The following is a 210,680-nucleotide window of genomic DNA, read 5'->3' on the forward strand; positions in this document are numbered from 1 at the left end:
TAAGCAAGTGGCTCTGAGTTCCCATCGAGTTCTGGAGAATTGGTCATCGTCCAAACCTTACAGTGATTCTTTGCACTCATACTGTGACAAGGTCAGGTTGCACGGCAAGAAACTGAGCATGCTATCCAAGTTGATGCTTCACTGCAGTACTGGAGGACAGCTTCATTATCAAATATGCTGCCTGATCACTATGTCAAACCAGCTAGTCCAGTCTGCCTGTTCAAAGCCTGAAAAGAGTAGCAGAGATTCTGTCAAATGTTTCTTCGTTAACAATGCTGAAGCAGGGTTACACGTAACTTACTTTACTGTCGCAAGTCTACAAATCAACTGCAAAACAATAAGACATCAAAATGTATTGAGTGCTGTGAAACACTGACATCCTGGACATTTGGAAAAATGCAATGTAGACAAGTTTTTGTTATCTAGAGACTTTTTATATGGCTAAATGCATCTTGTAATTTCCATTAGACATTGAGAGATAGACTGAAGTTGACCAGCTAATCTTCAAGAGTCATGACTTGTCTTGCACATTTTGGAATAAACAATGTATTGCAGGTTATGCAGTGGGGAGGGAAAAGAAAGAGCTTTGTGAATTAGCTAAGCAGGTGATTTGCGTGACAAACTGAAATCTGGCAGTTGCTTATCAGGCAGTGCGGAGAAGGCTATAGAACTCAGACCATACTGACACCAAGATTCAAAATGTAAAACTGATTTTTAAAAGGAACAAGGCTTCCAAATAATTGAACACAAAGAACCACAAAATACTAATCATAGCAGATTTAAATATTTTCCTTCTGTGGAAGTGCTGTCACTAACTAAAGTATAATCAACTGTAATTCAAGAACCAGTACTTGGAATGATCACACAATTACTGCAAAAATGAATTGCTGAAAGAATAAAGTTCCACTATATTCCCATGCTATTTGCATGAGGAAAAATGGAGTGCAAGTGCAGGCATTTGTTCAAATTGCTGGATTATCTATCCTACCTTAATAAAAGTAGCACATACCTTATACTTTGCCCACCTTTGGTCCATAACATGAAGTTATATAGTGCTTTTAATGTTATCAACATCTCAAACGGACTTCTTCAGTTAGTTTAGTCAGGCAAATAATATGAATTTTTTAAAAAATACTTTGATGTGACCTCAACAAATCTTTGGCAACTTGAAACCATTCACCTTATTGGTCAGAGGAAACAGGAGCTCTGGGCTCTAAATTTAAAAAAGCTCTAGATCTATAAAACAAATTAATGTTCAATGGGAAACGTGGATTTAATCTATTGTTCCACACTTCATACATTGATTATTCCTAAACGAACTTTCCAGTACCACAATAATTAATTATTTTAGAAATTTGCAATAAGAATTGTGCTAGGCACCTTGGACTTTTGAAAAATCAACCTGAATGTAGAATGAGTATTTAAGTATTTTTATTTGTTTAGTATGACTATACACCTTGCTGTAGCAAATGCTACTGCTTCTGGTGCTCTGGTTTAACTTAGCTCTGTACTGCATCTAACATCTACATTCAACATCCTTTACTGCACATTTAGTAGCAAAACAATACCAGTGTTAATACTACAAGTAATTGATTTTTAGCTACTTATCAAATGCATTTCAAATTTCTGTTCCATTCTGTTCTCAAGTTAGTCTGTACCTTTTTCAACTTATGTCCCAAGCTTCTATACAAAAATTTACACATTTGCATTTAAATAAAGGTCATAGCTTGTATTCTGCTCCCATTTTTTGCTGTAACCAATTTTGACCAAAACAATACAATCTATTAAAGATATAGCTAGATGATACATTAATAAAAGCTGAGACTACTTCCTGTTCGGGAAAAAAAGCCCCAAGGGAAGAAAATTCAATTTAGAAATTTAATTTCCATTTATTACTTCAGCTTTTTACAGCTTTATAATTCAACGTTTATAAAAAAACCCTTTTAAGTCAAAAGATGACAAATTCAAAATATTCATTACAGATTTTGTTAAGCTCCCACAAAAGAACAGCATCTAAACAGGTTTGTTTTTTTACTCCCAGAACAACCGTAACAGTAGAAGACATTAACAGTTTGGGTGAAGCCAGCCTGTTACACAAAGGAAAATACAATCCATAGCTACTGTCAACCAGGGAATCCTAAAATCCTTCAGATCCTGGTAATACCATCCTCTTCCTATAACAATTTTCTTTTTTTTTTAAAAAAAAGAGACTTCCAGTGTTCTAAATACAGCCCATTTTCACCTGAAGCTCTTTATAAAGAATGTCGTGGACAATCAAACGGCTCAAATAAAACTCAAACTCTGCAGAAACTACACTACAGATTGTTTCGGTGGATTAAACACAAAGGATTTGTACAGTTACATAAAAGATGTCACATAATACCATTACTTAATGACAGCCAAGACAAAAACTGCAAACAAAGAAAATGGTTCCAATACATTAAATGTTTCATCACAAACAGCATAAACTCAACTGAGTGCAAATCCAGCATACCTTATGGCTGCATTTGAAAACTGGTTCACTCCAAAAATCACAACTTATCCCATATAAATTTGATTTTATCAAAACCAGTTTCCCACAAAGGATTTCTCACTGTCAAACACAACATTCGAAAGGAGTTAGGAAATTCTGAGTCACAGACTTCCCTAAAACTTCCATCATTCTGTTCCATGCATGTAAGTTGGTTGAGCTGATGGAGGAAATGAAACAACTGTGGAACAGAGCTGCTTAAGGTCAGATAGGAAAGAAGGAATCTCAGCCAGTCATGGTGGATGAGAATAAGCAAAGTACAGCTCCAGGATTAAAACCAACCATCAAACCATCAAGACCAACGGCTTTTCAAGTATTATTGCATTTAAAATGAGATGTTGTTGCAAAAATGAAAGCCATGTAGGAATTTTGTCTAAATTGGTAATAAAACATTTCAATTTGACTTTATGAAAAATTATTTCTGGTATAAGTAAGACGCAGTGTCAGTGTTCATGGGTGGCATGACAGCGATGTCATTATACTGGCATTCTTCTAGCAGTCAATTTTAAAATGTACAAAGCCCTTGTGCCTAATCCAGTCAGCTCAAGTTAAATATATTCTGTACTCTCCTTCATGATGGTGGTGAAGCTTGAGCCTTTCTCATTGATCGCAGAGCCTTCTCTCGGAGATGCTTTTCAAGGTCATCTAAGTTTTCCTCCTCACTTTCCGATTCCTGTAATGAATTGATCAGATGAAGCTCAGAGCTATGCTGAAAAGCATTTTTAAAAGAAAACTTCAGTTATTAAAAAAAGATTTAATTTTTCAATTTCTCCAACTTCTTGAATTGGAGAAGTGAAATCTAAGCAGCACATTAGACTGCTGAGATTTATTTAACTGTTTTCCTTATAAAATTTGAAAAGTGTGTATTACAAACTAAATTCTGGTTATATAATTACAAAACAAAAATTTTAACACAAGTACTCACAAACACAAAGGAATGATTTGCAATATACATTTGGCACAAATTATGTTTGAATTTCATAACAAAGCAGTACGAGCAATGATTGAAAGTGCACGCACATGCAATATACAACGTAGATCACACACAACTGCCCTCGCCCAACTGTCTACATTTTCAAAAACGCAAGTTAACACTACACTCAGCACCAACCTGTACCACGAAGACCTCAATCATTGCTGCTACCTGATAAAAATGCATTGAGGATGAGGATTAACATATACTGCCTTCCTTAGTGCCATGACAGGAACATAAGAACTAGAAGTAGGTCACTAACCACACCGCCCTGTGGCCCAACATTTCAACTCCCCCCCCCCCCCCCCACTCTGCCGAGGACATGGAGGTCCTGGGCCTCCTTCACCGCCACTCCCTCACCACCAGGCGCCCTGGAGGAAGAACGCCTCATCTTCCGCCTCGGAACACTTAGACCCCAGGGCATCAATGTGGACTTCAACAGTTTCCTCATTTCCCCTTCCCCCACCTCACCCTAGTTCCAAACTTCCAGCTCAGCACTGTCCCCATGACTTGTCCTACCTGCCTATCATTTTTTCTACCTATCCACTCCACCCTCGCCCCCACCCTATCACCTTCATCCCCTCCCCCACTCACCTATTGTACTCTATGCTACTTTCTCCCGACCCTCCTCTAGCTTATCTCTCCAAACTTCAGGCTCTCTTGCCTTTATTACTTTTGCCCGAAACGTCGATTTTACTGCTCCTCGGATGCTGCCTGAACTGCTGTGCTCTTCCAGCACCACTAATCCAGAATCCATTCAGCTCCTTGAGATTGTTCTACCATTTGATACAATCATGGCTGATCTCACTTTCACATTCCTGCCCTGTCTCCATAACCCTTTAACCTGTTACTAACTGCATAACTATCACCTCGATGGTCAGCATCTACCACATGCTGAGGTATGGAATTCCAAAGTCTCAACTCTTTGAAAGTAGTCATTTCTCCTCATCTCAGTTTTAAATCTGCTACCCCTTAACCTAAAGCCACAAACTATTTTTCTTGATTGCCCCGTGAGGAAACATTAATTCTTCATCTACTTTGTCAATTGCCTTTGGCATCTCGCGTACCTCAATTAAATCTCCTCTCATTCTTCTAAACTTCAGAGAGCATGGGCCGAATCTGTTCAACCTCTCTACAGAAGAGACTCATTGCTGGACTCAAATCTGCTGTACCTCCTCTAAACAGCCTCCAACACAAGTAAGGGGACCAAAATAGTATGCAATATTCCAGTTACAAGAAGACTTCCTACTTTTTACTCTATTTCTGTAGCAATAAATGCTAAAATTCCATTTGCGTTCCTTATTACCTGCACACTAGTTTTCGAGTCATGCACGAGCACATCCAATCCCTCTTCACCTGAAGCCTTCTATAGTTTCTCTCCATTTAGATCATAGTGCTCAGTTGAGCAACATAGCTGAAAATGAGCAACTTCTTACATTTCTAAAGTGCATGCTCCAAACTTGTAAATTATACATGCCATACTAACTACTGGAAATATCAACTTTATTCCAATCAGTCTCTAATTTTAACTCACCTTTACAGGTTCTGAAGCTTCTGGCTGGGGTGACTTTGCTGGAGCTTCAACTGGCTCTACTGGTTGTTCCACCACTGCTGTTGCCACTGCAGCCTTTTCTTTCTTATGCTTCTTGTGTTTTTTGTGCTTTTTGTCCTTCTTGTGTTTCTTATCTTTCTTCTTTTTCTTCTTCTTTCCTCCTGTTTCCTGATCAGAGATCTTGAAAATACAAAGCAATATTACTTCAAAACATTCAATGGCAAGATTGCATTTTAAAGTGGATTCACTGTACTTGCTAAGTTTATTTTAGAAAGATGGCAGCAGTTACAAAATGATGTACTTTATCATTAACACAGTATAAATACTCCAAGCAGTTTTTGAATGAGACATCATAGAGTACTAGCACTTTTGCTACCTTGATATTCTGTATGGAAGGAGAAAGGCAGGTGCACAAAATCAAATATCAAGAATGTGCACAAAGTACTATAATGGATTGGTAAGATTAGGGTTCATAATCACAATTCTTGATAAGTTGTTTCATCGATGCATATGAGACTACAGAATGGCAAGGCAATTCAACGCAATGCCCCACAAAGACAATACTGGTGAAATCCTGGCAGTTGATGCAACCACCACAGATAAAACTACCAAGAAAAAAAAAATCTAAAAATGGACTAATAAAAATACCAATAAGGGAGGGATTATCATCTCCAGGGGGAAAAAACAAGCAACAGTCACCATACTAAGTCAAGTAGATCTCTGCTTAAAAATAAATTTAATTATTTCAATTCATAAATCACATGTTGTTTAATGAAATTTTCAAGTTTTAAAACTACAATCTCTGGAGCTTATCCAAGTTACCCAAATTCACCAACCCAAATCTAATCAGAGTGTTGCAGATCTTCCACAACTCAGTTTTACAATACTAAAAACATTAGCTATGGAAATACCTCATCACTTAACATTAAAAAAGAAACAAAATTAACGAGAATCAGGTTTTTGCATTAATAGGTCTCTGCACAATCACAGCTTACAACATGACAGACTCTTTGTCCATACCAGTCAGGTATCCTAAATTAATCTCACACTGTTTGTCACCATTGGCCATATCTAAACCTTTCCTATTCACATATCTATCCTGTTGATTGTTAAATGCTGTAACTGTACTAGCCTCCACCACTTCCTTGGCAGCTCATTCCAAACATGCACTACCCACTGCATGAAAAAAAGTTCTCTCTTCGGTCCCTTTTAAATCTTTCCACTCTCACATTAAACCTATGTCCTCTAGTTCCTGATTGCCCTACCGTGACGGGAATATCTTGGCTAATCACCCCACCTATGCCCATTCTGAGAGAAGTTATGCAAAAACAGAAGTACAGCAAGGGTTGCCATAAACAGCTACGAAGGGTCTCTTAAAATTGTGTAGAATCAATTTTATTGTGGGGGCTTATTCACTCTATTGATTCTTGGAGAATATATGAAGCTGAATTGGAAAACAATGTCAGATGGAGGAATATTAGCAGTACAGTATCATAAATTACCTTCACAGGAGATGGACTAATTGAAGCATCCTTTGTCTTTTTGTTTTGTGGTGGTGGGGGGACAGGAGTCGGTGACCTGCTGACAGACTGTGACCTGGAGACTGACGCAACTGGCCTCTTCTTAGGAAGAGGTTCTGGTGATCTTGATATGGATCTGGACGAAGAAGCTCTTCTTACAGCTACTGGACTTGGTGAGATCCTTAGAAAAATTTACAAATTAGTGTATTGAAAATGAAAGATCCTCAGGAATTAATAGGATCTACAAAAGTAATTTTCTGCATCAATTAAATTGAAGCTGTCAAGTAGTTTAGAATGAGTTTACAGCTGAAATCCAAAGCATCACATGCTTGAAAAAAACCTTATAGTTGCAACAATTGCTAATAGAAATAAATTAATTATACAAATAGTTTAAAGGAATTGTCTATTGGAAGAGAAAATGTTGAAATTTTTACAAGGTAAATCTGAACACAAACATAATATACAATTAACAAGTAAACTAACTTTTTTTTATTATTTTAGTTACAAGTTGATGAAAACCAAGATATAAAATGTTGCATGTGTTTTTGTCAACTCAATGAGCTTGCAAATCAATTAAGCAAACTCATGTAGTCTGAGGTAAGGTATTGGTTTTGAAACTTTAGTCAATAACCAGTAACAGGTAGGTAGCATAATAGTGACTATATTTTCAAAGGGTAATCAGCAACTAAGCATTAATGCTTTATTTAGCAACCTTACTTTTTAGGTTTCTTAGGCTCTGGAGTCCGTGAAACTCGCCGAATTGGCCTATTACTAGGAGATGGCGACATATGACGGCGTTGTGGTGGAGGCGGTGATACGGACACTCTACGTGCTGGTGGTGGACTAATAGATCCACGCATCACCCTTAATCGTGGGGATGGTGAATGGCGTTTGTGTGGTGGAGAGCGAACATCTCTGTTAGAACGACTCTGTGGTGATCCTCTCCTACGTCTGGATGAAGGAGAAGGGGAACTACGACGTTTTGGAGCTGGTGATGGGGATCCCCTCCTTCTAGGTGGTGGTGATGGAGTATATCTCCTCTGAATTGGAGGTGAATAACGCCTAGGTGAGGCTGAGCGCCTACGTGGAGGAGGAGATGGAGATCTAAAAGACAAAGCAGTGACAAGACAAATTAGTAATTTTATGTATAGTTATCCAAGTGATAATAAAACCAAAGTAATATTGCTCAAATTAATCTTAATTTTATTCAGATATACTCTTCCAGTTGTGTATGAACAATCATTAATTTTTGCTCTCGTCACTAAAACACAGAACAAGGCTCCAGTGACAAGAAAAATAACACATCAAACTGGGCTATAAATAATACATCAGTAATGACTGCACTGAAAACTTCAAGAGTCAGAACCATGCTGAAGGAAATAGAAACCTGCCAGTTTTGGTCTCTTGTCAGAAGAACCATAAGTGGTCTCAGATTATGTTAGACAAAGCAATGGAGGTTCTTTTGGATTAGAGATCTTCACACAAATAATTCATGTGTACATTAGTGGTGAATGGGCTGTTACTTAATTGTGATCTCTTCCAAAGCTAAAAGGTGCTCAATATAATCAGAACACAAAGAATTATGACTTGCCCTAAGTAAGGGTGAGCTGCTGATGACTACATGTAACTGCCCTTGGAACAGGAAGAAGAAAACTGTACATGAGGGGTGGAAGAGCTCCAGCTGGTATAAGGCATGAATAAAAAAACAGAATGCACATGCACCAAGGAACATTCACAATAATTTACACCTGGAATCAAATTACAAATATTAAATTATCTATTGCCTGACAACAACACATTCTAACGACAAACCATTTCAAGATAATTAAGCTTAACTTCACAGGTCTGTCAACATGCATCAGTAGCTAATGACAGTACATACACACGTAGTAAATCCACTCCTGGATTGGAGAAGGTGAGAAAAAGAAAAGCAAAACTGTCTGTTTCAGTTAACATAATGCAATAAAGCCTACTGTCACTATTCTACAGCAAACCCAGGCTTTGTGAATGCCTAATTAAATGAGATATTAAATGAATATATATTCAATCTACAAACTGAAGCAACCAGCCCTTCACTGAATTTCCAATCCAAAGCCAGAGTCTGAAATTTTTAACAGTAACTCCAGTAAAAAAAAATCTACTTATATACAAGTTTTACAAACATGACAGCTACGTTCAAAATTCAATGCTGCAGCTGTAATCTCAATTAAGCTACAGTAGCAGAATGAGTGCAGTTCTCGTCATCATACTATAGGATGCGGTTACACTAGAGAAGGTGCAGAGGAGACTCACCAAGATGTTGTTTGAGCTTGAAAAATTCAGCTAAGTGACTAGATAAAATGAAGTTGTTTTTCTTGGAGCATAGAAGACTGAGGGGGGTGTGAAGTGTGCAAAGTTATATAGGTAGCGAGGGAGAAAAACTTTTCTTCTAGTACAGGGGTCAATTACCAAGAGGTACAGTTTTAAGGTAAGGAGCGGAGGTTTTCAGGAAAAGCTTTTTTGCCCATAGTGCGGTGTGTATATAGAACTCTTAAAGGGTGAAAGAGACACCAATCCTCAAGAAATTTAAGTATTTAGATGAGCATTTAAATGCTATAGCATACAAGGCTACAGGGCATTTGCTGGCTAAAAGAATTAGAATACATTAATGCTCAATGGTTGGAGACTCTACGATGGGCTAAAGGACCTATTTTAATGCTCTATTCCAACAGAGACTTTGATTTCTATTTTGCTGTAACTACTGCACACAGTTAATTTGAAGGGAAATGGAGTCGAAATTCTGAACAGAAGTTCATGCATCAAGTTAATATTTTGAGGGCATTAATGTTGAAATTTAGAAAATAACCATTTCAATTTCATGTCGCAATTTTGCCATATTATCCACCATACACTTAAGTTACCCAAATCAAATTTCAAGTGACATGCTGAACTAATCAATTTATTTTGAAACTGTAGTTAGAATGAAATCAGCTGTCCCATGATTTTAAAGAACCCATCAACATGGAAGTTTAAAATAGCTATTTCCACCACAGACTTTAAATTCATCACTGCCATGCTAGAAATTACAAGATTACTAACTCCTCTCTAATAGGAAATCACTTGACAACTGGAAGTCAAAACATTTACTAACCTGCGCCTCAATGGAGATGGTGACCTGCGCCTTCGAGGAGGAGGAGATGGAGTTCGTCTGCGCCTGGGAGGTGGCGATGGGCTTCTCCTTCTCCTGTTTGCCATACATTAACATGTCAACTTACATTCAAAGTGTCAGCACAAAATAAATATTTCACTGTAGATCACTCAGTGATCCCATTAATTCTCAGCCTCAAGTTAAAAGTGAATCTTAGCCAAAGGAAATAAGAATTGCACTGATATAAACTACTTTTGAAATACATTCTGGAATAGAATGTCTCTGAAAATTTAAGGTTTCTGCTGCACATTATCTGAAAACTATTTTCTGTACAACCCCAGTTGGATTTCAGGACAAATGTTTGTAGCTTTTTTGAAATATAGGTATAATTAAAAAACATTTAACATGAGCAATAGAAACCGAAAAGACATTCCTTAAGCACAATCTTCAGAATTAGATGCATCCATAGCCCCCTTCGGTGAAACGTATTGCATTGAAACAGGCTATTCAGATGAATTGGGCAATGCTAGAATTTATGCATCTTCGAAACATTCTCCCACCCAATTTCTTTAAACACAATCCTTACCAATGCCTCTCTAAATACTATTAAAACAAATTAACAATCACACAATGCTAACTGTAATCCCTAGTCTGATCTGAATTTACTGATTTCAACCAGTTTGGCAGATGAGTGATTTTAAAATCAGCTGTTTATTGATAACTGCTATTTAGTCACCTATGAACTCAGATAAGACGTAGGCCACCTAGCACATCAAGCCTGCTCCGCTATTCATTTACATCACGGCTGATCCATCTGTTACAAATTCCAAGTTCCCATTTATTTCAGCGCAATTTTAAAGTATATAAGTGTTTCAATATTTGAATATGTTACAGATTTCAGACATCTCAGAAATATCCTTGAACTGAACTTTAATTTTAAAGCAACTAATTAAAATGTAATTTTTTAGCCAGCCATTAAACCTAAGTGTTCCACCCCAGATAACCTTTGATTCTCTTAAGAATCTGTCTCAGTCTTAAACATATTCAATGAATACGGCACCTAATTTGTGAATCAGGCAAAGACTATCTGGAGACTGATAGCCTAAATGGTGGTATGCTTATTAGGGCAAGAGTCATGCACTAGAGAAAGTTGACAGATCGCTACCACCATACAAACTAAACCCCAAAATATCAAAGTCTTCAAGAATAGAGAAATATGGAAAAAGAACATTCTTTCAGACATTAAAATCAATGAATAGAAGTGTAAACCCCTTGGAATGCACTTGTTAAAAAACAAAACAATTAGAAATTCTATGGTTTAGAGAAAATTAATAATTAATCACTTTCTCTAAACCGACAATCAAAGATTCAGGTTATTTCAGTGCAATTTTAAAATATATCAGGGTTTCAATATTCAAACAGTGAACAGATTACAAATTTTAGACATCTCAAAAACAATTTTAAAGATACCAATTAAAATGTAATTTTTCAGCCAGCCATTAAATTTAAGTGCTCGTAGGTTTTTAAAATTTACAATAAAATTCAGAAATAATCACAAAATGTCACTGGTGACACTGCTACTTTACCCATTCGATTGTGGGTCTTTCACACCAAATAAAATTGGCTGTTGCCATTATCCATCATACAATGAAAACCACTTATGCTTTTTGTATCCAATTCAAAGACCAAACCACATTTCTTGCAAAATGCCTTTCATTTTATCGGAAACAATTTCACATTCAAAATGAAAGCACTCTGGTTGTATTTATTCTATGTACAGTAATCTACATTATCCCAGAAATATATACTGTCATACAATAAAAAAAAAGAAATCAGGAATTCCAGTGGTTACAGATACACTTCAGTCCAGTTTACATGAACCAATTGATTCCTTGGAGTACTATAGATTCAAGATAAATATCCCAACCAGGTTTATATATGGCCGAGCTCTTAAAGAAGAGGGTTACTGAAAACTGACTATTTTAGGTAGACAGGGCCGATATCTACTTATAAAGACTGATAAAAACTAGAACCAGGAATGAGTGTGTTGAGGTCCTGGACCAGTAAGTTAGAAAAATTTTTGATTCAAAGATTGGCTCTATAATACAACTGCATGAAAGTAATCCTGATTTCCAAATTTTCTCATTTTTACTCAAGTATATTTCTAGAATAATTTATTTTATGCTTAGATTTTATTTTGGTTTTGGATTACTTTTGTAATCCTCAATATTAATCTTGGCAAATTTGGTATAAGTGGGTTCCACTGTACCTTTATTCCCCCAAGTATTTGCAAGTTTAATTCATCAAAAGCAGATAATCCACATTGAATTAGTTCTTTGCAGTTCAGTTTAAAGTTCCCATTTGCAAAACATCATCAAAAATCAATTTCAAGCATAAAACACAAGAATTGAGTGCTATAAATTTCCTGTTCAATTGAAAATTTGATGCATAATTATTGTAGCATTCCAGTGAAGCTGGACTGCATTGCCCGATATGCAGTGCAATAATTCAACTAATTAGTAGTTGGGCTGGGGTTGCTAAATTAAAGGAACCTTAAACAGGCTAATGTTTTCAGTGATCAGACAGCAACTCATTTTCAAACCAACCTTTTCGCCACTGGGAAGTGCCACCTCTTTCCAAGCGGCATCCTGATAGCAAGAGAAAACAAAACCAAGCTGTGTTTTTTTCACAGATCAACCTCTAACCGAAGTATCTTAAACCAAAAATTCATACACAGTACCTCTGATTAACTTAGTTCATTAATAACTATACATTTAATTTTTTAAACATAACTTTCCACAATTCTATATCTCTCACTGAAAACTGGCCAGGAAGATCAGTTGACAACGGTCTTCAATGCCCAATCTGCAAGAAATGATAAGTGCAGTCTGATGTGGAGCAAGGGTGGCTTATCTTCCCCACAGGCCAGATACTCAGCTTCTGCTTGGTGCTGCATCTAGCGGTCAGCTAAAACTAGCAACGTCCAATCCACCTTACAACACACTAGTGTTACACCGTCAATTTAAACATATTATTCTTATTCACTGTGCACTCCTGATTTTACACAAGTACTACAATCCTTTGAAAGGATAAATTAGAGAAACTGGGTAAGAAGAGGATCTTCACTAAGTTTTTTTTTACTACCACTTTCAAAAGCTTTTAACTTCTCAGCCACCCTAATGTAGAAAGTTCAACATTTTATTTAAACTTGATAAAGAGAAGTGCAAATTCCAAACTACTCAATGAGGCACCAGATGGATCAAGTTCTTTTTAAAAAAAAAAAGCTCTTAAAATGAAGTGCTCTGTGCACCTCCAGCAAGGTAACTTAAAACAGTTCAAATCTGCAATCTTGCCTGACAAGTAGGAAGGAATTTTTAAAATGGGTTTAGAAGCAAATCAAAACACTTTATTCAATGTTACTGATTCCTTAAGGTGACCAGGTTTTGAATATGTTCTCATAATGTGATAAGAAAATCAACAGTGAAACAAGTGAAATATCTACAATACTGGAAGAAAATTAAAGCTCAGAATTGTTCGGCTCATTTTAACAACATGATTTTAATCATTTACTAATATGGCCCTTGTATGCATTCAACACAAATGTCAAAACAAATTTCACAATTTAGAGTAGTAGTTCAGGCATATCTAGAACCAAAAATGAGCAGGGTCATGGAATTATTCTTCCCCTTGCTTTGCATGAAAAGTCTTACCACATGCCCAACAGTGGGCTTTTCCTCCAAAATAAAATGCAGTTGCACAGCAATAAGAGGAAGCACTTTGAAGTCACATTCAAAATTCATAAATTAGACTGCAGTAATAGGAATATATTGAAGTAATTGGAAGGCAGACACAGCTAAATTTAATCAAGTGATTACGTCAAGCCAACTTTTAAGAACGTGTTAGTCCAAAAAATGCATGATGATACAGGACATTTCAAAACATAAACTCTAAAACAGAACTACAGGGCTTCCATACTGCTGAACTCCAGGTAATACAACAACAACTAAAAAAAATCTGTACAACAGAACTGCTTGCATTTTACCTGGGTGAAAAGTCCTTGTGCCGTTTTCGCATTGCAGGAGGTGGGGATAGACTCCGTGACAATGAACGCTGACGCCTTCTTCGAACTTCACCATTCTTTGCACTTGACCGTTTTGGTGCTTCATCTTCAGAAGAAGATGAAGATCCAGACTCTACGCAAGAGATATTTCATTAGATGACAAAATTAATTCTCAATAATGCATGTATCATTCCTAACAGGTTAAATAAAAACTGCAGAGTAAATAGAAATCACACTGGTATTTTAATAAATGGAAGAAAAAGTGGAGCAATTGTTATGATCCCAATTGATGATAATACTAGACAAGTCAGGTTCCAAAATTAAACTTGTTTTGTTAGACATTACATTTTTGTGTAAGTTAGTTATTGTGGTCACTGAAAATGTTCACAAAAGGCTGCAATATACTTTTTAACAAAAGAACAAAATGAAATACTTTCTGTACAATACCTGAAATCATAATTACAAGTATCAAAAATATTCAACCCTTTTGCCCTTAACAGCAACCTTACAGATGTGCAAACCTCAATGAAAGGTTGCCCTGCTTCTATTTTTCAGCTGGCACAGCTGTAATTGGTTTCTTTCCAGTAACTTGCTGTATTAACTAAAGAAATAGCATTCAGTGAATGTCTCTTCCTGCAAACCTTTAAACAAAGCTCCAATGCAGCTCATTAATTTATTAGTATGGCTCTTTAAACTCTTTTCATAGCATCTCTTTCTGCAGATTCTCTTAGCAAAATTAAACTACTTCTATCCTGTTTTAGAGACTGCCAAACAGACTACTGATAACAGAGGCCTTTTCCTTGAAAGAAAACGCTGCAAATTCTGGAAGAAAAAACCTTTGAGCTTTTCTTTAAAGAGAAACTTGTTGCTGTTTCTTTCTCTACGTAAAATCCGATTGCAAAGCAATTGCCATGGTGTTGATTTTTTATTGTAGACAAGGCACTGATCTGAAAACCAAGAATTTTTAGCTTCATTTAGATTCACGTTAAAAAAAAAACTTTAGACACTGTCACCATCTACAGAACTCAAAAATAAAACTAAATAACCCTCCTAACTAACAACACAGAAATACAAATCAAACTCAATGTTAGATTTGGTTTTGTCCACTTCAAAACCCAAGTATCCAAACAAGAATGCATTGCTAGTCTTCATCATACAATAGTCCAAACAGTAGATTTGCAGCATGGAATTAGAAAATATCCTAAATTAACCTAGTCCCATTTGCCAGCATTTGGCCCATTTCCCTCCAAACCCTTCCTATTCACATACCCACAGATGCCTTTTTAATATTGTAATTGTGGCAGTCTCCAACACTTCCTCTGGCAGCTCATTCCATACACACACCATGAAAATGTTGCACCTTAAGTCCCTTTGAAATCCTTCTCCTCTAACCTTAAACTTCTGCCCTCTCATTTTGTACCCCCTACAAAGGCATTGACAATTCACCCTATCCACGATCCTCACAATTTTATAAACCTCAGCTTCCGACAGTCCAGGGAGTCCAGGGATAATAGCCCAGCCTAATCAGCCTCTCCAAAGAGTTCAAACTCTCCAGACCTGGCAACGTCCTTGTAAATCTTTTCCGAACTCTTTCAAGTTTCACAACATCTTTCCTATAGAGTTTGAACACATCAAATTATTTCTTAGTCTGACAGATCCATAAGTAGCTGCAATACTCGAAGGAAATTTTTGGCTATACCCTTCAGTGAGGCAATGGCAAACACTCCAAACATAATTGATGCCATGTATCAGCATATTCATATACTTGCACAAATTTAAAAATTCAAACTGCTTTCACCAGTAAGAATTTATGTATTTCTGCATCCTCCAAAGCTACCTTTTTAAATAAATAGCTTTCACCAGAAGCAGGTTCAATCTAGTGCTCATATGCAGAAAATGATTGCAGCACATCCATAAAACACTTTGAAATACATAGGAAATGGCATATAGGAACGGAAGGTTAATCAGCCCTTTACGAATACTCAATGACGGGAGGGTGAGGGTGACAAGGACGAGGAGTTCCAAGATTTACCAACCTGAGCAAACAATTTCCTCTTCATCTCTGGTTTAAATGGTCTACCCTTGTTAGGAATTAAGGGCTACGGGGAGAATGCGGGTAAGTGGAGTTGAAATGCCCATCAGCCATGATTGAATGGTGGAGTGGACTCGATGGGCCGAATGGCCTTACTTCCGCTCCTATGTCTTCTGGTCTTATTCTCAGACTGTGTCCCTTGGTTCTACACCCATCTGGGGGAGATATCCTTTCTGCATTTATCCTGTCCTTAAAGAATTTTGTATGCTTGGAAGATCATTTCTCATTCTTCTAAACTGGGCAGAATATAGGCCTAGTCTCCTAAACAATCTTACAACAGTTCATCCTCAGATTTGGACTGGTGAATGTTTGTAGTAATGTCACGGAAAATATTATTCCTTCAGCAAGGGTGCAAAACTACATAAAAAATTTCAGGTGCTGTCTCACGAGGATTCTATACAATTAAAACAAAACAACTTTGCTCCAGTACTCAAAATGCTTTTGCGATTAAAGCCAACCTACTTTGTCACTTCCTAATGCATCTGGATGCTAGCTTTTAATGACTTATGTACAAGGACATCTAGGCTTATTTGGGCATCACATTTCCCAAATTTGCATCTCCATTCTGCCTACCAAAGTGGATAATCTTTCACTTATCCCTATTGTATTCTATCTACTGCATTTCTGCCCATTTAAATCAGCTTATCTAATCTCCATGAAGCCTCTTCACATTATCCTCATAATGCAAGTTTCCATCTAATTTTATGTCATACAAACTTGGAAATATCACATCTGGTCTCCACATGAATACCACTGATAGACTGAACAGCTGGGGCCCAAATACTGATAGTCATGGCACCATGCCAGTCACAGAAAGCATGAATAAATATATCTCAGTTTGGCATGCTATTTTATTTTCATTAATCAATCAAGTATCTTGTCAATCTTGTCAGTATATTGTGCCACTTGAATTAAGTTTGTTTGAAATTTGTGGGATTTAATCAAAAGCCTTCTAAAAATCCAAATACAACACATCAACTGGTTCACTTTTGCCATTCTGCTGGTAACAGTTAAAAAAAACTCAACAGGTATGTCAAACATGATTCCATGTTACTTAAAAAGTCTAGTTATCAGATACTTTATAATATTTAAATTATCAAATAATTAACAGTTATCCTATGTCCTGGGAATTACCTTCATAAGGTCTATTTTCTTATTTAAAATATTTGTTTGACAAAAACCAGCATCTGAATATAACGTGTCGGAAGATTATTGGCTCGAGCTCTGAATCAGGAATTTAATACAAAAATCAAAAACTGACATTCCAGTGCAGTACTGAAAGAATGCTGCATTCTTGGAGATGCTATTTTTCAGATGAACGTTAAACTGAAGGAACAGCCATCCGGCAGATGCAATTGCACCACTTCAACGGTCACGGAGTTATTCCTGGTGTTCTGGATAGTACTTAGCCCTCAAATTAACATTTCAAAAAGACAAATTATGTGGTCATTATTACACCCGAGCTTGCTGTATGAAAACTGGCCTCCTCGAAGTCTAGAGCATCACAGTTGCCAGTTATCCACCAATTCGATTCACTCCACATGTAATCAAGAAACTGCTGAAGAAAGTGGATACCCAAAAGACCTTGGGCCCTGACAATATTCTGGCAAAAATATTCAAGACCTATCCTCTAGGGCTACTCATAGCTTGAACTAAACTATTTCAGCAGATACTTCAAAGGCCATTACCCAACATGGAAAACTATTCAGGTGCCTCCTGTCCATGGAAAAACCCAACCTGGCGAATTACCGCCCAATATATTCCATTATCAAAATGACGGTAAGAATCATTAGTAGTGCAATCGAGGGGCACCTACTCAGAAATGACCGGCTCACAGACTCAGTTTGCTTTTGACCACAAACACTTGGCTCCTACCTCATTATAGCCTTAGTCCAAATATGGACAAAAGAATGAAAATCAAGATGAAGCAAAAGTGACCGTCATTGACATCAGTGCAACATTACACAGAGTGTGACATTAAGGAGCACGAACAAAATTACAGCCAATGGAAATCAGGTTGAACTTCTCCACTGTCAAGAGCACACAGGAAGATGGTCTGGTTGCTGCAGGTTAATCATTTTAGCTTCATGACATCACGGCAGGAATTCCTTTGGGTCCCATCCTAAGCTCAAACACCATCAGCAGCTTCAATTACCTTATTTCCATCAGATGGTCAGAAGCAGGGATACTCCTTGACAATTGCCCAACATTCAGCACTACTTGTAATTCTTCAGATACTGAAGCAGGCCATGTCCATATGTTGCAAGACCAGGACAACATCCACTCTGGGAAGACAAGTGGCAAGTAGCATTTTCAACAGGCAATGGCCATCTCCAATGAGAGAATCTAATCGGGTGCTCTGATAACCTCCACACCTTTGGATGGTGGGAGGAAAAGTGTATTAGTCAGGGGGAAAATGTAGGGAAATGGGTCTGGCTGGGTTACTCTTCAGAGGGTCAGTGTGGACTTGCTGGGCTGAAGGGCTTGTTTCCACACTGTAGGATTTCTAATGAGGCGGCACAGTGGCCCAGTACCAGCTGCCTCAGCACCAGGGATCCAGGTTAGATTCCAAGCCTTGGGTGACTATGTGTGTTGGAGTTTGCACATTCTCCCCGTGTCTGCCTGGGTGTCCTCCAGTTTCCTCCCACAGTACAAAGATGTGCAGGTCAGGTGAATTGGCCACGCTAAATTGCCCATAGTGTTCAGGGATATTTAGGTTAGGTGCATTAGTCAAGGGTAAAATGTAGAGTAACTAGGACTGTCTTTAGGTGGGATACTCTGAGGGTCGGTGTGGACTTGTTGGGCCAAAGGGCCTGTTTGCACACTGTAGGGATTCTATTCTTTTCAAACTACTGCCCCATGACATTCAATGACATTATTGCTGAATACCTTCCTTTCAACATCCTGGGCTTTACAATTGACCAGAAATAAAAGAGGATAACCCTTATACATACTGTGACTAAAAGAGAATTAAAGAATTATGCAGTAACTAACCATTGCCCCAATACCTATCCACAAGCTAGAAGGCAAAGTCAGGAGTATGACCAAATACATTCCACTTGCCTGGATGGGTGCAGCTGCATCAACACTCAAGATTCATGTCTGCAGCCAGGACAAAGCAAAGCAGTCATTTGATTAACACCACATCCACCATTTTCAATATTCACCAGTGACACAATAGCAGTGATGGGTTCCATCAACAAATTGCACTGTAACAACTCAAGAAAGGCACCTTTGACATCACCTTTCATGACCATCAAAAAAAAAGGACAAGAGCTCAGATGTATGGAAATATCATCTCCAAGTTCCCCTCTAATTCATGGTGTCACCACCCTTATTTGGAACTAAAATCACCATTCCTTCCCTATCACTGGATCAAAATTCTGAAACTCCCTACTTAACAGCACTGGAGGAGTTCCTAAACTAAGACTTGCAGTTGTTCAAGGCGGTAGCTCACCAACACCAACACCTTCTCCAGATCAAATGAATAGTCAATCAATGATAGTCCAGCCAGTGAAGCCCACACCCCTTGAATGAATAGAAAAATAATGTCTTCCTTGGTTTAAGTTGCTCCATTTGCTGTTTATAAGCCTTAATGTCTACTCTGACCATTTAAGTCAACAGTCTAGCCTTTGGATAATCATGCCCCATTCACAATGTAATTAACTCAGGCTTGTTTGAATTGTTAATCGTATCAGACTTTTACCAGTTTAAAAAATATTCCCCAGTTCTCTATAGATATAACTAATTCTCAGCATCACTAATTAGATTCTAAAATCTATCAATAATGAATCAATTAGTCCTGATAATTTAAATACATCATACTGTAAGTAGTTTTAGTTCCATACCTAAACCTCTGGTATCTCTGTCTCAACTTGCCAATAATGAAAAATGAATCAGCATTTGTAAATGGTTTCTGGCAGTCACAATTTAGTGTACAGATTGAATACTGCCAAATTTCCTTGGGAAATATTGATACCGCCTTTCCTTCCCCCAGTTCCTTTTCCACTGTCACAGATTAGGGATAAAAACTGTAACAAGCAACATAACAGCTAAAAGAAAGCCAATTACATTGCCAACTAACTTAAAAACTGTTGCTCTGCACAGTTTTCATTGAAATTACCAAGAATTTGATCCAGTTCTATAACTTGCTTTAATATCCAAATAAGATCGCAGTTTCTCTTTTTTAAAGAAAAAAAGCAGTATTTGGCAGGGGAAAGTATCTGAGCTGGCAGTACTAAATGCACTGAAAATATCCTAGCAGCTACTTCAAACAGTCTACCGAAAATAAAAACTTGTAGGATCACAAATTAAGATTGTGCTGAAACTACAAAAATGTAACAATTATAGAAGCAGAGAGAAGAATTCAAAATTATCTTCTATTCACAGTCCTTTCCGGTAGCTAAAACACCTGTCCCAAATATAATAATTTGCCTCAATTCTTTAATTTATTTACTCCTATTCAAGGTTAGTTTGAACTTCTGATGACAAATCAAAACTTGAGCAAAGTTAAATATTCTAGTTATCACTGTTCCAGTTTTCTATGATGACAGCAAGTTAACTCTGGCTAATAATTTAGAATACCGATGTACAAATTATTCAAGAATAAGGTTTGCAGTGAAAATTCAGTTATTTTCTGAAACGAAGGGAACCATGAGTGGTCAATGGAAGTCAGCAAGCAGTTTTTAAATCTCTATTCAGTCGGAATTTTACATAAATCAGCAAATATTCCTGTGGACTCTAATTCCACAATAATTCTGTATAATGACCGAAAAATGTTGACAGCAAGTGCAAATACTAAATCTTCACTACTGCCTTTCCAGTACCAAGTTATATTTTTAACCATATAAATTCAGTTGAATCTTCAAACATTTCATGCCGGCACGTCAGGTTAATTTTAAAAAACATAAATGCAACATTATATATAGCAGCTGTCAAAAGTTTCACCTGAAGAGGTCTGTTGGTTCTGTTTGCGGTACTGGCGTCTCTGCTGTACTGATTCCACTCCTGTAGTTTTACCTCCTTTATCATCTTCTGCAACAATAAAAAACAATCTAATAACTGTTTTATAACCTGGATCCTTATGACTTTAATCCATCACACATGCTTTCAATTTCGCAGTACATGCTGCGATTGAGAACAGTGTGAAATATGAGAAAAAAACTGGATGATCTTCAGTCCAAAAGACTGTATTTTAATAACAAAACAAACCTAGAATTAGGGAGCTAGTACTGGTGGAAATGACCAGAATGCCGTATACTCCAGAACTGGGTGTGTGCTTAACCAAGACATTCTGATACAGCTACTGGCATCTTCCCAAAAATGATCTGCTTATGTCCTAGTGACAAAAATCAGGACAATTCACAATGGTCAATTACTACTTCATCAGCCTACTCCTAATCATCATTTTGGTGGAAAGAGTCAGTACCATCAAGTTACATCTTCTCATTACTTGCTCTCACGAGCTTAGGTTCTGCCAAAACCAGTGTCAGATATCATTACAGTCTTTGTCCAAACATGAAGAAGTCAGTAACTGACTTTGACATCAGTGGCAACATTTGCCAAAGTGTAGCCCCAGGAGTCCCAGTAAAGTGGTAGTCAAGGGGCTTCATGGGCTAAAGACTCTAAAGCATGGAATCATATCTGACACAAAAGATGATGGTGGCAGACAGCGAAAGCTTTGGCATTAGTGTATTAGTTCCACCAGGCAGCATTCTAGGTTAAAACGTTAACTGCTTCTTCAATTACCTCATCTGTTATAAAAGGTTAGTGTCATCACTAATCTGTCATTAGTGATTGCTATGTGAGTCCAGCTGCAGCAATTCAGATATGGAAATAGCCCATCCATATATGCAGCCTACTTTGCTGGTAAATAACAATCATGTCACTCAAGTGTTAGGCAAAGACAATCTACAACAGTCTAAAGTCCATCCCATGGCATTTAAGGACATTACAATGACCAACATACCAATCTATCCTGTGAATGAAAAAAGTTAACTTGCTCAGATCATCAATGAACAAAAATCAACACTGACTGGCCATATAAGTGCCCTGGTTACAAAAACATGACAGTGGTTGGAAATTCAATGTTGCTTTGTTCACCAAGGATGTATACCTCCTATAAGGCAGGTCAGGATGTTGATTGAACACGGACTTGCCTGGACCAGTGCCGCTCTTATAGCGCTAAAGGAGATCAATACTATCCAAGGCCAAGCAGTCTACAGAATCGATCTCTTTTAATGTTGATACTCTGCAAAACGATCATTCTCTGGTTACAGTGCACTTGAGCAAGATCATTGTGCTTTCATTATCGCATGATTAAAGTCTTTTCCCAACAGCATTGTGTTAGCAACTTAACCAAATGGACAGTAACAGGTCAATGTAGCCCAGCAAAATGTTTGCAAAGGGCAATCAGTGCAATTTTGCTGGCACCACTACATCAAAATGAATTTTTAATCAAAATTTCAGCATAGGGATAAACCATAAGATTTTTAAAGCCTTCCAAGCCAAAGAAAGAGATACTTGCAAGTGCTACCAACAGCTTGACCAAAGTAGTTTTAATGAGTACCTTAAAAGGAAGGAAATGGAGGATTTAAGAGGGAAATTACACAATACAAGGTTTAAACAGCTGAAGTCATGGTTATCATTGGTGGGCAAGTCGGATGTTGGGGCTCAAGTATAGAGGAGGAGTCAGAGTCAGAGACGTACAGCATGGAAACTGACCCTTCGGTCCAATTCGTCCATTCCGACCAGATATCCCAACCTAATCTAGTCCCACCTGCCAGCGTCCACCCATATCCCTCCAAAACCTTCCTATTCACATATCCCTCCAGATGCCTCTTAAATGTTGCAATTGTACCAGCCTCCACAACATCCTCTGGCAGCTCATTCCATACACATACCACCCTCTGCGCGAAAAAGGTGAACCTTAAGTCTCTTTTATACCTTTCCCTTCTCACCCTAAACCCATGCCCTCTGATTCTGGACTCCCCCACCCCAGGGAATAGACCTTGACTATTTATCCTATCTATGCTCCTCATAATTTTGTAAACTTCTATAAGGTCACTCCTCAGCCTCCGACGCTCCAGGGAAAACAGCCTTAGCCTGTTCAACCTCTCCCTGCAGCTCAAATCCTCCAACCCTGGCAACATCCTTGTAAATCTTTTCTGAACCCATTCAAGTTTCACAACATCCATCCAATAGGAAGGAGACCAGATTGTACATAATATTCCAACAGTGGCCTAACCAATGTCTTGTACAGCCGCAACATGACCTCCTAACTCCTGTCCTCAATACTCTGACCAATAAAGGAAAGCATATCAAATGCCTTCTTCACTATCCTATCTACCTGTGACTCCACTTTCAAGGAGCTATGAATTTGCACTCCAAGGTTTATTTGTTCAGCAACACTCACTTCCTAGGACCTTACCATTAAGTGTATAAGTCCTGCTAAGATTTGCTTTCCCAAAATCAGCACCTCACATTTATTTGAATTAAACTCCATCTGCCACTTCTCAGCCCATTGGCCCATCTGGTCCAGATCCTGTTGTAATCTGGGGTAACCTTCTTCGCTGTCCACTACACCTCCAATTTTGGTGTCGTCTGCAAACTTATTAACTATACCACTTATGCTCACATCCAAATCATTTATATAAATGACAAAACGTAGTGGACCCAGCACCGACCCTCGTGGCACTCCACTGGTCACAGGCCTCCAGTTTGAAAAACAACTCTCCACCACTACCCTCTGTCTCTCACCTTTGAGCCAGTTCTGTACCGAAAAGGTTAGTTCTCCCTGTATTCTGAGGTCTAACCTTGCTCATCAGTCTCCCATAGGGAACCTTGACGAATGCTTTACTAAAGTCCATTGAGATCACATCTACCTTTCTGCCCTCATCAATCCTCTTTGTTACTTCTTCAAAAAACTCAATCAAGTTTGAGAGACATGATTCCCATGCACAAAGCCATGTTGACAATCCCTAATCAGTCCTTGCCTTGCCAAATACATGGACATCCTGTCCCTCAGGATTCCCTCCAACCACTTGCCCACTACCAACGTCAGGCTCGCTGGTCTATAGTTCCCTGGCTTGTCCTTACCTCCTTTCTTAATCAGTGGCACCAGGTTAGCCAACCTCTAGTCTTCTGGCACCTCACCTGTGACTATTGATGATACAAATATTTCAGTAAGAGGCTCAGAGATCACTTCTCTACCTTACCACAGTTTTAGGGTACACCTGATCATGTCCTGGGGATTTATCCACTTTTACGCGTTTCAAGACACCCAGCACTTCCTCCTCTGTAATATGGACATTTTTCAAGATGTCACCATCTATTTCCCTACATTCTATATCTTCCATGTCCTTTTCCACAGTAAACACTGATGCAAAATACTAGTTTAATATCTGCCCGATCTCAAGCGGCTCCACACAAAGGCCGCTTTGCTGATCTTTGAGGGGCCCTATTCTCTCCCTAGTTACCCTTTTGTCCTTACTGTATTTGTAAAAACCCTTTGGATTCGCCTTAGCTTTGGCAAATAAAGTTCTCTCATGTCCCCCTTTTTTGCCCTCCTGATTTATCTCAAGTATACTCCTAGGTTGGGATGATTTTGGGGTGCGGCATATGTTATTCAAGGAATTTTTTTTTAAAAATGGAAATTTTAAAATAGAAAGACTATAGGATAATAGAAGTAAGGATAAGTAAGAAAATGCTGGCAACAGAGTTTTGGAAGGAACTGAAGTTTGCCTGGGACAGGGGTTAGGCAATTAGCTAATCAAAAAATAAAATAGTTGAGTAGAGAATTGGGAGGTGATAACAGCATGGATGAAGGTTTCATCAGATCTGGTGAAATGGCAGAAGTAGCAATGAACTCTTCACAATGGAAAGTATATGGACCAGGAGTCCAGCTCAGTGTCAAGTTGGGCACCCAGGTTTTAAACCACCTGGTTCAACCCAAGCAAGGACCTACAGGGGGATGTGAATTGAATTGTAGAATGAAAACAATAGTCTGAACAAAAAACAAACACCGTTAACCATCCCAAAACAGGAGTTAATATGAAAGAGTTGACTTTGGGACAAAAATTACCACTCAGTCAAGAGGGGATTTCAAGACACATTGCTCTTACTTGATAAAGCACTTAGAAATCAATTTCTTTGATTACTACTTGACAAGTCAACAGAGAGCAATTTGATCGCTCCTCATCCACTTTTAAAGATCAACGTGTAACAATACTAACCAGAGTCTGATGGTTCGGATCGTCTTGGCTTAGGAGGTGGAGAAACAGATTCATGCTTCACACTCCCTTTCCGTTTTGGTGCTGTAACAGAATTAATTTTAATAGCCTAAGTAATACAAAGATTAAGTTGAGTGTCTGATAATTCTTGCACACTTTTACCTGCAGCTTACTTTTACAAGGACAACATGGATGAAATTTTATAGGAGACTGAATTAGAGGTAGAGTGAAGGTACTCCCTAAAACAACATCAACTAAATGCTTTTCAAAGCTCGATTTCAAGTTGCACACTAAGAAAATGTGAAAGGACTGGCTTTTAAATCTTACTAATCACAGTCTGCTTTCAACAGAAAAAAAAAGCTAGCTAGATCTAGGTTGCAAAACATTATTTTAAACTTAAGATCATCTTAACCCACACAAATTGAGAGATCATCTGGACAGAACAAAGTTACCTGGCCTTGCAGGAGATACAGAAGTATAACCTTTCCTTGAACGATTTATATGTGGAGGAGATGACAATCGTGGTCCTTTATGACTTGGACTTGTTGCAGACACTGGTGACCTATGCCGCCTCCTAGGTGGAGTTGCAGGAGATGGAGAAGAACGGCGAGGTTTTCGGGGTGGACTGACTGATATGCGCTTTGTTTTCTTTGGAGGTGACCTCGATCTGGAAGAGGAAGAGGAACTACTGCCAGAGGAAGAAATTGAAGGAGATCGGCGCCTGTGGGAATGAAGTTGAAACATACCATATAACTAGTTTTCAAAGGCTTTGCTATTGCCAACCTCCATCTTCATTGCTGGTTTGATTGAAATAGAGAATGGATGAATACAAGGATAATTTACACAAATTTTGCCTCATTTTTCAGGGCAGCTATCCAATATGGTAGAGCAGGCGAGAGGAGAACACCAAGACAGGCAATCAGCATCACCTGGAAGAGATGTGGAGAAAAAAACCAGAAACAGGAAATCCATATTCCCTAGAGTAGATGAGAGTAGGACACAAAAATGCAGTTAGCATCAAGAGAAGCACACCAGGTGAGATGCCAAGACGGGTAGTCAGCATCATAAAGAGGAAAGGTGAAAAACGAATATTGAGGCAGGGAGAGACATAACTAGATTCATTCGAGGTCACTGGAATTGGTTCTTGCCCTAAGAGAGAGATAAAGAATAAAGAGATAAAGAGAGATAGACAGGCATGGGAATTCCTAGAGGCGAACTCCAATAAACACATTGATTTTGACCCCATTTACAACCTTGGAAAAAGAACTAGAAATGATATCACCTACCTTGAGAGACCAAGGCACAAATATAAAGTGGGACAGAACATCAGCGTTTCACCGGAGGCTCACTGATGTTACCTCGCATGGTGACGAAATGCCCGAAAACAAACCTGACAACTCAGTGAACAAACTTACAACCTCAACCGCAGACATAAAGAATCTAGCACTTTTGTGAATCTTGATAAGTAATTAAGATCTTTGCCATTCTTACATCTTTAGTTTATAAATTGGTGGTAAAATTAATAAATCTCACAGGCAACATAAATAAGTCAACAGTATGATTAATTAAAACTCATTAAGGCTGGCAGCTTAGGTGATGCATCAAGACCGCAGTATATAGGAGCTCCCAGATACCATCATATTCCAGGGTAAACATGTCTGCATTAAATTCTTTGAAATTCAAGCAGCTTCAATTCCAAGTTTATGATTTGAAGGTTGAACTACAGCCACAGCATGCATCAGGGGATGGACAGTGGTGGGGTTTGAAAGTGGTAACATTTTTACATAGATAGAAAATTGGCTGCTTGTCTGGCAAAAACATTACTTTTCAATGGGTGCTGATCAATGCTCAGGCCTCAACTTCTTACAGTTCACAAATGACTTAGATGAGGAGAATGAAGGCAAGATAGCTAAACTGCAGCTGTCAAAATAGCGAAGTACGCCATAAAGACGTAACAATATAACTGACAGATGTAGAGAGGTTGAGTGAGGGAGGAAAAATCTGAAATGTATAATGTGGAAAATGAGAACTTGTTACTTCAGCAGGAAGAACATGATTAAAACAGAACAACTGCATAATTCCTAGGTGCAACGGATTTAGGTGCTCTGGTGCACAAGTTATGAAACCAGAAATTGCTGGAGAAAGACAGCAGTTCATCAGCATGTGTGGAGAGAAAGCTGTTTCAAGTTCAGAATTGTGTTTTTATGAACAGTCATCATACTCAACATACTAACTTTTCTCCCCATAGATGCTGCCATACATGCTATGTTTCTTCAACAAGTTCTGTTGTTTTATAATAGCATGCAGGCATTGTACATAATCAAGAATGGCTGTCTTTATAACAAGAGGATTTGAACATAAAAGTAAGGATATTATGTCTCATTGGTGAGACCACATCGCAAATACTGTTTGCACTTTGATGGTCTTTATGCAAGGCAGGATGCAAATATATTGGGGTGGGTCAGAGGTGTTTTACCAGATTGATACGAGAACGAATTGGTTGGCATGTGAGGATAGGTTAGACAGCCTAGATTTGTTCCAGTTTAAAACAAGGTGAGGGGTGGGGTGGGGGGATCTTAAATGAAATGTACAAGATCCTGAATTGTCTTAACAAGGTGTACATGGAAGGAATGTTTCCTTTTGTGAGCCTAGATCTCGGGGCACTACTTCAAATTGTAGCAGTCTCCTGGCTGCTAAAACAGAGATTGCTAACTTGGCCAAACAGCAAGGGATATTAAAGCTGAAAATGTGTTGCTGGAAAAGCGCAGCAGGTCAGGCAGCATCCAGGGAACAGGAGAATCGACATTTCGGGCATAAGCCCTTCTTCCTGAAGGGCTTATGCCCGAAACGTCGATTCTCCTGTTCCTTTGATGCTGCCTGACCTGCTGCGCTTTTCCAGCAACACATTTTCAGCTCTGATCTCCAGCATCTGCAGTCCTCACTTTCTCCAGCAAGGGATATTAGCCAAGTAAACTCAAATCACAAAACCCACACACCAGTCACTGCAAACACAGTAGCCAGGTGCTACTGACATTAGCATAAAGTAAAGAGCAACAGTTATTCTACTTGGACATAACCCCCAACAGATTACCCAAACAAATCAGAGCTGAAACAGGCATTGGCTCCTGCTACACTAACAGTAACACTCCATCTAAATGATTGACTCTTATTTCAAACTATTAAGTGTATACCCCGATTGTATCAAACCAAGTATCCAAAGGGAGCAGGCTATTCTGGACTTAGATCAATGTAATGAGCCAGATATTGTAAAAGATCTCAAAGTAAGGGAACACTCAGGAGGCATCGATTATAATATGGTAGGGTTCAGTCCGCAGTTTGAAAGAGAGAAGGCAAAATTGGACCTAATTGTGTTACACTTAAATAAAGGTAACTACAGGGGCATAAGAGAGGAACTGACGAAAATCGACTGGAAGCAGAGCCTCGTGGGAAAGATAGAGCAACAATGGCAGGAGTTTAAGTGTAATTGAGGACACAGTAGAGATTCATCCCAAAGAAAAGAAAGATTACACAGGGAGGGGTCAGAGAGCCATGGCTGACAAAGGAAGTCAGGAAATGTATCAAAGAAAAAGACAGCCTACAAAGTGGCCAAGAGAACTGGAAAATCGGAAGATTGGGAAGACTACAAAAACAGAGGATAACAAAGAAAGAAATAAGGAAGGAGGGGATCAAATATGAAGGTAAGCCAGCCAGTAATATTAGAAATGAATGAAAAAGGTTTCTTTCAATACATAAGAGACAAATGAGAGGCAAAAGTAGAAATTAATTAGATTAGATTACTTACAGTGTGGAAACAGGCCCTTCGGCCCAACAAGTCCACACCGACCCGCCGAAGTGAAACCCACCCATACCCCTACATTTGCCCCTTACCTAACACTACGGACAATTTAGCATGGCCAATTCACCTGACCTGCACATCTTTGGACTGTGGGAGGAAACCGGAGGAAACCCACGCAGACACGGGGAGAACGTGCAAACTCCACACAGTCAGTCGCCTGAGGCGGGAATTGAACCCGGGTCTCTGGCGCTGTGAGGCAGCAGTGCTAACCACTGTGTCACCGTGCCGCCCATACTGGGCCGCTCCAAACTGATGCTGGAAGGCTAGTGATGGGAGATAAAGCAACAGCTGAAGAACTTAATAAGTACTCTGTGTCAGTCTTCACAGTGAAAGACAGGAGTAATATCCCAACAATTAAGGAGAATCAGGGGACAGAGTTGTGTATGGTAGCCATTACAAAAGAGAAAGTGCCTAGAAGAGCGAAAAGGTCTAAAAATTGATAAATATCCTGGCCCCGATGGGCTGTGTCGAGTTCCGAGAGAGGTGGCTGAGGAAATAGCAGAAACGCCAACTGTGATCTTTCAAAAATCACTAATCAGGGAAAGTTCTGGACGATTGGAAAAAATCACTGTTGTAACCCCGTTGTTCAAGAAAAGATCAAGACAAAAAAGATGGAAAATTATAGGCCGATTAGCCTAACCTTGATTGTAGATAAAATTCAAGAATCTATCATTGAGGAAGTGCAGAGTCAGATTAGAACAAGTCACCATGGACTTAGTATGGGGAGGTCGTGCCTGACAAACCTGTTAGAATTCTTTGCAGAGGTAACAGATGACATCCACTGGGTTTCACTATTTAGACTTCCAAAAGGCCTTTGATAAGGTGCCTCATGGGAGCCTGCTGAGTAAGGCGAGTGCCCATGGTGTTCGAGGTGAGCCACTGGCATGGATTGAGGATTGGTTGGCTGGCAGAAGGCAGAGAGTTGGATAAAAAGATTCTGTTTCAGAATGGCAGCTTGTGACAAGTGGGGTCCCACAGTGGGTTCAGTGCTGGGGCCGCAGCTGTTCACGTTAATATATTAAAGATCTGGATGAAGGGACGGGGGCATTCTGGCAAAGTTCACCGATGATACGAAGTTAGGCGAAAAGGCAGGTAGTACTGAGGTGGTGGGGAGGCTGCAGAACGATTTAGACAGTTTAGGAGAGTAGTCCAGTAAATGGCTGATGAAATTCAACATCAGCAAGTGCGAGATCTTGCACTTTGGATAAAAGAATACAGGCATGGACTATTTTTTAAAACGGTGAGAAAATTCAGAAAGCCAAAGTACAAAGGGATTTGGAGTGCTAGTCCAGGATTCTCCCAAGGTTGATTTGCAGGTCGTGTCCGTGATTAAGAAAGCAAATGTAATGTTGTTATTTATCTCGAGGGTTGGAATATAAAAGCAGCGACATGTTTCTGAGACTTTATAAAGCTCTAGTTAGGCTCCATTTAGAATACTATGTCCAATTTTGGGCCCCACACTTCAGGAAGGACATACTGGCACTGGAGCATGTCCAGCAGCGATTCACATGGATGATCCCTGGAATGCTAGGCCTAATATATTATGATCGGCTGAGGATCCGGGGATTGTATTCATTAGAGTTTAGAAGGTTGAGGGGAGATCGAATAGAAACTTAGAAGATAATGCATGGCTTAGAAAGGGTGGATGCTGGGAAGTTGTTTCCGTTAGACAGGGAGACAAGGACGTGTGGGCATAGTCTTAAAATTAGAGGGGGTCAATTTAGAATGGAAATGAGGAGACATTTCTTCAGCCAGAGAGTGGTGGGCCTGTGGAATTCATTGCAATGGAGCACAGTGGAGGCCGGGATGTTGGGTGCCTTCAAGGCAGAGACTAATAAATTCTTATCTCGCAAGGAATGAAGGGCTATGGGGAAAGAGTGCGGGTAAGTAGGATGTCTTATGTTCTTATGATTGGCCAGAACTATAGAACGTTCCAGAAAACCATCTAAGACATATAATAATAATAAAAAAAAAGAGTTCACCTATAAATCTTTCTTGTGGAACCATCTGAAGCCTTTCAAGGGGACTAGCACAACAAGAAGTAGAGACCAGCTGACTATTCAGAGGGGAAGAAGGCAGCTTTGCAAACCCAGAGACAGAGCCAGAGAGCAACTGTGTAAATTTACAAGAGATTCGGGAAGTATTACAACCTTAGGGACCAAATAAGATTAGGGATAGTATGTTTAGTATTAAAGATTATTGTAATTTTGTTCCTAATAAAGTGAGATTATTTTGTATTAGTACCAGCTTGTGCTCTTATTGATTTGACTGCTTTGGTATTGTGGGACAACTGGGCAAATTTATTCATCAGGTTCTGGTTGGAGTTGTCTGTAACTTGCTTAAAGAGGAAGCAGACAAAAAAAAACACTTTTGGATCACCCTTTTAGGGAAGAGATAAGATTTTCTTCTCCCTCTGCCGTAATACATTTTCCAACATGAAGCTTTGGGTGAGTGAAATGCAAATATTTAGCACATCTATGCTATTTCAGTTTTTACCAGAGAGCAATATCATAGAGATGCCCTATTTTACATACAGATTGTGCAAACACTTCCATTTAAATCAGCATGTTGCTCCAAAATTGTTCCAAATATCTGTCTTTGGAAAATTATTTTTGAGTAAAGAAATGGAGAATAGCCATTTTGGTCAAAAGTAAAATTGATTTGCAGAACCATAGTCTGTTGTATTCTCCAAAAAGTAGATTGCATATTCACAACTTCAGTTTTGGGCTTCTGATTCAAAATTGTTGGACTCCTAGAATTCTTCGGCATAGGAAACAGGATATTGGACAACGGAGAGAAACTGGTGGCAATATTTTTAAATTACAGCTATCCAACTGAACAGTTTGCTAATATATTTATTGAAAATGGTACAAAGCACTGACCTTAGAACAAACAAAATGAATATTTAGAAACTATTTTTAAATCCAGTCTATTGAGTTTGAAAGTGCATACTGAACACTGAAAACCAATTCCACATGTTTAAAGTTATTACTGTGAATGAGTATATGTTTTTACAACCGTTAAGGAAATCTGAAGTTGAAAGCATACCTTCTAATAGGTGACCGACTCCTTCGATGTCTGGATGGAGGGGGTGGTGGTGGCAGACGCCTTGGTGGACTCCTCCTTCGAGGAGGAGGAGACCTCCGCCTTGGACTGGGCCATCTTCGAGGTGAATAGGACCTGAAATAATGAAATTGTAACTAATAATCCAGAATTTTAAAAATGTGGTTATAAAATGTTTATTAACGAAGAGGGAGAAAGCAAAATAATTTACCTAGATCTGGATCTGGGACGCCTCCTTGGCCGTGAATGAGAGCGTGAATGGGACCTAGACTTAGATTTAGACCGTGACCGTGACCGATGACGATTCCTGTCTTTTCTTTCCTTCTCCTTTTTCGTTGGCTGTTCTAATAAAATTTCCTTCACCTCTGGTATCACAGGTTTAATTTCCTTCAGAATGTCACTATTGAAGATCAGAAAACCAGTATGTTGAACTCTTCGCTACAATTAGAGACATACTTAGTTAAGCCACAATACAAGGGCCAGAGTAGTCATAAAACTCCTATGTCCTAGTCCTACATTTACCATCGTGAACGTTCTACACTATGTCCAATGATCAAAGGTTTATGAGCATTATTCTAATCAAAAGATTCAAATACTTAACTGGAACTCAAACCCATCATTCAGAGTTAACAAATGGAGCTAAACACTATTTGGGCGGCACAGTGGCACAATGCTTAGCACTGCTGCCTCTCAGTGCCAGAGACCCGGGTTCAATTCCCGCCTCAGACGACTGACTGTGTGTGGAGTTTGCACATTCTACCAGTGTCTGCATGGGTTGCCTCCGGGTGCTCCAGTTTCCTCCCACAGTCCAAAAATGTGCAGGTTAGGTGAATTGGCCGTACTAAATTGCCTGTAGTGTTAGGTGAAGGGGTAAATGTCGGGGAATGGATCTGGGTGGGTTGCGCTTCGGTGGGTCGGTGTGGACTTGTTGGGACAAAGGGCCTGTTTCCACACTGTAAGTAATCTAATCTATTTATAGTTCCAACATACTTCAAATGCAGTTTTTGTCTTCTCCCAGTCCCTAAATTCTGGTGTTCTAGGTTGGAAGTGTACACAAAAAAGCAATGAAGTGTAAAAGATTAAAATTCAAATACTTTGGCTGTCTCAACATTTTTTGCAACAGCTTTAAGAGGTATGCTGCAAACCATTTTCTCTCCAAACATAACTTTGGTTTACAACAACCAGATACAATCTCAAAAACAAACAAGTCCAGCCATTAAATCCATTTTCTAACAACCAATTGTAGCTCAAAAATTTAAGCTTCCATCATAAGTACTGAGGCTTAAGTCTACAAGATTCCCTGATTAATTTCCACCTAATTGTTCATTTTTTTAAACTAATTTGATTTTGTTACAAATCTTGACGTAGGCAAAATATTACAAATTCTCTATTTAAACTAACCTTGTTGAAGTTGCTTCTGGAGCAGGAGATTCTTTCCTTTCTTTTAGTGAAAGATCTGGTTCAGGCGACAGTTGTTCAGGTTTCTTAATATTAGTCACTGGAGAAGCACTTCTGCTCCGACTTCTAGTCCTACGACGAGGAGACTTAGAGAGAGAATGCTTTCGTTCCTTCCTTGCTGGGGACCGTCTCCTAGGTGATGGAGATCTTGACTTGCGCCTACAAAAGTTCATTTCTTTAAAAACTTGAATAGCAAATTTAATATTTAAACAGTTGTTGTTTTCAGATAAGATGTTAAAATGCTTCCAGTTATGATTACTGTTTTACAAAAACCACTTCAATAAAATCTACCAGCCTTTCGAACCAACACTAAGATGCTATTAAGATTGTTTATTGGGAAATTACAGAGATTACTGTTATAGCTCACGAATTCCGATTTTCTGGATCAGGGATGCATAGAAAAGCCAAAAGGACTAACAATTTCAACTTAACATTCATGAAACAGTTAAGATAATTCAGTATTTCTATGACCAGTTTTAAAATGCCTCAACAAATGATAAAACCCATATCAAATGCTTCAACATTTATTAATAGCGCTTTTAAGAAAAAATAGAACATGCAACATGCACTTTGGCATCTCATGCTTTTCAAAAAAAAAGCTATAGTAAAGGAGTCTAAAGCAGAGATCAATCTCTACAATATTTAGCAAATCCGCCACTAACGCAAGATATTTGTCAGACAGCATCAAATAAAGAGTGGTTTTTAAACACTAGGTAGCAGTCAGCATACCCAGAATTGAAATAAATATTCACCATTATGAACAAAACATTAGATGCTGGAAATGGGAAGAAACAGAGCATGCTGGAAACAAAACATACTAAGCAGCATTTATGACTGGAAAGGACAAGTTAACAGCTCAGGTTTAGACTCCATTAAAAATAGAAGCTATTATTAATGAACACAAAGGGAACTGAGAGAAAAGGGGAGCTAAAGGGTCAAAGAAACATGCACATGAAGAAATAATATAACCAGCAAGATGCATAGTTAAAACAGGTGACGGTTTAACTGGAGATTAATTTGAGATAAGGAGAAAGTGAGGGAACTTTAAAAAAATTATAATTTCCATATCATTCCCATCTGCCATCCCCAGAATATTGCTCTGAATGTACAGGATTTATGATAGATGTTTGAACACTTGTCACAGGTGAAGTGCATCAGGATACAGTAAATAATACAAATCTTTTGCTTAATAAAATCAAAAGTTGTAAAAACGTTATCTTATTCTAAATATATCTATTCGGCATAATAAAAGAAGGCAGTTATTGATGCATTGTGCTAGACTGCATTATGCATGGAAAAGCATGGACTTAGCCAGTGCAATATTGTTAACAAGTTATATTACCATACCATATAAATTGGTACATTAAAAATCAAAGAACTAGATTATGTGATTTGCCCAAATGCCGAATACAACCATAACCTTATAACAGACTTCATTCTTAATCACCTCTTTGGACTTCTGGAACGGTCTCTCTTTTCCCTATTTTCTTTGTCTTCCTTATCTTTTTTTTCCTTCTCTTCATCTTGTTTCTTCATGGTAGCCAGCTTTTCCTGTTCTATCTGTAACAAGAAATTTATAAACTTGTGAATGGAAAGGAAAATGTACTCCATCATATTGTGTTTCAATGCTCCACTGTTGATTATCAGCACAATCAGCTATTTCCTGGATTCATACGAGAGCAAATTACTTTTAAACTAAACAAATGTTTAGAACTGGGAAAACATTTTTCTGACTACTGTTTTGTACTTGCATGGAAAACCAAACAGCTAAGAATTAATGCAATATAGTGAAGCTAAAACAGCAGCCAATTTCTTTACTCGCAGATACAAATTGAGAAAGATACACAAACAAGGAAAAGATGGGATATTCACTTAATGTTCTCTAAAGGCACTCATTATCCATCAATTGTTGCTCACTGTATAGCAAATATAATAAAGATTGGGATATATAAATGGGATTAATGTAGAATCTGAAATATCAAGCAAATGTCATTATTTTGAAGATCTGTGGATAGTTTTTAAATCATCGTACTGGAGGTTTGACATTCAAGAACAAAATTAGTTTGTCAGGATAAAGAGTTGTTCAACTATGATTATGACTTGGTGCACAATTTAAAAATTTATTTTAGGATTTCAAGGATCTTAAGGGGGAGACCAACAGCATAAAAAGTGAAAGTTCACATCAATTCCAGTGATTCTTTTAAATTTTCATCCACTAGAATTTCAACACACCTCCCTGAAGGTGCAAGGTATCACTGACAGCACGTCTGGAATGTCATGTTTTACTGTGCTTGTATGGAAGCAAGACATTAGCACCAGTTTTATAGTTGTAAAGACAGCTGCTGTCCCTATAACTATGCAATATTGGGATCATCATTGAGCTGTCCATGAATTATAAAACAAAACTTAAAGATAATTAATGGATTAACTTATCATGTTGTACCTGGCAAAGCATGAACAGAAACAAAGATTCAAGAAACAGTAGCTACAACCGGTGAGTCCTTTTGTGAACTTGAAATAATGTGATGTGCTAATGAACTAAAAATATTCAGTCAGATGCAGACAACGTGTAAAGATTTATTTAAAACTTCAAACCTACTCAGTTCAATTATATCTGGGATTAGATATAACATCATTGTCATAACTCCTATTTTGGCCATTGTGTGATATGTTAGCATAAAAAAAAAATCACAATTCAGAACCACTAAACTTCAGTGCAATCCATCTGCACAGACTGTACAAAGATCATCCCAGAGCAGTTATCTGAGGGTTAAAATCACATTATATTGTCTTAGTTACTATAGTTGGACATAACATGTCAGACTTGACACAACAAACCGAGAGGAGAACTTAAACAACTGGCTCCTTCTCAGGTGGTCATAATCTTGGCTGCTTGGTTTACTTGTCACTAAAAACTTACATTTCACTGGACTGACTTCAACTAACTCTAAACTAGATTAAGATAATATCCAACTTCAGCTAAACTTTAATTTCAATTTATACAAGTCCATTAAATTTTTCTTTTGAAAAGCATCCACCAATTCTAAGTGTTTTGATGTGAAACATTAGTCATATTTATGGGGATATGAGTAAGGTTGCTGGCTTATTACAACTTAAGACAATACTATATTCAATTTTGTAGCATGGGTCTCCACCTGTTAGAAACCCAGTTACAATGTGCCCAAACTCATTCTGCAGGCTGTTACCTAAACTGAAGGTAAGAGATAGGAGTATTCGCACATAGGGATCACCCAGTCTCTTTCAGGATCAAAATAAGGAAGTAGTGAGCAAAGTACAGTCAGCATAAGGAAACTGAATAGTATTCCGACATAAGCATAATCATTTTTTTTTATAAATAAGGAGTGTTACTAAGAGGCTTAAAAGTAGTCATGGCAGCCAACCTTGCACACAAGATTCAATCCTTCCAGACTAAAAAATAGTATAACTGCTCTATACTAAAAAAATAGTATAACTGCTGGTCTCTGTACCACCAAAGTCATTAATGCAGATTGCAAGTGACCTTGCATGGATGTCTGTAGCACTACACCGTTCACTGCCTGTCAAATTGAAAATTCCTTGTTTATGACCACTCTCTGCTTCTGGTCCGTTACTAATCCTCCATCCATGCTAATATATTATCACTAACTTGACAATTCCTTAACTTAGCTATCAGTTTTTTCAGTCCTTATTAAATGTTTTTCGGAAACCCAGGCATACCCTTTATCTAGCTAGATCCTCAAAAAAAAAACTCCAAACCTGTCAACACTGTTTGCCTTCAGCAAAACCATGCTAACGTGCTCTAATTGCAGTATGCTTTCGTAAACATTGTTCGAACTTTCACAATTGATGCCATCATTTTATCCCCCAGTGATGTCGGGCTCATTGGCATGCAATTCCCTTCTTTTCTCTTTCCCATCCTTCTTGGAAAAGTGTATTAATATTAACAAACTTCCAGTCAGATAGAACTATTCCAAACCTAATAAATGTTCGAAAATCACAGCTACTACATTCACTTTCTTTGCAGCTCTTTTTAAAACAGCCATAGGGGTGAGGCCGCTGTACCCAGGGGATTTGGCAGATTTTAGCTCCTTAAATTTCTGCAATACCATTTCTGATTATTTCAATTTCTTCTTTTTAAGCCCTCAGGCTATTCAGAGATTAAATTTATTTCAGAGATAAATGTGTCTTCTGAGGTAGATAGACAACATATTTGTTCAGTAACTCTGCCATTTTCTCTGCTCCCACAATCATTTTTCCTGTCTGCAATTCCAAAGGACCAATTTCTAACTTAGCTTTTCTTTTTATGCATTTATAAGGCTCTTAAAATCTGTTACTGTGGTTTTAGTTAGTTTATGCATTTTTCTAATTTTTCCACATTTAATCAACGTTAAGACAGATATTTGCTAGTTTCTAAAACACTTCCAATTTTCAGACTCGAATAAAACAAGCATCTTCATTTAATCTAATACTATTCTTAACTTCCTGACAATCACAGATGGGCCATTTTTGCTGAGTTTCGTTTTTCAATCAAATAAACTTTTCTTTGAACTACTTAAATAGTTTCTTGAACTACTGCTCAGGAGCATAAAAGCCACACCTAGCAACGTTTGCTGATTTAATTTCCACTCATACAAATTCTACTTCGCGATGTTCTGAGATCATCAGGGCTATCCATCTGTCCTTTGCCATTTTGTCTGTCACACTCTAAATAAAATTTCCTGCCCTTGGTCAACTGAACTTGTCCCTGTAGTGGCATTTTAAATGACTTGTTTCTATTTGTTTCACTAGGTCACCCATCTTATGGCACATATTTCTTGCACTTAAATAAAGAACATTTAACTTTTTACTTCTCCTTCCTGTAATAACCTTATTCACTCCTACTCAGTCTTTAAGTTTCTTACTAGGTGCTGTTTTCCTTCCAGGTTTTTTAATTGACTTGACCTAACCACCCCTAGTTGACAGCAGACAGATAAGGAACAATATGGCCTTTATTCATATATGCAAATTACAAGACTCCTGAGAGATAGGTAACTTGCAAATCATCTAGAGAAAAAAAAGCCTCTAATGTATTTGATTGTAACCTAGTGGATTAGCTCTATCACCTACAGAGATCTACAAATAGATTACCTGTCTCTGCTTGATTTCTTCTTTCTTTTGTTCGAGAAAAGCAGAGGGAATTCCTGCGATGTTTTCTTGTGCACTCAAGAGCAGTGGCCAAAGTTCCCCCATGAACATTCGTGCATTCTTTCCATTCAAGAACCCCGTCAAATTAATCTGCATCAGCTTTGCGTCTGGGTTCTGCAACAGACACAAGATGAAGGCAGAAAGGTTATTTGGAAAAATCCAAAAGCAGTCCACTCTACTACTTTCAATCTACCTCAATATTCTTAAGGCAAAATTGACAGTTTCAAACTTTAGATAATAGCAAATTACATTAATTTTTTTTCTATCTATACTGCGTACCATTTCCCTGATCTATCAGCCTATATAAATTGGCTGAGTGTCATCTTTGTCTTAAGATTTCTTTCAATATGAACAATACACTTAAATCCCATTTACGAGGCCAGACTGCCTCTCACTATTTCCTGACAATAGCCAATGGGCCTTTCGTTGTTTTAGTGAATGGGTACTGCACATAGGTTGCCAGAGCAACGAGGTCCAGTAAAAAAAACACACAAACGTGTCAGAACACCATAAAGCAAGTACAGAGTCCTGAGGTCTTCAATTTCTTCTGGTCGACTCCTGAACCCAAAGTTCCAAGTCCCCTGTAGAGAAAGATGTTCCCTTGGGTTGCTTCCGACTCCCTACTGCAACTCAATCACCTTGAGTATAATGTTATATCATTTATCTAAATTGTAAGAGACGAACAAGCAATAATGAGTAAACAGCCACATAAAAGAAAAATGAACAGTTTATATTAAACTTCTGCTTAAATAAAACTTGCCTTCATGCTCCAAGTGAAGCAGAGCTGTTGCTACCTCTCCAAATCTGACTTTTACATTAAACTACAATATTTAGTAACATGCAAGCACCTAAACTATATTACAACGTATTAATTCAATGAACTAAGATATTTACATGCTGATCCTTCCACTGATTTTCATAACCTACCACATATCCACTAATGCTACTTTATAAGTATATATGAGATTTATGCTAAGTGCATTTATGCTATACTGAATGACTGCTAAAGTAATTGGTTATATTTATAGTGGTCAACATATCTAAATCTGTTCCGATTGGGTGGATACAGAGTTGCAAAAGATAGTTCTTCTAACTTGGACAAACCCTGCTCAAAAATTTCATGTTTTAGAAATATTCCACGACTGATGCCAAAGCTATTTTTATCTTTACAGAAGATATTTGTTCAATATCTAAACATGTATAGCATACATTCTATGGTTTAAAAGGTGTTCAAAAGATCATGTAATTTGTAAACAAATACATGAAGAGTTACCACTACTTTGAATCTTCTGGCAGTTCTGAGGAGTCTCAGACATGCTGGCAATATCACTCAAACTGAACCTATTAATGCAACAGAGCAACATGGAAATCTATACTACTTTTTGCATTGCTTGTGAGCTGCTTACATCCTCCTGCAACTGGGAGGGCAGCACGGCTTGGACTGCAAACTTTTCTTTATTCACCACCAATGTCATTCCATGATCAGTTATTAACAGGTACATTTCAAGCAAAGTAAACAGGATAATTTTTCCTTCTTTCAAGATGTACACCTTGCTTCCATGCAGAATTCTAACTACCAGTATAGCTGTTGTCATGTTATTCATTTGTAAAATAAAAAAGCCTGAACATTTCTATGTGGACAAATTAGATCAGACACATTTGAATGTTAAGGATACATTTCGGTCGCATGAAAAAAATAGAACCTTACGGTGGCACAAATTCAAAATGTACCATTTGTAGTTCCACATCAAAATGACTTTCCTCCTACATAGGCCTAAATATTCTTCCCCAAATGAAAGATGGAGTCTCAGTATCCCTTGGGTTGCAGTGGCGAGTTGAAGTTTTGAGTATTTTTAGAAAACAATTAGCCCTCCAGAAAAGTTCCAACATCTTGATTTTAATTAAGAGTTCAAAAACAACAGTACTTTATTTTCACATTGATCATTAATAAGCCTAAAGCTTCACTAAGAAAGCCATATCCAGTTTTTAGATTACAGAAACAATTTTATCTGCAATGGTACATTTTTCCTCATCTAGACTGGCTACTGTTTTGCTTTCCACTTTTTACTTCTGAGCAGTGTAAAGTTTGTCCGAGTGCTCTTCATTGAGTGGCATGAGGATTTTCGTCTGGTCACTTTACACAACTCACCTCCAAACACACACTGCATCATCAAGGGAGGAGGGTCAGAGCGACATTGGAATTCACTTTGCTGTGACCTAACAAGGTGATGGTGCTATACTTCAGACGGAATAACATCCATTTTGGTTCAGGCCTTTTAAATCATAAATCACACGATCATTAGAAAAATGCTGTCAAAGGCGCTTATTATACAACAAAACAAGTAAGAACACATACAAGATGGATTTTCTTTTTGTTACCTGAGGGCTAACTGAGGGGGTCATTCAATATTTTCAACTGTTTCACAAGAGTATATTAAGCACTCTTAAGGAAGAGCACCCAACCATGCATATGCAAATAGGTTCAGCTGACTGTTCAAAGACATTATTCATCAACATTCATGCTCGTTTCCTTGAAGTAAAGAAAACTACAATGCGGTGAACTCAAATGAAGCTACCCAAGCACTTTTAAAAAAAACTTTGAGCATCCACAGATTTCATTTTAGAGTCCAAATCAAACTGCAATTCGTATTTTCAGAAGAAACTAAGTCAGGAAAAATTTCTCAATGTACCCTTGTGAAAATAGTTGAAAGTGCTAAATGGTCCCTAAAGAATCCTATCATATTTTAAAGCTATCCTTGCAGCTTTTTAAACCATGTTTTATACTGTCTTCAATATTAACTGTGTAGAAAACAAGCAAACCTGACACTTTACATAACTTTCTTTCACCAAAAGTCCAGGTGAAAAACCACATCACAATAACTTTTTATAAATGCTCTTGCTTGTTTCCAATCATTACCTTCTCTTCAAGATGGTTAAAGATGAACTCAATAACAACATCATCCTCGAACCCAAGCATTTCTGTCACTCTCTGTGTAATCCACGGTTTGATCACTTCTAGGTTCACTTTATTCATGTCCACCTGAAACCCAGTCGAAAAGAACTACAATTAACAAGCACTTGCAACTTTGGATTATAGCACCTAGTGTCATATTTTACCTTAGTCTATGGAACTGTTTTGCAACAGAGGACCAATGTGCATCACAAATGACATTGTATTACATTTAATTTTTGATTCCACCCATATCACTTGAGTGCAAACAAGATCACTGGACCAGGAATTTATGTCACCCCAACTTCTCCTGGAAATTTGGTAGTTCGTTGAGAAACGCCAGAAGCCCAGTAGCAAGTCACTCAAATATCCTGTTAATGATTGCAGAAGAGATAAAAAATGTTTTACAAGAAAAGCAGAGTTACAATAAGCACTGCGCCTTACAGGAATTTTATTTTCATGAACATGTATGCGATTTTGTTAGAAATATTTAATTAATAAATCAATTTATCAGTTGAAAATAAGTACTTACAGAACCATTGAAGAAACTGATGAATTACACAAAGCTATGATTTATAAATGATTTGAGGAACTTGAAAACCAAGTTCAAGTTGTGCAGGTACCTTAACAAAACAATTGATGGTACATTGTGCAACTGTGGAATATAAATCAACACTTTGGACAGTTATTAAACTTTAATGCAATGTCATCTTTCATCCATAAAAAAAGCACCACGGTACTTTATTCATGTTCCAAAGACAGACCTATTGCTGAACAGTGGCAGACATGGACTGATCAGAGTCAACATGGGATTAAAAGAACCACTTGAAACAGGTGATCAAACAGTTTTGTTGTATGACTCTGATGAGATGCTTAACGGATTCTATCTGAGCCAAAAATATTTAAGTGATATGCAATCCACTCACTGGTTGTGAATAAGTCAGTACCATGGCTAAACACAATCTCCATAATGGCAAATGCACTCTATTTTACTTGAATGTGTTAGCAGACTTTCAAATTTAACAAGAGCGTGTAGCTCAAGTTCAATGTTCTGATACAGTGTACCTTTATCTCCTATTAGGTCCCATATACAAGCTGAGGAGACAGTTTTAGCGCACAATCACCTGAACTCTTTTACTGTTGCGATTTGACATACTGCTTGTCTGACATCCAGTACTGGATGGACACACATTTCTTCTAGTTAAATACTAGAAATATTAAGGACATGTGTCATTCATTTTTGCTTCAAAATCCTGTTCCTTAGTCAATGACTTAACCCTCATCTTGGTAATAGTTTGTAATAAACCACTTGCAACCTTAGTGTCACATTCAACATTGAAATGAGCTTATGGCCACATCTATCGAAGCCTATCTACATTCACTGCCATAACAGTGACTCTGGCTTGACCTCCATTCAGCCCACTGTCCAAAACGTCACCTTTGCCCACGTTACCTCTAAACTAACTGTCCGAGTGCTATTATGTAAAACCATCCATTTTCCACCCTGGAAACGTCTGCATTCATCCAAGTCATCCTTCATTCAGAGTTCTTCTGCAATCTGTCATCTAACTTACTTGAAGCACTGCTCACACCACACCTATGGTAATCAACAGAATCCTAGTCCTGCAATACTGCAATTTAAAAATCCTCACTTTATTTTCAAATCTCCGTAGCCTCTTCCAGATCTGCAGCCTTTGAGAACTCTGCACTCTAATTCTGGCCTCTTAAAATCCCCAAGTTTAATTCCTCAACCCAGCTACCTGTACTTGCAGAAGTCATAGCTACAAGCTCTGAACTGTACCACACCCACATCTCTTGGGCTCTCTTCATTCCTGAAGAGCATTCCATAAAACTAGCTCTGCATCCAAGTGGGCCATCTGTCCTACTATCCCCCAATGTTGCTTAGAATCTGCAATGCCTCTCAGCAAGGTATTGTGGGTTTGAGATGGTGACAAAGTGGAAACTTTGGTAACACTGGAGAAGTAATCCAGGGGACAAAGTTAACTCTCTAAGGACACAAACATTAAATCTTACCATCGCAGATGACTGAATTTAAAATTCAATTTGTAAAAAAAACTGACAACCATGAAAGTATCAACTGTCAGAGAATCCTACAGCATGAAAACAGACCCTTTGAACCAATTAGTCCATGCTGACCATGTTGCCAACTCGTCACACCTGCCTATGTTTGGCCCTCCAAACCTATCCTATTTCTGTACTTATCCAAATGTCTTCCAATCCAAATCTACATATATTACTTCCTCTGATAGTTCATTTCACACACTACCCACAGTGTACAAAAAGGTTCCCCTTTATAGATTTTAAAATCTTTCTCCTCACCTTAAAAAACGGCCCCTAGTTTTGAACTCTACTACCTTGGGGAAAAGACCGTTGCTATTAACCTTATTTATGTCCCTTATGATTTTACAAACCTCTATAAAGTCAGCCCTCAACCTTCTACACGTCAGCATAAAAAAAAGCCCCAGCCTATTTTTATAACTCAAACCCATCGCTCCCAGCATCGTGGGAAACCTTGCAGGAACAGAACTGTATGCAGTACTCCTCACCAATGCCCTGTTCAACCTCAACATGACGTCCCAACTCCGATATTCAAAAGATAAAAACCCATTTGAGTTAGTCACGTTTTTCAGTGAAGAAAATTAGCAAAAAAAAGGCTATTTTCTAATCAACCTGTTCAGAGATGTTATGACACACCTCTGGAACAGGTGAGACTTGAACCAGAGGCTCGTGGTTCGTATGCAGGGATACTACTACTGCACCATACAAGCCCATTCACAATCCTTACCCAGTTTGATCTACATGTGACTCAATGCACAGCAAAGTGGCTACCTCTTACCCGACCTGTGAAATGGTCCAGTAAGCCTTTCAGTTCAGGGCCAATTAAGAATGAGCAACAAATACCTGCCTTGCAGCAATGGGCACATTTAATGAAAGAGCAAATAAGAGTTGTGGTGGCTGTACTGACAAATGCCAAAGTAATAAGATAACATTACCTTTTTCTCAAGACATTCTGCAAATTTCAATTGCTTTAGGAGCTTCTTCTGTTTGTTGCTGAAACGGTTGTCCTGTTCTGCACTTGTTCCCTATAACAGGAATAAATATTAAGTACAGAATTTAATCTATTTAAAACAATGATTTGATATCAATTAATATATTATCTTTACTGTATCAAGTGGTAAGTGAAGGTAAGATGTTGCAGGAAAAACAGTAAATTAACAATACCAGTCATTACTAAAATGCAAAAATCAAACAACAGGTTATGTTGTTATCACCAAAACTTGCTCGGCAATTTGTTTGCATTATTTCCAAGTTAATCGTCCATAAAACACAAATTTAAATCCAGGAATTCAATGTATAAATACCCTTCTAATGTTATGATTATTAATGCATTGCGGTCAACCTTATGACCTAGAAAGGGAACATTCGTTTTTCCATCTCATTGCTGCAAATCAATTGTTGCCAAATTTTCAAAATTAAAAACCAAAATTTTGTACAGTTCTTACTTCCTACTCACTACCCCTCATCCAGTTTCTTTCTCTCCCTATACCTACTGTACTTAATGTAATTCCAATTTGCCCACTGTAATGCATTCCTTCCTGGAGTTGCTTTTGATCCTCAAATCTTATTGGTAAAGGAGACAATGAGCATTGGGACAAACAATTATATCCCAGATGCCTCAGCTGCCATCATAACAATCATGGACTTGCTTGTTCAACAAGCTGAGCTGAAGGATGCAGAAAAACTGAAGATGTACATGGGATGCCTCATGCCAGCACACTCACTGTACCTCATATGGCATCAAGCTACCAGAGGGGAACAGATGCAGACATCAGTCTTAAGCCACTAGATTAAAATAATTTAGGCATCCACAATTTCACATCAGTCTGACAAGCCAACAGTCAAGTGACATTTTATTAAATAACAAAAAGGTATAAAGAATAAATTGTGTATTTTGCCTTTGTGAGGAACCTAATTAGTTTGGATAGTTATTACAAAAGGACACCAAATTCTAGTCAGTTTAGAACAGCTCTCTGAACATCAAGATAAGCCAACAATTCTGTTATTTGTACATGTAACATCTAGCCCATGGAACTATTACTCTTGGGGAGCAATAGGTATTTTATAGGCATGTGGATTAAAAGTCCAGCATGACAGCTAGTGGGATTTAAAATTCAATTACATTCTGAATAGAAAGCGAATTTCAGTAATGGTGGCAATTATCATCGATTGTCTAAACATCCAGCTGATTTACTAATGCCCTTTAGGAAAAGAAATCCATCATCCTTTGCTGATCCGGACGAGATGAGAGTCCAGATCAACAGTTAAGTTTTTGACTCTAATTGCCTTCTGAAATGACTGAGCAAGCTGCTCAATTCAAGGATAATTAAGGACAGGCAACACTGGCATAACCAGTAACAGCCACATTCCACAAAAGGATTTTTTTTTAAAAAAAAGGATTAGCTTTATTAAAATCTAAGAGATTTGCTTCAATCTCAAGTTTGAAAAATCCAGCTGTTACCGTGCTAATTTGAAGTGTACAACTTAGTAATTATGCCTTTGTTTGGAGACAACTACAGAGTAGTTATTGAAGATACAGCAGAAACTAAAATCATACAGCAGTGATAGAAGAACCTGATCAGATCATAGAATCTGACAGTAAAGGTCTGCTCTTAGAAAGAGCTACATAATTATTCCATGCTACCCCCACCTCACTTTGATTGCAATAAGTACTAAAAGAAATTGTTAGAATCAAACAATATTCTGTTCAGATTTTGCTCGCTATTCAGTTAGTAAGTTAAATAAATCCCTGTAATTTACAGTTTATGCAAGATGAGTTAATCATTCTGATGGCAATATCATTGGCAAGATTTTTATTTATGGGCTAAAATGGGAAATGATCAGTTTTAGAAGGACTGTGGAAGGAATTATTATACTTTTAAACAAATTATTGAAACTGTGATATTTATTTGGCTTTGTTCAAGCAGTTGGTGTTGGAGGGGGCGGATTTTGTAAACAGCACGACGGTGGAGATGCAGAGAGAGATTCGACCAGTAACAAGTAGCTGATTAGCTTCTGTAATATGACTAGCCTTGAATGCAAAAGGTCAGCAATATGGTGATAACTCTGGTTCCTGGGTAGCTGAAAAGGTTTAGGTGAGCAATATAGAGAGAAGCCTTTGAACTGCTGGAAGGGCAGGTTATGTGTTGTCTCTATTTTAAAAAAAAAACACCTGAAAGCCAATTACTTTCTCTACCAGTTACTGACAGTTATTGCCTTTAATCAGTTCCTAAGAGACTTTGCAGCTAGAGTAACAATCGCACTATGCCTCACCAAAGTCAGAGAACCTAGGGAAACAAGACTAAAAACCAGAAATTCTTGATAAGCAAAATCACTGAACAAACCACCTGGACTGGTGCTATTGAAATGTGTTTGCCAGTGTTTTTCCCTTTCTACCTGTCGGTCTCTATCAGTCTATATAATTGCATAGAGGTATTAAAGAGGAGTTTGAGTTCTGTTAACTAGATTTAACACACAGTTAAATCAGGGACTTTGCATGCTTTGACAAAATCATTAACATTTATGGTTAACCCAGGAGTAGTGGGACTTCAGAATCAGTGCACTTTCCCAAATGGGTTGGAAAAATGCAGAAGTGGGCCTAAATCTTTATCCATACTGTACAAAAACTAATTGCAGCTTTTAATTAATCCACAACAGTACAATTCTTCAGCTTTCTTAAAAGTATTAATTAATGTTCAAGTACAATTTCATAAGTTACTGAAGTACTCTGGATAGCTCAGCAAGTGGACAGTCATTAGACAATAGACAATAGGTGCAGGAGGCGGCCATTCAGCCCTTCGAGCCTGCACCGCCATTCAATATGAACATGGCTTATCAGTCCTAATCAGTATCCTCTTCCTGCCTTATCTCCATATCCCCTGGATTCCACTATCCTTGAGAGCTCTATCCAACTCTTTCTTAAATGAATCCAGAGACTGGGTCCCCACTGCCCTCTGGGGCAGAGCATTCCACACAGTCACCACTACTCTCTGGGTGAAGATGTTTCTCCTCATCTCTGTCCTAAATGGTCTACCCCGTATTTTTAAGCTGTGTCCTCTGGTTCAGCACTCACCCATCAGCGGAAACATGTTTCCTGCTGCCAGTGTCCAATCCTTTCATAATCTTATATGTCTCAATCAGATCCCCTCTCAGTCTTCTAAACTCAAGGGTATACAAGCCCAGTCGCTTCAGTCTTTCAGTGTAAGGTAATCCCGCCATTCCAGGAATTGACCTCGTGAACCTACGCTGCACTTCCTCAATAGCCAGAATGTTTTTCCTCAAATTTGGAGACCAGAACTGCACACAGTACTCCAGGTGTGGTCTCACCAGGGCCCTGTACAGCTGCAGAAGCACCTCTTTGCTTCTATACTCAATTCCTCTTGTTATGAAGGCCAGCATGCTCTTAGCCTTCTTCACTACCTTCTGTACCTGCATGCTTGCCTTCATTGAGTGGTGTACAAGAACACCCGGATCTCTTTGTACTGCCCCTTTACCTAAATTGATTCCATTGAGGTAGTAATCTGCCTTCCTGTTCTTGCCACCAAAGTGGATAACCATACATTTATCCACATTAAACTGCATCTACCATGCATCTGCCCACTCACCTAACTTGTCCAGGTCACCCTGTAATCTCCTAACATCCTCATCTCATTTCACCCTGCCACCCAGCTTTGAATCATCAGCAAATTTGCTAATGTTATTGCTAATACCATCTTCTATATCATTAACATATATTGTAAAAAGCTGCAGTCCCAGCACGGATCCCTGCAGTACCCCACTGGTCACTGCCTGCCATTCCGAAATGGAGCTGTTTATCACTACCCTTTGTTTCCTATCAGCCAACCAAATTTCAATCCAATCTAGTACTTTGCCCCCAATACCATGTGCCCTAATTTTACTCACTAACCTCCTGTGTGGGACTTTATCAAAAGCTTTCGGAAAGTCCAGGTACACTACATCTACTGGATCTCCCTCGTCCATCTTCAGAGTTACATCCTCAAAAAATTCCAGAAGATTAGTCAAGCATGATTTCCCCTTCATAAATCCATGCTGACTCTGTCCTATCCTGTTACTACTATACAGATGTGCTGTAATTTCATCCTTTATAATAGACTCCAGCATCTTTCCCACCACTGAGGTCAGACTAACTGGTCTATAATTTCCTGCTTTCTCTCTCCCACCTTTCTTAAAAAGTGGTATAACATTAGCCACCCTCCAATCCTCAGGAACCGACCCAGAATCTATCGAACTCTGGAAAATAATCACCAACGCATCCACGATTTCCCGAGCCACCTCCTTCAGTATCCCGGGATGCAGACCATCAGACTTAGTTCCAAGTTTAGATAATATCAGCAGATCAATGAATTACAGAATGAAATAAACCATGTTTAATCCTCTCCCCACTCACTGTGACCACACGAAAAGTTTTCATTATTGCTTTATTGATATTGATAAGGTGTGGGAATGAAACCCAGCTAAAATCAAGGACACGGTGGCTAATTATGTTAGCCTGAAGGTTGCCTATAACAAAAAGTTAACGTTTCAGGTCTGGTGACCCTTTCTTAGAACGTTAATGCTTTGGGTGGCAGTTTTTCTCCACCAATTTCAATTTCACACTTCCAAGTTTGTTTCAAGTTGTGTAGCTTACATAAAGATACATTTCTAAATAATAAGATTTCTAAATTCATGTTCTCAAGACCCATATTTGGGAACAGGATAGCTTTTTTGCTCTGGCTGGCTCTGACATCAACAAAATCTGGCAGTTCATTCTGGAATTTAGCTTTGCCAAATCAGGTCTTCTTTGGATGGATATGGCTGAGCTCCATCAAAGCAATTCCACATCAATCCAATTTTAATCCTATTTTTCCACTTGCAGAAAGCTACAATGTATATAAATTCAATTTCTTTGCTATGAAGCCGGCCTCTACTATAATCAAAGCCGTACCCTAGCTATCAAGTTCATCAGAGGTCCCAATGTCATCATTCACAAGTACTTCACTTCAACAGTAAAGCTCAACCCTCAACTCCATCTATCATTTAACAAATTGGATGGGCATCATGGGAGCTTAAATGCATGACCGTCAGATTGAAGATCTCAACAGTATGTACTAATAAAGTACTAAGAAAATTGGAATAAATTGAGTTCACACTACTAAACCATTGAATATTTTTAACCAAGGCCAAATGCAACATGCTGTGACACTATGACAGCAGCCAATATATCAAAGACAGTTTAAAACTCACATCTGGTTTCATTCTATGTGGCCTTCAACTGCTACTTGGAATTCACACCAAAATTTCAACAAACAATGAGTTGTAAATGTACAAGCTCATCCTCTCTTCTAGCTTAAAGTTACAGCAAATCTTCAATTCCTTATTCTTTAAAGTTTCACACAAGCTTCAATTATGTATCCAGCAGGAAATTCATCCACTCAGGCTTCAGAAAGAATGACTAGAGGACAAGGAAGAAAGAAAGAAAGAAATAAGGAGGGAGAAGATTAAACTAGGGTAAACTAGCTGGTACTATTAGGAAAGATTGCATGAGTTTCTTCATATATCTAAAAGGGCAAAAGGAAAGGCAAAAGTGAACAGTGGGTTGCTGGAAAATGATGCTGGACAAGTAGTAATGGGGAACAAAGAAATGGCCGAGGAACTGAATAAATACTTCACATCAGTCTTCCCGGTGGAAGACACTTTTAAAACCTCAAAAAAGAGATGGGGAAGGTCAGAAATTACTACAGTGGCCGTCACCAAGAAGGTGCTAGAAAAGCTAAAAGGCCTGAAAATGGATAAATCACCTGGACTAGATAGGCTACACCCTAGAACTCTGAAGGGGATAGCTGAAGATAGTGGAGGATTTAGTAGTGATCTTTCAGGTATCAAAAGTAAACCTTTAATTAAAATTAATAATGAAAAAATGAAGACAGCTCCTATTTAATGTAAATTAAACATCTACATCAAAACATATATCTAGCCAGCTTCAAATGCCATGAGATCTCTGCAACCAAAAAGTGTCTTAAACAAATGGGCAGCCTTGACCAAATATTCAGGGTTGTGGGTTTACAACACAACATGTTATAATCAGTAAACTTGCAATGATAACTAACATGTGAATAAAAACACTGACACTGCGACAGAGTCTAGAATTAGGTAGAGAGCACCACTCCTTCTGGTCCGAGCCATACCCAAGTTTAAGCAGACTTCAAGCATAGTGTAAAAAGGGTGCTCCACTCACCTTAATATGAACTATTTTCTCCTACTTCCAAGACAAAGGTTCTAATGTATTGACAATCTAATGATTTATCAACTTCCATGTATGGTGAACAATTCTTAAGCCTAGAACATGATTCATGAAATTGTATAAACTTGAAGAGCATTTCAAATAAACATGATTCACCATCCTTCATAATATGTTTTAAGTCAAACGTAAAAATGTTATTTTTTTTCTCTGCTAAAAATTACCTTCGAGAGGATCAGTATCTCAAAAAGGCTTTTAATTTAAGCAACCAACAAATGTCCCCAGAGACACAGTTTGCACATAAACAATCCAATCTTGATAGAAAATTAAACCTAAATAATCTAGTAACAGCTTAAGGGGAAAACTAAATTGTCAGAATACAAAAAAACCTCAATGGATACTTTAAAGATTTGCAATGGTCAAATTTTCAGACTAAAATCAAATTTAAAAAACTGTAAGCAAGCTCCATTTACAACAAGTCTTGCTTAAAACTTCATACACTTTTTCCACTTCAAATAATTATAACCAATGGTAGTTGTTGCATAAAATAAATCCGAATGATAAACTATGAGAATTCAAACAATTTTTAAAAATTATCCCAAACAAAAGCTAAATCAATTCTCAATAAAGTGGTAATCTGTATACTTGCATTCAAAGTTAATTTAGTTCCAATTAACACAATACATGCATTTTTATGTATAAGGTACTGTATTGTCTTTTCACACATAAATAGTTCTTACCTACAAGGGTTTTAAAAATTAAAATACATATTAAACTTGTAAATTATACAAAGATACCTTATGGTTAGTGCTGTCTTGTAATCTGATCAGTGGAAGAGAAAGGAATTCAAATTAGAAGCCAGAACAAACCAACCTCAAAACTACCCTCTGAATTTTAACTGGCAGGACCAGAATTATGAATGTTTCTTTAAAAATCTCAACATTAAATGGATTTACACTTTCTTCAAACTGACAAGTTCCAGTTTAACAATGACCGCCTGATTTGTGAAAAATTGTCAGGAGTGTAGGTACTGTACATAAAATTGGTATGTGTATGTACATTTGTCAAGACAGTTATATATTTACCAGACATCAACTAGCTGCATAGCTGGTTAGTACTGCAGTCTCTCCAACAGCAGAGGCTGAATTCCAATACCAGCTGAGCTTACCACTTTCTCATCCTTGTCAGATGCTTGGTGACCCTCCGGTTAAACCATTACCGGTAATGTCTCTATTGAGAGTAGATCCTATAGTCCTCTGGCTTATGGCAACTTTACCTATATTGTTATAGGTAAATAAATATCTCAAAGTTCACTCGCAAAGTACAAGACACTGGGCTACACTGTATTATAGTTGAACAAATGAAAGACTAAGCAAGCATAATACATGGTGCAACACCAACCCACAAAGATCAGTCAAGTTCTTAATGCAATCCCAGATCTTTCAGCTAATTTCAGCTGAACAAATGGTTGACACTGAGGGAGGGAGGACAAAAGAAAGGAGGCTGAGGGAAGACATAAAAATCAATCCAGCTCAGGACTGTAGTCTAAAACGTTTGCTGAGAAAATGTCACAAATTTGGCAATGACAAAATGCAGTTTGATTTACGGCCTTTTAAAAATTTGAGAGATGCATCAAGATAATATGGACTCGTTCAAGACAACATCCATCCACGAATTTGTACCATAGCGCGGTTCAATAACTTCAGAGTAGAATTACACAAGATGTATTTTGAGACTAAGTAATTAAACTAAATCGCAGCACAGGAAAATTTGGAAAAATTCTCAATTTAGTGTTACATGTCAAAATCAATGTGTATTAATGCATAACAATTAAAAGTAATCAAATCTTTAAACAGGTAGACCAAGACTATATAATATACTGACCAGATGGCAATTGGAATATCCTGCACTATGTTATTCACAAAAAAAAGTGCATTAGTACATGCCGATTAGATGATGATTCATCTGTACACCAGTTTGATTTTCATAGAATCCCAACATTGCGGAGAGGTGCTATTCAGGCCACTGAGTCTGCAATAAGCCTCCAAAGAGGGACTGTGCTCTTAACGCACATTTACCATTGTTAACCCTGCACACTACAGGGCAATTAAGCATAATCCTCTCCACATAACCTGCAATCTTTGGACAGTGGGAGGAAATCTAAACCTGTAGGAAATCCACATAGATGTAGGGAGAACGTACAAACTCCACACAGACAACAAGTCGAGGGTGGAATCCCTAGCACTGAGGTAGCAGTACTAATCATTGTGCCACCACGTAGCCCTTTATTCACCATGGATCCAAGTAACTGAAAACTAAAATACTAACCAATTGCAGTTTTTCCCAACATCCATAGCAATTGTAAAGCCAATTCCAAACACGCACGATATTGTGAAAAATGCTTATTACTCTTAAATGGCCCGACTCTTATGATCGCACTCCCCCATTCGCAAAATCTTAGAACAAAGAGTTTTCCTATATTAACCATGCAGAATCCATTATTTTAAACACTCACTGGGTCAGTCATCATTCTAAATTCAAAGTTATTTTTGTAATACTTTTACAACCTGGTAGCTCAGTAATTTCTGTATAGAAAAGGTCACAAATGACAAAAAAACAATTTATTATAGCTACACCAACTAAGAGATACATAGTAGCTGGGACCATTTACATCCACGAGGGGACAGTTTAGTTGTCGAATCCAAAAGATGACGTGTCCAACAATAAAGCAATTCCTCAGTACTACAACGAAGTGTCAGCTGAGAATGCATGCCCAAAATTTGGAAGTAGAATTGCTAACAGACAGACAAGATTAATATCCAGGCAACAACAATACAAGCAATATTCATGCAACCTGCCCTCATAATATAATTAGTTAAGCCCCAACATTGGTTCTCACGAATCTACACCAAAGCCATGCCAAGAAAACATTTCCTTCCTGAATCATGGCATTTAAAAAGGTAATGGTACTCTTGTTGGGATTTGGCCACAGCTGTGTTAAACTGAAACATCATAATCACTTTTAAATTGCAACACCCTGAAGTAAATGATCAACATTAATTTAGATACTTGACTTATTTGTGCCTATGCACATTGATTTTTAAAGTGGTGTATGCATCATACCCATCTTTGCCTCAATATCTGCTTTTCAGTATTTATCCTCTGATCTGAAACAGATAACCACACATTTTTGTCCATTCAGCACACTTCACAACATTACCCATTTCCATCCAAGCCATTGTCACTACCAGACCAATTTAATCTTTTTTCCTTGTGTTTCGCCCATCTTCTGCCCTTCACAAACATCAACTCAACCAAAACTACAGCTTCTTTATCTTCCATTCTGAAACTATGCCTGAAAAGAGATGAGATGAGCCAGATAAGCTCATGTTGCTAGGGGTTCTGAAAGCCTCCCTGATATTATACCAAACAGGCACCTGTTGGTTGCCAGTGCTTTCCACTGATTAGCCTTCAACCCACACCCAAATCAATAGGCTGGTAGGTTCAGTATACAGCAGCGTCACACAGGCAGTCATGGTTGCTGCCTGTACAACATGAAAACTCAAGATGGCAGAAGAACCCAGGGAACAGTTGTGTGCTGTTGGTTTGCAAGCGGTAGAAGGCCATCAGGGACATAAGCTAAGGCAAGGTATGATTCTCAATGGCCAGATCCTCCTTTCGGCTAGAGGTTTGCAAAAATTGGAATATACCACCTTGCACACTACATTGACTTATCAATTATATGGGTAGATTTTTGAGTTGTGCCTGCAGCACCAAAATGGGAATAGGCCTATAGTGATGGTAAATAGTCTCCAACTGATGCCATGGTATCAAGCTTGAACCTTTGCACAGAATTTAATCCCAGTACAGGTGGTGGTGATGGAAGCCACCAGCCTATTAAGGAGCCTCAACTCTAATACTCGAAGGGTCCAGACATCGACTCTTTCTCCATTGATACTTGCGGAGTATTTCCACCAATTTCCCCCTTTCAGTTCATATTTTTAGTACCCAACGTATTTCACTTTTATATGTGTCCATATTTTAATCCTCACTAGGTACTCATATTCTGCCCTGATAACTCAATGACTCCAAAAAACTCAAACGTGAAACTTTTGTTGTTTCAAGACCTTTCTCAACTTTTCACTTTTAAACATCCGTAACCATCCCTACAATGCTCCTTAAAACTCAGATATTAAGAAATTTTTGGGAAGGCACTGGATGCTGGAAAGGTTATGGACCCTGACAAAATTCCGACAATAGTATTCTCTAGAACCTACAGCTTTCCTCTTCTAATACAGTTACAACACTGGCATCTGCCCAACAATGAGGAAAAACGTCCAGGTATGTCCTGTACACAAAAAACAGAACAAATCCAACCCAGCCAATTACAGCCCCAGCTTACTCTTGATCATCAATATGGTGATGGAGATGTTGACAATAGTGCTACCAAGCATTAGATGCTCAGCACTAACTACTTAGCGATGCCCAGCTTGGGTTCCACTAGAGCCACTCAGCCCCTGACTTCATAACAGCATTGGTTAAATCATTGCGAGAAGAGTGGATTTCCAGAAATGAGGTGAGTCACAGATCTTGACATCAAGGCCACATCCAACTCAGCGTAGCATTGAGTCCGAGCAAGACTGAAATCGATAGTCTTTTTTGGAGGGCTGTGTGACAACGACAGCTCTCCAATGGCTGAACTCCTACCTAACACATAGCAAGTTAGCTGTGGTTGATGGAAGTCTGTCATCTCAGCTCCAGGACATCTTTGCAGGAGTTCTTCAGAATAATGTCATAGGTACATCCATCCTCAGGTGCTTCATCAATGACCTTCCCTCCATCAAAAGTGGGGGCATTCCATCATTGCATGATGTTCAGCACCAATCAAAGCTCTTCAGATACTGAAGCAGTCACGTTCAAATGCAATAAGATCTGGACAATACCCAGGCTTGAGTTGACAAATAACATTTACACCACATAGTCATTGCCTGGCATCTATCTCCAATAAGAGACAATCTAATCAAGAGAAACTCAAGTGAACTCACCACGTAAACAGTGGCTACAAGACCACGTCAGAACCTATAAATACTATCAATAAGTGTGCGGCTGGAAAAGCGCAGTTCAGGCAGCACTGAGGAAGCGTGCCAACATTTTAGGCATAAGCCTGTCAGCAGGCAAGTTAATGCCTGAAACATCAACTCCTGCTCCTCAGATGCTGTCTGATCTGCTGAACTTTTCCAGCACCACACGTTTTGACTCTGACTCTCCAGCTCATTTTCTGCTAGGAATACCAGCAAGTAACACCACCAGATGCCCCAAAACCTGCCCATCATCTTCAAGGCACAAGTTGGGAATGTAATGGAATATTTCCCTTACACTCAGAAGCAGCACTCAGTACTATCTACGAAGTGCACTGCAGAAATTCAAAGATCCTCGGACAGCACTTTCCAAACCAATGATGTATTTCATTTAGAAGGACAACAGCAGTAGATGCACATGAACACCACCACCTGCAAGTTCCCCAAGTCATTCACCATTCTAACCTGGATATATATCTGACATTGCGTCAAAGTTTGGAATTACCTCCAAGGACATTGTGGGTCAACCTAATTGGGCAGCATAATGGTTCAGTGGTTAGCACTGCTGCCTCTCAGCACGAGGAATCTGAGTTCGATTCCCACGTCAGGCGACTGTGTATGGAGTTTGCACATTCTCCCTGTGTCTGCCTGTTTCCTCCAGGTGCTCCGGTTTCCTCCCACAATCCAAAGATGTGCAGGTTAAGTGAATTGGTCACACTAAATTGCCCAGTGCATTAGTCAGGGGTATAGACTAGGGCAACAGATCTGGGTGGGTTATTCTTCACAGGGTTGGTGTGAACTTGTTGGGTCAAAGGGTCTGTTTCCATTCTGTAGGAAATCTAATCTAATTACTATGTGGACTGCTGCACCACCTTCTCAACGGCAACTAAGAATAGTCAATAAATGCTAAGCCAGTGGCGCTCACGTCCCGCAAATAAATAAAAGGGATTGCGCTGTCTGCAACTTAAGACAGAGGTCTACTAAAGTCACCTCAATGTAACATCTGCCAAAGCCTCAAATAATCGTTCCAGGCGAAATATCAATTTACCTGAAATTTCAAATCAGTATGCCAAATTCACCACTCACAATGTGGTCAATATCAGAGTCCAAATGTAGTTCAGGTATCCCATTTGCAAAACTTGTTCAAGTTAGCTGAAAAACATGGCCCTAAGCTTCTAATCACTTGTCATTTTAACTCTACAAATTTTTCCCACTGATTTTTTTCTCCACTGTCAGTCATCTAATGCATTCCACTGAGTTCCAATGTAAGCCCAGGAATCATCACCTTGTGTTATAATTGGGCATAACCTTTGTTGCTTTTGTCTGCTTTCCACATGCTTGTTTGTTTTTGTTTATCTTAGCTCTCTTTTGGTTTTCATGATCCTACCATTCACATCCCCTCAAGACACATTTTGCTCCTTTATTTAGTCCATTTTCAATCCCATTAGTCTTGGTGAATGATCATTTTTGTTACAGAGAGATATGGTGCTGTAATTTTACTGGACAACTTAATCCAAAAAGTTCAGAAGTGCATTCAAATTCCACTACAGTAACTGCTGGAATTTAAATTCAACGGAATGGAAGAGTCAGTATTGGGGATCACCGAAATATTGATTGCCGTTAAAAATGAACACCCTTATCTGGTCTCTGGCCAACATGATACCAGACACTGATCGACATGGTTATGTCTAGCTACTGAAATAGCCTAGCATGTTTCACAGCTCAACTGTAATTAACATTGGCCTTGTCAGCATTGCCCATATCCCATTGAATAGATTAACCTCTCCTACTTTCTGCCCTATCATAGATCTAGCAGCATCAAAGGAACAGGAGAATCGACATTTCGGGCATAAGCCCTTCTTCAGGAATGAGGAGGGTGTGCCAAGCAGGCTAAGATAAAAGGTAGGGAGGAGGGACTTGGGGGAAGGGTCGTTGGGAATACGATAGGTGGAAGGAGGTTAAGGTGAGGGTGATAGGCCGGAGAGGTCGGGAAAAAGATTGCAGGTCAAGAAGGCGGTGCTGAGTCTGAGGGTTGGGACTGAAAAAAGGTGGGGGGGGGGGGGGCTGGAGAATTCTGCATTCATCCCTTGTGGTTGGAGGGTTCCTAGGCTTAAGATGAGGCGCTCTTCCTCCAGGCGTCGTGTTGCCATGGTCTGGCGATGGAGGCGGCCAAGGACCTGCATGTCCTTGGCAGAGTGGGAGTTAAAGTGTTCAGCCACAGGGTGGTTGGATTGGTTGGTGTGGGTGCCCCAGAGGTGTTCTCTGAAACGTTCCGCAAGTAGGCGGCCTGTCTCCCCAATGTATAGGAGGCCACATCAGGTGCAGCGGATGCAGTAAATGATGTGTGTGGAGGTGCAGGTGAATTTCTGACAGATATGGAAGGATCCCTTGAGGCCTTGGAGGGAAGTGAGGGCAGAGGTGTGGGCGCAAGTTTTGCATTTCTTGCGGTTGCAGGGGAAGGTGCCAGGAGTGGAGGTTGGGTTGGTGGGGGATGTGGATCTGAAAAGGGAGTCGCGGAGGGAACAGTCTTTCCAGAACGCTGATAGGGGTGGGGAAGAAAATATATCCTTGGTGGTGGGGTCTGTTTGGAGGTGGCGGAAATGACGAAGGATGATACGATGTATCTGGAGGTTGGTGGGGTGGTAGGTGAGAACCAGGGGGTTTTGTCCTGGTGGAGATTGGAGGGGCGGGGTTCAAGGGCGGAGGAGCGGGAAGTGGGGGAGATGCTGTGGAGAGCATAGTCAACCACGTCTGAGGGGAAATTGCGGTCTTTGAAGGAGGCCATCTGGGTTGTTCGGTATTGGAATTGGTCCTCCTGGGAGCAGATGCGGCGAAGGAATTGGGAATATGGGATGGCATTTTTACAGAGGGCAGGGTGGGAGGAGGTGTAATCTAGGTAGCCGTGGGAGTCAATCGGTTTATAGTAAACGTCCGTGTTGAGTCGGTCGTCCGAGATAGAAATGGAGAGGTCTAGGAAGGGGAGGGAGGAGTCTGAGACAGTCCAGGTAAATTTGAGGTTGGGGTGGAAAGTGTTAGTAAAGTGGATGAACTGTTCAATGTCCTCGTGGGAGCGTTGAATACGGTCATCGACTTAGCGGAGGAAAAGGTGGGGGGTGGTGCCAGTGCAGCTGCGGAAGAGGGACTGTTCCACATATCCAATGAAGAGGCAGGTATAGCTGGGGCCCATGTGGATGCCCATGGCTTCTCCTTTGATTTGGAGGAAGTCGGATAGGAAAGAGAAGTTGTTCAGAGTGAGGACCAGTTCAGTCAGTCGAAGGAGGGTGTCAGTTGAAGGGTGCTGGTTGGTTTCAGAGAGACAGGCCGGCTACTTGCGGAACGTTTCAGAGAACATCTCTGAGACACCCGCATCAACCAACCCAACCGCCCCATGGCTGAACACTTTAACTCCCCCAAGGACATGCAGGTCCTTGGCCTCCTCCATCGCCAGACCATGGCAACACGACGTCTGGAGGAAGAGCGCCTCATCTTCCACCTAGGAACCCTCCAACCACAAGGGATGAATGCAGATTTCTCCAGCTTTCTAAATTTCCCCTCCCCCCACCTTTTCTCAGTCCCAACCCTCAGACTCAGCACCGCCTTCTTGACCTGCAATCTTCTTCCCGACCTCTCCGCCCCCACCCCTTCTCCGGCCTATCACCCTCACCTTAACCTCCTTCCACCTATCGTATTCCCAACGCCCCTCCTCCCAACCTTTTATCTTAGCCTGCTTGGCATACCCTCCTCATTCCTGAAGGGCTTAATGCCCGAAACGTCGATTCTCCTGTTCCTTTGATGCTGCCTGACCTGCTGTGCTTTTCCAGCAACACATTAAGCTCTGATCTCCAGCATCTGCAGTCCTCACTTTCTCCTATCATAGATCTAGCCTTTCATCAAATCTCCCCTTTCACTTGTAAAAAACCCATTACTTCTCACTTCCCCAGCTCTGAGGCAAGATCATAAATCTGAAATGATTTATTCCTAATACTACTGTGAAATTGGAGTTCTTTCAGCATTGTTTTTTTTCATTTTTTAGCAAAAGATTATGCTGAAGCAAATTAATAATGAGCTAAACACTAGATTTTCTGGAATAGTCAAAAAAACCAGCTTTAATATGCGACACACTAAAAATCAAAAATTTTAGTTAACCAAAATATCAGAAAGCATAGTAAAAAGGAACAGACTGAAGGGGTGTACAGGGTTTGGCATATCAAGTGGAAGTATCAAGAAAAAAACTGCAGTTTGCTGTTTTCATTACATATAATTTGTATTTAACACTTAAGTGGCCAACATGTATGTCACATTTGGATTTTCTAATCATGCAATGCTTAAGTCAGAACAAAGGGAAACTTAGCACAGTACTGAGACGACTTGGAGACGTTTTACAACAGGAGCTACTTTGAACTTAAAACAAATCTAGAATCCAGTACAAATTGTAACTTTGTAACTTACTCCCCCGATAATCTGTTCTACAATAAAGCAATTTTATCTCCAATTCCAAATAAAATTTAAAATGTTACTTTGGATTAAATCTGCTTTGAAATTAATCGAGTCATGAATTCGCTTGAATATTTATAATTTCTGAAACGAACGAGCATTTTAATTGTTTAAGAGTTACTGTGTTTCCCCTCGCGTGCAAGATAGCTTGGGTCCATTTTCCAGTCTTGAACCACACCGCGCTCTACTTGCAACCATGCTGCTGGTAAACCAGGCCCTAGTGGAGAGATTTAATTGCGCGTCAGAAACAAAAATAAATGTTGGAAACATTCGGTGCAAAACCCAGAAAAACATAAAATTCAGCCGGGCGGAACTGGATTAAGATTCGAACTACGCCGTTATGATATTTGTTCAGAGTCGGAGAGTCACTTTGCTAGGCTTCGGCTCCACTGCCTGCCGCATTGGAACCAATCCCTTAAAGGAAAATAAAATTGTCCAGAACTAGAATAAGAGATACGGCTCCCTAGCTACGCTCAAGGTGCGATAAATTAAGTTAGATGAACAGATGAGCTGGGGAAACAAAAACAAATCTTACAGCACGGTTCCCCCCAAACGCCTGCCTGCCACCCGCCGCCATTTTCATTCCCGCTCGGTTGCTAAGGCCGAATCCGCAGTTGTGTATATTCGGGGAAAAGACCCGAGTTTTATGCGTTTAAAACACCGGAGCAGATCCGCCGGTCCTGAAAAGTATTCCGACCGCTATTACAATCGATGAACTTTCTAGTCGCACTCAACAAACAAGCTCCATTCGGCTGCTGCTTTACTTACGCGGAAAAACCCCGCGTCCATCTTGTCTGTCTGTGGCGGGGGCTGCTGGATCACCCACTTCCGGTTTACCCGATCGTTCTTCAAGGAGCTTCCGGTGCACGGAAACAGCCGAAGCGGCGCAGCCCGCTTAATGGAACAGCCGAGGCTGCGTAACGGAAACAGTCGAGTACTCGCAACGCAGGTGACGGAAATAGCCGAGCGGTTGAGACGCTGACTTGCTCCTCGCTCTGAGCACTCATTCTCAAATACTGCAGCAACTTAACACCAACAATGTGAATTCAATCATGTGCTGTCTGCCTGGCGTAAATCTCATACAATTTGCTTTTAAAAATATGACCTGTTCCAATCTTGAGACATGCAATTCCCCTTCTTTAAGCGGTATTGATAACAATTTCACTCTGAACCAAATGCATATTTTTAAAAACGTGCAATGATACTTTTTTCAAGGAACTGAAAATGTTTTACACTTGTCTACGTTTGAAGCATACGTCAGATGTGTCTGTGCAGTCACCAGGATACCCCAGGCCACAACTAATTGACCAACTAATTCCAGTTTATGGACTACCTATGGGAAAGATGTTGTGAAACTTGAAAGGGTTCAGAAAAGATTTACAAGGATGTTGCCAGGGTTGGAGGATTTGAGCTAAAGGGAGAGGTTGAATAGGCTGGGGCTGTTTTCCCTGGAGCATCTGAGGCTGAGGGGTGACCTTATTGAGATGTATAAAATCATGAGGGGCGTGGGTAGGGTAAATAGACAAGGTCTTTTTCCCTGAGTTGGGGGAGTCCAGAACTAGAGGGCATAGGTTTAGGGTGAGAGGAGAAAGATATAAAAGGGGCAACTTTTTCACGCAGAGTCGTGAATGTGTGGAATGAGCTGCCAGAGGAAGTGGTGGAGGCTGATACAATTGCAGCATTTAAAAGGCATCAGACTGGGTACATGAATAGGAAGGGTTTAGAGGGATATGGGCCAAGTGCTGGCAAATGGGACGAGATTAGGTTAGGATATCTGGTCGGCATGGACGAGTTGGACCATATAGTCTGTTTCCATGCTGTACATCTCTTTGACTCTATGACTCTACCTGTCCCCAGTCCCCACACGCCTATTTCTTTACTGCTCCACCCAATCCCATTCAAGTCTTGCCTTTAGTGTGATTTTGGTGAGGCAAATGACCCAATATTCAAATTTTTCCAAAACGGGTGACCAGTCTGACGAGACACAGTAGCTGCCATCAGCTTGTCACATTAAGATGAATGACGCCTGAAGCTTAATTTTAAGGTGGACTTGAGCCTCATGATACAGGCCACATGTTGCTAGTGCATTGAATTAGTATGTTTGTGAAAATACATTTGTAATTATGGTGTACAGGCTGGCTTGACAATGTCATGTGATCTCTACCTCCACTGGAAGTGTCTGTATCTGCAGTCTGTGACAGTCATTAGAATCAACATCATTTGTTGAATCTTACACTGTGGGTGGCTTGGTGGCTCAGTTGTTAGCACTGCAGCCTCACAGTGCCAGGGTCCCAGGTTCAATTCCCACCTTGGGTGCCTGTCTGTGTAGAGTTTGTATGTTCTCCTCGTGTCTGCATGGGTTTCCTCCAGGTGCTCCAGTTTCCTCCCACAGTCCAAAGATGTGTAGGTCAGGTGAATTGGCAATGCTAAATTGCCCACAGTGTTAGGTGCATTAGTCAGCAGGAAATGGCTCTGGGTTAGGTTACTCTTCAAAGGGTTGGTGTGGACTAGTTGGGCTGAAGAGCCTGTTTCCACACTGTAGGGAATCTAATCTAATTTGTTTGGCTAAATATGTTTTATGTGTTTTTTAGAGCCTTTTTCATCACAAAGGTAGTGGGTTTTCTTGCTGCATCTTACCAACTCATTGACCACCATCATCCCCTCCATTCTCCCAACACCACCCCAACCCCCTTCCTCCAATGGTAATGCTTGTGAGCAATTCCACTCCAATCATAATACATGCTGTTCCACGCCACTGTTGGGATGTCCTGAAATTAGTCGACATCCCTTATGCTTGTTCCATCTTTAATAGCCAACCCAGACAGGCATTGCAAGTCCAGAGCTGGCATGTGCAGTTCCTGATATTCATCCCAGTTAAGGTAGACAAATGGAAATCACTGTCCCACTTTGCAAGCAAAGACTTGGAGATTACACTGGAAGGTGTGATGAAAAAGTGGGACTTCCACTTCTCCAGGACAAGCAAAGGAGGCCATAGTCCCACCCCATGCTAACGTGATCCCAGACCAGACTGGTCCAATGTTGCCATCCAGTTAAAACAGTATTGGCTGTCTGGAGGAATGCACAGCACTGTAAGAAGGTGGTCAATATCCTTTCAGTCTACCAGAGTCAGTGCAATCATTTTCTCTCCGATACCTCACACTCACCCAGTCTTGGCTACTGTACCCAGCTCCCACAAAGGCTCTCACTATTGCCTGCAACATCTTCCCTCACTCGCTGTCATCCACACTAAACTTCTATAAGTCTGCATGCCCTCTGTCCTGCCTACTCACTCAACCAGAACATCTCCCCATAAGCCTGCCTTAGTATTTGCCTCTCCCTTATTTCAGGAGGCAAAAGCCCACTATAGGAAAGAAAGTCTGTTAGACTGCCCAACCATCAGCTGCTCATCGCCGATTATGAGAGGGAGGCTCTTGACTTTGACTGCTCCAGGTGGCTAACTGTGCCATATCCCTAGGCTGGTGTTGAAGATTGTCCTTGACCTACCGTGGCATGATAGCTCAGTGGTAAGAACTGCAGCTTCACAGCGCCAGGGACCTGGGTTCGATTCTAGCCTTGGGCAATTTCTGTGTGGAGTTTGCATATTCTCCCTGTGTCTGCATGAATTTCCTCCAGGTGCTCCAGTTTTCTCCTATGGTCGAAAGATGTGCAGGTCAGGTGAATTGGCCATGCTAAATTGTCCATAGTGTTAGGTGTATTAGTCAGAGGGAAATGGGTCTGGGTGGGTTACTCTTCAGAGGATCGGTGTGGACTTGTTGGGCCGGAGGGCCTGTTTCCACACTCTAGGGAATCTAATCTAATCTACTGTTTGGTAGCCTCTGACTGAAGACTGTCATTCTTCATTTGACTGATAGCTACCGACAACCGTGACAAACTTCCTGCCTTTTTGGCTACTCTAAATAGCAATGTAAGATTGAAATAACATGAACCTGGTATCTCTGACTCGGGGCAAAACACAAAAAGTCAAGCCAACACAGGGCAGGAATGCTGTGAGCATCCAGGTCAGCTCAGATTGAGTGAGCACTATGAGAGAGAACAATGAGTCCAGAGGCACAGCCTGGCCCAGGAACTGTGTTCCTGAGCTCACAGTTTCCTTGCAGCAGTATTGCAATGATAAACTTTGAGGGCAGACTAGCAAGGAATTTAAAAACTGACTATAAGAGGTTCTTCAAATATGTTAAAAGAAGAGGAGTCAAAGTGGACATAGGCTCTGTAGAAAATGAATCCGGTGAGATCATTTTTGGGGAACAAGGAAATGGTGGAGGAGTTAAACAAATATTTTAAGTCTTTACAGTGGAAGATATTTTGACTATTCCATTAATACTAAAGAATACAGGGGAGAAGTTAAGTACCATCATCATCACTAAATAAGTAGTATTAGACAAACAATGGGGCTAAAGGCAGATTAGTTCCCTAACCCTGATGACTTGCAATCCTAGAATCCTAAAAGAGAAAGCTACAGAGATAGTGAATGCATTGATTGCAATTTTCTAAAAATCCTTGGATTCTGGAGAAGTACCAGAGGATTAGAAAACTGTGAATGTAACACTCCTATTCAAAAAAGAAGGAAGACAAAATGTAGGTAACCATAGGCCAACTGGCCAAACATTTATTGTTGGAAAAGTATTGGTATCAATTATTAAGAAAGTTATAGCAGAACATTTGGAAAATCACAGCTTAATCTACCAGAGTCAGTATGGCTTCATGAAAGGGAATCATGTCTGACTAAATTCTTAGAGTTTTCCAAGGAAGTCTGAACCAGTGTGGATAGAGAGGAACCAGTAGGTGTGTTGTATTTGGACTTCCAGAAGGCATTTGACAAGGTACATCACAAAAGGTTAAGTCATAAGACCCATGGAATCAGAGGTAGCATATTGGAGTGGGCAGGAACCAGTGAGTGGGAGCTGAAAATGTGTTGCTGGAAAAGCGCAGCAGGTCAGGCAGCATCCAGGGAACAGGAGAATCGACGTTTCGGGCATAAGCCCTTCTTCAGGAAGGGCTTATGCCCGAAACGTCAATTCTCCTGTTCCCTGGATGCTGCCTGACCTGCTGCGCTTTTCCAGCAACACATTTTCAGCTCTGATCTCCAGCATCTGCAGACCTCACTTTCTCCACCAGTGAGTGGGAGTAAGGGGTTCTTAATCAAGTTGACGACTCATGACTAGTGGGTCCTACAACGATCAGTACGGGAACTGCAACAGTTTACAATAAGTATTAATGACTTGGAGGAAATAAGTGAATGTACTGTAGCCAAACTTGCAGACAACACAAAAATAGGTGGAAAGGCAGATTGTGAGAAAGATACAAACAGTTTACAGACAGATATTGATAAGTGAAGAAAGTGGACAAAAAGTTGGCAAATGGACTATGATGTGGTAAAATGCAAAGTTGTCAATTTTGGAAGGAAGAACAAAAGAATAGAATATATTTAAATGGAGATTTACTTCAGAAAGTTGCAACATAAAGGGATTTGGGTGGTACTTACACATGAAACGAAAAGCTAGCACACAATGCTGCAGGTAATCAGGAATGCCAATGAAATGTTATCCCTCATTCAAGGTGGCTAGAGTATAAGTGTAGGAAAGTCTTACTGAAGCTGTAAAAGCTTTTGGTGAAGTCGCATCTGGAGTACTATGAGTAGTTTCAGTCCCTTTATTTAAAAAAAACTCATTTCATTGACGGCAGTTGAGAGAAAGCTCATAGAATGAACCTGGTATGGAGGAATTGCTTTCTAAGCAAAGATTAAACAGGTTGGGACTCTACTCACCAACGTTTGGAAGAATAAAAAGTGAAACATTTAGAATTCTTAAGGAGCTTGACAGAGTAAATACTGAAAGGATGTTTCCCCTGATTGGAGAGACTAGGGCCAGATAGCATAGTCTTAGAATAAAGGGACACCAAAATAAGACTGAGATTAGGAGGGGCTGAAAATGTGTTGCTGGAAAAGCGCAACAGGTCAGGCAGCATCCAAGGAACAGGAGAATCGACGTTTCGGGCATAAGCCCTTCTTCAGGAGGGATTTCTTCTCTCAGAGGGTTGTGAATCTTTGGAATTCCTTGACAGAGAGCTGTGTGGCAGAGTTCATGTGTATATTTAAGACTGAGATAGATAGATTCTTGATCAGTAAGGGAATCAAGGGTCATGCAAAAAGGGCAGAATGTGAGGAATATTGAATTAGCATGATCCGATTGCATGGCAGACCAGGCTCAATAGGTCAAATGGCCTACTGCTATTCTTATTTCCTGTGGTCTTATGGTCGTTGAGTCATAGAATCATAGAGATGTACAGCACGGAAACAGACCCTTCGGTCCTACCTATCCATGCCAACCAGCTATCCCAACCCAATCTAGTCCCACCTGCCAGCACCTGGCCCATATCCCTCCAAACCCTTCCTATTCATATACCCATCCAAATGCCTCTTAAATGTTGCAATTGTACCAGCTTCCACCACGTTCTCTGGCAGCTCATTCCATACACGTACCACTCTCTGCCTGAAACAGTTGCCCCTTCGGTCTCTTTTATATCTTTCCCCTCTCACCCTGAACCTATGCCCTCTAGTTCTGGACTCCCCGATCCCAGGGAAAAGACTTTGTCTATTTATCCTATCCATGCCCCTCATAATTTTGTAAACCTTTATAAGGTCACCCCTCAGCCTCTGACACTCTGGGGAAAACAGCCCCAGCCTGTTCAACCTCTCCCTAAAGCTCAAATCCTCCAACCCCAGCAACATCCTTGTAAATCTTTTCTGAACACTGTTTAAAATTTTTTAAATTACTTTTTATTTCACTCCATGTGATGTGGGTGTTGCTGGCTGGCCAGCTTTATTGCCCACCCCTAGTTGTCCTTGAGAAGGTGGCGATGAGCTGCCTTCTTGAACCACTGCAGTCCACATGCTGCAGCTTGACCCACAATACTGTTAGGGAGGACACTCCAGGACTTTGACCCCATGACACTAAATAAACAGCAATATATTTCCAAGTCAAGTTGGACAATGGTTTTTTTGGGGGGGAGTAGGGAGGTGGTGTTCCCATTTATCTGCTGCTCTTGCTCTTCTAGATCAAAATGGTCATGGGTTTGGAAGGTGTTGGCTAAGGATCATTGGTGAATTTCTACAGTGCATCTTGAGAATGATACACACTGCTGTCACCGAACTTGGGTGGTGGAGGGTGTGGATGCTTGTCAATGTGGTGTCAATCAAACGGGTTGCTTTGGCCTTGATGGTGTCAAGCTTCTTGAGTTTTGTTGGAGCTGCAATAATCCAGGAAAGTGGGGAGTATTCCTTCACACTCTTAACTTGTGCCTTGTAGATGGTGGACAGACTTTGGGGAGTCAGAAAGTGAGTTACTCACCATGTATTCCTAACCTTTGACCTGCACTTGTAACCACTGTGTTTATGTGGCGAGTCCAGTTGAGTTTCTGGTTAATGGTAACCTCCAGAGTGTTGATAGTGGAGGATCCAGTGATGGTAACACCATTGGATGTCAAGGGGCAGTCACATCACATCCCAGCCTGACCATGGATGTTGTAGAGGAGAAAGTGAGGTCTGCAGATGCTGGAGATCAAAGTTGAAACTTTATTGCTGGAACAGCACAGCAGGTCAGGCAGCATCCAGGGAACAGGAGATTCGACGTTTCGGAGGAAGGGCCTGTGCCCGAAACGTCGAATCTCCTGTTCCCTGGATGCTGCCTGACCTGCTGTGCTGTTCCAGCAATAAAGTTTCAACATGGATGTTGTAGACACTTTCACTCTCACAGGTGCATGTCTTATTATCTTGTCACCATTGATTACTATATTTGGATTTATACCAACTGAAATGAACAACTAATATTAAAATTGTTGAAAACCTGAAAGCCTTCTTTAGCTGTTATAGTGTTCCAGATATTGTGATGGGTGAAATAGCCCTCAGTTTCCAAGTGGAGAATTCAGGCACTTCATAAAGGATTGGGAAATTTAACACCATACATCATCATGGCACAGTGGCTCAGTGGTTAGCACTGTAGCCTCACAGCACCAGGATCCCAGGTTCGATTCCAGCTTCGAGTGACTGTCAGTGTGGAGTTTGCACATTCTCCCCATGTCTGCGTGGGTTTCCTTTGGGTTCTCCGGTTTCCTCCCACGGTCCAAAGATGTGCAGATCAGGTGAATTGGCCATGATAAATTGCCCATAGTATTAGGTGCATTAGTCAGTGGGAAATAGATCTGGGTGGGTTGCTCTTCAGAAGGTCGGTGTGGACCTCTTGGGCCGAAGGGTCTGTTTCCACACTGTAGGGAATCTAATCTAATATTCCATCACTACACCATTCCCAATCAAGTCAACAGGCCAAGTACAATGACAATTGTGAAAAGAATACTAAAGAAATTGAGAAATCCAGCATAAATTGGTATGGAAAGTAGTCCAGTCCAAAGACGAATGTCACACTGCACCCAAATTCCTCTTCCAGTTGTGAAAATCTATTGAAACCAGAAATGGAAACAGGCATGAGTGACAAAATTACAGTGATATGGCAGAATGTCAAATTTCATCTTGATGAACTGCTGAGTCTTTACAAGAGCTGAGCAATGCAGAGCCAGTCTTTGCAATGTGGGACCTTTGTTAGAACAGATCAATTAATTCTTAATCGGTGTACATGAACAACCAGTTCAACCTACATCCAAAACCTCAACCTGAGCTACAAATCTTCTCAAAACTCACTACAACCACATCTATCAACTTAAGTCACAGACATCTACTTTCAACTAGGGAAGCTGTGCTCTGCAGGCCGTGGAACAGGAAGACATAACCTCAACACCTGCACATGATACAGAACAACCATCAGTCCAAGTGGTCCACTGTTCCCTAGTGACAGAAATGGATCAGCAACAAAAGTTACCACAGCATCAACACGCACCATGGGAGGAACACTTCCTGAAGAAGAAACATTCCTCTAGGAATGAGCAGATACATGATAAACAGCCAATAACAATGTGAATGTGTTCTATTTGGAATCGTGAATGATCTAAAGACTATCGATGCAATGCATGTGCAAAAACTGATGAAAATGTTACTGATGAGAGTTAACACACTGTTTTGTAATTGAATGATAATTTCTTTAGAGATCATGAATATTGAGTAACTTGCAAACTTGTTACTGCATATTATAATACATACTATTTTATGAAAATGAAGATGTTTGCAGAAATGCAATTGGACCCTTAGTTCACTTGCCATTGTCATGTGATTTCTTCTGCTGTAAGTGCTTTTAAGTAGCCATCAAGCATTCATCACTTAAAACAGAGTCTGTGCATCACCTTATATCTATTCTTGGCTGTTTGGAATCTTATTTGCTTTAGACCCTCCACAGCCTCTGACTAAGACGAGTATTGGCTCTATGTCCTTTTTGTTATACTTCAGATTAACAGACAAAGAACAAGTCCCTTTACGCTCAGTGAAAGCTGCAGAGGAAGTTATAAAGCAGCCCAATAAGTGGCATAATCCATCGCATATCCTTTTGCCAACTACACCAACCAACAGTGAATCTCTGTGCCATTTACATTTACCTTCAAATAAGACCATAGTGTCAGCTAATTATGATGTCTTAAAAGCCGTAATACAGCTGTCAAGTTAAATGAAGTTATAGGCAGTCCCATCTTGTCGGATATGAGAATGTTTTATTTGATAGAAGGGGAAACATGCTGCATTAGTCTTTTGAAAGTTCCAAGCAATGTTTGACAATTTTGACCTTGGTTTAATTTGAAACAAGCATCAATGTTCTTCGAATAAACCATCTCATTCAAAATACATTCTGAGACAGATATAAACATAACATGCAGTACTTGTTTATAGCTGAAAAATGTGTTGCTGGAAAAGCGCAACAAGTCAGGCAGCATCCAAGGAGCAGGAGAATCGACATTTCGGGCATAAGCCCTTCTTCAGGCTTATGCCCGAAACGCGATTTCCTGCTCCTTGGATGCTGTCTGACCTGCTGCGCTTTTCCAGCAACACATTTTTCAGCTCTGATCTCCAGCATCTGCAGTCTTCACTTTCTCCTAGTACTTGTTTATATCTCTGATATCTCAATTCTGTGTAACAAAATTAGCTGGATTCAATCTAAAGCCCTGCAAACAATTATGAATCCCAACTTGTGGAAGATACTAGGAGTAGAAATAGCCTTTCAATGCAATCATAGCAATTCCCCACATCATCTCCATTATTATTTTTGAAGAATCAGTCCAGTAATTAATCTGTAAAACAGTTAAAAACTAATAATATGAATATTTATTCTCTGCCAATGTGCTCATTAAACTCCCCATTCCAATACCAAACTGAAGACTTCAGCCTATTTAAAAGTATGGCTTTGCAATTGCCCAGCTTCAAGCCTTGTCAACCCCTCATGTAAAAACTAAAACTTGGATTTGACTTTATTTTTGATTGTGATCTGAATTGGGAAAATAGCTGTCTTACAACAAAGGATGGAGGAAGTAAGTGACTGAAACTCATTTTAAGTTGTTTTTACACTGCTGCTTTTGAGGCACTGAGGCAACAATGTAAATACTTTGGATGGCACAACACCGGGACTTTCCTACGATGTGTGATTCAGCCAGCACAGTTAGCTGATTGGCTTCTGGAACTGTGACCAGCTGTGCTCACCAAATGTCATTAGCTTGAAGACAACTCTCTGATTAGTTCCTGTGTAGCTAAACAGCATGTGGACATGCACAATACAGTGAAAATCTCTCAGACCTCTGAAAGGTAGAAAGTGCGCCTCTCTCAAGTAATATAACTGAAGCTAAAGAAAGTTCTGAGGAAGGGTCACCAGACTAGAATGGTTAACTCTGATTTCTCTTTTCCAGCACCTTCTGTTTTTGTTTCTAAAGGAAGCCAGTTGTTTTCTTCCACCAGTTGCTGTAATCTGTTGTTTTAATTAATAAATCAGAGACTTTATAATTTGTGAATTAGTTGCACTGTGTCTGCTGCAAGGATTAGAAACACCTGAAGGAAAAGCTCAGAGAACTAAAAGACTTGGAAAATGAAAGGAACCCCTCCATTGAATCCCAAGATCTGCTGCCATTGAGCTATTTCCTCAGTATTTATTTTCTCCCCTCTCCTCCAAACATAATACAATGTTTCTTTTGTACATATGTGTGTAGGTGGGTCTTAGAAGAGGGTTAAAGTTTTAACACATAGAGTAATATGTCAACAATTCATAGTTGTTTATCTGTGGTTAATAACTATTTATTTGTAATAAATAGTAGGTCTTGTTAAGCTCAGAAACCTGGTTTATGTTTTTTGTTAACCTGAGTCTATGAGACAGGTAAATTGGGGATTTTGTGTAAATTGATAAAATGTTTAACATATGGCCAGGAATAACATGACTTGATTTTTAGTACACTACCCCAGTAAGATGTGATGCTAGTCATTCAGGAAGTTCAAATACAGCATTCATGGACCTGTGAAATTTGCTCTGTCCAATATAACAACTTAACTCCTGGGCATACAGAAATGTTATTGCCAGACTAGGCTTGAGCAAAGGCTCAAAATACGACTGATCAATCAAAAGCCTGTGCCCAGTGGTGTGCCACAAAGATTGGTGCTGGGTCCATTGCTTTTCGTCATTTACATAAATGATTTAGATGTGAACATAGGAGGTCTGGTTAGGAAATTTAAAGATTACACCAAAATTGGAGATGTAGTGGCCAGCGAAGAAGGTTACCTCAGAGTACAAGAGGATCTTGATCAGATGGGCCGATGGGTCGAGGAGTGGCAGATTAAGTTTAATATAAATAAATATGAGGTGCTGCATTTTAGAAAGGCAAATCAGTACAGGACTTATATATTTAATGGTAAGGTCATGGGGAGTATTGGTGAACAAAGAGATCTTGGAGTGCAGGTTCATAATTCTTTGAAAGTGGTATCACAGGTTGATAAGATAGTGAAGAAGGCAATTGATATGTTTTCCTTTATTGGTCAAAGCACTGAGTGTAGGAATTGGGAGGTCATGTTACAGCTATACAGGACATTGGTTAGGCTACTTTTGGAATATTATGTGCAATTCTGGTTTCCCTCCTATATAAAGGATGTTGGGAAACTTGAAAAGGTTCAGAAAAGATTTACACGGACTTTGCCAGGATTAGAGGGATTGAGCTATTAGCTGAACGGGCTGGCCTGTTTTCCCGGGAGTAGCACAGGCTGAGGGGTGACCTTATAGAGGTTTATAAAATCATGAGAGGCATAGATAGGACAAATAGATAAGGTCTTTTTCCTGGGGTGGGGGAGTTCCAAAGGGTCTGTTTCCATGCTGTACATCTCTATGACTTAAAACACCAGCAGTTGAATAACTATGTGGTATAATAAGACAGAACACTCTTCTTTCCCCTCAGTACTTTCATATTTATTTCACAGCAATACTAGCTCTCCTTTTTATGAGAATAAAAGTAAAAATCTTTTGTGTACAAGTCTGCCAAAAGCTGATGCCCAATTGACCCACCAGGGGGACCTACAGAACTGACATAGCATGCAATACTTAATTTTCAGACTAGTATACCAGCTGCTATACCTTTGAGTTACGTCAGGCATGTGCAATAAAATGGGAGGTTTCCCTGAGCAATTGGAGAGAAATGTGTAAAACAGAATGAGGGGACAGTCTCAGGTAGAGGGGTTGGTCATTTGTGACTGAGGTGAGAAGAAATTCCCTCAATCAGATGGTTGTGAATCTCTGCTCTTCTTATTGCAGCGAACTGTGGATGCTCACGTGTGGAGTATATTTTAGGTTGTCATCAGGATCTTTAGTACAGAGGGATTGGAAAAGGGCGGGGAAGTGGAGGTTAGCATGAATGGTAGAGCAGATGAGATCTACCCATACTCATCCTTATTTTATTCTTAATTTAGGTGCCAAACCAATACATTATTAACAAAATCACGAATGTTGACCATTTTGGAACTATAAAGTCATCAATTCTTAAAAGAAAATTTATATTTGTTAGCTCCTGTGTCTAATCTTTGAGGAGAAAGTGAGGACTGCAGATGCTGGAGATCAGAGCTGAAAATGTGCCTGACCTTTTCCAGCAACACATTTTCAGCTCCTGTGTCTAAGCCAACTCTTTGGAAGATATTCAATTTAGTAGCACATCCGAACCTTATCTCCAAAATCTTGCAGATTAGTATCCCTCAAGCTCCATTGGTAACGCATAAAGGAACATTGTCCCCCATGTTCAATGCTTTTGTTTCAGGGCACAATGCCTGGATAAATTCCTCTTGCCTGCAGAGGATGGGAACCTGCATATGAATTTATGTAGCTTTGAACAAATACCAGTAAGTCACAAGCTTGACCAAACAGTGTTGTCTTGCCTTTTATAATTTTCAACAAAAACGTAAGATTAATTATTGAAAACAAAAAATGTGTCAGCTCTGACAAAGAGTCATCTAGACTTGAAACGTTAGCTTGCTTTCTCTCCATGGATGCTGCCTGACCCATGTGATCTCCAGCAATTTTTGTTTTCAGTACAGATTCTAGCATTTGCACCACTTTTCTCCTTCTTAGGGGTAACTATTCCCTAGTACATTCTCTGTGGCATCATCTCAAAAAGAATCCATGTACTAGGTGACACGGTGGCTCAGTGGTTAGCACTGCTGCCTCCCAGCACCTGGGTCCCAGGCTCGGTTCCAGCCTCGGGCAACTGTCTGTGTGGAGTTTGCGCATTCTCCCCGTGTCTGCGTGGATTTCCTCCGGGTGCTCCAGTTTCTCCCACAGTCCAAAGATGTGCAGGTCAGGTGAATTGGCCATGCTAAATTGCCCATAGTGTTAGGTGCATTAGTCAGAAGGAAATGGGACTGGGTAGGTTACTCTTCGGAGGGTCAGTGTTGACATGTTGGGCCGAAGAGCCTGTTTCCACACTGTAGGGAATCTAATCTAATCATACTAGCCAGATTCCATTTGTAATTAGTTGGCACCTTGTTCTCCTGCAGTTTAAATGATTATTCATTTTGTATTCTTTTATTTGTCTTGATGAATCTTAGTAAAAAAGTTGACCCTCACATCCTTATTAAATCTTTTTCCTCTCACCTTAAAAATGTGCCTCCTAATTTTGAACTCCTCCACCTTAGGAAAAAGACCTTGGCTATTTCATCTTATCTCTGCCCCTCATGATTTTAGAAACCTCTATAAAATCACCCATCAACCTCCTATACTCCAGTGAAAAAAGTCCCAGCCTATCCAGTCTATTTTTATAATTCAAATCCTCCATTGCCTGCAACAACCTAGTAAATCTTTTATAACCCACTTCAATTTAGTAATATCCTACCGATAACAGGGCAACTAGAATTGCACACAATACTCTCGAAGAGACCTCACCAACGTCCAGTACAGCCTCAATTTGACATATCAACTCCCATTCTCAAAGATCTGAGCAATGAAGGCAAACATGCTAAACGCCTTCTTAACCACCCTATCTACCTGTGATGCAAATTTCAAAGAATTATGTACCTGAATCTCTAGGTCTCTCTGTTCTACAACATTACCCAGTACCCTACCATGAATTGTATTCTGTTTGTTTTACCAAAATGCAATACCTCGTATTTATCCAAATTAAACTCCATCTGCAATTGGTGCAATTGAGAAGATCTCTTTGTAATCTTAGATAACCTTCCTCACTGTCCACTATATCACCAATATTGATGTCAACTGCAACTTCCTAATCATGCCTTCTATATTCTCATCTAAATAATTTATTTATGGTAATATAGTTACAATTCAAAATAATATGTGGCAGGAAAGAGAACGTGCAAGTGGTGTTGTTCATATGTATTTGATACCATCGCCCTCTGGTACAATTGTGACCAACAGGCACACTAATCTCCATTTTGCTGAGGGAAATAGAATGCCCATGGAATGATGCAAAGCAAGCAGATTATCATGCTGTTCAGTATGTAGCCCCAATTTATCACCAGCACTGCCATTTTGGAGCTCAGTGCTCTACCTCTTCGCATCACAAAGCTGAACAAAGATTCAGCAGCAAGAATCCATCACAATTATTTGAAGAGATTAACAATTTTAAGGGTAGTTGCTCGTGAATTAATTTGCCACTGTTGTATCAGGGTTTTGAACTAACCCCAGGGGCCAGTACCACCCTCAAAGTCCTCCTCTACTTACACAGAGAGCCCTTGACACTGATCCAGCTCTCTCAGAGCCAGCTGTCAGAGTGAACATAACCTCTAACAGTCCTGTTTATATCTGTCAGCCAGGGCTCCCTGATCAGACCAGATTAACAGTCCCAATCAGGGAACTCATATTATATGAGGTCCACCTGGTTGACCGTATTATAATCACTGCAGGTTTGGTGCTTCTCTATTTAAAGTTGTTAAAATCTGCAGGGAGTGGTGAGGCATGTGCTGAAGGATTTCATTCTGACTTTAGACATTTTGCATAAACCACTTGCTCCCAAAAATGGATGCAATAGGAGGCATTCACCTTTGGCTAAAGCAGGAGAGGGTGAATGAACAGAGGTGATACAGAATTGGACAAATTGCTGGAAGGAGGAGGAAGAAGTGGCATGAGAGCATTACCAAAGTCTAGCTGACAATTTAACTTAGGCAGAAAAGAGAAATAATGCATGCATAAAACACAATGATTGGCATCACTGTTGCATATTTTCTATCCACTATAAATTCACTCCTTGGTTTTAGTTGTGCTGGTCCCTCCCTTAAGCAGTCCATGCCTTATGTTCAAGCCTGTACCCAATGTTTCAGCATAATAAACCATAACTCAGAAGTGAAATAGCAGTTCCCTCTTTGTGACCTGAAGTCGTCCTAATAAACGCTTCTCCAATTTTTCACTAAAGCAACTGAAAACACATTGATGAGACAGGTCCAGATATAATCAGTAAGTCATTTTAATTTACAAACAAGTGAACATTCAGTGTGAATTTATAATCAAAACCTATTTCACTTAATTTCAAATACATCCTTATCATTAAAAGTTATAATAAACCATAGTGCACAACTCCACCTCAATAGACAAACTGAATCTTGTGCTGTTAAGTTCTGATTCTGTTTGGCTTTGAACCAAAGGAAACCAAGGTTTTCTTCAGTTACAAAAACAGAAATTTGATGGAAAAGTTCAGCAGATCTGGCAGCACCTATGGAGAAAAACCAGAGTTAATATTTCAGGTCTGAGGAAGAGTCAGTCGACCCAAAACGTTAAGGGATCCACAGATGCTGCCAGACCTGCTGGTCTTTCCCTGCAATTTCTATTTTAGTTCTCGATTTCCAGCGTTCACAGTTCTTTCACTTCTTCTTCAGTTAGCTGCACTCCTTTTTGGATCAAAAATCATTGATTTGCTTGGATAGTTTTATTGCTTTATGACCACAAGAATTGGCACGGCTGTCTTACCGTAAGCCAGTTGCCTCACCCTAAGGATGAATTCTCTGCAGACTCAGTATGTTGGCCTCAAGTGAAGAGGTTGATCCAATTCTATTAGCAACCATTTCATTCATCCATGCAAAGGGAGATCTGATGCACACAGGAGCCTAAATGTATGTTAATGTGCTATGTTTGATGACAAATTTATTGTGGATATTTTGCTAAGTAAAACCTGGCGGCAGAGTGGGAGGGGCTCTTCAAGTAAGTGCTCAAACCATTTTTATGGTGAGAGAAGGGGGAGTGGCTTTGCAGGATTTCAAGAAATATGTTCAGAGTTAACCCTATTACCATCACTGCAACACCCATCCCCATCCCAAGACTTGGCTTTCTCCAAATTGGGTCAGACTTCAATGACATTGTCTGATTCTAGAGCCACCGGCTGTATCAGGGTAGTACTTTAGGACATGCAGCTTGCTGAAAAATGTTGATTAGATCCACCTTTGACATAGATGGCCCACAATCACAATGTCCAGGCAGTCAGCCAACCTACTTCACCATCTGGAAATGACGTCAATCTTTTAATCTCAATTGAAATCATTCACATGGGATGGTTTTTGAATGGATTTTGTGTAATGACCTTTGAGAAGGCCAATGAGGCAACTGATTTGCACACACGGCACCCAAAAAGAGCAAATAAAGACGAGAGACCCAGTTCACTCATGTTGGTACAAAAACAGAAATTGCTGGAGAAACTCAATAGGTCTGGCAATATCTGTGGAGAAACAGAATTAACATTGACTACAGTGACCCTTCTTCAGAACTGAACTTTAGGATTCTGAGTCCTGAAGAAGGGTCATTGGATTCAAAACATTAACTCTGTTTCTCTCTTCAAAGATGCTGCCAGAACTGCTGAGTTTCTCCAGCAATGTTTGCTTCCATTTCAAATTTTCAGCATCTGCAATTTTTGTTTTACATCCCTCAGTTTGGTGTTGCTGTTTAACAATCATTGCTCAGCACATCAGAAGAATGCTCATTGTCTTCATTGGATCTTTCATCAAGACAAGAACTTAAATAATGTCTTGTTAGAAAGACAACACCTCCAAATATGTATCCCTCGCTGTGCAGTACAAATGTTTCAGCTTGGATTATGAACCCACATTTATGAAGCAGGACTTGAACATATAGCAACAATTAAAATGCAAGTTGCCACTTAACCATGCAGCCAAATGCATGAAAGCAATATCTTAAGGATGTATTTTGCAACTAAAATTTAATTATCAAGTCTCAAAATAGGCAATAACGTGGAATGAGCATAATGAATACATTTCACAATAGAATGTGTATTTTCATGTATTCATATTAACACTGCACTATGGTGTAAATAATATCAATTAACCTGTGATTACAGATTTTACATTTTTTGTTAAAAATCACACAACACCAGGTTATGGTCCAACAGGTTTAATTGGAAGTTGGACTATAACCTGGAGTTGTGTAATTTTTAACTTTGTATACCCAGTCCAACACCAGCATCTCCAAATCATGACTACATTTATTGTGCACAGGAAATTGCATAACAGGAAGGCATCCACATCTTAAATTCAGCAAAAATCTGCTGTGCAATAGTAAAAGCAGTTCCACTTTGTGACTTGATCCTCTAATGTGTCACTTTGAATGTAAACAATGAACATTCTCTTCATAATTTCATGTACAATTCTCTTGCTTTTAAAAAGGTCAAACTTGATATAATAAAACATTGCAACACCTTTAGAATAAGTTGGGCATTTACGTATTTAAATTTACAGATTTGCCACATATTTTTGAAATTCTCTTTCCTCAAAACAATAATTTGCTGACAGGATTTTACCAGTATTGTATTCAGCCCAAATAAACCCTGGGATCTTGCTGTTTTTGCACGATTTATTTTCTTTGATGGCTCTCCACGTATTGAGTGATCTACTTACAGCGATTAAGGGTCAGTAAAACTGTATAAGTCAATTATATTGGTCTACTAATAGCAGATTGCTCTAATTCTAATATATGCATTTACACAAAGCAATTTTTAAAAACTATTTAATAAAGATTAGTCTGCTCAAGTATCAACTACACTATTGTATAGTAACTGCACTAATTTCACTTGGCTGTGACATCTGTCAGTATTGCTCATTGCCAAAATACATGGCCATACAGTACTCTGAGAAACATCTTGTGACAAGAGTGACCAAAAGAAATTACAAAGTAATTAGTGACAGTATAATTGCAGAAGTAAAATGTATCCAATAACCTCGACACTGGGAAATTGAAACTTGTAAGCAAACAACGTCAGTGATTCCATGGCTTATGGATACAGTATTGCCTTTTAAATTAAACAACTTGGGTTTGTCAAACCTGGAGAGATAAATAGTCTTAACTCATTACATTCTTTTTTACAGAACATTTCTTGAATAGCAGGGGCACAAATGGGAGAGCGTTAAGGACTCCCACACTCTCACTTTAAATCAATTTCTCAAAAGACAAGACAGCAAAAGTGTTCTGGGTAACTACAGGTCCATTAACAAGAAATAAAACAATACAATTTATTCCAAGCAACATGTTGAATGAGTATTCATAAGCAATAACTTAAAAAGCAACATGGATTTAAAACATTCTGCCCAACATCTTCATTACTTTGAGGGCATTACGGATAAAATAGCTGTCAGCTTACCCTTGATAGTGTATCCGAATTTTCAGAAAGCTTTTGAAAAAGCTCCACATAAACAAGGTTATTAAATGAAAAGTTGCACAAATGCGGGTAGAACATAGACCTAGATAGGACTGTGTCTTATATATAGGATACCAAAATCATGAAAGATGTCATGAGAGAATGAAATCTTTCATGATTCAGTGTTGTTTCAAATATACTGAAGTAATCCAAGTAGCAAAGCTAACTACAATATTGTCAAAAATTGCTGCCAAAGGAAAATAAGAGAAGCAATAAAAAAGCATATTTCAAAAATGTTTACATTAGTTACATATCCGGATAGAGAGACAGTAAAGTATATTTAACACTGATAAATGTAAAGTATTGCACGTAGTCAAATAACAGATCACAGTTACATACAAATGGCGCTAAGTTAACACATAGAAACTAGAATGAAACTTGCAGTGTACAGATAAAGTCACATGAAGTCATTAAAAAATGAATTTAAGTTAGAAACATCAAATACTTTGGAAGAGATGTGTCTACTATTACTCTTGGATTCTTTTATCAGTTTCTCTATTTTAACAATTCCATTCACCTAGAACTTTTCAATCAAAGTGATAAATATTTAAGATAATTTACCAAGCAAGTTAATAAAGACAAAATCTTTTCAAAATAGAGTTGGATGTTATGAGAGTTAGAAAACACAAGTGTTGGACATTTTATGTTCTTGATTTTCTCATGTCTATATTCTAAGCCAGAGAAAGAGAGAAATTAATTATTTCCACATCAGTCAACAAATATAGAGATTTCGTGAGAAGCTATGATCCCAACCATTGCTCAGGGAATTACAATTGTTGATGTAACTGCTTTCTCTTCAAAATTCTGCAGTCTGGAAAAATAAAGTGCAGCCCAGAAAGTTTGTGAACTCAGAGATAATGGGTCCTTTGAAGAATGGATACAGATGGTAATTTTAGTAACATATTTTTATTTCACACTTCTGTGACCCAAATTATCCAGATTCAGTCTGTAATAGCTTGCTTCTCTGTCCCATTTCATTGGGATTGCAGTCATTATTTCCTTTCCAATGGAATATTCAACGAACTAGAAACCTGTGACGTTTGCCGGCTGTTGTCAAGACCAGTCTGTGGAAGTGGGTTTGAAAGTTGCTTTGATGATTTTGGCGCCAGATCTCTTTTCAGTCGGCTTTGTCTACAGGATAACATCAATTGTTAGTGCGGGGACATTAGTGTAATATTTATATTCAAGTTATATATTATTTTATGTCCATCAGAATGTAAAGGAAAAAAAGAGATGATTATAGACAATTTGGACATTTCTAGATTCTGACAAATACAATGTTAACCATCCGACATCATAAAATATCAATCACAATGCACAAGGCAACCATTGCATTACTTTGACAAAAGTGTTTTGTTCCTGCTTCCTGCTCACCAACTTTTTCCTGACTTTGTATCATTTTAAAACAATTTGTTTTTCTGTCAGCAAATTTTATATCCTCTTCCATTCAGTTTCCATCTCATTACCTATTCCATCCCTTCACCCTGCTTTACAGGGTGCCTTCACCCTGCTTTACATTAGTCTGGGGCGACAATTTAGAAATTTACACATTACAAAAGGAGCATTATGTTCTTTCCTCTCAAAATGCAGGTGGAGTTCCAGATGAATTGGAACGGTTACATTGCCATACTGGTGAAGGTTATCCCCATTGTCTTGTATGCAATAGCAGATAAATTTAGTTTGAAGTTTTTGTTTTGTTGACACTTACATCTCATTGTTTGTTATTTTATGTACTGCCTTCTTGACTTGAGACCTGGTTGTTGTGCATGCTTTTGGAGCTGGAATTCCATATTGGGTATAGTGTATACTGCAAGAACACCCCTATCATATCAATCATTCTTTCACACACAATATCTGTACCACAACTGAACCCAATGTCCAGGTCAAGTTTACAACTTTGGGAGTAAAGCAGAACGTAGGCCTGGATCCAAGGATAATAATGGGCCGAAGCAGGGAAAATTATTTGTAGGCATTTGTAACAATTATTTTTATATATAACCTGAGTGTTTTTCTTTTCTGAATTGGAAAACATTTATGTGGAAAAGAACATGCTGTTAGGACGAGAGAATAAATTCTTCCTATTTCAAATGCTGGGTATTAACATCAAACATGCTCGCATCAGGGAAATCTCAGCCTTAACATTAAGAAACCAGAGGAACACTGTTGCACCAGACGGCCACATCTCCCATGGCATTTCCGCCAACTCCAATTAGACCCTCTCTACCCCTCTCTGCCTTCCGTAAGGACTGTTCCCTTCATTACTTTTTGGTTCACACCACACTCCCCACCAAACCCCCTAAACACCCTGCAACTGTAAAAGATGTGAAACCTGCCTGTACACCACCTCCCTCACCTCCATCCAGGTTCACCTGCCTCTCCTCCAACCTAGTTTACTGTACCAGGTGCTCCCAATGTGGTCTTCTCTACATTGGGGAGACCAAATGTAAACTCAGGGCACGTTTTGCTGAGCTGCAGGGGTCGGCCTAACCTCCCAGTCACCGCCCATTTCAATTGCCTTTCCCATTCCCTCTCCAACATGACCATCCTTGGCTTCCCCCATTGCCACAGTGAATCTGACTGCAAATTGGAGGAGCAACACTTCATCCTCCGCGTGGGCAGCCTACAGCTTGAAGGACTCAGCATTGAGCTCTCCAATTTCAAATAACCTCCCTTCCCATCCCCCAACTCCCTTCCCAGCCCCTTCTCCTCCTCCCTCTCATTCTACTTACTGTCCCTTCCTTCCAACCACCAACCAGATTTATTCCTCCCATTGACCAACCCTCAACCTGTGTTCACCTATCACTACCTCACCACTCTGCTCCTCACCCCACCCAAAACCCTCCCCACTACCCCTTTATCTGCAGCTCCCCTCAATCCCATGTCCTGAAGAAGGGTTATACCCGAAACGTTGACTCCTCCCTCTCCTGATGCTGCTTGCCTTGTTCTTCCAGTCTCCTGGCTTGTCTACTTTGGATTCCAGCATCTGCAATTTTTTTTGTCTTTAACATCTCCCATGCAAGCCATCCACTAACTTTGTGGTAAGCTTGTGTGAATTAGTATTATGTGGACTTGTTGGGCCGAAGGGCCTGTTTCATACTGTAATGTAATCTAAAAATCTAATCTAATCTAAAAAAAATCTAAATAATGTCTGTTCAGTAGAGGTTGAATCAAGATTCTTCAAGCTTATCTCATGTATGACCATTCTACTCAAGTGGAAGAGAAGACTTGGATCTCTTCATTCTGCTTAGATTTCAATTTATTTCCTAGAACAATGGCTAACCTATTGCATTAGCGAAAATACTTTTGGCTGTATATTATTTTGCGTTGTACACACTGGCCTGAAAGCAGAATGGAAATGGTCAATACAGCTTGAAAAAAAATGGGATTTATGGATTTGATTGGTTCAATTTGCAGAATTTGCCTTCAAAAAATGGGCTGGATTCTCTGAGGAGTAGCATAAAACAGGGATTGGGGCTACTGCAATCCTTCTTTTATATAAAAGAAGGGAGCTCTGCCTTTCTGAGAGGAGATTCCCACCAGAGCAGCATGACGAAGGTAAAGCCCTACTTCCACTCTGACGTGCACTTTCTAGCACACAACTGTCAGAGGAGGGCAAACTATTCCTCTTTTCACAGCAGTCAGCTGCCTTATTCAGACAGCCACTTTGACAGTGTGTGTGGGAAGTCAGGGTGGGTAGGAGAAATCGGATTTAGCAAAGCGACGCCTGGGTGCAGAGTGGGGGAAGGTGGATTGGAGAAGTGGGGAGCTTCTCTAATCTTGGAGAAAATGGGCAGGGGAAGGGATCAGGTGCAGAGGTGGGGAAGGGGGTAATGTGTCCAACAGCTGGGGGGGAAATGGGGTTCAGCTGAATACTTATTCAGGAGTCAGACTGCGTATTTAAGTCTAACTTTTCCTGAGTAACTATTTACTTAATTTCACTTGAACTCTCTGAATTCTTTGATTTAAATGGACACTTTTGGAGAGTTCTAGATGTAAAGGAATTACCCAAAAGAAAATTCAATTTCTTGGGCAAAAGCTTTGGAATCTGCTTTGATGCATGTTCCCCGACACCGTGCCACCTTGGTTTTATGGGTTTCTTATTTGTGATTGGTATTTATTTTTTTCTACTTGTGTAAAGGTTATTTTAAAAACTAATGATTATTTCAATTAATAAGAGAAGGGAAAGCTACATTACACACCTGAACTTTAGAAAAATTCTCCCTTGCACATAAGTTAGTTTAATGGACCTAACTATTTTATAGATGGAAATGTGTTGCTGGAAAAGCGCAGCAGGTCAGGCAGCATCTAGGGAACAGGAGAATCGACGTTTCGGGCATTAGCCCTTCTTCAGGAATGAGGAAAGTTGGTCCAGCAGGCTAAGATAAAAGATAGGGAGGAGGGACTTGGGGGAGGGGCGTCGGAAATGTGATAGGTGGAAAGAGGTCAAGGTGAGGGTGATAGGTCAGACTGGGGTGGGGGCGGAGAGGTCGGGAAGAAGATTGCAGGTTAGGAAGGCGGTGCTGAATTTGATGGATTTGACTGAGACAGGCTGGGGGGAGGGGAAATGAGGAAACTGGTGAAATCTGAGTTCATCCCTTGTGGTTGGAGGGTTCCTAGCCGGAAGATGAGGCGTTCTTCCTCCAACCGTCGTTTCGCTGTGGTCTGACGATGGAGGAGTCCAAAGACCTGCATATCCTTGGTGGAGTGGGAGGGGGAGTTGAAATGTTGAGCTACAGGGTGGTTGGGTTGGTTGGTCCGGGTGTCCCAGAGGTGTTCCCTGAAACGCTCCGCAAGTAGACGGCCCGTCTCCCTAATATAGAGGAGGCCACATCGGGTCCTGGACAGAACCCCACTGGTCCTCACCTACCACCCCACTAACCTCCATGTACAGCGCATCATCCGCCGCCATTTCCGCCACCTCCAAACGGACCCCACCACCAAGGATATATTTCCCTCCCCTCCCCTATCAGCATTCCGTAAAGACCACTCCCTCCGTGACTCCCTCGTCACATCCACACCCCCCACCAACCCAACCTCCACTCCCAGCACCTTCCCCTGCAACCGCAGGAGGTGCAAGACTTGCGCCCACACCTCCCCCCTCACCTCCCTCCAAGGCCCCAAAGGAAACTTCCATATCCGTCACAGATTCACCTGTACCTCCACACATATCATCTATTGCATCCTTTGCACCCGATGTGGCCTCCTCTATATTGGGGAGACGGGCCGCCTACTTGCGGAGCGTTTCAGGGAACACCTCTGGGACACCCGGACCAACCAACCCAACCACCCTGTAGCTCAACATTTCAATTCCCCCTCCCACTCCACCAAGGATATGCAGGTCTTTGGACTCCTCCATCGTCAGACCACAGCGAAACGACGGTTGGAGGAAGAACGCCTCATCTTCCGGCTAGGAACCCTCCAACCACAAGGGATGAACTCGGATTTCACCAGTTTCCTCATTTCCCCTCCCCCCAGCCTGTCTCAGTCAAATCCATCAAATTCAGCACCGCCTTCCTAACCTGCAATCTTCTTCCCGACCTCTCCGCCCCCACCCCAGTCTGACCTATCACCCTCACCTTGACCTCTTTCCACCTATCACATTTCCGACGCCCCTCCCCCAAGTCCCTCCTCCCTATCTTTTATCTTAGCCTGCTGGACCAACTTTCCTCATTCCTGAAGAAGGGCTAATGCCCGAAACGTCGATTCTCCTGTTCCCTAGATGCTGCCTGACCTGCTGCGCTTTTCCAGCAACACATTTCCATCTCTGATCTCCAGCATCTGCAGACCTCACTTTCTCCTAACTATTTTATACTTGTGAATAGATTGTCCTTTTATTCCTCTTCAAGCCACGCACCATCCTAACTTGCAACCATGTCACTATTTCTTGACTGTTGCTCAGTCAAAGTCCTGAAACTCCACCTCTAACAGCATTATGGTGTTCTTGCATCCCAAGGATTGCAGTGATTGAAGGTGGCAGCTCACTATCACCATCTGCAGGACAGTTAGGGATGTATAATAAATGCTGGCTTGTCATGTCCACATCTCATGAATTAGAGTCTTAGAGTCATAAAGATGTATAGCGTGGAAACAAACCCTTCGGTCCAACTCGTCCATGCAGACCAGATATCCCAAGTTAATCTAGTCTCACTTGCCAGCACCTGGCCCATAATCCCTCCAAACCCTTCCTATTCATATACCATTCAGATGCCTTTTAAATGTTGCAATTGTACTAGCCTCCACCATTTCCTCTGGCAGCTCATTCCATACACGCACCACCCTCTGCATGAAAAATTAATTTTAAAAAACTGTAAACGATTTTTCACAACTACTTTATTACCTGTTATAGTGCTTTAAAGTGAGCAGTACTAGGGTAAGTATGATTATTACTCCAATTACAATGACAGCTACAATTGCACCAGAGCCTGGAACACAAAAGGAGAATTCAGTTAATGTGCAGCTCACATTCCCACTGACATCACTCTTTATCAGAAGAGGGGGTGTGGGAAAGCTAATGTTGCTTGAGTGAAGTTCCCTTGCCTTATATACATTGAATTGTTAATACAATACATTGTTTATAATGGAAGCTTTTGATTTGTGGACAATTGCAAAGATTAACTTAGTTTGATGACAAAAATATGATGATCCTAATATTTATCTATAATATTCAAAAATGCACATGTTCAGCTTATCATAAATCAACACTAGCCTGGATTTTACTTGCCCTCACTTGGCCAGAGTTCAGCTGGGCAAGGGGAGTAAAACTGGTCAGATGCCCAGACCACCATCATACCATCTGTTCCCAAACTCACCTCATAATACATTGCATGAGTGAACAATGAAATTGGCAGCAAAATATCTAAGTAATTGGAAGATCAACAATATACTGTCCAAATAATAATATCTGGGCACTTAGGTTGGATTGGCCAGGCCATTTTGTGTGACCGACATGACCAAAGACAGGAAAGAGATGGGGAGCATCTCATTCAGGGCAGTGCCCTGTGCATATTGGAGGGACATCCTTCCCAAAGCTGTCATCCCATCCTTCTGCACTGCCTGTCCAGAGCGTGGTCCCTCCAACCACCTCTTGCCCTTCCCAGGTCTTTAGCTTGCACCCCTGGCTGAAACCCTGAGACCTAACTACTCAGGGTAGCCATGCCCTTTCTTGGGCAACATAGACCACTGAGCTCTGGTGATGCCGAGACTGATGGAGCTGTTTGGTAACCAGACAGGGAGATCCTCCCAAGTGAGGGCAGGACAGGTGAAAGGTGGCCAATTTAACAACTTGCAGTATGTTATACCTGTAACTTTCAAGAAGGGTGTAGGCGTCCAACCAATTTTTCTTGGGGTGGGTATGCAATATGCCAATCCCCTTTAGATTCAGCCCATTATCAGGATTTTTGCTCTTCACTTTCAGAATCCTAAAAGCCCATAAACATTTTATACCGAGCCAGATTTGCAAAGTGAATCTGTGGCAATAGGTTTGAGAGCATCAGGAGAACATGACTTCTGTCCACACGAATAATAACCACGCCACGCAAATGTTCTACTTTTTTTGGTATTCCACTGACAAGCAGGTTGGTAACCAAAAGAAATTGATTTAAAGGTAAAAGAACCAGAGGCAAGAGGAGAAGATTGTCTTGAACACAGCATGTTGAGTTGGTCCAAACTGAGCGTGTAACAGAAGCAGCTTCAATGGAAACTTCCAAAGCTAAATTTTGGATATCTCCAAGATGTTTGAGAAAAGGGCAAATTTGCTTACAATTTCACATAGCCAGCACAAGCACAATTAGTTGAATAACTCCCTTCTATAAGATTGCAATTATATGAATTTGCTCATTTTCTATTTGCTAATATAAAAGGTACTTATGGCCACAGCTCATTCATATCTGAATTTTCACTTTTCAATTTAATGTCTCTCTCTCTCTACATATCTTAATCATTTGTAACATCAGCAGGTTACAAGATGAGAAAAGAAACAAAAAACCTGAAATACTTTGCATCATCCTCCGTGGATGGTGAAACTGAGGTAACATTTATTAACCATAAATACTGACTGTGTCCTTTCTCCACAGATGCTGCCAAGTAGCTCCAGCATTTTCTGTTTTTATTTCAGATTTTTGCAATAATTTGCCCTTGTTCATGCCAAGAGAAGTTGTCAAGCAGGCCTGATAGCAAGCTTGTGCATTGGCCTGCTTACTCCTGCAATATTATTACAAAGCTCTGCATCACAGATTCTTTGCTTCCACTCAACATTCTGTCACATTAAGCACATTCCATATTTCGTCTTTGTTTTGATTTTGTAATAAACAGAGACGTGTGAGTACAAAACAAAATCCATCAACTAACCAGTGAGTTGTCGATCAGAGTTAATGGAACACAAATGAGACAAAAAAAAAATTATTAAGCATTTACAATTCGGGCGTCAAAAGGCGAAAAGTCTTTTTTAAAGATAAAATTGGCAAAGTCATAGGGCCAGATTTTCACAGAGTCAGACAGACTCCAGTAACATTTTAATAAGTAAAAAAAATCTTACATGGAAAAGAACAATCTGTAATGACATTGCATTAAGGACTATTTCATCAGCACTCTCTGTACTTTTTGAATTTTTAAGATTACACAGGCTGAGGAGGCACCTTCATGCTAAAGCACTGTCCTAGTTTTTTGCAGCTGACTGCTTCTTTGAAGCTGGAAAATCTCTGATTGGTCTTCCAACTTAGAGATCCCATTTATCACCCTTAATTTGGTGACAAAACCTGGCTCCAAGCTAATCCAAAGGATGTCAAGGTCAAAATTCTTATGTGTTTTTTTAACCTTCATAGGAGCAGTTGCATTCTGAAATAGTTTAGGATTCCTGCTTCCAAAATGAGACTTAAGTCAAAGCTGGGCTTCCTAGCCTTAATCAGGGATTGTTGAAGAGGGGTTAAAATTACCCTCAGCACCCTTGAATTGGAGGGCTGATGGGAGGTATGGTAGGGTGGTGGGAGAAAATCCATGTGTGGAATTGGCCCAGCCCCTGAACCACATAAGCAGGATGGGTCATCTCGGAAAACAGTGCAAGATCAGCAGAAATTAGATTAGATTAGATTACAGTGTGGAAACAGGCCCTTCGGCCCAACAAGTCCACACCGACCCGCCGAAGCGAAACCCACACATACCCCTACATTTACCCCTTACCTAACACTACAGGCAATTTAGTATGGCCAATTCACCTGACCCTGCACATCTTTGGATGGTGGGAGGAAACCGGAGCACCCGGAGGAAACCCACGCAGACACGGGGAGAACGTGCAAACTCCACACAGTCAGTCGCCTGAGGCGGGAATTGAACCCGGGTCTCTGATGCTGTGAGGCAGCAGTGCTAACCACTGTGCCACCGTGCAAATTGACAGCAAAAATTACAACTCTCTAACCAAGTTTTGAATGATGAGGTGAGAATTTTACTAGTAAGTGGCAAAAGGTCTATTGGCATCTATTTGTTTGCATTACTATGCTTTTATTACCTATTTTCACCTCATTTACATGCAGTTTCCCATTTCCCTACCTGGTAGATGAGAACTAGACAGTGACAAACCCTGACATGAAAGTTTAAGTGGGTACCTAATGACTCCAGGTTTCCATTTGCTTCACTGGGCCTCCACCTTGAACAACAGTTACCAACATCTCAAGGTTCACTCTTTGACCAGCAATTGCCCACACCCCTCTGTAATCAGACATTAGCTTCAGCCACATACCAGCCGCTCTGCCCCTTCTTGGCACATATATGTATATGACCATCTTACAATATAGTCTTGCACCTCAGTGCTGTACTTTGGGGCATAACAGCACTCATCATTGTACTGCTGCTGCCAGGGCATTTTGCACATCGGGCCAGGCACCCACCTCATGGATTGAACCAGAGTACACCTCAATGGTCCTTGGGTATTCAATCACTTTGCAACTATTTGGACGTTCCCAGCATCTCAGCCTTGCTTTTCCTTTATGTGTTTTACTTCCTCAGCCAGAGTGTAAAGATACACGGTCCTTCTGTCTTGTTTTGCCGATTAGTGCAGACTCTAATCAAGGCAGCTTGTTATGAGGGTTAACAAGGGGTGGACATGTTGCAATTTCACATCTGTGCTAGTTGCTAGCAGCATGCACTACAACACACTGCAAATGTGTCAACCTAATAGCCATGTCTCAAGGTTTATGAGGAGTAGTCCTCAGTCAGGCCAAGAGGCCACTCAGGGTTGTCAGGCCCAGAATTAGTAGGGAAACTAACATTCACAACTGACTTAGGTTTAGTTAAAAATCACACAAGTATAATCTAATACATTATTCTGAGTAACAGCAGCCAATTAGTACTGTAATATGATGTGCTTTTGCTTAGCTTCAATTGACAAGGAAATGCAGCATGGGATTGCAAGTAGAGTGAAGACAATACACTAATGCTTTAGAGTTACAGCTGCAAGGCAAAGGGCCCCAGGTTTACCTTATCTGCAGTCTGTATCCGGACTTCCAAAGGTTGATTCAGGCAGCGCTGGTATCCTCCCGGCTTGTTAACCCTTATCTAGAAATCACAGCCACAGCTGTGCGGCTGTACTAGTGCTGATTTAATTTGATTTACACGTGAGGCGATTCTAGGTCATCAAACCTAATCTTTGTGTTGCAGTTAAACTTTGTAAATTTTTAAATTGTATGATCCTTCAGATTTTCATCAGAAGACTATGTATTAAATAATGTTCACATAATTCTATAGCAATTTTGTTTAGCATTTTGTAATCACTGTATTAGTTTTTATATAGTTTTGTAGGTTTAAGAAATATTTTATACTATATACTTTGCCTTTTAGAAAACAAGGGTAGTATTAACACTTTCCTAGCATTCAAACACAACAGCGACCAAATGACTCACTGTTCAGATTTTCCTTAAAGTTGTAAACATCTGATTTAATGGGTATCATGAACTAAATGAGATGAGCTCAAATATATCTATCATTGGGACCTGACTGCATTTCCTCCGTATACCGAACAGAAGGGTATAGAACATTTCAGACTATACTGTTTGTTAAAAAGTCAAAAGGAGACAACAAATGGACCATAGTGAAGAGGATAAGCATTTGGATAATTGATAACTAAGGAACCAAATCAGGAGATAATGGGAAGTGATGTCTGTAAATTTCCATCACCCTTACGAGTCAATTAGAAATTGATCATGTTTCCCTGAAAGCAATTAGCAGTTAGCCTCACCTACTCTAGACCAGTCAGAATGGAATGATGTACTTGCTCATACTATAGGTTGTGGTTTGGAAAAAAATGATAGATAACAGCTTTCAGTGATGAGCATGACCAAGGAGTTTGGTAAGTGAAGTTACCCTGCTGTCCAATCAAAAGTGGAAGCAGAAGGTCCTTAAAATGTTGGGATATATCCAGGGCTGAATAACAACTAAATAGAACTACAAAGCAAGAGCCCTAATATATCAAAAAATGAAAGTCTGCTTTCATAGGCATCATTTATAAGCTAAGTAAGATTTCCTGAGTTACTCTTTCATCTGCCTCCTGTTGCCTTATTGGATAAAATCTTAAATAAACACATTAATATTGGATTTGAATTTAAATTGTGACCCATAGATCTTATAAAGAGGTCTGGTCAATCATCCGTCAGGGCTGTCCATCCACGTCAATTGGTGGTTGGGTGTTGGGGATTGAGGGAGGGTGGGTCATGGTTAGCGTTAGCGTCAGCTCAATGAAAGTCAAGGGGTTCACATCAGCGGCCACAGCTGTCACAGGAAATTTGGTAAAAGTCAATTTTGGGGATTGGAGGCAGCATACAGGGATGAGTAGGGGACAATAATTGAGAGGAAGGAATGTGCATAGTACATTCGAAAACCTGGGTTCTCTGCCGGAGGTTGGGGGTCAAAGATCACCTTGGCATTGATGGGAGAGAACAATGCTGCCTGATGTTTGGCATGACCAAGCTGTAGGTTACACTGGGCTTTGTGGAAAGAGTAGCACCTTATGACAGGGTTCTGGGATAGGATGAGGTTAAGTACAGGCAACCTGTGTAGCTTGGTTCCCATATATATTTATAAATGTACACTTGGTATGTGCAATGAAACAGTGCTGTACATGTATCCACAGAAAAGTCTGATTTTGGTTCCCCTCCTACTAAATGCATGCTGAAGGGCAACTCCTACCAGGCAGCACTTGATCTAGTACACAGGTGAGCTTTAAAATAACACTAGTGTCAGGAATTCCTGAAAGCCTGAGTACTTCCATCTCTAGTGAGAGGGCGGATAGGACAAACCAGGTGCCACAGAAGCATGGTACAGAGATAATCAGATGAGTATCTGAGAATAGAATGAGTAGAATGAGAAATCCCACTAGAACTCATGAAGAAAAGCCCTCATGAAACTTGCTGAAGTTGACGCTTGGCTGATTTCAGTCAGGACTTTCCATTCCTGATCCAGTCAGCTTGAAACAGAATAATTGAACAGCACATGCATGTACAGTAGCTTGGGTATAACACACTAGCGCAGGATATCAGTGCAACACTCATTTTCTAAGTTCACCCATAAAAATTGAGCATTTAGTGAAGCAAAACCATACAGCAACATAATACCATGAGAAAGAAGGGGGCAAACAGGAGAAAGCAAAAGAAAAGAAGAAATCTGATTATTACACTCTCCAACTAGTTTATGGTGAGGGGGAGGAACATTTTGTTTTTTGAATTATTGAGGTCTGTTTTTGCTTCTGATTTTCCTGTCCTCTTACAGTTCTCTTCCATCCAACTGACAAGACTTATTGTCAAATCAAAAAGGTGCACTTTATTCCTTTGTAAGATTTAATTGCTTGGAATTCAGTGACAAATACTGATGAATGGCAAGTTAAAAACAAGCCCTATTCATGAAGGAGGTAGTTGGAAGAAATTGGCACTTAAACATATTCTACTGCATCTATTGTTTCCTTTAGATATTTTTTAAAGCATTCTCTCAACCTCCCCCATGCTGGTTCAAAGTTTCTCTTGTATTCTACTCAAGATGGCTGGATGCAGGTACTGACTCATGTTAGGGTTCAGATGCTAAGTCATGCTGGGTTGTAACTCTGTAGTTGCCACTGGCCCTCCAACATTTTGGTCAAGCAAGCAGCTTCACAGGTTAATCTAAGTAAATGAGTGCTGGCAGACTATTTGACTGAATTAATATACATCTCAGCAGAAAGTGTATTTGTAGCAATAAACTGAAATATTTCCTAATTGGCAAAAGGGGTGATTTAATGGTGGTGGTCGATAGTTAAAAACCAAAAGGAAAGTCCTGGTGATTTGGTGCTGGGAAAGCCATTCAGTTGTGTGTGATAGCACTTATGGATATTAAAAAAGAAATATTCCTTTCTCTTCTTTTTTGATGGGTGTTCAAGTTATCTGCACATTAAAAAGAAAATATTAGCCTTGAAGTGGCTGCAGTATCAAAATATGACAATGATACCCAAGCTAAAACTTTTTGAAAATAAATTGTATTGACTTATCTTCTATTTCCTTGCGTTTAGAAGATAAAGGGGCAAGTAATGGGGAAGCGATCGCATAGTGACATCATTACCGGACCAGTATGTTGGGTTCAAATCCCACTATAGTAGATGGTGGGATTTGAAATCAATAGAAATCTGGAATTAAACCTCTAATGATGATCTTGAAACCATTATTGATTGGCATTTAAAATCCACTTGGTTCACGAACGTCCTTTAGGGAAGGAAAACTGCCATCTTTACCTCATTTGGTCTACATGGGACTTCAGAGCCAGTGTAATATGGTTGACTCTTAACTGCCCTCCAGCTTGCTAGGCCATTTCACTCAATTGTATCAACCGCTGGAAAGACCAAAAAGGAATAAAACCAGACAGACCACCTAGCACCAACTGACATTGTGTGTCTACTTATAGAAAGCGGACTGTAGCAGTTCAAGAAGCAGCTTACCACCTTCTCCAGGGCAAGTGGGACACGCATTAAACACTGGCTCTGTCAGTGGTGCTCATATTTCCATGAATGAATAAAATACAGTAATGAAGATGATTTAAAATCTTGAGAGTAAAAAATTGATAAACCATTTTTCCTGGTGGGTGAGCGCACAGCAAGGGGACATAGCCTTAAAATTCTGCAGGATCATTTAGGGATGATCCGTCACAACGTGTTGATGGGAGGCAGGGTGCCAACTGAAAATGTCTAACTTGAGACTGAAAAATTATGTTGTGTAATGATGTCAAGGGAAATGGAATAAGGCGGATAAATAACTGAAAATTCAGGTCAGCAATGATGGAATTAAATAGGACAGCAAGCTAGCGGAGCAAATTGGCCTCCTCCTGTCTCAATGACAGTTGCGCCCTCTTTGGTTGAGACAAGATCATGGGATAGAGCCTGGAGAGAAAGGCTGGAGACTGAATGTTTAGGGAAACTCTCCTCCTTTCTTTGTTGTACTAATAAGCATTTATTCACCAATTATTCAGTAAAGTTAAACTTGGACGCTCGTTGCACTGTTTCTCCATATAAACCAATTTACAACAGGAAAAGGAAGTTAGAAGCAGCATACTTACTCTGGTAGAGAATTTCTTCAGGAGATTTTGTGGCCATCGTTGTGATGTTTACTTCTGTCGTATTGACAGTCATGCTGATCGTCACTGGCAAAAGGGAAAAACAAAACCAGGTATTAATGACGAATCTATTTTAGGTGGCCAATATTTAGTCACAGGAATCAAATATTATTGGGCAGAAGAATAAAATGGGTTGTCAAAATCATTTACACCCAATATTCACGACTCTGCCTTCCATCTTCCCCTCCAGCCAGTCAGTCAGTTTCTCCAAACTCTGAAAAGCTCTATTTGGAGTCTGCACCTGACAACCATTAGTTCAGAAAGAACCCACAAGGACACGTGGAGCCTCATTCCATTTCCTAGCCTGATAGGTTACAGCAACGTAAGTGCCATTGTAAAAATGCAAATTAAATGATACAAATAGGAGTCAATTGTTTAACAATTTGAAGTTTGGATCACTTTGGATGCAAAACAAATGACACACAGTAACTCACAAAAACACACAGGCACTGGGATTATCCACTACCATCATCTTATGGCACAGAAACCATGTAGCTACATTCCATCAGTAGGGCCCTAAAAGGTACCTTCAAAAATAACTCCTTATGGTCTAAAGTACTTTGATGAAGTTGGTACATGTATTTACTTTTCCTGTCTGATTGTAATGGTGCATCGTTGATGACACTATTTGCCAATTACAAGGGGCAGGCAGCCAGGCCAACATACATAACAATAACCCCACACTCCAATCACATCCAGGCAATGCACAAGTTCCAAATTTGAGGCAGGATTAATGTGAATGATGGTTTGGAAATGCTGAACTATAAGTGAAATACGGCATCTCTATCCATAGACGTTACATGTTGTTACATTGCTAATAATCTGACCAAACACAATACATCATCTGTTGAATTAAAAAAACTTTTCTGACACACATCTTAAACAAACTTAGCTGACTCAATTATTGGAAAATCTTGCGATTAAAATAACATTATACATCTAAATATTGGATCCCCAACAGGTGTGTAGGAAATCAATACTTGGCCAGGTCAGAGTTGATGACACTGTTGGATACAATAATGCAAAGAATCTGCTACAGCCAACCAACATTGACACCCAAAAAACTGCCTGTGGTGTATTAGACCATTGTGTACTTTCCATCACTCCTGGGGCCAGCTAATGTCCCCAATTTAATGCACATAATCCTGTGAACATCAAACATCAAAATCCAATCACAGACACAAGGACGTAAACTTGCCAGAGGTCTTAAGGACATTTTGACAGACCTTAAAAAAATATTAAAATGGAAGGATATGCAATCATATTGTTTTGGTTTTTTCCAAAAGTTTATAAAGTGCTTTCCAAAGTAAACACTTTTATCATTAACAATCACTGAAATGGTATTAGAATTTTTTTCCCTCCAACTGGACCATGTGGAATTTCTTCAGAAATTGCTCCCAACGTTACTAGTATCAACGAAAATAGGAGCAGGAGTAGACTATTTGGCCCATCAAGACTACTCCACCTTTCAACATGATCATGGCAGATCCTCCATCTTAATACCATTTTCCAGCTCTGTCCTCATGCCCCATAACACTTTCAGTCTCTAAAAATCTTTTTCTTAAACATATGAGTGACTATACCTCCACAACCTTCAATAGTAGAAAAGCCTACAGGTACACCATGCTCTGAGTGAAGCAATCTCTCCTTGCTCAGTACAAAATGGTCTATCCTGTGTTATGAGATTGCAACCCTTTGTTCTAGACTGCTAACCGGAGAAAACATCATCCCTGCATCCAGTCTATTTGCCCTGTCAGAATTTTTTCCATTCTATGAAATTCCCCCTCATTCTTCACAAGTGCAGGCCTCGTACAGCAAATCTCATCATATGACAAACCTGCCATTCTAAGAATCAGTCTGGTTAACCTTTGCTAAATTCCCTCTGAGGAAAGTGTATTTGGATAAGATTGCTGAAACTGCACAAAACACTTCAGGGCCCTCTATACTGCAGGAAGACATTCTTGCTCCTGTACTCAAACCCTCTTGCATTATAGACCAACGTACCATTTGCCATCCTAACTGCACCTGCATGCTTGGTTTCAGTGAATGCAGTACAAGAGCACACAGGTTCCTTTCTACATCAACATTTCCCGAATTATAATTTAAATAATACTGTCTTTTTTTTCTACCAAAATGAATAACTTTAAAATTATCCATGTTTTATTCTATCCACCATACATTTGTCTAAGCACTCAACTTATCAAAATAATTTTGATGGCTTTACACTTTGAATTCACGACTCAAACTTGCCTCGCTTTGTGTTATCAGCAAACTTGAAAATATTACATTTGATTCCCTAATCCAAATTGTTGATAGGTATTATGAATAGCCAAGGCCCAAGCACTGATCCCTGCGATCCTCAATTTGTCACAACATTCCACTCCAAAAAAGGCCAATTATTTCCTTCTCCCTGTTTCCTATCTGCTAAATAATTTTTATTCCATGCCAATACATTAACCCAAACCCCATGTCTTTTCATTTTGCAATATAACCTCTTCTGAGTCTACATCAAAAACTTTTCAAAAGTCCAAATGTACCACATTGACTGATTATCCCTGATCTGTTATACTAGTTATGCCCTCAAAAAATTTCAGTGGGCTTGTCAAACATGATTTTCCTTTCATAAATCCATGTTGACCTTGTGTAACCCCATTGGTCATTTCTAATTCTTTAAGACATATTGCAGTATTTTCACTGAAACAGATATTAGGCTAAGTGATCTGTAATTCCATGATTCCTCCTTCCTAACTTTTTAAAAATAGTTTTGTAGTGGAAATATTGTTTAGCTTTTGTGAAGTTGGCATTGCAAAATAGGCTTTGGGACCTTTATGGATGAGTGAGATATTTGTATGTGCAAATTGTTCAAGTTGTTTGAATAGAAAATTTCAACCATAAACAGCAATAAATGATAACTAGACCAACAGGTAATAAACACATCCGCCAATTGAAAGCAGGAATAAAAACTGCCAATCATGGGAGTTTCAAATAACAACAATCAAAATGGACAACCAGAGGCAGATATGACAATATTAAATGATTTATTATTTTTTACAAGGCCTTTCATTGATCTTTGTTTTTCCACTTAATGCATCTATTACCAAGAATAAGATAACACTATAAAGATATATGACATTAAAAATCCACCAAGTAAAGTTATTTATGTAACAGCAATTTTTTGGTCACTATTTTCCACTAGATGCCTGTGTTAGAAGCTTAAACTTCAAGCCCATGGAACTGCAGATATTCAGGCAATAAGTATTCCCAATATGCAACACTGCCTTAAACGGCTCCAGGAATTGTTACTTACAAAATTAAAGAACAAAATCTCCAGGGCAATAATTGTTAGGTGAACTTGAATGGCTTCATTTTTGTATGTGAACCAGCAGAACAAGTTAGAATTAAGGCTCTTCAACTTATTGTGAAAAAAACTTTAAATGTTAAAAAACAAATTGCAGTTATTGATAAATTTAACCACAAAATAAGGAGAAATGTCTTTATTCAGCATGTTTAGAATGTGGAAATCATTACCACAGGAAGTGGTTGATGCAAATTGCTTGGATGGTTTTAGAAATAAACTGGAGAAGTAAATGCCAGAAAAGGGAATAGAAGGATAGACTGAAAGACTGATGAGATATATAGAATGAAACACATGTAGCGTAAAAACACCAGCACTGGTCAGTTGCAACTCAGAATCTATGGCACAGAAACAAGACCTACGTAAAGTGGGAGTGTTGTCCTTAGAATAGTGAAGGTTAAGAAGAGATTTGATGGAGGTGTTCAAAGTAATGAATGATTTGGATAAAGAGAGAGAAACTTTCCAATGTCAGAGGGGCTACTAACCAAAGGAGATAGAATGATGACAGGCAACAAAATAAAGAGACGTCACAAGGTTAATTTTTTTTTTACATGCTATGATCGGGTATACATTGCCAAAAAAGTGATGGGTGATGTGCTACCAATAGTTTAAACAACAGCTGGTATGATATGGTTTGATATATCTTCTCCGACATGATAGCTCACATGGCATACACCACAAATACTGGGCTCTTCAGAAAAATGTCCTGAAGTTTATTTGCAGCCCTATTTATATTGCATTAATATCACAACTTACACATTTAACATTGTGTCTGTCATTGCTCTTGTTGCTGTATATTACATACACATAACTGACTGACTGAATCCTTCACACTGACTCCATTGCACTGATACAGTGACTGAAAAGTGAGGGGAGTATCTTTATTCTAGAAAATCACAGGTCATGATGTCAGATAACAGTCCTAAAAGACACACTGCCTACCTGGTCTGGAAGCTATGTAATAGCACAATGATGGGAGCAGATTCAATCATAATCTTCAAAAGGGAATTGGGGAAATACACAAAAGGGAAAGTAGTAAAAGGGCAATATAAATCAGGGGGGTTTACAGTGATATGAGCCAAATGCTGACAAATGGCACTAGATTAATTTAGGATATCTGGTCAGCATGGATGAGTTGGACTGAAGGGTCTGTTCCTGTGCTGCACAATTCTATGACTCCATGCCTGCAGCGAACTAGTAGGGGTGAAACTAATAGGATAGACCTAGCAAAGAGCTGGCAAGGTCTAAACAGGCCAAAAGGTCACATGTTGTGTTGCAACATGCTGTAACATTTTATGATTGCGTCTGAAAAAAATGAAGTAATTTTTTAACAACTTTGATCAACACTGTAGGCAAATTAATAAATCATTTTACTTGCATAAATACACATAGCCTTAACATTATTTAAGACATGAATTTTTACAGTGAAAACCATAAAATTCTGTGTTTTGTTTTAAACCAGTTACCTTTCTAAAGTACCTAATCTTACCATTTATGAATTAAATAAACATTTAAAATCAAAACTTTTGTTACAAAGCTCCTTTGAAATTCAAGTAAATAGGCAATCATTCCAGAATGGGTTAATCAGGAAAACCCAGGTGTTTCTTCAGGTTTCTTTGAAGGTTATCAGAAGTTCAAAGGAAAAGTCCGATCATTAAAAACCAAATGTTTGAGTTTTAGAACTAAAATCCCATCTTTCACATTGCACTCTGACACATTATTTAATATTTATTTTGTCAAAATTTGAAAAAGTTGAGATTTCATGTAACAGAAACAGTTTTCAAACCTTTACACATCAAGCATTCTAACTAAGCATGCTTGTAGTTTGTCAGCAGACCTTTCAAATCAAACATTGTAATAATGAGTAACTAGCTAGTCACTGCATTAGATAGCAGTATATGATCCAGGACACACCAATGATTTAATTATACTGTACATGTTCCGACATAGCTCTGACAATAAAACAAAATCACTGATTTACTTTGCATTGCTGAAATCTGTATCCGATTTTAAGAGCCCGATGTTTATAGGCTCAGTGTTTGATCACCCAGGAAACGTGTGTAAGTCAATACATGGAATTTCATCATTAAAAATATTGCAGTTCAGTCTTGAACTGATGTCATGACAAAAAATCATTGCTTTTCGCAGCCAACCATTTTCCACTTCCCCCTGACAAATTAGCAATAAGCTTTGAAATAAGTGGACACTTTACTTTCTCTTTTATGGTCTCCCTCTTTGCCTGATGATTGCTTCTCAAGTTGAGAGTTTTAACTTGCAGGGGAATGGAAATCCTGTACAACCAGGCTACACAGTGAACACTGGAAGCCTATTTAGCATGGCACAGTGATAAGTAAAGGGCAACACAAAATGGAATTTCTTCTTTTTTGTAATCAATACTATTTTCTACCTTATTATGTAAAATGCCCAACAAGGGAATATCCGTTATTTCATCTAGTGTTGGGAATTGAACCAGAGCAAGTAAGTAAAGTAACAGAACAAACATTTGGACAACAACAACAGCCATAACTAAATATACTTTATGGTGATGATAGGACACAAGTCCTATGTCAATAATTCTAGGACATCCCAGAGATGAATTATATCTGCATATTTATAAATAAACCAGGGAAGAGGCAATATTATGCAAATTATAATTTTGTTTCCCATCAGTAATGGTCATTTAGATGGTGGTGATGGGCTGCTTTCTCAATCTGTTGCAGTCCTTAGGGTGTAAATACTGACTTTCTCATGTGTTGTCATCTGCTGCCCTTGTCATTCTAGATGGTAGAGACTACAGGTTTGGAAGATGCTGGGGAAAGAGTGTTGCAGTGCATCCACTGGCTGCACCATGCATCTGTGATGAGGGGAATGAATGTCACAGGTGGTAGGTTAGGTGCCAACCAAGTTGGTTACTACTTTGACAGGGGTGGTCTTGTGTTTTTAGATTGTTGTTGCAGATGAACTCATCCAGGCAAATGCAAAGTATTCCATCACAGCCCTCATTGTGCCTTGTTTCTGTGTAATATCAGGTATCCTGTGTAATATCAGGTATCACAGCTGAACTCAAATAAATTAACTGACATTTCTGCTATTTACAACTGAACCTACTGTAATGATTGTAACTAGGTCAGCCTGGTGGACCTCTTAATCTGGCCCAATCAGGTAGTCCTGGCTGACAGATATAAACAGGAGTGACAGAGGTTCTGTTCACTCTGAGAGCTGGCTCTGACGGACCTGAAGAATGTCAAGGACTCTCCAAATATAAATAAAGGAAGAAAAAAAGGAAGAAAAAAAATAAACAGGAGTGTCTCCCCTTCACTGTTTGATCACACAACATTGCCCTTTGATGTGAAGGGCACCTGCTTGTCACTGGCCACTCGGATGTTTCTTTTCTTCCTGGTGGTGGAAACTGAATAAAGATTCATGCACCTTGTGTCTTTCACTGCACACACATAACATGGGTGCTGGGGAAAAATAAGCACTACTGCAGTTAGGCAGGTGTGTAGGGGTTAAAAAAAAAAGAAATCGAAAAAATAAAAAAATAAACAGATGTGACAGAGGTTCTGTTCACTCTGAGAGCTGGCTCTGAGGAAACTGGACCAGTATCGAGTGTTACGCACGTATATGTAAAGTGAGTATTGGTGGCGGATATTGGCCTCTGAGGAGTTAATTCAAAGTTGTTGAGTGTATTTATAATACAGATAAATAAGTCCTTGATTAATAAGAGGATCAAGGGCTATGAGTAGAAGGCAAGAGAATGGGATTGAGAAACATATCAGCCACGATCCAATAGCAGAACAGACCCAAATGGTCACATTCTCTCCTGTATCTTATGGTCTAAGCACAAAAAAAAACAGGAGTGTCAGAGGTTCTGTTCCTTATGACAGCTGGATCTAAGGGAGCTGGATCAGTGTCAAGGACTCTCCATGTATAAATAAAGGGTGTCTTGGTGACCTGATACCAGTCTCTGTGGAGTTATTTCACCTATTATTGAATTAAAGACCGTACATCTGCACCTTCAGCCACTTTGTTTTGCACACAAGCAAAAGCAAATCAGAATTCAGGTTTAAACATACTAATTCGCTTTCAGTTTGTAAAAGCATGAGTAAAATTTTACTTGAGCACAAAATTTTACTTTAGTTTTTTAGTTTATTTGCATGAACCAGCTGACCATTTCCTCATATTAACATTTTATTCCTTCTGATTTGTCTCATCAAGCCTGCTTCAAACAATAATTTACCACTTCAATATAGGACAGTCAAGATCAGAACATGTGATGCATAAATGCCTAGGGATTTATAATGAAGAGCTAGTTCTTTTGGTTGAATAGAGTCTTTAATAAGTTGGAGTCAGGCCAAGTAGACCATTTATTCTGTGGTCTCTCTTGGGTTTGACTTAGACAATATCTGTCTTGCTAATCTCCTCTTCAAGTCACACACTAAGGTGGGATGGACAGAAGGGGAATACTGCATTATACCTGGTCGGCATGGATGAGTTGGACCGAAGGACCTGTTTCTGTGCTGTACAACTCTATGACTCTATAACACCACTGCTACAGAACTACTACCCAGCTATTACAGTTCTAAAATGCATGATCGCTTTAATTTGTATTTAATGCATAGCATGCACAGGTATTTTAGCTTTTAGCTATGAGTTTGGGGAAATTAGCTAAGAGTTTGGAATTCCACAAATCTACCACCTGGCCTCTAAAATTTGACAGAAAATTGTATGGTCTACTGGTTCACTATTTCTGCAGACAGTTCAGCACCCGTACTTCCACTTACTTGCCTTCCAAATGTGTTGGTGAATTGTTTTACAGAAAACTGGCAAGAAAATAAAGTTTCATATGAGTATAAAACAAAATATCAATCTAACATTAGGCTGAAATGTTAACAGCTTTTGGCATTATAATCTGTATTGCTTAACCATGATGAATCATATTTCACAGAAGGCATTGCAGAACCAAAAAAATACATGCCATAAGATTCTGATCATATTATAATTATCAATTGCCACCTGATCCAAATGTCTGTTCTGTAACTCCTGAAACTAAATTCAAATCCAGCCTAAATTCTTTGATACAAAACCTTCTCTTTATAACTCACTGTTGGCTGTGAATGTCTTACATTAAGTAATTGTAAGTGGATTGCAATTGACCATAGATTAGAATCCCAAAGAGTGTTTTTAAAAACTTTTAATCTCAGAATATTTTTTGTAAGGAGGACTTCTACAGAAAAATTGAGGATTTAAGTTCAGTGACCAAGCAAATGTTTCATTAGTTATAGGGAAGTTTCAACCAAGGAGAGGCTGAACTCGAAGAGATAATGAGGTAGGCTGACTACCTTTTACTTTCAGAAGAAACTCACCTCTTGGAGATATGTCTGTTCTACCCTCCCGGGATAAGCAGAAACAATGGAGCTAAAAAGCTAGTTTCGATGCTAGAGTCGTGGAGTAGTGGGACTGAACATTCTTATGTACAGTATCCTGGACTCAAGTACTAATATGTTAAGTAGATCATAGAGAAAAAAAACCTTCAGTTACCTGTGATCCAGGTTAAAAAAAATCTCTTTAAGTCAGAATGCTGCAAACTAGTTAAATAGGAAACAGAAAACAAAAAGGATTCTTTCTCATCCTTAACGATGGAAATCAATCCCAGTCAAAAAGAAACAGAACTACAGAATCGCAAATCAACTGCAAAGCTAAGGATTGTAAGGCTGGCTGTTCACCTACCAATGTCAATATAACAGTAATATTACCTCCATTGCAACTGGCTCAACATTCAACTCTGTTCTAACGCTAAACTAAATAGCGGGAGGGGGGACAAACTGGAAGTTTAAGAAGGAAATTGAAGGGAAAGTTAGGACAAGGGAAGTCAAGAAAGACAACATTATCAATGAAGCAGAAAACTCAAAAAGGGATCATGCCGTAAGGTTGAGTGAAATAGGGGTTGATAGGAAGGGTGAGGGCAGTAACAAATTAAAAATACTATATATGAATGCAAGAAGTATTAGAAATAAGATGGATGAGCTTGAGGCTCTTTTAGAAATTAGCAGCTACGATATTGTGGGGATAACTGAGACGTGGCTTCAAGTGGACAGGGCCTGGGAAATGAATATTCAAGGCTACACATGCTATCATAAGGACAGACTGACTGGCAGAGGGGGTGAGGTGGTCCTGTTGGTAAAGGATGTTATTCAGTCCCTTGCGTGGGGGACCTAGAATCAGGGGATGTAGAGTCAGTATGGATAGAGCTGAGAAATTCTAAGGGTATAAAGACCCTCTTGGGAGTTATCTACCGGCCCCCAAACAGTAGTATGGATGTAGGGTGTAAGGTGAATAAGGAGCTGGAATTGGCCTGTCGCAAAGATGTAACTACAGTTGTTATGGGGGATTTCAACATGCAGGTAGACTGGGAGGATCAGGATGGTGTTGGACCTCAAGAAAGAGACTTTGTGGAGTGCCTCCGAGATGGATTCTTAGAACAGCTGGTGATGGAGCATACCAGGGAGAAGGCAATTCTGGATCTGGTATTGTGCAACGAACCAGAATTAATCAGGGACCTCGAAGTGAAGGAGCCATTAGGAGGTAGTGACCATAATACAATAAGCTTCAATCTGCAATGTGAAAGGGAGAGGGTAGAGTCGGTAATGACAATATTTCAGTTGAATAAAGGGAACTATGGAGCTATGAGGGAGGAGCTGGCCAAAGTTCAATGGTGCAATACATTAGCAGGGATGACAGTGGAGGAACAATGGCAGATATTTCTGGGTATAATGCAGAAGATGCAGGATCAGTTCATTCCAAAAAGGAAGAAAGACCCAAGGAGGAGGCATGGGTGGCCGTGGCTGACGAGGGAAGTTAAGAAACATATAAAGTTATAAGAGAAAAAGTATAACATAGCAAAGATAAGTGGGAAAATGGAGGACTGGGAAGCTTTTAAAGAACAACTGAGGATTACTAAGAAGGAAATACGCAGAGAAAAAATGAGGTACGAAGGTAAACTGGCCAAAAATATAAAGGAGGTAGTAAAAGCTTTTTTAGGTATGTGAAAAGGAAAAAAATGTTTAAGACTAAAATTGAGCCCTTGAAGACAGAAACAGGAGAATATATTATGGGGAACAAAGAAATGGCAGAAGAGTTGAATTGGTACTTCAGATCTGTGTTCACTGGGGAAGACACAAGCAATCTCCCAGAGGTAACAGTGACTGAAGGACCTGAACAGAAGGGAATTTATATTTGCCAGGAATTGGTGTTGGAGAGACTGTTAGGTCTGAAGGCTGATAAGTCCCCGGGGCCTGATGGTCTACATCCCAGGGTACTGAAGGAGGTGGCTCTAGAAATCGTGGATGCGTTGGTGATTATTTTCCAGAGTTCGATAGATTCAGGATCAGTTCCTGCAGATTGGAGGGTGGCTAATGTTATACCACTTTTTAAGAAAGGAGGGAGAGAGAAAGCAGGAAATTATAGACCAGTTATTCTGACCTCAGTGGTGGGAAAGATGCTGGAGTCAATTATAAAGGATGAAACTACGACACATCTGGATAGCAGTAACAGGATAGGTCAGAGTGAGCATGGATTTATGAAGGGGAAATCATGCTTGATTAATCTTCTGGAATTTTTTGAGGATGTAACTCTGAAGATGGACAAGGGAGAGCCAGTGGATGTAGTCTACCTGGACTTTCAGAAAGCCTTTGATAAAGTCCCACGTAGGAGGTTAGTGAGCAAAATTAGGGTGCATGGTATTGGGGGAAAAGTACTGACTTGGATTGAAAATTGGTTGGCTGACAGGAAATAAAGAGTAGTGATAAATGGCTCCCTTTTGGAATGGCAGGCGGTGACCAGTGGAGTACCGCAGGGATCTGTGCTGGCACCGCAGCTTTTTACAATATATATTAATGATATAGAAGATGGTATTAATAGTAACATTAGCAAATTTGCTGATGATACAAAGCTGTGTGGCAGGGTGAAATGTGAGGAGGATGTTAGGAGATTACAGGGTGACCTGGACAGGTTAGGTGAGTGGATAGATGCAGGGCAGATGCAGTTTAATGTGGATAAATGTATGGTTATCCACTTTGGTGGCAAGAACAGGAAGGCAGATTACTACCTAAATGGAGTCAAGTTAGGTAAAGGGGCAGTACAAGGAGATCTGGGTGTTCTTGTACACCAATCAATGAAGGTAAGCATGCAGATACAGCAGGTAGTGAAGAAAGCTAATAGCATGCTGGCCTTCATAACAAGAGGGATTGAGTATAGAAGCAAAGAGGTTCTTCTGCAGTTGTACAGGGCCCTGGTGAGACTGCACCTGGAATACTGTGTGCAGTTCTGGTGTCCAAATTTGAGGAAAGACATTCTGGCTATTGAGGGAGTGCAGCGTAGGTTCATGAGGTCAATTCCTGGAATGGCGGGACTATCTTATGTTGAAAGATTGGAGCGATTGGGTTTGTATACCCTTGAGTTTAGAAGACTGAGAGGGGATCTGATAAAGACACATAAGGTTATTAAAGGATTGGACACTCTGGAGGCAGGAAACATGTTTCCGCTGATGGGTGAGTCCCGAACCAGAGGACATAGCTTAAAAATAAGGGGTAGGCCATTTAGGACAGAGATGAGGAGAAACGTCTTCACCCAGAGAGCGGTGGGTGTGTGGAATGCTCTGCCCCAGAAGGCAGTGGAGGCCCAATCTCTGGATTCGTTTAAGAAAGAGTTGGATAGAGCTCTCAAGGATAGTGGACTCAAGGGTTATGGAGATAAGGCAGGAACAAGATACTGATTGAGGATGATCAGCCATGATCATAATGAATGGTGGTGCAGGCTCGAAGGGCAGAATGGCCTACTCCTGCACCTATTGTCTATTCTTCACTTTCCCCAATTCAGAGACTGATCCATGTAATGGTTTTCTCATCATCATCTTTTTGGACTCAGATCATATTTTAATGTGTGTGTCTCTGTGTGTTGCATTAGTATTTCTTCTCATACATATTATTTAATAAACTTTCCCTACTTGTTAATTTCAAAAAGCCTGGTTAAATTGGGTCCTTTTAAAACACAAAGTTTGTTTGGATCTGCAAGAAAGCTATCCACAAGGGAGAGGATCCCTTTCAAATTACAACAGCTGAGGCAGATGTGGATGAATAAGGAAGACAGACGGAGAGCCAATTCATCTCTACTCAACGGGGAGTTTAACAGTCTGCGATATCCTATCTGGAACTAGAGCAAATTGGGAAATCTCACCAGCCTTCAACATAAAATTACCCTCACTCCAGCCCAAATTGGCAACTTCACTCAATGTTTACAGGAATGATTAGTGTGGGACAGATAATGTTCACAATGAGGTATTTGGAACAGCCCTTTGTGGATGGTCTAGTTCTCTGCTTGTGGTCAAACTATACCTGACCCAAAAGCACTCCACATTTTAACATGAATGTTGCACATTTAACATCAGATGAAATCCATTGCTTTACATGGAGGTTTGACATTTTCAATCACTGATTTATGAGTTTGGAATTCCATTTGTGATTCATAGATTCATAATAGGATGCCAATGTGCTGGATACTCATTAAAAGATGAAGGAACCAAATATCAGTAATCTCAGTCTAACTGCCTGAATTATGCTAGTGTGAGCCACACTGCATCAATGACTTATTATTCAAATTGTTTTTAATTAATTGTGATGTAAGCACCATTGGTTTGACCAGCAGTTAAGAATCAACCACATTGGTGTGGTTCTGGGGTCAGATGTAAACCACATCAGGTAGTGATGGCAGATTTCCTTCTCCAAAGGATGTTAGTGAACCAGATGGGTTTTTAACATGGTCATTATTAGGCTAGTTTTTTTTTTATTTCAGAATTTTTTTCGAATTGAAATCAAACCTCACCATCTGTCAAGATGTAATTCAAACCCACATTCTTAGAATGTTAGCTTGAGGTTCTGGATGTTTGGGCCATAGACATTACCACTATACCATCATCTCCCTGAACAGTTGGACTGATGGCAAATTGTCATTGGAGCAGTGAGAAGGTTGAATCAAAATGTAGCCTCTCAAGTAACCCAAGCTACAAATTAACTTTGACATTGAAACCTGATGTCCTGTTAAAATACTCATGTGCCTGTTTTCATTGGAAGTTCTCACAAGATTTCTTCAGCCAAGTGGAACTCAGGAATAAATGATAGTTATATGTTATAGGGAAAATTGTGTGAGAACTGAGTATGTGCATATCTATAATGATGGGAACAAATACTCCGTGTTAGGGGAACTTTGTGAACCAAGTCAAAATAAAACTGATTAGGCCTTTGCCTAATCAGCACTTAACCTCTGGCATTTAATAGTGCCCACTACAAACATAATCAGAACAGTTGTTGGCTCTACAAACTAAATGAGTTAAAAATCATTTTCATTCCTTTGTGATTCATGGCAGGTTAAAAGTTCACAGTGAAACAATGCTGAACAGAATTACGGCAACAAATGTCAAGTAAAGGATAAATATTCCTGTAGACTGCTTTTGATTTTCTCTCCATTTTCTTGCACACCTCAACTTAATAAATCAGGCCAGGTTTCTACTGACTGTTTGAGTGACAGGTATTTGAAAATGGGCTTAAATGCAGGAAAATTGCAATTGTCATTATTTGTAATGGAAGCAAAGATACAATAAATGCCTTCTGATCATTTTGGGGTAACAAAGAGTAATGCAAAAGATCCTAAACATAGGGGAACATAGCAGTCACTTACATCCTAACTCCATTAAATTCCTCTTTCTTGTGCATTATTCCAAACTGCCTAAGGTGCAAGTAGCCGGGAAAATCCAGAACAATAGTAAGGAGGTATAAATTCAAGGTTAGTACTTCAAGCAAAAAAAATCTAGTTACAGATTTATTACAAAAAAAGTTACTGTTGGAATAGGGTCAAACTAATGTCATTTACAAAATACCACAAAAGAACTATAATGAACACTACATTGGACAAACAGGCAGAAAACTAGCCACCAGGATACATGAACATCAACTAGCCACAAAACGACATGACCCTCTCTCATTAGTATCCTTACATACAGGTAAGGAAGGACACCACTTTGATTGGGATAACACATCCATCCCAGGATAAGCCAAACAACAACACGCACGAGAATTCCTAGAAGCATGGCATTCCAACTGGAACTCTATCAACAAACATATTGAGTTAGACCCTATCTACCACCCCCTGAGAAAAAGAACAGGAAATGATATCACCACAGGAAATGACATCACCACCCCAAAGAAACACAAATATATAAATAGAAAGCAGGAATTATCAGCAGTGTTTTGCCCAGAGGCCCACTGAAGATGTTACCGAGTATGGTGATGAAACGTATGGAAATGAACCTTCTAGCTCAGCGAGCAAACCTACATCCAGTTAATCTTCATTTCTAGTTGAACATGTGTAGTGACTGGAACCAGGTTGACGTTGTTGACTGTGAGGTTGTTGATTAACCTGGGCCCTGGCTGACCAATATAACCAGAAGAAAGGAAAAGTGAAAAAAAAAGAAAAATATATATAACCAGGAAATCAGAATCTCCTCAGTTCAGGCAACTGACTCCAAGCTGGCTGGCCACAGTGTGCACAAGTAAATATACAGTGCCTTGGTGATGGGATACCGACGTCTGTGCAATTATTTCAATGTGAAAGGTGTAAAGTGAACAGGACTAAACTGCTGCTGTGCCCATCAGTGACTGGTTCCCTGCATTGGAGGCAATACAGCAAAGATTCATTAAACTGGTCCATGAATGAGGGGTGATCCTTTGATGAGAGCCTGCGTAAATTGGATCTATCCCCTCTAGAGTTTAGAAGAATGGGAGGCGATCTCATTGAAACATACAGGATTTTATCGAATAGACACAAACAGATTTCCTGCTCAGTGAAAACAAAAGCACACGGGTAGTCTCAGGATAAGTTAGGACTGTGGCAAAGCGAAATGACTTCACCCAAAGGATTGTGGATCTTTGGAATTCTCTATCCAAGAAGTTCGAGATGCTCCACTGTTCAATATGTTTAAAATAGGGTTAATCAGAATTTTGGTCGCTCAGGGGATCAAAGGATTTAGGGAGCAGGTGTTAAAGTAGAATTGTAGCTCAAAATCCACCACAATCATATTGAATGGGAGAACAGGCTCAAGGGGTCAGTCTTCCTTTGGTGTTCTTGTGATTAGGGTAGACAGCATTGAATACAATTGGCTAAAGTACTAAAGTATCTCTTCCAGTACCAAAGTTTTACGACACAATACAGTTAGTGTTGCAGATATTCGAATGTCATTTTCTTTTTTTTACTGAAGTGGATGGGTTTTAATGGTATCAAATTATGTCCCTGAGCAAGCCAATGATCTCCTCTCATTCCTATGTTGTCATCTTAAAAAAAATGGCAAAACAGATCACATTTCTTGCTGGTAGGAAGACTGTCCCATGAAGAAATTAAGTAGAATTGATCTATATAATATTTGAAGTTCAGAGAGATGAGAGGTGATTAAATTGAAACATACATGCCGTGCTTAGTAAAAGGACAAGATGCTGAAAGGTTTTCACCCCTAACTGAAAATTCTAAAAGTGGGAGTCATGGGGCAAACATCTAATTGATATCATCCATGGGGAGTGGGTTGGTCAGAAAGTCAGGAGAGTCCATAATTCAGGACTCTTCCAAAAATTGTGCAGATCTACCCTTGCAACACCTCTCTGATTGACAACTGGGCCCTCAGTCAGGGAGGGAACTAATCTCCAATGGCTCCAGCAGCAGGTAAAGTCGTCAATGTGACAATGGGGTTGAGGGACTGATTGAGCAGAGTAGGGTGACTGTTTTTTTTTCAGGGAAAGTGGGCTAGGGGTGCAGGTGTGGTGGGAGGAGTAAGGGCCTAATCATAGAGTCCTTGCAGAAAGGCTCTTGGATTCTGGAAGTTGGAATAAACCTATTTATCTCCTGAATCAATCATTGAAGTGCTTTTGGGGCTTCATGCTGATAGCTACCAAATTTCATAAGTTGAATGACAGAGAGATTCTCAATCTTATTCTCATTACTATAGATTCAAAGAAGTAGATTGAATTCGTTTGTCATTGGCCCATCTACTGGTTTCAATTAAAATTGGAAATGGGGAGTGGGATGCTGATTTCTCACACTTTAATGCCCCCACCCCATCCAGAACCAGAGAAGAATCACATCTGTTTTATTCAGTTAAAGTCAGGATAATGAGTCCACCATTTTGTCTGAACATGAGGGTTGTGAATCTTTGGAACTCTCTACCTAAGAGCTCTTGGATGTGACTTATGGGGAAATTTAAGACTAACAGTGATACATTTTGGTACCAAGAGAATCAAGGCATATAGGGGCCAGGTGGAAGTTGGAGTTAGATTAGATTACTTACAGTGTGGAAACAGGCCCTTTGGCCCAACAAGTTCACACCGACCTGCCAAAGCCAACCCACCCATATATTTACCCCTTCACCTAACACTATGGGCAATTTAACATAGCCAATTCACCTGGCTTGCACATCTTTGGACTGTGGGAGGAAACCGGAGCAAGCCCACGCAGACACAGGGAGAATGTGCAAACTCCACACAGTCAGTCGCCTGAGGCGGGAATTGAACCCGGGTCTCTGGCGCTGTGAGGCAGCAGTGCTAACCACTGTGCCACCGTGCCACCCACAGTTGAGGTACAAGACAGCACTTGAGGTACAATCTTGAGGTACAATCTTGAACACCGGTACAATCTCGAGGGATCATTTGGCCTATTCCTGTTTCTATTTCCTAGTTCCTTGGGTATAACCTCATTATTTTAAAAAAAAAATCCCTGCATAAACATTGTTTGCAGTAGAGATGAGAAAATTCACATTGTAGTTTAGTTCCACTTCCATGTGTTCATACATGTGTTCGTGGGCGGCATGGTGGCATGTGGGCAGCATGGTGGCACAGTGGTTAGCACTGCTGCCTCACAGCGCCAGAGACCCGGGTTCAATTCCCGCCTCAGACGACTGACTGTGTGGAGTTTGCACATTCACCCCGTGTCTGCATGGGTTTCCTACGGGTGCTCCGGTTTCCTCCCACAGTCCAAAGATGTGCAGGTCAGGTGAATTGGCCGTGCTAAATTGCCCATAGTGTTAGGTAAGGGGTAGATGTGTAGGGGTATGGGTGGGTTGCGCTTCGGTGGGTCGGTGTGGACTTGTTGGGCCAAAGGGCCTGTTTCCACACTGTAAGTAATCTAACCTAATCTAGAAAGCACCATCTATATTTTGACAATATACTCAGTAGGACTGTTTTTATGGGTTAGGAAGAGTTCTGAAGAAGGGTCACTTGACCCAAAACATTAACACTTATTTCTCTTCCCAGTTCCTGATGAAGACCTTTTGCTCGAAACGTCAACTCTCCTGCTCCTCAGATGCTGCCTGACTGGCTGTGCTTTTCCAGCACCACACCTTTTGACTTTGATCTCCAGCATCTGCAGTTCTCACTTGCTCCTCCATCACAGATGCTGCCAGAACTGCTAAGCTTTTCCAGCAATTTCTATTTTTGCTTATGGTGGGTTGGGAGTTGTGGACCCAGAAAGAGAGTGTGGGTAGCCATGGCACTTTATGATGCCATTCTGCTCTGGGGATGTTTCCTAGTGGTAGGATTGGGTGCTGCCACATGAAAGGAGGCAGATGATTGAAGTATTTAAAAAGGACCTTACTAGGGTAAACAGGTCAGAATGGCAGGCAACTTGGCAATGCAGAGGCCTCACAAATGCTGAGAGGCTGCCAGCTCCATTTGAATTGGCCTTTCTGCAGGAGATTGGGATGCTTTCAGAGCCTAAGGTTCCACACCCCTTAGGGGCCTGAAGAAGCACCCCAGCGGTCCATTCAGAAATGCCTATTGACTCGTTCTCCAAGTTATTTATCTTTTGAAATTTAACTCTGCACCCTCTCAAACTGACCTTTCGCAGAAGTTCCCATAGGTCGACTGAGGCTCCAATGTTATCTACTTTTTCTTCAGACTGCAGCATTAGAAGGCTACCTATCATTCTTAAATGGATAGAGTGTTATCAAGTGCTGTCAAATGGCACTTTCTCAGCATTAATCTGCTCTCTAACACTCAGTTTGTGTTCCACTCTTCTCCTGACCTCATTAAGGTCATGGTCCGAATTAGAGCAAAAACAGCCAAATACAGGAGGGGAGGGATGGTTCCTGCCATCGACATCAAGGCAACATTTGACTTTGTGTGACATGGAAAGGTCCGAGAAACAGTGGAGGAGGAAGATTGCTGCTGGCCATACTTAGCACAAAGGAGGATGGTTGTGCTTGTTGGTGATCAATTACCTCAGCCCAGAACATGTGCAGTTGACTGTAGGGTTCTGCAGGGTCAATTTGCAGGGCGGACTATCATCAGCTGCTTCATCAAGGTCAGAGGTGGGGATATTCGCTGATGATTCACATTAGCTCAGTACCACTTTTGACTCCTCAGATCCTGAGACAGTCTGTGCCCAAATGCAACAAGACCTGGACAGCATGCAGGCTTGGGCTGAAAGCTGGCAGGTAATATTTCTGCTACACAAGTGTAAGGCAATTATAGCCTCCTACGAAACAACTTCAACCATTGTCCCTTGACATTCAATGATATTATCACCACCACTTTCTCCCAGTTGAACACCTTGTGCATTACCATTGGCCAGAAGTAAACTGGGTTAAGCAAATAAATACTGTGGACATAATAGCAGTTCAGAGTCTGGGTTTAGAGTTCAGAATTCTGAGCTATTCACTTCCTGACCAAAGCCTGTCTGTCATGTATCAGGCATGAGTCAATTGTGTGATGGAATTACTCCCCACTTGCAAGGACAAGTATAGTTTAATCAACATGCCAGAAGCTTAATACTGGAGCGTGATCCCCTTTCAGGCCACTTGACTGTTAATATAGCTAAACAGTTTCAAACTTTATTCACTTTACCAATACTACTCAGTAGTAGCTGTGTGTATCATATATAAGATGCACTGTAACAACTCACTGAGGCTTCTCAGACAGTACCTTCCAAACCTGCAACATCTACAATCGACAAGGACAAAGTCAACAGATACATAGAAACACCAGCAGCTACAATTTCCCCTGAAGCCCCATATCTTCCCAATGTGGAATTACATTGCTGCTCCTACAGTACACTGGGTCAATGTCCTGGAAACTTCATCCCTAACAGCACTGCACTCCACAAATCGTGGACTGCAGTGACTCATCACCATCTTCTCAAGAGCAATAACTGATGAACATTAATGGACAGCAATGCCCATGTCCCATGAATTAATGAAAACAAGAGGGCGCCACTAGATTGCTGTCTTGCCTTTGGAGGCAGGTTTCAATCAATTGCCCTTTGGAACTTCCTTTGTTCATATGAACCTAATATTAAGGATATGCTGGGGAGCAATTTGCTGAGGATACATAATCTAAACCAATTTGCTGAGGTGTTTAACTCAACAATTTTGGGGTATTTTTAGATTGCTAAAAATGCAAGGTAAATGCAAGCTTTTGTTGTTAAATCGTACTTTTATTAAACTTATATTAGTTTCCATAACAGAAGCTCAGACAGCTGATTCAGCAAACAAGTCCATGTAAATGGAACAAACATTTGAACTCTGGACTCTTTCCTGAGTAAATTGCAGTACAGCAGCAAAATTACAAACTGGAACACACCCAAATCCATGGCTCTATAAACACCAGTGAGTGTGCAGCAAGATTAGCAATGTGCTTTTGTTTTACTCAGTAATTTCATGGGACTTATCGTCACTGGTCAGGCCAGCATTTGTTGCCCATCTCTAATAGTCAGAGTCATACAGCACAGAAATCCTTTGAACTGAGAGCCATTTCAGAGAGCAGTTAACCACAACCACATTGTCAACCACATTCAAAAGGGTCTGGAATCATATTGGCCAGATTGGGAAGGGCAACAGATTCTTTTTCCAAAAAATCATTAGTGATTGAGATGGACAATGATAGTGTCATGATCCGCATTACAGACAAAATTTTTTAACATCCAACAGCATCCACTCCCGCCACAACGCTTAGTACCAGCAGTGCGTACCAACTACAAGATGCTGTAGAAATTTGCGAAAGATACTTAGACAGCGCTTTCCAAACCCACAATCACTTCCATCTAGAAGGACAAAGGCAGCAGATACATGGGAACACCACCACCTGCAAGTTCCCTTCCAAGCCACCTACTACCTGGACTTGGAAATATATCATGATTCCTTTAGTATCGCTGGGTCAAAATCCTGAAACTATCTCCCTGACAACATGGTGGGTCTGCCCACAGCAGTTCAAGGCAGCAGCTCACCACATTCTCAAGGGCAACTAGGGATGAGCAATAAATGCTGGCCCAATCAATGACACCCACATCCTGTGAGTGAATAAAAATAATATAGATTTTACCTGATGCAGCAATGACATTTATGTTATCTCCCATAACATAAAATGATGGGCTTGGATAACATGGTATTGAAGTGTCCAACAGATTTTTTTTTACAATTCATTGTACCATATAGATGAAATCATCTTCCTAAGGCACATAATCACTTAATTTGGAGACAGTGAGGTCTGCAGATGTTGGAGATCAGAATTGAGTGTGTGTTGCTGGAAAAGCACAGCAGGTCAGGCAGCAGCTGAGGAGCAGAAAAATCGATGTTTCGGGCTGGAGCTCTTCACCCTGATGAAGGGCTCTGGCCCAAAATGTTGATTTCCCTGCTCCTTGGATGCTGCCTGACCTGCTGTGCTTTTCCAGCAACACACTCTCAACATAATCACTTAATATCAACTCAGCCATACATAGGAGACATCTTCTTGAGCAAATCTTACAATGGAGATATCTCTTCCACAAAGTAGGGAAAATATTGCAATAAAATAAAACAAAACCATGACAATGTTACAGAAGTTGCTCTGGCTGACACTGTCTTGGGACTTTGTGCTGTTAAATGTTAATCCATGTTGCCATGCGGCTGTCATCAGGAGGTGAAGCTTGTGGCCATGCTGCACTTTTGTTTAACTGAGAACTGTAATACCATCAGCAATGCAAGTACAACCAGGCACACACTTGATCATCCGATCCATGCATTGCTGCAATATAAATGACAGTCCAAATTGCCACACAGTCGGAAAAGTACCATCTGAAATGTTGTGAGCTCTTGGGATTCTTCTGCCAAACAAAACAGAGCAGTACTCACATCCAGCTTGAAAAGAGGAAGAGCTCTTCCCTCGGTACTTAGGATTTACTACTCCTGGCACTGATATTTTGTGCAGACAACTTCTATTTGAATATTTGAGGAATATGTGATCGAGGCATTATCTTATGGTCCCATTTTACTTTAAAACACCCAAGCAAAAATGAAGCTACACCAGTCTGTATGGTGGTCAGCCTCCTAAATTACACCATGTTGCTCCATCTTATTCTGCTCCACTCTAAGCCACTTCTGAATGTAGACTTCCTTCCTGGTCAATAAGCATGAAACTATTGTCTGCTTGGACTTCCATTAGCTCCCTCCCCCTCCTCCCAAAGTATCTACTATCAAGTTATTGGAGTTCTTTTGATAGATTTTCAATGCTCCCATAAAGCTGTATGTTTGCCACTACCAGATTACTTTAGCTGGTGTGTCATTGCTTATATTATCTTCCAGGCCACTGATAATGTGCTATTGGAAAGTCTATTAACTATTATTACTCACTGTTATGTATCAACCCTTTTCAGTGTCTGGGCTAATATTAAGCAGAATGCTGCGCAGGACTCTATGTCTATGCTTCCATGATAGTACTCGAGGCAGGATGAAGTACAGCATCACGTTACATACTATGAGACAGAGATGATATCCTGAGCATGTCATTTAAAGTCAAACTGACTCTGAGATATAACACAGTATTTTCAATACCAGCCGACAGTGGTCCCCTTAGCAGAAATGTTCAGGGTATTTGTACACTTTATGGTAGCCTGCAACTTTGGAGTTGGACCAGTTAGCTTGAGGCATGTGACAGTTCATGAATTGTTTCCTTTGTAAAGTGAAGCCTCCACAGCATTGGTTATAGAGTCATAGAGTCATAGAGATGTACAGCATGGAAACAGACCCTTCGTTCCAACCCGTCCATGCCGACCAGATATCCCAACTCAATCTAGTCCCACCTGCCAGCACCCGGCCCATATCCCTCCAAACCCTTCCTATTCGTATACCCAAACAAATGCCTTTTAAATGTTGTAATTGTACCAGCCTCCACCACATCCTCTGGCAGCTCATTCCATACCCATACCACCCTCTGTGTGAAAAAGTTGCCCTGTACGTCTCTTTTATATCTTTCCCCTCTCACCCTAAACCTATGCCCTCTAGTTCTGGACTCCTCGACCCAGGGAAAAGATTTTGCCTATTTACCCTATTCATGCCCCTCATAATTTTGTAAACCTCTATAATGTCACCCTTCAGCCTCCGAAGCTCCAGGGAAAACAGCCCCAGCCTGTTCAGCCTCTCTCTACAGCTCAAATCCTCCAACCCTGGCAACATCCTTGTAAATCTTTTCTGAATCCTTTCAAGTTTCACAACATCTTTCCAACAGGAAGGAGACCAGAATTGCATGCAATATTCCAACAGTGGCCTAACCAATGTCCTGTACAGCCGCAACATGACCTCCCAACTCCTGTACTCAATACTCTGACCAATAAAAGAACCTGGAGCAAGAGGAAGTAGACATGCGATTGCCAATGTATTCAGGTAGGCAGGCAAGTGGATTCCATGTGACATCGCTGATCCTGTCCAACATCATATTATCGTTTTTGTTCTTCCTCCGAAAGATCAAAGATACACAAAGAATGTCAAATGGTGAAGTTCACTGTGCCCTGCAGGGGAAGAGTGTTGCAGAATCTCTCACACACACACACTTACAAACAGGTGGAGGAAGTTGTGACATCAAAAGTAAAAAAAAAAGCCACACTGAATTGGGTCAAGGATTTTGAAAAGCCTACAGAACAAATACCAGACTCTTTAAAGTATTTTCTAACTTTCCTACTGTGGCTAACCACCCTTCGTACCACGGTCCAACTGGAATACCAAGGAACAAATGATTCCAAAGGGCTGATTCGACTGTGGACTTCACTTGAAAATATCAACTTTCCATGCTACACAGAGTCAGGAGAAGTGAAACGTTAGCAGCAATAATCCCACTTTCAAACCTACAACTGAAGTGAAGACAATAAAGGGACCAAAATCACAAGCTTGGTGGAACAAAACCACAGGATTTATTTGCTCTTGAATGTGTAACATAAAACTCAGTGGCAGGTGTATCTGGCAACAGATTACATGTCATATAAGCAACACTATAATTTCATTCATCAAAATGAAATCTGCTTGGGACACTCCCAGCTCATTGCGAACAAAAACATCTTTGAAGCCATTGCATAAGTTCATGTGTATGCAAGGAACACAGGTGCTAAACCTTGAGTACTTCAGCTCTCACCACAGTTTTGAGTGAATGTATGGCATGGAGTCACACTAAATCTCGCATGCTAGGAAAGGTCCAAGTTCAATTCCACACTCAGTTTATCTTAGCTCATCCAATTAAAGTCACTATATCTAGAGAAGAAGGGTGGGGAGAAAGGGTGGGGTTCTCACTCTACACTGCTTCTTTATCTGCAAAGTCCTTTGGTATATCACTTGAGTGGCACAGTGGCTTGGTGTTTAGCACTGCTACCTCACAATACCAGGTTCGATTCCAGCCTCAGGTGACTGTCTGTATGGGTTTCCTCCCACAGTCCAAAGATGTATAAGTCAGGTGAATTGGCCATGCTAAATTGCCCATAGTGTTAGGTGCATTAGTCAGAGAGAAATGGGTCTGGGTGGGTTACTCTTTGGAGGGTTGGAGTGGACTGGTTGGGCTGACGGGCCTGTTTCTGCACTGTAGGGAATCTAATCTACTTCCTGAAAGGTAGCACAAAGTTATTTCTTCATGCAGTGAGAATTACGGAAAGGTTTTAAAAATAAATTTTGTTAATTCTCAGGATTTGGCCTCACTGGCAAGGCAGGTAGACAAAACATTTGTGAGTTTATTGCAAAGCTGCAGCAAGAGATGGCTAATGTCACTGGTTCTTTAAACAGTTTGAGACACCTATCCCTTCCAGGTTAATTGGTTCTAGACTGCCAACCATTCACAGTCAAAAGTGGTGGACGTAGGCCCTTTTCTGGGTTTACACAATATAAATGTACTTAGACATGGATGGATAGCATAATTAAGGATACCAATCTTTTGAAGCATGTCCTCTTTGAAAGCAAGAGGGTGTTTTCACTCATGGTTTCAACTTTGATGCGTCCTTATTCTGCATTAAACAGGAAGAGGTATTTGATAAGTTTGAGCTCCTTCATTCCCAGTTGTTATCTCATTACAAACCAGCATCCAATGAGGATGCAGAGACCCTGAAAGCACACCTGGCAGATATGGCACATGTGTATTGTCGAATGTCTGAACTGTCCAACACGAATGTCTGGTATTACATGATACTAAAAGCAATTCCTGATACACATAAAGCCAAAAGGACTGAAATAGCCATCCTCAACAAATCAACTCCACCAATAAAATGCATACTGTGCTCAATGATGCCTCCCATTTTGTATCAATGGGACCTATCATTACACATGACTGCACAGCCAAACCTAAGGCCAAGGGCTAGTTACTGAGGGAATTGTTGGACTTGCATTAGAGTGTCAACCTGCATGAGATGATTTATAACAGTCTTCATTTTCATGGTTCAGTTTCCACACATAACACAAAAATGCAATGCCCCTTTATGCCCTATTTTGTCTATGATTAGCTCTGAACAATATGCATTAGCCAAATGTTGTTAAGTTGGTGAATCTAGTTTTATAGTCATAGAGTCATTAAATGTGCTTCTCATACACTCTGAAGGATTCTTTCACTTTTGGGAAGAACATACAAGTCTCACTCAGAGCAATAACATGTCCAATATTGCTAGCCTATTTACTAATGTGCCACTCAATAAGACACTGCCATGATAGATTAGCATAGTGAAAATGTCAATCTGAATCATGAACTTAGTGACTCATGCAGGTGAGTTCAATAGTAACAATATCATGTGCATAAATCCAGATGTTGCTGCCAGGAGATTCTAATTAGGCCCAGCTTTTTCTAATATCTTTGTTGGATACCATGAGAAATGCAACTTCAAGAGAATGATCACCATCGTCATAGCACTTGTATACTTCCAACACAGATATTGAAAATGGAGCGATTAAATAAGGTCTCGTTCCTTGACCTATTGGCAGTTTGCAACTAATTAATTCAGTACTATCTACCAAAAGCCTATGCTTACTGGTCAATATACAAGTTGGGATTGCTATGAAGAAGGGCCTATGCCCGAAACGTCGAATCTCCTGTTCCCTGGATGCTGCCTGACCTGCTGTGCTGTTCCAGCAATAAAGTTTCAACTTTGATCTCCAGCATCTGCAGACCTCACTTTCTCCATTGCTATAGTACCACACACTTTCAGATCGATGCCACTGGCAACCTCATGAATAATGCCCTCGACATCTGCTCACGTGTAAGCTTGATGCTGAGACAGTGCGTATTAAAACTATTCTGATCAAAATATCACATACTATATATAGTGCAAAGTCATGGTGTTGTTCATTCTGTGCCCATTCCAGGCCATTTTAAATTTTTCCCCTCTCACCCTAAAGCGAGGCCCTCTAATTCTGGTCACCCCTCAGCCTCTGACGTTCCAGGTAAAACAGCCGCAGCTTATTCAGCCTCTCCCTCAGTTCAAATCTTTTGTTGAAATTGTGTTTGTTATCAGTTTCTAAGAATAGCTACTTGGACTGTTCTGTGTTGCACTCAGGCAAGTCTCACATCTGCTCTTTAATATTGCTCATGTAGAAATCTCAGATCTTTAGGCTTCTTATATTAACACTAATATAGAAGGCGAAGGTGAGGACTGCAGATGCTGGAGGGCTTTTGCCCGAAACATCAATTTTCCTGCTCTTCGGATGCTGCCTGACCTGCTGTGCTTTTGCAGCACCACACTGATATAGAAGGGATATGTCTAAGTCTGAGATTCCCTTGCCCACCTCATCATTTTTAAACTTGCTGTTGAACATCAGAGGTGGCTCATAGCATAATGCACCTCCCCTTTAAGAGTTGTAGACTAGGTTTCAATGGTGCGAGCCATTCACTGTATTGGTTGCCTGCTGCTGAGGCATCCAGGCAACTGCACATTTGACTGGATACAGCAATCAATCAAACAAGCAGACAGCATGAAGTGGCATGGCTGCTATAGTGCAATCAAATTCATGTTCATTGCAAATTATGATTCCCATACCTATTTTCAGGGGCTATCCAATTCAGGGCTCTCAGTATCAGACTTGATTTCATCAGAGAGATTGCGAAGAGCAGATGGCACTTGGTTTGCTTTTGAGTGCTACAAAATGGAAGCCCAACGAGGGGTTAAGTACTCAGAAGAAGAGCAGGAAGAAGATTGCCACAAAATATAGCTGCTCATACCAACTTAAAATATTCTCCTTCATGCAGGAGCCACAGTGCGGTGAAAATACATTCTTGAGGTGGACTTGTATTGTCATCTAAAAATTTGAAGTGTCCTCAAACCACAGTGGGAGTGTAAGTTAATATGAAAACCATATGATGCCCTTGGCAAAATTTACTATAGCTGATCCATTTGCTTTCATAGCATCAAGCTGGTTGAGTGTTTCATGCTGTGGAAAGTATCCATTTAACTCAAGCTCCCCACATTTTTACATCAAAACAGTGAGTCATAGAGACAGCAAGGAAGGATTTTCCACACTTATAATTTTCTCATGAAATATCCATTGTAAATATAATCTGAGCAAGAGGGTTACAATGTAAATCAATCAAGTATTGTGCCATAATTGAGGGTGAAATCTATGTTTGCTTATCCTTCATCCCACAGAAGAAAATAAAACTTTAACTCAAACTGATCTCTGAACATATTCAGAGTTGGTCAATGAGCAAAATCTTCACTTCTCCAATTACCTAAATTTACCTGTTCTTTAGCAACTAAACATTAGTAATAATCTATCTAATCTTGAAAAATATTGTGACCTAGTGTTACCAATATACCAAACCTAATATATACTCTTCCAAATATAACCTTACCATCAATATCGAGATCATACAACACTTTTACAACAAAAGTAGGTGCGCGACTGGCTTAAGGCTAATTACTCAGCAAAGCTGGCCTTGATAGTTATGCAAAATCTCAGCCCTTAGACTTGAAGGGTAAAAATTCACTGATGCCAGATTCAATCACAAGCAACATAGTAACTGGTGAGAGTTCTACTTGTGACTTTAACAACCATAGCTCAGGTCAAAATAGACTTCATAACTGAATCTATCAGCAGTCAGTGAACCAGTTTTCCAAACAGCAAAGAAAATCAAAATCTTTGGTCCTTATTCAGTTATTGTTATATAAAATACAACTGCCTTCAGATTGTGTCTGATTTTCCGGACAAACTGAACACAGCTTCTTTCCATTCACATAGGTGACCAGGCTTTTAATTTATTTGGTAGACTATTCATTGATAAGGGGACTGATCAGGTATGAATATGTTCTTCAGCAGTTTAGAGCACTGTAATATGTTGCTTTCTTTCAACCTGCTCATTGTCTTGCAGTAAAAAACTATCGATTTGCTGCCTTGATTAACCTTTCCATAGCTTCCCAACAGAATACATGTAATGGCATTTTCTGTTTGAAGCAGTATGGGCAACTGTTAGGCTGATGGGATAGGTTTTCTTGGAAAACTTATGATGTAGCTTGTGACGCACATTGTAATTAATATAACAATCAGCCAATACATTCAAGGGATTAAGAAATACACCAAAAGTTGCAAGTGTCGAGAAGTTGCAGGTTGATTTATTCAACTTCCCTGCTTGCAACATGCAAATGGCATCTCACCTTCAGCCGCGCTGATATTTTAAAGAACTTGTTTTTTACTCACTTGCTTTATGCCAGAACTGTGTTTTTTCTTTTTGTAAATTGAACATTCAAGACATGGCATTTCCAGTATCTATACCAGCAGAGCAGAGGATTTATCAACAAATCAACAATCACTCACAATTGAGCTGGTTATCATTTCAAAGGATATTCCAGTTTTTACCCTGTTTTTAATTTCCTGTTTGCCAGTAAAAACTTAAAGTACACAATATGTTGATTGCATCTGTGATACCTGCCGCCACTCAGTCTATCTCACTGCATTCAAAATAGTCATCAGGTAAAATGTTATGACTTTACAGTTGTTTCATTTGCCTTTGGATGCAAGTACAACAGTGCTGACAGCATCATCCTTTTATTATTTGGTATTTTTTTCAGGCAAGGCAAAAAGTAGTGACAGTAACCACTGGATACACAACTTATGCAGTCTAATCGAGATTTCTTTGATTTACCAAAGACACTCAACTTATGCAGAACATTATAAAAAGAGTAATTTTAGCATTTAGTAATCTAGTACTATCTGCTCTATTCCATGCAATATGTTTTTAACCTTTGCTTTGTTGATTAAACAAGAATTCTGTGCTGATAAGACTGTGGCTAAAAGAACCTTGACTATTGGAATAGTAACCGAAGTTATACAGTTCAAATAATCAAACTACTTAAGGCTAGCATTTATTCTACTGAATAAAAGGGAAGCTCATACTGTTTGTTAAGCAAACACAGCCCTTATTTATATGAACCTGTCATTATACCAGAAAGATATCTGTTACATTGCCTCATGAATGACCCTATTTGAACACAATGCCTTTCCCCAAAGGTTTGTGATTGTCAAAGTTAAAATAAAATGCTAGATAATTCTGAAGAAAATTAATGCTATTTATACTGGACTTTGGAATTTTGATGAAAAATATTAGTAACATATCAATTAGTTAATTGTACAATTGTAGAAATGGAATAGATATTTGCAATGTACGAGTCTACAGCTAATAATATCCAAAGGTCCTTGTCACATTTATTGCAGAGTTGAAGAATGCGGTGCTGGAAAAGTACAATTGGTCAGGCAGCATCCGAGGCATTTTGGGCATAAGCCTTTCATCAGGATTTATTTCAGGATTTGAAGTTCATTCAATAACATGTAAAACATCCAATTATTGAATTAACTCAGTCCAAATGTGCCAATTTGAATGCACTGGTACAATCAGACCACTGGGCCATCAAGTACTTTCACTTTGTTTTGGTATTGTTCTTATAATATGAATACAGTGCAAATTTGAATACAGGATCCAGCCCACCAGTAGAGTGACATCCCTTTGAAGACAGAGGTTCCCCATTCAAGTTGAGCTGAAATTCTGGCCTGATATCAGACAATTTTAACACTATGGTAAAAACAAGGACTGCAGATGCTGGAAACCAGAGTCTAGATTAGTGGTGCTGGAAAAGCACAGCAGGTCAGGCAGCATCCGAGGAGCAGGAAAATTGACGTTTCGGGCAAAAGCCCTTCATCTATGCTGAACATAATTTGAATAAAAGGTCCAACTCGTCTGCTCTGACCAGATGTCCCAATCTGACCAAGTCCTATTTGACAACATTTGGTCCATATCCCTCTAGCCCCTTTCTATTCATTTACCCATCTGGCAGCCTTTTCAATGCTGTAATTGTACCAGCCTCCACCACTTCCTCCGGCAGTTCATTGCGGACACACACCATTCTGAGTGAAAACGTTACTGCTAAGTCCTTTTTAAACCTTTCTCCGTTACCTTAAACCAATGCTGTCTCGCTTTGGATTCACCCAAGCTGGGGAAAAAAAAGACTATGGCTATTTACTCCATTCATGCCCTTCAAGATTTTATAAACCACTATAAGGTCAACCCTCAGGCTCCAACACTCCAGGGAAAAATAGCTCCAGCCTATTCAGCCTCTCCCTATATCTTAAATCCTCCTGTCCTGGCAACATCCTTGTAAATCTTTTCTGCATCCTCTCAAGTTTAACCATATCTTTTCCATAGAAAGGTGACAAGAATTTTACATAGTATTCTGAAAATAGCTTCACCAACATCCTGTACAGCCACAACATGATTTCTCAACTCTTATACTCAATGCTCTGAGCAATGAAGGCAAAAAATTCAAATTTCAAAACATGACTTTTGGAATGGAAATGACAGGGTTGTCTTGCATGTATTTGGAAAAGCAAGGAGTGATTAGGGATAGTCAACATGGCTTTGTGCATGGGAAATCATGTCTCACAAACTAGATTGAGTTTTTTGACGAAGAAACAAAGAGGATTGATGAGGGCAAAGCAGTAGACGTGATCTATATGGACTTCAGTAAGGCATTCGACAAGGTTCCCCATGGGAGACTGATTAGCAAGGTTAGATCTCATGGAATACGGGGAGAAGTAGCCATTTGGATACAGAACTAGCTCAAAGGTAGAAGACAGAGGATGATGGTGGAGGGTTGTTTTTCAGATTGGATATCCTGCTCCTCAGATGCTGCCTGGCCTGCTGTGTTTTTCCAGCACCACATTTTTCAACTCTGGTCTCCAGCATCTGCAGTCCTCACTTTCTCCTAGCCTGTGACCAGTGGCATGCCACAAGGATGGGTGCTGGGTCCTCTACTTTTCGTCATTTACATAAATGATTTGGATGTGAGCATGAGAGATATAGTTAATAAGTTTGCAGATGACACCAAAATTTGAGAAGAAGGTTACCTCAGATTACAATGGGATCTTGATCAGATGGGTCAGGTCAATGGGCTGAGAAGTGGCAGATGGAGTTTAATTTAGATAAATGCAAGGTACTGCATTTTGGCAAAGCAAATCTTAGCAGGACTTATACACTTAATGGTAAGGTCCTAAGGAGTGTTGCTGAACAAATAGACCTTGGAATGCAGGTTCATAGCTCCTTGAAAGTGGAGTGGCAGGTAGATAGGATAATGAAGAAGGCAATTGGTGTGCTTTCCTTTATTGGTCAGAGCATTGGGTATTGGAGTTGGGAGGTCATGTTGCAGCTGTACAGGACATTGGTTAGGCCACTGTTGGAATATTGTGTGCAATTCTGGTCTCCATCCAATCAAAAAGATGTTGTGAAACTTGAAAGGGTTCAGAAAAGATTTAAGGATGTTGCCAGGGTTGGAGGATTTGAGCTATAGGGAGAGGTTGAATAGGCTGAGGCTGTTTTCCTTGGAGTGTCAGAGGCTGAGGGGTGACCTTATAGAGGTTTATAAAATCATGAGGGGCATGGATAGGATAAATAGACAAAGTCTCTTCCTTAGATGGGTTTAGGTTGAGAGGGGAAAGATATAAAAGAGACCTAAGGGGCAACCTTTTCATGCAAAGTGTGGTGTGTGTATGGAATGAGCTGCTAGAGGAAGTGGTGAAGGCTGGTACAATTGCAACATTTAAGAGGCATTAGGATGGGTATATGATTAGGAAAGGTTTAGAGGGATATGGGCCAAGTACTGGCAGGTGGGACTAGATTGGGTTGGGACATTTGGTCAGCATTGATGAGTTGAACTGAAGGGTCTGTTTCCATGCTGTATATCTCTCTGACTCTATATTTTGGTAAATTATATGTTGTGATCAATAGTAGAACACACCACCCATCCTAAAATCTAAGCATAGGTATAAATCTTGTGTAAATAAAAGTAGTGTCTCCCTTCTACCTGCGTGAGGTAAATTACCAATCAATCATTTGAACGTGTTCTTTTCAGAAATCGCCTGGAGTGGGTGAGTCACTTGGTTTGAGGAGTTGAGCAACTATTGATGCTTTACAAACCTTTAATCTAAGATATTCTCACCTCATTACATAGACATTCACAAATTGAGTAGTAAACAATAATGGATCTTAGCAACTGAACAAAAATTAATTCAGTGCCATTGAAGATCAAAATGTATTCTCCTGTAACTTTGATTGCTTCTACTTTGTGTATGTGCATAGTATGCATATTCCATCACATTTACAAATGCAGTTAATCGGCATTAATATGCCGATTCGATAACATGCAAGTGCACATTACTGTGAGGCCAAGTGATAACAACCAGGTAATCTGTATTGTTGACTGAGAGGTAGATATTGGCTAGGAAACCAGAGATAACTCCTCTGCTCTCGAATATTATCGTAAAAAAAATCTTTCACTCATCAGGATAATTCACAAAAAAAATGCCAAAAATCAAGGGAAAGAAGTATTTATGCTGTATGAGGTATTTGCAATGATAGTGCACCAGTTAATGGTGCTTGAATGTTAACTGTCAAGCTTTATTTAAATTTTTAACAAGGCAAGTTGACTCTGTTTGGTCAAGGCAATGCTTTGAGAATAGTGGCCACCTATTTTGTCGTGTTGAAACTGGAACATGGAAAGAACATGTGGAGTCAATCTGCAAAGAACAGAGCCTTGTATACTAATATGCTGATTCGATAACACGCAAGTGCACATTACTGAGGCCAAATGATAATCCTAGATTGGTTGTCAGCATAATTCTTCACGTACTGAGGATTATGTAGCAAAAGATGTCAAGTTGCAGATTTTCAATCATTAATATTGGACCAGCCTTGTTTAAAATTTCAAAAAGTGTGTAGGGGTTAGTCTTCATTAACTGTTGCATTACCAGTGCTTCGAACAACCAGAAATCACTTGCCAGGCAAAGCAGCACTCTCCTCTCATGCAATTAGTTTCTTTTTATATTGGTATTCTTGTGAATTGTTCTGATGTATGCAAAATGAAAAGCGTCAACGACATGTATCATTTTTCAGCAATACTCAAGCTCAGTATTATGAAATGACTATCTCTGTTTCTCTTCAAATAGGATTTTTAACATCCAACTGAATAAACCAGAGAAAAACCAAAACAACTGCTCATGCAGTAAATCAGAAACAAAAACATAAATTGCTGGAAAAGCTCAGCAGGTCAGCATCTGTGAAGAGAAATCAGAGTTAATGAGGAAGGGTCACTGGACCCGAAACCTTCACTGATTTATCTTCACAGATGCTGCCAGTCTTGCTGAGCTTTTCCAGCAACATTTGTTTTTGTTTCTGAATAAACCAGAGTCCCATCTTCCTACTTTCTTATTCAAAAGGTATTTCCGATAGCGCAGCACTTCCTCCATAGTGCAGCTTTGATTTGTTTTGCAAATTGCTCAAGATCTGGAGTGGGATATATACCCAGAACCTTGCAGTTTAGAGACAAGAGTGCTACTAACTGAGCCACAACTGACATTCAGGAAGTTTGTTAATATTGATTGCAGGTTAATATTCCCTACACACCCTCAAAAAATGCAGGATCTAGATTTGAACGTTGGACAATCAATATGCTTGAAACTGAAACAGAGCTGAAAATGCGTTGCTGGAAAAGTGCAGCAGGTCAGGCAGCATCCAAGGAGCAGGAGAATTGACGTTTTGGGCATGAGCCCTTCTTCAGGAAGGGCCCTCCTGAAGAAGGGCTCATGCCCGAAACGTCAATTCTCCTGCTCCATGGATGCTGCCTGACCTGCTGCGCTTTTACAGCAACACATTTTCAGCTCTGATCTCCAGCATCTACAGTCCTCACTTTCTCCTAGTTGAAACTGAAACACCCTTGGTTGTTTCATCATAGCTAATTATACGAAAGGAGAACACACAGGGGCCAAAGCTGCAAAATGCTGAAGGTTTCCTTTTACATTCAGCACATTCCATGTGACAGAGGCATTTGTGTTTAGATACCAACATTAATTCTAAGCAAATATGTCCAGTCACAAAAAGTCTGTTGTTCTCAGTTGCTTTCTACATTCTTCTGCTCAACCAAAAGGGCAGTTTGTGTTACAAGCACAACAGTAGGCTGAAAATATAAGAGATGACATTCGGCTGAATATTGTAAGAAAAATAACAGTCAACTAGGGCACATATATTTACAGTGCCGACATTTGTACCTATTGGGCTGGGGATGATTTTCCCTTCCACTGATGTTGGTAAACTGCAGTAGCACTCTTGTATGATACTCTGCACTGTTCAAAGTGAAAACTAGCCCCAAACTTCCTTTTGGTTAATGTGTGTCCTTGGTTGGAACAATGAACAATTCACTTGGGTCATTTTGTAAATTTCTGCCATGACGCTGTAGATTATGTAAACTATGAAATTTGCAAAGAAACACCTTGGCACTCTTGACCTTAAATTATAGATGCCAGTTGTTTTTGCGACTTCCTTCTGAATGAACCAGACTCCTAACAGATTGGAGGTGGCCTCTGTCACCTACAGTCAGTTCTGCTTTAACGTGCAATCCCGTATTACATCAAAATCGTGTAATAGCAATATCATTTAAACTAATGGGACTGGAATCACATTATAACCAATACACAATTTAAAAGTTCGCGCGGTAGAAACAGTGTCCCCAATTTATCAATCGTGTTGTACTGGATGCGCATTAACAAAACGCATGTTATAGACCAACCTGATGTTATATGCCTATGACAACCAACGTTGATCTCTGTTGACCAATCTGAAATTAATGGGAAGTCAAGGTCATTTCATCAACACTAGCTCGCCACCAGAAAGGGATGAATGGGAGAAGATTCAAAGTTGGCACCCCACCTCACTATTATTCTGGTTGATATAAATGGGCAATGTTCTGGGAAGATGCAAGCCCACCCACTGGCAGATGCCATAGATACACCAAGGAGCTCAGGAGAAAGGAGACCAGACAAAGAAATTCCAAGCGTGGAAATATCCTTCCACAACTCTGCACTATTTGGGTTCATGAACCACGTTTGAGGCAGACAGATATTAAGGTACCGAACAGACTCCACTGTAAAGGGCATGGTTGAGGATTCCCAGAATTTGGAAGATTTTGTAGTCCCTCCAGTGTAATCCTAGAGTTATTCTCAGTGTGCGGTTTAAATCCTGTGGACATCAGACCACTTGAAATACAAGTGTGTGAGCAACAAGGCCTTATTTAATGAGGTGAGTGGTACTGTTGTCGACATAACCATTATACTTCAAATTGCTCACCTTACGTAAAAATAATAAAAATTTAAAAGAAAATATCAGAGAGATCTAGACTGTTCAGATGAGCTTAAAGAAGATAGATTGACATTAATAGCAAGAAGGTAAAAACAATGAAGCAGATGCTGGAAACCAGATTAATGATGACGGGCTTTTGCCCGAAATGTCGATTTTACTGCTCTTGGGAAGCTGCCCGAACTGCTGTGCTTTTCCAGCCCTACTCTAATCCATGAAGAGCAAGGAAAATTGTTTTAATAATAGGCAAAGAACAGGAAGGGGCCTAACATGTAACAGGAAACCACTTGATACTGTTGGTGAAGGTTCTCCCAAATAAGAAAATAGGGGCTTTCCAAAAATCAGGAAGGTTTGAGCCTCAGGTTCGAGTTAATTACAATTACCATTCAAATGGGGAACTGCACTGAATGTTCAACAAGTGTGGCGTTATGTAGCTAATCCGCTGACTTCCTGAATTATTGACCGCATCATTCTGACACTCACCAATCAATGATTGCACATTGTTCACAGGGAATCACAGATCACATCATTACCAGCCTTTGATCACTAATCACAATATTAATCAAGCTCAATCATTAAACACATTACTTATACTCATTTCGGCCATTTTGCACCACGAAACAAGTTGCCTATTTCTTTGTTTATTTCTGAAGCTTTGTTGAATGTAATTTTTGATATCAAAGTTTTCTTGAAGTTGAGATAGCTATAGAGCATGGAGAAAATAAGATCGAAAAGCTCAAAAGAAGCACCGATATTATAACTATGCAGTGAAAGCAAGAAATGAACAGAGCAACAGATTGAAGTCTTTTTTCTTGTATCTTATTTCAGTGATATGAATGTTGTTCTTACAGCTCTAAAGACACAAAGTTTATGCTCACCCACTATTTGCCCTCTGTGACTCAATTTTTAATGCTTGATCATTGTCACAACCTTTCAGTGAGAATGGTTCGAGTGGGAGGACTGCTGTTTATACTTTGGTCACAGCTCCATGGCAGCCACTGCTTCCTCAGTGTTTGCAACCCCAAAACTTCGCGACACCACTTGGGGTACTGACCTTTACTTTGAGAGGTCCTATACTAGATAATGTACAATAGATCACGAAGAGCTGTTTCACTTTGTCCACAGCAGGAGAACCAGAGGGAATGGCATGTACTTAAAAATGGGGAATGTTTCAAACTGATCAGCAGAATCACTGAAGGATGGAGAGGAGTTAAGAATGTTAATCCACCTGTTCCATACATAGGTTATCATTTTGAAGGCAAATATTGAGATAATAACATACTATATTTAATGGTTTATTTGTAGTTTCTTCTTTCATTAATCTAGCTAAGGCATTCAACCTATTTACTTGAAATAGAATGACATCTCCACCAAAGCAGCAGACAGAGGAATTCCAGACACATATGCTGAGAATTTATATTTTCATATGCCAAGACTCGTTTCAGGGACAATGAATTTAAATAAAGTATGAACAGAAATTTATACAACAGCTCAGGATATTCCAGAATGTTCCATTAGCTGATGAACAGCAGTGACAAAATGAGCATCCTTAAGTTACATTGCATGAAACTGTGCTAAGATGGTAGCATATAAATGAATAAGTGGGGCATGCTACTGGACTATCCAGACTGGAAGAGTGCTCAACTAGTTCAATGATTGTTTGCTACAACAGACCCATCTCTTGAAGTGAAGGAGGTTCAATCTTCAATCCCGCTGTGGATCACTATACAGTAATTGCTTCTAAATAACAACAAGTTCTGGACCGAAACTTTAACTCATTGAAATTCTTTCCACTCACTCAGAGTTAAAATTGAGCCTTAGATGTATGAGGATAGGATTGGGATCAGTGGACTGTATAATATGTTTTAATGATGCTCACTGAGGGTTAAAAATTGGCAAAGATACAACATATAACCGAGAAGATGCCATGGGATTTTTTTTATATCTGAACAGGGTAAAAACAATGACTGCAGATGCTGGAAACCAGATTCTGGAGTAGAGTGGTGCTGGAAAAGCACAGCAGTTCAGGCGGCATTCGAGGAGCAGGAAAATCGACGTTTCGGGCAAAAGCCCTTCATCGGCTTTTGCCCGAAACGTCGATTTTCCTGCTCCTCGGATGCTGCCTGAACTGCTGTGCTTTTCCAGCACCACTCTACTCCAGAATTTATATCTGAGCAGGCAAATGGGTTGAAGGTTTCATCAAAATGGTGGGACCCCTGACAGCAGAGCAGTACTCTGGAGTGCTACGTTTAACGTTTATACTCAAATAATGGAGTAGGACTTAATCCCCACCCTGGTGATTCAGAAAAGACAATGGCATTTTTTGATATTTCATGACACCTTTTCTTACTGAATTAGACATGTTTACAATCAGAAAATTATCTGGCTTTCTTATTTGCTCTCTTTTTCTTGCCATTACTTTGGTCTGTGCCCGATTTCATGTCCTCTCTTGCTCAACAATTGGGACATGCTCTTTCAATTTTATTTCCTTTGTTAATTCTCTTTCACTTTCTATTTCCCTTTATTCTTCCTCCCTCTGTCTCATGGTTCACAGGGAAGGAGGTGACTAAGTGATAACAATTGTGCCAGAATGACAGACAAGAGTTTTCTGCTAATTGTTTGGAAAAACAATCGTGTTTAATTCCACATCCCTGCTTTTCATCTGTAATTGTGTTCTTTACCTCCACAAAGGCAAAGCAATGCATAGAATGTATGCAGAACCAAATCCTCATTACTACAGGAACTACAGTTGATGTTCCAAATGCAAAAATGTTTAGCAAAATGTGTACACTTAAAAAAGCAAAATTCTGGCTGATGTATCATGAGAACAGAATGATGCAACACTAATGTTACTGGATTTATCTCATAATGTACACTGATGGCAGATTGACAAATAAAATTAAGGTTAACAATGTTTAAGAAACATTATCATCTGTGTTTTGAGAATCAAATGAATGTCACAGGTCAGTGTTTTATTTCATTACAGTCAAATGCAATGGAAACATAAGAACAAATTAGGATAACCTTTGTTTAAGAGTGTGTGTTAACTCTCTCATCACTGGGAAATTAAGTGCTTTTCCTTTTCTGTTGGACTGAAGGCATGTGAGTAGTAGTGCGCCACAAGGATCGGTGCTGGGTCCACTGCTTTTCGTCATTTATATCAATGGTTTGGATGGGAATATAATATGTATGGTTAGTAAGTTTGCAGATGACACCAAAATAGGTGGTGTAGTGGACAGTGAAGAAGATAGATGGGACATAATGGGACCTTGATCAGATGGGCTAAGGAGTGACAAATAAGAGTTTAATGTAGATAAAGGTGAGGTGTTGCATTTTGGTAAGGCAAACCAGGGCAGGATTTATATACTAAATGGTAGGGTCCTGGGGAGCATTGCCAAACAAAGAGACTTAGGGGTGCAGATGCATAGTTCCTTGAAAGTAGAGTCACAGGTAGGCAGGGTAATGAAGGCGGTATTTGGCATGCTTACTTTTATTGGTCGGACTATTGACCATAAGAGGTAGGATGTCATGTTGTTGTTGCATAGGACATTAGCGAGGCCACCTTTAGAATAGTGCGTACAATTCTGGTCACCCTTCTATAGGAAGGATATTGTTAAACTTGACAGGATGCAGAAAAGATTTAAAAGGATGTTGCCTGGATTGGAGGGCTTGAGCTATAAGGAGAAGCTGAATCGGCTGGGGCTATTTTCCCTGCAGCGGAGGCGTGACCTTATTGAGATTTATAAAATCATGAGGGGCATGGATAGGACGAATAGCCAAAGTCTTTTTCCTCGGGTGGGAGAGTCCAAAACCAGAGGGCATAGGTTTAAGGGGAAAGATTTAAAAAAGGACCTCAGGGGTAACCTTTTCACTCAGAGGGTGATGCATGTATGGAACGAGCTGCCAGAGGAAGTGGTGGAGGCTGGTAAAATTAAAACATTTAAAAGGCATCTCGACGAGTATACAAATAGGAAGAGTTTAGAGGGATATGGGCCAAATGCTGGCAAATGGGTTGAGGTCTGATTGGGATGTCTGGGCGATGCAGACGAATTGGACTGAAGGATCTGTTTCCGTGCTGTATAATGCTGACTCTATCTGGTCAGTATTGGCATGAAGGACTGAAGTTATACCGACCATTAAATAGATAATCCACAAATGCTCCTTCATACCGCTGGTACATCTCTATATTGTTACACAAAAATCATTTTGCACTCAACGAACCTGCTAAAGGCAAATGCAAACATGTAAAAATAAACATACCAGTTGAAAAAAAAAATTCCTCTGGATAATGTAGTTGTACATTAGTTTCACAAAAAAAAATCTTCAATGTAACATTTACACTATATCCATGAAATTGTGTAAATCTAGACTTAGGCTTGACCACAATGAATCCTCACTCCACTTTGCTGAAGTGGACCCTCAACTTACATAATTACTTCAGGTGTTCATTAGTATTGTGTTGTAACCACAGGCTTAATGCTTCACAGTTCTAGTTATCAGTTTGCAACATGCATTACCAATCTTATTTTAATTTGACACTGATTAAGTGGTGCTAAAATCTTGAAATAGTAGTTATTGCAATATTTAAAGCTTTCTTTTACAAAATCTTAATAATACAATCTTCACATTTAGCTACCAGTTATCATTCCCTGTAAACAAGGTGATGATTAGCTCTTCTTGACAACACCCAAACAGATTCTCCACTAAATTCTCCATGCAGTTGCTGTGACCAATAGCGTTCAGTAGAAAGCAGTATGTAACTCGTGCAGGCACTGGTTGCATGTTAATAAAATGTTTTGATGAGAGATTGCACAGCGAAACACTGATTAGGAATCTTACTCTCCAGGATGAATTTTAATCAATGAATCTGTATTTAATTATTAAATGAAGAAAATGATTACAATAAATCAAGAATATAAATGGAAGTTGAAAAGAGAATTTTTGATCCAACTATCTATGCTTTATGTAAACAATGTATAGAATCTCCCACCTTGATCTGTATTGCACTCACTTCATTTCCTGAAGAGTTAGGAGTGTTTAAACATCCCGTCCCTATACTACATCAGTATTATGGCTATTGCAGGAAACACTGCAACAAGTCAACAAGGCTTCTTCATCAGCAAATAGCTCTACTACCAAGAAAAATATGGACAGCAGGTGCATGGGAATACCAGCATCTCGATATTCTCCTCCAAGGTTAGAATTTATTGAATTCAATGCTCTTCCCCAAACAAGTTTTGAACTAGGTTTAATCAGATAGGAGGGTGGCTGTTGGAGGTGCTGCCAGCTTCCCATCTTTACTTTAATCATGTCTGTGATGGGAAGGCTCACAGACAGCCTTTTCACCACACTGCAATTGAGGGCCTTAAGAAAGAGATCAATGCCTACCTATTGGCCTCACCCTGTTACTGAACCACATGATCTCTAATGAAACAAAGTCCAAAGTATACCCCAGGAACAGATGAGTGACTTGTCTTGCAGGGAATCAGAAAACCATAACCCGGTCAGATCTACTTGTGAACTTCATTTGGGTATCCCTCATTCCAAGTCAGTCAGTGATTGAACAAGGGACTGGCAGTGGGATACAGACCCTACGGAGAGCTACACTCCGGTCATTACCGTTGATCTCCGTCTCCCCTGTGGCTCCCCCTCCCCACTCACTCACATGTGGTCTATCTCTAGGACCTCTCCCTGAATGCATCGCTGGTCACTAATGCCAGCCCCCCACCCGCCTCCCCACTGGCACTGGCTGTAATGATCAGCTGCCATCCTTCAATTGGTCAGCTGCTTAGGGGATGGGTGTTGATGGCGGGAGGATTTACACAAGAGGGGTCCTCCACCCTTGGGGAAGGCCCACCACTGGCCACTCCATTGTTTCTTCAACACTTAATTCAAACAGACCTTTCCCAAAGGAGAAGACATGAGGGTCATGTGCAATATCCTCATCACCCTCTATTAAAAACCCACCCAAGCCACATATTTTCCCAACTTCATATATCACATTCCTCAATCCTCATGTAGTTAAAAGTAGCATTTCCCGACTTAACTAAAATAGTATCTTCATCACAGAGATGGCGGTCATTAAAATTAACAAAAACCTAGTTGATGCACTGAGAGTTTATTGGTGCACAGCTGGATGTGTATTTGAGATACTACCAAACATTCTAGAGATGGATCTACGTGTTTGCTTAAAATTTGATATCAAGGTTCCAATTTCATTAACCACACAAATAATTGTTCTTATCTAATTTTGACTACCTTTCATTGCTTTAATCCACAATTGCTGTTCCAATATCATGAAGTTATATTCATCTACACTAAAACCCAATTTAGATTCATTAACCCCTTAACATAGACACAATCTATTGTTTGTTGTAATACTTTAGTCACATTGGTTATGTATTTGCTTATAATACAGACTATAAATCTGTCTTTTCTGCTGTCTCAGTTCTCAAGGGTTGAACTTCCATTGAATTGGCCCACTCTAATGGACAATGTACTGTCGAATACATTTGCAAATGGCTGCAAGGTGGCTGGCCAGAAAACTCTCCCAGTCTCAAGGTCAGCCTTCAGACGTATTGGGACGATTTATAGCCTGTCAATCAATCTATTTAGTACCGTTATGATTACACCCTCCATGTCCAATATTCCTGGAATAGGTCTTGAACCCAGAGCTTCTGCCCCAGCGGTAGGCAACTGTGCCACATGTGAAAACAGACTTATAAGAACCAAAGTCAAGATGATCATATCCTAATCACAGTTCAGGGAAGAAGCACTTTGAATTGAAACCAAGTCATGCTCTTCCATTTTTTGTGAAGATCCCTTTGTTAGAAACAACACTAAGTTGCAAGGCAAGCTCAAAAAATTAAGTTATACTCATGCACAATAAATCCAATTTAAATTTATTGTCCTTACCAATATATTACACACTACACCATGAGCTTTTATTTTCCACAATAACTTCTGATGTTATCACCTTATCAAATGCCTTCTGGAATTCTAAATACAATATCCAACCCCTTATCAATAGCACAAGTTACTTTTTCAAAGTAAATTAGTTAAACATGATTTTCCTTTAACAAAGTCATATTGGCTCTGCCTGATTACCTTGAACTTATCCAAGTGCCCTGTTATAATGTCCCCATGACAGACATTAAGCTGACTGGCCTGTAGTTTCCTATTCTCTGCCTCCCTCCCGTTTTGACTTTGTTCATACGCATGTAAGTAAACATAAGGCAGCAATGCATCTGGGAGGCATGGAGAAAGTGGAAAATAAACAAAAAAAAGACAGGGAATGGAATTTGCTACCACAAAGTGCAGTGGATGCTGGGACAGTGAGTAAATTTAAGAAGGAGTTAGACAGATTTTTAATTGGTAATGGAGAGAAGACAGCAGAATGGGGGTGAGGAGCATATCAGCCATGATCGAACTGTGAGAAACAAAGCTCACTCACTAAACAATTGCAGTCCGAGACAAAAATCTGAACCTGTAGTGTCCTTTATTTGTACACTTGCAAGTGGGTGCAATGTCTAATGCCAGGTAAGGCAATGACAAATACACATCAAATTCAACAAACTCTCGAAATTTATACAATTTGAGTCCCCATATTTTTTTCTTATTTCATTGTTTGCCCCCCCCCCCCCCCCGCTTACGTCACTCATTTCCCTAAGACCTATCCCACAACTTCTGTTTATCCGGCCTTGTCCGTGACAAATGCCTATCTCTGGCTCCCATAAGGTTGTTTGTCGTCATTCCACTGCAGGTCATTGTTAGGCATATCCTTTCTTTATCAGCATTTATTTCTCTCCGCAGGCCACTTTGATCTTCATAACCTCTGTAATTAGGGTTTGTTCCTGTGTCCCCATACAAGTGGGAAAACAGATGTTTTTCCTACTGTCTTATCTGTTCGCCCATACATCTACCATTGTTCTGTAATCACGTCTCATGCTAACATACCATTTTTTTTAACGGATTATATACTTCCTCTATGTAATCCCCATTCTTGTTAACTCAGCTCTTAGCCAAGAAACAATCCTCTGTCTCAGAACTTACAATTGCAGAAATAACATTAATTCACTTATATCCCACAATTTCCCCTTTTTCTTTTGATTACCATTTGTTATCTTCTGCATTTTTGTCTCTCTTTTTTTTCTTTAAACATCGTTCCCAAAATTCGCAAGCATCATTTCAGAGATTTCATCCATCTTGGTTTCACTCATCTCCTCATTATTTAGCCGATAAAGTTCTTCTGTCTGATTCCCTCTTAGGGGCATCTGTTTCATCAAGGCTGTTTCAATCAGTCTTTGGGTGAGCCCTCGTATACAGAGTATGACACAACAGCCAATGGCCACCAATACCCCGACTACTACTATCAGGGAAGTAAGGATAGAAACCACCACCCCTTTCCATTTTCCAAACCAGGATTCAAGCCATCCCGTGAGAGATGTGTCTACTCCTGAATTCTCAGCCAATTCCTCTGCTAAAGTATTCAATCCCCGTAAGGCCCGAGTAATTGAACCATCAGGCGCAGTATTATTAGGAATAAAGGTACAACAGCTTCCTCCTAACATCACACACACACACACACCCTTTTTCTGCTAAAATCATATCAAGGGCTATTTTGTTTTCCCATGCCATCCTACATGTCGCATCAAGCTGTTCTGATATTCCTTTAACCGCATCTGTTGTATAATTTATAAATCGCTGTTGATTATAGAAAATGTAATTTATCCAATCTACATTTTTATTAATTGTTATCCACCAAAAGAGAGCTGACTCAAAGCCTGCTGCAATCTGGTTACGAGCCTTGAATTCATCAGGCACTCCCCTAGGGACTCCTACCGAGTCGAGATAAATCCTGTCATCAAAAGAAGTATCTAACAGTAATCTCTTACCCCTTCCCTTTTTCCCTACGATCTTTTCCTTCTCAAATGCCAAGGTAAATGGAATTGCCAATTGTACAATTGCACATATCCCTCTCCAATCCGGAGGTAGCGTGGGTCTCAATATTTTGCCTCCACAGTACCACCACAGATCCGCTCGGGGAACCTTTAGTGCTGAGTAGTTCCCTCCCTTCTCCGTTTCGGTAACATTCTTAATCTCTGTACATAATTTCAGCTCCCCCAAATCTCTCGACCGACTTGTACCTCGCCTGCGCACACACGACGTGTGATTTCCAACTGCGGCAGAAAATGTGGGGGGACCTTTTGCATCTTTCTTCTCCAAGGGAGGGAACATCAGAGATAGGGAGGTACAATTCCTATCATTCCATGCAGTCTCATCCTGATACAGGGCTATCATACATTTCATGCCCTTCCTGTCTCGCTTCCACTCGAACGGAAAGGGAACCACCTGGGCCACTGGCCAACCGGAGGCACATGCATAGCAATTGCTTTTGTTCAGACTTTTTACAGTATACTTTACCCATTCAACCCAGGCATTTGCATCCCCGTACCCAGTTTTTATTTCGATGGTCTGTTTCAAGTCTTTTACCTCTATAATATTTACTACTTTAGGATCATCGGGAGGAATGAAGGGTTGTATCTCATTACCCAGTAATTCTACCCGTTTTCCCTGTCCTACGCTAATTCGAAAACAACAGCCCAAAAACTTCTTCCCATTTGTTTTCATTTCAATCCCAAATGTTTCATTTAATTGTATCTCATAAGTGCCCCCCCCAGAATTGCTTCGTGCCATGTGGTTTTCCTTATCATTAAGTATATTGGGTTACACTTTTTATCGAGACAATCGAGAGCTGGTCGGAAGGGGGCCCGGTGTACTGTGACAAGACCATTATACCAAGTACCATCCCCGAGGCCATCCCCATAGGACTTAAGATGTATCTCAGAGCTGCGGTACTGTCTTTGATTAGCTACATCCCCACAATTTACTAAACTGCATGCATCAGTGTCTATTACTTGTGGATTATCAGACTCAGGAACCGTTAATAATACATATGAAAATGATATTTGACAAAATCCCAATACTAAGAGGGTGAGCATCATAACTCTAAACATTCCCAGTACTCTAATCATCATGCTGAAGCACAAAAAGACTTAATATACAATCTTACAGAAATAATCGCGCACTCGCGTCGCCACTATATAGTCAGTTACTCAAAGTCTCTTTAGTCTGAGTTTTAGCGGGTCTTGCGTTGATTCGGCTGTCCAGACTTCTTCCTCAACTGGAGGGTCCACTGGCCCTTTGATTCGAGTGTAATGAGTCCAGCCTTTTTCCGCCATCTTTATTGCCGTTTCGGTAGTCAAAAGAGCCTGGTACGGCCCTTCCCAGTCCGGCTGCAATTTAGTCTCTGTCCATGATTTTACTAAGACCCAATCTCCTGGCCGGATGGGGTGAACAGTGAATTCAAGGGACGGAGTCTGTGCCAATAGACCCTGTTTTCTGAGGAAAGATAAAGAGGAGGACAAGCCCAGTATATACTTCTTTAAAAACAAATCTTTAGTTTCGGGAATTGGCAATTCTCCATTCGTTCCCAGATAAGGTAATCCAAATAAGATTTCATAGGGGGATAGTCCCAAATCTTTCCTTGGGGCTGTTCGTACTCGCAAGAGAGCTATAGGTAAACATTTGGTCCAAGGGAGTCTGGTTTCTATTATCAATTTAGAGAGCTGTCATTTGAGTGTTTGGTTCATTCTCTCAACTCTTCCTGATGATGGCGAGTGCCATGGAGTATGGAACTCCCAGGAAATCCCCAACCCCTTCATTACCCCCTGTAACACTTTAGAGGTAAAATGAGTTCCTTGGTCGGAATCTATATGGTTCACTTGCCCATATCGGGGAATTATGTGCTCTAATATTGTTTTTCACCCCACTCGCAGTGGCGGTAGCTAGGGGGTATGCCTCAACCCAACCGGATAGATGATCTACTATGACCAACATATATTTTAGTCTTCCTACTTTAAGCAGTTCAGTATAATCTACTTGTATACTCTGGAAGGGTCTCAATCCTGGGTCTCTTCCTCCGGGGCCTGTTTTCTCAAGATTTTTTTATTTACCTTTCTGCATAATATGCATCCCTCACATATTTGCTTCGCAATGGTATATATTCCTTTACATCCATATTCCCTAAGAACTAAATCACACATTGCTTGTACTCCCCAGTGACTGCCTTGGTGTAGGATGGCCATAATATTCCACATCATCATTTTGTTTAACATTTCCCTTCCATCAGGTAACTTCCAATGCCCGTCTGCTGTTTTTGTAGCCCCTAAATCTCTCAATTCTTTTTCTTCTCTTTCAGTAAATATAGGAGTTTCCCTAGGACCTGGGACAGTAGGTATTAGGGAATGAATCACCATTTCTTGTGGGTTCAGGGCGGCTTCCTTAGCCACTTCATCAGCTAATCTATTTCCCCTAACCTCTGGTTCATTTCCTTTCTGATGACCATTTACGTGCACTACGGCTATCTCTCGGGGGAGTAATAGAGATTCCAAGACCCGTTTAATCAATTCTTCATGAACTAATTCCTTCCCCCGGCTATTGATCAGTCCTCTTTCCTGCCATATCTTTCCGAAAGTGTGCACAACACCAAATGTATATTTAGAGTCAGTGCATACTGTTCCCTTTTTATTTTCTAATGCCCTAAGGGCTCTCTCCAATGCATAGAGTTCGCAGGTCTGAGCTGACCACCCATTTGGCAACCTTCCTGCCTCCACCACACTACTTTTTGTCCCATCTACAACTGCATACCCATTATGTCTTTTCCCTTCAGTCACCCGGGATGATCCGTCTATAAAAAGTCTAGCCCCTGCATGAAGTGGAACATCTCTCAGGTCCATATGGACCTTAGTTTGGTATTCAATAATGTCAAGGCAGTCATGCCCTGGATTCTGAGGAGAGTCTCCTTCCCCTTTCCAAAGAAAGGCAGCTGGATTTAAACAATTGTCAGTGACCAACACTAGATCATCCTTTTCTATCAGTATCGCCTCATATTTCAAAATCCGCGAGTCTGTCAACCATCGCCCAGCTTTTTGGTTTAGGATCGTTCTCACTTGGTGTGGAGTGCTTACTATTAGGGCTCCCCCAAATGTAAGCTTTCTGCTTTCCTCCACCAACAATGCAGTGGCAGCCACAGCCTGCACACACTCAGGCCACCCTCGGGATACTGGATCCAATAGCTTTGAAAGATATGCTACTGGTTGTTTCATCCCTCCCCACCTCTGGGTTAATACCCCCAAAGCCGCTCCCTTATCTACGGTGACAAAGAGGTGGAAAGGTTTATCTAGGGAAGGTAAGGCTAACACGGGGGCATGAATCAAATCTCTTTTGAGTTTCTCAACTAGTTCTTTTCCTCATCATCCCAATTTAGACATTTTGGCTCCCCCTCTAATAGTTTGAGATATAATTTCCTAGTCTTCTGAGCATAGGAATCTATCCACAATCTGCAATATCCCGTTAGACCCAAAAATTTGCGTAGTTCCCGTTTAGTGTTGGGCAGTGGCATCCCCACTATTCCCTCTATCCGTTCCGGGCTTATCTTTCACTTACCCTCACTCACTAAATGTCCCAAGTATTTTACTTCTTGCTCCACATATTGTAATTTGTTTTTAGATACTCGCAGTCCTTGCTGGCCCAGGAAATTCAATAATTTGTTAGTGGCTTCTACTACTCTTTCTCTTCTTATTCCTGATACTAAGAGGTCGTCTACATACTGCAACAGGGTAGTCCCCTTGGGGCTGCTAAATTTCTCCAATATTTGTTCTAACATCTGTCCAAGTAAATTCGGGGATTCCGTAAACCCCTGGGGGAGCACAGTCCACCGGTATTGCTGTTTCCGTCCTGTCTTGGGATCTTCCCATTCAAAGGCAAACAAATTCCTACTTTCCTCCACCAAGGGACAAGCCCAAAAGGCATCTTTTAAATCTATCACACTAAACCATTTGTGGTCATGAGGGATCTTACTTAATAACGTGTAGGGGTTTGGCACCACTGGGTGCCTGATCTGTATTATTCGATTCAATGTTCTCAAATCCTGCACCAATCGATAAGTTCCATCAGATTTCCGCACTGGTAGAATTGGGGTATTATAAGGAGACATACGTGGCTCCAACAGTTCATCTCTAATTAGTCCCTCAATTACTGGCTGCAGTCCCCGTTTACCTTCTATGGAAATAGGATATTGTCGTTCACAGACAACGTCCCCTTCCCATTTTAAATTTATTAAAAGGGGAGGGATCTGTAGTTTTCCACGATTCCCTTCTCTAGCCCATACAATAGGGTCTATCTCTCTCTCTGCATCCTCTGTCAACATCGCCAGTTGTACAATGAATTCTTTTTCCTGAATTCCAATCTCCAGTCCTAAAAGGATAATTAAGTCTCTCCCTAGTAAGTTACTTCCTATATCAGGGATATACAGCAGTTCCCCTATGACCCTATCCTTAGGACCTTCTATCATCATAGGTTCAAATACTGGAACAGTAAATCCTTCCCCTTTTACCCCCGAAACAGTAATTGATCGTGTTGACATTTCTGCTTTCTTTGGTTTAAAATTTAGCGATGACCGTGCTGCCCCCGTATCTACTAGGAAGACTGCCTCTTCCCTACAGAGTCCCACCTTCAAGTTTATCAAGGGTTCCTGGTGGGCCCCCGAGGGCAGGAACCCCTGACACCCCTCTTCTTCATCAAAATTCATAAGCGGAATTGCCCTTTCTTCCCTTTGTAGATCAGTACACTCCCATTTAAAATGCCCTATCTTTCCGCAATAATAGCATCCTGCCTGTGGAGACTTCCATCTCTGCCCCTGTCGCCCAAACCCTCTATCAAATGCTCCCTCTCCCCTTTCCTCTCTGTCCGACATGCTGCCACCCGCCGCTCCGGTTGCTCACTATTGGTTCCATTCTTTTCTTAACTACCTCATCAACCGTAGCTACCATCATTTTCGCCTTCTGTTTTTGTCTCTCCTCCTCCCTCTTTACAAATACTTTCTGTGCCTCTCTCAACAATTCATCTAATGGTTTTCACTCCACCCTTCTATCTTCTGTATCTTTCTCTGTATGTCTGACCATGCTTTTGTCACAAAATGTACTTTCAAAAGACCCTGTGCCACTGGGTCCTCAGGGTTCATTCCAGAATATTTCAGCATTGAGTCCCTTAATCTTTGCAAGTAAGCTGAGGGTGTCTCATCTTTCTCCTGTCTAACTTCAAAGGCTTTAGTCAAATTCTGTGACTTCAGAACTGCCTCTCTTATTCCTTTTAGAATCAGGTCTTTCAATTCCCTCATTTCTTCTCTATGCTCCGGGTTTTGGTTTTCCCACTGGGGGTCTCTGAGGGGAAACTTCACCTCTCCCTGTCCAGCATCCCCATCTCCAATCGGGTGTTCCCTGTCCCAAAATAGACATTAACTCAGCCCAGGTATACAGACTGGGCCCCAGAAATTGATCAATTTGTTCAGACAACCCCACCGGATCCTCAACCAGGACCTTCATTTCCTTTTTAAATGTTTTGACCTCCCCACTGGTGAGGGGGGCACTTACAAACCCAATCTCTTTGTCCCCTATGGGTACCTGCTGAAGGGGATAAGTCGTTACGTTCCTTCCCTTTTTCTTTTGTTTTCCCCCCTTAGACTTTGATTTAGATTCTCCGGAGGCCTCCTCTACATCTACTGTAGCTTCCCTTTCTTTTGCTGAGGATTGAGGGTCAGGAACAACAACATCCTCATCCACCGCCCCTTCGTCCTCCTCTGGTGAATCATCTGTTCCCTGTCCCTGTCTGTCTGTCTGTCCTCCTTCCCCATGTTCACCTAAGCTGATTTTATGGTATGGGGAGGGCAAACAATTAAGAGGATCCCAGGGACTAGGTGGGGCAGAGGGGAATCCTTTGTCTTTACTAACAGCATTCCCAAACTGCCCTTCCAACAGGACGCATAGTCCGCCTCCTCTAAAAGGTTGTTTTCCATTCACATACAAACCTAAAAACTGACAGACCCAATCCTCGTCCGAACCATACTTTGGCCAGAAGACAGCCGGACGAAGGATTGGTTCTTTGGTCCATACTAAACAACAATATTTAATCATTGTCTTTTTATCTTTTGCCCTTGTACAAGTATTACTTGTCCAATCCCACAACATCCTCCCCAACGGACTTTCAGGAGGAATGTTACCAGGGACTCTTTCTTCCTTTACTCCGTGACAGCTACTCTGCCTACCCCCCATTTCCTGGGGCCCTTGCTAGTCCCTCAGCGAGTAAATACCTCTTCTCCCGGCCACCAAGGCAATACTTAAAAGTCAGGTTTCACTGTCTGATTCAGATGTCTCTCTTGTAGGATTCACACCAGTCACCCAAGGGAGCAGACCAAACCGGGATACGAGACCGCTCCTCAATGGGGAACGGGACGCGTCTTCCCAGTGTCCAAGGCCAGCCACTCCCCCTGGCGATGGAAGAAAATCCCGGACAGCCCCCAATTGTGAGAAACAAAGCTCACTCACTAAACAATTGCAGTCTGAGACAAAAATCTGAACCTGTAGTGTCCTTTATTTGTACATTTGCAAGTGGGTGCAATGTCTAATGCCAGGTAAGGCAATGACAAATACACATCAAATTCAACAAACTCTCGAAATTTATACAATTTGAGTCCCCATATTTTTTTCTTATTTCATTGTTTGTCCCCCCCTCCGCTTACGTCACTCATTTCCCTAAGACCTATCCCACAACTTCTGTTTATCCGGCCTTGTCCGTGACAAATGCCTATCTCTGGCTCCCATAAGGTTGTTTGTCGTCATTCCACTGCAGGTCATTGTTAGGCATATCCTTTCTTTATCAGCATTTATTTCTCTCCGCAGGCCACTTTGACCTTCATAACCTCTGTAATTAGGGTTTGTTCCTGTGTCCCCATACAAGTGGGAAAACAGATGTTTTTCCTACTGTCTTATCTGTTCGCCCATACATCTACCATTGTTCTGTAATCACGTCTCATGCTAACATACCATTTTTTTTTACGGATTATATACTTCCTCTATGTAATCCCCATTCTTGTTAACTCAGCTCTTAGCCGAGAAACAATCCTCTGTCTCAGAACTTATAATTGCAGAAAAAACATTAATTCACCTATATCCCACAGAACTGCAGAGGAGACTCGATGGGTTGAATGGCCTAAATCTGCTCCTATATCTTATGAAGTTATGAAATGAGTAGTTTTACTAAAAGAAAAAACATTGAATCAAGAATGGAGGGATACTGAGACAACAAAAATTTGTGATTGTCGCAACATGAAAATAAACAAAAGAAAATCCATGGGAATGTGAGAGATACAGAAACACACTTAAGAACCAGAAAATAGACACATTTCAGATTGTGTCTTGTTTATGGACAACATATTTCATGCAATTTCACTTGCATTAAATGCGGATTTTAGTATGAGTTGAGTGCATAACGGATCTTGCCTATTGCTAAGAATTCTCTGCATAATAAGGTTAAAAAACAAATTTTTAAAACGGAGAAAGGAATTTTCTGGGTTTTTTTCTGATCTTGTGGCGAGTTTGAGGATTTACAACCAGCTGTAGGGAACAAAGAAACCACTAATGCCCTGTGTTTAATAGCATACTAAAAAAGAGATTACTGATCATTTATCTCATGACTGTGGAACTTTGCATACTGCTTTTTTAGTGTATGCTGACATTGCATTTACAGTTTAATAAAGTAATTATTCAGCTGTAAAATAATTTTTGGCATTCCAGAGGACTTGAACATTGCTTAATGTTAAGTATTACTTGGTTGAGGGCATCTTCAAAAGGAATTACCACTAAATAACCTTGGAACCGATCAGCAACATCTAGACCATGTGACTTAAGAGATTGCAACTCCATTTTATCAATGAGAGTAATAAATAAGGTGTCAATTAATTATAAATCTCCTACCCCTAATCCAGCAACAACCTTGTCTCATTTACACTGAGGGTTACACCAGGTGATGAATTTTATGCAAATATTTGCATGATGATAATTTGGTGTCTGTTCTTGAGAAAGAAGGGCTGAAGGTATCCCCTCTATTTTGAGCAAGACAGTAATGTTTGCAACAGTAATCAGTCACAAACAGATCAGTCAGGGCTTCCAACATTCTGGCAAATGTGGGAAAGTTGGAAGTCCATAACCTGTAGAAAAAATGCTGTCATTTTGGTATTTAGTAACCCCAAAGATCTACAGATATTGCTAATGACACACACCTACTTGTTTATCCAAATTCACCTTTTCATTTCATTGGGAAATTCCACAAGCTTGCCAATTAAAGCATATTGCTTTCAATGTCAGATCAAAATCGTGAACCTTATCTATCAAGCAATGATTTTCAAGTGAACATAAACTGCTTGTTTGTTTACAAAGAGCCATGGACAATAGACAATAGACAATAGGTGCAGGAAGAGGCCATTCTGCCCTTTGAGCCTGCACCGCCATTCAATATGATCATGGCTGATCATCCTTAATCAGTATCCTGTTCCTGCCTTATCTCCATAACCCTTGATTCCACTATCCTTGAGAGCTCTATCCAACTCTTTCTTAAATGAATCCAGAGACTGGGCCTCCACTGCCCTCTGGGGCAGAGCATTCCACACAGCCACCACTCTCTGGGTGAAGACGTTTCTCCTCATCTCTGTCCTAAATGGTCCACCCCGTATTTTTAGGCTGTGTCCTCTGGTTCGGCACTCACCCATCAGCGGAAACATGTTTCCTGCTGCCAGAGTGTCCAATCCTTTAATAATCTTATATGTCTCAATCAGATCCCATCTCAATCTTCTAAACTCAAGGGTATACAAGCCCAGTCGCTTCAGTCTTTCAGTGTAAGGTAATCCCGCCATTCCAGGAATTGACCTCGTGAACCTACGCTGCACTCCCTCAATAGCCAGAATGTTTTTCCTCAAATTTGGAGACCAGAACTACATACAGTACTCCAGGTGTGGTCTCACCAGGGCCCTGTACAGCTGCAGAAGCACCTCTTTGCTTCTATACTCAATCCCTCTTGTTATGAAGGCCAGCATGCTATTAGCCTTCTTCACTACCTGCTGTACCTGCATGCTTACCTTCATTGACTGGTGAACAAGAACACCCAGATCTCTCTGTACTGCCCCTTTACCTAAATTGATTCCATTTAGGTAGTAATCTGCCTTCCTGTTCTTGCCACCAAAGTGGATAACCATACATTTATCCACATTAAACTGCATCTGCCATGCGTCTGACCACTCACCCAACTTGTCCAGGTCACCCTGTAATCTCCTAACATCCTCATCACATTTCACCCTGCCACCCAGCTTAGTATCATCAGCAAATTTGCTAATGTTATTGCTAATACCATCTTCTATATCATTAACATATATCGTAATAAGCTGCGGTCCCAGTACTGATCCCTGTGGTACCCCACTGGTCACTGCCTGCCATTCCGAAATGGAGCCGTTTATCACTACTCTTTGTTTCCTATCAGCCAACCAACTTTCAATCCAAGTTAGTACTTTGCCCCCAATACCATACACCCTAATTTTGCTCACTAACCTCCTATGTGGGACTTTATCAAAAGCTTTCTGAAAATCCAGGTACACTACATCTACTGGATCTCCCTCGTCCATCTTCAGAGTTACATCCTCAAAAAACTCAAGAAGATTAGTCAAGCATGATTTCCCCTTCATAAACCCATGCTGACTCTGTCCTATCCTGTTACTACTATCCAGATGTGTCATAATTTCATCCTTTATAATAGACTCCAGCATCTTTCCCACCACTGAGGTCAGACTAACTGGTCTATAATTTCCTGCCTTCTCTCTCCCACCTTTCTTAAAAAGTGGTACAACATTAGCCACACTCCAATCCACAGGAACTGATCCAGAATCTATCGAACTCTGGAAAATAATCACCAAAGCATCGACGATTTCTCGAGCCACTTCCTTCAGTACCCTGGGATGTAGACCATCAGGCCCCGGGGACTTATCAACCTTCAGACCTAACAGTCTCTCCAACACCAATTCCTGGCAAATATAAATTCCCTTCTGTTCAGGTCCTTCAGCCACTGTTACCTCAGGGAGATTGCTTGTGTCTTCCCCAGTGAACACAGATCTGAAGTACCAATTCAATTCTTCTGCCATTTCTTTGTTCCCCGTAATATATTCCCCTGTTTCTGTCTTCAAGGGCCCAATTTCAGTCTTAACCATTTTTTTGCCTTTCACATACCTAAAAAAACTTTTACTATCCTCCTTTATATAATTGGCCAGTTTACCTTCGTACCTCATTTTTTCTCTGTGTATTTCCTTCTTAGTAATCCTCAGTTGTTCTTTAAAAGCTTCCCAGTCCTCCGTTTTCCCACTTATCTTTGCTACGTTATACTTTTTCTCTTTTAACTTTATATGTTTCTTAACTTCCCTTGTCAGCCACGGCCATCCATGCCTCCTCCTTGGATCTTTCTTCCTTTTTGGAATGAACTGATCCTGCATCTTCTGCATTATACACAGAAATATCTGCCATTGTTCCTCCACTGTCATCCCTGCTAAGGTATTGCACCATTGAACTTTGGCCAGCTCCTCCCTCATAGCTCCATAGTTCCCTTTATTCAACAGAAATATTGTCACTTCCAATTGTACCCTCTCCCTCTCAAATTGCAGATTGAAGCTTATTGTATTATGGTCACTACTTCCCAATGGCTCCTTCACTTCGAGGTCCCTGATCAATTCTGGTTCGTTGCATAATACCAGATCCAGAATTGCCTTCTCCCTGGTCGGCTCCAGCACCAGCTCTGGTGGTGAAGAATCCATCTCTGAGGCACTTCACAAAGTCTCTTTCTTGAGGTCCAATACCATCCTGATTCTCCCAGTCTACCTGCATGTTAAAATCCCCCATAACAACTGTAGTAATATCTTTGCGACATGCCAATTTCAGCTCCTGATTCAACTTACATCCGACATCCAGACTACTGTTTGGGGGCCTGTAGATAACTCCCAAGAGGGTCTTTTTACCCTTAGTATTTCTCAGCTCTATCCACACTGACTCTACATCCCCTGATTCTAGGTCCCCCACGCAAGGGACTGAATATCATCCCTTACCAACACGGCCACCCCACCCCCTCTGCCCGTCAGTCTGTCCTTACGATAGCACGTGTAGCCTTGAATATTCATTTCCCAGGCCCTTTCCACTTGAAGCCACGTCTCAGTTATCCCCACAAGCTTACAGCATAGAATGTTAGTACTGGTCATTCTTCCATAATGCAATGGTTGAGTTGTTGTCCACCCCACATTATAGAAAAATTGTGATTTAGAAACAGCACTTAAAGTGTTGGCAATGTAATCGCGTTACAGCCGACACAAGTTTTAAACGTTTGTGCTTTAGAAACAGCATCCCCAATTCATCAATTGCATTACAGCGAATTCACATTAACGAACGCACATTATAACAGAACAACGCGTAGGCAGCTTCATAGTTGCTGCAAGACAGGTCTCTGCACCTGGCTATCCTTGAGAGCAGGCGTTCATCAGTGATACTGAGATTTTCCACAACCAAACAGGCATAGCAGGGTTTGGAGTATGTCATGGGTACACTAAATTGCATTTTAATTTCACACAGAATATTGTTTCAGCAGCTTTAAAAGGGGACTATTTAGTAAAGTGAATTCCGACTGACAAGGTCAACCAAAGGATCACTCAAAAAAGGGAGAAACTTTGCTTTTGTTTGCCTTAACCTCTTCAAAGATAACTCCAAATGAAATGCAATTACTTTTACTTTTCTAAGTACAGTATCTTATTGCTTTTTGAGTTATTATGATTCATCTGCTATTCAGATGCAGGAGTGAGAACCTTTACCATGTGCCAGTCAAGCTATACTGCTAACATCAGACCATGATGGAATTAAACAATGTGAGTATGAATTTAATGGATATGGTCCCTTACAAAGGAACATCCAGTTGACCCAGAACAAGGAGTGCCTTTGAAATACGCTATTTCTGCATTAAATAGATAACTGGATGAATGCAGGCCACAATGCTGTTTACCATTTTGTGGAACTATATTAATTTTGAAACTAATCAAATTTTACTATATACGGAATTGATTTCCACAGCTCATCATATCTTGGTCAGTCATGAAATATCAATAAAGCTAATTTAGCAAATCAAGCATATGCACACTGCATAGAGTAATAACTTTACTCTCAAATAAGTTTAAACTCATCAGAAATGAGCCCTGGAAATCATGTTTTACCCCTGAATGTGGAACTTATACTTTCACAGGGACGGGAATGGGTCAGGTTAGGATTTGCACCTGGTGTGGCTGATGGGGACAGCTGGCCATTTAAATTATTAGCTGCCTCCACCAAAGTCAGATTTTGCGAGCTGGGCTCCTATGGAGGGGTTGGGTACCCCCTGGTATCTAGTCCCAGGACACTTTTGGGGGTAGGCCTGGTGCCATTTGGAATTGTTATAGTAGACATAAATGTGCATAAACATTGCATGAATGCATTACTGTTGCAGTCATTTGGAGTGTCAAACAGACGTGTCAAAACGTCAGGAGAACCTGTCAAAGAGATCTGTCAAGAGAAGGTGTTAAGCTGACAAGATCTTTTCCCTTACCCTGCCCTTTAAAGTTCTGGAGAAAAACATCCTGATGTGTTCAAAAATCTTTTTTGTTTGCTATATCATCCTGTCTGTCAACATAAGCTTGAGTGTCTCCATGACTGGATTACTGCTCCATGGTTAACTTCACAACCATCCAATATCACAACAAGCTGCGTGCAATCACCAGCTACAAGTAGTCATAGACAATTTGATATGGGACTATGATTTCCAACACTAATCATTGATATTTGATGAATGAATGCAGTGGGTGTAAAGGAAATACTGAGAACCACAGGTTGGCATGAGCTGGCACTAAATTGACACAATCTTCCTGTTTCTGCACACGATAGCATGAAGCGAAAATCCGAGCAAACACAACATATTTCATCCAAGTAAAGCCAGTTTCTCATGTTTTGAAAGAAAATGTAAAATGCTTAATTGTAATGTTTAATTACTGGCCATTCAAATTTGTCTCATGATGTTCAAGAAGGATAGGAACGTAGGTAAAGATTCAGGGGTTAGTGCAATCATTAGAAATGACCTTGGTTCAGGACATTATGATGCAGAATCAGTTGTGGTGGAAGTGAGGAATAGGTATGGGAAGGAAGTCATTAGTGGAAGTGGTCTACTGACCCAACAGTAACCTCACTGTGGGACAAAGCATATATAACAAATAACATTGGGTGCTGGAGATAAAACGATGGCAATAATCATAGGTGACTTCAATCTATACGTAAATTGGTAAATCATACTGGCAGTAGTAGCCTGGATGAGAGGCTCATAGCATATATTTGGGATTGTTTTTAGAGCAGCACATTCTGAACTGTGAGCTACTGAGATTAGGGGAGTGAAGGTATGGTTATGAAAGTTGCACATGACAAAGATAGTTGGCAAGGTATATTGTGAAGATGACTTGAGGAGGTCATAAATAGATACAAACAAGTTGAGTGAGTGGACAAAATTCTAGCAGGAGGAAAATAATGTGGGCCAATTTGAAGTTAGTCATTTTGGCAGGAAAACCCAGAAAAGCAATTTTACTTAAATAGAGAACAACTGCAGAATTCCAAGGAGCAGAGCTTTCTGCTGCATAAGCCACAAGATGGTAATAGAACATAGAACATAGAACAGTACAGCACAGAACAGGCCCACGATGTTGTGCCAACCACTGATCCTCATGTATGCACCCTCATATTTCTGTGACCATATGCATGTCCAGCAGTCTCTTAAATGTCCCCAATGACCTTGCTTCCACAACTGCTGCTGGCAACGCATTCCATACTCTCACAACTCTCTGTGTGAAGAACCCGCCTCTGACATCCCCTCTATACTTTCCTCCAACCAGCATAAAACTATGACCCCTCGTGTTACTCATTTCTGCCCTGGGAAATAGTCTCTGGCTATTGACTCTATCTATGCCTCTCATTATCTTGTATACCTCAATTAGGTCCCCTCTCCTCCTCCTTTTCTCCAATGAAAAAAGTCCGAGCTCAGTCAACCTCTCTTCATAAGATAAGCCCTCCATTCCAGGCAGCATCCTGGTAAACCTCCTCTGAACCCTCTTCAAAGCATCCACATCTTTATTAATAGGGCGACCAGAACTGGACGCAGTATTCCAAGTGCAGTCTAACCAAAGTTTTATAGAGCTGCAACAAGATCTCACGACTCTTAAAATCAATCCCCCTGTTAATGAAAGCCAAAACACCATATGCTTTCTTAACAACCCTGTCCACTTGGGTGGCCATTTTAAACGATCTATGTACCTGCACACCAAGATCCCTCTGTTCCTCCATACTGCCAAGAATCCTATCCTTAATCCTGTACTCAGCTTTCAAATTCGACCTTCCAAAATGCATCACCTCGCATTTATCCAGGTTGAACTCCATCTGCCACCTCTCAGCCCATCTCTGCATCCTGTCAATGTCCCGCTGCAGCCTACAACAGCCCTCTATACTGTCAACGACACCTCCAACCTTTGTATCATCTGCAAACTTGCTGACCCATCCTTCAATCCCTCATCCAAGTCATTAATAAAAATTACAAACAGTAGAGGCCCAAGGACAGAGCCCTGTGGAACACCACTCACCACAGACCTCCAGGCAGAATATTTTCCTTCTACTACCACTCGCTGTCTTCTGTTGGCCAGCCAATTCTGTATCCAGACAGCTAAGTTCCCCTGTATCCCATTCCTCCTGACCTTCTGAATGAGCCTACCGTGGGGAATCTTATCAAATGCCTTGCTGAAGTCCATATACACCACATCCACAGCTCGACCCTCATCAACCTTTCTAGTCACATCCTCAAAGAAGTCAATAAGGTTTGTGAGGCATGACCTGCACCTCACAAAGTCGTGTTGACTGTATTTAATCAAGCCATGCTCTTCCAGATGGTCATAAATCCTATCCCTCAGAATCCTTTCTAACACCTTGCAGACGACAGACGTGAGACTTACTGGTCTGTAATTGCCGGGGATTTCCCTATTTCCTTTCTTGAAGTGAGGAATTACATTTGCCTCTCTCTAGTCGTCAGGTACAACCCCAGTGGAGAGCAAGGATGCAAAGATCTTCGCAAGTGGCAAAGCAATCACATTTCTCGTTCCCCAAAGCAGCCGAGGACAAATCTGGTCCGGGTCTGGCGACTTGTCAATCTTAATGTTTGACAAAATTTTCAGCACGTCAGCTTCCTCTATCTCTATCCATTCCAGCATGCACACCTGCTCTTCAAAGGTTTCATTCACTACAAAGTTCATTTCTTTCGTAAATACAGAAGCAAAAAACTCATTTAGGGCTTCCCCTACCTCCTCAGACTCCTCACACAAATTCCCTATGCTTTCCCTGATCGGCCCTACTCTTTCTTTGACCATTCTCTTATTCCTCACATAAGTGTAAAATGCCTTTGTGTTCTCCCTAATCCGTTCTGCCAAGCCTTTCTCGTGCCCCATCCTGGCTCTCCTCAGACCATTTTTGAGCTCCTTCCTCGCCTGCCTGTAATCCTCTAGAGCTGAGTTTGACCCTAGCTTCCTCCACCTTATGTAAGCTACCTTTTTTGTTTTGACGAGAAGCTCCACCGCTCTCGTCATCCAAGGTTCCTTTATCTTACCACTTCTTGCCTGTCTCAGAGGGACATATTTATTCATCACTTGCAACAACTGTTCCTTAAACAGTCTCCACATGTCTATAGTGCCTTTACCATGGAACAATTGCTCCCAATCCATCCTTCCTAACTCATGTCTAATCGCATCATAGTTTCCTCTTCCCCAACTAAATATCCTCCCATTTTGCCTAATCCTCTCCTTCTCCATAGTTATGTCGAATGTGAGGCAGTTGTGGTCACTATCACCAAAATGCTCTCCCACCACAAGATCTGATACCTGCCCCAGCTCATTGCCGAGCACCAAGTCTAGAATGGCCTCTCCCCTCGTCGGCCTGTCAACGTACTGAGTTTGGAAAACCTCCTGAACACATCCTACAAAAACAGCTCCATTCAAATCTTCTGCTCGAAGGAGGTTCCAATCAATATTGGGAAAGTTAAAGTCACCCATTACAACAACCCTACCATGTCCACACTTTTCCAAAATCGGCTGACCTATGCTTTCTTCCATCTCCCTGCTGCTATTGGGGGGCCTGTAATAAACCCCTAACGAGGTGACTGCTCCCTTGCTATTCCTAATTTCCACCCATACTGACTCGGTAGGCAGATCTTCCTCGACAATGGAAGCTTCTGTAGCTGTGATACCCTCGCTGATTAGTAGTGCTACACGCCCTCCTCTTTATTCCCCTCCTGATTCTTTTTAAATGCTCTAAACCCTGGAACATCCAGCAACCATTCCTGCCCCTGAGAAACCCATGTCTCTGTTATGGCCACAACATCATAGCACCAGGTACTGATCCATGCTCTAAGTTCATCACTTTTATTCCTGATACTCCTTGCGTTAACTGATCCCTTGGTTCCTTCCCAGTAAAATCCTTCCCACTAGCTGGTCTACCTCTTGCTATTGCCTCATCTGCATCAACTCTCAATGTAATGTGCAGTTACTGTACACAATCCTGAAAACCAATGGCATGATATCCTTTATCACGAGAAAATGTGAACACGGAAGCAAAGAAGTTGTACTTTGGTTATACAAGACAATATTAAGATCAAATCCCAACATTATGTGAAGTTTTGGTCTGCTGACTTAAAGAAGGGACCCTGACCCTCACCCTACCCCACGTTTTTGAAGTGGTTCTTTCTGGACTATGGCTTCTTACATCATCATTAAAGGAAAGATGTAAATACATTGGAAAGGTTCAGAGGAAGTTTACCTAGAATTCGCAGGTTGCCTCAGACAAAGGCTTGGACAGACTGGCCTTGTTTTCATCAGAGTGTAGTTGAATCAGAGTGACTTGATTGAAATCTACAAGATCCTGAATGACCTTCACAAAGTAAATGTGGAAAGGATGTTTCCGCTTCTGGGACACTGTTTCAAATGAGGGAGTGCTCTTTTAGGAGAGATACGAGGTAGGTTTTTTTCTCAGGGCTATGCATGATGGATTGGTTGGAGCAGCAGTTGGAGGCAGCAAGGAATTTACAGGAACCAGGGGTTGTGATAGATGGCAGTTGCAGGAAGGCAGAAAAAGTGCAGATACAGTCAGGTAGATGGGTTACCTCTAGAAAAGGTGGGAGAGGGAGGCAGGGAGTGCAGGAGTCTTCTGTGGTTATCCCCATCTCAAACAGGTATGCTGTTTTGGAAAATGCTGGAGGGGACAATGTATTCTCAGGGGAATACAGCACGCACAGCCACGCATCTGGTATGGAGACTGGCTCTAATTTAATGAGGGGTACATCAGGTACCAGGTGATCAATTGTGATAGGGGACTCTCTAGTCAGAGGCACAGACAGTTGTTTCTGCGACAGACAACAAGAAATCAGAATGTGTGTACCTGCCTGGTGCCAGGATCAAGGATATCTTGGAAAGGGTGCAGAATGCTCTCAAAGGGGAGAGGGACCAGCAGGAGGTTGTTATACACATACCGGAGTGGGAGGGAAGGGGTGCGAAGGAGGAAAGTGCCGATTTTGATTAGAGATAACATTATGGATGTATTTGGGGAGGATATTTCTGGGTATGCGTCTAATTACATTATTTGGATGGAACTGAGAAATAAAAAGAAATGATCACCTTATTGGGATTGTACTATAGACTCCCCAATAGTCAGTGTAAAATTGAGAAACAAATTTGTAAGGAAATCTCTGTTATCTGTAAGAATAATAGGGTGGTAATGGTATGTGGTTTTAACTTTCCAAACATGGACTGGGACTGAGTAGCGTTAAGGGTTTAGATGGAAAGGAATTTGTTAAGTATGTAAAAGAACATTTTCTGATTCAGTATGTGGATGTACCTATGAGGGAAGGAGCAAAACTTGACCTACTCTTGGGAAATAGGGCAGGGCAGGTGACTGAGATGTCAGTGGGGGAGCACTTTGGGGTCAGCGACCATAATTCTATTAGTTTTAAAATAGTGATGGAAAAGGATAGACCAGATCTATATTTTGAATTGGAGGAAGGCCAATTTTGATGGTATTAGGCAAGCACTTTCAAAGGTTGATTGGAGGTGAATATTCACAGGTAAAGGGATGGTTGGAAAATGGGAAGCTTTCAAAAATGAGATAACGACAGTCCAGAGACAGTATGCTCCTGTTAGGGTGAAGGGCAAGGTTGGGAGGTGTAGAGAATGCTGGATGACAAGAGAAATTGAGGTTTTGGGTAAGAAAAAGAAAGAAACATATGTCAGGTATGGACAGCAGGAATCGAGTAAATCCTTAGAAGAGTATAAAGGCAGTAGGGGTATACTTAAGAGGGAAATCAGGAGGGCAAAAAGGGGACATGAGATAGCTTTGGCAAATAGAATTAAGCAGAATACAAGAGATTCTACAAATACATTAAGGACAAAAGGTTAATTAGGGAAAGAAGGTTACCTCAGAGTACAACTGGACCTTGATCATATTGACCAATGGGCCGATAGTGGCAGATGGAGTTTAATTTAATTTTAGCAGGACTTATACACTTAATGGTAAGGTCCTAGGGAGTGTTGTTGAACAAAAAGATCTTGGAGTGCAGGTTCATAGCTCCTTGAAAGTGGAGTCGCAGGTAGATAGGATAGTGAAGAAGGCGTTTGATATGCTTTCCTTTATTGGTCAGAGTATTGAGTACAAAAGTTGGGAGGTCATGTTGCGGCTGTACAGGACATTGGTTAGGCCACTGTTGGAATATTGCATGCAATTCTTGTCTCCTTCCCATAGGCAAAGTCTTTTCCCTGGGGTTGGGGAGTCCAGAACTAGAGGGCATAGGTTTAGGGTGAGAGGGGAAAGATATAAAAGAGTCCTACGGGGCAACTTTTTCACACAGAGGGTGGTACTTGTATGGAATGAGCTGCCAGAGGAAGTGGTGGAGGCTGGTACAATTGCAACATTTAAGAGGCGTTTGGATGGGTATATGAATAGGAAGGGTTTAGAGGGATATGGGCCAGGTGCTGGCAGGTGGGACTAGATTGGGTTGGGATATCTGGTCGGCATGGACAGGTTGGACCGAAGGGTCTGTTTCCATGCTGTACTCCAGATAAGTGCGTGGTGCAGTATTTTGGAAAGGCAAATGAGGTCAAATGAGGTCAGGATTAATATATTTAATGGTAATGTCCTAGAGAATATTGTTGAACAAAGAGACCTTGCAATGCAGGTTCATAGCTCCTTGAAAGTAGAGTCTCAGGTAGATAGGATAGTGAAGAAGGCGTTTGGTATGCTTGCGTTTATTGGTCAATGCACTGAGTTGGGAAGTCATGTTGCGGCTGTACAGGACATTGGTTAGGGCACTTTTGAAACACTGCATTCAATTCTGGTCTCCCTGCTTTCGGAAGGATGTTGTGAAATATGAAAGGGTTCAGAAAAGATTTACAAGAACTTTGCCAGGATTGGAAGGTTTGAGCTAAAAGGAGAGGCTGAATAGGCTGGGACTATTTTGCCTGGAGTGTCCGAGGCTGACAGATGACCTTATAGAGGTTTATAAAATCATGAGGAACATGGATAAGGTGAATAGACAAGGTCTTTTCCCTGGAGTCCAGAACTAGAGGGCATAAGTTTAAGATGAGAGGGGAAAAACTTAAAAGGGACCTAAGGGGCAACTTTTTCCAGACAGGGGGGCGCATGTATGGAATGAGCTGCCAGAGGAAATGATAGTGGCTGGTGCAATTACAACATTTAAAAGATATCTGTATGGCTATTTGAATAGGAAGGGTTAGAAGAAATGATGGCAAATGGGACTACATATTTTAAAGTTATCTGGTCGACTTGAATGAGTTGGACCATAGGGTCTGTTTCCATGTTGTACAGCTCTGTAACTCTATGACTTTGAAACTCTGCCTCAGGCGATGATGGAGGCAGGGTAACAGAGGGAAAAAGTGAGGACTGCAGATGCTGGAGATCAGAGCTGAAAAATGTGTTGCTGGAAAAGCGCAGCAGGTCAGGCAGCATCAAAGGAGCAGGAGAATCGACGTTTCGGGAATCAAGGGCTTATGCCCGAAATGTCGATTCTCCTGCTCCTTTGATGCTGCCTGACCTGCTGCGCTTTTCCAGCAACACAGTTTTCAGCAGGGTAACTGAATATGGTTTCGGTGAAGACAGATCATTTCTTATGAGGCAAGGGAATCAGGGTTATCAGGGGTAAATGGGAATGTGGAATTCAGAACACAAACAGATCATCCATGTTGAATGACAGAGGAGGATTGGGGGTCCACTTCAGCTCCTAATTTGTTTGTTTATATGTTAATGTTATAATGCGTCTTTCAATATATTCTGACATTCTTAATAGAATATAGAACATAGAACATAGAACAATACAGCACAGAACAGGCCCTTCAGCCCACAATGTTGTGCCGAACATTTGTCCTAGCTTAAGCACCCATCCATGTACCTATCCAATTGCCACTTAAAGTTCGCCAATGATTCTGACTCTGCCACTCCCACAGGCAGCGCATTCCATTCCCCCACCACTCTCTGGGTAAAGAACTTACCCCTGACATCCCCCTATACCTTCCACCCTTCACCTTAAATTTATGTCCTTTGTAACACTCTATTGTACCCGGGGAAAAAGTTTCTGATTGTGTACTCTATCTATTCCCCTGATCATCTTATACACCTCTATCAAGTCACCCCTCATCCTTCTCCATTCCAATGAGAAAAGGCCTAGCATTCTCAACCTATCCTCGTACGACCTATTCTCCATTCCAGGCAACATCCTGGTAAATCTTCTCTGCACCCTCTCCAAAGCTTCCACATCTTTCCTAAAGTGAGGCAACCAGAACTGCACACAGTACCCAAATGTGGCCTAACCAAAGTCCTGTGCAGCTGTAACATCACTTCACGACTCTTGAATTCAATCCCTCTGCTAATGAACCCTAATACACCATAGACCTTCTTCCAAGCTCTATCCACCTGAGTGGCAACTTTCAAAGATCTATGAACATAGACCCCAAGATCCCTCTGCTCCTCCACCTTACTAAGAACCCTACCGTTAACCCTGTATTCCGCACTCTTATTTGTCCTTCCAAAATGGACAACCTCACACTTGGCAGGGTTGAACTCCATCTGCCACTCGTCAGCCCAGCTCTGCATCATATCTAAGTCCCTTTGCAGCCGACAACAGCCCTCCTCACTATCCACAACTCCACCAATCTTCGTATCATCTGCAAATATACTGACCCACCCTTCGAATCCCTCTTCCAAGTCATTAATAAAAATTACAAACAGCAGAGGACCCAGAATTGATCCCTGCAGAACTCCACTTGTAACTGGGCTCCAGGCTGAATATTTACCATCTACCACCACTCTCTGACTTCGACCGGTTAGCCAGTTTTCTATCCAACTAGCCAAATTTCCCTCTATCCCATGCCTCCTGACTTTCTGCATAAGCCTACCATGGAGAACCTTATCAAATGCCTTACTAAAATCCATGTATACTACATCCACTGCTCTACCCTCATCCACATGCTTGGTCACCTCCTCAAAGAATTCAATAAGACTTGTAAGGCACGACCTACCCTTCACAAATCCGTGCTGGCTGTCCCTAATCAAGCAGTGTCTTTCCAGATACTCATAAATCCTATCCCTCAGCACCCTTTCCATTACTTTGCCTACCACCGAAGTAAGACTAACTGGCCTGTAATTCCCGGGGTTATCCCTATTCCCTTTTTTGAACAGGGGCACAACATTCGCCACTCTCCAATCCCCTGGTACCACCCCTGTTGACAGTGAAGACGAAAAGATCATTGCCAACGGCTCTGCAATTTCCTCTCTTGCTTCCCACATAATCCTAGGATATATCCCGTCAGGCCCAGGGGACTTGTCTATCCTCAAGTTATTCAAAATGTCCAACACATCTTCCTTCCTAACAAGTATCTCCTCTAGCTTACCAGTCCATTTCACACTCTCCTCTTCAACAATACGGTCCGTCTCGTTTGTAAATACTGAAGAAAAGTACTCATTCAAGACCTCACTTATCTCTTCCGACTCAATACACAGTCTCCCACTACTGTCCTTGATCGGACCTACCCTCGTTCTCGTCATTCTCATGTTTCTCACATATGCATAAAATGCCTTGGGGTTATCCTTGATCCTATCCGCCAAAGATTTTTCATGCCCTCTCTTAGCTCTCCTAATCCCTTTCTTCAGCTCTCTTCTGGCAATCCTGTATCCCTCCAATGCTCTGTCTTAACCTTGTTTCCTCAACCTTATGTAAGCCCCCTTCTTCCTCTATACAAGACATTCAACCTCCCTCGTCAACCAAGGTTCTCTCACACGACCATCTCTTTCCTGCCTGACAGGTACATACATATCAAGGACACGTCGTATCTGTTCCTTGAAAAAGTTCCACATTTCCACGACATCCTTCCCTGACAGCCTATGCTCCCAACTTATGCTCCTCAGATCCTGTCTTACAGCATCGTATTTACCATTCCCCCAATTGTAAAACCTACCCTGTTGCACGCACCTATCTCTCTCCATAACCAAGGTGAATGTTCCCAGTGTTCAAAGGTAGAAGACAGAGAATGGTGTTGGAGGGTTGCTTTTCAGACCGGAGGCCTGTGACCAATGGAGTGCCATAAGGATCGGTGCTGGGTTCACTACTTTTCATCATTTATATAAATGATTTGGACATGAACATAGGAGGTTTAGTTAATAAGCTTGCAGATGACACAAAACTGGAGTGTGAAGAAGGCTACCTCAGACTACAACGGGATCTTTATCAAATGGACTGAGGAGTGGCAGACGCAGTTTAATTTAGATAAATGTGAGGTGCTGTATCTTGGAAAAGCAAATCCTAGCAGTACTTATACACTTAATGGTAAGGTCCTGGGGAATGTTGATGAAGAAAGAGACCTTGGAGTGTAGGTTCATAGCTCCTTGAAAGTAGACTCGCAGGTAGATAGGATAGTGAAGAAGGCATTTGGTATGCTTTCCTTTATTGGTCAGCGTATTGAGTACAGGAGTTGGGAGGTCATGTTGCGGCTGCACAGGACATTGGTTAGGCCACTGTTGGAATATTGTGTCCAATTCTAGTCTTCTTCTTATCAGAAAGATGTTGTAAAACTTGAAAGACTTCAGAAAAGATTTACAAGGATGCTGCCAGGGTTGGAGGATTTGAGCTATAGGGAGAGGCTGAATAGGCTGGGGCTGTATTCTCTTGAGCGTCAAAGGCTGAGAGATGACCAGAAAGTTTATAAAATCATGACAGGCATGGATATGATAAATAGAGAAAGTTTTTCCCTCAGGTGAGGGAGTCCAGGATGAGAGGGCATACATTTAAGGTGAGAGAGAAAAGATATAAAAGGGACCTAAGGGACAACGTTTTTACGCAGAAGGTGGTGCGTGTATGGAATGAGCTGCCAGAGGAAGTAAAGGAAGCTGGTACAATTGCAACATTTAAAGGGCATCAGGATTGGTATGTGAAAAGGAGGGGATAGAGGGATATGGGCCAACTGCTCGGAAATGGGACTAGATTAAGTTAGGATGTCTGGTTGGCATGGACGAGTTGGACCGAAGGGTCTGTTTCCATGCTGTACATCTCTATGATTCTATGGCTCTATGGTGTTAGATTATGATTGTTGCACTTCAACAAGCAACTGGCCAACTTCCGAGTAGTTCTGAGGCTATACAAGGTATAAAGGCCATTATGTTTTCATGAAAAAGACAATACACTTCATCATTGTGACGTTTTGCCCATACGTAATTATGATAGAGGAATAGCTGATGTGACATCACTAAACTGCTATACTCGATATGGATTAACATCAAATCACTGGCCCAGGTTCTGTTCTTAGTGGTAAAGGAATGACTTTCTCAATACACCTGACCATCCATAAGTCAGGAATTAATGTGGTGACAGGGGTTTTGTCCACTGATTGACAAACTGGTGGGAGATCCACATTCCTTTTCTCTGGAAAGTCTAAGTCAAGTTGTTATAGTCTTACCAGACCATATGGCTGCTCTCTCATTAGAGAGGCATGACTGGTGACAATTTAACCCGAGGGTCACCACTTCTCAGGTGAGGGGAGAGATTGACAAGGAGAGTCCTTCTTGGGAATCTCAGCCAGTGTGGGGATTGTACTCATGCTGTGGGAATCCCACAGCTTTGCAAACCAACACTCCAGCCAATTGAGCTAAATTGACCCTCTCTGGAAGATACAGCACTATGACACTCCAATCAAACACTTACCTGGTTAGATTCAGCCCTCCCGACTGATGCAGTCAAATGCAAATCCTATCGCTAGGACTTTCTAATCAATCAGAAGCTAACAGCTCTGCAGAAATGGCAGACTAGTGGGAGAAGTGGGCACTGCCATTACTACATGTGGTCTTCACCAGGACTTGCCAATAGATCACTGAAGAGGTGTAAGTGTGGGCTTGCATAGTAGGACAGGAGGTGGCTTCCTGCAGGCTCCCCACTTCCCAGTACTGAATGCCAGCAGCAGCAGCAGTGGAAGCCCTTAAACAGTGACGTAATTCAAAGACCTGGACTGAGAAAGCAACTTGTGTGCCATTATTTTTCCAAAATAAGCCTCACAAAGCTGAGAGACAAGAGCAATTGCCAACAAAGAAAACAACAACGATTGCAGGCTCGCCAAAGACACTAGAGCTTTAGGTGTGAAAACTCCTTGAACTGAGAAGCATCTAGCAAAACGTAAACATTTTTAATTCTGGAAAATTGTTTGCAAGGGGCTTCAGGCAAAAGAAAATTACTACAGAAAGCAAAAGACAGGTGATAATCATTTGGACAGATGCAATGATGGATTAAACAAAGACTATTGAGTATTATTGAGTATTGCACTTTTAAAAGAAGGTTCAGAAATATAATTTGTCAATGTGTAAGGTCACCCCATTCCATGAAAAGAAGGTAGGAAAGATTAAACATGTCGACCTGTACTGGAGTTGAAAGGAGAACCCACAGAGAGGAGTGTATAACCACTGCAGTCAGTCACTACTGAAGAATGTGTGACCATAGTTAATAACATAACTGAGTAAGATATTGTTAAAGGATGTTTACCTGCTGGAAGGAAAACAACATGTTTGAGCATTCTAATGCTAGATGTCAGTGAAGAGTCGACTTGCTTGGAGTTAAGTAACAAAGCAGGTGCTGTATACTGTTTTTTTCCCTCAGTTCATTAAACCTGGGAACAATTTTCTGTAACCATCTCGAATATGCTAAAGTCATATTTGTGAGTACAAATGAACTACACTAAGTGTAACAACCACCTAAATGAGTCAATTTCTTCTTTACAATTTGCACGAGAAGCAAACAAGTACAGGGAGTTTTATGAAAGACAGGAGTTCCTACTGTAAAATAACATCTGGATTGGATGGCTCTTTGCAAAGTCTTCCTGTCCCAGACTTGATCAGAGGAAGATGGGAGGATGACTGCATCCCAGCGGAGTACAGGGTCACTCCCAACTTCATGTTTGGGGAACTAAATTCTGTCTATTAACTTGTGTTGAGGAGGGTGAGGGGTAACTTTATATAAGATTATAGAATCATGGGGGGCATGCATAAGGTAATTAGCAAAGGTCTTTTTCCTGGGTGGGGGGTAGTTCAACACTAGAAGCCATATTTTTAAGGTGAAGGGGGGAAGATTTGAAAGAGATCTGAGGGACAACTTTTTCACATATATGGTAGTTCATATGTGGAATGAGCTGCCAGAGGAAGTGATAGAGACAGGTACAGTTACAACATTTAAAAGACATTTGGATCAGTACATGAATAGAAATGGTTTGGAGGGATACAGGCTAAACACAGGCAAGTGAGACTAGTTTTAGTTTAAAAAACTTGGTCAGCATGGACGAGTTAGACCAAAGGGTCTGCTTCTGTGCTTTATGTTGATGACTTTCACAGCATTGTCAGCACAGATTTCCAGTCAGGTAGTGCAACATGCTTCACAAGGGGCCTACAGTACCTGTGATTAGGATAAGCAACAAAGTGAATTCTTACTGAATCATAAATCTAAACCAGGAAGTCAAAAAGAAACCATCAAATATGAATTATATTTATATCACGTACAGGAAGTGAAATGAAGATTGGGACATACAGATAGGAATGGGGAAGAGATATAAAAGCGACTCAGAAAAAAATGTCTAAAAAAATACTTTTCCCAAAATCTGTGACAGCAATTTTCTTTCATGAAATATTAACTCTACCCACCCCACACTCCCTCAAGTTTTTCACTCCTGGAGGGCCTGTTCAGTACTTAGAAGTGAATGTATTGGAGCAAAGCATCCAGTCATTTTAGTGTGGAACTGGTGGGCAATGACCCCAAAATCCATGCGATAGATTTGACACCTGAAACCAAGACAATTGTCTCCTATGAAACAGCGCAGTTTCTCTGACAACAACTTTTAGACTTCCATTTCAAATTATGCATGTGCAGTCATCAGAAGTTGCTACTAAACATATCCTTGAGTAACAATTTCACCATTGTTACTGCAGCAAAGTCTCCAAATCCATGCTCTTTGGTTCATTTGGATAATAGAAATTGAAAATTTTTCTACAATTAGAAACTCCTCTGAGAGACACCAAGAGCTTCTGATTCTCCCAGCTTGATCCCCCACACCATTGAATTGTTGAGTTTTACACTTAAAGATCTCATGTCATCATTTTGCTGTATCACAAACAAGTTCAAAGTTTATATGTATGCATGTAATATTACCCCACCAGGCAGAGTTCAGCTAAAAAACAATTATCACATTAAAGTTGTTCTGTATAAATTTCTACTTACCAATTTTTATTTTAGCTTAAATTTCTGGCCTTTTATTTTGTTCAATTACTATCTGCTAGTCCTAAATCTCTGAGTTCCTCCCATTGTAGTTGACACTTCATAACTTGCTAATAGAGAATAATAGATGTGCCTTCTGTCTGTCTGGTAGCTCATCTGTTACCTTGGTGAACTAATAACCCAGAAAATCAGGCTCATTATCAGGAGGTATGAGTTCAATCTCTACCCGGGGGATTTGGGAACTATTAAATAAAACGGAATGAAAACAGCTAGCAACAGCAACAATGGAACTATCACATTGTTGTAAAAATCCACCTGGCTCATAAATAGTCTTTACCAAAGGAAAGGTGTCTTTGCATCTCCAGACTCTCAGCTGGGTACTGTAACCACAGTATAATGCGGCCTCGCAAGTCATTAAGACTCCCAAGAAAACCTACAACTCTATGGACTGCTGTGTTTCAAAAAGGTGGCTCCCACTAAATTCTCAAATGAAATTAGGAACTGGCAATAAATGTTGGCCTTGCTAGTGATGCCTACATCCTGTGAATGAATAAATATACCTTTTTGAAAACATGTCATCAAATCAAGCACTTGTGTTCTTCCAAAAAATATTTTAAATAATAATTTAGAATAAAACATTTGATATTTTAAAAGATGGGCATCTTTCTGTTGGTAGTCAAAAGCCAACACTAATCTCACCTTTTATACCCTTCCAGCAGGAGACATTGGATAGTGATCAGGTAAAGATAAAGTCACTATATTCTTGACGAACCACAGGGCACCCTCTCATTAGAGATGAGCCATGGTAGTTTAAGCTGAGGATCACCTTGCCTCAGGGAAGGGGAGAGATTGAGAAAGAGTGTCCTTCATGGTAACAACCATCGCAAGAATTGAAAGCACACTGTTGGCATCACTCTGCTCAGCAAAACTGCCATCCAGCCAACTAAGCTAACAAATCCCCCAAGGAAACTGAGTGATTCTTCCTCGCTAACCTGGACAAGATGGGGCGCAGGACCAATTGCTACATCATTGCCAATGCCCTAGCTACATCACCTAACTTTGCTATGAGAAAGTGAGGACTGCCAATGCTGAAGATCAGAGTTAAAAAGTGTGGTGCTGGAAAAACACAGCTGGTCAAGCAGCATCCAAGAAGCAGGAGAGTTGACATTTTAAGCATGAAGAGCTTATGCTCAAACCATCAACTCTCCTGCTCCTTGGATGCTGCTTGACCAGCTGTGCTTTTCCATTACCAAAATTTTTTAACTTTGCTAAGACCCCGGGATGTTGTCAGATTCATAAGAATAAAATCATATGTTGGGCAAGAGAACACAAGAAGCTTAGTGCACATGGAAACCTAATGTAGTAAAAATTAACACTTTTGGCAGAAGGGGTGAAAATTTACAGAGGAAGATGCTGAGTAAAATATTTAAGTGAAATAAAGACGGTTTCTCAAACTTTAGGCTACGTTTCCTTTTAAATAAGAATATTGGTGTATCATATAACTCAAATCTTCACAGAGGAGAAAAGTTCACTCAATCTTTGAGGTGGCATGGTTGGCACTGCAGCCTCACAGCACCAGAGACCTGGGTTTGATTCCACATAAGTGACTGGCTGTGTGTAGTTTGCACGTTTTCCCAGGTCTGCGTGGATTTCCTCCCACAGTCCAAAGATGTGCTGGATAGGCGGATTGGCAATGCTAAATGCCCATAATGTGCAGGCTAGGTGGATTATCCATGGGGAGATACAGGAAGAGAATCGGGTGGGGGGTGTCTGGGTAGATGCTCTTCAGAGGGCTGGTGTGGACTTGATGGGCCAAATGGCCTGTTTCCATACTGTAGGGATCCTATGATTCTAGTCCATACAAGGGAATTATTTTCAGAACGAAAAGTAAATAAATTGTTTACCAAATAGTATGTAATTTACACTGACCCAGACCTGACGTTGAATCTTGTGTGACTCTTAACAAGCTTTTCATACTTAAAACCGTGGTGACTAAATACACTTCAGTTTGACACGTAAGGTTAAAAAGCAGATGGAGTCATGGCATTAATTCACGCAGCAGGTAATTTTCTTTTAGGCTTTCTGACAAAATAATTTAGTCACTGCCATTGCAATAAACATCAGCTGGCATTTTCTGCCATTGTATGGAGTTTGTGTGTGTAGTATCACCTGCCTATTCATTCTAAATTGTGCAGCACTCCTGTGTACATGCCTTAGCATTCTCTGCCATTTTGTAAGAATTTTTCCATATGACAGTAATGTATTAGTTGCCGATATAATTTTCACATACTTGACAAATTTGATCTTCTATTCATTATCATTACATAAAGCCACATGCACTGAATCATTTCCTGTGCATAATTGCAACAGAAGATTACTGATTCAAGGTTAAGATATTCAAACTTCGATTGAGCAGACTATGTCTGGCACTCCTCAGTTACATTGAATACATTTGATTGCTACATATTTATATCTTGCTTAAAGGCCCCATGTTATCTTGCCGCCTGTTAAGAATTAACATCAACAGCTTGAAACATTGGGGACAGCAACATGTCAGCACTTGTTTCACAGATTCAGTGGCAGAGTACATTTGAATAGGCGAATCAGCCAGAATGCCAAATAAAAACACCTGCTGTCTGTTTCAGTACAGTACTCAGCCATAAATGTCACAGCTCATGTGACTCGGTATGAAAGGGATAAGCCTTTCAGCTCACAAAATGAACAACAATATAAAGATTGCTTACAGGATCAATATGTCAAACCATAGACATTTGTAGTTACAAAGGAAGCCATTCAGCCCAAGCTGACTGCATTGGCTAGGTGTTAGTGCAATGTAAAACTAATCTCATTGTCATGTATTCTTCCCAAAGCCTTGTAAGTTCTTCTGGTTCAAGTGTTCATCTGCTATTCCATTAAAAGATGTAACGGTCTTCATTTCATATACTCCCCAGAGCAAAACAATTCATGCTCCAGAAAACCTCTGTGTAAACAAATGTTTCCTCATCTCTCTCACTTCTTTTCTGACCATTTCAAGTTGATGTCATTGATTCCTAAGCAGAGAACATTGTCACTCCCTATTTGACCAACAAAATCAGTTTGAACTCGATGGTGTTTAGAAGGATGAGAGGGATCGGTTTGAAAATTACAGAATATTGAGAGGCCAGGATGGAGTGGATGCGGAGAAGATGTTTCCATGAGTAGGACAGACTAAAGACCAAGGGCATAGACTCAAAGTGAAGGGATAGCCCTTTAGACCCGAGAAGAGGAGGAACTTCTTCAGCCAATAGATGGTGAAGTTTTGGAACTCATAGCCACAGACGGCTGCGGAAGCCAAGTCATTGAGTGTATTTATGACAGATATAGGTAGTTTCTTTATTAGTAGGGGAGCAAAGGTTACTAAAAGAAGGCAACAAAATGGGGTTGAGAAACAGCCACAATCAAACGGTGAAGTAAACTGGATGGGCCAAAAAGCCTAACTCGGCTCTTATATCTTATGGTCTTATAATTTTAAAGAATAATTTAAATCTCAAATGTCAAGTTTTTCTGATGCTGGAGAAATTGTTAATATCCTTTTTATAATAGGACACTGAAAACTGCATGCTGAACTTTATCCATGCCCTCATCACTGTCATAAACAAATTAATTCTTACTTCTTTAGTTTTATAATCTGTGGCATGGTTTATAAAACCCAAGATATAGTAACTGGAAAAAGAAACAAAAGTGATATGAGCAAAGCAAAAATGTCATGCAGTGAGTGGTTAAGTGATGGAATGCATTGCCTGAGAGTGTGGTGGAGACTGGTTCAATTGAAGCATTCAAAAAGGAAGCCGGTTGTAATCTGAATGGAAAATGTGTGGAGTTACGCAGGAAAAGGCGGTAGAATAGCATTAAGTGAATTGCTCATTCAGGGAGTCGGTAAAGACATGATGGGCTGAGTGACTACACTGTAACAACTCTGACTATGATATTGTAACCTGTTGCACATTCAAAGAAATGTCATTGAAATCATAGGTCTCTCTATTCATTCATAACATGAATATACATCCTCATTCTATGCTCTTGTTCTAAATAGTAACCCCACAGAGTTTCATTTTGTACTGCCTTTAGAGCACTTTGTGGAGTTCTGATTGCTGCATTATAAAGAAAGAGGCACAGTAGAGGGTCCAAGAAAGATTTACAAGATGATACCAGAACTTCAAAGTTATCAAAGTTAAAAATCACAAACACTAGGTTATAGTCCAACAGGCTTATTTGGAAGCAGTAGCTTTCGCAGCGCTGCTCCTTCATCAAAGTTATCCTTATAGGTTAGTGGCTTTTGCCTTAGGGGAAACATTTTGATAATCACTCTGACTTGTGGGGAAAAACATAAGCTCGAAGCCTTCAATTTTATGAGGATGGTCACCAAGAAATCAAAAAGCAAATCCAAAATAAATTTATTTACATAGTGACTGGTGAGAAGGAAGAATTTGCTGTCATAGAAAGTACAATAGCCAATGGAGAACAGTTTAGATGCAGCTAAGGAGAATCTAAATAAGCACATCAGGGAGAAGGAAATTGGTTAGGTTGTTAAACTGGGATTGGGGAAGGCTCAAGTGGAGCACAAACACTGCCAAAGACCAGTTGAGTTGAATGACATATTACAATCAATGTACTTCCAAGTACATCCAATACACATTCTAATAAAGTGTCTATGATTTACCAAACCCCATTTTGTCTCATCAAAAAAATATAGAAATAGTACTCCCAAGGTCCAAAGTCTGAAACCTTTGAGAACAAAAACTGATCCATAATCAAGTCCTGGAAGATAGTTTTTTTCCAAACCTATCAGAAAGTGAGGAGTGCAGATTCTGGAGATCAGTCAAAAAGTGTAGCGCTGGAAAAGCATAGCCAGCCAGGCAGCATCCAAGGAGCAGGACAGTCAACGTTTCGAGCACAAGCTCTTTCCTGAAGGTATTCCTGATAAAGAGCTTATGTTCAAAATGTCAACTCTCCTGCTCCTTAGATGCTGCCTGACTGGCTGTGCATTTCCATGGCCTCCTCTATATTGGGGAGACAGGCCGCCTACTTGCGGAGCGTTTCAGAGAACACCTCTGGGGTACCCGGACCAACCAACCCAACCACCCTGTGGCTCAACATTTCAACTCCCCCTCCCACTTCACCAAGGATATGCAGGTCTTTGGACTCCTCCATCGCCAGACCACAACAAAACGACGGTTGGAGGAAGAGCGCCTCATCTTCCGCCTAGGAACCCTCCAACCACAAGGGATGAACTCGGATTTCACCAGTTTCCTCATTTCCCCTCCCCCACCTTGTCTCAGTCAAATCCATCGAATTCAGCACCGCCTTCCTAACCTGCAATCTTCTTCCTGACCTCTCTGCCCCCAGCCCAGTCTGACCTATCACCCTCACCTTGACCTCTTTCCACCTATCACATTTCCGACGCCCCTCCCTCAAGTCCCTCCTCCCTACCTTTTATCTTAGCCTGCTGGACAAACTTTCTTCATTCCTGAAGAAGGGCTTATGCCCGAAACGTCGATTCTCCTGTTCCCTGGATGCTGCCTGACCTGCTGCGCTTTTCCAGCAACACATTTTCAGCTGTGCGTTTCCAGTGCCATACTTTTTGATTGGAGAAAAACTATGTTAATTAACTCTACTCCATGGTTCCCTGACCACCTATGAACTCTCAAAATACACTGTTACATTTCCCTTTTATCAAACTGGAATTGTTGCAATAAATCTCAGTGATATGCTTATTGGAAAACTTCTGAACATTACTACTTCTGCTGCATTTGATTTATACATCTGCCTTTACTTCTTCAAATGGGATCTATTAAACATGGCACCACAGTGTGCCAATTGTATTTGATAATTCTCTGCATTTCAAAACACTCAGTCATTTTTATCCCAAGTTCAGGACTTAGCCCACTGATGACACCACAATAACTGGCTTGTCCTCCGCATATGCAGGTTTTCTGCTGATTTATCCACCCTGCTCTCTCTAATGTCCAAACATTTGATGGCGCTAACTGATTGGGTTTGGACTCATCATGAACTGACACTAACCATTTCAGAAGCTATGGTTTTTCTAGTTATCTCAAACAACTGTTCAGCATCCTCCACTGATACATCCAGACATATGGGGCTATCACTAACTGTAACGGCAACTGTACCATTCAAGATCGGAGACGGTTACAGAGAGTGGTGAACTAAGCTCAGACAATCACAAAGGCCAACCTTCCATCTATAAAATCCACCTACCAGGCCCGGTGTCAAGGAAAGGCTGACAACATTCTCAAAGATCCATCCCACCCTGACAATGTTTTTCAACAACCTCTACCATCGGGGAGAAGATACAGAAGCTTGAACACACACACCAGCCAGTTTTGAAACTGTTTCTACCCTACTGTTGTTAGATACTGAATGGACTCACAAACTCTTAACATTCGCCTGTACCTGTGTTTTTGTTTTTGCCGCTGTTTACCTATTATTTACTTATCTATGCTATTTAACTCTGTGACCTGCCTGCATTGCTTGCAAGACAAAGCTTTTCACTGTGTCTCTGTACACGTGACATTCCATTCCATTCCATTCCATTCTGATTATCACTCCCATTTGTAAACACGGACACCTCGCAGTTTCCTCTTTCATTCTAAGGGCTTCATGGTTTTCTATAGCTGTTTTAAATGCCTTCCTTTTGGATATGAGTTGAAGAATCTAAGAACTAGGGCAGTAGCAAGCAATTCAGTCCCTTGAGCCTGTTCCACCATTTCACACCATCATGGCCAATCTCAACTTGGCCTTACCCATCTGCCTGCATTAACCTTTGAATCCATTAGTAATGAAAAATCTACTCCAACTTACATTTATTCAGTGTCCTGGAGCCCACAGCACTCTGGGGTAGTGAATTCCACAGATTCACAACTCGTTAAGAGAAGTGCTTCCTCTTCATCTCAGTTTGAAATCTGCCACCCATCAGTCTAAAGCCTTTAGTTTTAAACTCCTTTTACTCACAGGACTGTATTCTTTGATTTGTTTTATTTTTGTCTCAAAGGAACATATCAACTTTATATTCCATATTTCAGGTTATCCAATCCTAATCTTCTGCCTTGTTTGCTAACTTCATAATTAATAACTTTTGTACCTGAGAATTATGTAACAATTTGAATGGTAGTCACCCAACATACTTACTCATGTTCTACAAAACACCAGGCAGTTACAACGCTATTCATCTTACAGAGCAAATCACCAAAAATAAATCAGAAAAATCAAGCCATGAAAACCACCAAAACCACCAAAACTAATCAATAGATCATGTAATGTATGAGTTAATAGTGTGGTGCTGAAAAAGCACAGCAGATCAAGCAGCATCAATGTTTTGGGCATAAGCCCTTCTTCAGGAATGAGGCTTGTGGGCCAAGGGGGTCTGAGAGATAAATGAGAGTGGGGTGGGACTGGGGGTAAGGTAGCTGGGAATGTGATAGGTGGATGAGGGTAGGGTGAAAGAGATAGGTCGGGGGGGTGACAAAATGTCTGAAAACAAACCTTCCAGCTTAGTGAGCTTACATTCTTACCATCAACCTGAGCTACAAATCCTCTCAAAAATCGCTAATCACAGCATCTGTTAACACCAGTATGCTGAAGACCATTTAGCTTCAGCTCACCGTCAACACTACTAACTCTTTCACTGTCTACACTGTCAGACCACTTATCCCACAACCAGTACTGGATGAACAGGAATTTCTTCCAACTAAATATTGGGAAGACTGAAGTCAATGTCTTCAGATCCTCTTAAAAAAACTGTTCCCCAGCCACCAGCTTGATCCCTTTTGCTGGAAGCAGACTGTTCACATATTTGGTGCATGTTTGACCCCAAGATGAGTTTCCATCTGCATTTCCACACCATCATTAATACCACCGGTTCCCACTCCAAAACATCACCTGACTTCACCATTACCTTTGCTGTTCAGCTGCTGAAATTCTCATTCCTACCTTTGGTCCCTCTGAACTCGACTATTCCAAAGTATTCCTGGTTTCTCCCCACCCTGCATGTCTAAACCATACCTTGGGGAATTTGAACATTCTGCACTGATTTCCACTAAGTCTTGTTCCACTCATCTGATTTCAATGCTTGCTGCCTACACTGGCTCTGGGTTTTGTAATGTTTCCATTATAAAGTTCTTGCTTTCAAATCCTGTCGCGTCTCAGCCTCTCCTTGTCTCTTCCAGCTCCACGATCCACAGGACTGTCTGTGGTATCCATCAGTATCCCGAGTTTAAACACTCCAGTAATGGCAGCGGTACCTATAACTGCCAACAGTTTACACTTCCTCGCTAAACCTGCCTTCTATTGCTTTGTAATGGTAGTGTTTAAAACGCACCTCATTAACCATCCTTTTGTCATCTGCCTGACAGCTCCATTGACTTGGTGTCAAATTTTGTTGCACAGCGTTTGGGCTGTTTCATGGAGTTAAAGGTGCTATATAAATACAAGGTATTGTTGTGAGGTTTGACACATAAACTGCATTCATGTCAATGGCTGCTCGGTGAGGCACAGTAACACTGAAAAGTTTAACTTCCATTATTTAAGATCACCCCGCACCGTCCTGTGAACGCAACTAACCTGGCATTTTTCGTTACGTTAAGAGGAATTTTGTCAGCATGTAGCAATCCCAACTGTGAAAAATAAACTAAACCTCGCACAAGTCAGCGATAAATCGAACCTCCCCACGTCAGGGGAAGGTTTCTGACTAAATTACCCTCCGTTTCTCTCTCTCGCTCTCTCTGGTAGATCCCCACAATATTGCTCGCATGCACTTTAACGCCAGTTTCACCGAGGAGTTGAGTGAATTCGTGAAGCCCATGAAATCCCATTGTCTTTACCTGTCCCTGACATTATAACGTCGCCTCCAACACACCGTGTGCTGTTGCCACCAGGTAACCCTGGCACCTCCGTTTAGTGACTGCTTGCCTTTTCCCTGCTGTCGGCAGGCCGGGAGCGAAGGTGTTTGTTCAGGGGGTGGGGGAACTTTCAATGGGGTTAGAAGCTGCTCTTCCAACCACCCATCCCCATGACGGTTTTGTAATGAGTCGGACCTAGTTGGACAGGTTCAGCAACTTTTCCGTCTCGTCAGGTAACCAATCCGTCCTGCCGGATCTGTCCAACTGCTCTCAGTCTGGATACATATACGTAAAGCAATCCCCCAGCATTGGACAAAGGAGAGAAATGAGTTTAGTTAGTGCCCTCTCCTGTTTGTCCTTTCTTGATGCGTCCTTATATAAAAACAAAGACGCCTTTCAACACCTCAGGACGTCCCAATCGGTTTCACAGCCAATGGACTATCTCAAATTGTCCCATTCCCGCATAATAACCAGCCACAACAGAAGTCTAAAAATAATCTGTTGTTGAAAGTCAACCCTAATTAAATGCAGCGTCAAAGTTTAATTCCAGTTCCACAACACAGGAATGTTCAAATTTGCAATTGTGCTGAATAGACCACTGTGCGAGATATCTAAACAAAGAGTGGCCCAGTTTGTGGGCTGTCACACGCTGATGAGGCAGTATTCCTTGATTGAGTGCTAAAACGTTATTTATATAAGAACTATGCAATGGTTTTGGCTGGGGTAACCTTGGCAGTGCGGTCTCAGGGAATAGGTCAGAACTGCACCATATACACCAGCAAGGAAAGGACCTCACATTTGTGCCCAGGTTTGTGCCCTCAGTGAACTCCTACGTGCCCATTCTCTGCTCTACTTCGGTGACCTGCGCATCCCTGGTTTTAGCGCACACCCCAGCCCCTGCAAACCACACACCCAGCTTCTGACCACATCTGACCTGACGGTGAAAGGGATAAAGGAACTGTCAGCCCAGCTCCCAAAGAACATGGCCTTCCTCTTGACTAGTCTACCTTGACTCCTGAGACCAGTTCAAACTGGCTAAAGATGCTCATGAATCTGCATGCAGGCGGTGGACCCAAGCAGACACTGGCTCTGCTACCCACACACAGGAAGGCTTCGATGTTGCAATCTCTACTGCCTGGGGTCATCACAGCTCTGAAATCTACATCCTTCCTGATGGACTTAGCAAAAGGATATACACAACACACAAGCAAGGCAGGATAGATTTGATGAGGGAGTTTTCTGCACTGGGCATCATCCGGCACCATAAGGTCAGTGGAGCAAAGAGGAAGTAGGGTTTATGGCACTGTGCATGCAGCAGGGATTGTGGGCACACTGCTCAGCCATCAAATAGAATCATTGCTACACTGGTATCATAAAGACTGAAGAGAAGGGGGCAAGGCTACCGATCACATTTGGGTTTCCATTTTCTGAAAGGGAGGCTGCAGCTAGCATCTGCAGCACAACTTAAATCCTTAGCCTGCCTTGCAAACCCACAACTACTTCGATCTAGAAGAACAAAGACAGTGGATACATGGGAGCAAATTCCCCTCCAAGCCACCCACCACCCTGACCTGAAAATATATTGCTGTTTCTTCACTGTTGCTGGGTCAAAATCCTGGAGTTGCCTCCCTAACAGCATTGTGGGTCTAGCTGCAGCACATGGACTGTAGCAGTTCAAGAAGGCAGCTCATCACCTGGGCAGACTGAATGATTTTTCAGGAAACACAGCTTGCAGCTCTGACCTTGGTCATTTGAGCACTGCTAGGACCACATCTTTGGAAGGCCTTGTAGAATCGGCCTGCCTCCTCTAACAGGTTGCACATGCTTTCTTTGTAGTCCTTTGTTAAATGTCCCTCTTGCTTGCAGTTTCTGCAAAGGGTTAACTTGCAGTCGACTGCCATTCCTCTTGTTTTGTCACAGATCAACACACCCCAGACTGTCCTGCCTACACAAAATAGCTCTGACTCTCTCTGTTGGCGGAGTTGGAAGGTGGGAGGACGATGGTCCCAGTGGCATCCTCCTTCACCGTGATCTGTTCTTTACTCATCCAGTTTCCAAAGGATCCACCACCTCAGTGCGGTTACCATTCAGCTGAATGCACCAGTGGAGGAACAATAAAACATCAGCCACAGGGATATACATGTGAACACTAACCACACACTCATCTCCGATGGCAGAGAAAACAAAGGCTTGGCTGTAAGTGCTAACATGGTCCCCTGACATCCTTACCCTTCAAACATTATCAGCTGTCAAATGCAAGCTGAAATGATCTCTAAAGTGTCATTTAAGTATCTCTGCTGGAGAAAGTTTATAGACAGATCCCCACAACGGCCAAATGACACTCTCTTTATGAAATAGGTCCAGTCGACAGGTAGGCTTTCATCTAAGCTCTTCACAGTCAATCTGACTGTATTATGGAGCTCTTAGATCTCAGAGGTTCCAGCAGACATGGCTGGAGGGTTGAATGATAGCTGTTTCAACATTGGGCCTAAGCCAGTGTTGAGATCCATCAATAGCAGCAAAGAATCTAAAGATTCACAATTTGGGACTCACATTTAGTCAAAAAGCTGAGAATCCATGTTCTACTTTATCTGGAGGTCAAAGTGGACACCATGTGCAGATCTGTCAATGAGAGGAGGGACAAGTGTACCCAATGTTGTTCTCATCCTGGTGGCCACCGTTGTGTGTAAACCCTTGGTAAACAAACAGAGTCACTTTGTGCTGAGGTTCTATTCAGCTCTCGTGTTGCGAAGGATGATTCTGGTCACCTTACTGTGGAATGCTCCAGGTACTTGGATCATACCATATTACCTGCCCCTCATGGAACAGTTTGTGCAGAAAAGTATCATTGATCATAAGCCCATCAGGCAGTGGTCAGCACATAATGTCTTCAAAACCTTGTGGGAAAAGGAGCTGATTGATTGTACCGATGGATCCTGGGCAGACTGTCAAAGGCTTTTCACAGAATGCCTCATCGCCAGCACTTTCAAACAACATCAAGATGTAGCTTGGCTGATAGTGAGAAGTATACTACCCATCATATCATTCATTTTCACTCAGACTCTCTGCATGACCACACATTGCCCTCGAGATGGCTGTACTGGTGAATAGACCATCACATATATCCATCTGGACTGTATCTTTGCAAAGAAGGTCTGTAGAGAAACACAGTGATTTTGGACTAAGTTTGTCCAGAGCAGCTCTGTGACACATGACTCTGTGCTCTACAGGTTGTTACTAGGGGCCCACACTGACACAAACATCAGCTCTGCTCAGATGACCGTCAACTTGGTGAAAGTTGCCCCTTGGACTGCTCAATACCTATTGGTCTTCCAGTGCAAAGAATTGTTCTCAACCGTCTTTTGCAGACTGGTACATTCAGGATCCAGATCTATGTACTGAGGGATATGGTCAAGTTCAAGGCAGCTGCTGCCAAGGCACAGTAGGGAACAGCCTCTGTCTAAAGCCTTTCAAACGTCATGTACTGAGGGTCTGCTAACTTAGAATCCTTTGGGCTCAGTTAGCTCAGTTGGCTGGAAGGCTAGTTTGCAATGCAGAGTGACACCAACAATTCCTGCAACAATTGAGGTTACCCTGAAGGTTCTGCCTTCTCAACTTCACCACTTATCTGAGGCGTGGTAGCCCTCCAGTTAAACTCACCACCAATCATCTGTCTAATGCGTGAGCAGCCTTATGGTCATCTGGCACTTTTGCCTTAATTCCGGAGATGGACTGTACATAGTCCTTGTCATGTATGTTACAAATGGATTGAAATACCTATGAATGCAAAATGCTCAACTGAGAAATGTGATAATTTATTGTGTTTTTGTTAATGTCCAACATGGAATGTTTTATATTGTACAGATAGATATTTTATGACTGAAGCATATTTTGACAAATAAATAAACTCAAACATTCCTTTTGTTGAGAAGCATTGTAACATCCCCTTTCACAGGCTTGGAAGGTTTCTTGCATTTGCCTTTACTGTTAACTGGGCCACAACCTAGTTAAGGAATCACATGTAGACTGGATGAATAGATCTATTCATTAAACCAGGAGGTAAATGAACATTTGTTATTTGTCTCCTTCAGCATTCACCCATTCTAAACCATGAGGATTGCTGGAATTTGGTTTCACAGGCAGCAGGAGTGTGCCCTTCTCAATCTCAAGGAGCCATTCTTCATTTGTGAGCTTCTGTGATGTGAGGCACTGCTGCCAAATATGAGATATTAGCCACCTTTCCAGCTTCAGCTACTTGCAACCAACAAGGCCACTGAACAGTCGTTTCCATGGAAGGTGGAGGGAACTAGAACTGATCCCAAAACACTTGCAAGAAATCCCGTAATGTCAGGTAATAAAAGCAGGACTTGATTTATGCAGTCACATAATCCAAGCTGTAGTAACAAACCTGGCTGATGATCTGCCTCCCTAGCCCTCAGCTTGGGTGGTAGCCATGTTACTAAATTTAACTTTTCTTTTCCTGGGCAAGGGAGAGTGGAGGAAAAAGGATATGAAGAAGCAAATAATTTGCATTTATGTAGTGTATTTCGTAGTTTCAGGATATCCACTTGCCATTCGTCAAGTCTAGTCACTGTTAGGAATGTAGGAAATGCAGCAACAAATCTCAACATAGCAAGATCCCATAAACTGCAATGAGATAGTGAGTGGATCATTTTTTTGTGTGCTATTGGCGAAATGAGAAATATTGGTCAAGATACACAACAATCTGAATTTGAGGCGAAGGTGGGGGGGTACCTCTGAGCCAAACTGACACTTCGACCACGATTTTCCATTCTGACACTAAAGAATGGCATGTTCAAGGCTGTCACTTCCACCCTGGCCCAGAGCGAGTTACTTTAAATGTATAAATGCTTTTTGCCTCATTATATATGCAAGTGAGTTTTTATGCTCGTTAATTGGTAAAAGGAATGGGGTGAGTGGAGATGAAATTCTCACACCAGGTGTGACCTTCCAGACTTATAGGTTCTAGAGGTCATAGAGATGTACAGCATGGAAACAGACCCTTCGGTCCAACCTGTCCATGCTGACCAGATATCCCAACCCAATCTAGTCCCACCTGCCAGCACCTGGCCCATATCCTTCCAAACCCTTCCTATTCATATACCCATGCAAATGCATCTTAAATGTTGCAATTGTATCAGTCTCCACCACTTCCTCTGGCAGCTCATTCCATACACATACCACCCTCTGTGTGAAAAAGTTGCCCCTTAGGTCCCTTTTATATCTTTCTCCTCTCACTCTAAACCTATGTCCTCTAGTTCTGGACTCCCCGACTCCAGGGAAAAGACTTTGTCTATTTATCCTATCCATGCCCCTCATAATTTTGTAAAACTCTATAAGGTCACCCCTCAGCCTCCGACGCTCCAGGGAAAACAGCCCCAGCCTGTTCAGCCTCTCCCTATAGCTCAAATCCTCCAAACCTGGCAACATCCTTGTAAATCTTTTCTGAACCCTTTCAAGTTTCACAACATCTTTCCAATAGGAAGGAGACCAGAATTGCATGCAATATTTCAATAGTGGCCTAACCAATGTCCTGTACAGCCGCAACATGACCTCCCAACTCCTGTACTCAATACTCTAACCAATAAAGGAAAGCATGCCAAACGCCTTCTTCATTATCCTATCTACCTGCAACTCCATTTTCAAGGAGCTATGAACCTGCAGTCAAAGGTCTCTTTGTTCAGCAACACTCCCTAGGACCTTACCATTAAGTGTATAAATCCTGCTAAGATTTGCTTTCCCAAAATGCAGCACCTCGCCTTTATCTAAATTAAACTCCATCTGCCACCTCTCAGCCCATTGGCCCATCTGGTCAAGATCCTAAGATTGTAATCTGAGGTAACCCTCTTCGCTGTCTACTACACCTTCAATTTTGGTGTTATCTGCAAACTTACTAACTGTACCACTTATGCTCACATTCAAATCATTTATGTAAATGATAAAAAGTAGAGGACCCAGCACCGATCCTTGTGGCACTCCACTGGTCACAGGCCTCCAGTCTGAAAAACAACCCTCCACCACCACCCTCTGTCTTCTACCTTTGAGCCAGTTCTGTATTCAAATGACTAGTTCTCCCTTTATTCCACGAGTTGTAACCTTGCTAATCAGTCTCCCATGGGGAACCTTGTCGAACGCCTTACTGAAGTCCGTATAGATCACATCTACTGCTCTGCCCTCATCAATCTTCTTTGTTACTTCTTCAAAAAACTCAATCAAGTTTGAGAAACATAATTTCCCACGCACAAAGCCATGTTGACAATCCCTAATCAGTCCTTGCCTTTCCAAATACATGTACTTCCTGTCCCTCAGGATTCCCTCCAACAACTTGCCCACCACTGAGGTCAGGCTCACCGGTCTATAGTTCCCTGGCTTGTCTTTACCTCCCTTCTTAAACAGTGGCACCACATTTGCCAACCTCCAGTCTTCCGGCACCTCACCTGTGACTATCGATGATACAAATATCTCAGCAAGAGGCCCAGCATTCACTTCTCTAGCTTCCCACAGAGTTCTCGGGTACACCTGATCAGGTCCTGGGGATTTATCCACCTTTAACCATTTCAAGACATCCAGCACTTACTCTCTCAATCTGGACATTTTGCAAGGTGTCACCATCTATTTCCCTACAGTCTATATCTTCCATGTCCTTTTCCACAGTAAATACTAATGCACCACGTTTAAAGTACGACTGGACATCACTTGCTGAAAGCCAACACCTTCAAAGGAGCTGGTCTTAATCATTCGTTGTCCCCATGAAGATGTTACAAAATACACAGAAGCCGGTCCTGCAGTTCAGTATTATCTCAGGTGTGGTTCTGCTGGATACAATCTGCAAAAGAAGGAATGTCCTTTCCCTGTTGGATGGCACCGGGAGGCCCTCCCATCAAAGTGGTTCAACTAGTCCCAGGTAGCGTTGTGAGATGGAGCAAATAGACCTCTGGAGCAAACCTGGATGTAGTGGAAGAAGGAAATAAATGATCTCAGCACTCCTCAAATGTAAATGCCACCATCTTCTCCCATCTAACTCTCACTCACAGAGACACCACTCTAACTGTGCCATTGCATCAGCACATCAAATACCACATGTATAACGTACTTGGATGGGTTTAAACCCACCTCATGTTCTCAAAAAAAATCCCAACTTTTCCTGTGTTATGTCCTTGCAGATTGGCACACCCACAACTGTGCTGGGTGGGTCAAGACCAACAGAGGGATACTGAACATTGAACTTAGCACTCTCTTCCAGGAGTGTGCAACTGAGCTGGTCGGGAAAGACCAGGAGTCCCCCTGCTTCAGTGAGAGATGGGAAGGTCCCTGGGTGTGCAGAAAGGCATCCTCAAATACTCATCCTTTCTTCTTTATATGTCCAAGGGCCAGACAATGGCCAGACAAGTGCAAAAACTTGAACTTCCCATCAGTACCATCAGCTTTGAAGGTGAATGCAAAAAAACCTCAGTGGACTCACTGGCAAGATATTCCCCTGCATCCTCCACTATCACAGTGACAGTCATTTCAGTGGGTACATTAGACAGGTAGACGTGGGTATACAATCTGATTAGCACTTCACTAACATGGATCTGCAGCTGATAGCAGAAGCAATGCTTGAGGTCTCAGACCTGCTAACCCTCAAGTAAGACATGCCTCCAATTGGCTATCAGTGATATCTTGACATGCAACGATAGGTCGGGTAAGATCAGGCAGTTGTGCCAGAACCCTCTGCAGACCGGAATGCAAGGTAGATGATTTTGTCTACTTTCTGACAAATGCAATGGTTCCAACATGTTGGCACGTGGCTGCCTCCACAGAAAGGGCCTGCCTTGGACACCCCAGATCCAGCAGAACACTCAGTGGCTTCTGGGTGTTGCTATTGGTGCTTAGCATCAACTGCAAAGTGAGGGGAGAATGAGGCACCTGGACTTTATTCCAGGTGCCCTACCTCTCAAGGACACTGCGAGGTATCAGTGAACATCCAGAGGGAGGAAGATGGTTAGTCAAAACATAGGAAGGGTCACTGAACCTGAAATGTTAACTCACAGATGCTGCCAGACATGCTGAATTATTTCAGCTTTTTCTGTTTTTGTTTCTGATTTACAACATCCACAGTTCTTCTGGTTTTTATTTAAGATGGTTAGCCAATTACCTCATCAGCATTACCCCATCAGCATTCCCCCATCAGCATTACCCCATCAGCATTACCGCATCAGCATTACCGCATCAGCATTACCCCAGCAGCATTACCAAGCAGCATTAATCCAGCAGCATTACCCCATCAGCATTACTCCAGCAGCATTACCACATCAGCACTACCCCAACAGCACTACCCCAACAGCACTACCCCAACAGCATTATCCCATCAGTATTACTCCAGCAACATTACTCCAGCAGCATTACCCCAGAAGCATTATCCTAGTAGCACCACCCCAGCAGCATTATCCCATCAGCATTACCCCAGCAGCATTACCACGTCAGCATTACTCCAGCAGCATTACCCCAGCAGCATTACCCCAGCAACACTACCCCAACAGCATTACCCCATCAGCATTACCCCATCAGCATTACCAAGCAGCATTACCCCATCAGCATTACCAAGCAGCATTACCCCATCAGCATTACCCCATCAGCATTACCAAGCAGCATTACCCCATCAGCATTACCAAGCAGCATTACCCCATCAGCATTATCAAGCAGTATTACCCCATCAGCATTACCCCATCAGCATTACCAAGCAGCATTACCCAATCAGCATTACCCCATCAGCATTACCCCATCAGCATTACCAAGCAGCATTACCCCATCAGCATTACCTCAGCAACATTATCCCATCAGCACTACCCCAGCGGTATTATCCCATCAGCATTATCCCATCAGCATTACCAAGCAGCACTACCCCATCAGCATTACCTCAGCAACATTATCCCATCAGCACTACCCCAGCGGTATTATCCCATCAGCATTATCCCATCAGCATTACTCCAGCAGCATTACCAAGCAGCATTACCCCATCAGAATTGCCTCAGCAGGCTGGCCCCATCAGCATTAACCCAGCAGCATTACCCAGTAGCACTACCCCAACAGCACTACTCCAGCAGCATTATCCCATCAGCATTACTCCAGCAGCATTACCACATCAGCACTACCCCAACAGCACTACCCCAACAGCACTACCCCAGCAGCATTATCCCATCAGTATTACTCCAGCAACATTACTCCAGCAGCATTACCCCAGAAGCATTATCCTAGTAGCACCACCCCAGCAGCATTATCCCATCAGCATTACCCCAGCAGCATTACCACGTCAGCATTACTCCAGCAGCATTACCCCAGCAGCATTACCCCAACAACACTACCCCAACAGCACTACCCCAGCAGCATTATCCCATCAGCATTACTTCAGCAGCATTACCACATCAGCACTACCCTAACAGCACTACCCCAGCAGCATTATCCCATCAGTATTACTCTAGCAGCATTACCACACCAGCATTACTCCAGCAGCAGTACCTCAGCAGCATTACCCCATCAGCATTATCCCATCAGCATTACTCCAGCAGCATTATCCCATCAGCATTACTTCAGCAGCATTACCAAGCAGCATTACCCCATCAGAATTGCCTCAGCAGGATTGCCCCATTCAGCATTAACCCAGCAGCATTACCAAGCAGCATTACCACCACAGCATTACCCCAGCAGCATTATCCTATCAGCATTCCCCAACAGCATTACCCCAGCAGCATTATCCCATCAGCAATACTTCAGCAGCATTACCAAGCAGCATTACCCCATCAGAAGTGCCTCAGCAGGATTGCCCCATCAGCATTAACCCAGCAGCATTACCACCACAGCATTACCCCAGTAGCATTATCCCATCAGCATTCCCCAACAGCATTACCCCAGCAGCATTATCCCAGCAGCATTATCCCATCAGCATTCCCAAACAGCATTACCCCAGCAGCATTACACCAGCAGCATTATCCCATCAGCATTATCCCATCAGCATTACCCCATTAGAATTACCCCATCACATTACCCCAGCAGCATTACCCATCAGCATTACCCCAGCAGTATTACCCCATCTGTGGTCAGCAAAGGTTTGGAAAGAATTCTGAGGGATAGATTTATGACTATTTGGTAAAACATAGTGTGATTAAAGGCAGTCAGCATGGCTTTGTGAGGGGCAGGTCATGCCTCACAAATCTTATTGTGTTCTTCGAGGAGGTGACAAGACAGGTCGACGAAGGTCGAGCAGTGGATATGTTGTATATGGACTTCAGCAAGGCATTTGATAAGGTTCCCCATGGTAGGCTCATTCATAAAGTCAGGAAGTATGGGATACAGGAAGATTTGGCTATCTGGATTCACAATTGGCTGGCTGACAGAAGGCAGAGAGTGGTTGTAGATGGAAAATATTCTGCCTGGAGGTCAGTGTTGAGTGGGGTCCTGCAGGGCTCTGTTCTTCGGCCTCTGCTCTTTGTAGTTTTTATAAATAACTTGGATGAGGAGGTTGAGGGGTGGGTTAGTAAATTTGCAGATGACACAAAGGTTGGAGGTGCCATTGATAGTATAGAGGACTATTGTAGGCTACAGCATGACATAGACAGGATGCAGAGCTGGACTGTGAAATGGCAGGTGGAGTTCAACCTGGATAAATGCGAAGTGATGCATTTTGGGAGGTCAAACTCGAATACTGAATAAAGGATTAAAGACAGGATTCTTGGCTGGGTGGAGGAACAGAGGGATCTGGACGTGCAAGTACATAGATCCCTCAAAGTTGCCACCCAAGTGGTTAGGGTTGTTAAGAAAGCATATGGTGTTTTGGCTTTCATTAACAAGGGGATTGAGTTTAAGAGCTGTGAAGTTTTGCGACAGCTCTACACGCCCCTGGTGAGATCATACTTGGAATATTGTGTCCAGTTCTGGTTGCCCTACTATAGGAAAGATACAGAGGCTTTGGAGAGGGTGCAAAGAAGATTTACCAGGATGCTACCTGGACTGTAGGGCTTGCCTTATGAAGAAAGGTTGAATAAGCTCGGATTTTTCTCTCTGGAGAGAAGGAGAAAGAGAGGAGACCTGATCGAGGACACAAAATAATGAGAGGAATAGATAGAGTTAATAGCCAGAGACTTTCCTCAGGGCAGGATTGGTTGGTACGAGGGGTCATAGTTTTAAGATGTTAGGAGAAAGGTATAGAGGAGACGTTAGAGGTAGGTTCTTTACGCAGAGAGTTGTGAATGCATGGAATGCATTTTCAGCAGTGGTGGTGGAAGCAGAGTCACTGGGGACATTTAAGCAACTGTTGGACATGCACATGGATAGCAGTGAGTTGAGGGGTGTGTCGGTTAAGTTATTATACTTTACATTAGGATTAAACCTCAGCACAACATTGTGGGCCTAAGGGCCTCTTCTGTGCTGTAGAGTCATAGAGTCATAGAGATGTACAGCATGGAAACAGACCCTTCAGTCCAACCCGCCCATGCCAACCAGATATCCCAACCCAATCTAGTCCCACCTGCCAGCACCCAGCCCATATCCTTCTAAACCCTTCCTATTCATATACCCATCCAAATGCTTCTTAAATGTTGCAATTGTACCAGCCTCCACCACTTCCTCTGGCAGCTCATTCCATACACGTACCACCCTCTGTGTGAAAAAGTTGTCCTGTAGGTCTCTTTTATATCTTTCCCCTCTCACCTGTACTTTTCTATGTTCTATGTTCTATTACTCCAGCAGCATTACCAAGCAACATTACCCCAGCAGCATTACCCCATCACCATTACCCCATCAGCATTAACCCAGCAGCATTACCAAGCAGCATTAATCCAGCAGCATTACCCCATCAGCATTACCCCAGCAGCTTCATCTCAGGTCACTCCAGAGTTGACATCCCTGCCCACCTCCCCTCTGTGAGTGACCCCATTGACTGTCTGTAGCAGCTGAGAGGAAGGAGACTCTCAGCAGGCTGGGGTCCTCATGGCCTAGAGCCCAGACAGGGGACCTGCCAAAACCTTTAAAATCATCAAGGTGTACTGGTCCACAAGCTCCTTCGCCCTGAGTTTCAGATGGTGGGGAGCACCTAGGCATAATGGGAAGGAGAGAAAGATACCTTATCAGGGCACATCAATACTACAATTCAAGCAGTTTATATACTCTGCACTTGACTAAGTATATGTTCACTTGCACTGTTTCAAAGTCTGTACAGTCTTATTATATCAAAAGGAGTTGAGAAGCTTATCAGACATGAATGATGCAGAGCTTCTTCAAAAGGATGTTCTGCTTTTCATTCACCAGACCTTGAAATGTCTCTCATAATCAGCAAAATGAGTGACTAGAGATTACCTCTCCCACCAGGAAATCTTGCATCCATTAGCTTGCAATTGCAGACAAGCTCCTTCAGAATAGGGGGTAATGATACTGAGGATAAGGTTCAGGGAGGAACCACCAGGGCCTAGGATGTTCATTTGATTGATACTGCACAAGCACCTTATAAGAACAATGGTGAATGTATCATGTATCTACAGGTTCCAGGAGGGAAAGGTTTGTCCAATGTTCTCAAAATCAAAGGCTATGAGGTTGGCAACTGCCATATAACAAGTCAATTTCACATTTTTTTGGAGATAAATGGAGCTCAAAATTTTGTAGTCCAGAGTACGACTAGAAACATTGTCTGTGAGGATGCTCATTTATTGCAAAGATACAGTAAAGGCTCAATGTGCTTTGCAGGGACAATGAGGAGGTAAGATGCATGAGGAGCAGTCTGAGGTTATGGAATAACTTGGTAATGTGCAAGGACCATTTTAGCACAACCATTGAGAGTGGTCACAGGATTGCTCAATGTATTACAGAGTCATAGAGACATAGAGCTTAACAGCATGGAAACAGGCCATTTGGTCCAACTCGTCCATGCTGATCAGATATCCTAAATTAATCTAATACCATTTGCCAGCATTTAGCCCATATCCCTCTAAACCCTTCCTATTCATATACCCATCCAGATGCCTTTTAAATTTTGTAATTCTACCAGCCTCCACCACTTCCTCTGCAGCTTATTCCATACACGTATCACCCTCTGCTTGAAAAAATTGCCCCTGAGGTGAATTTTAAATCTTTCCACTCAACCTGAACCTATGCTCTCTAGTTTTGGACTCTGTTACCCTGGGGAAAAGACCTTGTCTATTCAACTTATCTCTACCCTCATGAGTTTATAAACCTCTGTAAGGTCACCCCTCAGGCTCCGACCCTCCAGGGCAAATAGCCCCAACATGTCTGAACCCTGTCAAGTTCCACAGCATCATTCCTATAGCAAGGAGACCAGATTTGAATGCAGTATTCCAAACGTGGTAGTCATTCCTGAAGAAGGGCCTGTGCCCGAAACGTCGAATCTCCTGTTCCCTGGATGCTGCCTGACCTGCTGTGCTGTTCCAGCAATAAAGTTTCAACTTTGATCTCCAGCATCTGCAGACCTCACTTTCTCCTCCAAACGTGGCCTAATCAATGTCCTGTATAGCAACAACATGACCTCCCAACTCCTATACTCAATACACTGACGAATAAAGGAAAGCATACCAAATACCTTCTTAATCATCATGTCTACCTGTGACTCAATTTTCGAAGAACATGAACCTATACTCCAACATCTCTTTGTTCAGCAACGCGTCCCAGGACCTTACGGTTAAATGTATAAGTCCTGCCCTGATTTGCCTTTCCAAAATGCAGCTCCTCACATTTATCTAAATTAAACTCCATCTGCCACTCCTCGACCCACCAGCCCATCTGATCGAGGTCTCATTATACTCTGAGGTAACCTTCTTGGCTGTCCACTACACCTCCAATTTTGGTGTCATCTGCAAACTTACTATCAATACCTCCTAACTTCACATCAAAATCATTTACATAAATGATGAAAAGCAGTGAACCAATCCTTGTGGCACACCACTAGTCACAGGCCTCCAGTCTGAAAAGCAACCCTCCACCAGCATCCTCTGATTCCTACCTTCAAGCTAGTTGTGTATCCAAATGTCGAGTTCTCCCTGTGTTCCATGTGATCTAACCTTGCTAACCAGTCTACCATGCTGAATGTTGTTGAACACCGTACTGAAGTCCATATAGATCACTGCCCTCATCAATCGTGGACGGCACGGTGGCACAGTGGTTAGCACTGCTGTCTCACAGCGCTGGAGACCCGGGTTCAATTCCCGCCTCAGGCGACTGACTGTGTGGAGTTTGCACGTTCTCCCTGTTTCTGCGTGGGTTTCCTCCGGGTGCTCCGGTTTCCTCCCACAGTCCAAAGATGTGCAGGTCAGGTGAAGTGGCCATGCTAAATTGCCCGTAGTGTTAGGTAAGGGGTAAATGTAGGGGTATGGGTGGGTTGCGTTTCGGCGGGTCGGTGTGACTTGTTGGGCCGAAGGGCCTGTTTCCGCACTGTAATTTAATGTAATCTAATCCTCTTCATAACTTCTTCAAAAAAAACTCAATTAAGTTAGTGAGACATGGTTTGCCATGCACAAAGCAACATTGACTATCCCTAATCAGTCTTTGCCTTTCCAAATACATGTAAATCCTATCCTTCAAGTTTCCATCCAACATTGCCCACCACTGATGTCCGGCTCACTGGTCTAATGGCTCCCTAACCTTTCCTTATCCCTTTTCTTAAATAATGGCACCTTCCAGTCTTCTGGCACCTTATCTGTGGCTACCAGTGATACAAATATTTCAGCAAGGAGCCTAGCAATCACTTCCCTAGCTTCCCACAGAGTTCTAGGGTACAACTGATCAGGTCCTGGGGATTTATCCTCCTTTATGCACTTTAAGACGTGGAGCTGTAGCACAAGATATTTTCCAATCGACCTGTTCAGGGATAATATTACACACTTCTAGAGCAAGTGGGACCTGAACCCAGGCTTCCCAGCTCAAAGATTCCTACCTACCGCTGCACCACAAGAGCCCAGAGTTATAGCACTAGTATTGATCCAGGGCAAGATTTTCACTCACAGTTTAGACTTTCAAGGATGATGACATTAGAACCAGTGTTAAAATGAAAAGTACATCCTATGAAGTAAAATATATCCTATTTTATTGGATAGATAAAACAAATGAAATCCATCTCAAACAATGAGGAACGTTGTATAGAACTTGACAGAGAACCTGTCAGGGAACTGTGTAAATAAAAGCTTAATATGTACAAAGGCTCAATCGGGCAGTTTGTTTATCCTGGAAGTAGGACACTATAAAGTTGATGCATGTTTTTCATGGACATATGCAGCCTTAAACTGGAGACTGCACATTAATTTGCAAGTAATTCATTACCTTAGTCATTTCAAATTTTCCTAGCTTTAAGTTAGTATAAAGTTAATTTCATTTACAGCTTTAACACTGTTTTTACTTCTTTGCAACCTCCTTCTGGTTTCCCCACATTTGACTGTTCTGTCCACATCTCTGACAGTGTCAAAGCTGAATTTTTATTTTGACTACCAACTCCACTTAATGGTTTGTTCAGTGACACTGATTTTCTTAATCAAAGACCTTGACTCTCTTGGTTCCAACTGTGGATTGTGCAATATTAGCAAACTTTCAGTTTCTTTCTGACTTTGAGACATAGAAATAAATTGGACTACAGAAAGTTTCTTCCTTTGTTACATTTTCTCTTTCAAGCAAATTATTTCCAGTCTTCACCAGATATGTCACTGTACCTGGTCTACTTACAACAATTCCAATCATAAAATTCCTATCATCTCAATGACTTTTCACCATGATCTTCTGACCTGCATTGAACTCTTTTAGTTTCATGCCTTATGCATTGTGATTCATCTTCACTTTGTCCTACTCTTCCCTTACATCAGGTATAAGCAAACTAAACCTTGCCCTAGGAGAATGTGAAAACACCAATCACTCGAAGATGAGCAATCTGTTTCAGACTCTGGGGTTATTTTGTAAGAGACCAACTCTTCAATATCTCTATATACTTTTGGAAGCCAAAAGTAGCTTCCATCTAATGTTTTCCTGTGAATGATCCCTTTAAGCTCTTAATGAGATTCCTTTGACAACCTGTCTTTAAATCTCCGCAGAATGATGAATTTTAAACTCCGTAGACAGTCTTGACTTACTCTCAGTTTATTTCTATGTGAACTACACCTGCAATTTCTCACCACACTCTTTAAGACAGCAAGTCATGGCAAAATTAAACACTTTGCAAGGAGCCCCATCTTTGTGAGCTTATTCATCAATTTCTTTAGCAGACTCTAGTATCCATGATGTGGAGGTGCCAGTGTTGGACTGGGGTGGACAAAGTCAGAAGTCACATGATACCAGGTCATAGTCCAACAGGTTTATTTGAAATCATAAGCTTTCAGAGCACTGCTCCTTCATCAGGTGAAGTTCACCTAAATAAAGGAGCAGTGCTCTGAGAGCTGGTGATTTCAAGTAAACCTGTCGGACTATAACCTGGTGTTGTGTGACTTCTGACTTTAGACACTAGTATGTCACTTGTATATGCAAAGTAATTCCCAGGTAACTCTGTGGCTAAAAGTGAATCAGTCTTCAAAGTTTGTGCGAAGATTTGTAGCTCGGGTGCTCGTTGTTGTGGTTCTGTTCGCCGAGCTGGAAGTTTTTGTTGCAAACGTTTCGTCCCCTGGCTAGGCGACATCATCAGTGCTTGGGAGCCTCCTGCGAAGCGCTTCTTTGATGTTTCCTCCGGTATTTATAGTGGTCTGTCCCTGCCGCTTCCGGTTGTCAGTTTCAGCTGTCCGCTGTAGTGGTTGGTATATTGGGTCCAGGTCGATGTGTTTGTTGATGGAGTTTGTGGATGAATGCCATGCCTCTAGGAATTCCCTGGCTGTTCTCTGTCTGGCTTGCCCTATGATAGTAATGTCGTCACGAAACAACACGACCAGCTATCCTTAGTAGCCACACACGCAGACAACAAGCAACATGAATTCGACTGGGACAACACTACTATCATAGGGCAAGCCAGACAGAGAACAGCCAGGGAATTCCTAGAGGCATGGCATTCATCCACAAACTCCATCAACAAACACATCGACCTGGACCCAATATACCAACCACTACAGCGGACAGCTGAAACTGACAACCGGAAGCGGCAGGGACAGACCACTATAAACACCGGAGGAAACATCAAAGAAGCGCTTCGCAGGAGGCTCCCAAGCACTGATGATGTCGCCTAGCCAGGGGACGAAACGTTTGCAACAAAAACTTCCAGCTCGACGAACAGAACCACAACAGTGAATCAGTCTTCTCAGGAAATCTCAAATTAATGTATGGGTTTTCATCAACTACTGATTTACAGTGTTGATTTCACTCTGATGAGCTAATCTCTGAAACTAGACTGCCATTGGGAAATATATTTCTTTCTTTGAACCAAATATGATTACAAGGACTTCTGGTAAGTTGGCAACGTAGATTTCCTACCAGACAAGTATTTTAGGAATTTTGTAACACCATTCATGCTGACTAATGTCTGAACTGCTGATTAATTTTGCACAGACTACATGAAAGTATGTGAATCACATGGTACCAACTCCCATACTATCACCCATTATGTGAGATAACCTAATGAGGATATGCCACTAAAATCAATTATGTCTTGGGTCATGGTGGATCAGTCTGGAAATTCCCTTGTGGTTGGAGGGTTCCTAGCCGGAAGATGAGGCGTTCTTCCTCCAACCGTCATTTTGTTGTGGTCTGTATTCCCTTGTGGTTGGAGGGTTCCTAGCCGGAAGATGAGGCGTTCTTCCTCCAACTGAAGAAGGGCTTATGCCCGAAACGTCGATTCTCCTGTTCCCTGGATGCTGCCTGACCTGCTGCGCTTTTCCAGCAACACATTTTCAGCTCATGGTGGATCAAACTAGTATCTTTATTCTGTACTTTCTTTACTTCTTAAAATGGTTTCTGATACTCTACAGACAAACATAATCTATTCCATCTTTGAACAGTTGAGTGAATATATTAGCTAAGTTAAAGATGAACTTGGAATATTAACAATGATTCTGAAGAATGTTCCCAGTTCTTTATTCTTTGGCCTCTTTCCTTTTAAATCCTCTTAATCTTTTCTGCATTGGGTGAATATCTTTACTATCTATTTGAGGACACAGGAATGCTACTCTTGACACCATGAGTAACACTTTCTAGGACTTGGTTCAACCTTACAGTGTGTTGTTTCTCTCACTGTGAAATTAGAATGTCATTACATGCATCCTATTTAGTAGCAGATCCATCTGGACAATGTGGGAGCAGTAGACACCTCATATTGATGCTTGGTATGCTTGAAGTAGCAGCTCCTTGCTCTTGACAGGTTTTCTAACTTGAAATATGCATGTAACAAATCTACCTTGCAGAACACCTTTCCATTGACTAATTTAGAAACCAAATCTCCACTGGTAAGAATTTTGTAGCACACTGTTCATTAATGTCTATTATGATATTGAGGCAGATGGGGTTTGAAACTGGACTTTCTCCTGAGAGCCCAAATCTTCACTGGCAGACTGCGCTCAATTATCATCCTCAATCAACGTAGTTACAGATTTATTGTGGAGCAGTCAGAATGTCTGGTTGAAAGTTTGATTTGCCCTGGAGCTGTATCATACTATATGTGAACAGGTTGATTAAAATAACTGTAACCTCCACAAATCTGAATTGACTCATCCAGCTTTTGAAATTTCACAATGAGTACAGCCCATTCACTGCTCTTCAACGTCTTATTTGCCCCTGTTCTTTCAAATCTATTCAGCTCTTTACTTCCTGCTTCTGCTTGGGCATAAGGCACTGGCCTAGCCTTGCGAGACACTAGGTGTATATTGCTGTTTAGCTTGACTTGGGTATAAATGATTTCTAATTACATTGTTCTGCTCTCTCTACTGAAAGACCACTTTTGGTTGTCTTAGCATTTTCTCAAAATCAGATATATTCTTACCGATTGTTACTGTAACAGCCTAGTATTGTCTTCAGCCAATTCCTTCCCATCAAGAGACTTTGCTCCATTCTACTTCTACCAATGGCAACCAATAGGTTGTCTTACCATAGCCCACTCTCATACTGTAATGACCTAGCATTGAAATATTGTTATTGGAATAATAAGTCAATTCTACATTGGTTTTTGCATAAGGAAATTTGACCTAGTGAGTTTCTGTACTCTCCTTCTGAGGTAACAGGCCGCAGCTGTACAAAATTAAAGCAAAATATAAATCTCTGACTTCTTTTTCCACTGTGGTTACTGCTATTTTATCTTCAGCCCTATTACTTTCAATTTCTATGGCCAGTTTTTCTTCCTTTCTGACTGAGTACAACTCTTGAACATCATGCACGATAATATCAATTTCTGCTTCCACATCTATCATATGCACAATTGCAGATTTCCAGACTGTTGAATGAGTTTTAGATCCCTCAGTTTGGGCTTTCACTATGGACTGGAGTCTGGCTGTTCCCTCTACTAATGCTTGCCCTCTAAACATAAAAGCAGAAAGTGCTGGAGAAACTCAGAAGGTCTAGCAGCATCTGTGGAGAGAGAAACAGAGTTAATGCTTTGAGTCTGGTATGCCTCTTCTATAGAAGTACCTCTTTTATTTGAGTGCCCTCTGAACATGACTGATTTTCTCACTCTGTCTGGAAGTTTAAATGATTGACAGCTACCAAAGCAATAACAATCTAAATTGCTGACTCTGAGACTGTGAACATGGCTGCCACAGACTGAATCTCACTAAAGTCCAGTGGCTTTCCCTGCCCGCTCAGGAAAAGATCTCCTTTTCAATTTGCAATTTCCTCTTTCCATCATTTCCATAGTTATGATCTCATTGTCAGTCTTCCACATGAGTTTATTTCTTCAAATGCTTGGCTTGGATCTTATTGTGCTTTAGGTCTCTTCCAAACATATCGCTAAGATTGCCTTCAAAGTTCAAAGTGCACCAATCTGACAAGGTTCTTTGATTTGAGAATGTACTCTGCAACAATCGTAATTGTTTCCTGTCACAGAATGCAGCTCTCTCAGTGCATTTTCAACCATAGCTGTGGCCACTGCACCGGGATCTCATGCAGGATGTTGAGTTAAAAAGTGTAAGGCCCCATCGTGGAGTAGAAAACCTCCACTTTAGCATCATTTTCTATTGTATTTGCTTCCAGTCAAATGTGTCATTTTTGTTTGCCGTCACACCAATTCTCTTTGTTAGGATTGGATTTGCCCCACTCACCCCAAATGTGTCCTCAGTGTTTTTGTTTTCATTTACCAGGATGTAGAAAGACTGTTTCTCCTGCTTGAATAGTGTTTCAGAATAAGGGGTAGACCATTTAAACTGCGATGAGGAAAATTTCTTAATTTAAATGGTGGTAAATTTTTGGAATTCTCCACAACATAAGGCCGTGGAAGCCCTATCATTGAGCAAGTTCACAACAGAATTGAAAAGATTTATGGATATAAATGATGTAAAGGGATATGGGGATTACACAAGAAAAGGGCGCTGAGATTGATGATCCGGCAGGATCTAATTGAGTGATAGAACACTCTCAATGGGCTGAATGGTCGACTCTTGTTCCTATCTTCATATGCTGACTTGCTGTGTCACTAAACACTGCTTTCTGAGCAATTCTTATAACAAACCACATTTATACAAACCAAAACAAAGAACTGCTGACTCTGGAAACCAGAAACACAAACAGAAATTGCTGAAGAAACTCAGCAGGTCTGGCAGCATCTATAGAGAGAAAGCAGAGTTAATGTTCCGGATCCAGTGACCCTTTTTCAGAATTGATTATAGCAAGGAAAAGGTGGGTATTTTTGTTAGAGAAGCTTTGGGGGAATGAGTAAATGATAGGTGTACATGGAGCTCAGAGAGATAGAAAATAACAGTTAGACAGACAAAGAAATCAATAAAGGTGGTACAAACAATGACTGCAGATGCTGGAAACCAGATTCTGGATTAGTGGTGCTGGAAGAGCACAGCAGTTCAGGCAGCATCCGAGGAGCAGCAAAATCGACGTTTCGGGCAAAAGCCCTTCATCAGGAATAAAGGCAGAGAGCCTGAAGCGTGGACAGATAAGCTAGAGGAGGGTGGAGGTGGGGAAAAAGTAGCATGGAGTACAATAGGTGAGTGGGGGAGGGAATGAAGGTGATAGGTCAGGGAGGAGGGTGGAGTGGATAGGTGGAAAAGATGATAGGCAGGTAGGACAAGTCATGGGGACAGTGCTGAGGTGGAAGTTTGGAACTAGGGTGAGGTGGGGGAAGGGGAAATGAGGAAACTGTTGAAGTCCACATTGATGCCCTGGTGTTGAAGTGTTCCGAGGCGGAAGATGAGGCGTTCTTCCTCCAGGCGTCTGGTGGTGAGGGAGCGGCGGTGAAGGAGGCCCAGGACCTCCATGTCCTCAGCAGAGTGGGAGAAGGAGTTGAAATGTTGGGCCACGGGGCGGTGTGGTTGATTGGTGCGGGTGTCCCGGAGATGTTCCCTAAAGCGCTCTGCTAGGAGGCGTCCAGTTGCCCCAATGTAGAGGAGACCCGCATCGGGAGCAACGGATGCAATAAATGATATTAGTGGATGTGCAGGTAAATCTTTGACGGATGTGGAAGGCTCCTTTAGGGCCTTGGATGGAGGTGAGGGAGGAGGTGTGGGTGCAGGTTTTGCAGTTCCTGCGGTGGCAGGGGAAGGTGCCAGGATGGGAGGGTGGGTTGTTGGGGGGCGTGGACCTGACCAGGTAGTCATGGAGGGAACGGTCTTTGCGGAAGGCGGAAAGGGGTGGGGAGGGAAATATATCCCTGGTGGTGGGGTCTTTTTGGAGGTGGCGGAAATGTCGGCGGATGATTTGGTTTATGCGAAGGTTGGTAGGGTGGAAGGTGAGCACCAGGGGCGTTCTGTCGTTGTTACGGTTGGAGGGGTGGGGTCTGAGGGCGGAGGTGCGGGATATGGACGAGATGCGTTGGACGGCATCTTTAACCACGTGGGAAGGGAAATTGCGGTCTCTAAACAAGGAGGCCGTCTGGTGTGTTCTGTGGTGAAACTGGTCCTCCTGGGAGCAGATACGGCGGAGGCAGAGGAATTTGGAATATGGGATGGCATTTTTGCAAGAGGTAGGGTGGGAAGAGGTGTAATCCAGGTAGCTGTGGGAGTCGGTGGGTTTGTAAAAAATGTCAGTGTCAAGTTGGTCGTCATTAATGGAGATGGAGAGGTCTAGGAAGGGGAGGGAGGTATCAGAGATGGTCCAGGTAAATTTAAGGTCAGGGTGGAATGTGTTGGTGAAGTTGATGAATTGCTCAACCTTCTCGCGGGAGCATGAGGTGGTGCCAATGCAGTCATCAATGTAGCGGAGGAAGAGGTGGGGAGTGGTGCCGGTGTAATTATAGAAGATCGACTGTTCTATGTAGCCAACAAAGAGACAGGCATAGCTGGGGCCCATACGTGTGCCCATGGCTACCCCTGTGGTCTGGAGGAAGTGGGAGGATTTGAAGAAGAAATTGTTAAGGTGAGGACCAGTTTGGCCAAACGAATGAGAGTGTCGGTGGAAGGGTACTGTTGGGGATGTCGGGAGAGTTAAAAACGGAGGGCTTGGAGGCCCTGGTCATGGCGGATGGAGGTGTAGAGGAATTGGATATCCATGGTGAAGATGAGGCGTTGGGGGCCAGGGAAACAAAAGTCTTGGAGAAGGTGGAGGGCATGGGTGGTGTCTCGAACGTATGTGGTGAGTTCCTGGACCAGGGGGGATAGGACAGTGTCGAGGTAGGTGGAGATGAGTTCAGTGGGGCAGGAGCATGCTGAGACAATGGGTCGGCCAGAGTGGTCAGGCTTGTGGATCTTGGGAAGGAGGTAGAACCGGCCACTTGCCTAATTTCAATTTTTCATACTGTCATTGTCTTCAAAACTATTAGCGAAAGAAGTTCTAACTGTTTGAAAGTAATCAGCGTGACAATGTTAGTTAAGCTACATTCTGACAACACAGAAGAGATTAAGCATCTATAATGATGACTATTACTTGTGTTCAATTTAATACAAATACTCTTGGAAGGCACAAGATGATACTCTGAAAACATTACTGCATGATCACCTTGTCTGCTGGAATTGAAAAAGCACAGGGCACTGTCAAATATTAAAAGAAGATCCAAGATTGGAATGGTTGACCTCTCTCTCTCTCTACAGCCTCCAACACTGTTTTAATGAAACTCAATGTATGTTTAAGGAACAGCACCTTATCTGTTGATCAGGCACTTCACAGCAACATGGTGACTCAGTGGTTAGCACTACTGCCTCACAGCACCAGGGACCTAGGTTTGATTTCATCAGTGGGGCGATTGTGTAGAATTTGCACGTTCTCCCTCTATGTGCATGGCTTTCCCCACTCCAAGCTCCCAACTCCACACACATATCACTGTTGAGGAAGCCCCTGTATGCCATAATTGTATACTGGAAAGTGGTGGAGAATGTGAATGTAATTGGGCTCACCATCTCTATTTCAGCCTTGAATTAATTCAAAGACACAACCTCCGTTACTTTCTGGGAAAGCGAAATCTGAGAGAAATAAAAATTTCCTCATTTCTGTCTTAAAAGGGAGATGACTAATTCTTGATTGCAAGAATTACAAGCCTCACATTTCTGTTCTCTCTCACAAGACAAAATGTTTCTTTCAGTACAAACCTTGTCAAGTCCCCTCAGGATCTCATATGTCTCAAGATCACATCTCATTCTTCTAAATTCCAAGTGACCTTTCCTCATAGGATAACTTCCTTGGCTCAGTAATCAGATGAGTGAATCTTTTCTGAACTGTTTCAAACACAATTTTATTATTTTTCAAAAAAGGAACCAAAACTGTACATCAGATGTGGTCTCACCGTGACCATGGACAGCTACAGTAAAACTTCTATATTTGTCTACTCTATTTCTTTCATGATAAACACAAACACACAATTTGCCTTCTGAATGACTTGCTGCATACTCATTTTTGAGATTCATGTTTCAGCACACTCAGATCCCTCTGCACCTCAGAGATCTACAAGCTTTCTCCACTTAAATGATATACCCGCATTGCTTTTCTAACCTTTCTGCAGAAGTTCACAACTGTACATGTTCACACATGATACTCCATCTGCCAATATTTTGTCCATTCTACTGTTATGTCTTAACAATCCAAATAAGACTCATGTATCCTTACCCTCGGCATCCTGTTTGCTAGCCAGCCTTTATCCATGCTATTATGTTACTCTCTACACTATACATTCTAAGCTTGTGTCTTTGAACCTTATCATATGTGCAGTGAACTTGTGGCATCATGCCAGTTTAACATTCAAGGTAAGGCTAGTTGCAAGATTCAGGAAAACACAGCAAAAATTACAAAACGTATGTATATTTTGCTGGTTGGAAGGTCCCTGGTTTCAATAAAAAAAATTTAATGTCAGACAACGTAGCATTGCATCTGTGTAGAGGCCTGGAAGTTTAACATTCGTCATAATTGGGATTTGCAAAGAAATGTACAGACTGTTGCTGTGTTTCACAAATCTTACAACTGGTTTAACATATAAAGTAAGAAATTGTTGCTGTCTGGGTGTTTCCAGTTTAGAATTAATTTTCGCACAATGGACAGTCATTTTTAACACATTAAGTTACACGTAACTCTCACCTTTTGTACTCATAGAGCAATGCTCCACCTACTGGTGGAATGGCCATAAATAGATCCTGTTGGAAATCCAAGTACATGTACCTCGTCAGCTGGTTCTCCTTTATCCATCTTGTGGTCTGTTAGTTCCTCAAAAACTCTAATAATTAGTTAACCAATTAGCTAATCTTTTCATAAATCCATGTTGCCTCTACCATACGACTTTGTAAGTATCCTGCTATGAATTCCTTAATATTGGATTCCTGCAATTTCCATAAAACAAAGAGAAGGCTATCTAGTCTGTGATTTTCTGTTGTCAGTCAATCTATTTTCTTGAATAAAGATATTCCGTTGACAATTTTTCAATCTGCTGGGACTGCCCTAGAATCTGAGACATTCTGTCAATGATTGGATAAGTAAGAATGGAGACCATCACTGGCACTTGGAGGGAAAAGTTAAAAATCACACAACACCAGGTTATAGTCCAACAGGTTTACTTGGAAGGACAGGCTTTTGGAGTGCTGCTCCTTCATTCGGGTAGCCTGCCTGTTGGACTATAATCTGGCGTTGTGTGATTTTTAACTTTGTCCACCCTAGTCCAACACCTGTGGCTCCACAACCTGGAGGACAGACATTTAAATTTTTTAGAATAATGTTTGTGAGCTGCCAATATCTCAATCATTTAGCTGCATTATTTAATTTTTGTATTGATTATTCCTTTGGAGATCAATGGAATAAAATTCTTTATTATTCCAGCATGGGGTTTTCCTGTCATAGTGGTTGTGGGCCAGGAAATGCATACCGTCTTTTGCTTTGAATCTTTTACATTCTTTTCATCCTATGGAACTTCCTGCTTGTGTCTTGCTGATCTTTGCATTCCATTAGAAAGGTGCTGTATCTAGGAACAGTGAACCTGGGACCATGAACTGGTCTGTATCTCAAAAACATCCAGAAACAAAAATGTTCAGTCCAGTCTGAAATTTCACTGCATTGGGGAGAGCATACTAGGCAGCAGTGATGCTACAAGCATTTCCCAACAGTCACAGATTACTCTCACTATCCCCCTTAGACACTTGAAGTATTGTTCCTCCTAGCAACGTTCACACTGATCAGTATATCTGTGCAGATTGACAATGATGCACCGGTGTCGCTAAACATCCTGAACCTCCAATATGGTATCTCATTCATCTCACCCATTCTTCAAACAGTGTCAGTAATAATTTTGACAAAATTATGAGATTTTCATGAAAGGTGGATCATAGACCTGTTGAAATTCCTAAGTATGGTCTTCTGAAGATGTCCTGAAGAAGGGTCACTTGACCCAACACATTAACTCTGATTTCTCTCCACAGATTCTGACAGATGTATTGAGCTTTTCCAGATATTTCTGTTTTTGCTTCTGCTTGAATCATTGGAATCATTGCAACAACATTGTTAGTTGAAGAACTCCAGAATTCTCACACTTCTGAAAGAAAGTTCAAATCTGGTGGGATGCAAGTTGCAGAGTAACCTGTAGGCAATAGATATTCTCAGAACAATGCTGCAATTAGCCAAATTTACTCAATATAAGTTGTTGTGTAATTCTGGTCAAACCTCACTAAGAAGGAAGCTGTAAAGGGTTCCTACACTTCAACTAATAGTTTGTCTACTCTATGTATCAGTGCAAATCCACGTGATCAACGAAATAGCAGAATAAGGCTACATGGGATAAAATTGTATTTACATGATTTTCAACCTTAACATTTTAAGCTATACAGCTCTTAAATTCTGAATGAACAAATTGTGGGCTGAGTTTCTGGTCCAACTTTCTGATTTGACACAGCCAACGAACATTAACCCATGGCTTGCAGCTAAGTAACAAGATGATTTCAGCAGATCATTTTGAACCATTCACCACTTGCATTGGCCATCCCTTAGATCATCATTAGCAAAATTACAAAATCAAGTCTGGTCAACCTCTGATAAAGAGAGTATGATTTCAATGAACTTTGCACGATTCACCACAAAATGAAGAATGAATGAACTATACAACAGTGAAATAACTGACTGTTTCCATTCAGTGGGCATACCAACCAGATTGTGAAAACATATCTAAACTTCAGCTTGGTTTACACTGCAGCTTCGAATTTCCAGCTAGTTTGTAATAAAACCCCAATGTTAACAGCAGGGCATTATTTCCTCTCCAGCCAGAGTCAAGCCAAATTACACAGTAGAGTTAGGACCAATAGAAATACCTAACAGAAACTTCACGTTCTTTTTCTTTCTCGTGGTGAGTAAATATTTAACGTGGTGACTGGTAATTTAATATCACTTTGTACATGAAATGAACTGAGGCATGGTGCTGTGCAAACACTGAGATCTCATTCAGCTCACATTGCATTCATCCAAAATAAATGTAATCTTGAAGTTTTAAAATGTTCTTGGCGTGGAGCTGGACACAGTGACCACTTGTCTTAAAGCTTCAATTCTGGAATTACCTTCTTGACAATGAGCTCAATAACAGATCAATCAAGATATATTTAATAGATTTTTGGAACTTGGTTTCTCCAATTTTCATGTTGACTGAAATAGCCAGTGAGAAAATGAAAAGTGATAGTATGTAAATTTGATTTTTGATGGAAATGCTGTGCAATTTGTTTTCTCATCTATGAAAATAATTCAGTGGGAGTTGAAATAATTTAGTTGATTCTCCTGAATCAACCTGACCAACTTTAGTGCAGTTGTCTGTGTCAATCTCAGCTCACAGTCAAAAGGTTGTCAGTTGAAATTCCTCACCAGTTTATTTATCACAAAACCTAGATTAACCCTCCAGTGCAGCACTAATGAAAATGTTGTAACATTGAACTGGGCAAATTTCCAATGTGATGTGAAACTGAGGCCCTGTTTGTCCTCGTGGGGGAAATGCTTACTACTCAAAAAAAGGAGTCAGACCATTCTCCCCACTGTACTGCCGAGTATATTTACTGCTTGACAAACATGACATTCGTGCATTGACGTGTGAGAGAGTTCGGTGTGTGCAAATATCTCCACATTTCTGATGTTATGACAATGACTATGTTTCAAATGTGCTTAATTGGCTGTAGGCACAGTGGAAAAAAGTGAGGACTGCAGATGCTGGAGATCAGAGATGAAAAGTGTGGCACTCGGAAAGCACAGCAGGTCAGGCAGCATCCGAGGAGCAGGAGAGTCAACATGAGTCCTTCATCAGGAATGTGGCACATTTGGACATTCTGAAAATGCAAGTTTTTCTAATCAAATAAAATTTATTGTACTTTTGTCTGGCCTTCTGTCTTGCACAAACTTGCCAGCTTTTAATAATTTTGTGACACCAGAGGTTGAGAAATACAGTCAATTCCTCTCATTTCTCAAAAGCATCCATTGAATTCTTTTGAGTTGCAATGACTGATATCTCCTGGGCTGACAAAGGAGAACTTGGAGAGAAATTTTCTAAACTTATTTCCCTAATAATTTTGGTTCGTTGTCTGTGTTTTTTCAATTTTCCAGGAGATTTCATAGACATGGGTGTAGACAAAATGTCTCCATTGTGGAGTCTTGAGTCATCAGTACTGTTTCCAAAGAAAGCAAAAAGGTGAATTACCAATTAATTTGATTTTTACAGAGTTGGTTCAGGGAAAAATATTGGTCAGAACATAAGTGAACACTTAGGCAATTATGCAAACATTTTGTCCAAACAGGTTTTGGTTTGTCAGTTTCTTACACGATAAATGCTTATCTTTACCAGCTGGAAAAGAATTCAAACATCAAAAATTCACTTTTTTTAAGAAATGTTTTTATTTTTCCTTTAGCTATTTGCTCTCTCTATATCTTGTGACTTAGTAATTTTATCAAACTGTTTTTGAGTCATTTACAATTACACAACAGGATAATTGATTGCCGATTAAGTAGTTCTGCCCGTACGACAGCACAGTCACTACTTTTTAATCATGTGGATATGTGTGTTTCCCAAAGAACACAATTTTAGGTGTGGTGATATTAAAGAACATAGGTTAAATGTTTTTAAATACATAAATAAATATTATTTTGAACAAGAGAAAAGAAAGTTATAGAAAGGAAATAGAGAAAAGAAATAAAGGCAGTTTTTTAAAAGAAAGCAAGCTTGAACAGTGAGAGTAGATTGTGTTTGGACCACTTCTGTCACTGTTTCGGTGAATAATCCTTAACACAAGGACTGGCAAATTTTTGAATGATCTTGAAACAGTGGATATTGTAATGAAGTCTGAGGACAAAGAAAACTGTTTTGTCAAAAGGTCGTATAATCAGCAAAAAAACATGGCAGTTAGTCAACATTAGAAAATGTGAGGTGATATATTTTGTCCAGTCCAACAAGTAAGTAAATAGTCCCTGGTTCTTGGGAGTGAGGAGAGCCAAGTACATCATGTGACAGTGGAGGAACAACTAAGGAAGAGTAATCATTATGTCATAAGGTTTAGGATGATGGTGGAAGATGACATTGGTTAGTCCAGAGTACAAATAATCAAATGACAGAGAGCAGGCTTCAGTAAGGTGAGAATGGAGCTGGGAGAAAGTGAGGACTACAGATGTTGGAGATCAGAGTTGAGAGTGTGGTGCTAGAAAAGCACAGCAGGTCAGGCAGCATCCGAGGAGTAGGAGAAGCGATGTAGCTGAACAATGGACTACCTTCAAAGAGGAGATGGTTTGGGCAGAGCTAAAGCATCTTCCCTCAAAAGGGAAAGCTGGGACAAATGAACCCAGAGCTCACTGGATGACAATGGAGATAGAAATTAAGTTGAAGAAGAAAAATTGTGTTTTCAATCGTGTCAGATAGTAAATACAATTGGGATCCAAGCCGAACAAGAAGGATCTGAAGGAAGGTGAAAAAGCAAATACAAGAAGAAAGAAGGATTATGTGAAAAGACTGGCAGCGAACATAAAGGAAAATGCCAAAGTCTTCTATGAGCACATCATTGGTAAAAGGTCCAGAGAGGGAAAGAATTAGGGACCACAATGAAGATTTATGCATGAAGACGAGGGTGATAAATGAATACTTTGAGTATGTTTTTACCTACGATGCCCAGGCTGTGATGACAGAGGAAGAAACTCAGTCACATAAAGGGTTTAAAGTGCATACAGGGGAGAAATTGGATAAGATGAGAGTACTTAAACTTGGTAAAGCATTGGATCAGATAATGAAGGAAGTGAGGGCAGAAATTGTAGAGTTATTGGCCATAATCTTTCAATCTTCCCCAGCTTCGACAATTGGAAAATTGCAAGCATCACATTTTTGTTTGAGAAAGGTTGCAAATTTAGACCCAGTAATTACAGACCAGTCAGTTTAACTTCAATGTTGTGGAAACTTGTAGGAACAATAATTTGGGATAGGGTTAATAGACACATGGAAAAATATTAGCGAATTAAGACTCAGCAAGGATTTCTTTAGGGAAAACCATGTTTAACTAACTTTGAGTGCTTTTAAGAGGTAACAGGAAGAGTTGGTGAGTGGAAGATTGTTTTAGAATTAGATTCCCTACAGTATGGAAACAGGCCCTTTGGCGCAACAAGTCCACACCAACTTTCTGAAAAGTAACCCACCCAGACCCATTCCCCTACCTTATATTTGCCCCTGACTAATGCACCTAACCTACACAACCCTGAACACTACAGGCAATTTAGCATAGCCAATTCACCCAACCTGCACATCACTGGATTGCAGGAGGAAATCCACACAGACACGGGGAGAATGCGCAAACTCCACGCAGACAGCCGCCCAAGGCTGGAATCAAACCTGGGCCCCTGGCACTTTGAGGCAGCAGTGCTAACCACTGAGCCACTGTGCCACCCTTGATGTGGTATTCTTTCACTTTCCAAAAGGTGTTCAATATAATACCAAAGAACAGCTTTGTGAGGCAAGTCACAGGTCATGAAATAAAAGAGGCAATAGCAACATAACCGCAAAGTTACTTAAAGGGTAAGAAACAGAGTGGAATGGTTGTTGGTATTTTTCAGAGAGGAGGAAGGTTTTTAGTGGAGTTCCACAGGGGTCAGTATTGAGACCTTTGCTTTTCCTGCTAATATAATCTGGATTTTGGTGTGCACAGGACAATTTCAATATTTGTGGGTTTAATTCCTGCACCAGCTGAAGTTACCAAGAAGGAATCCCCTTCTCAACTGTTCCCCTCACCTGAGGCGTGGTGACCTTGAGGTTAAACTAACATCAGTTGTCTCTCTGTCTAATGAGCAAGCAGCCCTATGATCTGATAGGAATACGGTAACGTGACCTTATAGTCTATTTGGAGAGTTCCTTACCACAAGAGTCATTCTAGCAAGTATACCATCAACAGTTCCAAATAGAACATTAATTTCTTCTTGAAGTATAACAATTAAGTTTAACCTAATTTATTCATACAGTAAAGATTATGGAGTAAACATGAATATAGAACATAGATCAATAAAGATTATGGAGTAAACATAGAACATAGAAAGTTACAGCGGAGTACAGGCCCTTCGGCCTTGATGTTGCGCCAACCTGTGACGATAATCTGGAACCCATCTAAGCTACATCATTCCATTATTATCCATATGTATGTCAAATGCCCATTTAAATGTCCTTAACGTCAGCGAGTCTACTACTGTTGCAGTCAAGCCGTTTCGCACCCCGACTACTCTCTGAGCGAAGAAACTATCCCTAATATCTGTCCGAAATCTATCACCCCTCAATTTAAAACTATGTCCCCTCATGTTAGCCTTCAACATCTGAGGAAAAAGGCTCTCACTGTCTACTCTATCTAATCCTCTGGTTATCTTATACATCTCAATTAAGTCAACCTTCTTTTCTCCAACGTAAACAGCCACAGTTTCCTCAGACTTTCCTCATAAGACCTTCCTTCCATACCAGGCAACATCCTAGTAAATCTCCTCTGAACCCTTTCCAAAGCTTCCACATCCTTCCTATAATGTGGTGACCAGAAATGCACGGAATACTCCAGGTGCAGCCTTACCAATGTCTTGTACAGCTGAAGCATGGCCTCATGGCTCAGAAACTCAATCCCCCTACCAATAAATGCGAACACACCATATGCCTTCTTAACAACCCTATCAGCCTGGGTGGCAACTTTCAGGGATTTATGCACCAGGACACCGAGGCCTCTCTGTTTATCTACACTGCCAAGAATTTTACCGTCGGCCCAGAAATCTGCATTCCTGTTACTTCTTCCGAAGCAAACTACCTCACACTTTTCCACATTAAACTCCACTTGACACTTCTCAGCCCAGCTCTGCATCCTACCTATGTGTCTCTGGAACCCACAACATCCTTCAGCACTATCCACAAGTCTGCCTGCCTTAGTGTCATCTGCAAATTTACCAACCCATCCTTCTACGCCCACATCCAGATCATTTATAAAAATGACAAACAGCAGTGGTCCCAAAACAGATCCTTGCAGCACACCACAGGCAAGTGAGCTCTAGAATGAACATTTCCCATCTCCCACCACCCTCTGTCTTCTTTCAGCTAGCCAATTTCTGATCCAGACCGCTAAATCACCTTCAGTCCTGAAACTCCGTATTTTGTGCAATATCCTACCATGTGGAACCTTATCAAAAGCCTTACTGAAGTAAGATTAAATACAGATTAAAGGAACAGATTCAAGATGTACATATTCTAGGCAAAAGAAAATAAATAATGGAAATAAAACCATAGCAATTAACGCATCTCATTCCAATTGCCTTGAATATGGTCGAAAGCACAAGTATAAAAGATTAATATTTCACTCTGGAATAAAACCTGGTTATGTTAAAAGGCTTTTTGTTCAGAAACAATTGTGCTAAGCTTTTGACAGCTGTGGCCAGGGAATTAAAGATCCAAGTTATCAGATAATTATCAGGTTGTCGTTAAGTGATATATAATGCTGGCATAACCTGAATAAAAAACGCAAGATCAGATTGAGAATTTAACAATGTTCATGTTGGTATTTAATCTTCTGTGAGGTGTAAGTTTATGAAATAGGTATATCAGTTATTTACATTTTATGTAGTTTGACCTGCAACTAATAAAGGCATAACATTTGCAAATAAAAGAAAGGATAAAAAACTTAATTCTGCCTTTCAGTAACTGACATAATGAAGCACAGTGGATTATTTATTAGTTTATTTCCTGCAGGTTAGAGTGCTCTTTAAGAGTAGTTGCTGCAACTGTTTCTACAAACTACAGAGAAAATATAGGACAAGGCAACAAATTAGGTAGTTCAAGTCATTCTTTTTAGTAATTCCTTGTCTTTGGTTTCCAGGCTATCCACTATGTTTGCAACCAATTACCAAAATGAAAGTAATATTGAAGATACTAGTTAGGCTACAGTTGAGTATTAGATATATAGTTGAAGTCAATCATTAGAAGCATGATAACGTTATGGAAAGAATGTCTGGGATGAGAAGCATTACAGCTGGAATATAGATGGACTATCAATATTCAATTTCCATCATTTGACTTTAATACCAGTGAATATGTGACTCTCATGGAATAAAAATCACTTTAAAAAGGATATTTCTAATCTAAAATGGCTGCTTTGATCAACTTTCATGTCCAGGCAACTGTCATGGAATATACAAAATGAACACATTAGATTCTTATTTTAAGCAAAAGGCACTGAAACTCAGTGAGACAGAAAGTTTTCCAGCCCAAATGCCTCACACCTCTTCACCTCTTCCCCATTCCTCCATCATATTTCTCATGGCCTTCCATTTACGCTCACCTTGTATATACTATGTGTAGAACCAATTAATGATATAACAAGAACTGCAAGTTTCACAATAAATGTTCACAATAAAAGAACCATGTAGACATATTCTTTGAAAAAAAAACATCTGGCCATCTGTGTCTGTTTGAGTTTCATCTGGTTGCTCCAGTTTCCTTCCACAGTCTAAAGATCTGTAGGCTGGGCAGAAAAACCATGTTAACTTGCTAATAGTGTCCAAAGATGTGCAGGCTAGATGGGTTAGCCATGGGAAATGCAAGGTTATAGGAATAAGGCAGTGAGATGGGTTTGTGTGAGCTGTTCTTTGGAGGGGTGGTCTGGATTGGTTGTGCTAAATGGCCTACTTCCACACTATTGGGATTCTATGTTCTGTTTCTGTTGATATGATTGCTAGGTGGCCTCATTATGAATGCTTAGCTGAGTTCCAAAATTCAAAAATGCATTAGTTCAGCATTAACTTTGGTTTGTTTGGCCAGATTGAAGTGGTGTGTTAGTTTGATTGATTGATAACTTTACCGTTGTTAATTTATTATTCTTTCTTTGAATGATTCTTTCAAAGCACATATGTTTGTTTGGACAAGATTGAAGTTGGGTAAAGCTGCAATTTTTGAAACTAAGAAAGGCAAAATGAAATTAACAATTTTTAAAGTTGTAAGAGCAGTAGTTTTTGTTGCGCCCTTGCCATTTCCAATGTGACATAGTTTTCATTTCAATATTTAAACATCCTAAACTCAAATTTAATACATGATTTCTCCGCCACACACAAACAAAAACAGAAGTTGCAGGAAAAGCTCAGCAGATCTGGCAGCATCTGTGAAGAGAAATTAGAGTTAATGTTTCGGGTCAAGTGACCCTTCCTCAATTATGAGCAAGGGTCACCCAACCCGAAATGTTAACTCTGACTTCTCTTCATAGATGCTGCCAGATCTGCTCAGCTTTTCCTGCAACTTCAGTTTTGTTTCTGATTTACAGCATCCACAATTTTATAATTCATACTTTCTTCCCTCTGCATTTCCATCATATTGAAATCAAAACTTTGATCCTTAGTCAAGACTTCAAAACTGTGCATTCCTCACTGAAATGCTTAGGTGTTTTAAGTAAATGAAGTAATAATTTCACCACATACCTGGTATTTTCTTTTATTAGTTTCAATTTTGCGCTTTGGCACTTGTGTAGTTTCTGAAATAACTCCACAGAGACTGTTATCTCGTCACTAAGTAACCCCTTACTTATACGTGTAAAGTCCTTGACACTGGTCCAACTCTCTCTGAGCCAGCTCTCAGCTGGATGTCTGACAAACCTGTTTTTATCTGTGCCAGGACCAAATAAACAGCCCCAATCAGGGAACTTATATTCCATGAGGTCCATCTGGCTAACCTTGTTACAGTCACTACAGTTTCCTTCTGGACTGCTGAAGTACCAAATGGATATAAGAAAGATCTTTCAAAGCCAACTGCCGAGAAATGATGCTGGGATTTCAAAGGATTCACAAATATATTTTATGGAAATAAGTAGCATGATTAATAAATAGCTTGAATAACAATTTTTTTAAAAAGAGCACTATCTTAGGTACCTGTGCCCTCCTCAATACTCCTTAATTTGATTATTACATTTGTTTCAAATAAATATAAATTTATATGCAATCTTTTAGTCTCTTGCCACAAGTCTGATTCATCCACTGATTGGAACTTGGCCATGCTTTTGCTCTTTATCCAACTCGATTTTAGTGCTTATTGCCAATATGGAAGAGAAATTTTAAATCTGACAAACGCAAAATCAGAAATTGCTGGAAAACATCAGCAGGTCTGGCAGCATCTGTAGAGAGAAATCTGGTTAACATTTTGGGTCCAGTATATTTAAATTTTAATTTTATATATGCCAGGTCATTTTGTTAACATTGCAGCTGAGGTGTTATAACAATTGATAAATGATCAGGTAGCTTCACAGGGATTGGAATGCATTGGAAAATAAATGAAACACAGCATTATTAGAGATGAAATATAATTGCGGTACAAAATTCAAAACTATCAAACCGTGGGCCTATATTTCTCTGTGCATTTATTAAAATGAACAACTTTACTTGCAATTTAAGGAAGCCATTCTTCTTAATTAATTTGTAAAAATTGAGTTTTATCAGAAAATTGATATAATAATCCATAATAGTGATCATAATACAACATTGATATGATTTATTGGATACAATCAATGAAATTTATTTCCTTTTGTAATATTTCTATATTAAAATTTCAACCGGCTATTCTGTTGATTTAATTTTTAACTCAGCAGTGTTAAACTGTCTATTATAATCATTCTTCAAATGTTAACGTTGCAGGTTCCTTGCTGCTTAGCAATAAATGCATCACACTGGATGGTACTCAGCTATGCAAATCAAGAAAGATTCAGACTTTGCATTGCCAATGGTCATGTATTATAGCAATGGTGGTAAAAATGGCTTTTCCAACAGAAGGTGAGGGAACAGTAACAATTTATTTTAATTGATTCGGGGGGTTTGGGCACATTGGCTAGACCAGCATTTATTGCTCATCTCTAGTTGTTCTTCAGAAGGTGGTGGTGAGATGCCTTCTTGATTCACTGCAGTCCATTTGGTATAGACATACCCACGATGCCTAAGGAGAGAGATGCAAGATTTTGACTCAGTAACAGTGAGGGAATGGTGATAATGTCCAAGTCAGGAGTGTGAGTAATTGTTCCCGTAATTAATGAATTTTCCATTGACACATATGGTCAACACACAGAATAGTTACTTGATTTAAATACCAGAAACTTGCTCGAGTATTAGTTTTCCAACAGTAAGATGTGCAGTCTTTGATTAGGCTTGTCTGATCACAGATCTTTGTACAGTGCTTGATTGCTTTAGCCTGTGAATGATGCTAATGAGATAAGTGACTTATGCTTGACTCTTAGACAAATTTCTAGAGAGATTGGACATGATGCTCCTGCTTTATCAGTATTACAAGTTTTGTAAAATTCTAAGATTGTTTAAGTCATCAAAAGAATTTATGCATTAATTTGAAATAAATAAGGTAAATTTTCAAGAAGACTTTTAAAGAAGACTACAAATATCCTGATCATATAGTATTAACATTAAATAAAT

At 40.8% G+C, this 210,680-nt stretch overlaps 2 protein-coding genes across 14 annotated transcripts; both read right to left on the reverse strand.

Moving 5' to 3' along the window:
- Nucleotides 1-1,414: 1,414 nt before the first annotated feature.
- Nucleotides 1,415-61,309, reverse strand: srrm1 (serine/arginine repetitive matrix 1). 10 transcript variants are annotated; one of them, XM_043717658.2, is made up of 18 exons: nucleotides 61,252-61,309; nucleotides 44,610-44,699; nucleotides 41,563-41,685; nucleotides 38,589-38,759; nucleotides 34,909-35,021; nucleotides 33,405-33,620; nucleotides 32,215-32,403; nucleotides 31,989-32,120; nucleotides 25,537-25,805; nucleotides 25,088-25,168; nucleotides 20,802-20,888; nucleotides 13,745-13,895; nucleotides 12,309-12,350; nucleotides 9,706-9,798; nucleotides 7,293-7,679; nucleotides 6,558-6,756; nucleotides 5,038-5,235; nucleotides 1,415-3,203 (listed from the first exon to the last, which is right to left on the reverse strand). In XM_043717658.2, exons 1-18 carry the CDS (start codon nucleotides 61,270-61,272, stop codon nucleotides 3,102-3,104), a joined length of 2,664 nt encoding a protein of 887 aa, XP_043573593.1. In that variant the 5' UTR covers nucleotides 61,273-61,309; the 3' UTR covers nucleotides 1,415-3,101. The 10 variants fall into 10 exon arrangements, with proteins under 10 accessions (XP_043573593.1, XP_087832962.1, XP_043573597.2 ...); XM_087976836.1 differs by lacking the exon at nucleotides 61,252-61,309 and adding an exon at nucleotides 61,019-61,081; XM_043717662.2 differs by lacking the exon at nucleotides 61,252-61,309 and adding an exon at nucleotides 61,019-61,075 and having other exon boundaries at nucleotides 25,537-25,751.
- Nucleotides 61,310-76,341: 15,032 nt separating this feature from the next.
- Nucleotides 76,342-174,556, reverse strand: ncmap (non-compact myelin associated protein). Of its 4 annotated transcripts, none has more exons than XM_087976843.1 (4): nucleotides 174,266-174,556; nucleotides 94,153-94,236; nucleotides 85,934-86,018; nucleotides 76,342-80,727 (listed from the first exon to the last, which is right to left on the reverse strand). In XM_087976843.1, the coding sequence occupies exons 2-4, from the start codon at nucleotides 94,223-94,225 to the stop codon at nucleotides 80,589-80,591; spliced, it is 297 nt and encodes a 98-aa protein (XP_087832969.1). In that variant the 5' UTR covers nucleotides 94,226-94,236; nucleotides 174,266-174,556; the 3' UTR covers nucleotides 76,342-80,588. The 4 variants fall into 4 exon arrangements, with proteins under 4 accessions (XP_087832969.1, XP_087832970.1, XP_043573599.1 ...); XM_087976844.1 differs by having other exon boundaries at nucleotides 94,153-94,226; nucleotides 174,231-174,556; XM_043717664.2 differs by having other exon boundaries at nucleotides 174,231-174,554.
- Between the last annotated feature and the right edge of the window lie 36,124 nt (nucleotides 174,557-210,680).

Source organism: Chiloscyllium plagiosum, unplaced genomic scaffold (assembly GCF_037043375.1).
Source record: "Chiloscyllium plagiosum isolate Xiang-an unplaced genomic scaffold, Cpla_swu_hap1 HiC_scaffold_30, whole genome shotgun sequence".
NCBI classification, from domain to species: Eukaryota; Metazoa; Chordata; class Chondrichthyes; order Orectolobiformes; family Hemiscylliidae; genus Chiloscyllium; species Chiloscyllium plagiosum.

Coding starts and splice junctions, on each gene's coding strand:
- srrm1 (XM_087976836.1), bottom strand. CDS start 61,066: ATGAAAATGGCGGCGGGTGGCAGGCAGGCGTTTGGGGGGAACCGTGCT. Junction 33,621..34,908: donor CGTTCCAGAAGTCCAAAGAG/GTGATTAAGAAT, acceptor GAACTTTTGTAG/GCGCAAGTCAAGATCTCCAT. Junction 13,896..20,801: donor GAACCAACAGACCTCTTCAG/GTGAAACTTTTG, acceptor TCTCTTGCGTAG/AGTCTGGATCTTCATCTTCT.
- ncmap (XM_043717664.2), bottom strand. Junction 86,019..94,152: donor TGAAGAAATTCTCTACCAGA/GTAAGTATGCTG, acceptor TTTGTGTTCCAG/GCTCTGGTGCAATTGTAGCT. Junction 80,728..85,933: donor ACTTTAAAGCACTATAACAG/GTAATAAAGTAG, acceptor GTTATCCTGTAG/ACAAAGCCGACTGAAAAGAG.